General features: G+C 37.1%; 6 protein-coding genes across 8 annotated transcripts in view; 3 read left to right on the top strand and 3 right to left on the bottom strand.

The window, feature by feature from the left end:
* Window positions 1-59,191: 59,191 nt before the first annotated feature.
* On the bottom strand, window positions 59,192-87,885 carry traf2a (Tnf receptor-associated factor 2a). Of its 2 annotated transcripts, XM_059336840.1 has the most exons (11): window positions 87,631-87,885; window positions 83,461-83,539; window positions 82,294-82,392; window positions 78,390-78,551; window positions 74,183-74,257; window positions 73,976-74,050; window positions 70,563-71,048; window positions 68,857-69,034; window positions 67,593-67,741; window positions 65,569-65,787; window positions 59,192-59,723 (listed from the first exon to the last, which is right to left on the bottom strand). In XM_059336840.1, exons 1-10 carry the CDS (start codon window positions 87,816-87,818, stop codon window positions 65,569-65,571), a joined length of 1,710 nt encoding a protein of 569 aa, XP_059192823.1. In that variant the 5' UTR covers window positions 87,819-87,885; the 3' UTR covers window positions 59,192-59,723. The 2 variants fall into 2 exon arrangements, with proteins under 2 accessions (XP_059192823.1, XP_059192824.1); XM_059336841.1 differs by lacking the exons at window positions 59,192-59,723; window positions 73,976-74,050 and having other exon boundaries at window positions 64,800-65,787; window positions 87,631-87,884.
* Window positions 87,886-93,565: 5,680 nt separating this feature from the next.
* On the top strand, window positions 93,566-123,098 carry rabl6b (RAB, member RAS oncogene family-like 6b). 2 transcript variants are annotated; one of them, XM_059336838.1, is made up of 16 exons: window positions 93,566-93,728; window positions 97,466-97,840; window positions 98,910-99,044; window positions 99,410-99,457; window positions 100,812-100,864; window positions 102,804-102,892; window positions 105,616-105,756; window positions 106,808-106,913; window positions 107,798-107,901; window positions 108,220-108,605; window positions 112,430-112,577; window positions 114,466-114,666; window positions 117,607-117,853; window positions 117,963-118,149; window positions 119,427-119,485; window positions 120,101-123,098. In XM_059336838.1, the coding sequence occupies exons 2-16, from the start codon at window positions 97,711-97,713 to the stop codon at window positions 120,293-120,295; spliced, it is 2,229 nt and encodes a 742-aa protein (XP_059192821.1). In that variant the 5' UTR covers window positions 93,566-93,728; window positions 97,466-97,710; the 3' UTR covers window positions 120,296-123,098. The 2 variants fall into 2 exon arrangements, with proteins under 2 accessions (XP_059192821.1, XP_059192822.1); XM_059336839.1 differs by lacking the exon at window positions 93,566-93,728 and having other exon boundaries at window positions 96,667-97,840.
* Window positions 123,099-133,721: 10,623 nt separating this feature from the next.
* On the top strand, window positions 133,722-143,030 carry imp4 (IMP U3 small nucleolar ribonucleoprotein 4). Its single transcript, XM_059338124.1, has 9 exons — window positions 133,722-133,799; window positions 135,575-135,683; window positions 135,769-135,852; window positions 135,947-136,056; window positions 138,665-138,797; window positions 140,340-140,494; window positions 140,576-140,670; window positions 140,753-140,826; window positions 142,673-143,030. Exons 1-9 carry the CDS (start codon window positions 133,797-133,799, stop codon window positions 142,783-142,785), a joined length of 876 nt encoding a protein of 291 aa, XP_059194107.1. The 5' UTR covers window positions 133,722-133,796; the 3' UTR covers window positions 142,786-143,030.
* A 3,634-nt stretch (window positions 143,031-146,664) lies between these two features.
* zfr (zinc finger RNA binding protein) lies at window positions 146,665-189,045 on the top strand. The gene is made up of 20 exons (XM_059338125.1): window positions 146,665-146,818; window positions 146,995-147,076; window positions 158,342-158,621; window positions 161,352-161,487; window positions 162,665-162,883; window positions 163,524-163,762; window positions 164,755-164,958; window positions 165,786-166,107; window positions 166,925-167,106; window positions 167,201-167,320; window positions 168,594-168,739; window positions 171,409-171,574; window positions 173,257-173,459; window positions 175,471-175,621; window positions 176,442-176,583; window positions 179,823-179,920; window positions 180,767-180,862; window positions 184,311-184,422; window positions 186,697-186,794; window positions 187,841-189,045. Exons 1-20 carry the CDS (start codon window positions 146,782-146,784, stop codon window positions 188,021-188,023), a joined length of 3,216 nt encoding a protein of 1,071 aa, XP_059194108.1. The 5' UTR covers window positions 146,665-146,781; the 3' UTR covers window positions 188,024-189,045.
* A 75,642-nt stretch (window positions 189,046-264,687) lies between these two features.
* Window positions 264,688-267,537, bottom strand: gcnt4a (glucosaminyl (N-acetyl) transferase 4a). The gene is made up of 2 exons (XM_059337663.1): window positions 267,419-267,537; window positions 264,688-266,001 (listed from the first exon to the last, which is right to left on the bottom strand). The coding sequence occupies exon 2, from the start codon at window positions 265,998-266,000 to the stop codon at window positions 264,711-264,713; it is 1,290 nt and encodes a 429-aa protein (XP_059193646.1). The 5' UTR covers window position 266,001; window positions 267,419-267,537; the 3' UTR covers window positions 264,688-264,710.
* Window positions 267,538-270,784: 3,247 nt separating this feature from the next.
* The window catches only part of LOC131974158 (ankyrin repeat domain-containing protein 31-like), a 36,376-nt gene continuing 18,802 nt past the window's right edge, over window positions 270,785-288,358 (bottom strand). The window contains exons 7-13 of the mRNA XM_059336343.1: window positions 284,795-284,964; window positions 283,982-284,078; window positions 283,747-283,843; window positions 281,147-281,678; window positions 276,664-276,804; window positions 275,185-275,317; window positions 270,785-271,330 (exon numbers count right to left, since the gene is read on the bottom strand). Of these exons, the coding sequence (XP_059192326.1) occupies window positions 271,179-271,330; window positions 275,185-275,317; window positions 276,664-276,804; window positions 281,147-281,678; window positions 283,747-283,843; window positions 283,982-284,078; window positions 284,795-284,964 (1,322 nt within the window). The 3' untranslated portion in view covers window positions 270,785-271,178. The remainder of the gene's footprint in view (window positions 271,331-275,184; window positions 275,318-276,663; window positions 276,805-281,146; window positions 281,679-283,746; window positions 283,844-283,981; window positions 284,079-284,794; window positions 284,965-288,358) is intronic.

Raw genomic sequence — 288,358 nt, 5'->3', positions numbered from 1 at the left:
GTCTCCTCCAAAGCCGTCTGGCTGTTTTGGTCATTTTGTGTCTTTCTGGTCAATTTGTCTTTCTTTCTTTTTTTGTCATTTTGTCGTCAATTTTTGTCTTTTTTTGGCCATTTTGCACCTTTTTGGGTCATTTTGTGACTTTTTGTGGTCATTTTGTGGTCAATTTGTCCTTTTTTTGTCAGTTTGTCTTTTTGTGGTCAATTTTGTCTTTTTTTTATCAGTTTGTGGTCAATTTTTGTCTTTCTTTTGGCCATTTTGCATCTTTTTTCGGTTATTTTGCATCTTTTTTGGTTATTTTGCATCTTTTTTGGTCAATTTGTGTCTTTTTTTGTCAGTTTGTGTCTTCTTTTGGTATTTTTTTGGCCATTACTACTCCTTCCACAAAGTTCTCCACCATCCACTAGATCTCGCAGGTCTCGTCCAAAGCCGTTGGTGCATCCAGAATGTGATGGAGGTAATTCCAGATCCTTCTCTGTTCACTAATACTATCTGTACATATCCTGTACATTTGGTGGAAAGACTCCTGTGAGTTTATTAGAGCTGCCAGAGCAGCTTGAAGGTCCGACGCATGGAAATAATCCCACGTTTCTTTATTTCCTGTACTGGAGCATGGATGTGACGTAAACACATACGTGACGTGAGCAGATCAGATCAGAGTTTTGTGTTTTGGTTCCAAAAAGACTAAAACACATTAACACATGAACACTTTAACACAATGGAGACAGAGCTGACTTCCAAAATGATTTGGTGACCCCCAGAAATCATCTCGCGACCCCAATTGGGGTCCTGACCCCAAGGTTGAGAATAGCTGATCTAAACCAAAGGCACTTCCGATAAAATATTTTGTCGTTTTTACCCGCAAGCGTCAGGCCTCGTGTAAACGTGGCCTTAATCAAAAACTATGACATAAAACAGAAACCAGCCCTCAGAGACACAATGCCCCCTTTTAAGATCTAGAGGGTAAAAATCAAAGGTCACTAGTGCAAATGAAGTGTGGGAGGTATCTATAATAATAAACTGTCTAAAGAGAGGCATGCAGGTCAGTGGGGAGGCATCAAGGAGCAGACTGGAGGTTCTGCAGAGGCGGTCCTCAGACCTCTGAAGCCTCCTGGAGAACATAGACGGGGAGAGATAATTGACTTCATAGACTCCTGTTGCCTCAGTAACTACTGTTGAGGGGCCCTTAAGCAACTCATTTAACTCAACGGCTCTGATGGGGCTGCTCACAGGACAAGCATGGACATGAGAATATGAAGCATGAAATATGCAGAGCCTTTTATTTCACTTCTGTCTTCAGGAGCTCCTTGCCGCAGTGTTTCTTCACCACTTCAGTCTGTTCTCATAACTGTTTTCTTTGGTTTTTCTGTTCATGAAGTTCAAGTTTCCTGCCTGTGGTCAGCCACAGTATTTTACTCATTATCCACATCACAGTGTGCTGTACACAGAGAGGAGGTGAGCTGCAATTTAATGGAGAACAGAACAGAGACCAGATCTGTGTGCAACTGCAAGCTGTAAAAGGTCAGTTACAGCAGCATCAAAATGGAGAAATGGAGACATTTCTGAATAAAGTCAATTTGCATTACTCTGACAAACTCATTTCATCCATCTTGACAGAGCTGAACTTTGAGAACCTCCGCCAAGAAGCTTATGTTTCCAGTTGCTTCGTTTGTTTGTTTGTTTGTTTGTTTGTTTGTTTGTTTGTTTGTGCAAGGGCAGATTTGATAGCAGATTTGAATCATACAGGGATGCACACATTATTTTTTATTGTCATTAGTACTGAGAGAGGGCATTTGTGCTGCATTCATGTGGTGTAAATCAGAAAAATTGTGGTCAATTTGTCTTTTTTTGTCAGTTTGTGGTCAATTTTTGTCTTTCTTTTGGCCATTTTGCATCTTTTTTCGGTTATTTTGCATCTTTTTCGGTTATTTTGCATATTTTTTGGTCAATTTGTATCTTCTTTTGGACATTTTGTGGTCACTTTTTTGTCATTTTATGTCTTTCGGTTATTTTGTCTCTTTTTTTTTTGGTTATTTTGCATCTTTTTTGGTCAATTTGTGTCTTTCTTTTCTCAGTTTGTGTCTTTTTTTTGTCATTTTGTGTCTTTTTTTGGCCATTACTACTCCTTCCACAAAGTTCTCCACCATCCACTAGATCTCCCAGGTCATCAAAATGGAGAAATTTCTGAACAAAGTAAATTTGCATTATTCTGACAAACTCATTTCAGCCATCTTGACAGAGTTGAACTTTGAGAAAGCAGAGAGAACAGTCCGACATAGAAGCTTATGTTTCCAGTTGCTTGTTTGTTTGTTTGTTTGTTTGTTTGTTTGTTTGTTTGTTTGTTTGTGCAAGGGCAGATTTGATAGCAGCTTTGAATCATACAGGGATGCACACATTATTTTTTATTGTCATTAGTACTGAGAGAGGGCATTTGTGCTGCATTCATGTGGTGTAAATCAGAAAAATTGTGGTCAATTTGTCTTTTTTTGTCAGTTTGTGGTCAATTTTTGTCTTTCTTTTGGCCATTTTGCATCTTTTTTCAGTTATTTTGTATCTTTTTTGGTCAATTTGTGTCTTCTTTTGGTCAATTTGTATGTTCTTTTGGACATTTTGTGGTCACTTTTTTGTCATTTTATGTCTTTCGGTTATTTTGTCTCTTTTTTTTGGGTTATTTTGCATCTTTTTTGGTCGATTTATGTCTTTTTTTTCTCAGTTTGTGTCTTTTTCTGTCATTTTGTGTGTTTTCTCCACCATCCACTAGATCTCCCAGGTCATCAAAATGGAGGAATTTCTGAACAAAGTAAATTTGCATTACTCTGACAAACTCATTTCAGCCATGAGTTGAACTTTGAGAACCTCCGCCAAGAAGCTTATGTTTCCAGTTGCTTGTCAGTTGTTTGTTAGTTTGCTTGTTTGTTTGTTTGTTAGTTTGCTTGTTTGTTTGTTTGTGCAAGGGCAGATTTGATAGCAAATTTGAATCATACAGGGATGCACACATTATTTTTTTATTGTCATTAATACTGAGAGAGGGCATTTGTGCTGCATTCATGTGGTGTAAATCAGAAAAATGAGTTTCCCAATCATGGTAAATGGTAAATGGACCTGCACTTATATAGCTCTTTTCTAGTCGCTTTGCGACCACTCAAAGCTCTTTACACTACAGACTGACTCATTCACCCGTTCACACACACATTCATGCTGGTGGCAGAGGCTACCCTAAACGGTGCCACCTGCCACCATTGGGAATTCATTCACACACCGATGAACACAGCATCGGGAGCAATTTGGGGTTCAGTATCTTGCTCAAGGATACTTCAACATGTAGGCTGCCATGGTCAGGGATCGAACCACCAAACCTCCGATTAGTAGGCGACCGCTCTACCAAACGAGCCACAGCCGCCCCGATCATGACTCAACTGATCTGTTTTCTTCGCTTCGTATTTGTCATGCAAATACTGGAAACAGCATAAAATAACATTAACAGACAATACAACACATCTTCTTAGTAATGTTAACCCTTTGATGCACAACATGGGTTAAAAATGACCCATGTTATTTATTGTTTGCTGTGTGTTTCTGTGCTCTATCTTTTGATATCAACTTATTTTATGATTGAATATTCTAAATATTCTTTGAATATCTTGTTTTTGATAACAACAGATCATTATTTTCATTTTGCTTCTCATAATTTATGAAGAAATTTTTTTTGTATTATCACATTGCTAACTACTTGGCTAAGTAGCTTGCTAAGCTAACTACTTAGCCGAGAAGTTAGCTAAGTAGTTAGCTTAGCAAGCTACTTAGCTAAAAAAATGGATATGGCTCATTTTTCACCCATGTTGTGTATTAGAAGAGTAGTGACAGAAAAATGGATTTTATTAAAAAAATAATAAAGGAAAACATAAAAATTAGGATTAATGATGATCAAAAACAAACTAATTGAGGAAAAATGTTGTGCATCAAAGGGTTAATATTGTTTACAGCTTAAAGCTTAAAACACCGAATTCAGAAGAACGACTTCCGATCACTGGAAATGGGACAATCCCAGGAGCATGTGAATGCATCATTGGCTCCTGCACCGTTCTAGTTGTGTATTGTATTTACTCTTTCATAGGAATCAATGAGTAACAGAAACACATGAAAGTGAACCGTTTCAGCTTCTGTTGAGTGCAATCTGACTTTGCATCTCATCAGTGTAGACTCCGGTAGCTGTTCCTTGGTGACATCACTGGGTAACTATGCTGAGGAGGCTGATGAGCTGCTCCCTGTGGGCTGCTGAGGAGCTGAGCTAACTTCTGGCATCTTGCTTCTCCAGTGGAGGCCGTGTGTGGTGACCTGTAGCCGGCCCAGTCTGTCTGGGGAAGAGATCAACATGATGACTGATTCCTATTGGAGACGCTGTCCTCTTAATGAAGGGATGTTTTCCCATTGCCTCACGAGCCACTGGGGAAAGGGTTAATCCTCTCTGAAGACTGATACGGCTCTGCTTTTACTGCTTCCTCTACTTTTTAGTTTAAAGAGCCACTGAGTTATTGCTGCTGACTTTCAGTTCAACACTGAATCTATTGTGTACTTTTCCAATGATATCATATTGATGTATTGTCAGCTACTGAGGTCTCATCAGGTTCAATGAAGTCAACATGTGGTAATTATTAGTGTCCCCCATCGCTAATTGGGACATTCTGTGTTGGCCATTAGTGTTGAAAAGTGTTTAAGAGGACTAAATCCTAGCTCTGCTGTGATGTCAGGCACTGGGACCAGTCAGAGGCTTCCTCTACACTCATTTTTTTAATTATTATTATTATTATTATTATTTTATTGTGCAATAATACAATACAGTGACATAGACAGACAGGGAGTGAATATTAAACAATGACAATAATGGTACCCCTGTGTGTGTGTGTGTGTGTGTGTGTGTGTGTGTGTAGGTGTGTGTGTGTGTGTGTGTGTGTGTGCGTGTTTCAGTTATAGATCTAGTAGTTAAGTATTAATATATTATAATAAATATTATGTATCATTATTAGGCAGAGAAAGTGGTACTACTAAAATGTAAATAGAATAAATTAAAATAATAATAATAATAATTTTAAATATATATATACATACAATAGAACATAAATATATATATATACATTAATATTATTATATATAATATAATATAATTTTTTATAATATAATTTAATTGAGCGCCTGCTTCTTTTTATCTTTTTAATTGCCACCATTAATAAAAAAAAGTTTTTATATATATATATATATATATATATATATATATATATATATATATATATATATATATATATATATACAATAAAACATAAATGTGTGTATATATATACATTATTATTATTATTATATATAATATAATATATATCAATATAACATATATGTATGTATGTATATATATATATATATATATATATATATATATATATATATATACAATAAAACATTAATGTATATATATACATTATTATTATTATTATTATTATATATAATATAATATGTATCAATATAACATATATACATATATATGTGTGTATATATATATGTATATATATATATATATATGTATATATATACATACATACATACACTACACTTCCTCTACACTCCTGACTTAAAGCTAATATATTAATTGAGCGCCTGCTTCTTTTTATCTTTTTAATTGCCACCATTAATCAAAACTACCCACTAAGCGTAGCCAAGTGTAATGGAGCTCATATACAACAGTTTTACAGCCTCTGTGACAGTGTGACAGAGTCCAGTCTCACCTGCAGTCGCTGAGCTTTAGTTGGGCTTTACTTCGCCCCTAATTGTTCCCACTGGATTTAGCAGTAGTTGCTAATGATCAGATAAGTGTTTGAACGTGCCTCTAGAAGGTGAAGTCATGTGTTTTCTTTGTCCTCCAGAGGTCAAGCCGGGGGCCGGGGGGGTATGCAATCCAATCCTCTGGCCCCTGGATCCCCACGCCTGCGGTCGAGTTTTGAGTTTGTGAAATTGAGATAAATTTACGGCTGACTGCCTATGAGTGGATTTTCTTCATGTCTGCTGGGAACACAGAAAGTCTTGAAAAGTAATAATGGTGCAGACGGCTGGAACAAGCTGTAAACGTGTATTTGATAGTTTTTAAGTAATGTTGTGTCAGTAACAGGGTCCTGTGTAGGAAGTGTTGATCCAGAATCAGTGTTGACTGATAATATCTGACAGATATTAGGCAAGGCAAGGCAAGTTTATTTGTATAGCACAATTCAACACAAGGTGATTCAAAGTGCTTTACATCAACACTCAAAACAGCAAGACACACTTGAAACAGTAAAAACAGTCGATTAAAACAGGGAAATAGAAATAAAAATACAAATAAGATAAAATAAGATACAGCAGGATAAGAAAAAAGATAAAATAATAAAAAGCACAAGTCAAACATTGCGTAGTTAAAAAGTAAGGGCAGTAGAGTGGAGCGGATAAGTGTTAAAGTTAAGAGTACGCTTCAGTGAACAATAGTGTTTTTAGTTCTGATTTAACCCTCTGGGCCCACTTTAATTTGCTACCCTTTCGAGCCCTTTGGGCTGAAAATGTCCACCTCCAAAAAAATGCTATAAAAACTTTACAGATTAATATTTTTTTCTACTTTTTTCTGCATAAACCTCTTAAACAACTTCTGCCCTGCTCAAAACTATTAAACATTCAAATATTTTGAGGATTTTAACCCTTTAAATGCCACTTTGATTGCATGATGTCACTGATTTTTTATATGAAAAAAACACAAAAATGTAGTTATTTTTCATATAATATATTTTTTTTTGGCTGGGGCATTGGTTTTTATCACAGCCTTGGATATGTCAAAGATTAAGAACAAAATTGATTTTGATGCATTTTTAGTTTTTGTGTAGTGTCAGATTTAAAATGTAAAACCCTTTCAGGCCCTTTGGGCTGTCTTAGATTTTAGTGCAGACCGGTTGTGAGGTACTCTTTGTCAATCTTAAGAAAAGCGTGAAGCTTCAAATTGATCAAAAAACTTAAATCACTTTTTTATGTGGAGGCATTGTAGTGTTTTTAAAGGAGCTGACCGTTTGGGCAGATATTATATTGATATACTATGTTGGCAAATCCCTCTATAACGATAATGAAAAGGTTTTTAAAGTCCATCGTAGGGCCGCAAGTAATCCTAGACTTAAACAAGCCTTTTATATATATAATGTGAGAAATAGTGTCACTTACGTAATTAAAGTTTATGTTTAGGTTTATTAGGTTTATTTTTTATTTGCACAGAATTACATAAAATGACAAAGATAACATAGAGTGTAAAGTTGTATTAGTAGTATTTCATAGTTATTAGAAAGTAATAAACTGATAAAAGAAAAAACATATGTATAACATCAACAAGTTATAATGACAATAACAAAACAATAAAAAAAACAAAAATGAGCATGTTATAAAAGTTTATTTGTGTGTAAAACAGCAGTTAAATGGGTTTTTAGACATCTTCTGAAACATTTTATAGAGATGGAGTTCTTTGCTAGATGGGAAAAGGTATTTATCCATAATTTGGTCCCTAAATTGAACAATAAATGGACCTCTGCATGTCAGAAATCTTGGAGAATGAAGATCTAAAGATTGTCGCGTTGGATAAGAGTGAACCTGAGAATTAAATTTAAAATAAGTCTTAAAGTGCTTTGGAAAGTTTTCATGATCTAAATATACCTTATAAATAAAAACACATATTTGAGAAATATTGATGTCATGAACAGTATCTGAAGGTCCAGATGAGGCATGTGACCCTCTTTGTCTTTGTGAACTGTGGCCAACAAAAGCTAAAAACAGAATGTGACAACTTCCCAGAGTTCCCAGAGTCCGAGTTTTAATCTTCAGATGTCTTTTGTCACCAATTTGTCATAATTGTCCATCAACGTTGGATGTGCTACATGTTTATCCACCAGCACAGCCTTACTTTCCTTCTCATGACATGAGGAATTATGAAAAGTCATGGAATCTAAGTTATTACAGTATATCTGGGGACCACCAATCCAACTTTCACAGCAGTCCATCCAAATTGTCAAGACTGAATATCTTAAAACAAACTAGAATACATATCCACCACCACCATCTGTCAAGGCTTCAAATGTTGATGTTGCTGCAAAGAAGCTACAAACTCTACAACACTGATGTTTCACACACATGTTCAACATGCAGAGCAGCAGCTCAGAAGATCTACACTCATCAATGTCATCACTTCAGAATAAACCAAACGTCTCCCGTTCTGTTCCACAATCAGCTCAGTTCATCCTTGAGTCTATGTGGATGTTTGTGTTACATTTCAATACATTTCTTCCAGCTGTTTCTGAGATATTGTGTTCATGAGAATGAGGCAGACCGACAATCAAGATCTCCAACATAAACCACAGAATAGAGTGTTATTATTATTATTATTATTATTATAGGCTATTCCATGGATATTTTTACCTTTTGGTTTGTTCCAAGTCACGTGACTTTCAAGGTCAGAGCAAAAAACATGGATCATTTTTAGTGAAAAAAATCATTTTTTTGACTTAGTTTCTGCATAAAAATGGATTTTGATCACATTTCTAGCGAGAAATATATGTTTTATTTTCTAAATATTCACTCAGTGAATGTACATAATCACTTTGTATGTTGGAATAGCCACGGGATATGACTGTCATTAACTTGCATTGTAGCAAAATCCGTGTCAGTTTCACGGAAATTTGAGTGATTCCGTGGCTATTTCACGGATTCCTGTGAGACCAGGTTGCTTTTGTATGATGTTTGACCTATAAGAAATTGAATAAAATCTTAAATAACAAAAAAAAAAAAGTCGAGGAGGAAGTCATCATTAAAATCAGTTTTCTGGGTATCGTGTCAGAACATTATACTATTGTGATGCTGATGTGTGTAGTCAGACTACTGTTGTGCCTTTGTCCATCCTCATAAAGCTGCTAGCATGACTGTAGACTCAGAATCTACCAGTCAGAGGTGGTCATATTAGTCAGACTTCAGACATGTGTCATTATTTCACACATCATTTAGCTGTAAACCACAGACTCAGTGTCAAGCCTTCACCCTGACTCATGATGATGATGATGATGATGATGATGAACTCATGTAATGGTTCCTTGAGGCTTTTCAGTGTAAACTGTTGGATCATTTGGATGTTCATTTGGAAACTGTTACGTTATTCCTTATCTCATATCCTGTTTTAGGGAAATTACTCTAATTGTGGTCTTAAAGACTGTAGGACAGCTCTCCAGGCTGTCTTAAAATAGACCAGTAGTTCTCAACCTTTTTGAGTCGCGACCCCCAATTTAACATGCATGTTGTCCGCGACCCCCGCTCACTGAACACAATCTCACACACACAGTTCAGATCACCCAAAAAAGAAACAAAATGACCAAAAAAAGGAAACAAAATGACCAAAAAAGACACAAAATGACCAAAAAAGAAACAAAATGACCAAAAAAAGGAAGCAAAATGACCAAAAAAGAAACAAAATGACCAAAAAAAAGGAAACAAAATGACCCAAAAAGACACAAAATGACCCAAAAAAGAAAGAAAATACCAAAAAAGACACAAAATGACCCAAAAAAGAAAAAAAATACCAAAAAAATACACAAAATGACCAAAAAAGACACAAAATGACCAAAAAAGAAACAAAATGACCAAAAAAAGGAAACAAAATGACCCAAAAAGACACAAAATGACCCAAAAAAGAAAAAAAATACCAAAAAAGACACAAAATGACCAAAAAAAGACAAAATGACCAAAAAAGACACAAAATGACCAAAAAGACACAAAATGACCAAAAAAAAGACACAAAATGACCAAAAAAGACACAAAATGACCAAAAAAGAAACAAAATGACCAAAAAAAGGAAACAAAATGACAAAAAAAGACACAAAATGACCCAAAAAAGAAAAAAAATACAAAAAAAGGAAACAAAATGACAAAAAAAGACACAAAATGACCCAAAAAAGAAAAAAATACCAAAAAAGACACAAAATGACCCAAAGAAGACACAAAATGACCCAAAAAAGACACAAAATGACCAAAAAGACACAAAATGACAGAAAAAAAGACACAAAATGACCAAAAAAGACACAAAATGACCAAAAAAGAAACAAAATGACCAAAAAAAGGAAACAAAATGACAAAAAAAGACACAAAATGACCCAAAAAAGAAAAAAAATACCAAAAAAAGACACAAAATGACCAAAAGAAGACACAAAATGACCAAAAAAGACATAAAATGACCAAAAAAGAAACAAAATGACCAAAAAGAGACACAAAATGACCAAAAAAGACACAAAATGACCAAAAAAAGGAAACAAAATGATCAAAAAAGGGGGGGAAAATTACCAAAAAAGACACAAAATGACCCAAAAAAGAAAAAAAGACACAAAATGACCAAAAAAGACACAAAATGACCAAAAAAAGACACAAAATGACAACAAAAAAAAGACATTAAATGGCCAAAAAGACTACATTAACACATGAACACTTTAACACAGTGGAGACAGAGCTGACTTCCAAAATGATTTGGCGACCCCCAGAAATCATCTTGCGACCCCAATTGGGGTCCCAACCCCAAGGTTGAGAACAGCTGAAATAGACTATATTCAAACACAATCACTGTCACATGTTCTCAGATTCATAATTACTATGGAGGTCAATATTTAGATGGAAACTGCTTCAATTGAACAGCCTTGCTCTGGCCTCCAGGCGTGTGGAACTGGACAGGATGTGGTCAATATCAGAATGGATGTGGAAGACTGCTGACTGAGAATGAAGTTGGAAATCCCCGGACAGATCATTAGAGGGTGCTTCTCTTACTGTTCCCAGCATCCTAGAAGTAGGATATGAGCTTTATCGATTCCACTTCACCTTCTTTCTGTCCTCGTGGTGAGCTAGCTCCAGATTAGCAGGAATGCTCTTCAGCTAGACTAGAACATGACCCTGTGTTTGGACAGGGACCAATACCTCCAGGCGCACTCTTTACCAGCTCTCCAATCTGGGACACACACAGCCTGCAGCTGCCTCACTTTATTGTTTGTCTTGCCTCACAAAATCATGTCACCAAAAATCCTCCAGACTGTCCAACAAGGCATCAAATCAGTGAGCAGAGGTGTGTGTGTCAAGGTTATAATAGTTTTGGATTTTTCATTAGTTTAAGTTTTAATTTTGTTGTGAATTTTTCTTTTCAAATTCAGATAGTTTTAGTTCGTTTTTAGAGTGAATTTTCTAGTTTTAGTTTAGTTTTTATTTTTTGAAAATGCTTAGTTTTAGTTTAGTTTTTATTAGTTTTAGTGTTAGTTTTAGTTTTTTTTTTGTAATGGGGTATTTGTTGGGTGCGTGATTCAAAGAGGTCATAATAAATGTTTCCTTTATTTCCTTTGGTTTATCATCTTAGCCCCAATAAGGTTATTAACTCTTACAGTTCCAGGTGTTTTGTATTTTGGTTCTAGTGTAAACATCCCAGTCTCAGTAAACATATTCACCATGTGTTGCATGTTCAAATAAATACACTGAATTATGTATGAAAAAAGTTGACAAAAACGAAAACTAAGGAGATTTTCACTATAATTTTAGTTAGTTTTAGTTAGTTTTGTGACTACACAATACAGTTTCAGTTAGTTATCGTTTTTTTAAAAACTCTAGTTTTTATTTTTATTTCAGTTAACGAAAATGTTTTTTCAATTCTAGTTTTCGTTATTTCGTTAGTTTTCTTTAACTATAATAACTTTGGTGTGTGTGTGCTTATGCTGAGAGACAGATTGTATTGATGGTGTTGCATTAAAAACACCAAAAAAGTTGAAGAAAGACTCTTATAACAGCAATCAATTGTTACACATCATATATTGAATACATCTTTGGTATAACTGTACATAACTTCAAAAGGAAAGTCAACTCATTTTTAATGGAATGATTTTCTTCAGAGGTTTGCTGAAGGTTTCAATGCAATCCTGTTCAGCGTTTCCCTCACTATGAGCATGTACAATTTCAAGACATTTTACTGCCCAGATTTTTTCGAGAATGAAAGGAAAAGTAAGCTCAAATCAAATAACACATTTTGATTTCATCATATTTGATCTGCCATAAAAAAAGAAAGTTTCAGTGGTTATTGTTGGATTTATTTCAGTCCGATCAGGCTGCAGCAGAGAAAAGACATGTAAACCCCAAAAAATTGGCGGGTAAAATGTTTTTGGTGCATGCAATTTCAAAAGTTACATGCACCAACAAAAAAAAACATTTAGACATTAAGATTTATTTCACACAGACACACGCACACACACACACACACACACACACACACACACACACACATTTTTGTACTTCTATCTTTGTGAGGGCCCTCATAGCAAGGTTATAATAGTTTGGGATTTTTCATCAGTTTTAGTTTTAATTTTGTTGTGATTTTTTGTTTTCAAATTCAGTTAGTTTTAATTAATTTTTAGAGTGAGTTTGGTAGTTTAAGTTTATTTATTTTTTAAAATGATTTAGTTTTAGTTTAGTTTTTATTAGTTTTAGTTTTTTGTAATGGGGTATTTGTTGGGTGGGAGATTAAAAGAGGTCACAGTAAATTTTACCTTTATTTCCTTAGTCTGATCCATCTTCATTATGTGTGAAAAAAGTTGACAAAGATGAAAATAAAGGACATTTTCACTATAATTTCAGTTATTTTTGCAACCACACAATACAGTTTCAGTTAGTTATCATTATCATGTTACCTTATCCCTTAAAACAAAGTCTTAAGTCTTAAATTAAAAACGTGTTCTGGTCCTCAATATGTAGGACAAACAAGAACACACACACACACACACACACACGCTCTTGTCTATAGCACATGGTTGGGACACAAGACTAGAACATGCAACATGGGAACCGCCCTTTCTGAAGGTTCTACAGCCCTGAAAAAAATCAGGTAACATACTGGAGCAGCCAGAAACACAGATATCACTTCAAAACGTCAATCAGACAAAAAGTAGAGTCCCTCACCTGACCAGGGACCGCTTCGTGGGGACTCGTCAGGTTTATAATGATTTGTGGGGTAACTATATACACACTTTCAGATTTTTCTATCTTCCTCTGGACCACTTGACACACACTCAAGTTTAACTTACTTTGTGGATACTTTAAACACTAATGTTGATTTTCAGGTAAAATGTTTATGTTGTTGAATAGCCATGATGATCTCAGAGAAAAGTTGAACGTCAATGATGACATTAGTTTGTTGCTAGCAGCCACGCTGGGTAATCCTCATTTTGCACAGGCTGTATGTCTTTGTATGTCTTTTCTTAAATTACCCAAACACACACACACACACACACACAAATGCTCTCACTGCAATGAAATGCTACTGTGGAGACTAACATCATCACACATGGATACAATTGGGCTCATCGATACCTCAGAGTCTCTTTCAGGTCAAACCCTGTTTATGAAATTCACAAACTGTTTAGAGAGCCCAGTATGCAGAAATATTCAAATACAATAGGTGGAAGTAACACTTTTGTACTGCATGCAAATAATGCTATACTTTTTGTTTTGTTAGCATAAAGCAGGCATGTATGTAATTTAGAATTATAGATACACATAGAACTAATTTTCATTCAGATATCTTGAGGTCAGAGGTCAAGTGACCCCTTTGGCCATGTCAGTTTTTTCCTCGCTAAAATGTAGCCTAACTTTTGAGCGTTATTTCTCCTCTTCTCCCTGAGATATCATGACATGGTACCTGTGGATTCTTAACATCTTCCATATAATCAAATGTCTTTTCTGTAGCCTTTAGACTGAGTCTGTTACATTCTCTGAAAGAAAGCCTCTAATTAAATAGATACATTTTTTTAATCGAGTCCCGGCCCTAGTATAAATGTTTTTGTGTCTTCTCAGACTTTGAAACTTTGCAGAGTACATGTCTCCGTCCTGACTCCTGGTCTGTGTAAAGTCTATTTCAGAACGTAGCAGTGAGTAAACAGTGTTAACATGCACTTACCCTCCAATACAGCCCTGCTTGAGGCATGTTACAGATGAATTCTGTGGAAAACATAAGCACTTCTACTTAATTAAAACACCTAAAGAGCAGTCTTTGGACTGATGCACATACACTGCAAAAAAAGAAAAGTTGGGTGAACTCAAAATTTCAAGGCAACAAACTTCGATAAAATTTTAAGTTGGACAATTTAACATAAATATTTTAATTTTTTTTTTTTAGTTTGCTCAACTCTGAATTTCTCTGGCACGATTGTAACGCCGCTATGAAATGTCAGCTAATGTTGCGACCACAATTTTGAGTTAGCATTGATACGCTAATGGAAACTCTTGTAGCTGTAACAAGCAGCGCAACTAGCATCAGTTAGCCGCTAGCGTCTGTTAGCCGCTAGCATCAGTTAGCCGCTAGCTTCAGTTAGCCGCTAGCTTTCGCTAATGACCAAATTTCACAACAAAGAAATAAGAGTTAGCAGAACTATTGTCCCTTGTTGTGAACCCCAACTTAAAGATATAAGTAACAACAACTCACCAACTTGTTTTTGAGCAGACAACTGGCTTCCTTTGTTGTGCTAACTTACATTATTGCCCTAAATGTCAATAATTTATATTTCCAAGTTTTACCAAATTAAATCACTGTTTTAGGCCAAAAAACACAAGTTGGCTTTTTTGCAGTGTACGAGTGTCTATGTGTCTGCAGGCTGTTTTTCTTTTTGGCACTTTTTCTCCTCTTTTTATAGTTTGCAATACAGTGTTTGGCCTGAAGGTCCAGCACAATTGACTGAGGCGGTGGAATCACGGCACTCATTCATGGTTTATAAATAGAAGGCATCCTTTTTTTTGCAGGATCCTTTGTGCTTCCTATCAGCTGGGCAGTGATGTCACAGGATTTGGGGAAGCCCTGGGTCTGCCGTGGTCTAAGCTAGTGGAACAAAGCCACGTCGGCGGGGGCTGGTGAGGAGACGAGAGGGGGTGGAAACCTAGCCGTCTGCCTCACAGTGCCACTATTGTCTCCCTGCCACTGTACCAGACCTGCTCCCAGCCCCTCCTCAGCCAGCAGGAACAGGATTAGTGAGTGCGGTGTGTCTCAGAGTGTCAGCATCCTGTTGAACTGGAACACAGTAACTGAGGCAATGGAGGAAGCTTACTGGTCACTTCCCACGTTTAGATCTTAAAAACCAGTCATCATGAGATTAAAGCTATATTGCGTAGGGATTTGCACAACAACACACATCTTTGGGATTAACAGCGATTCTAGTTCATTTTAATACTGTGATACATTTCAGGACACAGATCCTCCTAAATCTCCTGGGACATAAAATGTTAAAAATGCTGCATATTGGCCCATGCATACACATCTTAAAAACTCAATAACTCTGATTCCAAAAAGTGTTGATGAAACAGCTTTGTAACTTTTGATATTCTAGTTTCAAGCATGTATTTACTCAGTTTAGGTCATAAAATCTCAGGAACAAGCTGTGATGTTTATTTAGATAATTAAGGACCAAAACATTTAAAACAAGTGAAACAGTCGAACATAAAAGATGCTGATGAAGATGCTGAAGAAGAAGCATATAAGAATAAGCATATATCCCTTTGGTCTCACAGGAATCTGTGAAATAGCCATGGATTCGCTTAACTCAAAATCTGTGGAATAGCCACGGACTCACTCAAATTTCCGTGAAACTGACACGGATTTCAATACAATGCAAGTTAATGACATATATATATATATATATATATATATATATATATATATATATATATAGATATAGATATAGATATATATATATATATATATATATAGATATATATATATATAGATATATATGACATAGTATATGTCATATCCCGTGGCTATTCCATGGATATTTTTTCCTATTGGTTTGTTCCAAGTCACGTTACTTTCAAGGTCCCGGCGGTCAGAACAAAAAACAGTTGGCATGTTGTCTCAAAACATAAAAAATCCATTAACCCTCTGGAGTCCATGAAACCACCGGCACATTACTTCTTCATGACGTGAAGACATAAAAACGAAGCAACATTTAGTCTTACCATCAGCTTCCCTCTAAAGTTCTGGTTTGAAACTCCATACCAGATTTTATTTTGATGATATTCTGCCAAGTAAAACCGGAGATAATGTCAAATATATTTAGTATAAAAGTATAGAACTAGATATTATCCTCATTTTACCTGTTATATGTTATATTTGCAACCTGTGTTCATATTTGCAACATGTGCATTTCTGTGTGTGAAACATAATTTTCAAGATCAGATTTAATGTTTTCCTTTGTTTCTTTTGGGTTCAAAATTTTTGATCAATTGAGTTAAAGTTAACCCTCCTGTCATGTTCGTTTCTCAGGAACAGCAATAATGTTCATGGGTCAATTTGACCAGGGGCATGTTTAATTATCCAGAAACTAAACTAACTAAAAAAAAATCCCAATTACCTTTATTTATATTTCATTATTAACTCCATTACTAACCTTTTCAATCAATATTTAGTGCAATGGTGTTCTTTACCTCTCACAGATCAGGTTCAATGAGGATATTCACTTGTTTTTCATAAAAAGTGTATGTTAAAACTTTTTTTAAATGTACAACAGAAAGACCTACATATAAAATACAATGGTTTTAAATGATATTGATTTTTTAAAAATTTATTTTACATTTTTATTTTTTTTATTTTCATGAAAAATACTTTCAACCAAATTTTTGGGGGGAATTTTTAAGCTTTGAAATGGGTCAATTTGACCCGCAACATAACAGGAGGGTTAAAAAGTAATTATCAGGACGTGTAGTCGAGGCTGCGCTGAAAAAACTGATACCAACATGACACGGTAAAGATTTTTCAACGGACATAATAGATTTCAGAGGGTTAACTAAAAACTATTTGAGGACAATATATTTAATGTTCAGATTTATCAACTTTATTGTAAATATACACTCTTTCTGTGTGTTTAGGAAGTGAGGACACTAACATTGATGTTTTCAAAGTAAAATTCTTTCCCCTTCTTATTTGTTAAGAGTCTTCAGTTACTCAACAGTTCGGGGTCTCTGTTGTGATACTGATGATTACTGATGCTAGCGGCGCTGCTTGTTTCAGCTACAAGAGTAGCCATTAGCGTATCAATGCTAACTCAAAATTGTGGTCACAACATTAGCTGACATTTCATAGCGGCGTTACAATCGTGCCAATTCAGCACATTGCAGAAGTTAGCAGAAGTAAGAATTAAAAGTTAATACAATGTAAAATTATAAGTTAGTAAAACTTACAGTTGAGTTGACAAAAATCTGAATTCAGAGTTGAGCAAACTCAAAAACAAAACTTAAAATATTTAGTTTAATTGTCCAACTTAAAATTTTATCGAAGTTTGTTGCCTTGAAATTTTGAGTTCACCCAACTCTTCTTTTTTTGGCAGTGTATACCAATGAAACTATGATTTCTTTTTGTACAAATTTGATCTTGCTTCCAAACTGTTGGCCTGTATTGCATGTATTGTATTATATATGATTCACCTGCCCAGTCTGATACTTGTATGTCTGATTCTTTGTATCTCTGAACCAACAGCCCTTGGTCTGGCTCTATGGATACCAGCACACCTCAGCCTCCAGCCATCTGGCGCTGGTCCCGGCCTAGTGGGAAGTTGTTGGCTTTTGTCCTGCCAGAAATCTGCTCCAGTTATTATCCCGTCCCAGAGCGCTGTAGATCATTTCCCCTGTCTCTCCTCCAGCCAGTTCCTGCTACCGTACACACCGTTCTCCATGCATGTCTGGGCAGCGGAAGAGGCTAAAGTGTGGGACAGCCACCAGGGGAGTCGCCACTGTTATGTAAGACTTGTTCTCATCGTTCTGACTGTAAGGCAATTGTAAATCCACTTGGAACAGATGTTTATGCATTTTGTACCTGCAGATGTAGAATTGGCAACTCGCTGCACTGCACAGATGGCAAAGTGTGCGCAAAGATACAATTAGAAATGTAATTTCAGAGATGTAATTGTCCAGCTGTGCAGTCTACCTTTGTGATTAATGAGTTGCACACTGGGGTTCTGCTATAGTTTCATGAGGAAATGGCATACAATTTTATGATGCAAGTTTCTGAATATCAAATATACACTTTTTTGAAAGCTTGATTCATAAATGGTGGTTTCTGTCTTTAATCCCTTTTAGACTGTTTCCACCAAAAGTCTTGCTTAACCCTCTGGAGTCCACGAAAGCGCTGGAGCATGACACCTCATGACGTCGTAACGTAAAAACGAAGCAGCATGGAGTCCTGCTGTCAGCTTTGCTCTAAAGTTTTGGCTTTCCCAGAAGTTTATATGTCATATTTAGCACATCAACTCTTTTTCAGCAAAGGTAAAAACCACCTCGACCAAGTGTAACATGATATTACTGAAGTTTTTGCAGAGATTTTATTGAATTTTGCAGTGTGCATTCAGCATTTTAATGCAATCTTTTGAGCTTCATGTTTTTTGTGTGATTTTTGTGTTTTTTATGTTTTTTGTGCATTTTTTTGTGTGTTTTTTTGTTTGTTTTTCTGTTGTTGTTTTTTTAATCATTTTTTGTGTATTTTTTGTGTTTTTACAGTATGTGGTTTTTTTATGTATGTTTGTTTGTATGTATGTGTGTTTTCTGGGTTTTTTGTGTGTGGATTTTTTTATTTTTTGTGTGTGTTTTTGTGTGGTTTTTTGTATACAAAATGTTGATCCAGTAAGTCAAAATGACAAAATAATAAGCAGGTGAAGTTGTGTTGAAAAAAATTATACCAACATTTTTTTAAGCTGTTTATAGAGGCAGAAGGAAAAATAGTCAAAACCCATCGAAATAGCCCCAAACTCGAAAGGGTTAATAAAGTTGGTTAAAGTGAAAAAAAAAATAATTGTCAGATCAGGCTGAAGTTGTGCTAAGAAAATTCCAAATACCATATATGGGTATTGTGTATTGTGTTATGTGGTATATCAGACCCCAGAGGGTTAAGTGCCGTAACGAGCTCTGCCGTCATTTCACACACACACACACACACACACACACACACACACACACACACACACACACACACACATTCTTGTACTTCTATCTTTGTGAGGGCCCTCATTGTAATAGTGAATTCCCTTGCAAGGTTATAATAGTTTTGGATTTTTCATTAATTATTTTGTAGAGTGTGTTTGCAAGTTTTAGTTTAGTTTTTTTTTTTTTTTAAATGCTTTAGTTTTAGTTTAGTTTTTATTAGTTGTAGTTTTTTGTAATGGGGTATTTGTTGGGTGGGAGATTAAAAGAGGTCACAGTAAATTTTGCCTTTATTTGCCTTATTTATTTGCCTTATCCATCTTCATTATGTATGAAAAAAGTTGACAAAGACGAAAACGAAGGACATTTTCACTATAATTTTAGTTAGTTTTGTAACCACACAATACAGTTTCAGTTAATTATCATTATCATGTAACCTTTAACCCTTAAAACAAAGTCTGAAATCTCAAAAAAGCCTTTAAAGAAGTGAGGACCGGCCAAAATGTCCTCACTTTGCAAAAATGTCCTCACTCTGCTGGTTAAAAAATGTGTTCCGGTCCTCACGATGTAGGAAGTACAAGAACACACACACACACACACACACACACACTGAAACAATGATGACAGAAGTCCCACACTGCAGCATACAGTATATATAATAATATATAATAATATATACATGATTTGACAGGCCTGTCATTGACGTATGCATGTTCACATGCTAATAATAGATTGAATTGCTCCTGAACAGCATTGCTGATTGGAAAATCAAATCCATGTATGATCACATACTTTCCAAACATGGAAATAGAATAGGTCTTTATTTGTCATTGTCACATGTACAACGAAATTCAAAGTGCTCTCCAGTAAGTGCAACATTTAAGAGTCTATAAAAATATGAATATAAAAAGAGAAATATGTACAATTCAAAATACCTAGTTCAGACAAACACATAAACACACCCAGACATACATGCATAGTCGCACAGGAAAAAAACAAATAAACAGCATGAACAAACAGTCAAGACAAACAACAGTACAGAACATATCTCAAGTGTGTTGAGCCATCAATGTGATTGCAGTGCAATATTATAGTTTTTTTTCCAGTATTGAGGGTGGTTATTGCAGTTGGATAAAAGCTGTGTTTGAGTCTGTTAGTCCTGATGAGTAAAATCTAAACCTCCAGTTTAGCATTTTAGTCCCAAACAGTCCCTCAAACACTGTGTGTCTGCCATCATGGACATGTGCCATGGATAATGTGTGCACTACAAAAAAGCCAACTTGTATTTTTTGGCCTAAAACAGTGATTTAAGTTGGTAAAACTTGGAAATATAAATGATTGACATTTAGGGCAATAATGTAAGTTAGCACAACAAAGGAAGCCAGTTGTCTGCTCAAAAACAAGTTGGTGAGTTGTTGTTACTTATATCTTTAAGTTGGGGTTCACAACAAGGGACAATAGTTCTGATAACTCTTATTTCTTTGTTGGGAAATGCGGGAAAGCGGTGAAATTCATTAGCGAAAGCTAGCTAACTGATGCTAGCGGCTAACTGATGCTAGCGGCGCTGTTTGTTACAGCTACAAGAGTAGCCATTAGCGTATCAATGCTAACTCAAAATTGTGGTCGCAACATTAGCTGACATTTCATAGCGGCGTTACAATCGTGCCAATTCAGCACATTGCAGAAGTTAGCAGAAGTAAGGATTAAAAGTTGTTATAATGTAAAATTATGAGTTAGTACAACTTACAGTTGAGTTGACAAAAATCTGAATTCAGAGTTGAGCAAATTCAAAAACAAAACTTAAAATATTTAGTTTAATTGTCCAACTTAAAATTTTATTGAAGTTTGTTGCCTTGAAATTTTGAGTTCACCCAACTTTTCTTTTTTTTGCAGTGTGGCAATTATTGTTGTTGCAATTTCTGACCGCTGATCACAGTTTGAGGCTCCTGTCAGAAACGTGCTACGTGATCGGTTGGAGCTTCCACACTGGTGTAGGTAGAGCAGCACCATCAACAGCTTCTGATGCTACATCGCAGCAATAATCTGACCCCTCTTATTGTAAATCACGGACCCGTAGCTAATGGGATTCCATTTATCAGAGGATTATGATGATCTAGCTCCCTTTGTACACCAGCTCAGCCGCTTTACATACATTCTTTATCAATTTGACACACACTTTGTCAGCAGTAGTGGATACCGTGTCGCTCTATCCCCTCTAAAAAAAAGAAAATGTACAGTATAAGGAACATAATATGATTCATGGTGAGGAAAGTAAAGGGATTTGAGGTGTCAGAGTTTTTCTCCTCTTTGAAGATTGTCTCATCAATGAGAATATTACTTTGCGGGATGCTTCAGAGGTTTGCCGTCCATTACACTTTCCCAACGATGACGGGGGATTAGTCCAAATGACAGGCAGTAGGACAGGCAGGGGGTCGCCTGCAGTCTGGACAATTTATTTCTTGATTACCCATCCAGACTTCAGTGCAGGAATAACAGGGTGCTTCATCACCAACACTGGCGTATGACTGAGGAATGATGAGGCTCTCAGACAAAGAAAGGAGCTTGCACGCTTCACTTGTATGGAATCTTTTTCCTCAGTAAATCACTTCACATTACATCGTCTGACAGGCTACTGTTAGATACGATGACAATGTGCGAGTGTGTGTAAGTGGCAGAGCGCGCTCTATCACACAATGTCCTTTAACTTACACTAGAGCAGTAGTTCTCAACCTTTTTGAGTCGCGACCCCCAATTTAACATGCATGTTGTCCGCGACCCCCGCTCACTGAACACAATCTCACACGCACAGTTCAGATCACCCAAAAAAGAAACAAAATTACCAAAAAAAGGAAACAAAATGACCAAAAAAGACACAAAATGACCAAAAAATTATCAAAAAATACACAAAATGATCAGAAAAGACACAAAATGACCCAAAAAAGAAACAAAATTAACAAAAAGACACAAAACGACAAAAAACTACACAAAAAGACCAAAAAGAGGAAACAAAATGACCAAAAAAGACACAAAATGACCACAAAATGACCAAAACATACACAAAATGACCAAAAAAGACACAAAATGACCAGAAAAGACACAAAATGACCCAAAAAAGAAACAAAATTACCAAAAAGACACAAAACGACAAAAAACAACAACACAAAAAGACCAAAAAAAGGAAACAAAATGACCAAAAAAGACACAAATTGACCACAAAATGATCAAAAAAAGACACAAAAAAGACACAAAATGACCAAATAACACACAAAATGACAAAAAAACACAAAATGACGAAAAAAGAAACAAAATGACCAAAAAAAAGGAATCAAAATGACCAAATAAGACACAAAATGACCCAAAAAAAGAAAAAAAATATCAAAAAAAGACACAAAATGACCAAAAAAAACACAAAATGACCAAAAAAGAAACAAAATGACCAAAAAAGGAATCAAAATGACAAAAAAGACACAAAATGACAAAAAAAAGACACAAAATGACCCAAAAAAGAAAAACATTACCAAAAAAAAGACACAAATTGACCACAAAATGACCAAATAACACACAAAATGACAAAAAAAACACAAAATGAAAAAAAAAAGACATTAAGTGACCAAAAAGACTAAAACACATTAACACATGAACACTTTAACACAGTGGACACAGAGCTGACTTCCAAAATGATTTGGCGACCCCCAGAAATCATTTCACGACCCCAATTGGGGCCCCGACCCCAAGGTTGATATAGCTGCACTAGAGGAAGGTCGTGCCACGCGCCCCGCTGGACTCGATTCCCACAACACATCTCTTACAGCTGGCCAGAGCCGTGATGGTGAAGCCAGGCGTGAGCGTCTGCAGCGACTGCTCTCCCACATCAGTCTTCTCATGCTGCCATTATCACGCTGATGGTTTGCCTTCATGTCCGTCTCTTTGCATCTTTTGGAAGTCAATGAATGCAGCGATGAGTGAAGGGAAGCAGGAGGCAGCAGCTCGAGATGGAGGCACAGTGGCCCACTGGGAAGCTCAATGAGAATTAGGTCATTACCCGGGGCAAGTTCAATAGATGATTAGAAAGAAATGCCAAAAAGTGGGCCTGCCCCCCATTTTCCTCATGCTACCGCTGTGAATGCACACAAGACTCACGCCTCTAATGAAAATTCTCTGGAGGGTCCCCGCTGAGTGCGACCACTGTTAAAACTCATATTTTACTTCTTTGCTTTGGGAGAATTCTCAACTGTCTAACAGGTCAGAGCCCCAAAAGGAAATGACACATATTTTCTGCTGTATTTATCATAACTATCCTTTTTTTTTTCCAGTTTGAACTACTTCAACTCCCTTCAGAAAACCATCCACACACTTGTTCCCATAGCAACAGTGTCTTTCTTTCAGTCATTCAGTCTGTTGACTGTGTCAGCTTCCTAAGCTGTCAGAGTAACATGAGAGCATGGACCATTTTGTTCTTCTTCCCACAAGATGAACAGTGCAGCTCAATGAGCAATGAGAGTTACTACCTTCCAGCCTGCATCTACTCCTCACCAGGACTTGCTTTATTGAACACACTGAAAAAAGTGATTTTGACCCTTAGTAAATGTTACATATATTATTCAACCCATTTAGGCCTAAAACACCTAGAAAAAATGCCTGTAAAACCAATTTTAAAATATATTTTCATTTTGTGTCTTTTTTTGGTCATTTTGTGTCTTTTTTTGGTCATTTTGTGGTCATTTTGTGTCTTTTTTGGTGATGATTTCAAAGTTCTGGAAAAGTCCCATGATGCATTGCGACACTCCCACATGTATTCTCATTTTGTGTCTTTTTTTAGTAATTTTGTGTCTTTTTTTAGTAATTTTGTGTCTTTTTTTGGTCATTTTGTGTCTTTTTTTGGTCATTTTGTGTCTTTTTTTGGTGATGATTTCAATGTTCTGGAAAAGTCCCATGATGCATTGCATTGCGACACTCCCACATCTATTCTGATGCATTTCATTGGCCAAGAGACCAAAAGTAGGTGGAAAAAACTACAAATACTACAAAACGACATATCCGCTTTGGGTTAAGCATATTTTAATAGAAATTATGTGTTATTTAACTCCATTTATAAAATACATGTAATTTCAACATATACTGTCAGAAGTATGGCAATCTTATTTTATTTCATCCAAATTTCAAAATGTTTTGTCAGTTTAGACTGTTCATTCCATCCTTATGATTCTGGTTGACAGAATGTGAGCAGTGTGTTTCTGCTTTCTTGTCTTGTTTTGTTTGTATCATATTAAAGTTGGTGGTCTACACATCATGTGGTTCTCTGTCATGTATGATAGCGAAAAAATATTTAATTAGAATCAACTTAATAAAAAAAAGGTACAATTTAAACATTTTAATTGATTTGAAAGAGTACAATATATTTAAAAATCATACACAATTTATTTAAGTTCATTTAAAGTGGGTTTAATTGGATTTACTAAGAAAATTTGAGTAAAATGAACTCAAAATAATTGAGAAAGTCCAGTCAACATAATGAAAATATCTAGATTCAGATAAAATTATTTTGTGCAACCACTTGTCATAATAAAATGATTGATGATCAACAAAACATTTTGGTAACACTTTACAATAACCAACTAAATAATGTTTATAGATGGTTTATAGACCAATTATTAACCATTTACAAAGTGCTATACATATTTAATCTTTAAATGTTTTCAACCAATTTCTTAATGGTATATGAATCATTTAAAAAATCTTTAACATACTAAATATGGTGTTAAAAATGTTAAAATGAGTGCAACTAAAACTATTAATGAACTTTTAATTATAATTTAATTGTTTGTTAATGGTAAAGGGACTATAAACTTACATTAATATACCATATATTTGTCATTTATAAAGGATGTAGTTAGTTAAACATTAATAAATTATGTATTTCCCATTCTAAATGGTCTATATATGGTTTATAAATGATGATTAAACATTAATAAACTATCTGTTTACCATTTATAAATGATGGTTATTGTAAAGTGTTACCAACATTTTTTTGAGTGCATAGAGAATCATGACATGACATGCAATGTATTTTTCTTTTCTTTGGGTTTGAGGGAGGGGGAGGAAGGTAATCTTACTAGCATGCAGCACAAAGCACGAAGGATTCTGTCTTTACATGCTGACCTTGTGCTGTAATGTATTTTCCATGTAAACCTTATTGAGATTTCCGCATGGCGAGGATTCACTGGGGGAACCAAAGTCACAGCACATTAATACAGTTTGTACTCATGGCAATATGAAGTGCATCACATTGTTGTTTCTCACCACACTAAACTACACAGGCAATTGATTTTAATTTATTTTATGGTAATAAGTAGTTTCAGTAACATTTTTTCAAGCACAGGTGTTACTAATAACATTAGTGCTGCTTCATTCATGCGTCCCATTGAGCCCTGCCAGGGTGACAGGGAGCCAACATGCTCATTAGACCTTTCACAGAGGACATTTTGGCAAGTCAGTGCAGGAAAAGCACAGGTGTAACTGATGACACACAGTCAACCTGATCGGAGCTCTCAGTAGAGTGCAGATCTCCACCAGGCGTGTCTGAGTCATGTGGCTGTGCTCCCAGACAGATAACTAGATCTCCTCCTGCAGCGTCATAACGAGAGCTGACAGCATCTTACTTACATGGTTGCATTGCAGTTATTTTTATTATTTTTTTTTGTCATTTTGTGTGTTATTTGGTCATTTTGTGTCTTTTTTTAATCATTTTGTGGTCAATTTGTGTCTTTTTTTGGTCATTTTGTGTCTTTTTTTATCATTTTGTGGTCAATTTCTCATTTTGTTTCCTTTTTTTGGTCTTTTTGTGTTGTTGTTTTTTGTCGTTTTGTGTCTTTTTGGTAATTTTGTTTCTTTTTTGGGTCATTTTGTGTCTTTTCTGGTCATTTTGTGTCTTTTTTGGTCATTTTGTGTCTTTTTTGATCATTTTGTGGTCAATTTGTGTCTTTATTTGTCATTTTGTTTCCTTTTTTTGGTAATTTTGTTTCTTTTTTGGGTGATCTGAACTGTGCTTGTGAGATTGTGTTCAGTGAGCGGGGGTCGCGGACAACATGCGTGTTAAATTGGGGGTCGCGACTCAAAAAGGTTGAGAACTACTGGTCTACTCCATTACAGTCAAAATGGCAGCAAGGCAAACAAGAAAACTGGAATTTTTAATCTTGCATCGTGTCTAACTTTAGTTGATATTGGGTATGGAATGAATCTAAAGATGTAGACTCAAAATGAGACTGATCTTCCTCTATTAATGTCAGTTTTTGAGCTAGGAGCCTAGCCTGCAACAAGGCTTGTTTTTAGCCTAGCTGATGGTGTTTCAGTTTAAGGAGTGACACGTAGCTTTAGATGAGCACGTAAAACAGACGATAATAAAATCACAACTTGCCTTTTTGACATTTGTGTTGTGTGTACAGATTAAAAACACAAGACACAACTAAAAGTTTATGCTATGCTAATTATGCTAATTATCTATATAATATTTACGGCTTTGAAACATCTCAGCTGCACTATGACCACACCTGAAGCAGGATGCTGAGATCAAATAATCTTACTAATTTCTCCTCCTCCAGAGGTCACTGCTTATTATAAACAAACCGGCATCGCAAACTGTACACAAAGTGTCCGTCGGTTATCGTAAACAAACCTGCATGGCTAAATGTGCACTGGTGCTTGTTGTAAACAAACGGAGGTCGCTAACTGAACACATGCTGCTGCAGCACATACACACTGTACTGCTACAGGGCTAACTGTGTAGCCTATTAGCACTGTGCTACTGCGCAGCACTGCTGCTGCTCTGTTGCGCGTCACTATCAACTCCTCCCACCTCTTTCCGCTATGAAAGGACACGAATATCACACCTTTGCAGGATCACTATGAACGCCCTAAGGCAAAAAGCCGGCACAGATCATTTCGGCAATATAGCAGGACATTCGCGGGGCCGCGCTATGAGACTAAGGGGCTACTGACTCTTTGCAAGCAGGCAAACTGGTTTATTCATGCAATAATACAGTGGACATCACGGAGAATATTAATTTAGACATTAACATTAGCATTACCCTGATCTGTTTTACATCTTTGCAGCTTGTTTTCACTGAGAATGTTGAAGCAGCACTTAGATTTTTTGTTGAAAGGTTGCCTCAACATATTAATGTGAGCCATGTTTTATAATCACACAAGAGCTTTGACCTTTGCTTTGCTGTTAATAACAGCATAATAGTCTCTGAGAAATGAGGTTGTACTAATTAGAATGTGTGTCTTGTGTACATTAGAAAAAACCTCTCACAGATGCAGGACAAGTCGCTAATCGGGTTACTCTAATCCGTCCCTTCACCAGTGTATCAGAATGCTAAATGAAAGCTTAGTTGGATGACAAAGCTTTGAAATTCACAAATCTGAAGGATTAGATGACTTTCAAGAATCAGACATTTTGAGTGCAGGGAAACAGAATCTGCAAATATGGATATCATCTTCTTCCATGAAAAATATTTCTATAAAAAAGGTGAAACCAGGGGGAAAATGGATGCAAAAACAGGAACCAAAGACAAAAAGAAGTTGTGTCTTCTGCGGACATGGAGAGGTGAAGGATCAATGCAATTTTCCTTCATTGAAGCAGCAGGCTGAGGTTGTCTCAAATGCTGTTAGGCACATAGGATCTATGGAGAGGCAGACGAAAATGGAAACTCAAACTGCTCTCCCCAGGGATCTCCTCCCTTATATGTGCGTGTAAAGCAGCCCTGCAGAACACACAGTCTGTGTTGAACTCACATATGACAGTTCAATCCTTCTCCTTCAGTGAGACAGTCAATCAACTCCAGGAGAAGTAAAAATAGGCCCTATGTGCAATGACATTCAAGGTTTTATTTCCGATTCAACCACAGGACACATTTCTTACTGTAGATACCACATACAGTGGTACCACCTACTGAGTGTTACTACACTGCAAAAAAGCTGACTTGTATTTCTTTGCCTAAACCAGTGATTTAAGTTGGTAAAACCTGGAAATATAAATTATTGACAGTTAGCACAACAAAGGAAGCCAGTTGTCTGCTCAAAAACAAGTTTGTGAGTTGTTGTTACTTATATCTTTAAGTTGGGGTTCACAACAAGGGACAATAGTTCTGCTGACTCTTATTTCTTTGTTGAGAAATTTGGTCATTAGTGAAAGCTAGCGGCTAACTGATGCTAACGGCTAACTGATGCTAGCGGCGCTGCTTGATACAGCTACAAGAGTAGCCATAAGCGTATCAATGCTAACTGAAAATTGTGGTCGCAACATTAGCTGACATTCATAGCGGCGTTACAACCATGCCAGAGAAATTCAGAGTTGAGCAAACTCAAAAACAAAACTTAAAATATTGACCTTAATTGTCCAACTTAAAATTTTATCGAAGTTTGTTGCCTTGAAATTTTGAGTTCACCCAACTTTTCTTTTTTTTGCAGTGCAGACATCCTGGATGGATTTCATTATCAGCATCCGCTGTCCTCCTTTAGTTCAGGGTTTGGTTTTGTACAGCAGGACACTTTTAACCCTTTATCGGGCGAAGAACCGTATTTGGTAACTTCAGCGGATAACCAAAACGGGGTCCCCATGTCTCTCTGTGAGCTCGTAGAACCACATGGATTTCTTCCAGCTAATCAGCTAATATTTCGAGAAAAAAAGCTGCAAATTTACCAGATTAAAGTGGCAAATCTACGAGAAAAAAGTTGCAGATTTAAGAGGTTTAAAGTGACTTATTTTTGCACCGTGGAACATTTCTCACTGGATGAGTTTCAGGCGGACCGATTATACTGGAGCACCAACTAGCGTTGATGAGTTGAGACAACAACAAACCACAGTGAACATGAAGGAAGAAGCTGATGAGACCTTTGGTTGGCCCCGTGGATGATGGGACATTTAGTTACTAAAAACCAACGGATGGAAGCGTCCATAAGAGCATGGTTGTGTTGCTAGGCAACAAGGAATTCACATATCACCATAGCAGCACATCCAGCCTCAAGTATCACCTCAATGCTAAACATATAGCAGCTAGCGGCTAGTGTGCTAGCTAGCGTGGATTGTGTTTCACTTCAAAAACCAAAGTATTCTAGTTTACAGAAGGTCTACCTACCTATAGGCTACCTGGATTTATGAAATGTACTATATTTATAAATATGCTATTGCTACACTTAATGGCAAAAATTGCACTGGTCTGTTGGACTTAAAAAATAACCAATATTTTTGTTGCTTAAGCTTATGTATTCAGTCATTATTCAATGGTATACTAAAAATCCATGTGAAAAAAATTACTTCTCACTGTTCTCAGGTCAAATATTTACACATAAAATGTGATTCATTTCGATTAATTAACTACAAAGCCTCTAATTAATTAAATACATTCTTTAATCGAGTCCCGGCCCTCAATAAAAAACATTTTCAATATATTTTGCAAACAAAGGCTGGGTCCATTGAAGGGTTTATATGGACTGGGCCTTGTTTCCTTGTCCGTTCTGGACACAAAAGGTTTATCTTCCATGCCAATCCCTGATCATTTTCACACAGCCACTAACAAAAAAAATGCAATTTCATGGAAATGCATTTACAGCCTGAACAGGGATAAAAGAGTTTGGTTCAATGAAGACATGTATCACACATCTGCAGGATATTAAACACAGTATCGCCACTGGAGAACACAGTTATAAGGCCAAGTCTAAATTAGACTTAACTTCAGCCATGGAACATGATTTACGTCCCTCTACATCACATGCAACAGGCAGTCATTTCACCAAACAGCAACATCTGTATAGGAGTCCGTTCAGAGCGAAGCCGGCCTCATAAACTGAAGGTTCAGGACAGAACGTGTGATAATGAGAACCATACCAGGGGTTTTCTCATTTTTTTTGTTTTGCTCCACAAATGTCACTCAGTGAGGAAAACTCCTCACCTCAGTCGGAGCAGAGATCAGTGAGAGCATTAGGCTTCCAAAGAAAACAGTAGCCGTTGACAAGGAAAACACGGCCCCGATGAGAGGCCCCGGTGCCTTGGAGGATACTGCTTCCAGCAATGAAAATAAAGCCCTCTGTAAGTCCAGACCATGTAGAGACAGACAGACCCGAGCCTCTTGGAAGCCAACCGCAGGACGATCTGAAAGGGATGAATGTTCTGGCGGTTACAAAACCGCCCAAAGAATAGAGTCTTTATAAGAACATCAGCACCAGCACGTACACAATGTACATTATGGGTTTAGGAACGTATGTGTGGAACAGTAGAGTGGTTCAGAATGAAGAGCCCTAGTCTTTAAAGCACCAGAGGACCTGGGTTGAATTAGTACAATATTAATGGTCAAGTCTCGTATTTCACAAATGAGGTGGTTGAGGCTGTACATTCACAGGAAATATCTATTACAGCAGTGGAACCCTTGTTCTCACCATACCACAGGATTAGTTTTAATAACATACATTAAAGCTGCACTGATCAATACAGTTCATTTAAATATAAAACCAATTGATTAAATGACTATGTGATAAACCTACAAGCAATTATCATACAATTTGCAGTTCCCCTAAGCTCTATGAAATGTTTGAGTGTCTTTTTACTCCATTTTATGGTTTTCTGGCTGGTTTTCCAGTCTAACTGCAGTAGCTACAGTTACAGTTTATTAGTTGGAACAGAACATTCAAGAACATTCAATTCTCACAATTCCAATTCAGTTTGCAAAATTAAATTTCAATTTTCTGCAACGAAGATACACAGAGCGCCTCTTCGGCCAATCAGCACCTCCGTTTTTTTTGGTAACATTTGTTGCCGGCCGGTTGCCATAGCACCTTTTTGGCCAATCAGCACCTCCGTTCCGTTCAGGCGTCAATCTCCATGTCTGAGCATGGAGGCCAACCAGGAAGTATCTTAAGCTGCATTCTACTGAAAATTCCAGCAGGGGGCGCTAAATTTGGCTGCAAAAAAATCTGCCCATTCATTTCAGTGCAAAATTTGAAAACTTCTCACTTGATTAATTACCTCAGAAAAAAATTTCAGGACAACACTGTGGTCTCAATCAATAGTAAAAAATCTTCTTCAAGACAATTCTATGTCAATAGTTCTAATAATGGCCCCATTTAGAAGAAAATAGAAGATAAAGAATCGTATGATTTGGGGCGGGGCTACCTTTGATTGACAGGTCACTAACAAGGCGAGCTGTCATCAGGAGAGAAGCAGAACAATGCGTATCCACGGCAACGTGTCAATAAAGTTATACATAACGTTATATAGATAGAAAAGAGGACGTTTAGCGGTTTGGTCACATAACTTTGACCCTTTCACTGTACTTTCACTTAATGACAGTTTATTTGAACGTTTTGTTCATTAAATGTCTTGTTCAGTGTTTGGTTGGACTAACAGACACTCTAAGGAGTCGCTGCTCAGTTTTCTGAGGTAATTAATGAACATTTAGTTTTTGTTTTTTGCTAGCCAAAACTAACATCCCAGTTAATGCTCCAGCTAATGCTAACATGAATTAGCAGCAGCTTCTCTCAGTCAGGTTGAGGTGTAGAGAGGCTGTAGTCAGTGATCAGATCCCTCTCCTCCTCCACAGTCCAGATATGGTCTGCTTCCTGTATCGGAAACAAGATGGCGACGAGTGTAACGCTGGACTCGATGCTTCCAATGGACCACAAACCAATGGGTGACGTCATGGTGACTACGTCCATTAATCATGTACAGTCTATGGTTCCGTTCCAGCCTCATCCATGGTCAAGCCAGTCTAACTTCTTCCTCCGTTTCGTGGCGAGTGGCAACCGGGTGGCAACAAATGTAACATAATGCGTTGTTCATAATGCAGACTCTAAAATCATTTCCTCTGCAGTGAGAGGCTGGAGAGCTCTTTGGCACGACTATATATTCTCTGTTGCTTTTCACAGAGAAGTGCCTTTACAAATGCCCTATTCATTTTTTTGTATTGCAAACCATACCTGAAACTTTTCTTTGTTTAAGTAGGACTTGGCTGGCCCCTGTTTGTCAGATTCAATCAGGTCCTCAGTGTGAGGACAGGGCCATAATCACATTTCAGCACATTGGAGTGTGCAGAGAGATGTTTTTATTAAAGGAAACTTTGATTGTTGAGTAGATTGTTATCCTGAAGATCCATTACAGCTAATCATATAAATGTGCAGGATGTGTTGACACTCCCCCTCATAAAGAAGACAAAAAAAATGATTTTAAAGAAGAAAAAAATGGATTATATTAAACAGTGTGTGGTTTTTAAGAGCCATAGCTTTGCTCCAATGGGTTTTTTTTTAAACATTTGTGCCATGCATAAACCGTTCAGGTTCCAAGAACTCCTGGAGTCAGACAGTTAGAAATGACCAGCTACACACTTTCCATATTTTGAAAATGTATGATGATCTTTTGATGAAAGATACCAGGTCTGTCCCAAAATCACACTGCTAAACATCATGAAAACGTTAATAAAGGATTCAGCATGAATACAAATAAACCAAATACAAAAATATGTATTATATGAGCTGGGTGGTGAAAGAGAATACTTCTGATGACAAACATAACAGAACATTTAATGACCAATTTATATAATGTTTCTCAATATATAAACATGACTGTAATCTTTTATGGTAAAGGCATTTTGAAATGATTGTCCTACTTTTAGCGTCTTTATGTCCCACCTTTTACTAATTGCTACTTTTACAATATTATTATAAGTCAAAGTTTAGGAGAATGTTTAAGAAGTTCTTCATATACCAGTCCAATCTCCAAACTCCACAGCCAGATTAAAACCTGTGAGCCTTTAGCTGTGAGGTGAAAGTGCTAACCACTACCCCGCAGAGAATATTATTTGGCAAAAAAAAAGAATTTTTCCATTCAAGCAAAGTATATTGCTTGCTTGATTCAAGACCAACCCACATTTGTAGAAGTCTCTCACCACAAATAGAAAACATCCAGCCTTCCATTTAGTTCCATTCATCTGTCTCAATTTTCTGATGTAAAGAAGACACAATGTCTCCACCACTCACACAATTACAAGGCATTTGTAGACGTAATATTTAAAGAATACTGCTACATTTCTAACATATAATAAGTTGGAAGCTATCAAAGCCAACACTCTGGAGAACGTTCCTTGTTATAAATGAAAAATTGCTTCTACGGAGCGTCTTCAGACAGCTGCTTCATCATCTCTAATCCCCCGAGGATGAGTGTATCCAACTATAACCAACTATTGTCTGAAACTCTTCTCTCCTTCAAGATGTGGCCCTCAACATCCAAGCCTGGAGAAACAAAGACTAGTAGAAAGGCCCAAGACCACCTGTGGTTCTAACTCATGCATCTGTGCAGTTATATGGCCTGCTGTCTCCCCACAGGTGAACCCTAACATGACCCTGGCCCAACGCCCGCCATCTGGTTCAACAGGCCTCCTGAGGTGACCACGTGCCGACGGTATAAAGTACAGACCGCTGACATATGAAAGTTTGGTGGATGCTTTTTTTCTAGAGACAGACCGATATATCGGCCACCCGATATATCAGGCCGATATTTGTGTTTTTTACTTGTATCAACTGTCGTGGCAATTTTAACAACTGCACTAAGTTAATGTCTGAGCTGGCCAAACACAAAGCACTCAATACTCTGTTCAGCAAGTTTTATTAGCACATTCGTGTTCCATACACCGCACAATCCCGAATGGCTATTTTAAGTCCCGTACACCGCTCGACTTATGACTGTTGCACTTTTCAGCGTTGGCTTTTCAGCAAGACTCAATGCGGCCCTATCTTCCTGCCCTAAACATCACATCAGGACAGACCCCACTGGTCAACACGTTCCCCTCAGTCATGGTGTTAGAAGAGTTGAGTTCAAAGAGTGAGTTCCCAGAAGGCTTTGTGTCTTGAATACCAAGTAGGTCGCCGCCTACTTCATGTCCCACCATGCAGGAGACACCAAATTTCCTTCACACTACCTTCACCTGCTAGGTGCTAACTTTTCCTGTAACTGGTAGTGGACAGTCTGATTATCAGAGCTTTCTCCCTGAACAGCTGCTGGCTGCTGTTGGAAATCCAGCCAGAAGACCAAAAAAATGAGTAAAAAGACACTAAAACATTCCATAGAGTTGAGGGGAACTGCCAGTTAGAGGTAGACTGATATATCAGCCGGCCGATATATCGGGTCGATATATCGGGCCGATATTTGATTTTTTACTTGTATCGACATCGGCCGATACGTGCGTGCGTTCTCCGATCAATGAGCCCATTTCACTGAGCCAACAGCAGGCAAGGCTCGGTGCAACATCTCCATTCTCTGGTGAGCTGCTGCTGATACCAGAAAAAAGAAAAACACATCAAATATGTGGATCATCTGAGGCGCCACCACCTCCAGGCCTAGAACAACATACACATTGTTTGATATCTAACTGTTAATATGTGTTGTTTGTTTTGTTAATAAATGTTTCTTTTTTTGTTTAAAGTGAGACTTGTGTAACATTTGTTATCATTGTGTCATTTTTATCATGTAAATGGAGAAAAGGCAATATCGGCTTCAAGAATCGGCCCAAAAAAATCAGCAGCACATATCGGGGATCAGTTAAGACTGATGTCAAAATAATCGGTATCGGTATTGGCCTTAAGAAACCAGTATCAGTCGACCAATAATCGCATATTCACATTCTGATGACCATGGCCGGCAATTTTCCAAAATGGTGGCCAGCTGTTACAAGTAGATAGAACCTGGGCCTCCAAGCTGCTGTTTACAACACCACAAATATTAATTACATAAAAGTTCAAGTGAAAATATGTTTTTCGACAATATAAATTGTTTGCTATCCAACTGTTAATATCGGCTTCAAGAATCAGACGATTCCGATCAGAAAATTGGCAGCACATATCGGGGATCAGTTAACCCATTTAGACCTAAAACGGCTGGAAAAAATGCCTGTAAAACCTCTGAGTGATTTTAAAATAAGCCCCTAAAACCTGAAGTTTTTCTGGAAATTCAACAGAAGTGTCAATGCTTCTACTATATAATCGATTTTTCAGCCTCTGTAGCAGATAGAAATGAAATTCAAAAAGTATTTGAGAGCTTATAGCTGTTATATCTGAGCTCCCTCCGCTATAGTCGTCTTGTCAACAAAGTCCCATGTTGCATTGCGACACTCCCACATGTATTCTGATGCATTTCATTGGCCAAGAGACCAAAAATAGGTGGAAAAAAATACAAACACAACAAAACGACCTATCTGATTTCCCAGCTTCAATGGTAGAAATGCGGTAATGATTTCCCGGCATAAATGGGTTAAGACTAATGTCAAAATAATCGGCATCGGCCAAAAAACCCGTATCGGTCGACCACTAGTTTTTTCTTAAGTAGCTTACAGCACCATGAGGGCATGCTCTCTTTAAACTGGGAGGGCAAGTGTTGTACCACACTGAGCAACACAAGACCACAAGAATGTAAAAAAAAGCCAAGAGGGGAAGAAGATAGATAGTTCTCACAATGTGAGAATGTCACGGAGGGTGAAATAACTCCTGACAGCCTGCATCCACATGTTTGACTAATGCGTGTCCGTACAGTGTTTATGGAAACACTGGCATTGCTGATGGTGTTGCCATGGCACTATGTACAGACAGTTTAGCTCAGCAGATTTTTGAGGGCTGACCTCCCGTCATCTTTGGTTTGTTCTATTCCCACCAGCCTCTGACTGCCTGCATCTGCTTCAAAGCGTGCTGGTGTGTGTTCTTGCAAGGACTAATGAAGGACATTATGAGAATGTGTGTATTCACCACATCAGCAGGGGGAAGCCGAACCATGAGATGTCTGGAAGTGAGCTCAGGCCACCAGAATGTGGGTACACTGTTAAAAAACCACATGAAACGGGCTCCTCTGGCTTTTGTGGGAATCCATGATTTTTTTTTCCCACTGCAGGAGTTTTCCAGCCAGGGGCCCAAGTTAATTCTGGTGCTACATGGACAGCTACTGTTCATTTAACCGTAACTCTGCAGACCTTACAGCAGACCTGGGACCCGTGAGGTTACCCAGAATTTAGAAATCAGTACAACCGCAGTGCTTTTATTTTGAAGGCGGTTTACGTCTGCATACCCACCTGCAAAGAAACGCGTTCCACAAAATACACTGAGTTACCTTGATACCTTGTCAAAAACACATATAGTTTTTTGCATGAAGTTAATAAATTGCTGGTTTACTGCATAACATACATGCTCTATATTGTTTTTGTGGTTTGAATGTATGTTTAGTAGCATTTATTGATTTATTTTAAATCGTAGCTCCATGAAAATAAAAAGTCAACATTCCTTGGTCACCTTGTGACTCCACATTAAGAGAAATAACAAACATCAGCATTAGCACTTGAGCCAACAAGCACTTTTACTGTAGTTAAGACAACAAATATAGCCCCTAATATATGTGACAGAAGAAAATAAACTTTAACAAACCTTGTGTCCTGTCAGCCACTATAGAAGCCTTTTGATACTTTATATCAACTTTATATGAATTATTACGCACTTGTAATTTACCTTTTGTTTTTCATTTAACCGTTCCACATATTACTTGGTGTCACTACCTTTCAAAATTAAAGCACCCATTTTACACTGGATGGCACCTTTTCAAAATAAAAGCATCACAACTTTGTAAAACACCTAGAAAACAAAGATGAAAAACAAGCTATATAATACAAAAAACACCAATAGGAACCTTACTAAAAGACATTTACAGTTGTGTTTAAAATAAATGGAAAAGTGATGTAGTGATTGGAGTATTTACTTTATTAGCACATTCGTATTCCATACACCGCACAATTCCGAATGGCTATTTTACAATACAACAAAGCCCCATACACTGCTCGACTTATGACTGTTGCACTCTTCAGCATTGGCTTTTTACTTTTTACTGATATATTTGATTTACTCCACATTAGAGTTTAGTCCGGCCCCTGCAACCTTCGTGGTATTGGTCATGTGGCCCCTTGGGGAAATTAATTGCCCACCACTACCTTACAGTTACAACACAGAGAAACTGATTCAGTCCCTGAGTGTGAGGAGAGAGGTGAACTTTAGGCTGTAAATGACCTGATGTGCCTCTAGTGAGTCAGAGCTAAAATGAGGCGCACATTCACAACTTTTCCATCTAAGCTGTGCTTTGGGGGCTAAAAGGCCTATTAAGGTACCTCCAGTTCAAAGTAGGGGGAGTGTTCAGAAGCAGCCCTGCTGCTCAGTACGTACCAACACAGCAGGTAGAAGCGCTGAGAGCCCCGCGGCATCTCCTGAATGCCATTCACTCTTTCCATTGAGTAGTAAAACAACTGCTGGCCCAGAGACAAACAGAGCAGAGAACACACAGTGCCGCGTGTCTTCTCCAGGGCTCTGAAAAGCAATAACAATAAGTGATTTTCTCCCAGAAACAACATAACAAGTGAGCATAGTCCAGTATATCTCTGCTCAGACGGACACCAGGGGGAGGAGATAGTAAAACTCAATATCGTATATAGCCTATAAAATAGGACTGCTCTCCCAATGCACATTACAACCCAGCTCTTCAAAGAGGTAATAGCACAACTCTGACTGCAGATAAACTTTATTGACATATATTTCATAGCACGTCTATCTATCATTGTTGCTGGCCCCAGGATAAAACTGTCGCTTCTTGATTCGCTTCCTGAGCAGGTAGATATCAGGTGAGGAACAGGAAGGAAGGAAAGAAGGAGTTTAACTTGCACTCTATTAATCACCTCACCTCATGTGTGTCTTCTTCTTCTGTGGTGGTCTAATGGCAGTAGACAGCAGAGTTCGCTCTACCAATTGTTTGGACAACTTGTAATATTCAATACAGTTGTGGATCGAAACACATTCATTCACTGCAAAATACAATTTCCAAGTATTTTCTTCTTATATCTAGCAATAGTATCTTAATTATCTTGTTTAGAGTATAATTTACCTACTGACCATAGCTTCACGTGTCTTTTTGTAACTAAAATGAGTGAACAACCTCTTCACAGGGATTTCAGTCTTGTTTAAAGACTTCTCTTTAGGATTGACATTGTGTTTCTATAAGCAGAAAATGTGTCTAGTTTTTTATTTTAAAATAAGAAATATTACGCCCATTGTGCCCATTGTTAAGGGTAGTATTTTTTTTTTAAACATCATAAACGTTTTTCTTCAAGGAAAATAGGTCTGGGTTCTTATGGGTTAAGAAGAGCCGCCTTTAGCGGCAGTTAGCTACAGTTAGCTCTGTAGCAGTACAGTGTGTATGTGCTAACAGGCTAACAGTTAGCTCTGTAGCAGTACAATATGTATGTGCTAACAGGCTAACAGTTAGCTCTGTAGCAGTACAATATGTATGTGCTAACAGGCTAACAGTTAGCTCTGTAGCAGTACAGTGTGTATGTGCTAACAGGCTAACAGTTAGCTCTGTAGCAGTACAATATGTATGTGCTAACAGGCTAACAGTTAGCTCTGTAGCAGTACAGTGTGTATGTGCTAACAGGCTAACAGTTAGCTCTGTAGCAGTAAAGTGTGTATGTGCTGCTGCTGCAGGAGGTGTTCACTTAGAGATCTCTGTTTGTTTACAACAAGCACCAGACACTCTGTGCACAGTTAGTGATGCTGGTTAATTCACAATCACTATATTTATGATCAGCAGAGACTCTGTACATAATTAGCCATGCTGCTTTCAGCTGCTGACGTTGTGTACAGTTAGCGACGGTGAAAACCATTTGTCACCTCCAGAGTCTCTAAATCCCTCTGGGGGCTAACTTGTAGTCGAAACAGAGTGAGCGGACTTTAGAGAGGGCGTGGCCTGAGACGTTTCCGGTGGCCACTTTCCCCCCTAGTGGAAACACGGCTATTGGGCGAGAGGCGGGGTGGACAGGTCTCCAGACTATCACAGGGCTGACACATAGACAAACATAGACAGTCACACTCTCATTTACTCCTACGGGCAATTTAGAGTCACCAATTAAACCTAAGTGCATGTTTTTGGACTGAGAGGAAGCTGGAGGACCCGGTGAGAACCCACACTGACACGGGGAGAACATGGAAACTCCATTTCCAAATAAATGCTACTCTCAGTTACCAGTTTATTAGGTGCACCTAGCTAAAGCTGCATTGCACCCTGAAGGTTAAAATGTATATTCAGAGAAGGGGGAGACCATTTTCAAGATGCACTTGCTTCACATTGAATTGTAGTCATTTGAAACAAGTGTGACATTGATCGCTGCCTAATCTAATCTGCCACCGTGCTCCATAATAGTGTTAACATGAGGTCAACAATCATGTTAACTCGACGTTTATCACTGCAAAAAAAGGTGTGTCTAAAAACAAGATAACAACACTAAATCTGAGGGAAATGATCTTGCTACATGGACAGATAATTATATAATGAATCTAGAAATAAGCATGTTTAACGCTTAAAATTAGAAATTAACTCTTAAAACAAGATGAATGATCTAACGCTTCTAAATCTAAAGGTTTTTTTATCTTGGTAAGAACCAAATAATTTGCAGTGCACTCTGCTCGGGCCACACTGCAAAAAAAGAAAAGTTGGGTGAACTCAAAATTTCAAGGCAACAAACTTCGATAAAATTTTAAGTTGGACAATTAAACTAAATATTTAAAGTTTTGTCTTTGAGTTTGCTCAACTCAAGATTTTTGAATTTATAATTTAACATTGTAATAACTTTTCATCCTTACTTCTGTTAACTTCTGCAATGTGCTGAATTGGCACGATTGTAACGCCGCTATGAAATGTCAGCTAATGTTGCGACCACAATTTTGAGTTAGCATTGATACGCTAATGGCTACTCTTGTAGCTGTAACAAGCAGCGCCGCTAGCATCAGTTAGCCGCTACCATCAGTTAGCCGGTAGCATCAGTTAGCCAGTAGAATCAATAAGCCGCTAGCATCAATTAGCCGCTAGCATCAGTTAGCCGCTAGCTTTCGCTAATGACCGAATTTCACCGCTTTCCCGCATTTCACAACAAAGAAATAAGAGTTATCAGAACTATTGTCCCTTGTTGTGAACCCCAACTTAAAGATATAAGTAACAACAACTTACCAACTTGTTTTTGAGCAGACAACTGGCTTTGTTGTGCTAATTTACATTATTGCCCTAAATGTCAATAATTTATATTTCCAAGTTTTACCAACTTAAATCACTGTTTTAGGCAAAAAATACAAGTTGGCTTTTTTTGCAGTGCAGTTCATCGCTGCTTGCAGCTTTAATTTATCTTGTTTAAGAGTTAATTTCTTATTTTAAGCATTCAACATGCTTATTTCTAGATTTAACAATCTTAATTTAAGAAATCTGGTCAAGTGAAATTATCTGTCCATGCAGCAAGATCATTTCCCTCAGATTTACTGTTTTAGACATCCTTTTTTGCAGTGATCTCATGCTGATTCAGATTTATGGACTGCCTAAAATGTGTACTCTCTAACTGATTAAATGCAAAAAGGAAGCCAAGTAAAACTTAAAAGTACCAAAGTGTACAAAGAAGGAGTTGTGGCTGCATGGACGATGAAGTCACATCCCCGTCCTGCTGTGTAAATGAACTCAGCAGGGAGATGCCTCAGCGGACACCCACTGTTTACCTTTGGTAATGGAGAATGGCTGCTTGTGTATCTAACTGAGACCTCTTCATAAATGCTGGGCTCAGAGAGAAATGTGGTTTGGAAACTGCGGGCTCAGAGGATGAGGGAAGGTGGTTAAGATGATATCAGAGCGAGGGGAAAGCATGAAGGCTACTGCCCACGCTGGCTGATCCCGCTGGGCTAGTGAGCACGCTGAGGAGGTGACAGGAGGAGGAGAGATGGATGCATGCATGGTGGACAACATTAACCCTCTGGAGTCCAGCTATTTATGGAAAATGCACGTTTTATCTACAGTCATAACTTTTTTTTGTATGTCATATGTAGACAAGCTGAGAACAAATTGCTGTAAGAAAACAGCCAAATTGTGACAGTAACATACTGTTATCCATTAAAAAGGTATTATACTGTAGAACAGCTATTGTCAACCTTGGGGTCGGGTCCCTAGTTGGGGTCGCGAGATGATTTCTGGGGGTCGCCAAATCATTTTGGAAGTCAGCTCTGTCTCCACTGTGTTAAAATGTTCATGTGTTTTAGTCTTTTTGGTCATTTTGTGCCTTTTTTTGGTCATTTTGTTTCTTTTTGTTGGTCATTTTGTGTCTTTTTTGGTCATTTTGCGTCTTTTTTTTGGGTCATTTTGTGTCTTTTTTGGTCATTTTGCGTCTTTTTTGGTCAATTTGTGTCTTTTTGTTGGTCATTTTGTGTCTTTTTTGGTCATTTATGTCTTTTTTGGTCATTTTGTGTCTTTTTTTGATCACTTTGTTTCTTTTTTTGGTCATTTTGTGTCTTTCTTGGTCATTTTTTGTCATTTTGTGTCTTTTTTTGATAACTTTGTTTCTTTTTTTGGTCATTTTGTGTCTTTTTTGGTCATTTTGTGTCTTTTTTTGATAACTTTGTTTCTTTTTTTGGTCATTTTGTGTCTTTTTTGGTCATTTTGTGTCTTTTTTGTGGTCATTTTGTTTCTTTTTTGGTGATCTGAACTGTGCGTGTGAGATCCTGTTCAGTGAGCGGGGGTCGTGGACAACATGCATGTTAAATTGGGGGTCGTGACTCAAAAAGGTTGAGAACTACTGCTCTAGTGAATATTAGTGGCATCATGATGGTGTGTGTGCGACCGAGTCAAAATAGTGTGTTCATGGTTTGAATTGGGTCTTTTTATTTATTGGTAAGGTTGAGAACTACTGCTGTAGAAAACAATGCATTCTGGGTAATATTTGTAGGTAGCTTGCCGTTTCCCATGATATATATATGATATTTCCTAAGTCTCTTCTTGTCAACATTTTGTAATGGCTGTATTTTACTTAACTAACACATTCAGTATATGGTTTATTAAAATTACTGAGGTTATTGTGAGGTCATTTTTATGTCTTCACGTCATGAAGAAGTAATGTGCAGGTGTTTTCATGGACTCCAGAGGGTTAAGTTACATGCAAATAGACTGTTTTGCAATTTTATTTTATTTTTTTTCTGCTATTTTTGTGTGTATAAATGGTTAAATGGTACTTTTCCATAGACACCTGTGTCTTTTGTTTGTATTTTGGGTTCCTGGCAGCTTTGTACTTTGTTAATTAAGATAAAATTAAAAATCTGACTGATAGCCCAGTTTGTGTGGAGAAAAAGGAGCCATGCATGTGATGTAAGGACAGACTGAAAGATGCTAAACAGAGACAGAAATTAATGCAGAGGAAGTTGACAAATTTGAACCAAAATCTCCTGGACTTCAGAGGTTTAACCTTTCTATCTCTAATGATACACAGACAGCTTCAGAAAAACACATACTGTGACTGTGTGTGAAGACAAATACAGGATCAATTCTGGTATAAAAACACAAGAATATTGTTGCTTATATCTAAATGAGTGTTGGAGTGATAACTGAGACAAGCCTGCCCCCTACTGAGCAACATGATGCACATCTTTTTCCTGAGACTCGGCACAGAGGCACTTAATACAAAATGTAAACAAGAGTTGCAGAAGTCCTTTTCATCAATCGGTCCATTATATTTTACTGTTTGCCTTCATTTTTATTTCCACAGTAATTTGACTGGCCTGGGATTTGTTTCAAACCTGTTTGATCTAAACCACAACTCTTATATTTCTTCTCTGAATTGTTACCTTGGTGATAATGTCTCTATTACTGACAGGGATGATGGCTGGAACACTGAAAATGAGGACTTAGTTATAATAAACTTGAATTATTGTTAAGATAATGACAAGAAAGTAAAGTACTGTAGCAATGCATTTAAAAGATGAGGCTGATTGTCTTCTATATTTTTCTTATTGTCAATAAATAAAAAGACCCAATTCAAACCATGAACACACAGTAGCTTATTTTGACTCAGTCGCACACACACCATCCTGATGCCACTAATATTCACTAGAGCAGTAGTTCTCAACCTTTTTGAGTCGTGACCCCCAATTTAACATCCATGTTGTCCGCGACCCCCGCTCACTGAACACAATCCCACACGCACAGTTCAGATCACCCAAAAAAGACACAAAATGACCAAAAAAGACACAAAATGACCAAAAAACACAAAATGACCAAAAAAAACACAAACTGACCCAAAAAAGAAAAGAAATACCAAAAAAGACACAAATTGACCACAAAATGATCATAAAAAGACACAAAATGACAAAAAAAGAAAAAAAATGACCAAAAAAAGACACAAAATGACCAAAAGAAGACACAAAATGACCAAAAAAGATACAACTCATTCCTTATCATTCCTCACATTTAATAAAAACAGCAGTGGGGAGCTGTTCAAGGTGTTATTTCCTTCTTTTTTTGTGTGTGAAACTGTATTTTTGTTGTTGTTTTTTTACGGATTGGGCTGAGTTCCGCATAATTTTTTCACTCACTCTATCCATCGTATATTTGGAGGCATTTCTTGGAGCAGTTCTTCCACAGAGACTCTGGTGAACAGATAACAAGTACTTGCCCTCAGACTAGTATGGGGATTTACAGTTAAGCATGTCCCACAATGCCTCTGGGTACAGGATATCTCCTGTGCTAATCCACATATTAGACCAGATATCCCGGCTCAGCAGGCATTATTAAGATTCTAATCACATACACTGTGTGATTACGCTGGTAATGGTTAGTGCGCCGCTGGGGAATGATGACACATCAGACTCTTGGTCTTCACTGTAGGCCTGGACTCTCAGTCAAGGTACAGAGAAGACCAAATCCAAAGGAGGTTGAGATCAGGATCCGAAATTCATTCAATTTGAGGGAGAAGTCCAGTCAACAGCCAGTTATTAGACCCGGCTGTTTCAGTCACTGGTTGTAGTTATACCTAAAATAAGTCATTTATAAGAAACCCATGTAGTTTTTTTAGCTGGGAGATATTTATGTTTGTTGCTGGACAGAGACCTCTAGTTGCCATAGTAATAATGAAGGGAGGAAAGCAGGAAGTGAGGCGATGTCCAGCAGACTTTCCAGCTGGCTTTCTGGCCCCTTACAACCAATATTCAGTCATCAGTAAAAAAACCTTCGGGTAAGACTTGATGACAGGTTGAAATTGGATCGTCTAGTTAGCTCGGATGTAAAAAACAGCTTTTATCAGTTAAGGATTTTAACAAAAGTAAAAGGGTATCTGCCAGGTAGAGATCTGGAGACTGTATTTTTTCCTGATGCCACTAATATTCACTAGACCAGTAGTTCTCAACCTTTTTGAGCCGCGACACCCAATTAAACATGCATGTTGTCCGCGACCCCCGATCACTGAACACAATCTCACACACACAGTTCAGATCACCCAAAAAAGAAACAAAATGACCAAAAAAGACACAAAATGACCCCCCCAAAAAAAAAAATACCAAAAAAAGACACAAAAAGGTTAAAAAAAGACACAAAATGACCAAAAAAAGTTGAGATCAGGATCCGAAATGTCCAGTCAACAGCCAGTTATTAGACCCGGCTGTTTCATTCACTGGTTGTGGTTAAACCTTAAATAAGTAACACACTGTCATTTATAAGAAACTCATGTAATTTTGAGCCGGGGGGTATTTATGTTTGTTGCTGGACAGAGACCTCTAGTTGCCATAGTAATAATGAAGGGAGGAAAGCAGGAAGTGAGGCGACGTCCAGCAGACTTTCCAGCTGGCTTTCTGGCCCCTTACAACCAATATTCAGTCATCAGTAAAAAACCTTGGGGTAAGACTTGATGACAGGCTGAAATTGGATCGTCAGGTTAGCTTGGTCCTAAAAAACAACTTTTATCAGTTAAGGATTTTAACAAAAGTAAAAGGGTATCTGCCAGGTAGAGGTCTGGAGACTGTAGTCCATGCTTTTATTAATACCAGACTGGATTACTGTAACTCACTGTATGTTTGCCTGGACCACTCACTTTTGCAGCGTCTGCAGCTGGTACAAAATGCAGCTGCTCGTCTCCTTACTGGCACACGCAAACGTGACTGTTACAGTTGGAGGTGTGTTGTGTTTGTTTTTCTTTTGTTTTCTTGCTTCCCTAAGGCTCCGCCTCCTGCTCCTCCCAGTTGCTGTGTGTTTCCAGGCGCACCGGTGATCGATTGCTGATTAAGGCCCCGTTTACACGAGGACGTTTGCAGGTAAAAACGAGAAATGCCTATGCCTATCGGAAGTGCCTTTCGTTTAGATGGTGACTGACGTTTTTGGGGCTTGAAAACGCAAAAATCTGAAACCACCTTCCAAAGTGGTGTAAGGTTCAGAAGTGAATATAATTTATATTTGAGTTAATTTACTAAAATATGCTTTTACAATGTTATAATTTTCATCAATTGGCTGTTTGTGTATTTATGTTGCACATTTATTATTTACATATTTACATGTTGAATGTTTGCAACTGCGTCTTTAAGACAGTTTAGGACTGGCTTCTGATTGGTTGATTCAGTCTGGTGGGATGTGAGAAACCAGGAAGTGAAGTTGTATTGAAGTTTGGTGACTGAGTAAAAAGGCTGTTTGAGAAAGTCATCTGTCTCCATCTTGCTGTCTCTCCTTATAAAGTGATCCGTAGCGTGTCGTCTACACTGACAAGACACAAAACTCTGATCTGATCTGCTCACGTCACGTATGTGTTTACGTCACATACATGCTCCAGTACAGGAAATAAACAAACGTGGGATTATTTCCATGGTGGGACCTTCAAGCTGCTCTGGCAGCTCTAATAAACTTACAGGAGTCTTTCCACCAAATGTCCAGGATATGTACAGATAGTATTAGTGAACAGAGAAGGATCTGGAATTACCTCCATCACATTTTGGATGCAGCAATTGGTGGGAGGAGCCAGACGGCTTTGGAGGAGACCTGGGAGATCTAGTGATGGTGGAGAACTTTGTGGAAGGAGTAGCTGATGAAAATGTGTGGTGTGAAAACTTCCACATGCCCAAAGATGCTCTTATGGCTTTAAGTGATGCCGCCTGGCTGCATACCCAATCACATTCACACACTTTAGCGTCACCGTATGCAACAGATTTCCTCCTGAAAACGCTCATCTAAACACAGAATAAAAAGTGAAGACGCAACGCCACTTTTGCGTCTTCTGTTCAGACCGTCATCATGTAAACGTAGCCCTAGTTGGGAGATATTTAGGTTATTGTCGCTGTCCGGTGGATAGTAGTTTTGTGTTCGCTGTTTATAAATAAATTATATTCTTCTTCAACTCAGCTTGCCTGGTTTTCGATTGTTTTTTTTAAATATAACATCAATGGTTACTCCCGAACCTCAATTTGGGACGTTACAGTGACCTCATATCACCGTCCTAGCTTCGCTGCACTGGCTCCCAGTTGCTTTTAGAATAGATTTTAAAATGTTAGTTTGTTTTTTAAGCTCTTAATGGCCTAGCCTCCCAGTATTTGACCGAGCTCCTTCGAATCCACACCCCTGCCAGAACACTGAGATCCTCCAGTCAGTTGCTACTGGCTGCCCCTAAAACCAGACTCAAAACCAAAGGGGACCTTGTCTTTGTGGCTCTGAAATAACCTACCCTGGCACATCCCATCTGCAGGATCTTTAGAGGTTTTTAAATCCTCCCTAAAAACACACATTTTCTCCCTGGCTTTTAATCAAGTTTGAGTGGACATCTGGCAAAAAAAATATTCAAATTTTAATTGAGTTTATTCTATTTTATTTTTATTCTATTGTATTGCATTGTGTTTATGTATTTTGGTAATTTAGTTTTTACCTTATTTCCTGCAACTGCGATATCTATACAGCACTCTGGTTGTTTTAAATGTGCTTTATAAATAAAGTTTGAGTTGAGTTGAGTTGAGTTGAGTTGAGTTGAGTTGAGTTGAGTTGAGTTGAGTTGAGTTGAGTTGAGTTGAGTTGAGTTGAGTTGAGTTGAGTTGAGTTGAGTTGAGTTGAGTTGAGTTGAGTTGAGACATCAGATCAAGAAAGTTGATTTTCGGAGAGTGGGAGGGTTTAAAGGTTTAATTTAAAGTAATACTATATTATTACTTCTATATAGAGTAATGTCTTGCACGACTTTTGTGTTACATCCACCAAAATACCCACAAAAAAACATTTAGGCTTTATAAAATGGAAGAGTCATCAAAGTGCAGAAGGAGGAGTGGGCAGGTGTGTCAAATCAAGGTTATAATAGTTTTGGATTTTTAATTAGTTTAAGTTTTAATTTCATTGTCAATTTTTGTTTTCAAATTCAGTTAGTTTTAATTCGTTTTTAGAGTGAGTTTGCTAGTTTTAATTAGTTATTTGTTTGGGGGGGGGGTGCTTAGTTTTTTCCGGAGCCCCTAAAGGGACATGGTTAAAATTAAAAAAAACTTTGGTTTCTCGTGAGCACCAGAAAGTATTCCATGCGCGCATGGTGTCTGTAAGAACACCCTCTGCATTTCAGCTTGTTTCTATGTGAAAATGACATTACAGGAGTTAGTTCAGCTTTATTTTGACCTGGGGCTTCATTATAAGGACATTGCTGCTTTACTTGAAAAAAAAGACAGTTGTTTTCCCGAGATAACGACATAATTAATTCGAGATCTTGAGAAAACAAAACAATAGTGTAGTCCAGACGCATAGCCAGTAAAGTAATGTATTTGAGTGTTTTTTACAGGTCAGAATATCTCTACACCTCACTTAAATGTCATTGTTTGGACTCCCAAGTTTGCTAATTCCTGACTCCAATTAGCTCTAAACAGAGTTAAGGGTTCACTTACTTTTTCTACCAGTATTATGAATGTTTAATGGATGTGTTTAATAAAGACTGCATGGTATTAGGTTAAGCACGTTGTATTTGTCTATACTGAGCACTTAGATGCAGATCAGATCCCATTTTATGACAAATGAATGCAGAAAAGTAGGTAAGTTCAAAGGGTTCACATACTTTTTCTTGCAACTCTAAATAGTTAATTTTACTGCTGATCCCTTAATGGGAAAAATGGTAACAGACTTCTTCACATACAATGAAGCTCTTCTTGATCTCATTCAAGACATATGAGGACTAGCGTCAGTTAGTAATGAGTTTGTATCCCTGACTCTTGATGACGTCACCCTGCCAGCGGTGGTTCTGACTCAGTCCTCCTAATGTCTCCACACATCTGCTGAAGATCTCTGTCCCACTGACGGACGTCCTCCTGTCTGACTAATGGAAGAACAGGCAGGAAATCTTTCTGTGGCAGTGAGTGTGAATGATGTCCACCAACAAATAATATGTGAAATAGTTTATGTTTGGATGTTCTATCTGTTCTAAAACTAAAAGGTAACTTAACATATACAGTATAATGTATAACAAACATGAAAAGCAGGTAAAAAGTCCAACAACTTGCACCACACAACTTGCTCCTCAAAAAAAAAGAAAAAAAAAAGTATGATTGACATGCTCATTTTCTTCTCCATGTGGTTTAGAGCTTTGCTTTATAAAGGCCCATTTTTGGTTTGTCTTGGGCAGGTTAGAGAGCGTATTGAATGCACAGCTTCAAAGACAGCTCGTGTGGAGCAACCAGCACCACGGGGACAGGAAATGACCAGCGACAGGCACTTGGGAATACAGTTTGTTCGTGTAAAGGATGAGGAAGTTTGTATGAATGAGGCTTTGGTCGTCCATACAGGCTGATCTTTGTGAGATCTCCACTGATCCAGGTTAATATGCTGCAATAAACCATGCAAGCTGGAAAGAGAACTGGAAGAAAGGCTTTCTCAGGGTGTGTAGACCTTTTAAAGAGTGTAGATACAGTTGCTGAAAAGTGGATTTAGTGTCGTTTTGGAAGACCTCATTAGCAATGTCACTGTGTTTTTATTTTACTTGGCAGTTGGAGTACTTCCAGATGAGATGGGAAAAAAGAATAAAGAGGTTGTTGCTACCAACAAAGTGCTGTGGAGCAGCTCCTGCAGCACATTTTGAAATTCAGAATTGCACTGGATGAATTTTCCAACCTTCCAAAACTGACAATTTGACACAAGGTTATTATAGTTAACAAAAAACTAACAAAATAACAAAAACTAGAATTGAAAAAACATTTTTCGTTAACTGAAATAAAAACAAAAACAATACCGTATATAACTAACTGAAACTGTATTTTGTGGTTACAAAACTAACTAAAATTATTGGTGTAAATATCCTGTAAATATCCTTTTCCTTTTCGTCTTTGTCAACTTTTTCATACTTAAACCTTTTTGGTTGATATGAAATCTATTTAATCTATCTGGTTTTATGACTTAATAAACTTATTGGGGCTGAGATGGATCAGACAAAGGAAATAAAGGAAACATTTATTGTGACCTCTTTTAATCTCGCACCAAACACATAGCCCATTACAAAAAACCCTAAAACTAATAAGAGCTAAACTAAAACTACGGAGACCCTAAAGGGACATGGTGAAAATAAAAAAAAACTTTGGTTTGGCTATTTAATCTATCTGGTTTTATGACTTATCACATACTTTTTCTTGCAACTGTATAGCTAACATTGCCTTGCTAACATATAGCTAACATTAGCTTGCTAACATATAGCTAACAGTAGCTTGCTAACATATAGCTAACATTGGCTTACTAACATATAGCTAACAGTAGCTTGCTAACATATAGCTAACATTGGCTTACTAACATATAGCTAACATTGGCTTGCTAACATATAGCTAACATTAGCCTGCTAACAGCAGCCTTGTCCTCTCTGGTAGACAGAGTGCTAAAATAATCATTTGACATGCTCAAATCTAATGTTTTTAGGCAGCTACTGACATTCTGTTGGTGTTTCAACCCATGGTTGTGTACTGTGGTACTTATGGAGTGTAATTGGGAGTTTTATATTGTTGTAATGTTATTTTAATGAAGAAAGGAGTCAAATTACTCCCTCCACCACTGTTTTCTATGGCATTATCTGGTTGAATCTGTTCCCACTGAGTGCATTGTGTATGATCTGTGTGTAGCAAAGCTGAAGGACATTTACAGTAAGAGTTTTCAATCACGAGAAACTGAAAACTTGACTTTGATCTCATTATCAGGTCACTGAAAAAAAATATTTTATTGGTGTGGCCACTGAAAGGCTGAATGTCTTCATGTCATGTAGACTTGTCATGATCTGGAAGCTTGTACTCTTTTTTTTGTTTCCCTTTGTGTTTTTCTTTTACCCCTGGTGTGTCTTGTTTAAATAATAAAAAAAAGTACTTTTATTTTTGTAATTTTTTCCACAAGGACTCACAGCTGATACCAATTACATTAACAAGGGCTAGATTCAAGTGTCCCAGGGGGCTGAAACTGAAGTAGCTAAATGGAATTCAGCCATGATTCATTTGACGTTTTCTTCCTGTGACAAACTGTCAAAATGCTGTTTTTTGTGGCTGCTGCTGCTTTGTTTGCATGCATGTGCGTTGTGTGCCCCCTTGTGGTGAAGCTGTGTTAATTAAAGCTCCAGTGTGCTGTTATCGTCTCCCACTTGCAGTAAATGTGTTAACCCTCTGAAATCGTCGGCTATTATGTCTGTTAAAAAAAACTTTACCACGCCATGGTGGTGTCAGTTTCTTCAGCTCAACCTCACCTATATGTCCTAATAATTAATTTTTAACTTTGACTTACTTTGAACCCAAAAGAAACAAAGCAATAAATAAAATCTGACATTGAAAATTATGTTTCACACACAGAAATGCACATGTTGCAAATGTGAACACAGGTTGTAAATATAACATATAACAGGTACAATGAGGATAATCTCTAGTTCTATATTTTATACTAAATATATTTGACAATATCTCTGGTTTTACTTGGTCAAATATCATCAAAAAAAAATCTGGTATGGAGTTTCAAGCCAGAACTTTAGAGGGAAGCTGATGGTAAGACTCAATGTTGCTTCATTTTTATGTCTTCAAAGTACGATGGCCCTAAAGTGCAAATCACAACGGCAAATCAGAAAACACAACAAATAAAAAAACACAACGAAAAATAAAAAAACACAACAACAAATCAGAAAACACAACGACATTAACCAAACCGCAAAAGGTACCCTCGGGCGACATGAATCGTGAATGAAATGAATGATTTGTTGTGTTTTTTATTTGCCGTTGTGTTTCCTGATTTGTTGTTGTGTTTTCAGATTTGTTGTTGTTTTTGATTTGCCGTTGTGTTTCCTGATTTGTTGTTGTTGTTCTTTATTTGCCGTTGTGTTTTTTGAGTTGTTGTTGTGTTTTCTGATTTGTTGTTGTTTTTTATTTGCAGTTGTTTTTTTCAATTTGTCGTTGTGTTTTCTTATTTGTTGTTGTTTTTTATTTGCTGTTGTGTTTTTTATTTGTCGTTGTGTTTTCTTATTTGTTGTTGTTTTTTATTTGCTGTTGTGTTTTTTATTTGTCGTTGTGTTTTCTGATTTGTTGTTGTTTTTTATTTGCCGTTGTGTTTTTTGATTTGCCGTTGTGCTTTTTGATTTTTCTCATTGTGGTTTCCGATTTGTTGTCGTTTTTTATTTGTTGTTTTTTGTTATTTTTATTTGTCGTTGTGTTTTCTGAGTTGTTGTTGTGTTTTTTTGATTTGTTGTTGCGTTTTCTGTTTTGTTGTTGTGTTTCTTGATTTGTTCTTGCGTTTTCTGTTTTTTTGTTGTGTTTCTTGATTTGTTGTTGTGTTTCTTGATTTGTTGTTGTGTTTCCTGATTTGTTGTTGTGATTTGCCCTTCAGGGCCTCCGTGTCAAAGTCATGAAGTCGTAATGTGCAGGAGGTTTCATGGACTACAGAGGGTTAATCAACTTTGACATTACAAAATGGATGAACATTTTCTTTGCATAGAGGGCATCTTAAAACCTTTAATAAAACAAAAGTAAATACAAATATGGAACAAATGTTCGGTAGTACAAAGAGTTCACAAACACACAAGTTACTATCCACACAATGTAGCAGAGAGAACGACACGTAGATTGCAGTCTGATGTCATTGCTACAGATGAAAGCTCTTCATCTTAATCTCAACATGGGCGTTAGAGAGAAACACAGACAGATATGTTTCACTGTGACTCTTCTGGAGTGGCATTGAAATACATACATCACATTGACATAGTGTTCTGTTGCAATAACAGTGAGGCAGTGTGGCATTTTCTACAAGTCAATATCGCTGATACAGCATAACATCAACCGGCTCAAATGTGACATGGTTCCCCAGCTGTTCAGATTCATATAGACACATGTGTATGCATGCCTTTATATGATATTTAGCAGATAGAAATGAAATGTGAAGCCCTTTTGTTATGTTCATCAGAGATGAATAATCAATCAGTCCCAGCCCACATCAGCAAAGACGTTTTACAAGAAAAAGCAGAGATCAACATCCATACAGTGCTGCTGGGCTGCATCTGTTAGCACCAAGGTTATCATAGTTTTTGATTTTTTTCATAAGTTTTAGTTTTAATTTCGTTGTGAATTTTTGTTTTCAAATTCAGTTAGTTTTAATTTGTTTTTTAGAGTGAGTTTGCTAGTTTTAATTAGTTTTTATTTTTTGGAAAATGCTTAGTTTTAGTGTTAGTTTTAGTTTTTTGTAATGGGGTATTTGTTGGGTGCCAGATTAACCCTATATTGGGCGAAGAACTATATTTGGTAACTTCAGTGGATATCAATGGGGTCCCCTTTTCTCTCTGTTTGGTCGTAGAACCACATGGATTTCTTCCATCTAATCAGCAAAGATCAGGCTACGTCACAGACAGTGACACCATGACATCTGACCAATCAGTAGGATAATAATATGATAATATTAACTTTATTGACAAGGACCTCCAATGGAAAAATGGAAAATTTAGAAAAAAAATAAGGAACAGTCGTACAGAGTTACTCTTCAGTGACTTGTACGAGGAGAACTTGACTATGACGGCATATTAGGCCAAAGTATGAATAAAAATAATAGTAATATTTCGAGAAAAAAGTTGCAAATCTACAATAAAAAAGTGGCAAATTTACTTGATTAAAGTGGCAAATCTACAAGAAAAAAAGTCGCAAATTTAAGAGATTTAAAGTAGCAAATCTGCGCAAAAAAAGTTGCAGATTTACGAGAAAAAAGTGATATAATAATATTAACTTTTATTGACCTGGACCTCCAATGTAAAAATGAAAAATTTAGGGAAAAAAATCAGCAAGAAACAGTCGTACGAACAGAGTTATTCTTCAATGACTCTGCAAATTTACTAGATTAAAGTGGCAAATCTACAAGGGAAAAAAAATCGCAGATTTAAGAGATTTAAAGTGGCAAATCTGTGCGAAAAAAATTGTAAATTTCGAGAAAAAAGTGGGAAAAAAACAACTTTTTTCTCACAGATTCACCACTTTAAATCTCATAAATCTGCGCATTTTTTTCTCTGGTAGATTTGCCGCTTTAATCTTGTCAATATTTTTACCATTAATTTCGGATTTTTTGGTCACAAATTTGTAACATTTTTTTACCATTAACTTGAGATTTTTTTCTCATGAATTTGTAACTTTTTTCTCAAAATATTTGCCCCCTCCCCCGGGTCCGTATGTTGTTGTTTTTACACATTCTGGCTGTATGTAATATCCTCCAATATTCTCTAGGGTTGAAATTTGGAATTTGCAAGTATTTCAATGAGTGTCCTATTAAGGGTTAAAAAAAGTCACAATAAATGTTTCCTTTATTTCCTTTGTCTGACCAATTTCAGCCCCAATAAGTTTATTAAGTCATAAAACCAGATAGATGAAATAGATTTCATATCAACCAAAAAGGTTTACGGAAGAAAAAAGTTGACAAAGACAAAAACTAAGGACATTTTCACTATAATTTTAGTTAACGAAAATGTTTTTTCAATTCTAGTTTTCGTTATTTCATTTCGTTAACTATAATAACCTTGCCTAATCGGTAATAACCAAACTCCTTTTTGTTTGATTATTACTGTCACACTTAAGGTGTGTTTGGTAAATGTGAATAAATGATTAATAATAATTCAAATGTTGCTAAACTTCCTCTTTCGAACAGTAAAATAAAGACACGATTCCCCCAATTTCATTCAATAATCTTGTTTAGTTAGTTTTGAAACCACAAAATACAGTTTCAGTTAGTTATCGTTTTTTCAAAAACTCTTGTTTTTATTTTAAATTTCAGTTAGCGAAAATATTTTTTCAATTCAAGTTTTTGTCAACTATAATAACCTTGGTAAGCACCCAGCAGCACACAGAGCCCAGCCAATGTAGCAGCTACTGAATCTGAGGCCACAGTCACACATGCAAAATGTAGTTTACATAATGTGCAACAATAACAACATATTCTGAAGGACACGTTTCTGTACTAACAAGAGCAAAAGTTCTGCTGAAAGAGCCGGGACATAAACTGCAAAGTACTGAGGTCAGACTGCTGATGCATCTTTTTGCACACAAACCAAAATGTTTTTAAACTGTCTCAACATACGGTATAACTTCTATCTTTAATAAATACAATCTGTATATTCAGATATGTTTCACAGCAGCACACAACTCAACTCATCATCAAAGTGTGTCCCAAAACGACACCACTCATGCTATATATATATATATTGATAATAAAATCATAAAAAATAAAAAAAATGCTGGTCTGTAATATAAACCAGTGTTTGATATATGTATTTTTCTTATTGAAACCTCTCGTGCACAGAGAGCTTTCAGTATTTGTTGAGATGTTTAAAAACACGCTGGATGTGTTGCTATGAAGATGCCAAAAGCTGCACTGCAAAAAAGTGTCTGAAAACAAGATAAAAACACTAAATCTGAGAAATTATCTTGCTGCAAGGACATATAATTTCACTTGGCAACATTTCTTAAATTAGAGATTGTTAAATCTAGAAATAAGCATGTTGTACGCTTCTAGATTTAACCCTTAATAGGGCACTCATTGAAATACTTGCAAATTCCAAATTTCAACCCTAGAGAATATTGGAGAATATTATATACTGCCAGAATGTGTAAAAAAAAAAAAAAAAAACGGACCCGGGGGAGGGGGGTAATATTTTGAGAAGAAAGTTTACGAGATTAAAGTGGCAAATCTACGAGAAAAAATGTGCAGATTTGTGAGATTTAAAGTGGTGAATCTGCGAGAAAAAAAGTTGCTCTTTCCCCCGCTTTCTTCACGTAAATCTGCAAGTTCTACTTTAAATCTCTTAAATCTGCGACTTTTTTTCTTGTAGATTTGCCACTTTAATCTAGTAAATTTGCCACTTTTTTCTCGTAAATCTGCAACTTTTTTGCGCAGATTTGCTACTTTAAATCTCTTAAATCTGCGACTTTTTTTCTTGTAGATTTGCTAATTTAATCTAGTAAATCTGACACTTTTTTCTCGTAAATCTGCAACTTTTTTCGCGCAGATTAGCCACTTTAAATCTCTTAAATCTGCGACTTTTTTTCTTGTAGATTTGCCACTTTAATCTAGTAAATTTGCCACTTTTTTTTCCGTAAATCTGCAACTTTTTTTCCCGCAGATTTGCTACTTTAAATCTCTTAAATCTGCAACTTTTTTTCTTGTAGATTTGCCACTTTAATCTAGTAAATTTGCCACTTTTTTCTCGTAAATCTGCAATTTTTTTGCGCAGATTTGCTACTTTAAATCTCTTAAATCTGTGACTTTTTTCTTGTAGATTTGCTACTTTAATCTAGTAAATTTGCCACTTTTTTTCTCGTAAATCTGCAACTCTTTTCGCGCAGATTTGCCACTTTAAATCTCTTAAATCTGTGACTTTTTTTCTTGTAGATTTGCCACTTTAATCTAGGAAATTTTCCACTTTTTTCTCGTAAATCTGCAACTTTTTTGTGCATATTTGCTACTTTAAATCTCTTCAATCTGAAACTTTTTTTCTTGTAGATTTGCAACTTTTTTCTCGAAATATTACTATTATATTTATTCATACTTGGCCCTAATATGCCGTCATAGTCAAGTTCTCCTGGTACAAGTCATTGAAGAATAACTCTGTTTGTACGACTGTTTCTAATTTTTTTTCTAAATTTTCCATTTTTCCATTGGAGGTCCAGATCAATAAAGTTAATATTATCATATTATTATCATACTGATTGGTCAGATGTCATGATGTCACTGTCTGTGACGTAGCCTGATCTTTGATGATTAGCTGGAAGAAATCCATGTGGTTCTACGACCAAACAGAGAGACATGGGGACCAGTTAGATATCCACTGAAGTTACCAAATATAGTTCTTCGCCCGATAAAGGGGTTAAAATAAGAAATTAACTTTTAAAACAAGAAAAAATTAAAGCTGCAAGCAGCGATGACCTGGCCCGAGCAGAGTGACCTGATGATTATTTGTTTCTTACAAAGATAAAAAAAAAAAAAACTTTAGATTTAGAAGTGTTAAATAATTTATCTTGTTTTCAGAGTTCATTTCTTATTTTAAGCACACAGCATGTTTATTTCTAGATTTAATAATCTTAATTTAAGAAATATTGTCAAGTGAAATTATCTGTCCATGCAGCAAGATCATTTCCCTCAGATTTAGTGTTTTTATCTGGTTTTTACACAACACTTTTTTGCAGTGTGGTTGTTATATTCTGACCTCACTGACTCTTTGATTACATAAAGGAAAAGTGTAACATTCACTAGTTTAATGTATGCGAACGGAAACATTCTTAGTCACTTAGATTCATCACATCAAAGATTTCAATTAAAAATACACTGCACAAAATCAAAAGTGTCACATTTCGGTAGGTTTAAACTCACAGGAAAGCACATCCACAACTAAGTGGGCTTATGGAACATAAAAAAGGTACAGGCACTTTTTTTCTGTAAAAACTAGGTCAGTTCAAAGCTGTAAGGAAAGCCAAAAATAGGAAAATATTATAATAATATCAACCATTTCCTCTTTTAATACCTCAGCTCTGCTTCCATCCTGAGGCCTTCATGTCTCAGTTCCAGCCTCCACATATCTGTGTGTCTGAGCATGGCCACAGGCTCCACCCATATGGAAATATAACTCCGTGTCTTCACAAAGGGCTCAGCTCCCTTTCTGCATTCAGTCTTATCCACATTCTTATTATGCACTGATATCAAAACTAGGGCCGGGACTTTAACGCGTTAATTAAGATTAATTAATTACACAAAAATTAACGCATTAAAAACTTATTTTTGCACCGCGGAACGTTTCTCACTGGATGAGTTTCAGGAGGAGCGATTATACTGGAGCACCAACTAGCGTTGATGAGTCCAGACAACAACAAACCACAGTGAACATGAAGGAAGAAGCTGATGAGACCTTTGGTTGGCCCCGTGGATGATGGGACATTTAGTTACTAAAAACCAACGGATGGAAGCGTCCATAAGAGCATGGTTGTGTTGCTAGGCAACAAGGAATTCACATATCACCATAGCAGCACATCCAGCCTCAAGTATCACCTCAATGCTAAACATATAGCAGCTAGCGGCTAGTGTGCTAGCTAGCGTGGATTGTGTTTTACTCAAAAAACCAAAGTATTCTAGTTTACAGAAGGTCTACCTACCTATAGGCTACCTGGATTTATGAAATGTACTATATTTATAAATATGCTATTGCTACACTTAATGGCTAAAATTGCACTGGTCTGTTGGACTTGAACAAAAATGAACAATATTTTTGTTGCTGTTGTTGAATGCACTTATTGTAAGTCGCTTTGGACAAAAGCGTCTGCTAAATGACATGTAATGTAATGTAATGTAATGTTGCTTAAGCTTATGTATTCAGTCATTATTCAACGGTATACTAAAAATCCATGTGAAAAAAATTACTTCTCACTGTTCTCAGGTCAAATATTTATATGCGATTAAAATGCGATTAATTTCGATTAATTAATTACAAAGCCTCTAATTAATTAGATTAATTTTTTTAATCGGCCCTAATCGAAATGTAAAAGTTGAAATGCAGTATGGTGATGAAGTAACTCAGTAGAATGTATCTGGATCTGTTACATCTGTGATCTGTGCAGCAAGGTTATTATAGTTAACAAAAACCAACGAAATAACGAAAACTAGAACTGAAAACACATTTTCGTTAACTGAAATAAAAATAAAAACGATAACTAACAAACTGTATTTTGTGGTTACAAAACTAACTAAAACCAACTAAAATTATAGTGAAAATGTCCTTCGTTTTCTTCTTTATCGTGTTTACGTATGAAAAAAGTTGACAGACAACGGGCAATGTCGTTGGGCAAAATTTGCATAATTACCCGACAAATCTTTCACCTTTCAAACAAGATTATTGAATGAAATTGGGGGAATCATTTCTTTATTCTACTATGAGAAAGAGGAAGTTTAGCAACATTTGAATCATTATTAATCATTTGTTCACATTTACCAAACACACCTTAAGTGTGATAATAATAATCAAACAAAAAGGAGTTTGGTTATTACTGGTTTCATGCTAGTGAGCAAGGTTATTATAGTTAACGAAATGAAATAACGAAAACTAGAATTGAAAAAACATTTTCGTTAACTGAAATAAAAATAAAACAAGAGTTTTTAAAAAAAACGATAACTGAAACTGTATTGTGTGGTTACAAAACTAACAAAAACTAACTAAAATTATAGTGAAAATGTCCTTCGTTTTTGTCTTTGTCACCTTTTTTCATACGTAAACCTTTTTGGTTGATATGAAATCTATTTCATCTATCTGGTTTTATGACTTAATAAACTTATTGGGGCTGAGATGGATCAGACAAAGGAAATAAAGGAAACATTTATTTTGACTCTTTTGAATTTGGCACCCAACAAATATCTCATTACAAAAAAAACTAAACCCATGTCCGTCCTTTGGACACAGTTTGGCTTTAGGGAAGACAACACTAAACAAAAAGAAATCTCATTTCTTGCAGCACTATTTTCTACTCTTTTAGATAAGTTGATTTCTACTTTGTGACGTTTTATTTGAAGTGATGCTTTGATTTCAGTTGAAAATTTTCAATAAATGACCACAAAATGAAAAAAAAAAAACTAAAACTAACACTAAAACTAAACTAAAAACTAATTAAAACTAGCAAACTCACTCTAAAAACTAATTAAAACTAACTGAATTTGAAAACAAACATTCACAAAGAAATTAAAACTAAAACTAATGACTAAAAACTATTATAACCTTGCCGTGCAGCGATCATCTGCTTCTTGTTCTAGTGGGGAGGAACCCACAGAAAGTGACAAATGCCATTTGCTGCAGTGTTTAGATGCCAAATTAGAAAAAACAAAATTATTAACCAACCAGCATCACCATGCTTCAACTATCAGGGCACTCAAATGTTTGCATGTTACAAAAATTTAGCAAAACACTAGAAACTGCAGGACAAAAATGGAACTGGATTCTTTGTGAAGACACAGCAGTGGACATATTTTTGATATACCTCTAATGTAGGCATGTAAAAAAAATCACTGCACTGATATATTCAATATTCCATTTTGGCCATTTCAATATTTGTACATATGCATGTAATAAAACATTATAAATTGCTACAATAAAACTCATTCCATCCTATGAAAAAAAGGTAAAACAAAGTGTAAATATGCAGACAACAAATATTGAAAAAAAGCCAAAGTTTAATATCAAAAGATATTTATTGGATCTATAAGACCTTGTATGCAAATATATGTTTCATCTTTAATAAAATATGTCATATTTCCATCTGGGAAAATCAGCTTGACGACCATCGTTGTCCCGGAAAAGCAGCCGAGAAACTGTTGGTGCTCAGGTGCATCTTCCATAGAGCCGACATGCAAACGAACACTGCAGCTAACAGCAGACGAATGGAACACACACACACACACACACACACACACACACACACACACACTAAGATACTGCACTCAGAATTCATGGAATTCAAGCAATGTCCACCAGCACAAATGATTAGCATTGAACACAGGACTGGAGAGTTGGAGGCATAGACGTTAACTGCACTACAAACTGTGTGCAGAGCTGAGCGATACTGAAGGCTACATCAGTGTCACACTGTTAAAGGAACTCCATGTAGCGGGGCGGCATAGCTAAACTATTGTTCATTTTGTGATAAAAGCACCAAATTTGGTACATATATAGCTTAATATATTTGGAAGTACTCTGCCAAAAAAGAAAAGTTGGATGAACTCAAAATTTCAAGGCAACAAACGTCGATAAAATTTTTAGCAGGACAATTAAACTAAATATTTTAAGTTTTGTTTTTGAGTTTGCTCAACTCTGAATTCTGATTTTTGTCAACTCAACTGTAAGTTGTACTAACTTATAATTTACAGAACCTGAGGTTCACAACAAGGGACAATAGTTCTGCTAACTCTTATTTCTTTGTTGTGAAATGCGGGAAAGCGGTGAAATTCGGTCATTAGCGAAAGCTAGCGGCTAACTGATGCTAGCGATACTGCTTGTTACAGCTACAAGTGTAGCCATTAGCGTATCAAGGCTAACTCACGGGATATGACTGTCATTAACTTGCATTGTAGCGAAATCCGTGTCAGTTTCACGGAAATTTGAGTGATTCCGTGGCTATTCCACAGATTTTGAGTTAAGCGAATCCGTGGCTATTTCACGGATTCCTGTGAGACAACATTCCATGTTGAATTTACATTGTAATAACTTGTCAGCGAATATTGCGACCACAATTTTGAGTTAGCATTGATACGGCTAGCGTCAGTTAGCCGCTAGTGTCAGTTAGCCGCTAGCTTTCGCTAATGACCGAATTTCACCACTTTCCCGCATTTCACAACAAAGAAATAAGAGTTATCAGAACTATTGTCCCTTGTTGTGAACCCCAACTTAAAGATATAAGTAACAACAACTCCCCAACTTGTTTTTGAGCAGACAACTGGCTTCCTTTGTTGTGCTAACTTACATTATTGCCCTAAATGTCAATTATTTATATTTCCAAGTTTTACCAACTTAAATCACTGTTTTAGGCCAAAAAATACAAGTTGGCTTTCTTGCAGACAATCCTTGGCTTTCTTTTACTTTTTTACCCTTTTATTCTTATTTTCTATCTCGAACTCTGTTTTTGGATTGAGTTATTACTATTTTATTGTTTTACTGTTTTTAGCATTTTATTGTTTTCATTGTTTTTATTTATACCTATTTGTGTATGATTTTATTCTATTTTAATAACTATACAGCACTTTGGCCAACTGAGGTTGTTTTTAAATCTGCTCTATAAATAAACTTTGACTTGACTTTGACTTGGAAAAAGACTGGATATTGGGCCATCGCATATAGAGATCAGCCGATATATATGGACTGATATTTGCGTTTTTTACTTACTAAAACACATCAAATATGTGGATCATCTGAGGCCTAGAACAACATACACATTGTTCGATATCCAACTGTTCATATGTTTTGTTTGTTTTGTTAATAAATGCTTCTTTTTTTGTTTAAATTGAGACTTGTGTAACATTTGTTATCATTGTGTAATTTTTATCATGTAAATGGAGGGAGAAAAGGCAATATCGGCTTCAAGAATCGGCCCAAAAAATACACTAATTGCATATTCACATTCTGATGACCATGGCCGGCAATTTTCCAAAATGGCGGCCAGCTGTTACAAGTAGATAGAACCAGGACCTCCAAGCTGCTGTTTACATTTACAACACCACAAATATTAATTACATAAAAGTTCAAGTTAAGCTCCTTGATAAACTCCTTTGAGTTGCTCGAAAGTGTATATTAAAAAACTGGATCTAAACCCTTCCACCTAGTGTCACCCTTTGGTACAGGGAGATCTTTGATATCCTCCTCATGAAAGATTACAAGCTGCTGTAAAGGGCAAGGATCAACTGTTCTTAATTGTTTGGACACCCTTTCTTGATTATAAACCTGCAGATCTGAAAAAATCTGCTGTTGACGGGCAGACGGTTTTCTGACTGGCGATCATGAGTGGACTGGAGACAAACTAGAACTGTATTTTTTCTTTCTTTCTTTCTTTCTTTTTATAAATGATTATGTCACTATTATTGTCTTGGTCATTATGGGGGGGGGTTCCTGTTTCTGTGTTTTGTATTGTTAATGTGTTTAAAAACAATAAAGTGCGTTTAAAAAAAAAGTTCAAGTGAAAATAATATAATATTTATTTAATATTTAATTCTTTAATAACAAATTAAAGAAAATGTAGAAAATGTAAAAATGGCTGTAGCGGGCTCAATTTTCACATCATATCTATATGAAACTATCTTATAATAAAGATCTAAGGAATCATTGGTAAAAAGCATGCCAGGATATCATATCAGGAAGTTGACGTAATACGGTGCAAAGTGAGGCTATTTAAAAAATGGCTGCCATGGGAACCAGGGTCTGAGTTTGTGATGGCCCAATATCCAGTTTTGCTCCCAATATATTAATCAACACATCTGCCAAATTTGGTGCTTTTATCACAAAACGAACAACTGGTTTGATAAATAAAGCCATGCCGCCCCGCTATAAATGCTAAAGACACAATTCCAAAAATGAAGAGTCAACCAAATGTTAATCAGAAGACACAAACAGTGAGCTCCAGCGCCTCCACCTGCTGATCTATTGCTGCTACCAAGCAGCGGTGTCACTGCTCTAAGGCTCACTCTTTTCACTTTTTCATTTTATTTATTGGTGTTTAAAATTTCAAAACTTTAACAATACAAAAATACAATACAAAACCCAGGTGAAAATCAGATAACAAAAATACTGTTTGCATCACAAGCACTTAATAGTTTAACAGCTGCACCATCAATATCTCATATCAACAGTGGGCCAGATGACTACATGTAGCATGGAAGGGGCCACCAGCAGGCCTGCAGGGCCCCTCAGCTCTACGCACCGTTTTAGCATGTTTTCGCTCACTGTTATGGTTTTATTGTTGTGGTTCACCGCTGTCGTCCAGCCTGTCGTCGCCGGCAGCCTGCAGCTGTTTCCAGAGAGAAGCTCTGATAAACACGCTGCACGCTAGCTGCACAGACAGTTAGACAGCAGCTGATGAACACAGGCGTTCCCTCAGGAGAGCATGAGAATTAAAAAGAGAGGATATTGGACTTGCAGAGACACCACGTAATGAATGCTAATGTTACTCCGTGTCTGCTGGATGTGGACATAAGTAATAGCTTGCTAACATCTCAGACAAATCAACTTCTCAAGGCCATAACATGTGAAAGAACAGCTCATTAAGGCCCTGGTCAGACAGAGCTAGGCGCACGGTACTGCATTTGTTGTCGGAGGGGCCCGATCAGACACAGAGCACTTTGCTGCGACTTATTTTTTATTTTATTTTTTGTTGCAAGGCAACAATCGGCTCACCTATCCTTAGCCCAGGGGTAGGCAAACTTTACTAACAAAAGAAGAGGAAAAATGTCAGAATGGAGCCACAGACCTTATTTTCAGCCTAACAATGAAAATAAAACAGCCTAATAAATCTAAACTAGCCTACCAGCATCACTAATAGGTTATAAAGAGCATTTCTTGATATGATTTTGTCTGAATGCTGCAACACAAAACTACAATCATGGAAAAAAAATATTAGACCACGCTAGAACACGTTTTCTTCAATTTCTTGTTCATTTTAATGCCTGGTACAACTAAAGGTACATTTGTTTGGACAAATATAATGAGTAAATAATAGTTTACTTTATGAGCTGATATCTAGACATTCTCCATGGTTCTCTTGATAATAACCAAAATCATTATCAATTGATGGACAATTATATTTGTCCAAACACATGCACCTTAAGTTGTACCAGGCATTAACATAAACAAGAAAGCAAGGAGAAAACAAGGGTGGTCTAATCATTTTTTACATTTTAGTTGAAAACATGTTTTTATTATCTGGTCAAAATACTTCTGGCTGCGAACCAAGAAGGTAATCACAAGGAAATGGTGTAGTGAAGGCTCTCCCACTCACAACTTACTATATGGAAAGACTCACAAATATACTGAGACTCCAACAAACAAACTAAATGGGACAAATGGAGAACGTACAAATCTGACTACAGAGACGCCACTGGGGACTCTGAATGAAGTTAAAAACATTGTAACACCACTACAAAAGACTTGTATCCCTCTGACACTGCTGTTTTGTTTTGTTTTGTTTTGTTTTATTGTGTTCTTTTTTCATGTTGTTTTTCCTTAAAATTAAATAAAAAATGAGTTATAAAAAAGGAAAAAAAAGAAAGAAAACATGCTTTTAATGTCCTATATAAGTGACACATTTTTACAACTGAAGAATACAAAACGCTTTTGGGCCTACACCAATGATAAATGAACATTAAAATGTAAAGAAATGTAAAGCAATTTGTATTCTTCAGTTGTAAAAGTGCGTCACTTATAAAGTCATGGAAAAAATTATTAGACCACCATTCATTTTCCATGGTTTTCTTGATAAAAACCAAAATCATTATCAAGAAAATCATGTTAAATGTCTAGATATCAGCTATTAAATTAAACTCGTATCAGCTATTTTTGTTGTTATCATTCTATTTGTCCAAAAAAATGTACTTTTAGTTGTACCAGGCATTAAAAAGAACAAGAAAATTAAGAAATAAATGGTGGTCTAATCTTTTTTTTTTCCATGACTGTATATGACATTCTAAAAATGTTTTAACATTTTAGTCAACTGAAATTCTTACAAAAGTCTACGGCCCGGCGCCTTAAACTCCAAATGTTAAAAATATAACTTCAAGTGTAGTTTTGAATTGCTGCATTCTGACAAAATCATACTAAGAAATGCTCATTATGATCTATTAGTGATGCTGGTAGGCTAATTTAGACACAGTAGGCTTTTTCATCTTCATTGTAAGGCTGAAAATGAGGTTTGTGGCTCCATTACGCCTTTTTTTTCATTTTCTTTTTGGCCTTCTTTTGTTAGTTAAGGTTGCTAACCCAAGATTTAGGACAATGGGGGAAAAAACAAGTCTTACGTTGTCTGCTCTGAGTTGACGTTCTCTTTAACTTGAGGACTTCAGTGCTCCTGCAAAAATGCAGGTTGCATAGAGCAGAATGTGAGGGGCTCAGCAAAGCAAAAGCAGTGAACAAAATGAAAAAAGCTGCACCTGACTGCTAAAATGCTCTCTGTCTGATCGGGCCATGATGCGATATGCTTTAAATATTTTGAGGGACTTGAGTTATGGTGGTTATGCTAGCTACTAGTTGAAGCCCAATTATTTTGGAACATATATAGCAGCAATAAGTGTTTCTGGGAAGCTTATTTACTTGCAGCAGGAAATGTTTGGATGTGAATGTAAAACCTCAATAAGACACAGGATAATGACTGGAGATCAGAGATGATGTCATCGTATTGTGTCATCTACTCTCATAAGCATCTTTGAGTTCAAATACTGTGTGAGGCTCTTCAGCGCGGTGGGACATTTACACCAGGCAAATACTGGTATATATCTTCATATATGTTCACTCCTCCAGTCACTTTGGTAGGTAATCGCTAATTTTGTCAACTAAAAACTTGATTGGTAAACTAAGAACAGTGGCTTATGAAGAACCACCAGCCAGAAGACAGTTAGCTTCCTGCTCCGGTCTTGTGTATTGCTACCAAAACCAACAGAACGATGCAAATGGCAGCTGATTCAAACAGGTTAGTAGCAACAAAAGGCAGTGTTGGATTAATGCCCCCATCCTTTACCTAGAGCCCAGTGAGGTCTACAATGGCCTTGATGAAGATGGTGTCATCACGTATGTAGGAGTTCTTAGAGTCCAGCTTGGAGAGTGGACAGAAGAGGGGGCAGCCGCTGGCGATGTTCATGTCGCTGACGGGCCTCTGGAAGGACGAGGAGGAGATGTCGGGCCGGAAGGCATCGATGATGTGCTCCCTGTTGTTCTGGTCGAGCAGCATTAGGGTGACCTGAGGACAGAGGGGACGAGTCAGTACAGCAGGGGCTCTTAACAACATGATTAACACTATATGCTACTATCTGCTACTGCCTGGTGGCCTTGGAAGGCTGTCTCCATAGTATCGGCTATGTTTTGAGACGGGACTGATTAGGCACTGGACAAAGGCGGATCTCAGGCTTACACACTCAAACTTCTACATTTACAGATATACATTCATCCCCCACCCACCACCCTCCCCCCGACCCACACCTCCGATGCATGTTAAAAAGTGTATTATGTCCTTATGTTGCTCCTCCCCTCTCCTCATGCAACATGGTCTCACAGGATTCCATGAAATATATATATATATATATATATATATATATACATACACACACACACACACACATATATACATACATATATATAGTGTCAAAAATAGTATGTGACTCTTTGAAATGACCTAGTTTTATGCATTAATTTGTCTTTATTTATTCATTTATCTTATCTGCATCTAAGTCCCAAGTATAGAAAAACACAGTGGCCCTCATTTATCAAAGGACCGAAGAAACGAGCGAAGAAACGAGCGAAGAAACGAGCGAAGAAACGAGCGAGGAAATGAGCAAAGAAACAAGCGAAGAAACGAGCGCAGAAACGAGCGAAGAAACGAGCGAAGAAACGAGCGAGGAAATGAGCAAAGAAACAAGCAAAGAAACGAGCGAAGAAACGAGCGTAGAAACGAGCGTAGAAACGAGCGTAGAAACGAGCGAAGAAACGAACGAAGAAACGAACGAAGAAACGAGCGAAGAAACGAGCGAAGAAATGAGCGAAGAAACGAGCGAAGAAACGAGCGTAGAAACGAGCAAACGAGCGAAGAAACGATACACACACACACATACACACACACATATATACATACACATATATAGTGTCAAAAATAGTATGTGACTCTTTGAAATGACCTAGTTTTATGCATTCATTTGTCTTTATTTATTAATTTATCTTATCTGCATCTAAGTCCCAAGTATAGAAAAACACAGTGGCCCTCATTTATCAAAGGAGCGAAGAAACGAGTGAAGAAACGAGCGTAGAAACGAGCGAAGAAACGAGCGAAGAAACGAGCGAAGAAACGAGCGACGAAACGAGCGACGAAACGAGCGAAGAAACGAGCGTAGAAACGAGCGAAGAAACGAGCGAAGAAACGAGCGAAGAAACGAGCGTAGAAACGAGCGTAGAAACGAGCGTAGAAACGAGCAAAGAAACGAGCAAAGAAACGAGCAAAGAAACGAGCAAAGAGCGTAGAAACGAGCGGGTGGAGGAAACATTGAAGCTCCGGTGTCCAGCAGGATTACGCTAAACAGCAGAAGACAACAACATTTAATATCCTCAGCTAGTATTCTGATTAAAGAATTTCATGGTCGCAGGCTGTAATTATTTTAAATTATGTTTTAATGATAAATGATGTAGTCTAAAAATGCTTTGCTTTGTCACCATTAAAAAACAAAACACGTCAGAGTTTTATCAGCTCCAGGCATAGATACTATAGTCTAAGAGATCTGATCGTACCCTCTGCTCACGTCCACATTGATAAATGCCGAGCCCTGTGTAGAAATTACCACTTTTCTGCCGTACGTTTGTTTCGTAAATGAGAGCCATTGTGTTTGTCTATACTTACTAGAGTAAGTGCAGTTTAGATCACATTTTATGACAAATTAATGCAGGAAACTGGGCAATTTAAAAGGGTTCACATACTTCTTCTTGCCACTGTATACCATTAAATGTGGCATTATATTTGTCTGCAGGGTGGAGACCACTCATTAAAATGCTGAGTGTTACCTTCTGATTAAAAGGCCACTTGAGGAGTGCGTCGCTGTGTCCTCTCATCACCACGAAGAACAGAGACAGGTGGGTGCCGCGGCCCGTCCCGTCACCATTCAGGTAGATCCGGAGGCACATCTTATAGCCATATTTACTGGTGTAAAAGGCTGCAAAACACAGGACAAGGACAAAGTGTGATGATGTCTTTCATTGACTGGAAGAAGTATTACAGTCTTTAATAAGCTAGATGCCTCATCATGGTCTGGATTATGACTCATCTTAAGTCACCACTATAACCCAAGGCGGGAAAGCATTACCACATTTCTACCATTAAAACCGGGGGTGCTGTTGTGTTATTCTACCATTAAAGCCAGGAAAGAGGATACGTCGTTTTGTAGTATTTGTATTTTTTTCCACCTATTTTCGGTCTCTTGGCCAATGAAATGCATCAGAATAAATGTGGGAGTGTCGCAATGCAACATGGGACTTTTCCAGAACTGAAATCATCAACAAAAAAAAGACACAAAATTACTAAAAAGAGACACAAAATGACCAAAAAAAAAAGACACAAAATAACCAAAAAAGACACAAAATTACTATTAAAAGACACAAAATGACCAAAAACAGACACAAAATGACTATTAAAAGCCACAAAATGACCCAAAAAAAGACACAAAATGACCAAAAAAGACACAAAATGACTATTAAAAGACACAATAGGACCAAAAAAAGACAAAATGACAAAAAAGGAAACAAAATTACTAAAAAGACACAAAATGACCAAAAAAAAAACAAAATGACCAAAAAAAAAACCAAAATGACAAAAAAAAAAGACATAAAAAGACACAAAATGACTAAAAAACGACACAAAATGACCAAAAAAAGACACAAAATGACAGAAAAAGACATAAAAGACACAACATGACTAAAAAAAGACACAAAATGACAAAAAAAAGACACAAAATGGCCAAAAAAAGACGCAAAAAGACACTAAATGACCAAAAAAGACACAAAATGACACAAAAAGAGAATACATATGGGAGTGTCACAATGCAACATGAGACTTTTCCAGAACTGAAATCATGGCGGAAGACGACTATAGCGGAGGAGCTCAGATATAACAGCTATAAGCTCTCAAATACTGTTTGAATTTCATTTCTATCTGCTACAGAGGCTGAAAAATCTATTATTTAGTAGGAAGCGTTGACACTTTTAAAATCGACCAGAGGTTTTACATGTGTTTTTTCCAGGCGTTTCAGACCTAAATGGGTGAAGGACCTACCAGGAGAGAACATGGCCGGGGCGCGGCCGGCCACGGCGTCCTGCCTCTTCTTGGTGAAATCGGAGATCTTCCAGACAAAGATGCCGTCATACGTGGCTGCAGACATCTCCCTCATTTTGCCCTCCATCTCCACGATGGACAGGTCCCTCAGACTCACCGTCCTCTCCAGCTGACGGACCTGCAGTAACACATCAACAAGGTCAACGTGCTGAAGTGCTTTTAACAATAAATCTATTGAGCCAACTATAGGTCAATATTTAATTAACTTAACATTTAGAAAAAGCTAAATGAAGATACAGTGACACTGAATTTCATTGCACCTTTGACTGACACAGATATCTCTTCATAATAAACAATTGAAGTGAAAATGTTTTCTAATTTCTGGTGCTTTGACCTTCTATTTTCCATGAATCATTATGTTACACTACAGGCCAAAAGTTTTAGAAGCAACTTAAATTTTCTTTCTTAAAAAACCAGTCTGGATTCTTTGGATTTTTGGATGTGTTTACTGCATGATCAGACTTTACCTATAATGAATTGAACCATTTTCCTCAATTTCCCTTCAGGTATACATTGATGTTACCAGACCATTGCTGAATAAATGTTAACAAAAGAAAAGAAGGACTTAGTTTTAGGGTTGAGAAGACACAACTTTAGTGCAAAAGTAACAAACAAATCACAGCTTGCATTATTCGCTTTATCTGAGAGTTTGGATACAAAACCCCCAATAAATGGGCAGTCTGTGGCCTAGAGCTTGTAACTGGAGAGTCGCCGGTTCGAATCCCAGTACCGACAGGTCAAGGACTGAAGTGCCCTTGAGCAAGGCACCTAACCTCCCTCCACAGCTCCCCGGGTGCAGTAATGTGCTGCCCACTGCTCCTTGCATGATGTGTTCACTTGTGTGTAAAAATGGATTAAATGCAGAGGTTGAATTTCCCCATTATGGGATTAATAAAGTAATTAATCTTAATCTAAATCTCAACTGTGTTCATATCTCTGACAAACTACCACAGAAATGGCCCAAATTAAAGCAGCTGAGTAAAGAAACAAGAGTCCAGATTTATACATTAAGGAAAGAAGGATACCGTTAGCCTCATAGCATATTTGCCTAAGTCATATTTGAACGTTTTCGGAAAACAAGAAAAAACAAAATTTTTAGTAAGCCCATTGGTATTTTTAATTGATATTGTAACAGTAAGTTCAAATAGAAGTGTGAACAAGTTTGCATAAAAAATTAAACACACCGTTTTCATAACAGATAAAAGTGACTGAGGCAGAATATGCCCTGTCTAAGGCAATTTTTCTCTTACATATAAATAATGTAGTTTGGTTTGTATGTAGCGGCAAAAATGCCTAAGTCACAGAGATGACTAAGGCAGAAAGTGATTTTGGACTCTAACAAGTGTTCTGATAGGGAGAACATATGCAATAAGGCAGAAAGATGCAGCAGTGGTAGGAGAGTAAAGTTAGGCAGATATCACAATTTGGCCAAAAAATGACTTAGGCAATTATGCTATGAGGCTAACGATACACAAAGTCTAGGTAATAAAAATCTAATAAGTGAAGTCTAAAAGTATAGCAATAAAACTATGATCTTTTTTGTACAAATTTGATCTTGCTTCCAAACTTTTGGCCTGAAGTGTATGTTTTTAAGTTAATCTGGTGGAGCCCCCAGCTGGCCTGCAGAGGTGTGATGTCATATTTACTTTGTTGTTGAGGATCTCGATCTTGTCCTGGTCCAGTCTGTGTTGCCGGTTGTAGGCCTCCATGGTGGTGCAGGAGCGCTCCATCTCCCGGTTGAGGACGCAGACGATGTTCTCGAACGTGCTCACTTTGAGCTCCAGCTCCTGGCAGCGCCGGCTCAGCTCCGCCACCTTGGTCTTCTCGCTCTGCAGCTGCAGCTCCAGCGCGGCGCCCACGGCGCTGGGCAGCGGCGTGAAGGAAGTGGCCAGGGTCGGGGCGCACGCACCCTGCACGGACGCCGCGGCGCCCCCCCCGCCCAGCTGGCTCATCTTCAGCTCCAGGTCTCTGAGGGACTGGTGGAGCTCCTGCAGCTTGTGGCTGGCCACCTCCAGGCTCTGGGGCTGCAGGCTCTCCAGGCTCACCTTGATGCCCATGATGAAGTGCAGCAGCAGGTTGAGATGTTCGTAGGAACACTGCCGCTCGTGGTCGTGGATCTTCTCTTTCTCCACCTCCACTCAAAGAAAGACACGAGCAGAAACACGTTAGGAACACAAACGACAGGCCAAATCCATGACATAGAAATAAAGATGAGATGTTCATGATGTTCTGCTAAAATGCGCGACACAAAAAGGAACGAGTGGAAGCATACAGCAAAGAAATAATGGAGCTAATATTGGAATGTTTCCATGCTTTATCATATTACCACATGGGCACTGAACAACAGAAAAAACAAAGTGATCTCACTGATAGAGTACAAGTATCATGGATGTATGATAAGAAGTGGATAGGGGGCTGCTGCTCAGCCTTTCAGACACTATTTCTCACTGGCCACTTGTGATATTGCAGCTAAATATCCTCTGTAGACCAAAAAGCATTTCCCCAATAGACAACAGGAGTAACGCCTGGATTCCACTGGATGCGTAACGACTCCGACAGGGGTCTGTCCGCAACGGCTGCGTACCTACGCAGTCCGTCAACACCCACCGGATCCGTCTGTGTCGGAGCTGTTGCGGACAGCAGAGTCCCGAGGACGCACGAGATCTCGCGAATTCACGCCTAATCAATTGATATAACTGGAAGATAATCAACATCTCCTCGTTAATGACTGGAGACAAATCCAGCGACTCCGTCTTAACGAGCGCTAACGAGGTCGGCCGGCTTGTTAACGAGAGCCTCTTGTTAACAAGCCTTAGTGATCTCTGTTTGTTTACAACAAGCACCGGAGTGAGCGGTGTCAGTGGGGTGAAAAGGAGTGAAAACCTCTAACCTGTTGATTTCAGGTCTTCAAGTTGGATGAAATACGATCCGCCGTGAACCCGAGGTACTTTATTTAGAAAATATACCGGATGTTTTATTTTGTGTCAGTGCACGACTTCCTGTCCCGAACGATCTGTTCTGTGCTGAATTTATGCGCCGTGCTCCGTCATCCGACCAAAATAGAAGCTCTGCGCAAGTGTTGCGAGGGCTGTCGGATGGCCCTGCGTTGTCGGACTCATTACGCAGCGGATCTGCAGTCGGTGGAATCTCACACATTGATTATAATGGGTGCGTAACGGCTCCGACGACGGATCTGCAGCCGTCACGCATCCAGTGGAATCCAGGGGTAAAAGAGACCTCTGTAAATCTGCTGACAGACACCTCAAACTGCCAACAAACTCAATTATGTTGCCTTCCATTAGACATTTTTGATCCATGAAGGTTTTATGTTTTTAAAATGTTCCTCAAGCTGAAAAAATATATATATTTAAATATCTGTGATGTCATCGCAATGTAAATTCCATGGGCAGAGCGGAAACATATTCAGTGGGTCGCATAACGCGGAATTTAGCCCGGGAGCTAGGAAACCGTTTTAGTGTTTGAACCAGGAAGAGCAGTTCTCCTGCTCTGGTATCTAGTTGTTATAATAGAATGTTAAATAGAATGAAGGTGTGCAATTGATGTTATGTTAACTACAAACTAATCCAAAATAATGATCATAAAAAAAGAGCACACAAGGGAAGGATCTCTTTCTTTTTTGATGAAAATGTAGATTATTTTCTGTCAAATGGGCTTCTTGTTCATTTTAGTTTAGTTTCGTCTTATGTGGACGTTACGGCTGGAAAATGTGCTTTTTCTAGATATTGATGTGAAGGGGTGATTGGGGACGTTTCCACTACCGGACAATACCCGGAATGAGGCGGGTCTCATTCACCGAAACGCCCCTCAACGCTTTTGTCTGGACTTTTTTGGTCCCTGTAGAAGAGCAGGGTCTTTTTTCTCCCCTGAAAACAGCCTGGTTACTGATTGGATAGAACGCTAAGCAGGATGTGACGTAGTACTCTACACCAGCTATTCTCAACCTTGGGGTCGGGACCCCAGTTGGGGTCGCCAAATGATTTCTGGGGGTCGCCAAATCATTTTGGAAGTCAGCTCTGTCTCCACTGTGTTAAAGTGTTCGTGTGTTAATGTGTTTTAGTCTTTTTGGTAATTTTGTGTCTTTGTTTTGGTCATTTTGTGTCTTTTTTGGTCAAATTGTGTCTTTTTTTGTCATTTTGTGTCTTTATTTTATCATTTTGTGGTCAATTTGTGTCTTTTTTGTCATTTTTGGTCATTTTTAAGTAATTTGTTGGTCATTTTGTGTCTTTTTTTGGTCATTTTGTGTCTTTTTTGGTCATTTGTGTCTTTTTTTGGTCATTTTTTTTCTTTTTTGATGACCGCCCTTAGCGGCAGTTAGCTACAGTTAGCTCTGTAGCAGTACAGTGTGTATGTGCTGCTGCTGCAGGAGGTATTCACTTAGCGATCTCTGTTTGTTTACAACAAGCACCAGACACTCTGTGCACAGTTAGGGATGCCGTAAATTCACAATCACTATGTTTATGATCAGCAGAGACTCTGTGCATAATTAGCCATGCTGCTTTCAGCTGCTGACGTTGTGCACAGTTAGCGACGGTGAAAACCATACGTCACCTCCTAGTTGAAACACGGCTATTAATTCAATCAACTTTGTGTTTTATATATATTTGTACTAAAGTCTCCACAAGTGGATATAAACTTTACATCACTCACGTCACTTTTTCTGTTTTCAGTGTAAAAAAGCAAAGCACACCTATTACATGTGTTATTATTAAATAACAGGATGAATACTCTATAGAGGCATCATGCATGCGCACAAGCACACACAAACACACGATTCATGTACAGGCATGCAGCCATAACTGTTGAATAATGTAATACCTTTGCAAACTAAAGAGGATGTTTTATATGTAATAGACTGTAGTTTTAACAATGTAAAATAACTTCATTTTTTCATATATCACGTAATGAACTAGAAAAATCATGTTATTTGTGCCTATTTTATGAGTTTGTTATTTTGCCAAGTTATTACATGATGATCCAGTAGTTATTACATTAGCCATTGTTACACATATAGCAAATTATGACAAAAATGTCTACTTACAGACGTATCGCAGCCAACAACATGAAATCTGCATGGTGCTTTAAATTTACTGCAGAACTTAATATGGTCCACATACTGCAAAACAAAAAATGAAAGAAGCTAATGATCTGTAGAATACGTTGCAGAATTTGATCCCTTGCTAAATGGTAAATGAGATCAATCCAACAGAATTATGAGAAATCACTTGAAAAGAAATATCGGAGATACCTTTTCTCTGGGGATCTTTTTCTTTGCACAACCTTCACAAATCATCGGGTACTTTGGACAGATTTCATCGTGAGCCTGAAAAAAAAAAGGAAAGAAAAGAAAGAAAAGAAAAGGGATCATAAAGTTGGTTCATAATAGGAGTGATAGTTGATCCTGGTGCAGCTGGCAGCAGTTAGACACCACAGGCTTTTACTAAATACATGTTGATGTAGAACAGGGGTGTCAAACTCTGGCCCGCGGGTCAAATTTGGCCCACAGTGTAATTTTATTTGGCCCGCGAGGCAATACCAAATTATTATATTATTATTGTACTATAAAAGCTGACCCACCAGTATTATATGGCGCATTTACCGCTAATACTACAAATCCCACAATGCCCTGCTGTTGTTTTGGCGCGTCAATCAGGACAGGACCCAGAAACGCTCCTCCGTGACAGTCGTCATAGCAACCTCAAGCTAGAGCTGTCTCCCAGCTACCCCTTCCCAGAAATGGCGAAAAGAAAGGCAGAAAACAGGAGCTTTTTGGACAGGTGGGAGGCAGAATATCTGTTTACATATGTAAAAGACAGACCGGTTTGTCTTGTATGTGGAGCCAACGTGACTATAACTCAGGAGTACATCATTAGACGATTAATAAAGTAATCTTCTTCTTCTAGAAAAGAGGCATACGATTTTTATTTGATTTTTATTTAATAAATTAATGACATTGATGTGTTTTTTATTTGAAATTTGATTTTGCATGTCTGCACTATTTAGTTATATATCGTATGTTTATAAGCATTGCTGGCTCCATATTTAATGTTAAAGCAAACCATGTTTGGTATATATTAAAAGGTTTATTTGTTCAATGTTGGCCCGCGATTTTATTCAAGTTTTAAATTTTGGCCCATTGTGTATTTGAGTTTGACACCCCTGAAATAGACTATACAGTGTTTAGATATTTAGACATAGTCTGTATAAAATGAATAAACTGACCACATAAACATAACAGATAAAATACATAAATAATAATAAAAGAGAGAGGGCAAAGAGGAGGAAGTAAAAAAAGAAATGATAATAAAAATAAATAAATAAAAAGGGACTAAGAAAAGAAAAGAAAGGAGTGTGGGGGGGTTTACATCGTCACAAAAAAGTCCATAAACGCCCATTGTGTATTTGAGTTTGACACCCCTGATGTAGATGGTACAGGAGAGGCAAAAATAAGCCTTGGGGCTTCAGCCTATTCCTTTTTCGGTTGCTGTCTGATGGATTCTTTTGTAAAAACATGATTTTATTTTGTTGTCTTTGTTTTTTTTGTTTTTTGTAACTGAAAGAAAGCATTCATTCAAATTTCCCATACTTCATGTAAACAGGAAGTATAATGTTGCCATGGATTCAGTGAATACACTTGTTTTATAGCATATACTGATTTTTCAAGCGCATTCAACACCATCCCGTTTCTCTGGGTGCATTCCTATTGGCTAATGCATTTTGACTGACAGCTGAGCTGAGCTGCAACCGCCCCGGAAGTTAAAACAAACTGCTCTCTGCTTGTTTTGGAGCGGACTGTGGAGAATTTCTGGTGGTGAAGGGAGCGGTGATTTGGAGATCCAACTCATAAAAGTGTAAGTATTGGCTGTCTGTTTATTGTCTGTTTTGTTGTGTTAATGCAAAAGTAAGAGTCTGCTCTACTAGTGGATATGTAAGGTTAGCTTTCACCTTATAAGCGTTTAGCATAGCGAGCTAATTGACCGTTCGCAAAAGCTCCGCCCCCTTAGTTACTGTTGCTATGTTAGTCAAGCTCCCAGGACTGTCAGCAGCCATGGCGCAGATGGAGATTTTTTTTGTTTGAATTTGAAGAAGTGTTGTTTGAACATTTTGGCACAAAGCTAACTCCAAAGTAGACCGGCTTTCTGGATTAAACAACCCAGAGAAAACCATGCACACACACATTACTATGGCATGGACTAGGGCTGCGAGTATCATGTTATGATATAAAAGTACAATATATCACTGCTAAATACTTGCTAAATAAATCCCGCACAAGGCTGCTATTCGAATCGACCTGGTCATCAGTTGTTTTTCTTTAAAGACTTTCTACAACATAAGTTTTTGCAAAATCCACTGAACTAATCCTGTCTGCGTGCTTCTTGTCTGCATTTGAGTCTCCACCTTGAAATCAGTAGTGAAACTTTCTCTCTCAAAGACTTTAAACATTTTCACTCATGGAGCCCAGGAAGAATGCAAGTGCATCGTTTGGACTGTGGGAGGAAGCCAGAGAACCCGGAGAGAACCCACGCTGACACGGGGAGAACATGCAAACTCCACAGAAGAGCTGCAGGCCAGAGTCGAAACGGCGACCCTCTTGCTGTGAGGCGAGATCGCTAACTGCTACACCAGCGTGTGTCCGATCACTTTAACAACAACTCCATAAATGAAGTGGTACAGTTGAATAGTTTTAGGGCACTAAACAGTCCATTCGCACCAAAAGCTCTTAGTTCGGTTCGTTTTCGTCGGTGTGAAAGCATCAAACGCACTCGGGTGCGCACTAAATCAAGAAATTAGAAATTAGAAATTAATTTAATCTAATATACATGTTTCATTCGGTACAACCTCATACATTTCAAAATCCTTCTCAGAGTACGCATACTGATAACAATATCATCCACTGTGTTCAATAACTGTAGAATCTCACCATGTCTCAAACCAAGCTTAAAGTAGAATTTAATTAAATCTTCCAAACGAGCCATAACCTATTCTTGCTTGTCGTTTCGTTATTAGGGCTATATTATAACGTGACAGTATCTCGTTATAACGAGAAACTTTCATTATCTCGAAATAACGTGATAGTATCTCGTTATAACAAGATAAATGGAGGATATTTTTTATAAGGGTGGCAGCAATACCGGCGCACAGCTCGCGAACACACACGTTTAGATGTTTTAACCTATGAAATCATTAATCAAAATACAAAAAAAATGTTTTCACAAAGCAAAAGACTGCAAGTAGTCAATATCAGTGATATCCTCAACTGGATATTTTGCCAGAAATGGGTAATGTTGATGATATAAAAAGCAAGGACCAGCGCAAGAAACAGTGTGCGAACGTGTCGCTCCAATGTGAAAGTTGAAATTGCTGTCATTTCCACCGGAAGCAACTAACGGTGTGAAAGCACCCTTAGGGTGCTTTCACACCAACAGCAGTTGGTGCGCACTAAACAGTCCATTCGAACCAAAAGCTCTTAGTTCGGTTCGTTTTCGTCGGTGTGAAAGCATCAATCGCACTTGGGTGCGCACTAAATCAAGCGGACCGAGTCCTCCAAAAAGAGGTGGTCTCAGTCTGCTTGATTCTGCACCAAATGCCAACCTCTGGTGCGGTCCCTCTGGTGAGAACGCAAACCTGGACCAACTCATGTCTAAACAAACTATTCGAAATGCATCAATGCTTAATTTGCGTGCTGCCTGTATATTCCTCTACATTCATTCAGCAGTAGCGCAAATCCTGACGACCAACACATGGCTAATTTGAATATTCAAATTAGCCATGTGTTGTGCCGCTGCTGAATGAATTTAGGGGAAACACTGGTATGAAATTAATTTAATCTGTAATATAGCCTACATGTTTCATTAGGTACAACCCCATACATTTCAAAATTCTTCTCAGAGTAGCATACTGATAACAATATCCACTGTGTTCAATAACTGTAGAATCTCACCATGTCTCAAACCAATCTTAAATTAGAATTTAATTAAATCTTTCAAGCAAGCCATAGCCTATTCTTGCTTGTCGTTTCGTTATTAGGGCTATATCGGAAAGGTGCCTGTTTCATCATCAGCAGGACAGCATTTTTGAAAATAGCGCGTCTCTTCTGCCTGAAATGACGCAATATGCGCCTTTGGCGGATCCAGAACATCCGAAGATTGTTCTCCAGCTGCAGCCGCGACTCATTACGAAACTGGATATTTTGCCAGAAATGGGTAATGTTGACGATATAAAAAGCAAGGACCAGCGAACGTGTCACTCCATTGTGAAAGTTGAAATTGGCGTTATTTCCACTGGAAGATGACGAAACGTCATTCAGACCAATGTGGTTCGTTTGCATGTGTGAACGCGGACCACACACAGTCTGTATGCTACAATGTAACAATTTTACTGCCCGGTGCGGACCAAATAATCCAACTATCGGTGTGAAAGCACCCTTAGACTCTAGAAATAGAGAGATGGCTGACCTTGATGTTCTTTAACAGGAAGGGTTCTTTGCAGTATTTGCAGTTGAGCGTCCTCTCTGGACACTCTCTCTCGTTGTGGCGCTCCTGCTCATTGGCTCTCATCAGCTCTTTGCAGGAGGGACACAGGATGATCATGAAGTCACAGTGGCCCTCATGGCTGGCCTGCAGGGGATATACAAAAACACTTCAATAATGTCACCAGGAGGAGTAAGTAAGGATGTACACTACCGGTCAAAAGTTTTAGAACACCCCAATTTTTCCAGTTTTTTATTGAAATTCAAGCAGTTCAAGTCAAATGAACAGCTTGAAAGGGTACGAAGGTAAGTGGTGAACTGCCAGAGGTAAATAAAAAAAGGTAAGCTTAACCAAAACTGAAAAATAATGTACATTTCAGAATTATACAAGTAGGCCTTTTTCAGGGAACAAGAAGTGGGTTAACAACTTAACTCTATGGAGTCTTGGGCTATTTTGTCCATTTTTGAATTCTTTTCATGTCTTTGTAAGTCATTTTGTGTCTTTTTTTGGTCATTTTGTTTCTTTTTTTAGTCATTTTGTGTCTTTTGGTGTGTTTTTTGTCATTTTGTGTCTTTTTTTTAGGCCTTTAGTCCAACATAAAATGTAAACACTATCATGCTCAATAAAGAATTTTAAATGTTGCAAATGTGCATTAATTTCAGAGTACTCTGAAACATTAAACTGCATAATTTTCAATTAAATTCTGGAAAAGTTGGTGTGTTCTAAAACTTTTGACCGGTAGTGTATATGAATCTTAAACTGGTCTTGTCACACCATGTGTGATGGAAATGTCACAAAATTATTTTCTATAAATAATGGAAGTCCACAATATCATTTAAGTTCAGCGAGACTTTTAAAGCAACAAACAAACTGACTAGGTGTGGACTTGAAATAGAACTTTTACACCAACCACATATAGGTAGGTATGTAAGGTAGGGCTGGGTGATATATCGATATAAAAAATATATCGATATATTTTCAAATGTGATATGGAATTAGACCATATCGCATATTTCGATATAGCTCAATTTTTTTTTCTTTCTTTATAAAGTCATGGGAAAAAATGATTACATCACCCTTGTTTTCTTTAGTTTATTGTTCATTTTAATGCCTGGTACAACTAAAGGTACATATATTTGGACAAATATAATGTTAACAACAAAAATAGCTCATAACAATTTAATTTAGAGCTGATATAGCCATTTTTCATGGTTTTCTTGATAATGATGTTGGTTGTTATCGAGCTACTATGGTTGTTATCATTATATTTTTACAAACACATTTACCATTAGTTGTACCAGGCATTAAAATGAACAAGAAATTGAAGAAAAATGGTGGTCTAATAACTTTTTCCATGACATTTGCTCACACTTTGCGATAAAAATATTGGGATATATATTGTATATCAATATTCAGCCTAAATATATTGAGATACGACTTTTGGTCCATATCGCCCCGCCCTAATGTAAGGTAACTTAAGTTCCAAAGTATAAGTTAAAAATATAAATTCAATAACAAATGGAAGACAGACAAAGAAAGAACACTGATGCGTGTACACATAGGGCACATTAATTAGAAAATAATACAGAAAAAAGTCCAAACATTACTTCCAGTTAAGGTGGTTCAGGCATCAGCTAAGGATGCCTCCTGTTGGAGGTGATCTGGACACGTCCAACTGGTTAGAGGCCCTGAAGTAGAGCCAGAACACACTGGAGAGATTATAGACTTCATCTTGCCTGGGAACACCTCTGGTCAAGCAAACATACACACTGTGGCAGCATGTGAACTTTAAGAGATTTTCACATTTTGTTCTACGACATAAAAAAATATGTCAGTAAATACTCCACCTGAATTTTGAAGCTTTGACATGCCACTTGCTAACAAGTGGCTAGATAAGACTACAGAGGTTGTTACGGACGTTAAACCCCATTGTCAACCTACTGGTGGTGACATTTTGTAATACGAACATTTATCCATCCATCCATCCCTATATCCATCCATCCATCCATCCATCAATCCCTATATCCATGCATCCATCCATGCATCCATCCATCCATCTCTATATCCATGCATCCATCCATGCATCCATCCATGCATCCATCCATACATCTCTATAGCCATCCATCCATCATCCATCCACACTTCCACTCATCCAACCAACCAACCAACACCAACCAACCAACCAACCAACCAACCATCGCCTCTTTTCTAGGGCTGAGTAAGGGACAGCAGGCTAGGCAAAGTATTCTAGACGTCTCCTGGAGGACCCTGAGGTGTTCCTAGGCCGGATGAGACACATAATCCCTGCGGTGTGTTCTGGGTTGACCCCGGGGCCTCCTACCAATTGGACGGGCCTGGAACACCTCAGGAGGCATCCTCACCAGATGCCCAAACCATATGGGCTGGCTCCTTTCGATGCAAAGCAGAAGTGTCTGGACTCTACTCAAAGCTTCTCAATCTATCTATGAAGGCTTAACCCAGTCACCCTATGAAGGAACCTAATCTTGGAGTCTTTACCCAGCGCTCACGACCATAGGTGAGGAAGGCGAAGCTCCTTCTTCACCACGACGGCCCAGTACAGCACCCACATCACAGCTGATGCCGCACCAAACCGCCTGTCCATCTCACGCTGCTATTCTACCCTCGAACAAGACCCCGAGATATTTGAACTCCTTCGCTATGGCCGACACCAATTGCCGTGTTTCGACTAGAGGGGAAAGTGTCCACTGGGAAAGTCTCAGGCCACACCCTCTCAAAAGTCCGCTCGCTCTGCGTGTTTCGACTAAAAGTTAGCCCCCAGAGGGATTTAGAGACTCTGGAGGTGACGTATGGTTTTCGCCGTCGCTAACTGTGCACAACGTCAGCAGCTGAAAGCAGCATGGCCAATTATGCACAGAGTCTCCTCTGACCATAAAAATTGTGATCATGAATTAACCGGCATCGCTTACTGTGCACAGAGTGTCCGGTGCTTGTTGTAAACAAACAGATCGCAAAGTGAACACCTCCTGCAGCAGCAGCACATAAACACTGTACTGCTACAGAGCTAACTGTAGCTAACTGTCGCTAACGGCGGCTCTTCTTAACAAGCCGGCCTCCGGCTCGTTAGCGGCTCGTTAAGAAGAGTAAGAAGGAGTCGCTGGATTTGTCTCCAGCTGCTTTCTTGAAAAATAGTCGCTAAGGGGGCCTGAAAAGTCGTTAAATTTAGCAACAAAGTTGCTAAGTTGTGAACACTGCTTCGCCGGCTTTTACAAATGGCGTGTGTTGTTGTCTTGTTGAGTACTATGTCACATCCCCCTTAGCAATTATCCAATCAGTAACCAGGCTGTTTTTTAAGGGGAGAAAAAAAGACCCTGCTCTTCAACAGGGACTAAAAACAAGGGACAAAAGCCAGTATGCTCGTATTCGAATCAGGGGCGTTTCGGCAAGTGAGACCCGCCTCATTCCGGGTATTGTCCGGCTATTACCCGGTAGTGGAAACAGCCCTGTAAACTGGATGAGCAAACTCCCATGACCCCTCCAGCAGTTTCACCAGAGTAACAAGCTTGTCCACGGCTCCACAGACAAGATGGAATCCACTTTGTTCCTCCTGAATCTGAGGTCCAACAATCGGTTGGAGCCTCCTTTCAAGCACCTTAGGCTAAACTGTGATAATAGGAGCAAGTAACTTGTAATGGAGACACGCAGAGTGAGCAGACTTTTAAGAGAGTGTGGCCTGAGACTTTCCCGGTGGCCACTTATCCCCCTAATCGAAACACGGCTATTATTAGAAAAGAACTGCACAGGTTTTGAAGTCCCAACAAGTGGCTGGATGAGCAGATAACTACAAAATGAAAAGGACATTTGATGGAGAGGGTGATCATTTCCCTTCCTGCTTTGCATTCACGCACACCTCAAATTCTTTGATCGTTCCCGTCCATGTGCATCCTTCATTGGGACAGACAGCTGCCAAGGCCTCCACTTCTCTCCGAGCTGCATTGTCAGGGAAAGCCTGCATGGAGAAGCAGAGGTTGTTGTTGGTTGCGGCCTGGTTTGTGTCTTCAGTTTCAGTCTGAGGGGTAGTGTTACAAACACTCTGCATCGTATTCCTGAGGATCAGGATACTCTGAGCTCACTTTTCTCTCCTGGTTATAATTTCTCCAGCACATATAATCATTCTAGGGACACAGGACTATAGTTGCTCCATCTGTTGTCTATGCTGCCAAGAATTACAAAGCAATCAAACGTTCTGTTGTGCTGGCTCTATACTCCAGCCTGTTGGATCTGAAACAAACAATGACTATGATGTCATAGTGCTGACTCGGAGTCTGCAGGGTTTATACATGCACTAAAATTTTGGCTCTAATCACCTGCAACCCGAAGACACAGAACCAGGCCCAACTCTACTCCTAATGACAGGCTTGTCATTGTGTTAGCAAACCAAGCAACTTAAATGCAAACTAATACAGTATTTACTCTAACTGTGGACGAAAAAATTTAACCTCCTGTGACCCTGCGTCCTCATATGTGGACATTTCATTTTAGGTTTTTCTGGACCTTATAATTAAATCTGCTTAACTATAACATGTTGTCCTCAGTAGTACACACTCTAGAAAAAGCACAATACATCAGTCAGTGTAAAAATCAGATGGCAGCATCTTGGTCAAGTCAATCAACAGCTTGTCCCCAGACAAAAGTGGAGCAGGTACAAAAGCTGATCAGATTTTGTGATTAAAACTTGTTTATTTGTGCTTAATAATGTTTGTAGTTTGATGTTCTGTGCAAGTTTGACTATTTTTTAGCAATAGCAACAAGCTACGACTCTGCTAATCAGGAAGTACTCATTTGAGAACGAATAGACTTTTACTATCGTTCTTCCAAAGAGAGGGTGTAGATGTAAGGAAATAAAAAGTATTAATTGTGTTATACAGTAAAATTAAAGAGATCAATCAAAGATAATGCTTAGTTTTTGTACTCATCAGGTCCTACAAATCAAAAATATCTAGGAGAAACAATACATACCAAACAAAAACTTGGATCTCAGGAGGTTAATGTAGGGAAAAAACAAAAAAGAACTTACACCGCCTTGCTTGAGAATGGAGGTGGGTTCCTCAAACAAGTCTTCCTTAATGCAAGCGCTGCATTTCTGTGGTCCAGAGCTTGAAAGAAGCAACAATATATTACATTAGAAGTACAGTATAGTATACTATACTAATATTAAACTACCATCAACTAGGGCTGGGCGATATGGACCAAAAGTCAAATCCAGATATATTTAGGCTGAATATCGATACACGATATATATCCCGATATTTTTATTGCAAAGTGAGAGCAAATGTTCAGTCAAAGTCAAAGCCAAATATGACATGTCACAAGTAGTTTTATTGAAACAGTTTATCTAAGTGAACATAAATACTGTATAACAACAGGAGTACCTTTTTTTTTTTTTTTTTAAATCAAAGCTCCATAAAGTGCACATTTAAATAAAAAATATCTTAAATAAAAGCTGCAGCTTGCCTGGATCAAGGATCACAGTGCACAATTTGAACTATATCTATATATGCGATATGGTCTAATGCCATGCCATATTATAAAACATATCGATATATATCGCCCAGCCCTACCATCTACCAGGTGTCGATGCTTGATATTATCATTAAGGTTGCAAAGGGGTGGAACATTTCTGGTAAATTTCCAGAAACTTTCCACAGGAAGTTAAGCTTGGGAATTTTGGAAATACTCCTTTTCATTGAACAACAAAAACATGAATGTTGCAGAGATATTCAAGTGTACGTGAATGAAATCTGGTTGTTTTAGTCAAGATTAAACTAAAATATATATTTCCCTAACTATATTTAAAGTTCCCTGTTAAGGGCCAACCTTAACCTTTACCTTTATTCTCGTTTATTCCCATGAATTCCTGTTAATCCCATGGAAAGTTTCCAACTAGGGCTGGGCGATATATCAATATAAAAGATAGATCTATATATTTTTAAATGTGATATGAAATTAGACAATATCGCATATATCCATATAGTTGGGTTTTTTTCTTCTTTCTTTATAAATAAATGCTTCCCTTACTAGGGTTTGTCATATTTAGTTATTTGTTACTTTTCTCATGTAAATATATTTATTTTGGAAAAAGATTGGCCTATTTTATTTCATAGGCTATTTTTATTTAAGATATTTTTTTATTTAAATGTGAAATTTATGGAGCTTAGATTTTATAATTAGGTTCTCCTGTTGTTAAACAATATTTATGTTCACTTAAATAAACGGTTTCCAAAAAAGTACTTGTGACATGTCATATTTGGTTTTGACTTTGACTGAACATTTGCTCTCACTTTGCGGGTTATATATATATCGTATATCGATATTCAGCCTAAATATATCGGGTTATGACTTTTGGTCCATATTGCCCAGCCCTATTTCCAACTTTGAAATTTTGCAACCCTTATTTTCATCACCGATAGCGTTCACTCAACACAAGAATAAAATATCTGTATTGGTTGCAATAGTTAATAGTTATTAGAGAAAACCATTCTTTACATGCAGTCGGTCAATATCAGTTACCATACTGCTGTAACTCCAGTTTAGTGGGATTGGACCATATCACATATATCGTTATAGTTCAATGTTTTTTCTTTCTTTATATATAAATGCTGCCCTTACTAGGGTTTATCATAATTAGTTCTTTGTAATGTTCATTATTCTTTTCTCTTATAAATATACTTATTTTGGAAAAAGATTGGCCAATTTTATTTCATTATTTAAGATATTTTTTAATTTAAATGTGCACTTTATGAAGCTTTGATTTAAAAAAAAAAAAAAAAAAGGTACTCCTGTTATACAGTATTTATGTTCACTTAAATAAAAAGTTTCAATAACGCTATGTATCACGTGTTATTATAATATTTGGCTTTGACTGAACATTTGCTCTCACTTTGCGCTAAAAATATCGGGATTTATATCATATATCGATATTCAGCCTAAATATATATCAGTCTTTTTGTCAGACTTTTGTCCATATCGAGTGAAGAAGCCAGAATCATTCATCATGTGTAGAAAGTTTTTTGTATTTTTTTTATGTATTCTTCTATTTATTTTATCTTTGTATTCATGCACCTACTGATAGTCATCACCAAGAGTAATTAAACAGAATCACTGAATCTGATGACTCACAGATGTTTGTTATAAGCAAAAAAAAATTACTAATGTAAATTACAGCTAAATCTGAAAATAAAACACATGGGCACTGTAAGAATGAAAAATGAATTATCTCACAACCAGTTGTGAAGTTAGTCTTGTCGTTGTGGGAATTTTGAAATGTATTTTTTGTTTCTGTTTTTTTAAATTAAATAAGATCATTCGTACTCTCGTCCCTACTGCTGTCATCTAAGTATATTAAAAAAAACTATTGAAAATTGAACGCAGTATAGATAGATAGATAGATAGATAGATAGATAGATAGATAGATAGATAGATAGATAGATAGATAGATAGATAGATAGATAGTCACAGCAGTCCGGTATTTACGTACAATAAAATACAATAGAATAAAATACTGAGGTAGAATAAATAAAAATAATAGAAAAAACACAGGTAGGTAAGGTACACTGGCAAGATGATGATATGATGGTAATAGTAATGTTATTGTCACTAGACAGTATATAATAATGGTACAGTATATAATAACAATAATAATAATAATAATAATAATAATATGATAATATAATATATAATAATTATAATAAGGCCAGTAAAATCATAATAATAGTAGTATATCACAGTATATAGTAATAACAGTCATGGTAGCAACAGTATACGTATATAATAAGAATAATAATAATAATAAGATAAAATAATATATAATAATAATAATAATAATAAGGCCAGTATAATAATAATAGTAGTATATCACAGTATATAGTAATAATAGTAATGGCAGCAACAGTATATGTATATAATAATAATAATAATAATAATAATAATAAGATAAAATAATATATAATAATAATAATAATGCCAGTATAATAATAATAATAATAGTAGTAGTATATAACAGTATATAGTAATAATAGTAATGGCAAAAACAGTATATGTATATAATAATAATAATAATAATAATAATAATAAGATGATGGTGATGATGATGATGATGATGATGATGATATAATATATACCAATAATAATAATAAGGCCAGTATAATAATAATAATAGTAGTATATCACAGTATATAGTAATAATAGTAATGGCATCAACAGTATATGTATATAATAATTATAATAGTAGTAGTAGTAGTAGTAGTAGTAGTAATAATAATGATAATAATAATCATAATAATAATAATAATAATAATAATAATAGTGATGATGATGATATATAACAATAATAATAAGGCCAGTATAATAATAATAATAACAGTTGTATATCACAGTATATCGTAATAATAGTAATGGCATCAACAGTATATGTATGTATATAATAATAATAATAGTAGTAGTAGTAGTAGTAGTAGTAGTAATAATAATGATAATAATAATAATAATAATAACATGATGGTGATGATGATGATGATGATGATGATATATAACAATAATAATAAGGCCAGTATAATAATAATAATAATAATAATAATAATAATAATAATAGTAGTATATCACAGTATATAGTAATAATAGTACTGGCAGCAACAGTACCTGTATTGCTAGAACCTTGTCAGGTCCCGGTATCTACCATAGATAAGGTCAACCTAAACTCCAATCAGAAAATGCCATGTTTAACGTTGGCCCGCTTATCGACCCAGTTAGACCCTGAGTGGACATATTGATATGATTTTACCAGTTTACCAGTCCTTCTAGTGAATTCGGCATACATATCATCACCTGATACTACTTTTATACAACACACTGTCAAGTTGAACTCTTTGACACACTCCCTGCTTGCTCTGGCCAGCCACAGCAGTGTTAGCGGGACTAATTTACACTACGGGGACACCTGGCCAAGCCTTCACACAAGTTCAGATTTTATTGGGATCAAATGGTGATAGGTGAATTCCCTGCACGCCGAATTTTGCAGTGGGTCTTTGCAATCTATAAATCGTATCTTTTATGGTCGTATATTGCGTTACCTGTAATAATAAACATGGCGGTGTTAAACTGAAAGATATTTGAATGAGGGCTGGTTGCCAGGGCTGATGCTCGCGTGTGCTAAGCAACCAGCTAGCTCCCTAGCAACGACATTACTCACCTCACAATTTTGTTGAAACAGAACGAACAAAAGCGATGACCACACTGAGCTTGCAAAGGCCTTCTCAGGACTTTCTGGCACGAATTACACAAATGCTTGTCTTCGAGGTTGTTGGCCAAAATTTTCTTTGGGAAGCCCGGTTTGTTGCCTTCCAGGGAAGATGGTGGAGACGGCTCCTGTGCAGCCATTATTCCCCTTGAACAATATCGAGGTACTCAGCGGGGTGTGTTCAAGACAGCAAACACAGCTGAGGGGGATTTTAGAAATTGTCGCCAGCAGCAACGAGCCATTGCTCGTCACTGACAATTTATTAAAATGTGTATTCCCGCATATGTTGCAACGCATAACGGTGTTTGATCTCCATGTGCACTGATAGATGGGACCAGGCGTTTTCATGTGATAAATGTGACAGCTGAGGATGATGCTGTGGTCAGTGTAGGGGACTACGTCTGCCGCTAGATGGCGCCAAACCGAGAATAGAGGAGCATCAGAATGGAGCATCAGGGGCTGAGACCAGGAGCAGGATGCGGACTGGACCAGCAGCATTACACCAGCATCATGTCGGGAGGGTCTTCAAAATAAAACCAAGGCATTTGCATTCATCAGTTTTTTAGGATGCGCAAAATGTATTTATTTATTTATTTATTAATTATTATTATTATTATTATTATTATTATTATTATTATTATTATTATTATATATTTATATATTATATATAATATCATTTTATTTATAATTATTTTATTTTATTTTATATTGTTACTATTTATTTATTATTACATATTATATACTATTTACCAGGGGTAGGCAACCTGTGGCTCAGGAGCCACATGTGGCTCTTTAGGCCATCAGCAGTGGCTCCATGTGGCTGTGACAAAAAAATCATATGACATGAACAGTTATTTCTGTTTTCCCTATAACAATATTAAAACTTCTACAGCCTAGCTTAGCATTCTACAAGTCTAGTTTTGAGTTTCTCTAGCTAGACAAGCTTTCAATTCCAAATCTCTTGAGATATTTCTTTGGTGTCCAGCCTCATTTTCACTACATTCTGAGAAAATCAAATTAATAAATGCTCTTTATTACTTATTAGTAATGTTGGTAGGCTAATTTAGTCTTAGTAGGCTGTTACATCTTCATTGTGAGGCTCAAAATAAGGTTTGTGGCTCCGTTCCAACATTATTTCTCTTTTTTTGTCCAAAAATGGCTCTTTTGTTAGTAAAGGTTGCTGACCCCTGCTATATACTGTACTATTATTACAATTATATACCGTCTAGTCACCATAGCATTGTTGCCATCATATCATCAGTATCATTACCATCATCTTGCCAACCTACCAACTGATCTGCTTTTTTTTTAACTTGTGTCCTTGTCCTATTCTGTGTTTTTTTCTAATGTTGTTTTTATTCATGCTACCTCAGTATTTTATTCTATTGTATTTTATTGTACTTGAATACCGGACTGCTGTGGCAACCGAATTTCCCTTCGGGGATGAATAAAGTAATCTATCTATCTATCTAAAATGATCATGTAAACCAGTGGTTCTCAACCTTTTTACAGTGATGTACACCCTGTGAAATATTTTTTCAGCCAAGTACCCCCTAACCAGGGCAAAGCATTATTGGTTGAACAAAAAAAAAAAAAAAAGACTTAAAAACAGAGGGCTGTGCCATCAGTGTCTGAATTATTAAACTTTGGAACTGATAAACACATACAAAATGCAAACATTTGAAAAAAACAACCTATTTCAAACATTTTAAATGTTAATAATCCATGACTAAATTTAGAGATATTATTGGAGACACAAATATTGCAACAAACGTTTAAGCAGATGGAGTAAATGTAGTTTAAATGTATTTAGTATCATAGTTTAAAAACAATATTAGCACATGATCATTGTAGCAAAGCATCTTGCATGATTAATGTATAAATGCACAGAGAGAGGTTACATACACAGTTAGTGAATTAGGCACGCATAGATAGTGACCTACCTCAATCAGATAGTGACCCCCACCCACAGAGACAGAATAAGAGATTATTTTAACACGATACCAAAATCATTAACAAATCACTTTCTGGCAGTACATGTTAGATATAGAGAAATGTGAGTAACGAGTGTTGTCCCTAATCAGCAGGAGACAATGGTAGAATTGAGGACTTTCCATTGAAATTACACATTTTGCATTTAATGGTATTTATCACTGCAGGTAGTTTTGCTATTATGTGCCCAGATTTTCAGATATCTACCGCTGAGATTGTTGCCCCTCCAATCTTCTCAAGAAGTTCTTGATAGTGAGGAGACAGTCCAATCTGTTCAGGCTGACATTGTTTTTTTTGTTTTTTTGTTGACTTCATGTTCATATTTCTGTTTCCTCTTGCATTTTTAGGATTTTGGATCCATGGTGGCTCAACAACTGAGATCAAAGTTAATTCTTGACCTTGAAATCTCCATCTGCTGATGAAGATTGTATCATACAGTCAATAGCACCAGAATAGATCAGATTAGGTCTGGGACGTAACGCGCAGCACAGGGGCTCCACAAGGCACTGTTCTGGCTCCACTCCTGTTCACACTGTACACAGCAGACTTCAAATACAACTCTGAGTCCTGCCACATCCAGAAGTACTCCGACAACACTGCTATTGTGGCGTGTATCAGGAATGGACAGGAATCTGAATATAGGGATCTGATAAAAGCCTTCAGTGACTGGAGTCACAAGAACTATCTCCTACTGAACACCTCAAAGACTAACGAAATGATCACAGATTTCCGGTCATACTGAAGCCTTATAGTAAAGCAGAGGAATTTATGATTAAAAGTAAGAGAAAATATACCACACTACTGAATTGACTGTTCAAGATCAAGAATGGTTTTTCCATTGTAATTTGTCCATGCTCCCATGAGCACAGACTTTGGCTGTATCCCAATGTCAAGGAAGGATCCTCAAACGGCTGAATTTAAAGGATACTACGTCATCGACATCCCCCAAAGGACTGTCCCAAAGTCCAGGATCCTCCAGAGGAAAGAGTCCTTAATCTGCCCAAATTACAAGGATGCATGTGTGTATCCTCCATGCGCTCCGACTACCCATAATGCCTTGCACACACCGGTCTACTGGGAGATTTAAAAATGGTGAGCGAAGAAACATCGACACCGGCGGCGCAATTTGAATTTAAATATATAATTATTTTCAGTTTACACTGAATATTTGTTATCACATAATTTAGAAAACTTGTGTTCAAAGTCAAGCAAAACATATCCATAAACAAATGCCAGAATATTTTGCTAAAAGATAATAAATGTCATCTTGATACATTACCAGTTAAGTTAATTAGCCTAATGCCGTCTCAGTCGCTAAAGTTATTAATTGTTAATTCACAAATATGTGTTAGATGATGATGTACTCTGTGCAAAGTATACATAGCTATGCCATTCAGAAAGTTATACATTTGTTTATTGTGTAAACAGGGACTGACAGCCCGCTATTATATTACCTTTATTTTTATTTATGAATAACTGTTGAAATTTAAAAAAAAATCACATTTCCATGGAGATTTATGTGCTGATCGGTGAGATATTAAGGTTTAATCAGTGGCGGTTCTACACAGGGGCCTACAGGGGCCACTGCCCCTGTGAAGAAGCCCTTGGCCCCTGCTGTGGCCCCTGTGTCAAATTAATAATAAAATGATCAATTTATAATGATGAACGACAGAACAATTCTTACCTATTTTTTGTTCAAACAATATCTCATTGTACACAAAAGGAACCCAGAATGTGTACATTGTATTATAGTTTAATTGTGCAATAAAAGCTAAATATAAAGATAATTCTCACTGTACTGCACTTTCAAAATAAAAAAAAGTAATTGTGCACAAAAATGAGAAATGTCATTGTTGTACAAAAATAACTATTAAGTAAGTCTCATTGCTTCAATCAATGTAGTTCTTCCAAATATGAGACTTTTAGCTAAAATAAAGGTTTTGAATGCTTAAATATCATTTTTGACGACAACTAGAACCGCCACTGGGTTTAATCTACTTTTTGGCTTTTACTTGCTAAATTGAGGAGATTCAATCTTAAAGCATCTTCTTCCATTTCCACAAATATGTGTTAGAGTGCTGATGCCAAAGACACATCCATGTGGTGAACTGATTTTGAAATTGCGGCGCTGAATTTAAGCAGGACGTCCAGTTACACAATGACGCACAGCTGCACACTCTGAAGGCTGTTTCATTTGTGGTTACACCAGATAGGAAGGACTCTGGTCTCGTCTCCAGAGCAGTAGTTCTCAACCTTTTTGAGTCGCGACCCCCAATTTAACATGCATGTTGTCCACGACCCCTGCTCACTGAACACAATCTCACACGTACAGTTGAGATCACCCAAAAAAGAAACAAAATGACCAAAAAAGACACAAATTGACCACAAAATGATCAAGGAAGACACAAAATGATCAAAGAAGACACAAAATGACCAAAAAAAGACACAAAATGACCAAAAAAACACAAAATCAGCAAAAAAGACACAAATTGACCACAAAATGACCAAAGAAGACACAAAATGACCAAAAAAAAAGACAAAATCAGCAAAAAAGACACAAATTGACCACAAAATGACCTAAAAAAAGACACAAAATGACAAAAAAGGAAACAAAATGATCAAAAAAAGACACAAAATGGCAAAAAAAAACAACACAAAATGACCAAAAAAAAGACACAAAATGACAAAAAAAAACAACACAAAATGACCAAAAAAAAGACATTAAATGACCAAAAAGACTAAAACACATTAACACATGAACACTTTAACACAGTGGAGACAGAGCTGACTTCCAAAATGATTTGGCGACCCCCAGAAATCATCTCGCGACCCCAATGACCAATAAAGACACAAATTGACCACAAAATGATCAAAGAAGACACAAAATGGCCAAAAAAAGACACAAAATGACCAAAAAAGACACAAAATGACCAAAAAAAGACAAAATCAGCAAAAAAGACACAAATTGACCACAAAATGACCAAAAAAGACACAAAATGACCAAAAAAAAAGACAAAATCAGCAAAAAAGACACAAATTGACCACAAAATGACCTAAAAAAAGACACAAAATGACAAAAAAGGAAACAAAATGATCAAAAAAAGACACAAAATGACAAAAAAAAACAACACAAAATGACCAAAAAAAAGACACAAAATGACAAAAAAAACAAACACAAAATGACAAAAAAAAAGACATTAAATGACCAAAAAGACTAAAACACATTAACACATGAACACTTTAACACAGTGGAGACAGAGCTGACTTCCAAAATGATTTGGCGACCCCCAGAAATCATCTCGCGACCCCAATGACCAATAAAGACACAAATTGACCACAAAATGATCAAAGAAGACACAAAATGGCCAAAAAAAGACACAAAATGACCAAAAAAGACACAAAATGACCAAAAAAAGACAAAATCAGCAAAAAAGACACAAATTGACCACAAAATGACCAAAAAAGACACAAAATGACCAAAAAAAAAGACAAAATCAGCAAAAAAGACACAAATTGACCACAAAATGACCTAAAAAAAGACACAAAATGACAAAAAAGGAAACAAAATGATCAAAAAAAGACACAAAATGACAAAAAACAACAACACAAAATGACCAAAAAAAAGACACAAAATGACAAAAAAAAAAAACACAAAATGACAAAAAAAAAGACATTAAATGACCAAAAAGACTAAAACACATTAACACATGAACACTTTAACACAGTGGAGACAGAGCTGACTTCTAAAATGATTTGGCGACCCCCAGAAATCATCTCGCGACCCCAATTGGGGTCAGGATCCCCAAGGTTGAGAACAGCTGCTCTAGAGGACCCGACTCTGAAGGAAGGATCCTACCAAGGAAGGATCCTTGACTTTGGGATACAGCCTTTATTTTGAAAGGTGTACCGGAAGTAGTCCCTGTGTGTCTGCCCTGACTGTGTGTGTAGCTGCTCTCTTCTGAAGGAATGTCGCTGCTGTTTCTCTGCTGGGATGGAGGACGGACAGATGTTCTGAGACAGCCATGTCGGGACTTCTTTACTACATCTTGTTAATGACGGTGAGTAACTGTAGCTGACAGAAAACATCATGTAGCTGCCGTTAATGTCTCTGAGCGTCCAGAGGGAGAAGCTAAGCTAGCTAACACTGGCTGGATACGGCAGCTAGCTAAACCAGAGCCGGAGGATAACGTTACCTTTGAGCCAGGCAGGTTACAAACAGGCTGCCTCATCCTGTCTAACACCGGCAGCCCTTTACAGGACGTGGCTTTAACGTTTGCAGCGTAATTACGTCACTGTTTTCCAGGTAAAGCCCTTTGTGAACGTTAACAGCTGGGCAGCTAATGCTAGCTGGATAATGCTAACCCTCCTGTTGTCCTCGGGTCAAGGAAGGAAGAAGAGGGAGGATGCAAAGGGAAGTAAAAAAGGATGGAGGAAAGAAGGAAGGAAGGAAAGAAGAGAGGAGGAAAAGGAGAAAGAATGGAAAGGAGAGATAAAGGAAGGAGGATGGAGGAAAGAAAGGGGAGGAGGAGAAGAAAGGAAGGAAAAAATAAAGAAGGGGGGAGAAAAGGAGGGAGGCAGGAAGGAAAGAGGGCAGAAAGGAAGGAGGAAGGAAAGAAAGAAAGAAGGAAGGAGGGAGAAAAGGAGGGAGGCAGGAAGGAAAGAGGGCAGAAAGGAGGGAGGAAGGAAGGAAAGAGGGCAGAAAGGAAGGAGGAAAGAAAGAAAGGAGGGAAGGAAAGGGAAGAAGAAATGAGGATAGAGGAAGGAATGGAGGCGGGAGGGATGAAAGAAGGAAGGAAGGAGGAAAGGAGAGGAAATCAGGAGGAAGGAAAGAAGAGAGAAAGTAAAGGAGATAGCGGAAGGAGGAAAGAAAAGAAGGGAAGGAGGGAGGAAAGGAAGGAAAGAAAGAAAGGAGGATAGAGGAGGAAGGAAAGAAGGAAGGAAGGAGGAAAGAAGAGAGGAAGGCAGGAGGAGGGAGGAAAGAAGGAATAGTCAAAACAGATTGGGTCAATTTGACCCGGAAGGACGACAGGAGGGTTAAAGGGGAATTCTCCCCAAATGGACTTGATTAACTGTTGTTATTAACGTCCAGATCTGCTCAGTATGTAAATGTGAGCCAATCTCTCCTGAAGCTGAACAAAGACACCCACTGCACTGATGTCAACCAGTGAATAATGTAACAGCTCCTGGGACACTGAGACAGCAGCCTTAGGACCTGATAGGGACATGTAGCAGCTGGGAGGCCTGGTGCCATGTCTCCTATAATGGACCAAAACATCAATGTAGACCAGCGGTTCCCAAACTTTTTTAGCCGTGCACCCCCTTCTATGTCCCAACTGTGTTGACGCACCCCCAATCCCCCACACCTTCAAAAAAAACCAAAATGCAATAAGAGTTTTTATAGCCATATTAAAGGTGGAGGAGGATCAGACGGTCAGAGGCAGAAAGCAGATCAGTTGGGACAAATGTTAAAACATTTTGAGCTGCGTTGAACAAAAATGATACTAGAACAAGAAGATAACTTCTTCTACGCTTCATTATAAGATAAAAAACAACCAAAAATAGATGCAATAATGACCAAAGATGACACAAAATGATCAAAATAGACACAAATTGACCAAAAATACATGTAAAAATGACCAAACAACCAAAAAATAGATGCAAAAATGAACAAAAAATGACACAAAATTGAATAGCCTGTATTTGTTAATTAATTAATAACACTTCTTCATTGTGTGGGGGGAAAAAAATGTAATTGTGTCATTATCAGACCGCCATTACATTTTTCATCTCGCGCACCCCCTAGCAGCAGCTCACGCACCCCCAGGGGTCCACGCACCACACTTTGGGAATCCCTGATGTAGACGAATCAACTGATGATAAAAACCTTTTTAATCTAGTTACACGTTGTACACATTGAGCACAGATCTGTCATGTCCGTTTAGCCCCCCTTTTTGTTGATAAAGAAACAATGGCAAGATTTTGGAAACCGGTATATAAACATATTAGGGGTGTGATGATGCACGCAGGTCACGAGAGGAGACACGATATTGGGTTCACGAGAACGAGACGAGACGAGATTTTAAGAAAACTACAATGACACAACATATGACTGGACCAACAGACTTTTATTTAACCGAGTTGCACATTCATTTTGAAATGTTTTATTATAACTGTTTACATGCATTATGTAAGCATGAGCTTTTAATAAACTTCTTCTTCCATAAAATTCAAACTAAAACTTAAATTTATAAAAGTTAAATTAAAATAAATAAAATTAAATATTTCTCTCTTTTTTTCAAGTGCAAACAACATAAGCCGTGTTTCCTTTAGAGGGAAGAGTGGCCACCGCGAAAGTCTCAGGCCACGCCCCCTCTAATGTCCGCTCACTCTGCGTGTCTCATTACAAAAAGGCCCCCAGAGGGATTTAGAGACTCTGGAGGTGACGTATGGTTTTCCATCGTCGCATAATCGCTTAGCGCCCGTTTCGACCGTGATCACATAAGAGATGGATTAAACACGGGAGAAGCAACTGTGGCCGCTGTCGCTATCTGTGCACAACATCAGCAGCTGATCATAAACAAAGCAGCATGGCTAATTATGCAGAGCATCTCTGCTGATCATAAACTTAGCGATCTTGAAGTAACTGCACAGAGTGTCTGGTGCTTATTGTAAACAAACCTTCTGCAGCAGCATCACATACACACTGTACTGCTACAGAGCTAACTGTTAGCCTATTAGCAATTTGCAGACTCTGGCTCTGCAGCTCGGAGAGACTGCTGCAGGAGGACTGTGCCACTTCAATTCGTTCTTACTCTTCTTAACAAGCCGCCGGCTGCTTGCTGCTTCTCCTCCTTCTCCTCCTCTTATCCCTTTCCTTTTACTGCCCCCACATGTCACAAATAGAAGTTTGGATAGCTCACAAATCTCGCGAGACAGATTTTTAACGCGATCTCATGCCACAAGATCTCTTCACACCCCTAAATATATCCTTTTTTCTTTTCTTTTTTTATTATCATGCAGCACATGGACTATTGTTTTATCCAGGTGGTTCAAAGACCATTTCTGGAATTATGTTCAGAATCAGCATCAGTCTTTCCGTGATTGTCATGTGATCATTGTGTGTAATTGCAATTCCTATCTGGTGTAAAATATTTTGAGAGAATATAATTTGAAGATTGCAGTTATGTTATATCACACTTTCCATTACTTTACATAGTTGTAAAAACTAAAACATAAAACAACAGCAAAACTGACACTTTTTCATACTTTTTGTCAAATATTTAATACACACAGGATTCTATGTAAATATAATAGACTTAAACATGTGGTTATGTCATACAGACTATCTATTTATTACCTGAAAACATTCTATATCATGGCATATATAACTAGCAAGATATGAAATGACCTGTATCAGGATTGTGGCCATATGGTCCAGCCCTATGGCTAAATATTTGCAATTATTATTTGTAGTAAAATGGATGCTTAGCTCTGTGACTTAAATGTAATGAAAAAACATGAGTGCCACAACCTAGAGCTGCATCAGATCCGGTCTTAATGGTGTTATTTCCATCTTGGTTATCTGTGGTCGTTGACATTTATTGACTGAAATAACCAGATTATTATATATATAAGTGCATGTCCTTTCAGGTTACCAGATCTAGCTTCACGTTTCTTTCACACCTTGAAATAAAGACAGGATTTTGTCATAATCTTGCCTTTTTACTATCATGTTTACACACTGAGAGAGAAGGTAATTTCCCAGCCATAATATCTGTATTCCTCTGTTTCACAGATGTTTCCCAAATCAACATAGTAGTTTCCTCCACCTCTGACTGGCAACCAAGAACATCGAGTCAGATTTAAGAGAACTGCTGATAAATTCAGAGCACCATATTTCTTTTAAGAATGGACCCTTAACTTCCTCAGCCACCTGGACATACTGTTACACTTTTCCTCCAGTCGTTGAGTGACAAATCGTCAGGGGTGTTCCACTGTACTGTTACGTCTTACTGCACAAGTTCGTGAAGCCTCGTCAAGATGTTTTCAGCGCTGAAGAAGCTGGTGGGATCGGAGCCGGGGCAGCTCCGAGACAAGAACATTCCGGCTGGCCTGCAGTCCATGAATCAGAGTTTGCAGAGACGCTTCGCAAAAGGGGTCCAGTATAATAGTAAGTACTGCAGCCAAATGTTCCTGTCTCATTTATAGAATTACGTTTTGTTTCTTGGTGAAGTTGATTTACAGCAGGGATGGGCAACTGGTGGCCCGGGGGCCGCATACAGCCGGCACCCTCACTTGAAGTGGCCCTCAGTACAACTAAATGCATTTGAGCATAACATCTTAAAAGTGCAGTGTAAAATTTTATTTTTGTTTATTTATTTTGTTCCTTTCATGAAAGTGGACACCTTCATGATTAGAAAGGAGCAGCAAGAAGAAAACATTTCTTATGTTTGTCTGCCCCCTACTTGAACAATAAAAATAATAAAAAAAAGATGGTCTGACATCACATACAATGGGGTTTTCAGTAGCCTACACCAACAAAACTTTGATTACAACAAAACACCCAAAACAACAAAAACAAACAAGACAAAAAAACAACTGATGTTATCATCTCAAAAACAAAAGACCAAAAAACAACTGATCATAAACAATCAGTTTAAGATTCTAGTACATATTGACAATTTTTTCTGCATTTAAAATGCACTAAATTACTTCTTGCAATTAATGTTGGTCTGCTGTTCTTGCACTGAAAAAAAAAATAAATCACAGTAAGTGGTTATTTTTGATTTGCTTCAAACCTTTTGTATTCCTATTTATGCTGTTATACACTGCAAACTATTTGGTTCTTAAGATAAAACAAACTTAGATTTAGAAGTGTTAGATAATTTATCTTGTTTTAAGAGCTTATTTCTTATTTTAAGCGTTCAACATGCTTATTTCTAGATTTAACAATCTTAATTAAAGAAATTTTGTCAAGTGAAATTATCTGTCCATGCAGCAAGATCATTTCCCTCAGATTTAGTGTTTTTATCTTGTTTTTAGACACACCTTTTTTGCAGTGTACATGCATTTGAGCATGAAATATGTTAAGTTACTGCACTGTAAACATATTTAAAATAGCAGTTTCATCATATCTGGTTAAGTGCACGGTCCTATATGTGGCCCTGTGGTAGTGTCCATGAAAAATTCCAGCATTTAAGTTGCCAAATCCCTGATCTACAGTGTCTTTCTCACTCCAGTGAAAATAGTCATCCGGGGCGATCGCAACACGGGGAAGAGCACTTTATGGCATCGACTGCAAGGCAAGAAGTTTGTGGAGGAGTACCTACCCACTCAGGAGATCCAAGCCACAAGTATTCATTGGAATTACAAAAGTAAGCCATTGCAGCGCATGTAAGCTCTTACATTACAACATATTTTATTTTATCACCACTGCTTTGGTCGTGTTTGTGTTTTGGTGAATATTTGACATGTGCTGTTTGTGCCTTGGTGATTTATTTCAGTGGCTCCATATCAAGGTAAAAAAAAGAGACTGTGTATTTAGATTTAGCTTCAGCTAACCCAGTTTTAGAGTAGTCCTGTATTTTTCTTAGTCATTCCCTTTTTACATCACTACCTCTTCTAGTGTTTTCAGGTATTGGGTCCATATTAGCTTACAGTAATAGCCTGCACATTTTGAGTATTTTCGTCTGTGGCCCAGGAACATGAATAATAAAAATACCCTTTCTGTTTCTGTCAGCTACTGATGATGTGGTCAAGGTGGAGGTGTGGGACGTCGTAGACAAAGGTAATTGTTGACACATATGACTGTTAAAGACTTTCCACTGAGGCTAAAGAGTAGGGGTGCGCCGATCGATCGGCCGGCCGATTGATCGGCGCCGTTTTCCTTAATTTTGCGGCATCGGCAATCGGCCGATCTTTTACGTCAAACCGATCTTATCTAGCGATCTTATCTACCGCGATAATGACCCCCCACCGGAGGCCGGCTCGTTAAGAAGAGCCGCTGTTAGCGGCAGTTAGCTACAGTTAGCTCTGTAGCAGTACAGTGTGTATGTGCTGCTGCGCAAGTGTTCACTTAGCGATCTCTGGGGAAACCCTCTCCGTTTGTTTCTTCTTCTACAGCTTGGCATCTAGCCGCCACACTTTATCATCAAATGTTACGCTGCCCCCGTGTGGAAGGCACCAGTAATACAACTTTTTTTTTCTTCCAGATATGATGAACTATTCGATTTTTTATGATTTAATGACTATTCGAATATACGAAAATCGATGCCCTCCCTAGTTGTCTGTATGTTGTACAGAACAAAAAACACTTTATTTATGGTTGCAGTTCTTTTGTTAGTTTGTCCTGTAAATTGTTGCTATTTATTTTAGGTTCAACATTTTATTAACTACCTCAGACATTGTGATTTCCTTTATTTGTTAAAGAAAAATACTGCTGTGTTATTGTTTTTCAATATACTAAGATTCAAACATTGAAGGTGTATGCTGTGAGTTATAAAAAAAATCGGTATCGGACAAAATCGGAATCGGCAGGTCAGGCTTTTTAAAAATCGGTGATCGGCCAGAAAATTGCAATCGGTGCACCCCTACTAAAGAGGCTGTATTAACCTTATACAGTATTTAATGACATAAAATAGACGCATGGGTGTTTGTTTTTCTGTCCTCTGTGTTGATGTTGTCTTTTTTGCACCTCTCTTGCACTCATCTCAGGCCAAAAATATCCTCTTCCTGAAGGTGTAGGTGAGCGCTACTATAGTGTGTAGAATTTGAACTGGCTTGTGTGCTGTGGGTTGTCCCGACTCTTATCTCAATGTCAATATTCTCAAGGTTTGGCTATTTCCGGGTTTGCTGCGTTGCTACACTTCTGAGTTTGGCTGATTTTTTTGCTGTTTGTAGCTCAAGCCTTAGCGCTGCCCTGCACCGTGTGAGCCGTGACTTAATGCCAGCAGTGTGGATTTAAAGGGGAATGTGTGTTAAAATTAGGCTGCAGGATGCTTTTCCATAAGAAAAGTGGTTGTGCTGCCCTGCCTGTTTCACTCACTGTGATCTAACATCATGCAACAATCTAACCCGTAGCTTGATGTTTTTTTTTCTTTTCAGCTCTTCTAAACTTAACACTGGGTTTCTTGTTGTTTCAGGAAAAGGCAAAAGACGCGGAGAGAATTTAAAACTGGAGAATGAGCCCCAAGAGGTGATTATCACATGAGTGTCATGTGTTTAGAGTATAGGCTCACTGGGTGATTCTCATGAAGCCACTCTAAGCTATTATATGTCGGTGAAGATTATAAGGACATACTTTATTAAACTAAATATATTTCACTTTTATATGAATGAACAATATAGCCATAATGAGGCACAAGTCATTGTTTTGTGTTAAAATAATATTTTCTATATTTTTAAACATATTTTTGATTCACAAATTCATTACTGTAATGCATCCAGATAACAATTTCATGGTTTCCCCCACACTTGTATACAATAAATATTTAACCCATAAGAACCTAGACCCAGTTATCTTTAAAGTAAAGTTATGGGGGATATACCACCATTTCTGATGTGTTTTCAAAAACACTATCCCTAAATGTCAAAGATCTGTGATGTGACATAAACATTACATTGGGCGCCTATAGTATTTATGTTTATAATATTTCGTATTTTAAAATAAAAAAAAAACTAGACACAAATTTGCCATTTTCTCTGCATCTCCACAACATCTATCAAAATTGTGATATTATTAGTTCTGTTTAACAACAAATTATTTTTTAGATTTGTTTTTAAGTAGCATAATAATAATAATAATAATAATAATAAATTGATAATAAATAAATAAAAATAACCATGTGTCTTTTTGTTTATCAAAATTGTGACTTTAATTTGTTCAGGAAATATTGTCAAAACAAGTTAAATGCAATACAGGACACCCTATTAACGGATTAGAATTGTTAAATGGGTTTAAACGTTAGCCTAGTAACAAATAATAGAAGATTTAACGTGTTTGTTACACGGGTGTCACCATCGGTTCTTATGGATTAATAAACTTTATAAAAATAAATATACATTTGTTTAAAATTGTATAATTTAAAAGAATATAATCAAACGTAATGGTTTTTAACGATGTATAAAGAACAAAATCTGAATGAAAATTGATGAGGAAAAATGGTTAAATGTTACGGTAATGATAGAATTGTTTGCATTAAATTATGTGTATATTTTAATAAAATTAATGAAACATTTTTTTGTGATACCAGCTACCCTTGAGCAAGAAAAAAAACAACCCTTTCATTGTTTGTTTTAAATAAAAAAATGTTTGATTAATGTTGCTCACAGTGTCTCTAAAAATGTCAGAAAATACATAAAAAATGTAAAAATAGATGATAAATTCATATTAAACAGTGACTTTAGATTGTATATGTTATAAAGGGTCAAAGAAAGTACAGTACAGGCCAAAAGTTTGGACACACCATCTCATTCAATGTTTTTCCTTTATTTTCATGACTATTTACATTGTAGATTCATCAAAACTATTAATGAACACATGTGGAATTATGTACTTAACAAAAAAGTGTGAAATCACTGAAAACATGTCTTATATTCTAGTAAGTAATCTACAATGTCAATAGTCATGAAAATAAAGAAAAACGCATTGAATGAGAAGGGTGTGTCCAAACTTTTGGCCTGTACTGTACATATTCAAAGCTCTTGGATTTTTGCTATGAGCTGTACCATGTTCATGAGAATCACCCTATTTTTTTTTTTAAATATATGTTTATTGCACATTTTGTTAATTTACAAACGGTGAACAACATAGAACAAGAAGGCACATACAAGAAAAAATAATAACAATAATGATAGCAATAATTATGATAAAAAATAAATAAATAAAAAATAAAAAATAAATAACTGGGGAAAGAAAGGAGGGGGGCCTTTATAACCACAAAATAAATAAATTAAAAATAAGTAAATAAATATATACATACTTATATCTATACACACACACAGATACATATACATGTCGAGAATCACCCTATTTCTTGTATGTAGGTCAGTTATGAAGTAGGCCAGAGGTAGAGATAAGATGTTTCATCCTATATAGTGATAATTAACATATTTCTTTAATATGTGTGTTGTAGTCGGATGAGGTGGCCCTGGATGCAGAGTTCCTGGATGTTTACAAGAACTGTAATGGAGTCATCATGATGTTTGACATTACCAAGCAGTGGTAAGAGTCATCTTTCTCATCGCTGAGCTCTAATGCTGCAATATGCATGGACAGATTAGGTTTCAGCTGAGAGCTTTCTCTACTGGATTTCATTCAGCTTCAACAACAGTTTAACACGGCTATTTTAGGCATCAAAAGAGAGAGATTTTTTTTCAAATACTCTCAGTTATTTAAATATTTGCTCTCTTTGAGCTTGTACCACGCTGTGATGTGTTACTTTGCTTCTAGTGTCATTATTTGTAACACTGTCCAAGACTGTGTATAGATGCCAGTCTCTTACAGGAAATACTTGACTTTGATACTTGATGTTTACAAAAAATCCAACAAATCACTAAAATCAACAGTAAATGTATCTTCTCATAAGTACAGTGTGTGTGTGTGTCACATGTTGCCATAGAATTCTGTTGAAAAAACATCACTGAGCGACACTGTTGTTCCTTCATAGATGATAGATAGATAGATAGATCAGTTGGTAGGTTGGCAAGATGAATGTAATTATACTGATGATATGATGGCAACAATGCTATAGAAGACGGTATATAATAATAATAATAGTACAGTATATAATATATAATATAATAAAAAATAGTAACAATATGAAATAAAAATAAATAAAATAATTTTAAATAATTTTAAATAAAATAATATGATATATACTATAATATAGAATAATAATAATAATAATAATATTACTATGAACACACACATACACACTATCCTGCTGCCACAAATACTCACTAAAACACCAAATGTAGATTAATCTGAAACTGAAAATGGAACTAATGGAGTTTGACCATCTTGCATAAGTTGTAAGAAAAAAAAACCCTGAATCTACCTGAAGACACTTCTAATCACGCCATTTAGAGCCGGTGGCCTGAAGTATAGATGGCACTGCCAACATATAGCAGTTACCACAGTCATCCCTCACTTCTGTCACTCTTCACCTTTCTGAGAGCACCTCTACTAATTATTTAGTCAGTCTGCTGCCTTCTCAGATTGTCTTTAACAGCTCTTGTTAGCGTTAGCGTCCGGCTACCAGCGAAGCAAAGAGTTTGAGTTTGCGGTTAGAAGCCAAGTCAAGATGAGCACCAGGCATATAGTGCAGAGGTCTTCTGATGGCCCCTGCACTCCCAGGTGCAGCGTCTTTTTGCATTAAAAGGACCACCACGAAGCATGTTCTGTCTCTCTGTCAAATTTCTTGTCTTTTCTGCTGGATCACTAGAATGCTGGTCGCTGCACTGCAGGGCATGAATATACACTACAGGCATAAAGTTTGGAAGCAACTTAAATTTTCTGTTCACAATGGCTTTCTTAAAAACCAGTATGGATTCTTTGGATTTTTGGATGCGTTTACTACATGATCAGACTTTACCTTTTATTTAACTGAACCATTTTCCTCAATTTCCCTGATGTTAGCAGACCATTGCTGAATTAATGTTAAGAAAAGAAAAGAAGTACTTAGTTTTAGGGTTGAGTAGATTTGGAAGAGTCACAACTTCAGTGCAAAAGTAAAAAAACAAATCACAGTTTGCATTATTCTCTTTAGCTCTTTGGCTTTTGCGAGTTTGGATACAAAAATCCCAATAAATCTCAACTGTGTTCATATCTCTGACAAACTACCACAGAAATGGCTCAAACTGAAGCAGCTGAGCAAAGAAACAAGAGTTCAGATTTATACATTAAGGAAAGAAGGACACACAAAGTCTAAGCAATAAAAACCCAAAGAGCTGATAATTATAGTAAAATGTGTTCTAATAAGTGACTCTTTATATAATAATCACCTTTATTTTGTTGCAAAGTATAGCAATGAAACTATGATCTTTTTTTGTACAAATTTGGTCTTGCTTGAAATGACCGTGGTGACTGGTGCGTATATAGGCAGAGCCTCTCATACGTCACTTCAGGTCATCTGGCTTAACCCTTAATAGGACACTCATTTAAATACTTGCAAATCCCAAATTTCAACCCTAGAGAATATTGGAGGATATTACATACAGCCAGAATGTGTAAAAAAAAACATATGCACCCGGTGGAGGGGGTAATATTTTGAGAAAAAAGTTTACGAGATTAAAGTGGCAAATCTGTGCGGAAAAAATGCGCATATTTATGAGATTTAAAGTGGTGAATCTGCAAGAAAAAAGTTGCTCTTTCCCCCCTTTTTCCTCGTAAATCTGTGCAGATTTGCCACTTTAAATCTCTTAAATCTGTGACTTTTTTTCTTGTAGATTTGCCACTTTAATCTCGTAAATTTGCCACTTTTTTCTCGTAAATCTGCAACTTTTTTCGCGCAGATTTGCCACTTTAAATCTCTTAAATCTGTCACTTTTTTCTTGTAGATTTGCCACTTTAATCTCGTAAATTTGCCACTTTTTTCTCGTAAATCTGCAACTTTTTTCGCGCAGATTTGCCACTTTAAATCACTTAAATCTGCAACTTTTTTCTCTAAATATTACAAATCCATGTAGTTCTACGACCTCACAGAGAGACATGGGGACCCAATTTTGATATCCACTGAAGTCACCAAATATAGTTCTTGGCCTGATAAAGGGTTAAAGGTATGAATAGAGGCATCTTCAGGTCGGTCACTGGCGGTGAGACTATTTTATACTCTATGTGTTATATCAGAGGTTCTCTCCTTCAGGGAACAGAAGTTATATTCAGTACATTCTGTTGTCTTTACCCAACCACACATCAATGTTGTGTTGTGATTTTATCCCCTGCAGGACTTTTAACTACATCCTGAGGGAACTGCCGAAAGTACCCACCCATGTGCCGGTGTGTGTGTTGGGAAACCACAGGGACATGGGCGAGCACCGCGTCATCCTCCCTGACGACATCAGAGACCTGATTGCTGGACTTAACAGGTAGAGATCAGCACTCAGCTTATTAAACTTAAGGTCTTTAACCCTTTCATGCACAACATGGGTCTAAAGCAGGGGTGTCAAACTCTGGCCCGCAGTGTAATTTTATTTGGCCCGCAAGCCAATATCAAATTATTATATAATTATTGTACTATAAAAGCTGACCCGCCGGTATTATACGGCGCATTTACCGCTAATACTAGATTTATTATTGTTATTTTATTTTTAAATGTATTAACCTGTTGAAAAACTTTATTTTGATATTTAAATCAGAAGGATGCAAATAGAAAAGAGGCATATGATTTTTATTTAATTTTTATTTAATACATTAATGACATTGATGTGTTTTTTATTTGAAATTTCATTTTGCATGTCTGCACTATTTAGTTATATATTGTATGTTTATAAGCATTGCTGGTTCCATATTTAATGTTAAAGCAAAACATGTTTGGTATATATTAAAAGGTTTATTTGTTCAATGTTGGCCCGCGATTTTATTGAAGTTTTAAATTTTGGCCCATTGTGTATTTGAGTTTGACACCCCTGGTCTAAAGTGACCCGACTAAGTTTTTGTATTCTTTATCTTTGCAATAAATTAATTTCATCATTCAGTATTGCAGGTTTTCCTCAAATAACTTGTTTTTGATCATCGTACATCCTACTTTTTTGTTTCCATTTCTTACTTTTTGAATAAAACCCCTTTTTTATCACTAGACTTTTAATGCACAGGTCATTTTTGACCCATGCTGTGCATTAGAAGGTGTTTATATGTTGTCACCAATCACCAATCACCAATTTAAAACCTGACAAGAAGATTGTTAAATTGGTGTTTTTCCAATGGAAGTTATTATTTGGTGGCTCTATTAAGTATCAAATGTTAAAATATGTGATTTTCCAATGTAATCTGGTGGTTCAATTATTTTAAAGTTAAACCTTAAAAATAAGACAAACGCCCCCAAGTGGCCAAAAAATAATTAATGGATTAATAGGATAAATATACTCTATGTGCCTAAAATTGTCATAAAAGACGACTAGTAATACTGTTGTTTTTCAGACCAATGGGAGCATCTTACATCCACTATGCTGAATCCTCAATGAAGAATGGCTTTGGCTTGAAATATCTGCACAGGTTTTTCAACATCCCCTTCCTGCAGCTACAGGTGAGTTTTTTTACTTCTCATTTGTTATCATTTTTATAATTTAACAGTGGTAAGAATAATATGTATTTTCACATACTCTACTGCAGCGGTCTCAAACTCAAATTACCCTGGGGGCTGCTGGAGGCAGTATCAAAATGACCAAAAAAAGACACAAAATGACCAAAAAAGACAGAAAATTACTAAAAAAAAGACACAAAATTACTTAAAAAAAGACACAAAATTACTAAAAAAAGACACAAAATGACCAAAAAAAGACACAAAATGACCAAAAAAGACACAGAATTACCCAAAAAGACACAGAATTACCCAAAAAGACACAAAATGACCCAAAAAAGACACAGAATCACCAAACAAGACACAAAATGACACAAAAAAGACACAAAATTGTTAAAACAAGACACAAAATGACACAAAAAAGACACAAAATTGTTAAAACAAGACACAAAATGACCCAAAACAAGACACAGAATTACCAAAAAAGACACAAAATTACTAAAAAAAGACACAAAATTGTTTTAAAAAGACACAAAATTAACAAAAGACACAATAAAAAAAAAAAAAAGAGACACAAAATTACCAAAAAAAGTAATTAAAGGGACCTCCCACACACAACACGGTAAAGTGCCATTCATATAAAACTCACATTAAACTTTCATATCAAGGTGGGGGCCACAAAATATCGTCACGAGGGCCACAATTGGCCCGCGGGCCGCGAGTTTGAGACCCATGCTCTACTGGCTTATGAGAAGAGCTTAGAAGTTTAGAAGTAAATTCTTTCCCCTGTGTAACAGTCTTTGTAATCATGCTTTTTTTGCAAAGTGTGTATTTTTAGACTTAAACTGAGCTTCTGTCCAATCATTCATTGTGTGTGTGTGTGTGTGCAGAGAGAGACCCTCCTGAGGCAGCTGGAGACCAACCAGCTGGACATGGACGCCACCCTGGAGGAGCTCTGTGTCCAGCAGGAGACTGAAGATCAGAACTATGACATGTACTGTCTGTTTGTTTCTCTGTTGTACAACATCAGCAAATCTTTTTGTTGCACAAGTTTCTTCTTCTCTTCTTGAGCACCAGAAACTTGAATACACAGTTTTTGCACGTCTACTCTAGGGGTTGCATAGTGCTGAGTCTGGGGAAGCACTGAAGACGGTTTCTGTTGAATTTTGCACCGATGTATGAAATTTGCCATTTGGGTTCATTTCCTTCAGCCAAAAGTTATGTGGATGGAAGTACAAATCCACATTTGTCTGTGAGATAATGTATCAAATATGAGTTATAGTTTGTTTACAGCCCTGTTGTGTTTCTACAGTTTCCTGGAGAACCTGGAGTCTCGCAGTAAGGGCTTTGGATCTCCCGGTCCAGCTAACGGTCAGAGTCCCTCCTCAGGCTCCCAGTCCCCCATCGTCCCTCCCAGTGGGGCCTCTACAGGCAGCTCCAGCCCCAGCACGCCTCAGCCCCCCATCCCCTCCCAGGTGGTCCCACAGTCACCGTCTGTGTCCACTTCCTCCCCTGCACCTCCATCCACGGTGGTGAGCGGAGCAGCTTCACCTGCCGTTGAGTCAAAGCCATCAGCTCAGTCGCCTGAACACCTTCAAGCCTCGGCTGCAGCTGCAGCGGCAGGCACGCAGAAACGAGGCTTCATCTCCCGCTGGTTTGGTTCTTCTGCTGCTGCTGAGGCTCCTGCTGCTGCACCAGGTGAGTCCTCCTCTACAGCAGCTGTTCTCAAGCTTGGGGTCGGGACCCCAATTGGGATCCTGAGATGATTTCTGGGGGTCGCCAATTTATTATTATTATTGTCAGCTCTGTCTCCACTGTGTTAAAGTGTTCATGTGTTAATGTGTTTTGGTAAGTTAATGTTTTTTGGTCATTTTGTGTCTTTAATTTGGTCATTTTGTGTCTTTTTTTGATCATTCTGTGGTCAATTTGTGTCTTTTTTTGGTCATTTTGTTTCCTTTTTTGGTCATTTACTGTCTTTTCTGTGATGATGACCAAAAAAAGGAAACAAAATGACCAAAAAAGACACAAATTGACCAAAAAAGACACAAAATGACCCCAAAATGACCCCAAAATGATCAAAAAAAGACACAAAATGACCAAAAAAGACACAATGAGTAAAAAAAACACAGCTGACTTCCAAAATGATGGCAAATAAACATTCATCGTGCTCTTTTGTTTAGAGCAGCAATGGCTGCAGGGACCAGGCTTCTATCAAGGCGAGTCCTTTTACACCTTAGTGTTCTGTACCTATGACAGAATGCAGTGGGGTGAGGTCCTGGTTGAGTGGGTGTGTAATGTCCTCTTTTATTGTGGTTGCAATCTGTGCGATGGCCCTGTTGTTCAGTTCTGTGAGATTTGGTGTAGGGAGTCCGATTATCTTGGCAGCGGTGTTGGTGATGTGTGTGAGTTTGTCCCGGTTGGTGACAGTTAACATGTTGAAGAAGCAGGAGGAGCAGTATGTGAGGATGGGCTGGATGATGCTTTGGTGCATCAGTAGGAGAAGATGAGGGGAATCATTAAGTCCTTTGAGTTTGCATTTAACAGACAGTCTTGTTGGCTACTTTTGAAGATGTCGGTGGTGTGTTGGTTGAAACCAAGTTTATCGTCCAGTGTTACTCCCAGGTATTTAAAACTATCGACAGTTGCAATCTTTTGGCTGTTGATGGTAATGGGATGTTGTAGAGATCGGTAAAGGAACCATTCAGATGGTCTGACTCAGCTCGTATCTGTTGAATATTCACAGGGCAGTGGCCTCTCAATGGGAATGCTCAACAGCAGTCAGTTCCACATCAGTGGCTCTCAACATTTTTTTGTGTCAAGGACCTCTAAACTAGTGGTTGACTGATACGGGGTTTTTAAGGCCGATGCCAATACCGATTATTTTGACATCTATTGCACGTCTGTCCGTCCTGGGAGATGGATCCCTCCTCTGTCGATCTCCCTGAGGTTTCTTCTTCTTTTTCCCCTGCTAAAAGGGTTTTTTAAGGAGTTTTTCCCTGGCCGATGTGAGGGTCTAAGGACAGAGGATGTCGTACCATGTACAGTCTGTGAAGCCCTTTGAGGCAAATCTGTGATTTGTGATTTTGGGCTATATAAATAAAATTGATTTGATTTGATTTAACCGATCCCTGATATGTGCTGCCGATTTTTTTTTTTGGATTCTTGAAGCCGATATTGCCTTTTCTCCCTCCATCTATGATAAAAATTACACAATGATAACAAATGTTACACAAGTCTCAATTTAAACAAAAAAAGAAACATTTATTAACAAAACATATGAACAGTTGGATAGCAAACAATGAGTATGTTGTTCTAGGCCTGGAGGTGGTGGCGCCTCAGATGATCCACATATTTGATGTGTTTTTCTTTTTTGGTTGATGTTGAGACCACAACTCTGTAGCTGCCAGCTCCAGTTGAGGAGAAAACTGTGGAGGAAGTGAAACATCTGATCAGAAGAGTGACTCCTACGACTCTGACTCACATTAGACTCACTTCTGTAGTGAATTAAATAGTGAAAATAAACAATTTCTCTTTTTGGTGGGGGACCCCACTCAGAGGACACTACATATATTTGAACTTTGATCCAATTTAAACTAGCTTTACCTCCTTGCAGGGTCATTTGCTCCTCGGTAGGAGTTGCTTTGTGACATATTACAACAGAACTGTACTGTAAAATCACATTCTACTACTTAAATAGGCCTAACATTATCATTTGTCTACAAGGATGTATTACAGGGTGTCTACATGTATACACAGTTAAATTTAAGACTTTTTGACCTTTTAATACCACTTTAAATTCAATTTAAGACCAAACTTGCCTTGGAAATATGCTTCAAATGTAAAAATATACTGTTTCCAAGCAAACAAATTGATGTCAGTTCAAAGTGAACAGTAAGGAAAAATAACAATTCTCCAAACAACACAGTATGATTCTCAATTCATTCTCCTAGCATGTATTGTACCACTCACTTAAGATCTAAGCCAATCTGAAGTTTCTCAATTGTCACAAAGAGCAAATGAGTTGCAGCAACACATTTGGTTATGAAACAGACATTTATTGTCATTATGACACCAAAAAATAAATAAAATGAATTGCCCGCTACAGCATTTTATTGTGAACAGCTGTATGCAGTTCAGTTTTATCATTTGCTGTAATAGAAGCGTATCTATTCTGAAAATAGATTCACTGCAGGTGACAGCAGGGAAGAGGAATATGCAGGACGATCCTCTTGTTTCTTTGGTGAAATCACTACTGACTGGTCTTATTTACCTAACGTAGTCCATAACAATTCCAGACTTTCAACAAAAGCCAACCTGCGGAGTACATGTTCACCATTAATACTGACTCCCTAAATCAGTGTGAACTGCAGCATTCTAAGCATGACTAATACAAGAACATATTAAATTTCCTCTAATTAACAACTAAGTTTTTAACCCACAACTACATTTGATGACTCAGTAAAGTTATCAGAAAATGTCCCTCATGTCTAACCTGTGAAAATAATTAAATGCATCTTGTAAGTCTTTCTAGACCAGGGGTGTCAAACTCAAATACACAATGGGCCAAAATGTAAAACTTGAATAAAATCGCGGGCCAACATTGAACAAATAAACCTTTTAATATATACCAAACATGTTTTGCTTTAACATTGAATATGGAACTAGCAACGCTTATAAACATACAATATATAACTAAATAGTGCAGACATGCAAATCAAATTTCAAATAAAAAACACATCAATGTCATTAATGTATTGAATAAAAATTAAATAAAAATCCTATGCCTCTTTTCTATTTGCATCCTTCTGATTTAAATATCAAAATAAACTTTTTCAACAGGTTAATAAATTCTGCCTTTCTTTTCTCCATTTTTGGGAAGGGGTAGCTCGGAGACAGCTCTAGCTTGAGGTTGCTATGACGACTGTCACAGAGGAGCGTTTCTGGGTCCTGTCCTGATTGACGCGCCAAAACAACAGCAGGGCATTGTGGGATTTGTAGTATTAGCGGTAAATGCGTCGTATAATACCGGCGGGTCAGCTTTTATAGTATAATAATTTGCTATTTGGTAAATTACACTGCGGGCCAAATTTGGACACCCCTGCTCTGGAGAGATACATGGACTTTACATATTTTGTCAAATCAGATTCATTTACTGGACTGTTTCCTATAGAGAAAAACATTTTTTTGTCCCAGTCTTTGTTATACTATTATTATTGGAAAACAATTAGATGCAGGGTTTTTATTACATGATTCCAATAGCTATTGTTTTTCTGTTCAGAAATGTGTAATTCTGTAATTTATGTCAGCTTTTGATGGGATCAGAACTGAAACCAAACAAGTAAATACCAAGGAGTCACAAGACTGGAGAGAAATGCGGAGCTTAAAGTGGTCAAAGGAATGTCATGTGATTTCAGGCTTTCATTGTGAGGTTAACAAGCCACACACAAATCTGCAAGTGTAGGTTTGAGTAAAGTAAAAGTATTTGATGATTTAACAGACATTGGGCTCTATGTTGTCCTCAGACGAACCTCCAGCACCAGCGTGTCCTGCTAAGGTCCAGAGTGTGGATGACTTTGTGCCGGATGAGAGACTGGATAAGAGCTTCCTGGAGGACAGCTTGCCCTCCAAGTCCAAGGTGTCTCAGCCTGCAGCGGCTGTGGACAGCGACAGGTGAGACGTTCACCAATACTTTTATCATTTTGAGTTAGCTAACTTATCTTTTCGGTGATGGCCTTCATTTATTAATCTTCACATGGATAACAAACAAAGCTTTATTCATTGTGTTCTTTTTAAGAATAAAATTAAATAATAAAAGTGTGCTTTGTTCTTGCTGTGAAAGAAAGATTTGAGAGTTTCTTTAACCCTCTGGAGTCTCTAAAAGCACCAAATCCAGACTTCTTCATCACATCCAGACTAGAAAACAAAGCAGCGTGGAGCCCTACTGTAAATTTACCTCTAAAGTTCTGGCTGTAAACTCCATGAGGCCAGTTTCAGTTTGATGATGATATACCAAGTAAAACTGGAGACAAGCTCAAATAGATTTAGTATAAAATGATAGAACTGGATGGAACCCTCTTATATGGTAGATTTGACACCTTTGTTCACATTTGCAACATTTAAAATTCTTTATTGAGCATGATAGTGTTTTGAAAGTTAAAAAAAAAAAGATTCAAAATGACATTTTATGTTGGACTAAAGGAGTAAAAAAGAAATGAAAAAAAAGACACAAAATGACAAAAAAAGACTCAAAATGACTAAAAAAAGACACAACAAAAGACACAAAGTGACCCGAAAAAGACACAAAATGACTAAAAAAGACATAAAGTGATGAAAAAAGACACAAAATGACTTGCAAAGACACAAAATCACTAAAAAAGACACAAAATTATTTAAAAAAGACTCAATAAAAGACACAAAGTGACCTGAAAAAGACATCAAATGACTAAAAAAGACAAAATGACGAAAAAAGACACAAAATGACTAAAAAAAGACACAACAAAAGACACAAAGTGACCCGAAAAAGACACAAAATGACAAAAAAAAGACACAAATTGACTAAACAAAGACACAAAATGACTAAAAAAGACACAACAAAAGACAAAGTGACCCGGAAAAGACACAAAATGACTAAAAAAGACACAAAATGACTAAACAAAGACACAAAATGACAAAAAAGACACAACAAAAGACACAAAGTGACCCAAAAAAGACACAAAATGACTAAAAAAGACAAAATGACGAAAAAAGACACAAAATGACTTAAAAAAGACACAACAAAAGACACAAAGTGACCCGAAAAAGACACAAAATGACAAAAAAAAGACACAAAATGACTAAACAAAGACACAAAATGACTAAAAAAGACACAACAAAAGACAAAGTGACCCGAAAAAGACACAAAATGACAAAAAAAGACACAAAATGACTAAACAAAGACACAAAATGACTAAAAAAGACACAACAAAAGACAAAGTGACCCGAAAAAGACACAAAATGACAAAAAAAGACACAAAATGACTAAACAAAGACACAAAATGACTAAAAAAGACACAACAAAAGACACAAAGTGACCCAAAAAAGACACAAAATGACTAAAAAAGACACAAAATGACTAAAAACAAAAAAAAGACACAAAGTGACCCGAGTCGCACTAGAATAAAAACCAGAGTTGATGACAGGATCACACACAATCACAGGATCACATTAAATGTTTTTTATTTGTTTCTTTTTGGTTCAAAATGTTGATCCAGTAAGTCAGAATAAAAAATCTATTATTATCAGGTCATATAGGTGAGGTTGTGCTGAAAAAAATATATACCAACATGGCATTTAAACATGTTTTAAGTGGTGTATACAGGCAGGATGAAAAGGATTAAAAAAATGGACAAAATAGCCCAAAACTCCATCGAGTTGACTTAGTTTGGATGTGACAAGATATAGATGTTAGATTTATCAGCATCCAGTGTCACTGTGGTTCTGTTTTAGCAGAGCTGCAGGAGCATCTCTCTCTCTCTGTCGGTGAAGGTAAAACAGTATTTCCTGTCCTTCTGTGTCTCAGTGATGGTGAAGGCAGAGGGAACCCCATGGTGTCCCGTTTCCAGGATGAGCTGGACCCTGACGACACGGAGCCCAGTCTCCCCCAACCTAAGACCCTGCCCCTCAGTAAAGATATCACTCTGACCAGTGACGAGGAGGAGGGGCTCCCAGCCCCCGCCGTCACTCTGGACCAAGACGTGGACAGTGAACCCGAGCTCAAAGCGTAAGTCCTTTTTCAGACCGGCGTGACTGTGTCGTGGTATGGACGCTTGATGTTGTGGCTAAGTAAGAGCAGAAGTTAACCAATCCTAACCCTTAATATACTAAGCATTTGACGCCATGGGGTGCAAGTTCAGCTGATTTCTACATTTTACTCAACAAAAAAATTGAGGCTACATTTATCTTAATGTTTTATGTAGGGCCGGGACTAGATTAAAAGAATTAATCTTATGAATTAGAGGCTTTGTAATTAATTAATCGAAATTAATCACATTTTAATCGCATATAAATGTTTAACCTGAGAACAGTGAGAAGTAATTTTTTTTAATTTTTGGATTTTTAGTATACCATTGAATACCACATTCGCGTCCACGCTAGCTGCTATATGTTTAGCATTGAGGTGATACTTGAGGCTGGATGTGAATTCCTTGTTGCCTAGCAACACAACTATGCTCTTATGGACGCTTCCCTCCGTTGGTTTTTAGTAACTAAATGTCCCATCATCCACGGGGCCAACCAAAGGTCTCATCAGCTTCTTCCTTCATGTTCACTGTGGTTTGTTGTTGTCTCAACTCATCAACACTAGTTGGTGCTCCAGTATAATCGGTCCTCCTGAAACTCATCCAGTGAGAAACGTTCCGCGGTGCAAAAATAAGTTCGGTTAAAATGCGTAAATTTTTTTAACACGTTCATTTTTGTGCAATTAATTCATCTTAATTTGCACCGCAGCTGATCCCAGCTGACATTGGGAGAGAGGTGGGGTTCACCCTGGACAGGTCTCCAGACGATCACAGGGCAGACACAATAGCCGTGTTTCCACTAGGGGGAAAAGTGTCCACCGGGAAAGTCTCAGGCAACACACTCCCAAAAGTCTGCTCACTTTCTATTACAAGTTAGCCCCCAGAGGGATTTAGAGACTCTGGAGGTGACGTTTGGTTTTTCACCGTCGCTAACTGTGCACAACGTCAGCAGCTGAAAGCAGCATGGCTAATTATGCACAGAGTCTCTGCTGATCATAAACATAGTGATTGTGGATTAACAGCATCACTAACTGTGCACAGAGTGTCTGGTGCTTGTTGTAAACAAACAGAGATAACTAAGTGAACACCTCCTGCAGCAGCAGCACATACACACTGTACTGCTACAGAGCTAACTGTTAGCCTGTTAGCACATACACACTGTACTGCTACAGAGCTAACTGTTAGCCTGTTAGCACATACACACTGTACTGCTACAGAGCTAACTGTTAGCACATACACACTGTACTGCTACAGAGCTAACTGTTAGCCTGTTAGCACATACACACTGTACTGCTACAGAGCTAACTGTTAGCCTGTTAGCACATACACACTGTACTGCTACAGAGCTAACTGTAGCTAACTGCCGCTAACGGCGGCACTTCTTAACAAGCTGCTCGTTAAGAAGAGTAAGAAGGAGTCGCTGGATTTGTCTCCAGTTGCCTTCTTGAAAAATAGTCGCTAAATTCAGCAGCACTGCATTCAGACCCTGCTCTTCTACAGGGCCGAAAAAAGTCCCAACAAAAGACCGCTCCCGACTGCTCGTATTCAAATTAGGGGTGTTTCGGCCAGTGAGACCCGCCTCATTCCAGGTATTGCCCAGTAGTGGAAACAGCCCTATAGAGACAGACAACCATTCACGCTCTCATTCACTTCTTTGGACAATTTAGAGTCATCAATTAATTAAACCTAAGTGCATGTTTTTGGACTGTGGGAGGAAGCCGGCGTGAGAACCCACGTTGACACGGGGAGAACATGCAAACTCCACACAGAAGAGCCGCAGGCGGGAGTCGAACCGGCGAGAAGCAAGAGTGCTAACCACTAGCCTCACTCTTGCCTGTTATATACTATAACACAACCATGTTATGTTATGTGAAACATTAGTTATCTCGGGCATCACACTTCGGCTAACATCATCCGTCCTCATGAGATTTTTGCCTAACACTAATGCTATCTATGTTGCCAGATCTTGTGAGAGTGAGTGTCTGAGTCAGAGATGGGCCTGGAACAAAGTTAATTTTCTCCTGATTTGTCTGTCTGAAACAAGGATTAAGCCATAATCTGTGCTCCCTCTCATTCCTCCCATTGGAATCAATAGACTCACACATGCTGCTGGTCTTCTCAATGGACATGGCAGTGTTGAAATCCATGCGACACAGTTACAGGAACTAATTTGACAGTGAAGCGTCTCACATCTAGAATCTCTGGTGAAACACACTGAGCTTTTGCACTACTGGTTGATATTATTGACCCCGACAAGACTCTGTTAGGTTTTCTGACATATCTGGGACTTATTTTTGACAAGTTACTAGAATAAACACAGTGTGATCCTGCAGTAAACTCCATGGATGTATGTCAAATTACAAAATGTGTCCTTGGCTTGTTTTTCGCTGTTGTTTAGCTGTTTTGATTTGTTGATGACTTGCAACCTCTACCAGCTGGAGAAGTAAGGAGTTGGTTAAGATAAGTGAGGACATTAATTGATCAATAAAACAAGTTTATTAAAAGGTTATGAATCAACACACGAGAGGAGGCATAACAGCCATGAATTTGAACAAAATAGGACTTCTATCTATCTATCTATCTATCTATCCATCCATCTATCCATCTATCCATCTATCCATCCATCCATCCATCCATCCATATATCCAAAGCGGACCAACTAAGTGAAGTTACTGTGGTCAGCTTTGGTTTTGAGTTGGATTTTGTAGTTACTGCAATTTTTTTATATAATTATTTCTTTGAAATAGAGCAAAAATTGAAATCTAAAACTTTGTCACAAGATAAAACAGACATCAAGGAGTTCATTTTTAGTTATAACTCAATTTCGACCAACATTGTAGTTACTGCAGTTAGTCTTCGTAGGGCAGTATGCACTATATAAATGGAGTATATGGAATAAATTGCTAATGAATGTTTCTTATCAGGCCTGTGATCCACACCACCAAAGCAAAGGTGACATCTAAAGCTCCAGAGGTCAAAGGTCAGAGTGCAGCATCCATCTTGCTCACTCTAACTCCAGCAGCAGAGCAGGGCAGCAAGAAGGGCAGCCCGGCCCGAGCTGAGGACTCCGACACGGACCCCGAGGCCCCCGTAGCCCAGCAGATGCTCTCCTTCGTCATGGACGACCCTGACTTTGAGTCTGAAGCCTCCGACACACCAAAAATAACAAAGGTGAAGTAGAAGAGAGTTCCTTCCCAGTGACATCTATCATTTAGATGCACAACATACCAGATACAAACCAGACAGAATACGGTCCAAACATTCCCTCCTGTCTTCCCAGGAAGCGTTTCCAGTCAGAGATGAGCTTCTGTCCGACCTTTCTGACGACGACATGCAGTTATCCAAGGAGCCAGAACCCCTGAAGCCCACCCTGATCTCCTTCAAACACAAGGACGACACCGACCTGTTTGGCCTCGGCTTCCAAGAAGAAGCTCCCGCAGCCAAGGAGAGCAGCGAGGAGCCGGAAGGTAAGACATTAATATCTGTCTGTGGGTCCAGCTCGAACTCTGTCCTTTGGATTAGAACAATAGGATTGGCTATTAACAATAGCCAATCCTCATTAACCGTTCATTAACTGTTAACTAAGCAGATTAAAATGAACCATAGAATCTTGTAGCCACATTTTAACACACCTCAAATAGCCCTAAAAAAACAAAAACAGGCCAGTCCTCAGCACAGCGGACAGCTTGTCGACTGTGTTTTTTATTATTCAGAAACACCAGACCTAGGCCCATCCTCAGTCTTCTTTTGTGCAACCGATCAAGGTCCCTGACCAGCACCAGAACAGGAGTATGTGGGAGCCCTCTGGTGCCAGTGTGTTGCAAGTATATTTAAGTTAACGAAATAACGAAAACTATAATTGAAAAAACATTTTCGTGAACTGAAATAAAAAATAAAAACAAGGTTTTTAAAAAACGATAACCAACTGAAACTGTATTTTGTGGTTACAAAACTAACTATAATTATAGTGATGTCCTTTGTTTTCGTCTTTGTCAACTTTTTTCTTTTTTCTTTTTTTTTTCTTTTTTTTTTGACGATATTTCTCGTTGCGTTGGTAAGTCTGCAAATTGCTAACAGGCTAACAGTTAGCTCTGTAGCAGTACAGTGTGTATGTGCTGCTGCTGCAGGAGTTGTTCACTTAGCGATCTCTGTTTGTTTACAACAAGCACCAGACACTCTGTGCACAGTTAGTGATGCCGTTAATTCACAATCACTATGTTTATGATCAGCTGAGACTCTGTGCATAATTAGCCATGCTGCTTTGTTTATGATCAGCTGCTGATGTTGTGCACAGTTAACGACGGAGGCAACAGTTGCTTCTCCCGTGTTTAATCCATCGATTATGTGATCACGGTCGAAACTGTCGCTAAGCGATTACGCGACGATCGAAAACCAAACGTCACCTCCAGAGTCTCTAAATCCCTCTGGGGGCCTTTTTGTAAGGGAGACACTGCATGTAGTTTGCACTTGAAAAAAAGAAAGAAATATTTAATTTATTTTATTCTAACTTTTATAGATTTTAGTTTTAGTTTCAATTTGTGAAAGAATAAGTTTATTAAAAGCTCGTGCTTACATCATGCATGTAAAGAGTTATAATAAAACATTTCAAAATGCATGTACAAGTCGGTTAGTTTTCTTAAAATCTCGTCTCGTCTCGTTCTCGTGAGCTGAGAGTATCGTCACACTTCTACTATTCAGTCATTGATCACCACTAGACTGCTGTATGTATCTGCTCCTGTTTCAGAGAAAGAAAGCACACACGCCTCCAAAGACAAGAAGAAAAAGAAGAAGAAAAGCAAAGAGGTAGAGTTATTGTTGTTTACACTTCATCCTGTAAATCCTACCCTGTCATATCGGTCCAGTAAACCAGCTATTCTCAACCTTGGGGTCGGGACCCCAGCTGGGGTCGTGAGATGATTTCTGGGGGTCGCCAAATCATTTTGGAAGTCAGCTCTGTCTCCACTGTGTTAAAGTGTTCATGTGTTCATGTGTTTTAGTCTTTTTGGTCACTTAATGCCTTTTTTTGGTAACTTTGTGTTCTTTTAGTCATTTTGTGTCTTTTTTGGTCATTTTGTGTCTTTTTTTTCGTCTTTTTTTTTAAGTAATTTTGTGTCTTTTATGGTCATTTTGTTTCCTTTTTTGGTAATTTTGTCTCTTTTTTGGTCATTTTTCGTCTTTTTTTAAGTCATTTTGTGTCTTTTTGGGTCATTCTGTTTCCTTTTTTTGTTATTTTGTGTCTTTTTTTGGTCATTTTGTGTCTTTTTTTGGTCATTTTGTTCCTTTTTTGGGTGATCTGAACTGTGCGTGTGAGATTGTGTTCAGTGAGTGGGGGTCTTGGACAACATGCATGTTAAATTGGGGGTCGCGACTCAAAAAGGTTGAGAACTACTGCAGTAAAGCATGCCTTCTGTGTTTTAGGAGGATGAAAAGAGCAAGAAGAAACACAAACACAAGAAAAAGGAGAAAGAGGAAGCTGCAGCGGGAGAGGACAAAGAGAAAAAGAAGAAGAAGTCCCGGCCCAAGAAAACAGAAGTGGATGAGCTGGAGGACTTCCTGGGCGGAGGAGGAGCGGGCTCCATCAAAAGAGACGGCGGTGATTATGAAGAACTATAAAAGCTCCCGTCTGATCGGGATGGACATGTGGTCTTTGACTGTCAGAGCATAAAGATAAAGCATCTCCAAGCCATACGCAATACGCACGGCTCCAGATAACACCAGGTTCAATAAGGTTGGACGCTGTAGGTCCTTCTGATTGGTTTCCCATCTGCACTACTGCTGTCACTTCCATTCCAGCCAATAGGAAACGGCGAGCAGACCCACGTGTACTGTAGTCACTGATTGGCTCTTTGTACTCCCATATGAATATGTTGATTTGACCCCCCTGTGAATGAGCTGCTGTAAATATGGTCACCATGTTGTTGGTGTAATAATGAGAGCATGCTATAAGTGACCAGTGAATCTTAGAGACTCCAGTCTTTTCTTCTGTCTTTTCTTTCATCTGTCTCCATTTTCAAACTCTGAGGTGATATCAGAAACAAAAGATTCCCCTCTTCTCTCTGGGAGGATATCCACACTACGCCGGCTACTTTTTAAAACAGTTTTGCTTGTTTTAACCTCAGACAGTCTGAACATCTCCTTTAACTCTCTGTGGTCGCTCATTTAACCCTTTGTCTACCCTTTGTTGTTGTTTGAGCCCAGGAGTACAGGAGGGTTAAAGCGTCAGTAGATCTGACAAAACAGAAACCGAGTCATTAACCTGCAAGAATGTTGATTTGTTTGATTCCTTCAGCTGTGGTTGTGTTTGTCTCACCAGATGTAAAGCACAGTTTTGTCCTTTGCTTGTGAACAAACGACAAAGAAGAACGGAGAACTGCAAAAAAAGGTGTCTAAAAACCAGATAAAAACAGTAAATCTGAGGGTAATGATCTAGAAATAAGCATGTTGAACGCTTAAAATAAGAAATTAACTCTTAAAACAAGATAAATATCTAACACTTCTAAATCTAAAGTTGTTTTTTGTCTTGGTAAGAAACAAATAAACATCAGGTCACTCTGCTCGGGCCAGTTCATCACTGCTTGGAGCTTTAATTTATCTTGTTTAAAGAGTTCATTTAGGATAGATTTAATAATCTTAATTTAAGAAATCTTGTCAAGTGAAATTATCTGTCCATGCAGCAAGATCATTTCCCTCAGATTTACTGTTTTTATCTGGTTTTAGACAGCATTTTAAAAATGAGCCGGTTTAGTGTGGACAAGTGTCATCACCAAGGTTATTATAGCTAACGAAAACTAACGAAATAACGAAAACTAGAGTCGAAAAAAACATTTTCGTTAACTGAAATAAAAATAGAAACGAGTTTTTATAAAAACGATAAACTAAAACTGTATTTTGTGGTTACAAAACGAACTAAAATTATAGTAAAAATGTCCTTAGTTTTCGTCTTTGTCAACTTTTTTCATACGTAAACCTTTTTGGTTGATATGAAATCTATTTCATCTATCTGGAATGCCCTGCTTAGCCTGCTGCCCCCGCGACCCGGCCCTGGGTAAGCGGAGGAAACTGGATGGATGGTTTCATGACTTAATAAACTTTTATTGTGGCTTTTCTGAATCTGGTACCCAACAAATACCCCATTACCAAAAAAACTAACTAAAATTGTAGTAAAAATGTCCTTAGTTTTCGTCTTTTCAACTTTTTTCATACTTAAACCTTTTTGGTTGATATGAAATCTATTTCATCCATCTGGAAACCTCGCTTAGCCTGCTGCCCCCGCGACCCGGCCCTGGATAAGCAGAGGAAAATGGATGGTTTCATGACTTAATAAACTTTTATTGTGGCTTTTCTGAATCTGGCACACAACAAATACCCCATTACCAAAAAAACGAACTAAAATTATAGTAAAAATGTCCTTCGTTTTCGTCTTTGTCAACTTTTTTCGTACGTAAACCTTTTTGGTTGATATGAAATCTATTCTATTCTATTCCATCTATCTGGAATGCCCTGCTTAGCCTGCTGCCCCCGCGACCCGGCCCGGGATAAACTTATTGGGGCTGAATCAGACAAAAAAATAAAGGCAACATTTATTGTGACTTTTCTGAATCTGGTACCCAACAAATACCCCATTACCAAAAAAACTAACTAAAACGAAGCCTTTTCCAAAGAATAAAAACTAATTAAAACTAGCAAACTCACTCTAAAAACTCAAAAATCGAGATTCAAAATTAAAACAAAAACTAATGAAAAATCCCAAACTATTCTAACCTTGGTCATCACCAGTGACTGTGTGAGTTCCTCTCTAATGAACATCCAGATAATCTCCACTCCTCTCTGCTTCACATACTAATTCTCATGTTTCCTGCAACTGCCTTAATGGAGGTTACTACAAGAGAATGATGTGCTGCTATCCTCATGAACCATTTGAAGTGTTCTTACTGTAAGGTGTTGGGTAGCTCTGTGTCCCGGCCTCTCATTGGTCACACAGAACCTCCATCATGTCTCAAGCCTGTTGTTAGAAGATTGCAGTGAATCAGTACATTTGTTTTTGTTTAAATTCTTGTTGGCGGGCAGAACACCATCCTTCTAAAGGAGTAATATTGAATTGTGTTGATATTTCTGTGTACGTAACATTTCCAAGGTTTCTTCATTGTTTTATCCCTGTTATTTATTGCTTCTATTTAGTTTTCTTGCAAAATATCAGTTGGTGTGACTCGTGCTGAAAATGTCACACAAACAAACAAACACATGCAGCTTTTATTGGATGACAGTTGTCGATATATCGTGACCTGTAAACATCCTCCGACGGTTTACTTCCTGCTCTTCAGGACTCTGATGTGAACTACGTATAGTTCACTATCTTCCATAGATCTCCAAAATGTTTCAAAATAAGAGAAACATTCTTTAAAATACGAGAAATGACGTGTATTTTTCGACTTGTTTTGACAACTAACAGATTTCATAGTTTCCATCTCCAGAACATGCATACATATACGGTTATGTTACAAAGATAAAAAATTATGTTTGATATTCCAAAGTTGAAACTATGCAGCATTGATCCTGAATACTGTGTGCTCTTTTTTGTTTTTTTGTCATGTGATTGAGGATAAATGCTGAAAGCACAGTTTCAAGCAAAGCATGAGACTTCAATGTACAGCAAGAAAAGAATGTATAAAGTATATAAATAAATACATATATCTGAAGAGCTTTGTTCCAAAAATGATACATACACTGTGTGGAGACAAAGTCACTGAATCCTATCAAATGATTTGGACAGAAAAGGTCCAATAAAGGAAATTCTGCTGTCTGTTTTCAGGTAGTTTTTTCCAAAAATGGATGTATGGCTTTTTGGAATCAAACCCTTCATTTATTTTTCATCCCATGACATGTTCCATCTTTACACTGTGTGAGTTTGCCTCTGTTTGGTTTGTCCAATAAATGCAAACTTATTTCTTCTTAATGAACACATCTCGTGTCTTTTTAAACAATCACAGTAATTTCACCCTTGTGTGAAATGATTGTAGAAGATTCTGGGCGTCCGTGATCAGTTGAGCTGAGGGAAATCTGTTGGATCCTCGTAGACTGGATCAGCTCTGCTCTGTTTTGAAAGTAAAAAAATATTCAAAATCACATTTTATGTTGGACTAAAAAAAGACACAAAATGACCAAAAATTGTGTCTTTTTTGGTCATTTTGTGTCTTTTTTAGACATAATCAAAAAAAGACTCAAAATGACAAAAAAAGACACAAAATGACTAAAAAAAGACACAAAATAATGAAAAAATACAAAACAAAAGACACAAAATGACCAAAAAATACACAAAATGACTTAAAAAAGACACAAAATGACTAGAAAAAGGCACAAAATCACCAAAAAAGACACAAAATAACGAAAAAATACAAAACAAAAGACACAAAATGACCAAAAAATACACAAAAAGACCAAAAAATACACAAAATGACTTAAAAAAGACACAAAATGACCAAAAATGACACATGACTAGAAAAAGACACAAAAATGACCCAAAAAAGGCACAAAATCACCAAAACAGACACAAAATAACGAAAAAATACAAAACAAAAGACACAAAAAGACCAAAAAATACACAAGATGACTTAAAAAAGACACAAAATGACCAAAAATGACACAAAATGACTAGAAAAAGACACAAAAATGACCCAAAAAAAGGCACAAAATAATGAAAAAATACACAACAAAAGACATAAAATGACCAAAGAATACACAAAAATACACAAAAGACCAAAAAATACACAAAATGACTTGCAAAGATTCTGGGCGTCTGTGATCAGTTGAGCTGAGGGAAAGCTGCTGGATCCTGGTAGACTGGATCAGCTCTGCTCTCACCTACATCATCATAAAGCTCCTCTGCCTTCTGGAGAAAGAAGAGACAAAAACATGTTTGACCAGTTTCACCGAAGCCATCCATGATCATATTTGTTGCATTAAAATGGGCAGAGTTGTACCTGAGAAGTGTGCTTTGTTCTTGCTGTGAAAGAAAGATTTGAGAGTTTGATTAACCTTCTGGAGTCCCCAAAAGCTCCAAATCACATCCAGACATAAAAACAACTGTAAATTTACCTCTAAAGTTGGAAACTCCATGAGGCCAGTGTCAGATTCAAAAGATTCAAAATCACATTTTATGTTGGAATAATGACTAAAAAAAGACACAAAATGACTAAACAAAGACACAAAAATGACCCAAAAAAGGCACAAAATGACCAAAACAGACACAAAATAAAAAAAAAAATACAAAACAAAAGACACAAAATGACAAAAGAGACACAAAATGACCAAAAAAGACACAACATAATCAAAAAAAGACACAAAATGACTAAAAAAAGACACAAAAAGACCAAAAAATACACAAAATGACTTAAAAAAGACACAAAATGACACAAAATAATGAAAAAAATACAAAACAAAGGACACAAAATGACCAAAAAATACACAAAATGACTAAAAAAGAAGACACAAAAATGACCCAAAAAAGGCACAAAATTACCAAAACAGACACAAAATGACTTAAAAAAGACACAAAATGACTAAAAAAAGACACAAAATTACAAAAGAGACACAAAATGACCAAAAAAGACACAAAATTACCAAAACAGACACAAAATAACGAAAAAATACAAAACAAAAGACACAAAATGACCAAAAATACACAAAATACACAAAATAACTTACAAAGCCACAAAATGACCAAAATTGTTACGCTAAACACACAAGACACAAATAAAATAGAGTCCCACTAGAATAAAAAAACAGAGTTGATGACAGGATCACACACAATCACAAGATCACATTTATGTTGGTTTTTCTTTGTTTATTTGGTTCAAAATGTTGATCCAGTAAGTCAGAATAAAGAATCTATTATGATCAGGTCATATAGGTGAAAAAAATATACCAACATGGCATTTAAACATTGTTAAGTGGTGTATACAGGCAGGATGAAAAGGATTCAAACATGGACCGGCCGAAATGTCCTCACTTTGCAAAAATGTCCTGACTCTGTTGGTTAAAAACGTGTTCTGGTCCTCACTATGTAGGAAGTACAAGGACACACACACACACTTCTTTAAAGGCTTTTTTGACGATTTCAGACTTTATTTTAGGGTTAAAGGTTATATTTGGTTTATGTTTTGTTAGGGTTGGAAATTTAGTTGTGATGGTGAAGGTTAGGGTAAGGTTATAGTTAACGAAAACGAAACAAAATAACGAAGACTAAAATTGAAAAAAATATTTTTGTTAACTGAAATAAAAAATAAAAAAGATAATTAACTAAAACTGTATTGTGTGGTTACAAAACTAACTAAAAATAACTAAAATTATCGTGAAAATGTCAACTTTTTTCATACATAATGAAGATGGATAAGACAGGCAAAATTTACTGTGACCTCTTTTAATCTCCCACCCAACAAATACCCCATTACAAAAAGCTAATAAAAAATAAATAAATACTGAACTAAAACTAGCAAACTCACTCTAAAAACTCATTAAAACTAACTGAATTTGAAAACAAAAATTCACAACAAAATTAAAACTAAAACTAATGAAACCTATTATAACCTTGCTAGGGAATTCACTGTTCCAATGAGGGTCCTCACAAAGATAGAAGTACAAGAATGTGTGTGTGTGTGTGTGTGTGTGTGTGTGTGTGTGTGTGTGTGTTGGTGGAGCAGCAGAGTGACTGACCTCTGGAGTAAACGATGCTCAGTATGGTTGCTATGGGCAACAGAGGCAGCACGATCCAGCGAGCGAAGCTCCAGATAAACGAATTGGCGGCTGCAGAGAGATGCCAAACACATGTAAATATATTTAGTTAAAGCATCACTCTAATGTAAACACAAAAAAAGGTGAGAGCAAACTGAAAGCCCCCCAACTTCTGTTATTATTAATAAAATATTAATTCATTGTTTTTCCCACCAGGGGGCAGAAGAACAAGCTAAAAAGCACAATGCTGACAAATGACCACTTTTAATGTAATGTGTGTGTTTAACAGGCGGCAACCTCCAGGTCTGAGTATGGAGGCAAACCAGGAAGTGCCTTAAGCTGCATTCTAGTGAAAATTCCAGCAGGGGGCGCTAACTGTGGCTGCAAAAACATTTCTGTCCGTTCATTTCAGTGCAAAATGAGAAAACTTCCCACTTGATTTATTACCTCAGAAATTTATTTTAGGACAACACTATGGTCTCAGTCACTAGTAAAACATCTTCTTCAAGACAATTTGATGTTTTTCACTTAATGACAAAAACAAAATGTTTGTTATTTACCTCAGAAAACTGAGCAGCGACTCCTTGGAGTGTCTGTTAGTCCAACCAAACGCTGAACAAGACATTTTTACTGAACAAAACGTTCAAATAAACTGTCATTAAGTGAAAATACAGTGAAAGGGTCAAAGTTATGAGACCAAACCGCTAAACGTCCTTTTTTATATCTATATAACGTTATATACAACTTTATTGACACGTTGCCGTGGATACGCATTGTTCTGCTTCTCTCCTGATGACAGCTCGCCTTGTCAGTGACCTGTCAATCAAAGGTAGCCCCGCCCCAAATCATATGATTCTTTATCTTCTATTTTCTTCTAAATGGGGCCATTATTAGAACTATTGACATCAAATTGTCTTGAAGAAGATGTTTTACTAGTGATTGAGACCATGGTGTTGTCCTGAAAAAAATCCTGAGGTAATAAATCAAGTGAGAAGTTCTCTCATTTTGCACTGAAATGAATGGACAGAAATGTTTTTGCAACCAAACTTAGCGCCCCCTGCTGGAATTTTTGGTAGAATGCAGCTTAAGGCACAGTGATCAGAGCCCTCTCGCGCCTCCAAATATGGTCTGCTTCCTGTATCGGAAACAAGATATAGACGCAAGATGGCGAAGAGTGTAGCGCTAAACTTGATGTTTCCAACAGGCCACAAACCAACGGGTGTCCATTATTTATAGTCTATGGTGTTTACACATCCAGCAGACACAGTGCGACATGAGTGTTGTTAGGAAGTGTGTTTATGACTTTACAAGTCCAAGTCCAATGCTCAGTTTTTGGTCTCCACCAACTCCTGAGAGAAACATCTGTCCCTGTAGCCAGTGGCGGTTCTAGACCAATTTTACTGTGGGGGCCAAGGAGGGGCCAGTGTTTAATCAGAGGGACACATTAGCATGAAAAAATGGCAAAGATGATATTTAAGCATTCAAAATCTTTGAATGTCTTGAAAAAGACACAGAATGACCAAAAAAGACACAAAATGAGAAGACAGAATAACCAAAAAAAAACCCAAAGAGGACATAAAAATGACAAAAAAGACACAAAATGACCAAAAAAAGACAAAAAATAACTAAAACAGACACAAAAAAGACACATAAATGACACCAATGACAAAAAAGACACAAAATTACCAAAAAAAGACACAAAAAAAACAAAACAAAAAAGACACAAAAAAGACACAAATGACTAAAAAAGACACAACATGACTTACAAAGACATGTAAAGACATGAAAAAGATTTAAAAAATGGATAAAATAGCCCAATAAGACTCCATAGAGTTAAACTATTATACAATGTTCACATTCTGGTTTTCTTTTGTGTACAATGAGATACTGTTTGAACAAAAAAAAGGTTAGAATTGTTCCATTGTTCATCGTTATAAATTAATCATTTTATTATTAATTTGACACAGGGGCCACAGCAGGGGCCAAAGGCTTCTTCACAGGGGCAGTGGCCCCTGGAGGCCCCTGTGTAGAACCACCACTGCCTGTAGCTGCTAAGAGCCTCACCAGCTGCTCTCTATGTGACTGTCTGCATGTAAAAGACTGTCTGTGGCTTTATCAGAGCTTGTGGCAGGAAATCCTGTGGGCCAGATACTACCAGCAACAGCTTTTATATACTAGTCATCTGATCCACAGATAGACAGAGAGATAGATAGATAGATAGATAGATAGATAGATAGATAGATAGATAGATAGATAGATAGATAGATAGATAGATAGATAGATAGATAGATAGATAGATAGATAGATAGAAAAGACACAAAACAACAAAAAAAAGACACAAAAATGACCCAAAAAAGGCACAAAATAACGAAAAAATACAAAACAAAAGACACAAAATGAACAAAAAATACACAAAAAGACCAAAAAAATACACAAAATGACTTAAAAAAGACACAAATGACCAAAACAGACACAAAATAACGAAAAAATACAAAACAAAAGACAAAAAATGACCAAAAATACACAAAATGACTTACAAAGACACAAAATGACCAAAATTGTTACACTAAACACACAAGACACAAATAAAATAGAGTCCCACTAGAATAAAAAACAGAGTTGATGACAGGATCACACACAATCACAAGATCACATTTATGTTGGTTTTTCTTTGTTTCTTTTTGGTTCAAAATGTTGATCCAGTAAGTCAGAATAAAAAATCAATTATTATCAGGTCATATAGGTGAGGTTGTGCTGAAAAAAATATACCAAACCAGATTCAAAATCACATTTTATGTTGGACTAACGGACTAAAAAAGACACAAAATGACCAAAAAACACACAACATAATCAAAAAAAGACTCAAAATGACCAAAAAAAAGACACAAAATAACGAAAAAATACAAAACAAATGACACAAAATGACCAAAAAATACACAAAAAGACCAAAAAATACACAAAATGACTTAAAAAAGACACAAAATGACAAAAGAGACACAAAATGACCCAAAAAAGGCCCAAATGACCAAAACAGACACAAAATAACGAAAAAATACAAAACAAAAGACACAAAATGACCAAAAATACACAAAATGACTTACAAAGACACAAAATGACCAAATAAAATCGAGTCCCACTAGAATAAAAACCATCACAAGATCACATTTATGTTGGTTTTTCTTTGCTTCTTTTGGGTTCAAAATGTTGATCCAGTAAGTCAGAATAAAAAATCTATTATTATCATGTCATATAGGTGAGGTTGTGCTGAAAAAAAATATATACCAACATGGCATTTAAACATTTTAAGTGGTGTATACAGGCAGGATGAAAAGGATTCAGACATGGACAAAATAGTCCAAGACTCCATCGAGTTAATGTGTTGTTGTACTCACAGCTGTGGAAGTATTCCTCAGACAGCTTGATGATGGTGTGGTTGGTGCTCAGCACACCACACCAGTACACTCCCCGTCCCAGACTGGGCTGCTGCACCGCCACAGTGAAGGAGTCTGGTCCCTGGCTCACCTCCACCCTGCCTCCACCCACCCACTGCTCCCCGGGGCTGAAGGTGAAGCCCCTGCAGCAGTCAGTGGAGCTCTGCCTGCACCAGACCCTCAGCAGGCTCTCCTGCTGGACTTCATGGGGACACGTCAGCTGCTGCCAGTACACTGCCTCACACACACCTGCACACACAACCATGCAGAGAACTGAATAACTTATTATAGTCAACGAAAACTAACGGAATAACAAAAAAATAGAGTTGAAAAAACATTTTAGCTAACTCTATGGAGTCTTGGGCTATTTTGTCCATTTTTTAATCCAAAATGACTTTTTTGGTCATTATGTGTCTATTGTTGTGTCTTTTTAGTCATTTTGTGTCTTTTTTTTGTTCATTTTGTGTCTTTTTTTGTCATTTTGTGTCTTCTGTGGGTTTTTGGTCATTCTGTCTTCTCATTTTCTGTCTTTTTTAGTCATTTTGTGTCTTTTTTTAGTCATTTTGTGTCTTTTTTTTAGTCATTTTCTGTCTTTTTTTGGTAATTTTCTGTCTTTTTTTGTTCATTTTGTGTCTTTTTTTGTAATTTTGTGTCTTCTGTGGGTTTTTGGTCATTCTGTCTTCTCATTTTCTGTCTTTTTTAGTCATTTTGTGTCTTTTTTTAGTCATTTTGTGTCTTTTTTTGGTCATTTTCTGTCTTTTTTTGGTCATTTTGTGTCTTTTTTTGGTCATTTTGTGTCTTTTTTTAGTCATTTGCTGTCTTTTTTAAGTCATTTTGTGTCTTTTTTTAGTCATTTTGTGTCTTTTTTTTTTGGTCATTTTGTGTCTTTTTTAGTCATTTTGTGTCTTTTTTAGTCATTTTCTGTCTTTTTTAGTCATTTTGTGTCTTTTTTTAGTCATTTTCTGTCTTTTTTTGGTCATTTTCTGTCTTTTTTGGTCATTTTCTGTCTTTTTTTTTGTCATTTTGTGTCTTTTTTTGTCACTTTGTGTCTTTTTTTAGTCATTTTGTGTATTTTTTAGTCATTTTGTGTCTTTTTTAGTCATTTTGTGTCTTTTTTAGTCATTTTGTGTCTTTTTTTTGGTCATTTTCTGTCTTTTTTTAGTCATTTTGTGTCTTTTTTTGGTAATTTCTGTCTTTTTTTAGTCATTTTGTTCAACTTTTTTCATACGTAAACCTTTTTGGTTGATATTAAATCTATTTCATCTATCTGGCCACCTCATAAAAACAAGAAAAAAAGTACAAAAATTATGTGTATTTTGCTTAAAAATTGCAAAATTAACTGCAAATGAAACAAGAAAATTTGTCTTGTCAAGACTTTCAAAAACAAGTAAAAATATCTAATCTTAATGAACCCAAAAATACCTTAGAATTGGTGTATTCTAAATAATAAGTGGATTTTTCTTGATTGTAATGAAATACATGTGACCTATTTTCTCAATATGTTGAAAAATATTCTTGAATTAATAAGTAAATGCTAGAACCATCATCTTGACATAATGATATGCATAGGCATTATATTTATAGAAACCAGCAAAGTCAGACTAAAAACTAGTGAACTTTTCTTGATACAGCTACAAATATTTCCATCTGGCTGCTTATTATAAGTTTGTGAAGAGGTCAAATTATGTCAAAGTTATGATTTTTTTAGTTATGCTTGAAATAAGAAATTATGACTTTGAAATAGCAGTTTTATACTTGTAAGTGTTGATGAAACAGTTTTATAACTTTTGATATTCTAGTTTCCAGCATGTATTTACTCAGTTCAGGTCATATAATCTCAGTAACAATCTGTAATATTTATTTAGATAATTAAGGACCAAAACATTTAAAACAAGTGAAACAGTCAAACATAAAAGATGCTGACTAAGAAGACTATCTTATCAAACAATAAGCATATATTACAAAAAAACTAACACTAAGTAACTAATAACAAATCAACTAAAACTAAGCATTTTCAAAAACTAAAAATGAACTAAAACTAATAAACTCACTCTAAAAACGAATTAAAACTAACTGAATTTTAAAACAAAAATCACACCGAAATCAAAACTAATGAAAATTCCAAAACTATTATAACCTTATATATAATACAATACAATACTGATTTATTTTAGTGTTTGAAAAGGTGTACTATGTAACTATTTAGTTGGATAACATCAGCTTCAGGCTAGAAGCTAATGTCTTATGGTTTCAATTCCTAAACAATGCAGTAGAATGTGATTTCAAATGAAAAAAAAAAAAAATCTTGTACACGAAATGATTTCCGATATCAGACCAATATGAATTTCGGGCAGCTGCACAGCCGTTACAAAAGCCAAGAAGTACAGGAATCAAATTATCAATTTAGGGAAAGGGAAATAATGCAAAATCTGATTTATAGTTCTCTATCAAGGTGAAGATGTACACTTACCTGCAGCCAAAAGCCATATCAAGATGAAAAGATGCATAACTAGTGCTCTGAATGTGGTTCTGCCTCAGTTGGATATCTAGTAAAGATGAAGAGAAGCTGCTTTTTTCTGTGACAGAGCTTCAGGAAGTGACTGCCCACACAAACACAAACCTGTCTTCATAGTGGTTGTATGATAGGAGGAGTTAGCTGCCACGGCTTCGCTGCAAAAACTGAAATCTAAGTAAGATGAATTATATTAGATCAGGGATATATGCTTATTTTTGGTCTGATAAGATAGTTCTTCTTAGTCAGCAGTTTTTATTTTACACTGTTTCACTTGTTTGATATAAAGATTCCACGGCTTTTGCCTTATATATATATATACATATATATATATATATATATATATATATATATATCATAATATATCATATCATAATATATATATATATCATATACATTATGAGAATGTTTACAGAGGCAGTTAAAAAGTGAGGAGGAGGCTAATTTCCATCATTTTCCTATTCACTTACATACAATCAGACTTACTTTGCAACCATTGGAGCTGCCCCCTGCTGGACATTAGAGAGAATGCAGGTTTCACTGTTCAGCCCATAGACTGTATATAAATAATGGACGTAGTCACCAGAGCCTCTGGGTCTGTCTGTGTTCACTTGGCTTGCTCTCTGGGAAAGGCTTCAACTCAATAAATAAAAAAAGGGGGAAAGACAACATTTGTGTTTCTTGAATTTTACTATTTATGTATCTGTACAATTTAGTTAGTAAATTGTCCCCAAATGGGGACAATTTATTTTGAATAGGACCACATTATTATGTGTGAGTATTAGATTATTGGGTAACGCTTTATAATAAGGTCCTTAATAACCATTAATTAACAAGTAATAAGGCATTGTTCTTGCTTTAGATCCGGTAGTTGCAAAAAGCATAGTTAACTTATAGTTAACTTATAATAGATGAGCAATAAAGTATATTTTAATATCAATAAGCAAACAAAATAAGATTAATAAAGGCATGGCAAAGACATAATGGGTGGGTCATGGGTGTTTGTAATGCCATTATTAACACTTATATAAGCTTATAAACACATAATAATGTTAATAAGCATCTTGTAAGGACTTACAAGGGCCTTATTACTTGTTAATTAACGGTTATTACAAGGACCTTAATATATCTGTATCTGTAATGTAGTATCTGCTATTATGTTTACTATTTATGTCTCTGTGCACTCTACTGGGTTATATTAGAGAATTTAGTGAGTTATATCTGGTTATGACCGGTAGAGGGCAGCATTACGCTGGATAGCGTACAGCCTGCCGGAACCATAGAAGAAGAAGAAGAAAAAGAAGAAGAAGAAGAAGAAGAACAGCTTGCTGTTCAGTATGAAGCGCTCTCATTGGCTACTCTGTCAGCCAATGACGGAAGCTCTTGTACGCATGTCCTCGTGTCCATGTGAGTACCTGCTGGAGAGCTGAACTACAGAAACATTATGGTGAGTTTAAATCAAACAGATAATAAACATTAAGGCTTTTTATAGTTTGGTATGAAGTGTAACGGTCCGCTGGTGAACACAGAATCACACTAGCGACCAATCAAACGGTAGATAATCAATTATTATCCTCATTGAATGTAAACATCACAGTGTGCTGGAGGAATAGAAGATATTGATATGGTTATTGATGAAGTTACACAGATAACTTATTGTTGTCTGTGAGGAAATAATCCCTTTGACAATGACACAAAGAAGTCATGCAGAACTGCATTTAAAAATCCGCTAAATTATAAAAGCTTCTGCTTATAAACCCGCATGTCTGGTTAAAATGCTTCATTTAGATTTCCCTTAATAATCAAAGGCTGCTCTCACTTTCGGCTTTATTGTAAATCCCATTCGACAACAGCTCTTAGTTTGAAAAGATTAAACTTAAAGGGGTCGATATCATTAAGTAAAATGTGTCATATTAGTGTTTAGCATGTTCTAAAACTGTTTAACTGCCTATGGAGTCTTTGGCTATTTTGTCCATGTTTGAATCCTTTTCATCCTGCCTGTATACACCACTTAAAACATGTTTAAATGCCATGTTGGTATATTTTTTTTTCAGCACAACCTCACCTATATGACCTAATAACAATATATATTTTATTCTGGCTTACTGGATCAACATTTTGAACCAAAAAGAAACAAATAACATAAATGTGATCTTGTGATTGTGTGATCCTGTCATCTAACTCTGGTTTTTATTCTAGTGCGACTCTATTTAATTTGTGTCTTGTGTGTTTAGTGTAACAATTTTGGTCATTTTGTGTATTTTTAGTCATTTTGTGTCTTTGTAAGTCATTTTGTGTCTTTTGTTTTGTCTTTTTTTTAGTCATTTTGTGTCTTTTTGGGTCATTTAGTATATTTTTTAGTCCTTTAGTCCAACATAAAATGAGATTTTGAATCTTTTTTTAACTTTAAAATTTTAATCTATCTATTTTATTTGTGTCTTGTGTGTTTATCGTACCAATTTTGGTCATTTTATGTCTTTTTTTAGTCATTTTGTGTCTTCTGTGGGGGGTTTTGGGGGGCATTTTGTGTCTTTTTTTAGTCCTTTAGTCCAACATAAAATGTGATTTTGAATCTTTTTTTTACTTTCAAAACACTATCATGCTCAATAAAGAATTTTAAATGTTGCAAATGTGAACAAAGGTTACAAATATAACGTAAGAGGGTTCCATCCAGTTCTATCATTTTATACAAAATATATTTGACCTTGTCTCTAGTTGTATTTGGTATATCTGGATGTGATGAAGAAGTCATGCTTTGGCACTTTTGGTGACTCCAGAGAGTTAAGATGGTGGCTTGAAAATAATTTTGACTGACTTTAACTTTCTAACGAGGCCACTTTCTAATGTAAAATCTTTTAAAAAAAGAAAATGAACACAAATGTTAAACTATTATAGTTTTTTTCTATCATGTTAACACATTTTCCTTTAAAAAATGACCTCAGCAGTGGACAATTGGGGACATTTTGTTGGACCGACATGTTTTTGTGCACATTTTCTTTTTACGTTAATAATTAAGTGGTGGCTGGCTGTCTGTTGCTTCTGTTTTGTTTTGTTTTATTTGTTTGTTTACCTTTATTCTATTTTTTTTCTCTGTTGGGTTTTTCTATGTTTCTTGTACTGTATGTGTCTGTATATATATATGTGCCAAAACTTTGCATAAATAAAATTTACAAAAAAAAAAAATGACATCAGTATGTTAAAAAATGAGTTGTAATGTTGTAGCTTCGTCGAGAGGTGAGACAGAGGCGGGAGTACCTGTACAGGAAGGCCCAGGAGGACCGGCTCCGGACCATCGAGGACAAGAAACAGAAGCTGAAGGGGGCTCTGGATGGTAGGACGGCACATCTTTAGCTTCCATTAACATCCAACATATAAACATGTTCCTGGTTCAATACAAGCTGTTTTTTTCTCTGCAGAAAATCAACTTCTTCCAACTGAAGTACGCAAAGATGCTCTGCAGCTCCAGAAACTGCTGGAGTATGACGACGAAGGGGCAGAAGGCAAGTCTTCTTTATTTATTTCTTTTTTATTGTCAACAGTGTGTTCTCTGATTGTGCCAGTATGTCAGAATCAACCCTGTGTTCATCTGTGCAGGCGTCAGCTCACACATGGATGATGAGTATAAATGGGCCGGAGTTGAAGATCCTAAAGTGATGGTCACCACGTCCAGAGACCCCAGCTCCAGACTCAAAATGTTCTCTAAGGTCAGGACTTTTTTGAAATAATTGGAACCATTTGTTTTCCTGAACATGGATATACCAAACCCAAACTAATTTGACCATTTTAGGTCAATATTTTCCACCCGGAAGCTGTTCTGGTGCTGAAACGGCTGCTTAAAGTCTCACATTGCTAAGCTGTATCAAGGCCCAAATGGGGACAATTTATTATGAATAGGACCACATCACTATGTGTGAGTATTAGATTATTGGGTAACGCTTTATAATAAGGTCCTTAATAACCATATATGTGTATATATATATATATATATATATATATATAATATATAAAATTATTATTAATATCAAAATCCTTTGAAAATGATAATAAAATGAAAAATAAATATATTACAATATAATTCATGATACTAACAATACAGCTTATCCCAGCATGCATTTTTTTTTTTCAGATCTTTATTAACAATGAGAGAAATACAGGCATTCAGGATATAAACAAGACATATAAAGGAAAATGTCAGTTACAGTATCTGTAGAATAAAATGTATATATAAAAATAAGATAATAACATAATAAGGCACATAGGATATAAGGTGCTTACTTTTATACTATTCTGTGGTTTCGTAAAATAAGCTTTTAAAGTGTAGCGTTCACATTTCTTATTTGACATCAACTCTAAAGTCTCGATATAAATTTTCAGTTCTATTGTAAAAACACTAGTACCAGTACAAGTTAGGGAGGGATTTGAAAAACTTCATCTTGTGGATGTGAAACTTATCCCTCAGAAGCATAACATTTCTAATAAAGCATACTATTTTGTTATTATTCAAATTTTGAGGTAATATCTTTAGGTTAAAAAATGATGGGCTGTCCAGTCATATCGAGTATTCATTTTTCCACGTCCCTCCAAAATATAGATGACAATGGGCAAACATACAATAAATGTAAAGTGTTCTCTGGCTCATCTCCACAAAACGTGCACATTTCGCCTACATCAGCAAACCTGGAAATGAATTTATTACATGGGTATATCCCAGCATGCATTGGGTGAACCATAGAGACACTCTTTTTTTTTTTTTTTTTTTATTATTATTATTATATTTATTGGGTTTTTAGAATTAACATGACACATACATTAATGAGGGTTTACATGCCCACATTCTTAGATAAAAAAAACAAAACAGACAAGACAAATTACCACTAAAACAAAGAACAAAACAAAGTAAAAACAAAAAACAAAAGATACAAAAACAATAATAATAATAATAATTAAAAAAAAAAATTACAACCCTGTATTTCCTATGTAGCTGCTGTGTTGAATATTACATTTTCTACCATAGAGACACTGTGACATCACAGACAGATGATGGTACATTGAGCTGTTTAACCCATAAGAACCTATGGTGACACCCGTGTAACAAGCATGTTAAATCTTCTATTTTTTGTTACTAGGCAAAGTTTAAACCCATTTAACAATTCTAATCCGTTAATAGGGTGTCCTGTATTGCATTTAACTTGTTTTGACCAAATTTCCTGAACAAATTAAAGTCACAATTTTGATAAACAAAAAGACACATGGTTATTTGTATTTATTTATTATCGATTTATTATTATTATGCTACTTAAAAACAAATCTAAAAAATAATTTGTTGTTAAACAGAACTAATAATGTCACAATTTTGATAGATGTTGTGGAGATGCAGAGAAAAAGGCAAATTTCTGTCTAGTTTTTTTTAAATTTTAAAATACGAAATATTATCAACATAAATATTATAATCATAAATACTATAACCGCACAATGTAATGTTTATGTCACATCACAGATCTTTGACATTTAGGGATAGTGTTTTTGAAAACACATCAGAAATGGTGGTATATCCCCCATAACTTTCCTTTTAAAGATAACTGGGTCACCATGGGTTCTTATGGGTTAATGCTGCTTGTAGCTGCTTCCAGTCATTAATGCTTCTCAACTACAGGAGCTAACTGAGGTTAGCCTCCAACAGATACTGATTACAAACCACTGAACAACAGGGCAGCTTCCTCTTTTTTTTATAATTAAAAAAAAAGTTTTTATAATCTTTTCATTTTTACAACATACAAACGAACATCAAACAAACCAGACAGGATGGAGGTCATAAAAAATAAAAAATACAAAAAATAATAAAAATATAATAATAATGATAATAAAATAAATAAATGAATAAATAAATACAATAATAGTAAATAAATAAAATACAAAATCTGAAAATAAATTAACTAAAAACAAGACAGGCAAGTGAGCAGGCAGGGCAGGCAAATCAACAAATCTGCTTACCAAAACTATCCCATTTTTCTTTTATCATATCATTTTCACAATTTAATCTCCCCAACATCTTCTCACATGCCACAGTCTCCATCATCTGTGTTTTCCACAGACTCAGTGTGGGAGCTCGGGGTTCCTTCCAACACCTCAGAATAGTCCTTGCACATGTTATTAGGCCAGTTTTTAATACTCTAAAACTGTATTTGTTCAACAGGGGTACCATAGTCCTGTCTCTGGCAGCTTCCTCTTTAACTGTCTTCTCTGTTATAAAACCTCCAGTGAGGAGTGGGAGAGGAGAGCTCAGTATAATGTGTCCTGTCTGACTGTCTGCAGGAGGTGAAGCTGATGTTTCCTGGAGCTCAGCGCATGAACAGAGGAAACCACGAGATCAACGCTCTGGTGAGAGCCTGCAAAGCTAACAACGTGACGGACCTGCTGATCGTTCATGAGACCAGAGGACAGCCAGGTACGCCTCTTCACCTCCGCCTCCTTTCTCTTTATTTCCAGGTTCCATACTTGAGACAAGTTCTGATTGGTCTCTTGTGGGGGACAAATGATTTGGAGGCATTCATGTTTCCCAGAAGATTCATTTAAATTACGTTCACATTAGCGTCAGCTGTAACAGAGTGATTAAAAATGGCGACATGGGAAACATCTGCTGAACATCTTAGGATTGCTAGATTAAAGTGGCAAATCTACAAGAAAAAAATTCGCAGATTTAAGAGATTTTAAGTAGCAAATCTGCGCAAAAAATTTGCAGATTTACAAAGAAAAAGCAACTTTTTTTCTCGCAGATTCACCACTTTAAATCTCATAAATCTGCACATTTTTTCCTCGTAGATTTGCCACTCTAATCTTGTACATTTTTTTCTCAAAATATTACCCCCCTCCCCAGGGTCCGTATATTTTTTTACACATTCTGGCTGTATGTAATGTATAATAATAATAGTCTTGACATAAAGTGGCTGTAGTTTTTCGTTTGTTTTGTTGTGGCACCGTTCCTTTAATTGATTATCTTTGCAGAAAATGTTAGAGTGAACTGTTGCACTTCAATAGATGGTCTTTGAAAAAATGTCTAAAGAAAACGCTAGAGTGTGCTGTCTTGTGTATCGTAGAAGATCTTCGTACCTGTTGTCCGCAACATGCTCTGGTAAAAGTACTGAGCTTTTAAGTAAATAAAGTTGCCAAGAGAGAAGACTTTGAGTCATCATGCATGGGTGCAACACATGGAGATTGACTTTTTTCAAATTTATAGGTATAGATGTATATATTTAACCCATTAGATTTATTACACCCCTTAAAATCAAGAGGGCTTCGCGACCCCCCAGGGTTGGGAATCACTGTTCTAGATCACCTCAGCAGGTGGTTTGAGTGGTCTGATCACAATGTGTCTTGGACCCCGTTTACAATTTATTCAGCACTAGCCCCTGGTGATGTGATCGCCCACGACACGTTCTAAAAGTGTAAACAGACCCTTTCGCAGTTTGAAATGAAATCGAACTTGCAAGGCAGTCTGGGTATCCCCAGGCTAGCAGCAGGTTGTGTAGCAGAAAATACTTATTGACTAAAAATAATGAAGCGAGACCTTTCCTTTCATGATCAGACGATCTTTAGTGAAAAATAAAGAAGAGCAAAAAACATACAGCGTGTGCGTTCATGCCGTGACTCCACATTTCTACTAACACAACAAAACTCTGACGTAATCACGTACGTTACGTCTGCTCCTAGAGCATCTTGGGAAAGTCTTTTTAATGTAACTCCAAATCAATGAAATTAAATGTCTCTTTCTAATCACTTGACACACATGAACTGTTTTTAATAATATTACTGTTAACTTATATTTTAACCTGTATTGACTTATTTATTCTTTTATTCAGTCAAATAAATTCTCAACAGGTTGTGTTGTGTGTTAGCAGTGAAAAGAGGAGAATTAAAAGTGAAGATGAATGTGATTTTAAACTCCAGTGAGTACAGAGACACTCATATTTCTGTTCCTGTCTGTCTCCAGATGGCCTGGTGGTCTGCCACTTACCCTATGGACCCACTGCTTATTTCACCCTGTACAACGTGGTGATGAGGCACGATGTCCCAGACATCGGCACCATGTCTGAGGCCTTCCCCCACCTCATCTTCCACAACTTCAGCTCACGCCTCGGCACCAGGGTGAGGGACTGCTGGACCGTGCCGTGATATTCTCTTTCACCGCTTTTGTTTGGGTACAACTAATTAATTATGCTCACGCAGGTATCCAATATCCTCAAGTATCTTTTTCCAGTGCCGAAGGAGGACAGTCGAAGAGTTATCACCTTCTCCAACCAGGAGGATTTCATCTCCTTCAGGTCAGTGTGGAAGGTTTCTGTCAGTGTAAACAGCGTACAGCTTTATTCACAGTCAACAGCTAAGAGTGTTCTTTCATTACAGACATCACACCTACAAGAAAACAGACCACAAGAACGTTGAGCTGACAGAAGTTGGGCCCAGGTTTGAAATGAAATGTAAGTATGGATAAATAAAAAGTATTTTTCCATCTCTATATCTGTTCAGTTGAATTCATGTCCAGAAGCTGTTTCAGGAAAGGGAGATTTGATCCTGGTCATTTAATGCAGCTGTTCTCAACCTGTTCTCCACTGTGTTAAAGTGTTCATGTGTTAATGTGTTTTAGACTTTTTGCTCATTTTTTGGTCATTTTGTTTCCTTTTTTTGGTATTTTTTTTCTTTTTTGGGTTATTTTGTTTCTTTTTTGGTCATTTTGTGAAATGACACAAAATGGCCAAAAATTTAAACAAAATGACCAAAAAGACACAAATTGACCACAAAATGATCAAAAAAAGACACATAATGACCAAAAAAGACACAAAATGACGAACAAAAAACCCCACAAAATGACCAAAAAAAGACATTAAGTGACCAAAAACACTTTAACACAGTGGAGACGGAGCTGACTTCCAAAATGATTTGGCGACCCCCAGAAATCATCTTGCGACCCCAATTGGGGTCCCGACCCCAAGGTTGAGAACCACTGGTCTAAAGAATGCATGAAACTTAAACAGGACACTGTCACATTCATTCAACTTTGTCCTCGTGAATAAAGTGAAAGAGTTGCAGGAGGCTGTAGATGAGTGGGATCAAAGGTTTCTCTCCTTCATAACTACAATTTGAAAGAAAAGTAAAAACATAATGTACCTGTAATGTGTGGAACACCCTTCTGAACACACCATATGATCTTAAGCTTGTATAGTCTAAATGTGAGAACAAGAGTAGGTAATGGAAGTCCTTTTCCTGCTTTCCTTCTGAAACTTCTGCTGCTTTCTTGCATCCACACCAATAAACACTGTGGAATGAGGATTTCTTTTCTCATGAAACTGTAGTTTTAGAGCATTTTCCTATATTTTCTCCTATTAGTCTAGACGGAATTGTCCAAAAAGTGAAAGTGAGGAGCATTTATGGGTACAAGTCGGGAACTGGCCTACTTTACTTATTTCAAGGGTGCTGAATCCAAAAAAAAATGGTTCCCAAGCGAAATTTAGAGTTTTTGACCTTCTCATTTGCATATCAAAATGGCCGCCGTTGGTCGTTGGACCATTTTCCCCAAGTTTTTTTGTAAGTAGGAAATCAAAGATGAGGAAATTAAGTTTCTAGATCTAGAGTCAGAGCAAGGATATAGTGGAGGCTCAGTGTCTTATTTCTACATATATATATATATATATATATATGTATATATATATATATATGTATATATATATGTATATATGTATATATATATATGTATATATATATATGTATATATATATATATGTATATATATATATATATATATATATATGCAAAATACAAACTTTTAAGGTGAAATTAAGCATTTGTGTCATTTTTTAAGGCCGACATAAATATTCAATCAATATCACGTTTAATGTTCCAGTTGGTATTTTGCATATATATATATATATATATATATATAAAAAAGGCACTGAGCCTCCACTATATTCTTGCTCTGACCCTAGACTATAGATCCAGGAACTTAATTTCCTCATCTTTGATTGCCTACTTACAAAAAAACTAAGGGGAAATGGTCCAACGACTGAGCAAGACGGGCAATTTGGTGGCCATTTGATATACAAATTAGAAGGTCAAAAGCTCAAAATTTCGTTTGGGAACCATTTTTTTGGACTCAGCACCCTTGAAATATGTAAAGTAGGCCGGTTCCTGACTTGTACCCATAAATGCTCCTCACTTCTTATAGAAGGCCTTTTTTCTGAAATCCGTCTAGACTATATTCCTTTTATTCTTGACTTGTCTTTTGGGATGTGTAAAATGTTTCCATGTGTTCTCTCTTTGTTCTCTCAGTGTATATGATCAAACTGGGAACCCTGGAGAACGAGAGCACTGCAGATGTGGAGTGGCGCCACCACGCATACACACACACAGCCAAGAAGAGGAGGTTCCTCAGTGTGCAATAGGAACTAATAAAGCTCCACCAACAGCTGTTGGACTGTTTTCTTTTTATGTAACATTTAAAATGTGCGGTTTAGGAAAAATGACTTGAGTTTTTGGTAGTTGCATACCAAATATGACTCAAAGTATAATCTGTTCAAGTTTTTTACACCAATGGAGCCTTTTTTGACAACATCCTGTGCTGTGTGTACTATAACTGTTATGCTGTTTTAAATAAAACTTGTAACTGAATAATTTATGAATAACACAAGTCTGCTTTTATATAGCAATGCTGTTAGTGATGAAAATAGTTTTAGAGCCTTTTTAACCCATAAGAACGCAGACCCAGTTATCCTTAAAGGATGTGTCCTATAAGTGGACCACATAGAACACATTTCTGATGTTTTTAAAAAAAAATTCTACCCCTAAATGTCAAAGATCTGTGATGTGACATATACGTTACAATGGGCGTTTATGGTATTTATGTTTATGATATTTTTTATTTTAAAATAGAAAAAAACTAGACACATTTTTTGCCTTTTTCTTTTGCATCTCCATAACATATATCAAAATTGTGACTTTAATTTGTTAAAGAATTTTGGTCAGAACAAGTTAAATGCAACACAGGACACCCTATTAACGGATTAGAATTGTTAAATGGGTTTAAACTTAGCCTCGTAACAAAAATAAGCTTTTTAAAATTAGCTACTTTTACACATTTGTGTTTCCAGTCACACAGTATACGTCTCTTAGGGATTTAATGAGTTAAGGTGAAGCATCAAGCTGAATATGGGAGATTCTAGAAGATTTAAAGTCTTTGATACACAGGTGTCACCGTGGGTTCTTATGGGTTAAGCTTTAAATTGAGAGATTTGATGAGCAGGACAAACTTTAACCCATAAGAACCCAGACTAGATCTATTTATCCTGGAAGGAAAATGAAGGAGGATCTACCACAGTGGACCACATAGAGCACATTTATGATGTTTTTTAAAAAATATATTACCCCTAAATGTCAAAGATCTGTGATGTGACATATACATTACATTGGTTGTTTATGGAATTTATGTTTATGATATTTCTTATTTTAAAATAAATAAACTAGACACATTTTCTGCTTACAGAAACACAAATTTGCCTTTTTCTTTGCATCTCCACAACATTTATCAAAATTGTGATGGGATAGGATTATTTTTTATTTATATTTGGTCAAATGAACTTTAAATTGAACAGCAGAGCAGATATTAATTTAAAATAATTTAAACCGTGAAAATAATTGAGTGGCCTATTACCATTTTGTTATTGTGACAAATACATCACATCAGGTTCTCTACTTGTTTTATGATTGTTACTTGTTTTATATTAATTTGTTCAGGAAATATGGTCAAAACAGGTTAAATGCAATACAGGACGTTAACGGATTAGAATTGTTAAATGGGTTTAAACTTAGCCTTGTAACAAAAAAATGCTTGCTGAGCGACTTAATAAATTGAGGTGAAGCATAAAGCTGAATATTGGAGATTCTACAACATTTAAAGTGTTTGTTACACGCGTGTCACAGTGGGTTCTGTTAGAATAATTTGAATATTATACTTGTTGAAAATGAAATGTTACTGTCTTCCTCTCTTTTTCCTCTTTGTGATTTTTCTCCAACAGTCATCACAGGTCACTATGCATGCGTAATTCACTAAACCTTGATAATGTCTATCTCTATGCATTTATATTAATCAGGTAATATGATTTTGATACATTGATTGTGTTTGTGTGTTAATATTGATGTAGAAAACTATGATTACTTTAATTACATATATTCCATTTGCTTAAACTAATTAAGATTCTATAATCACAAAAAATAGTATTGTCTGTCTTATATTTTTTAACCTTTAAAAGAACATGTAGATATTGAAGAATAGTTGGGCTCTTGTTATATTTCTGTAGGTCATAATAAGGCAGTATGTTCGTCATAACAAGTTTGTTAGCAGGCCACAAGGCCTTGTCCTGGGTAGCAGTGATTGTTTTGCCCAGGTGGCCTGATGTGTGACGGTATGAAAGAAGACTGGCCAATCAGCGGAGGGGGAAGGCGGGACTTCCTGGACGAAATCTACCTTCATGATATAATTAAACTATGTTAGTGTAAAACTGGGTTTTTTTTTGCAGGAGTAGAGACGAGGTTTTCAGACTTCATGACCTGAAACCTGTCTGTGTGTATCAGGGACAGTTAAACTGATTCCTAAAGTGAATCCCAGAGCTCTGTAATTCACATTTCTTGACGTATTGTAATAAAACTATGTTAAACTGAGAACTCGGACGTCTCCAGCTCATCCTTTCCCCATCAAAGACTGCGCAGAAATCAATTTTCAAGGTTTACTCATGCAATTTTTCTAACAGACGACAGAAAAGAAGGAGAGGGTAGCTCGGGCTAGTTAGCCTGTCTGGGAAACAAAACAAAGATGTGAGAGAAGTTCTAATTTTAGTCCTTGAGAGGGTTATTCCAACAGTTCCACAGTTCAACACCTATAGGTGAGAAAAACAAGATTTATCCTCTTTGCTATGTGTACTGTTTGATGCACAGGTCTGCAAATGACTGAACATTTACTTCAGACGGGACCTCTTCAAAGAACATTCAGGTGCCAAATATTGCGTGACCCTCGGGTAGTTTCTATGTTATTGACAATTGATAAATCGAAGCTATGCCTCTTAAAATAAATTTGGTTTCAGCCACTTAAGATGCCAATCTCCCTCCACCTTTCCTAGAAACTACTTTGAGGTCCCCTTTGTGTTTCAAATGTGATGTCCAGACAAGGTTCTTACTCCTCTTTGTGTTTTAAATTGTGATGTGTGGACCTAATTTTGTCACTAAATGTAAATTACTGCATGAGGCCACCCTGGGGAGTAGGGTGTCGTTCCTCCAGTGAGCACAGGGGTGTGACCCACATCTTATGGGGCAATTTATCCCCAGGCATAAATTGCACAGTTTCCCCTTCAGTGATCAATAAACAAACACACAAGAAGAAAAACATCTGCTGGGTTTGAGGTTTGCTGGTGTTATGCCGAGAACTGCATGTATATATATATATATATATATATATATATATATATATATATATATATATATATATATATATATATATATATATATATATATATATATATATATATATATATATATATATATATATATATATATATATATACACATATATATATAGATAGATAGATTACTTTATTCGGTTGTCACAGCAGTCCGGTATTCAAGTACAATAAAATACAATAAAATACAATAGAATAAGATACTGAGGTAGCATAAATAAAAACAACAATAGAAAAAAACACAGAATAGAACAAGGACACAAGTTAAAAAAAGCAGATCAGTTGGTAGGCTGGCAAGATGATGGTAATGATACTGATATGATGGCAACAATGCTATGGTGACTAGACAGTATATAATTGTAATAATAGTACAGTATATAGTATATAATATGTAATAATAAATAAATAGTAACAATATAAAATCAAATAAAATAATTATAAATAATTAAAATCATTATAAATAAAATAATATGTTATATAATATATAAATATATAATAATAATGATAATAGTAATAATAATAACAATACATAAGGCCGGTATAATAATAATAATAGTAGTATATTACAGTATATAGTAATAATAATAGTAATGTCAGCAACAGTAATATATATATATATATATATATATATATGTATAGTTTTTATTTTTATTTCATTTTTGGTTTCTTATTCTTGCAGGAGTTTTTAAAGGTGCCATATAAATATAGGTATTATTATTATTATTATTATTTTGTGGGAGCGCGCGCTGCTAAATCAGCGGCTGTGCGCGCTCCCGTGAGTGTTCTGCAGTACCAAGGCTAACGGCTGCAGAACTCGGCATAACACCGGACCTTCCTTCTGCGCAGGCGCACAGACGGCATTTCCGGATAGGACATGTAATATAAATACGGTGGTGTAGCGCTCGGCCGTCGGTAGAACAACATATTAAACCAATGATTCCCATATGTCCAGTAGTATCCTTCACCTATGGTGAGTACCATTAAAACATGACTCTTATTTTACAGGCTGTAGAGGTGTAAGCTGCATTATAACCGTAGAAACAGCGTTGAGGCAGAGACGTTAATGGAGAGTCCTTGGAGCTCCGTTGATCTGATGCTAGCTGTTAGCTTAGCATCACCCTGTAACGATGTGTCTGTCCTCCGCAGTGCCCAGCCGGCTTGGTGAAGATGCCAAAATGGCTACCGGCAATTACTTTGGATTTACCCATGGCGCGGCCGCCCAGTACAGGTGAGAGGACTCCTGATAAATGGCCTTGGGATTAAAACATGCTGTATAGAGGCAGTTAGCTGGTAATCCGCTGAGTGTGTGCGTGTCCCAGGTATGTCCAGGCTGTAGCCATTGTTGAGGCTGGGGGAGGGGGAGGGGGCCTGTCACTGCTGCAGAGGGACGCAGACGGGAGCTCACACTGTAAATTGCACGGCTATGTCAATGTGCTTTAGAAGTGATTAGTAAAATCTTAAAATTAATTCTAAAATGAATAGGGAGCATGTGGAGAGAAGCTAAAATATGGTTACAGGTTCATTGCTGGGTGAAAACTTCATATCAGCAGATAAATAATTTTTTTCTTGCATATTTGAATTAAATGTTAAAAGGAAAGTCTTAATAGGATAAACATGTTAGGTTTTTATGTTTCTGTTAGTTCAAGAAAAACAAACAAATTGCAACAAATTGTACAAAAAGACCTGATGTATCAAATATGATACAAATTAGAATTCATATATGCAAATTGATTTATTTTTTTTGTCAGGAGGTTCAATTAATACTCAAGTTTAAAAAAAAAAATATAATTTTCTGGCAATTATTTCATGGTTCAGGCTTTATAGGGTTAAAAGTGATTAGTGAAATTTTAAAATTAATTCTAAAATGAACAGGGAGCATGTGAAGAGAAGCTCAAATATGGGTAATGTAAAAAATAAAATGCATGCAGTCCTCAGCATAACACCAGCAAACCCCAGAGCCAGCAGATGTTTTTCTTCTGGTTTGTTTGTTTATTGATCACTGACATTCTTAAAGCCACAATAACATGACGAGACACACAACATGCAGGAATATCTGAATATACAAATTACACATAAAACCATACAAAACAAATTAAAATGTGAGATTCAAAACACAATGAAATTGTCATTCATGAAATTGTCATTCAACATCTAAATAAAGAAACAACTCAGTTAACAAAATTAAAGATATACAAATCCAAATCATGATGTTTTTAAAGAGACAGGGTGTGTTTAAAGGATTTGAACTGGCTATGTCAATGTGCTTTAACCCTATAAAGCCAAGTGTATCATATTTGATACACATGTTGTTGAGACCTCTACATCATTAGAGTGATATATTTTTTTAACAACAGCAACATAAACTACTAAGGGAGAGAGAGAATCTTATTTTCATAAGAAGAAGAAGCAAGATGACAGGCCACCAAAGTAGATGTGCACAGCTGATAACATGATTGACAGCCCCAGACAATGACAGCAAGGATTTATGAGTGAGCATGCATGGGGAGTAAATATAATAAAACCATGCCTAATCATACAAAGACATAATTCTTCCTGTCTGAACTGGTGTTCTGCAGGATTCTTCACAGTTGGGGTCAATTTAGACCATGCCTCCTTTTTCACTGTTGAGGAGGGTCAAGAGGATTAAACAAAATCAAACTTTCAAATCCAAATAGACTGACACAAGGTCATTTATAGAGGAAAAAGCTGTTTTTCATTTTATATGATTTGTTGGACTAATCTCCCACATCTACTTTGTGAAAAAAGTAATAGATAGTGTTCTTTAACCCTATAAAGCCAAGTGTATCATATTTGATACACATGTTGTTGAGACCTCTACATCATTAGAGTGATATATTTTTTTCCTGAAAAACCTGATGTATACATGTGTTGGAGATTAAAAACAAACAAACTGAGCAACAAATTGCACAAAAATACCAGATGTAGCAAAAATGATACAGGTTCATTGCTGGGTGAAAACTTCATATCAGCAGATAAATAATTTTTTTCTTGCATATTTGAATTAAATGTTAAAAGGAAAGTCTTAATAGGATAAAAATGTTAGGTTTTTATGTTTTTGTTAGTTCAAGAAAAACAAACAAATTGCAACAAATTGTACAAAAAGACCTGATGTATCAAATATGATACAAATTAGAATTCATATATGCAAATTGATTTATTTTTTTTGTCAGGAGGTTCAATTAATACTCAAGTTTAAAAAAAAATATAATTTTCTGGCAATTATTTCATGGTTCAGGCTTTATAGGGTTAAAAGTGATTAGTGAAATTTTAAAATTAATTCTATAATGAACAGGGAGCATGTGAAGAGAAGCTAAAATATGGGTAATGGAAAAAATAAAATGCATGCAGTCCTCAGCATAACACCAGCAAACCCCAGAGCCAGCAGATGTTTTTCTTCTTGTATGTTTGTTTATTGATCACTGACATTCTTAAAGCCACAATAACATGAGGAGACAGACAACATGCAGGAATATCTGAATATACAAAGTACACATAAAACCATACAAAACAAATTAAAATGTGAGATTCAAAACACAATGAAATGGAAACTGAATCAATCATTCAACATCTAAATAAAGAAACAACTCAGTTGACACAATTATAAATATACATTATGTTAATTTAAGACACAATTAATTAGAAAAAAATATCTCGGAAAAAAAAAATCTCCCATTTTGATACATGAAATATGTGTGTGTGTGTGTGTATGTATGTGTATATATGTGTATATATATATATATATATATATATATATATATATACACATATAATTATAGCAAACCCCATACCCAGCAAATGTTTTTCCATCTTGTGTGTCGTCACCCTGTTAAAATAATTGCCTAACTCATTTTTTCAAGTTTTGCAAGAAACAAAAAACTTCACCAAAATATGACATTTATTGATAATTTCACTCAAAAATTATTTAACAAAGGATGGCTATTGGCATAGTAATAACAATGTGTGTAAATTATGTAACTTAAGAGAAATAAATGACTTGGGCAGTTTTTTGAACATGCCTTTGTGACTTAAGCAAGATATGGTAACACTTTATTTTGACGGTGTCTACATAAGTCACACAAGCCTGTCAGAAACATGACATGACAAGTATCATGAGCATTAATGTTACTGCAAAGTGTCATTAATGTTCATGACACATCCCATGTCATGTTTATGACACACTCATCCACTTTATTTGTATAGCACATTTAAACATCAAAAACGTCTCCAAAGTGCTGTACATACGCTCATAAAAACAGTAAATTTCTAAATAACAATCAGCAATAAATAATCAAATAAGTGCAAAAATCTAAAATGATGCTATAAATAAAACAATAAAACCAAACAGATAAACATAGTAAAATAAATAAAAGACACAGAGGACCACAAAACTCATACAAAGTTAAAAAGAGAAAACCTGGAATACTGAATGATTAAATTAATTTATTGCAAAGATATAGAAAATAAAAACTCAGTTTGGTCACTTTAGACCATGTTGTGCATCAAAGGGTGAAACAGTTCCTGACACAAGTTTGTCTGTTCATAAAGTTGATGAGTTATTCCGTTGCTAAAGTGACAGCAGGAGAAGTATGATGGCGTGGCTTAGGAACTTTAATCATGCTGAGTCCTACATCCTCCATCACTGCAAAGAGCTGCATCTCTTTAGCTATAAACACCCCAATGCTTTAATTGTGGTTTGTGTGTGAATCTGCATGGAGAGGCAGTTTAATGCGGCAGGGAGAAGAGTTTCTTTCCTACATGACTGTCTCCTCTGCCAACAGACACATTGGCATGATATTTACATAGATGTTTCATCTTATCGGACGTTTTGCTGCTAGCATAAGCTATGTTTGTTGAACAGTGAACAGAGTTTTCGCCCCAAACCGTGACTAGTGAACCGAATGGTTTGGTTTTTTTCCAATGCCTAATAACGACTATAAAAACTAACACTGCAAAGATAAAAACTAATGTCATTTAAAGCTGACATGGCAGAGGATTAGTCTATGCTACCTCATGGTGTTAATCCTCTACAGATTTCTTTCCTAAAACTCCAGCATGTCCACTTCAGCTGGATTCAGAAGAGACAGAGTTGTCAGTATTCCCTGTACTGCTAAGCACTCTCTCTGATGGAGAGTTTGCTGCACAAATGCATAAGAACTTGTGTTCTACAATTGACAGCAGTGGAGAGCCAGATTGTTCATTCTTGACCACTAATAAAAGGTTGGCTTCTGCCTCAATTACTGCCACCTGTCTTTAGATTTCAAGCAGTAGGAATGCAACGATACACTCAACTCACAATATGATTTCCCAAACTGAGTTAATGATGTGAATTTATCACAATTTTTTCACTATTTTTTTTTTTTTGTTGAGCTTGCCGACAAATTATGACTGAAAAAGATTCCTTTAATTATTTGTCAGACAAAAAAATGCAACATTTCTGAAATGGGGTGTAACTTTAAAACACAAACTATGTAATGAATGCATATTTTAAATATATATATATATATATATATATATATATATATATATATATATATATATATATATATATATATATATATATATATATATATATATATATATATACTACAAATACAAATATTTTCTCATATATCAAACAAAAAAAGAGAATCCCTGAACAACATATATGTCATGCAACTGAAATTATATTTTATGTCCAATTACAAAAACTAAAGCTAGATTTTTAAACAAATTCCACATCAAAATAACTAAATGAATGAAACAATTAAATAAAATCTCGTCAAATGAATAAACTGAAGCTTGCATGTGTTCCTAGTTATTGACATGTTTTTTTTCCAGGAAAATTATAATTTTAACATTCTCAGACAGAAGCTGAAATCCCTGTTGGCTGAAAGCAAGCTAATGTTAGCTATATGTTAGCAAGCTAATATTAGCTATATGTTAGCAAACTAATGTTAGCAATATGTTAGCAAACTAATGTTAGCAATATGTTAGCAAGCTAATGTTAGATATATGTTAGCAAGTTAACATTAGCTATATGTTAGCAGGCTAATGTTAGTTATATGCAAGGTTATTATAGTTATAACGAAAACTAAAGAAATAACGAAAACTACAATTGAAAAAAACAAAAATCACAAGATTAAAACTAAAACTGAAGAAAAATCCGGGCTACACGGTGGTGTAGTGGTTAGCAATCTCTCACAGCTAGAGGGTAGCCGGTTCGCCTCCCGCCTGCGGCTCTTCTGTGTGGAGTTTGCATGTTGTCCCCGTGTCATAGGTGTGAATGAGAGCGTATTGTCTGTCTCTTTGTGTCAGCCCTGTGATAGTCTGGCAGGGTGTACCCCGCCTCTCGCCCAATGTCAGCTGGGATCGGCTCCAGCCCGCCGCGAAGCGGGTAATGGTAATGAATGAAATGAATGAACGTCAGCTATCTATTTGCTAGCAAGCTAATGCTGGCTATTCTTCAGTTCTGAGGTTTGTCAGCTTGTAAAAACGTAGTTCTGGTTCTTTAACTTGTTGGCAGCACATTCCACCACACAGCAGCTTTTAGACACGTTTCTGTTGTTTGCTGACAGTTTCTGTCGTCAGAAACGTGGGCTGGGATACGCTCTGTCTCTATAACTAAAGGTGATCTAGATCAGCTGTTCTCAACCTTGGGGTCGGGACCCCAAATGGGGTCGCGAGATGATTTCTGGGGGTCACCAAATCATTTTGGAAGTCAGCTCTGTCTCCACTGTGTTAAAGTGTTCGTGTGTTTTAGTCTTTTTGGTCACTTAATGTCTTTTTTTGGTCATTTTGTGTCTTTTTTTGATCATTTTGTGTCTTTTTTGGTAATTTTGTTTCCTTTTTTTGGTAATTTTGTTTCTTTTTGGGGTAATTGTGTGTCTTTTTTTGGTCAATTTGTCTTTTTTTTGTCATTATGTGTCTTTTTTGGTCATTTTGTGTCTTTTTTTTGGTCATTTTGTTTCCTTTTTTGGTCATTTTGTTTCTTTTTTGGGTGATCTGAACTGTGCGTGTGAGATTGTGTTCAGTGAGCGGGGGTCGCGGACAACATGGATGTTAAATTGGGGGTCGCGACTCTAAAAGGTTGAGAACTACTGATCTAGATTACGCCCTCTGCCGTTAAAAAGGTTTTGCAGTTAACTTTTCATCTCAACCGATTCAAATCATCACACATTTGTGTTGAGTTTTAACTGTCTCACGATGCATCGCTGCATCCCTGTCAAGCAGGAACCATCAGTTCTTGAGTGGACTGAGTCACATCAACATGTCTGCTGTCAAACCCTTGGTGAGGTCTGTGTCCTCCTCAGCTGAAGTCTAATTCTGAGTACTTGAAGCAATGAGAGCAGAGACAGCATGGTGACATACTTCACCGCTGAGAGAATGTCAGTAGATTCCCTGAGTGGCTGGCAGGCTCTGTTGATGGAGTCCATGACATTTCGCCAAGATGTGGGTGTCGGAAAGCATCTAGAAGATGCCAGGTTGCAGTGCTCTGCTCCAGAAGCTCCATCGTTTTCTCTTTTTTCATGGCTCCACCAGGCCTGTGAAGGTGTGCTGTGGTATCTGGCACCAAGACGCTAGCAGCACCTTGAGTCCAGTCATTCATGTGGATGTTACTTTGACATGTAGCACCTACCTAAACATTGTTGCAGACCAACTACACCCTTCCATGGAAACACTATTCCACAGGCCTTTTATCTGCTTGAGTCACTGACCTCAACCAGTGTATGTTTGCAACAGGCTGGGCCTTTAATTATTTTTGCACTAAACTCTAAACTAAACTTTTGTTCATCAAAGATGGAATTCATTTTGGTTGAATTCCATTAGCATTAATTTGATTTAGTGCTAAGAGACTGCACATGTTCAACCTCATGCACGGGCTTCAAGCAGACAGCAATGTAACAAAAACAAGAATATCCGATAAGCTGTGCAGGAAGATGAGAAAATCTTGTCAGTTAAAATGACAATATTCACAACTTGGATATTTTTTTTATGGAAAACTGTTTTTCAGATGGGTAGATTTTTTTAAACTATATTTTTGGGCCATTTTAAAGGCTTTATTGACAGTAAAACTGAGTCGGATTCGAACCTAACTTATGGATTTAACTCATAAATAGTTGAGGAATGGAATATTTCACATGTTTCTATCGTAGTATAATGCACATGTTACACATTTATTAATTTCTGTTTATATATATTTTCTTAGAATGTGCTCCACTGTAACATGACCCAGTTTTCCCATCAAAGCATTTATAATAAACATTCAATGCATGATACAATAAATAAATAGACATACATGCCATCACATGATGTGTGTTTATTAATGGTGACAGAACATTATGGTTTACCATAACTAGAGAGAGCTCTGGTTCATAAACAAACATTATGTTAATCATGTTGAGAGGCCACTGTGTGTTTTGATAGCTGTTTTTAGATTTTGTGAATGCTCTTTTATCATGTAATGTACCTTGGCCGGGTCTCTTTTCTTTCTTTCAATGGTCTTTTTATTGATGACAAGGCATGTATAAGACAGTCACTGTACAGGACGAACATTTATTTTTTTTTTTTTATACAACATCCACCCATGATACAACACAAACAACTGCCCAAACATCCGAATGTAGACATACATATACAGCCACTGACATAAAATTGTAAATGGACAGAGTAAAAAATAAAATAAAATAAAATAATATATATATATATATATATATATATATATATATATATATAGATAGATAGATAGATACATTTTAAAAAAGGATTAACAACTAAAAGGATGAAATACATGAAAGAAGGAAAAAGATGGAAGAAAATAAATACAATAAAATAAAAAATGTAATTACATTTAAAAAAGGAGGGGGGGGGGGTACTCAGAAATTATTGTTGAGGGTCTCATAAAATACCAAGAAGGGGTGCCATATTTTGTAGCATTTGTTCTCTCTTTTAAAACAGATTTTAATGAGATTTCCTGGTTACATATAGGTAAATATTAAAAATGCATATGTTGCCTATTACTTATGCCAGCTGTTCTCAACCTTGGGGTCGGGACCCCAATTGGGGTCGCAAGATGATTTCTGGGGGTCGCTAAATCATTTTGGAAGTCAGCTCTGTCTCCACTGTGTTAATGTGTTCATGTGTTAATGTGTTTTAGTCTTTTTGGTCACTTAATGTCTTTTTTTGGTCATTTTGTGTCTTTTTTTAGTAATTTTGTGTCTTTTATGGTCATTTTGTGTCTTGTTTTTGTAATCTTGTGTCTTTTTTTTAGTAATTTTGTGTCTTTTCTGGTCAATTTGTGTCTTTTTTTTGTCATTTTGCGTCTTTTTTGGGTAATTTTTTTTTCTTTATTGGGTTATTTTGTTTCTTTTTTTGGTCATTTTGTTTCTTTTTTTGGTCATTTTGTGTCTTTTTTTTTGGTCATTTTGTGGTCATTTTGTGTCTTTTTTGCTCATTTGTTTACTTTTTTTGGTCATTTTGTTTCTTTTTTGGGTGATCTGAACTGTGCGTGTGAGATTGTGTTCAGTGAGCGGGGGTCGCGGACAACATGGATGTTAAATTGGGGGTCGCGACTCTAAAAGGTTGAGAACTACTGATCTAGATTACGCCCTCTGCCGTTAAAAAGGTTTTGCAGTTAACTTTTCATCTCAACCGATTCAAATCATCACACATTTGTGTTGAGTTTTAACTGTCTCACGATGCATCGCTGCATCCCTGTCAAGCAGGAACCATCAGTTCTTGAGTGGACTGAGTCACATCAACATGTCTGCTGTCAAACCCTTGGTGAGGTCTGTGTCCTCCTCAGCTGAAGTCTAATTCTGAGTACTTGAAGCAATGAGAGCAGAGACAGCATGGTGACATACTTCACCGCTGAGAGAATGTCAGTAGATTCCCTGAGTGGCTGGCAGGCTCTGTTGATGGAGTCCATGACATTTCGCCAAGATGTGGGTGTCGGAAAGCATCTAGAAGATGCCAGGTTGCAGTGCTCTGCTCCAGAAGCTCCATCGTTTTCTCTTTTTTCATGGCTCCACCAGGCCTGTGAAGGTGTGCTGTGGTATCTGGCACCAAGACGCTAGCAGCACCTTGAGTCCAGTCATTCATGTGGATGTTACTTTGACATGTAGCACCTAGCTAAACATTGTTGCAGACCAACTACACCCTTCCATGGAAACACTATTCCACAGGCCTTTTATCTGCTTGAGTCACTGACCTCAACCAGTGTATGTTTGCAACAGGCTGGGCCTTTAATTATTTTTGCACTAAACTCTAAACTAAACTTTTGTTCATCAAAGATGGAATTCATTTTGGTTGAATTCCATTAGCATTAATTTGATTTAGTGCTAAGAGACTGCACATGTTCAACCTCATGCACGGGCTTCAAGCAGACAGCAATGTAACAAAAACAAGAATATCCGATAAGCTGTGCAGGAAGATGAGAAAATCTTGTCAGTTAAAATGACAATATTCACAACTTGGATATTTTTTTTATGGAAAACTGTTTTTCAGATGGGTAGATTTTTTTAAACTATATTTTTGGGCCATTTTAAAGGCTTTATTGACAGTAAAACTGAGTCGGATTCGAACCTAACTTATGGATTTAACTCATAAATAGTTGAGGAATGGAATATTTCACATGTTTCTATCGTAGTATAATGCACATGTTACACATTTATTAATTTCTGTTTATATATATTTTCTTAGAATGTGCTCCACTGTAACATGACCCAGTTTTCCCATCAAAGCATTTATAATAAACATTCAATGCATGATACAATAAATAAATAGACATACATGCCATCACATGATGTGTGTTTATTAATGGTGACAGAACATTATGGTTTACCATAACTAGAGAGAGCTCTGGTTCATAAACAAACATTATGTTAATCATGTTGAGAGGCCACTGTGTGTTTTGATAGCTGTTTTTAGATTTTGTGAATGCTCTTTTATCATGTAATGTACCTTGGCCGGGTCTCTTTTCTTTCTTTCAATGGTCTTTTTATTGATGACAAGGCATGTATAAGACAGTCACTGTACAGGACGAACATTTATTTTTTTTTTTTTATACAACATCCACCCATGATACAACACAAACAACTGCCCAAACATCCGAATGTAGACATACATATACAGCCACTGACATAAAATTGTAAATGGACAGAGTAAAAAATAAAATAAAATAAAATAATATATATATATATATATATATATATATATATATATATAGATAGATAGATAGATACATTTTAAAAAAGGATTAACAACTAAAAGGATGAAATACATGAAAGAAGGAAAAAGATGGAAGAAAATAAATACAATAAAATAAAAAATGTAATTACATTTAAAAAAGGAGGGGGGGGGGGGTACTCAGAAATTATTGTTGAGGGTCTCATAAAATACCAAGAAGGGGTGCCATATTTTGTAGCATTTGTTCTCTCTTTTAAAACAGATTTTAATGAGATTTCCTGGTTACATATAGGTAAATATTAAAAATGCATATGTTGCCTATTACTTATGCCAGCTGTTCTCAACCTTGGGGTCGGGACCCCAATTGGGGTCGCAAGATGATTTCTGGGGGTCGCTAAATCATTTTGGAAGTCAGCTCTGTCTCCACTGTGTTAATGTGTTCATGTGTTAATGTGTTTTAGTCTTTTTGGTCACTTAATGTCTTTTTTTGGTCATTTTGTGTCTTTTTTTAGTAATTTTGTGTCTTTTATGGTCATTTTGTGTCTTGTTTTTGTAATCTTGTGTCTTTTTTTTAGTAATTTTGTGTCTTTTCTGGTCAATTTGTGTCTTTTTTTTGTCATTTTGCGTCTTTTTTGGGTAATTTTTTTTTCTTTATTGGGTTATTTTGTTTCTTTTTTTGGTCATTTTGTTTCTTTTTTTGGTCATTTTGTGTCTTTTTTTTTGGTCATTTTGTGGTCATTTTGTGTCTTTTTTGCTCATTTGTTTACTTTTTTTGGTCATTTTGTTTCTTTTTTGGGTGATCTTGGCTTTTTTTGTGTCTTTTCTGGTCATTTTGTGTCTTGTTTTTGTAATTTTGTGGTCAATTTGTGTCGTTTTTGGTCATTTTGTTTCCTTTTTGGTCATTTTGTGTCTTTTTTTTAGTCATTTTGCATCTTTTTTGGGTAATTTTTTTGTCTTTTTTTTGTCATTTTGTGTCTTTTTTGGTCATTTTGTTTCTTTTTTGGGTGATCTTGGCTGATCTGCGTGTGAGATTGTGTTCAGTGAGCGGGGGATCGTGGACAACATGCATGTTAAATTGGGGGTCGTGACTCAAAAAGGTTGAGAACTACTGACTTATGCAATGCAAGTTGGATTTGGCACCATGATGCAGTTTGCTGATGTAGGCATACTTTTAAATATGCCAGAGCAAAATGACCAGTGCTGGTTTTACTGGTTCATATAAATCAACCCTGTATTAGCTTGTACAGCGTGGCAGTAAAAGAGGAGCTGGAGCCAGCTAACCATGATATTTCTCTTGTTGTCCTCCCAGTCAGCAGCCAACTGCCGGGGTAGCATACACTCATCCCACCACAGTGGCCAGTTACACAGTCCATCAAGCCCCTGTGGCGGCTCACACCGTGGCGGCGGCCTATGCGCCCACTGCAGCAACCGTTGCAGTAGCTAGGCCCGCCCCCGTCTCAGTAGCAGCCGCTACTGCTGCAGCCTACGGGGGATACCAGCCCACCCATGCTGCCACGGACTACGGCTACCCTCAGCGCCAGCCGGAAGTCCCTCCACCCCCACCACCAGTCACCTCACAGAACTACCAGGTAAACTACAAGTAGTCTAGTGGTAATCCCCATAGGCCCAATAGGAAACCCAGAAATGTTGAGTACCCTAAAGTTTTATTGCAGAAATGTCATCTATAGGCCTAATGGATGGAATTTAACTTGGTTGCTAAAAGTTGCACTTTGGGCAATTTGCATAATTAGCATAATAAAAAAAAAAAATATATATATATATATATACAGTACAGGCCAAAAGTTTGGACACACCTTCTCATTCAATGCGTTTCCTTTATTTTCATGACTATTTACATTGTAGATTCATCAAAACTGTTAATGAACACATGTGGAATTATGTACTTAACAAAAAAGTGTGAAATAACTGAAAACATGTCTTATATTCTAGTAAGCAAAGGGTGGTGACTTTGAGGAATCTAAAATACAAGACATGTTTTCAGTTATTTCACACTTTTTTGTTAAGTACATAATTCCATATGTGTTCATTCATAGTTTTGATGCCTTCAGTGAGAAACTACAATGTAAATAGTCATGAAAATAAAGAAAAATGCATTGAATGAGAAGGTGTGTGTCCAAACCTTTGGTCTGTACTGTCTGTATATGTATATGTATATGTATATGTATATATGTGTGTATATATATAAAATATTTTGAGCATGACTTTATCAAACGATCTGATTTTGTCTGTATGCAAATGAGCGCATATTTGATGAGTTATGGCCTCATTTGCATATGTAAACATTAAAATACAAAAAACATGCAATCAATTTTTTTCTCCTCTTAACATAAGTAATCAACTGAGAAAGTTTCATGGTGATATCTGTTATTATTATTTTTTACCCTATTCACCTGTGGTGTCTTTACTTTGTCTTATTATGCTAATTATGCAAATTGCCCAAAGTGCAACTTTAAGCAACCAAGTTAAATTCCATCCATTAGGCCTGTAGATGACATTTCTGCAATAAAACTTTAGGGTACTCAACATTTCTGGGTTCAAGAAATTACGACTCGACTAAATGCTTTTCTTTCAATACTCATTACAGCTGTTTTTTGTTTTTTTTTGTAATTTTGGGTTTTGGTCACACTGGATTGTCATGTTTATTTCTGTTGATGGGACCAGATGTTCTGCACTGGACCACAGGTGTAGTGTAAATATTTATACACAATTCAATTACAGTAAATTTGATTACATTCCCTGAATGACATTTTTACAACTATTTACCAAAGAAAAATTAATTTAATCTTTATTTTTAATACTTTATTTATTGAGTTTTTCCCCAAAAAGTAATACACGATGAACACAACAATGAACATACAGTCATAAAACCCTCTCATAACCAACAGTAATCTCGGAGGAAAACAATTAATAAATTAATAAAAAAATAAAATAAAATAAATGTATTCATTAATAAATAATAATAATAATAAATTAATTAAATTAAATCATATTAATGAATAAATGAAATATTTAAAAAAATAGTAATAATAATAAAAATAATAATTAATAAAATAAAAAAATAAAAAATGGGGAGGAAATAAATAAATAACAATAAAACAATAATACACAATCTTAATAATCATGAAAGTATACATAATTAAAATTATCAAAGTCTTTTTTATTAATAATCAGACGTTCAATATATAACTTAAAACAATAAAATGCCTAACATCAAATTGCAATTTAACTTAAATTAAGTAATTTAAGTTGGAGCACAGATGTTAATCAGGCAGGCACTTCCATTTATTTGCATTTTCACATTTCCTCCACTTTTCCTTTTGCTTCCTCATCTACCATCTATACGACACATCAGGTTTTGAACCAATATTCTTTTTTAAAACTTCCCTTTTAATTGACCAATACTTTCCTTAGGGATTGTTATATTTTTTGGAGAGTCAAAATAATTCTCCTTTTTTGCCAGTTTAAATATAATTAATAAATATTTTTCTATTGAAATAATGTATTAGTGGATTTATTAATTTATCGATTCTTTATTATTATTATTATTTTTTTTTTAAATCAATTAATAGTATTTTTCTTCTTGTGTAGATGTCACGATGAGGCAAGTGGAGCAATGCCATTAAAAATCCTCAGTCGCTGCTGGTATTTTAATCGTTATTGTGATAATAATTATGTTGATCTGTAGAATAGAATAATTTTCCGGTTGTGCATTGGTGAAAAGTAGCAAATCCCACGTAGAATTTTTCTTACTTAACGTAGCCTCCCTGCAAACAAAGTGTCGTTGGGTAAAAAGTGTTTGGGTGGTGTTGAAGCAAACCACACACTGAAGTTCACATAATAAATGTAATAATAATAATACATTTTATTTGTAAAGCACTTTTCATTGTTAAAAGCAATCTCAAGGTGCTACAGAGTACAACAAGATTAAAAACGGGTTAAAAGGCCAAAGCACAACGATACATTTAATAAAAGGCTTTTCTAAAAAGAAAGGTTTTTAGGCCTTTTTACATGATGAATCATATAACAGAATCACACTGTTGAGTGGTGACTTATTGTTTTTATGCCCTTAGCAAAAAATGGTAAATTAACTGAATTTCATATAGCGCCTTTATCCAAACTGCTTTAAAATTTGCCTCTCATTCACACACACACACACACACACACACACACACACACACACACACACACACACACACACACACACACACACACACACACACACACAGGGACGGACGGACGGGGCAGCCAGGAATAAACTGCCAACTCCACAATTGTTTACCTTTTTTTTTTTTCTGCAGGACTCCTACTCGTATGCCCGGTCTACAGCTACTGTAGCGTATGACAGTAAGCAGTACTACCAACAGCCCACGGCTACAGCAGCAGTTGCTGCTGCACAGCCACAACCTAGCGTGGCAGATTCCTACTACCAGACAGGTGAGATAATTCACTCTATTTATTTTCATTTATACCAATTTTAAACAACAGATGCTCATGTGACTGATGTATTACGTGTGATATTAAATGCTGACATTGTTTGTATCTAAAAGCAAGTGAATCAGCAGTGAATCAGCAGGTAACTCAACTCAAAGGAGAAGAGAAAGATAAATTATTCATATCAAATTAAACAGACACACAATATGTCAAGCAATGCAAATTAAATGGGTGCTTCCTTTTAAAAAATGTGGTATAAAAAAAGTGCTTACAGTGAAATTCTCAAACAAACTAATGGTTTCATGTCCTTTTAAAGCAGCTGTTCTCAACCTTTTTGAGTCGCGACCCCCAATTTAACATGCATGTTGTCCGCGACCCCCGCTCACTGAACACAATCTCACGCACACAGTTCAGATCACACAAAAAAAAAAGAAACAAAATTACCAAAAAAAGACTCAATGACCAGAAAAGACACAAAATGACCAAGAAGACACTAAATGACAAAAAAAAGACACTAAATGACCCAAAAAAGACACAAAATGACCAAAAAAAGAAAAAAATTACCATACAAAGACACAAAATGACTAAAAAAAGACACAAAATGACCAAAAAAGGAAACAAAATGACCAAAAAAGACACAAATTGACCAGAAAATGATCATAAAAAGACACAAAATGACCAAAAAAGACACAAAATGACAAAAAAACAAACACAAAATGACCAAAAAAAGACATTAAGTGACCAAAAAGACTAAAACACATTAACACATGAACACTTTAACACAGTGGAGACAGAGCTGACTTCCAAAATGACTTTGCGACCCCCAGAAATCATCTCGCGACCCCAATTGGGGTCCCGACCCCAAGGTTGAGAATATCTGTTTTAAAGGACTGCAAATGAAGTGACTGAATGATGAAGTGTGTGCAGGAGGGTTAACAACATTAATTCAGCTGTATGGCAGCAGACAGGCCTTAAAACGGCATCAAAAATAGGGTCTGATGTTATGAAAAGCTTCAGGAAATATAACTTTAAAAGTGCATGTGCATCTGAAAAAATATCCACCTCAGTTTCTTTATGCTCCCCATGTGCTAAGATGATGTAAAACTTAATCAGCTGTACTCATTCATTCATAAGCAAACTGATTTTGAGGGATATGTATATCCACTTTTGTGTTTTCCAGCCCCCAAAGCAGGATATAGCCAGGGGGTGACATCATACACTCAGAGCCAGCAGAGTCGACAGGTGACTGTGATAAAGCCAGCAGCTCCCAGTCCCGCCTCCTCCACCTTCTCCATCTACCCAGTGACCTCCACTGTCCAGCCCGTGGCTGCTGCTGCCTCCGTGGTTCCTTCTTACTCCCAGAGCCCGACCTACAGCACCAACGCTGTCACATATTCTGGTAAGCTCTCACTGTTGTTTTAGAGACAGAAAGATTGACTTTATCCACAAAGACACCATCTTCAACTCCTGATGCTTGCGAAGACACACAACATGCCAATTATCTGTTTGAACTGCTGCCCTCAGGGAAACGTTACAGCTCCATCAGAACACAAACCACAAGATTCATGAACAGTTTCTATCCCACAGCTATCACCATACTCCAGTAGTTCTCAACCTTTTTGAGTCGCGACCCCCAATTTAACATGCATGTTGTCTGTGACCCCCACTCACTGAACACAATCTCACACGCACAGTTCAGATCACCCAAAAAAGACAGAAATTGACCAGAAAAGACACAAAATGACAAAAAAAGACACAAATTGACCAGAAAAGACACAAAATGACCAAAAAAAGACACAAAATGACCAAAAAAGACACAAAATGTCCAAAAAAAGGAAACAAAATGACCAAAAAAGACACAAATTGACCACAAAATGATCAAAAAATACACAAAATTACCTGAAAAGACACAAAATGACCAAAAAAAGACACAAAATGACCAAAAAAGACACAAATTGACCACAAAATGATCAAAAAATACACAAAATTACCTAAAAAGACGCAAAATGACTTAAGTCTGACTTTGTTTCTGTTTCCAGGGACGTCGTACTCGGGCTATGAAGCAGCGGTTTACTCTGCAGCCTCCAGCTACTACCAGCAGCAGCAGCAGCAACAGAAGCAGGCGGTGGCAGCTGTAGCAGCAACCGCAGCATGGACGGGGAACACTTTCACCAAGAAACCGCCCTTCCAGAGCAAGCAGCTTCGGCCCAAGCAACCGCCCAAACCCCCTCAGATCCACTATTGTGATGTGTGTAAGATCAGCTGTGCTGGTCCACAGGTGAGTTCAGTACAGCCACAGTCACACCGTTTGGTCCAAGGGGTGAAAAGTGTCTTGTTTTTACTATTACAGCTATTTTTTATATTAAAAGTTGATGTTAAGTATATGCACCCTCTAATCTAATCCACTACATCAGCTGTCTGAATTGCCCCATTGTGCTTAACACTGTGACAGTGTGTGACCTCCACAGTACACAGAATAAATGGGTGATTGTCATGAAGCCAGTTTATATTCTGTCTGTGAAGATTATAAGGACATACTTTATTACACTAAATATATTCCAGTTTTGTGTTAAAATAATATTTTTTATATTTTTAAACATGTTTTTGATTCACAATTTCACTCAATTCTCAATTCCTCACACTTAAATACAGTAAATATTTAATAGACTTTATAAAAATAAATATATATTTGTTTCAAAATTTATAATTTAACAGAATATAATCAAACAATGGTTTTTGACAATGTATAAAGAACAAAATCTGAATGAAAATTGATGAAAAAAAAATGGTTAGATGTTACTGTAATGATAGAATTGTTTGAATTAAAATATGTGTATGTTTTAATAAAATACATTTTGGTGATACCCGCTAACCTTGAGCACATTTAAGTGCTTGCAAAGGGAAATAAAAAAAAATATATATATATATAAATATATAAATATATATATATATATATATATATATATATATAATCTTAATATATTGTATATGTCAGAAAATATCTTAAAATTATTTAAAAAGATTATAAATTCATATTGAACAGAAAAATCTGTATTCAATGCTCTTGGATTATTGCTATGAGCTGTACCGTGTTCATGAGAATCACCCAAGGATGATTTGATTATGAAAACAAGCACAAAACAGGGGGAACCTTTGACTTTCCTCAGAATAACCGTGGATGGATGTAGATTATTTTAAGTGTCCCAAACAAATTCTCTCCAACGAGTGTGACTAACAGCTCTTTCTTTCTCCAAACCCTGAATGCATTAGACTTATAAGGAGCATCTGGAAGGCCAGAAACACAAGAAAAAGGAAGCGGCGCTGAAGGTTTCCCAGAGCAGCAGCAGCAGTGGCAGCGGTGGGGGGGTGTTGGCCCGCAACGCTCAGAACCAGCTCCGCTGTGAACTCTGTGATGTTTCCTGCACCGGTGCTGACGCCTACGCTGCTCACATCCGTGGAGCCAAACACCAGAAGGTATGAGTGGTGCTGTTAACCCTTGTTTGAATGTTAAAAACGGCCCTCTGATGCAGTTACTTATCTCTTTCCTTTTTAACCCATTTAGGCCTAAAACGGCTGGAAAAAATGCCTGTAAAACCTCTGGGCGATTTTAAAATAAGCCCCTAAAACCTGAAGTTTTTCTGTAAATTCAACAGAAATGTCAACACTTCTACTAAATAATAGATTTTTCAGCCTCTGTAGCAGATAGAAATGAAATTCAAAAAGTATTTGAGAGCTTATAGCTGTTATATCTGAGCTCCCTCCGCTATAGTCGTCTTCTGCCATGATTTATAAGTTCTGGAAAAGTCCCATGATGCATTGCGACACACCCACATGTATTCTCATTTTGTGTGTATTTGTGTCTTTTTTTAGTCATTTTGTGTCTTTTTTTTAGTCATTTTGTGTCTTTTTTTAGTCATTTTGTGTCTTTTTGTGTCTTTTTTTTGTAATTCTGTGTCTTTTTGTGTCATTTTGTGTCTTTTTTAGTCATTTTGTGTCTTTTTGGTCATTTTGTGTCTTTTTTTGTCATTTTGTGTCTTTTTTTTGTCATTTTGTCTTTTTTGTCATTTTGTGTCTTTTTTTGGTCATTTTGTGTCTTTTTTTTGGGTCATTTTGTGTCTTTTTTTGGTGATGATTTCAAAGTCCCATGATGCATTACGACACTCCCACATGTATTCTGATGCATTAAGAGATTTATAAACCAGTAAAAGAACCTTAAAATCGATTCTGAAGTTCAGTCGGTAGTCTACTGTTTTATCACCATGTTCAATGGAAACCTCTAACAATTTAAATGACTTTTCCAGGTTGTGAAGCTTCATACCAAACTAGGTAAGCCCATTCCCTCGACCGAGCCCAGTATGGTCACTCAGACGTCCTCCTCCACCACCGCTGCTCCCAGTAAGACCACCACAGCCACCCTGAGCAGCTCCAGCAGCAGCAGCAGCTCCCTGTGTGTGTCTGCCTCCTCCTCCACCACCACCAGCTCCAGCCCCCCCTACCTCAAACCTGTCAACATCGTCAGCGGCGGGATGGCGGGCGTCAAGAACCCGTTAGCTAACAACCTCTCTGCTGCCAACGCCACCTCCGCTGGGAAAAAGGTCAACACACCCAAGATCAATTTTGTTGGTAAGTAAACACACCTGGACTTGTTCCTGTCTCGATTGATCCTATTTTAACCCTCTGGAGTCTCCAAAAGCACCAAATCCAGACTTCTTCACCACATCCAGACTAGAAAACAAAGCAGCGTGGAGCCCTACTGTAAATTTACCTCTAAAGTTCTGGCTGTAAACTCCATGAGGCCAGTTTCAGTTTGATGATGATATACCAAGTAAAACTGGAGACAAGCTCAAATAGATTTACTATAAAATGATAGAACTGGATGGAACCTTGGTTCACATTTGCAACATTTCAAATTCTTTATTGAGCATGATAGTGTTTTGAAAGTTAAAAAAAAAAAGATTCAAAATCACATTTTATGTTGGACTAAAGGACTAAAAAAAGACCAAATAAGACACAAAGTGACAAAAAAAAGACACAAAGTGACAAAAAAAAGACACAAAGTGACAAAAAAAAGACACAAAGTGACAAAAAAAAGACACAAAATGACCAATAAAAGACACAACATGACTAATAAAAGACACAAAATGACCAATGAAAGACACAACATGACTAAAAAAGGCACAATGACCAAAAAAAGACCAAAAAATACACTAAATGACCAATAAAATACACAAAATGACCAATAAAAGACACAAAATTACCAATAAAAGACACAACATGACTAAAAAAAGACCAAAAAAGACACAAAATGACCAATAAAAGACACAAAATGACCAATGAAAGACACAAAATGACCAATGAAAGACACAAAATGACCAATGAAAGACACAAAATGACCAATGAAAGACACAACATGACTAAAGAATACATTTCTTCAATGCAGGTGGCAGTAAATTACAGACCACGGGGAAGATGGAAGAGGCCAAAGTGGAGGCGTCTAAGCCTGCGGCGCCCTCTCTGGGGTCTCACGACTCCAAGACTGAAGTGTGTGACTCTCTGTCCTCGTCGGCTCTGGCCGCCCTGCAGAGTGACGTCCAGCCGGTCGGCCATGACTATGTGGAGGAGGTATGTTCTCACAGATTAGAGCCAGCCAACACTAACTGAGCACAAATGGATTTTTATTTTTAGCATCATACATAATCATGTAACTCCTTTCTAGGTCCGAAACGACGAAGGCAAAGTCATCCGCTTCCACTGCAAGCTGTGTGAATGTAGCTTCAACGATCCAAACGCAAAGGAAATGCATCTCAAAGGGCGCAGGCATCGTCTGCAGTACAAGGTCTGTAGCTGATCATCTTCACCAGAGTTTTAATGCACCAAGCTGAGTCACAGCAGGATATTAAGTTCAGTATTGCTTTTTGTTCTCCAACTTTTTTTATTGATTTTTTCTCATTTTGAACATAAACCATATCGGTCACGACAGACACCAGACACATTTACAACACGTTTACATAAAAAGGTAATTTAAGTCGTATTAACTTGTGTATCTCAAAATGAAAAGTAGAGAGATGTAGGAGATAAAATAAAAATAAACAAATAAATAAATCCATTAAAAAAAAATAATATACCTATATATGTACCCAAACATGTATACACTCTTCAGAAGTAAAAAATAAAATAAAAAAGCAGAGACAGGAATAAATATAAAAAAATACAATAAAATTTATTTCCTTCTATTAAGAGCACTTCTATAACTAGCCCTCAGACTATGTGTTCTGGTTAAAATAATCAATAAATTGTTGCCAAATTCTATAGAACTTTGTTTCCTGATTTTTCAGTAAGAATCTGATTTTCTGCAGATCTAAATGTCTCATAACATCTGTCATAAAATTTGCATAAGTTGGGCTGCCTTTTGTTTCCAATTAAGTAATATCTTGCACCAGAGTTTTAATGCACCAAGCTGTGTCACAGCAGGATATTAAGTTCAGTATTGCTTTTCTTTTCTCCAACTTTTTTTATTGATTTTTTTCTCATTTTGAACATAAAACATATCGGTCACGACAGACACATACACATTTACAAGTACACGTTTTTACATAAACATGTCATTTAAGTTGTATTAACTTATGTATCTCAAAATGAAAAGTAGAGAGATATGTAGGAGATAAAATAAAAATAAATAAATACATTTAAAAAGAATAATATACCTTAAAGAGTATACATGCCCTTTCTTCCTCTGTCTCTATGTGCCATTTTAAGCTAAATTATGTGCACAAGTAACACAATATCAAAATGTACGAGTTAAACAGCTACAACAGAGGGAGATGTTGCTTTGTCCTCTATAAAAACCTAAATAAAAAAGCAGAGACAGGAATAAATATTTAAAAAAAATAGAAGTTATTTCCTTCTATTAAGAGCACTTCTATAACTTGCCCTGTGTAAGATGCGTGATGAATATCGTCAATATGTTTAAACCATCACTATTCATTTTATTAATGATTACACTTGTACGTCCTGGTAGCAATCTCACTATATCTGAATAGAGTTTTCTTCAAACTGTATTCTGTATTACGAACATGAAATAGCTTTTGACTTCTTTTCTTTTTTTGTAGAAAAAGGTGAACCCAGATCTGCAGGTGGAGGTGAAGCCGAGCATCCGAGCCAGAAAGATTCAGGAGGAGAAGATGAGGAAGCAAATGCAGAAAGAGGAGTACTGGAGAAGAAGAGAGGAGGAGGAGCGCTGGAGGATGGAGATGAGGTATGTTTATGGTCATTTATCTTATTTACCATTTCAGAGGAGAGAGGTGGTATATACAGTATATCAGGGGTGGGCAATTAATTTTCCCAAGGGGCCACATGACCAATACCACGAAGGTTGCAGGGGCCGGACCAAAACTCTGAACTAAATTCTGCTCAAAATTAATTTAACCGCTTTATGAAATGCAGTAAATTCTCTGGTTTTGAGCTGCTATTGATAATAATACATGTTATGATAAGACTGTTAATGTGGAGTAAATCAAATATAGCAGTAAAAAGTAGTAAATACTCCAATCACTATATCACTTTAACATTTATTTGAAACACAACTGTGAATGTCCTTTAGCAAGCTTCCTATTGAGGATTTTGTATTATATAACTTGTTTTTCATGTTTGTACATTTTCAAGGTGTTTAACAATGTTGTGATGCTTTTATTTTGAAAAGTTGCTGTCCAGTGTGAAACGGGTGCTTTAATTTTGAAAGGTAGTGACAGGAAATAACCGGTAGAACGGTTAAATGAAAAAACGAACGGTAAATAATAACGAGTGCGTTGTAATTCATATAAAGTTGATATAAAGTATCAAAAGGCTTCTATAGTGGCTGACTGACAGGACACAAGGTTTGTTCAAGTTTATTTTCTTCTGTCATATATATTAGTGGCTATATTTGTTGTCTTAACTATAGTAAAAGTGCTTGTTTGCTCAAGTGCTAATGCTAATGTTTGTTATTGTTTTCCACCTTGTAGCTCTTACGGTGGATTCACAAGGTGACAAAGGAATTTATTAACTTGTTAATTGTCAATTTATTAACTTTATGCAAAAAAACAATAGGTGTTTTTGACAAGGTAGCGAGGTAACTCGGGTAACTTATACGTAAATCGCCACCAAAATAAAAGCACTGCGGTTGTATTGATTTCTAATTTCTGGGTAACCTCACGCGGGCCCGACAAAGACAGCCAACGGGCCGGATGTGGCCCACGGGCCGCCCAATGCCCAGGTTTGCAGTATATTGTGCCAAAAAATATGGCCTCAATTGCAAGTATACCTCTTAACCTAACCCAGTTGAACCACTATCAAAATACCAAATGAGGGAATTTTCAGATCCATGGCACTGAAGGCCTATCAGATGCTGAACTGATCATACTCTATTATACATACTGGACAGGATTTTAAAACTCCTTCATAGTAATCTACCAACACTGTGCACTTTCTTGTGTTTGGTTTGCCACTGCAGCATCTTGGAGGATTACGTCGCCATGCTGCTTTTTAGGCCAAAACTAACATTTCAGTGTTTCCCCTACCATTATATTATAGTCAGGCGGCTTAAGACCAGATTTAAGAATAAAGGGGACACGCCGGACAAAAGCACCACATTTTTTCCACATGCTCTCTATCATCACAAGTATCAATTTTTGGTAGGAGCCACTTCATCAAGATTGTGGATCAGAGATGGCAGCCATATAAAGTCTATGAGAACCAATATATCTTCCAAGCCACTTAGAAAGTCAATCTTGGTGTCAAAATCTACATTTTCTTTTTCGGAAAAATGTATATACAAGATCTGACATGAGATGAAAGAGTTCCCTTGATTTTTTTTCAGCAGTGTACATGGAAGCTAATCCACACTCTCCCGTGAACATTGATTCCAAACATTTTCAACTCAGGATTCCCTGCTGCAGCACTTGAAGCGAGTTCCCTACCTGTCTTATCAAATAATCATCTAGTGATATTCTCAATGGTTTTAAATGATCCCTTGACCCAGAAAAAGTAGATTTTGACACAAAGATTGATCTTCTAAATGGCTTGGTAGATATATTGGTTCTCATAGACTTTATATGGCTGCCATCTCCAATCCACAATCTTGATGAAGTGGCCTACCAAAAATTGAAACCTATAATGATAGAGAGCATGTGGAAAAAATGTGGTGCTTTTGTCCGGTGTGTCCCCTTTATTTAGCTAAGCCGCCTGACTGTTAGGGGCCCCGCCCCCCTTGATGTCATTTCTCCTCAGAGACATTCACACACTTGCACACACACTGAATATACCGAGGTCCAAACACTCTGCTGCATATATGCTGTTTGGTAGCCGCGAGCTAACATTAGCTTACAATTAATGTTGCTTTAATCACAAAAAGCTTAACCGTGACTGTTAGCTGTCACTAAACACATGCAGCTTTCAGAATAAGAGCACAGTGTGTTAACAGAATCCACCACAGAATTTACAAGAAGACTGTCAAAATAAGATGCCTTAAATAAAACATAGAAGGACCCTTGTTCTCTTTACAATAATTAATAAAATATTCAATCATTAAGATCGGTGTATATGATGGAATAGAATGTGTGAGAGGCCACCAAACCCCGACTGACTCAGCAGAATCCTTTTTTCATGATGGAACAACAACTTTTTTTACCCATTAAGACCTAAGTCCCCCTAAAAAAACACACCCTCTAAAACCTAAGCACTGCTTCAAAACATTCTCTCAAAACCTGGAGGTTTTCTGAAAAACTGCACAGATTGTCAACATCTCCTAAATATTCTTTTTCACAGCTTCTGTAAGAGATTGAGACATTAAATTAGAGAACATTTGAAGGCTTAAACTCTTAGAGCATTTATTTATCCCTAAAAATAATTAAGAACATTTAACAAAACCGATTTTTTTGCTATTTCCAGGCGTTATGAAGAAGACATGTACTGGCGGCGTATGGAGGAGGAGCAGCACCACTGGGATGACCGGCGGCGCATGCCAGACGGAGGGTACCCACAGGGGCCCCCTGGCCCCCCTGGTCTACTCGGGGTCCGGCCCGGCATGCCTGGCCTGCAGCCTCAGGGACCTGTGGTAAGGCTTTAGGATTCACTCTATATTTTTGGTTACACTTCATGTTTCACTTTCGAGACGGGCTTGCAGTCAGTAATTGTTGCACACACACAAACGTAAGTACTGTCTTGAATTGAATTGATTTGATTTGAATGATTTATTTCAAATATGCAACAACAATACAATAATAATAATAATGCATCAACAGGAGTCAGCCCAAGTGACTCCTGCACTGATAAGGCTGCCAAGCACTCTATAAAAATGCCACAACATATTTGAAAAGGTGTGGGAAGAAGTAAAAACTTGTTCAATCCCACCCCACTTCTTTAAACAATATTAACAGGTCAGAAATCAAAATCGAAACTCAAACTCAGAACTACCTGTTCCCTTCAGACTAATTTCTCATTTAAGCTCCGGCTTACCGCTAGCGTTAGCCATGACGCACACAAGCTGCACGTGTAGTTGCCGGCGGAACATAAACACGCAACTTCCGGGTTTGGGAACTCCCCGGTGCACAGCGATGTGCTGCACCGAACGCCCCGTACCGAAACGGTTCAATACAAATACATGTATCGTTACACCTCTAATTATTACTGCTAGTTTTATTGGTTTTTCTGGTCAGTAGGTAGAGCCGCATTTTTTTTTTTTTGCCAGTGCTGCTGATGCAGACCTCGGCTCAGACTGTGCAGCCGACATGCTTTAATCCTCCTGGTTGGCGCTGGTTTAATCCCCCAAACTCACAGATTATAACACAACAGTGAAAGCCGATCCCAGCCCAACGCTGTCCTCTCAACACATCACTGCAGACACAAACACTACTGCACTTCACTGCTTCTCTTAGGAAACAGTCTGGCTCCTATCTTAAAGAACCACTACTAGTAATATGTGGTATTGTATAATTTTTAACAGCAATATTGCAATACCTTTCTGGCATCAGAATACTGTGCAACACTATTCTATGTGCTAGTGAAAAGGTCTTGAAATTTTTTTTTTTAAAAACACTGCAGCCACCAGTCAGTCAGTCTGGTATCAAATACAATGATTCTCTACAGCAGCTATTCTCAACCTTGGGGTTGGGACCCCAATTGGGGTCGCGAGATGATTTCTGGGGGTCGCCAAATCATTTTGGAAGTCAGCGTGTGTTAATGTGTTTTAGTCGTTTTGGTCACTTAATGTCATTTTTTGGTAATTTTGTGTCTTTTTTTTGGTAATTTTGTGTCTTTTAGGTAATTTTGTGTCTTTTTATGTCATTTTGTGTCTTTTTAGGTCAGTTTGTGTCTTTTTTTTGATCATATTGTTTCTTTTTTTGGTCATTGTGTGTCTTTTTTGGTCATTTTGTGTCTTTTTTGATCATTTTGTAGTCAATTTGTGTCTTATTTGGTCATTTTTTTTCCTTTTTGGGTGATCTGAACTGTGAGATTCTGTTCAGTGAGCGAACAGACGGACAACATGATGTTAAATTGGGCGTCGCGACTCAAAAACCTTTTTGAGTCGCGACCCCCAAGGTTAAGCTGCTAAACAGCTGAAGCCTGTGTGCTGTTCACTCATTTGATCACAATAACACTTATCTTAATTAATTTCCTTTTAAATGTACAAAGGTCTTACCACATTACTAATCATAGAAACTGAAACTATAAATGAATAATGTGAGCATGTAATGAGCATCTGAAGCAGTGTTTGATTTGAAACGTTGTGTCTTTCAGCCCCCACGCCGGCCTGATTCTTCAGATGACCGCTACGTCATGACCAAACACGCAGCCATCTATCCCTCAGAGGACGAGCTCCAGTCCATCCAGAAGATCGTCTCTATCACAGAACGGGCCCTCAAACTGGTCTCAGACATCATCACGGACCAGGACAAATCCAAGGAAGAGGACAAAGAGGAGAAGGAGCCCTGTAAAGACAGGTGTGATATCTGCACTGCTAATACATTGGTTACACTGTCAAAACATTGGTTGAATGGTTAGTTTCCCTTTGCTGCAGAATACACAGGTCCAGTTCTGTAAACCTGTCCCTGCTTCATGCCAGCAGAGCTATAAAAAACATGAAAACATGTTCACTTATGTGATGCTAGCTACATCTGCATCCTGTTTAGATTCAAATGCACATCAGAATACAACTTTCAAGGCCAAGAAGGCCTTAACACTGTTTTTATTGAGGTTTTTCTCATATGTTTATATGAGAAAAATCAAAAAAAAAATACACCATTGCACTTCAGCACATTTACATAAATAAAAAAAGATAACAGTGCCACAGTCCAGTTCCACCGTAAAGCAGAGGTTATGGGAGTATCTGGTAGATGCATAAATAAACAGAATATCAGATTGAATAGAACTGTACCCAAAAAAAAAAAAAAAGATTTCAGATTCCCTGTGAATTTAAGGTCCTTCACTGTTCCGTGTTGTAAAGTCATATTGGCCACCATGAGAGGATTACAACAGTTAGTGCTCAGTCTTCTTCTTCCACTATATCCAGGTCTTTTATAAACAAAGTAAACAGTCCCCAAATCTTCTCAAACAAGTCTAGTTTCCCTCTCTGCATATATGTTATTTTTTTCCGAAGGTAAAGCTGTCAACATCTGCCTAATCCAAAAAGTCACATTTGGTCTAATTGTCTTCTTCCAAAATAAGGCAATTGATTTTTTTTTTTGCATGTAAAAGGCACAAATCTATCAATATTCGTTCATTCGGTGTATATGTGTGAGCAGTGGGATAGGATCCTAAAATAAAAAGGACGGGGTTCATCAAGCACAATTTTGAGATAACCTTTTCAATTGCTTTTTTAACTTCCTCCCAAAAAAACTTGATTTTCCAACGTTGCCACATACAATGAAATAATGTCCCTTTACCTACATTTTGTGCACCAGTGTGTGAAGCTTTTCATTTCTGTTACCTGTAGCTTTCATATAGCAGCAGCTACCTGCATTTCATCTGCAGTCTCTGATGTTGCAGATGCTCTGCAGGGTTCAGGTGATTCATGTTTTCCATCATGCAGCAGAGTCTAATGCTAGTTGACCATTGTTGCTTTTCTTCACTCTGTCGAGATGAGCTAACCTCATGTAGACTAGGTCATGTAATCATTTGGTAACCGTAGCGACAGCAGGAGTGAGTGGCAGGTTGCCTTTCTCACCTCATTTAGCTTTTTCTCCATACACATTAATATGAGTGCTGTTCAACTTGACTATCAAGGCCTAATTATTTTTCCTCTTTCAGGGTTGTAATTGTAACTTCTTCTTTTTTTCAACTTCTCTTTATTGTTTTTTTTTCTCTTTCGTTCGCATACAAACATAAAGGAGATATGTGTTAACCCATTGAAGCCTGGAAAGCGGATACATCGTTTTGTAGTATTTGTATAAGCTCTCAAATACTTTATGAATTTAATTTCTATCTGCTACAGAGGCTGAAAAATCTATTATTTAGTAGAAGTGTTGACACTTCTGTTGAATTTACAGAAAAACTTCAAGTTTTAGGGGCTTATTTTAAAATCACCCAGAGGTTTTTACAGGCATTTCAGGCCTCAATGGGTTAATTTATGCTTGAAATCAACACGAAAGAACAGAATGATAGTAGAAAAATAAAAGCAATTTAAAAAAAACCCTAGGTGGAGTCAAATCAAATATCAAAACAAGGTTTGCAAATAAAAGAAAGCGATTTAAATAGTAATAATGCAACTTGGAGGATGTCAAGTGTTTAAAATTTACAGTTGTTAATTTTTCATGTGATTATATTTAGTATAATAGTCCATAAATGGCTGCCATATTGTGTAAAAGGTATTTATCTTACCTCTCAGTGTGAATTTTAATTGTAATTGTGACAGAATTCTGTATTTTGATGTATTTCACTTAACAACAATCACATCTTAATCGACTTAATTTTTGCGTGTGTATATTTTCCCTCCCCGTCCTCTTGTACCTGTAGAGCCCTGAAGGGAGTGATGAGGGTTGGCGTCCTGGCCAAAGGCTTGCTGCTGCGTGGGGACAAGAATGTCAACCTGGTCCTGCTCTGCTCCGAGAAGCCCACCAAGAGCCTCCTCAGCCGCATTGTGGAGCACCTCCCCAAACAACTAACAGTACTATCTTTACAAATATCATACCACATCACTTCTGTCAGTAGCCACTTTAATAGGTACCTGCCTCTGGCTTTCCTCAACATCTTTTTGCCTTTGGTTGAGTTAAATGAGAGTACTACTGTCACAGTAAACTGAAAGTAAGTGTAATGGAATATAATAGATTTACTAATAGCCCTAACACAACTGTGTGCACTTAAATGACATGCACACAAGATATTACTTTCTAAGGAGAAATCAGTCTGAGGGCAAGGTGCATTTTGTATAATGTTGTAGGGGATGTTAAAATGTACTTTAGCCTGAGCAATTGAATAGATGATGCAGTGAGAAAGGATCTCGAGTAAGAGAGCACATAGTTCTTCTTATTGTGCATGTGTGTATTTAAATAATGGTCTTATAATATTCAGCTAATGAAAGATACAAAGGGGTTGTGATCTGACTGTCATATGCGTAGAAGTTAATTTTTTTGCAGTGATTTTGTCACATTTCCTAATCGATGCCCCCAAGGCCTAAAAAAAACTTTATTTTGAAGCCAAAGTGAAGCTCAGTGTTACTCAAATACCAACACGTTAGCATGAATGTTAAGCTATTTAACCAACCGGCCAGTTAAAAGATGCATTTCTCTGATGTAAAAGATGCATTTCTCTGATTTTTAACAAGCTAATTTGCTACAGCCGTACCTATTAAAGTGACCACTGAGTAGTATAGATGACACCAGTGAGGTATCTGTTGCTCTGAGAAGTGAAAGAACTTTCCACTAGTTGCATGTCCAGTGGACTTTAAAATAATGTGAGCGCGTTTGTATCTACGCCATTTCTTTCAGATTGTCACACCAGAGAAATATGAGGTCAGTGGATCCATCCAGGAGTCGGCCATCATCCTGACGTCCGGCACCGACCCAAAGATGCAAGTGACCATCACACTGACTTCCCCCGTCATCAGAGAGGAGCCTGGTCGGGACGGAGGTTGGGACACCCATCAAAGCCTCTCCCATTGCACCTCCTCTCTTCTCTTTCTTCTCTCTCTCTCTGAAATCAGTTTCAATATGTTTGTTGACACCCTGAAGAGCTCTGTCCTGCTGGCACTCCACAGTCTTCTCATTAGGTCGTCCTGGCAACTTGCTCCTCATGTACGATTCATTTGGATTTCAGAAATCAGATGAATGACAGGGCAATGTTACCGTGCGGTAGATGTGGTCTCTTTCCTTCATGGGTTCTGCGGCCAAATTATTTTTTTAATCCAACCTTTGTTTAAACCAGTAGTTCTCAACCTTTTTGAGACGCGACCCCCAATTTAACATGCATGTTGTCCGCGACCCCCGCTCACTGAACACAATCTCACACGCACAGTTCAGATCACCCAAAAAAGAAACAAAATGACCAAAAAAAGACACAAATTGACCACAAAATGATCAAAAAAGACACAAAATGACCAAAAGAGACACAAAATAGAAACAAAATTACCAAAAAGACACAAAATGACTAAAAAAAGACACAAAGTTACTAAAAAAAAGACGCAAAATGACTAAAAAAAGACACAAAATTACCAAAAAAAGGAAACAAAATGACCAAAAAAGACACAAATTGACCACAAAATGATAAAAAAAGACACAAAAAAGACACAAAATGACCCAAAAAAGAAACAAAATTACCAAAAAGACACAAAATGATCAAAAAAAGACACAAAATGACCAAATAACACACACAATGACCAAAAAGACTAAAACACATGAACACTTTAACACAGTGGAGACAGAGCTGACTTCCAAAATGATTTGGAGACCCCCAAAAAATCATCTCGTGACCCCAATTGGGGTCCCGACCCCAAGGTTGACAACAGCTGGTTTAAACAACTGAAACCTTTTTTAGAATGGATTTTCTTTTAATGAATATTAGGATAATTTGCTTTTGCAGGCCAAAGTTGGGAGCCCATGAGAGCCCCCCCTCCCCCCGATACTTATTTTAATAGTGTGGGGAAGATCACTTCTAGTCTAAAACGAAAACCAGAAGGAGGCAGGTGCCAGCAGTGTTGCTCTTAGGCTTTTTGCTCTTACCTCTCAAATGCTATCTTTATCCTTTTAAACAAAGCATGACCAGTGTTTGCATTGTGTTCAGTCTAGTTAATCCCAGGTGAGATTCTGTTTTGTTTCCTGTGTTCAGGGGATTCTGTTTCCATTTTATCGTTAGCTATAATCAATGGGAGACGTGCATTACAGTATCTTTCTCCAAATTTCCTTTGAGATGAGGAGACAAAAAAAAAGACAAGATGACTAAATAGACAACAGGAGACACTTCTGTTCCTCAAGTTTAATTTGGAATTGATCGTATACAAAGATGCTCGAGTTTTGCAACCTTTTCTCAAATCCAGATTTGGCAGAGGAAATGAGATGTTACTTTCTCACAGGAAACAAATCTTCCTTTTGTGTACTGGTGAACAACAGCTCACCATGCTGAGGTCCCCTGTTCTGAAGTGCTCCCCTGAGTTGATTGACATCTTCCTTCACATACATAGGACTCAACAACAAAAAAAGAAAGAAAGAAAGCCTTTGACAAGTTTTTGTCCTTTTGATTTCAATGACAATGGAAGATTAGGACAAATAATTTGAAGATTTCACATTTTCTCTTTTGAATGAATTTGACAATAGAAAGATGAAGTCAAACCACGAAGCAACTGTTTCCAATGCTTCTTAGGGGAGTATTGTTAAAAGTTCAGGTACAGAAGGCTATGAGAGAGGAATCGTTGGTATCCAATGATTGTTGGGGTCTTATTCCAACCTGCTGATGTTAGGTATGCATGCAGTGATATCCTAACCCCTTTTGTTTGCTGGTAGTTCTCATGTTTTTTTCTCTTCTTCAGCACCCATTGCTTCTTCTTTCTTATATCTTTAGTCATAAATACCAGTCCAGCACAAAGACCCCCTTTTTTTCCTTGAACAACAAAAAAACAACCAACAAATTTTTCCAGCACATTGTCTCCCATCAGAGGTTTAGTAGGGCCAAACAGCTTCGGAAGGATTTTTGACCAAGGTTTTCTCACATCCCAAAAACGTTGCCACACCTACTATTGCCATGCCGCTTTTTTATCAGGTCCCTCCATATTAGCCGTTAGCCATTAGCTCTTCACCAAGTCCATACTAATAACCATCAGCCGTGGAGTCCCTCCTCTGTCCCAAAGCTAAAGAAAGAAAATCTACTAAAAATTTAAGTTTTTGTCCATGGGACTTACCAACGTAATGGTAAGCTTTACAACAAAATCACCTGATAAAATGGTACTGGCTTCAAAACTTCAGCGAGCCTAAAGCCATGTAATGTAGCCCAACACATCAGTCTATTTGAAACCAATCCCTGTTAGGGAATACACTACTGGTCAAAAGTTTTAGAACACTCCAACTTTTCCAGAATTTTATTGAAAATGATGCAGTTTAATGTCTTGTTGTACTCTGAAATGAATGCATATAACAAATCAACAATTGAAGTTAAAAAATAAATCATAGAATCAGTTTAGAAAGGAAAATGTATTCTAAACTGTTGACTCATTGAAGTAGCACCTTAACAGATAGAACAGCTGAACACACTCAATGGAAATCAAATATTCTTCAGAAAGTTCTTCCCAACGCTGTTGCAGAAGTTCCCTTAAATGTGGAGCAACTTGTAGGTTGTAAGTGATCAAGAAAAGTTGGGACACCTGTAGGAATTGGTAGCAACTTAGCAACTTTCAAGGCTTGATCAACCTCCGTTGCTGCAGAACTGCTTTAAGTTTTTAACCAAGTTTTTGGTCCCTGAAAAAGGCCTTTTTGTATAATTCTGAAATGTACATTCAGTTTTGGTTAAGCTTACCTTTTTTATTTACCTCTGGCAGTTCACCACTTACCTTTGTACCCTTCCTAGCTGTTCATTTGACTTGAACTGCTTGAATTTCAATTAAAAATAATGAAAAATTGTGGTGTTCTAAAACTTTTGACCGGTAGTGTATAATGAGTGAAAATCTCGTCCCCTGTCATGACCCTGTCCATTACTCTGACACTGTGGTGGTTTGTCTAGTCAGATTTTTCCAAAATAAAATGACAAAACGAGCAACCGATTGCAGGTTGCCATGGAAAGAGACATTGGTATGTGTGGCAATGTGTTTGTTCTCTGCCAGCCTCGCTGACCTGGTCAAACACCCATTCCTCATCACCATTTTGACACTTGAAATCCATTTTTAGATGTAACCTCGGGTATGGTGAAAGACCCAGCGGACGTCTTGGACAGGCAAAAATGCCTTGACGCTCTGGCTGCTCTGCGCCACGCTAAGTGGTTCCAGGTTCGGAACATCATTTTACTTTCTTATTGTAGCCTTATGAGATGCATTATTTATTTGTTTATTCATTTATTTGTGTTTACACATTTGGTTTTCATTTCTATATAATGAGGAAATCTATTACTATTTGAAAGCGAAAAATATTCAAGGATGCCACATGTTACAACAAACATCTGGTTATTGTCCATATGTATTGATGATAAAATTTAAGTTCATTTGAAGCTCTCGTAAAAAAAAAAAAAGTTCTGTAGCAAAGAACTGGCATCCTTGTATTCCCTTTTTTCAATTTTCCAGTTACTGCATTATAGTTACATGTGACTCCATAAGGCTGCACAATAACTTGCACAAAGTTGTGCCATCAAGAAGTGCTTTCATGTTCAACGTTTGTATTGTTTTGATTCTATATATTTTGTAGAATAGGGATTGAGAGAAAAAGGAATATCTGAGTAGTTTCCTGTGATTTTGCTAACGGAGCAAAAGCACAGGCAAAGTAAAGCAGATTTCCTCTGCTCTGTCAGTCCCTATACTCTCCTCTCAGGTGGACTCTTGTACTTTAAGTACCTGTTTGTGAGATACCTGGATAAACCTGGGGTCAGGGTTTAGAAGATGACAAGCTCTCATTTCTTGTGCATCTTGCAAACTTTGAACTCCCTTACTAACTGTGAGGTACAAGACTACTGGGAATGGCAGCTGATTGCAAGCTCTTATGGCTCCTTCACACCTCAAACCATACTCAAGCTTCCATTATGCACAGTAGTGTTTGGACCTCTATGACAGAACTGATTCACTTGTCTGGTCCATCTCTTGTCACTCGTCACTCCGTAAACCTAACCTTTATTGCATCACAAGGCTAGAGCAAACGGACTCCAGTCGTGTGTGATCATCATCCGGATCCTGCGGGACCTCTGTCAGCGGGTCCCCACATGGTCTCCCTTCCCTGGATGGGTAAGTATGGCACATAAAGGCCTCAAAGCTCTTTTAACTTGATGAGAGAAGCGTCACCAGTCTGGGACGATCATTTATAGTTTGTCTCAGTTGCTTTGGTGCATTTCTCACATCAATATTAACATTTTCACAACAGTTAGTTCAACCTCCACAACATTTAGTCGTCATAGTAGCAGTTTCTCCTTTTTACCCTTTCATTTGTCTTTTTATCTCTAACACTGTTTTGGATTTAGTTTTTATTACTATTTTATTCTATTTTATTTTATTGTTTTTACTGTTTTTAGTATTTTATTGTTTTCATTGTTTTTATTTATACCTATTTGTGTATGATTTATTCTATTTTAATAACTGTACAGCACTTTGGTCAACTGAGGTTGTTTTTAAATGTGCTCTATAAATAAACTTTGACTTGACTTGACAACATATTAGAAATGCTTTTGGACAGTCATCAAGTGCTTTCATACAACCCTCTGTTGTTTTATAACATTATCATTGCTTATGTCATGTCAGTCATAATTAACTATACTTAAAACTAATAGTCCTCATTTCACTGCTTGAGTCCTTACATACAAAAAGGTTGAGCTAGTTGTCAAAATCTGTCAAGCAAATTGTATACATTTTTTTTTTTAAATCTTTATTTTTTACTGAAAATGTCTCCAGAATTGAATAATCTCTCTGAGGTGAAGCTCAGCGTTCTCTGATGAGAAGGCTGTGTGAAGCATTAGTTGAACCAATGATGAGCCACTTCTCTACAATCACTCAGAGCTGAATCCATAAACCAGAAACACTTTACAACATATATGAACCAGCAGGACATAGTGAGGACCATTTCTACAACACTGTGACTCTGGACTGTCACAGCTCCACCCAAAGGGACGCCATGTTTGTTGTAAATAAGGCTGTTTGTTCCTTTTGCACAATGCTGTAAACAAATCAGAATTGCAAAGAGCATATGCAGTAAAAATATGAATCATACATATTCAGTGTGTTGTACTCAGTTACCTCCCTAAATACAGTAATGTGTAACTTTACTGTAGTTTTCTAATGGCTGTGTAAATAGTATAAAGTCTGTCTGGAGCATTTTCAGGTCGCGTCACCAAGATCTGACTTTTTAGCATTGAAAACATTTCCAGAGTAAAGTGTCATAATGAAAACATGACAGAGACATTTGACTATAATGTTCATAAACATGGTGTCAGCACTTTTCACCTTGATAACACTGACACTTTCACTGACATGAATACTTGCTGTAGAGGAATGAGCTATGATCCATTTAGAGACAGTGACACGCTTTTACAGGTTATCAACTAGGTTTTGCAGTTTGTAGGCTACTGATTGTTTTGAGAAATGTATAAACTGTTGTGCAAATGTTAATAGTGATGTGAGAAATGCACCAAAGCGACTGAGAAAAACTGTAAATTCACGAACAAAACTTGAAATCCTGACTGTCTCACACTTAAGGCCCAATTACTTTTTTTGACAACAAACATGAATGGTGTAGAAAGGACTAGTCTTTGGTTATTGGTGCTTTGAGTGAGGTTTTTTCTCCACACGGTATTGACCTCACTGAAGTTACATGTAACCCCTGGAGTGTCTATGTCTATCTATATTTCTATGACAATATCCTATAATTCATTTTTAAAATTAACTTACCAATGGCTACCAAAACCAGGAACAATCAGTACCGTATGGGCTGAAATATGTGCCACCAGAAACTGAATTTGAATTATTTATATTTGAATTTGAATTGTTAAACTTGAATAATTACATTAAAAAACTGAATTTGAATCACATAATTTGAATTTGTATTGTTCAATTTGAGTTATTGCATTAAAAAACTGAATCTGAATTGTAATTGAAATTGACAATTGTTGAGAAAATTGTTCAATTGTTCAGAAAATTTAAATTTAATTTTGTGAACTGAATTTGAATTGTGAGAACTGAATGTTCAGTTCCAAACTAATGAATTAAATTTAAATTACAATTCAAATTCAGTTTTTTAATGCAGTTCAAGTTAAGCAATTTAAATTCTAATATAAATAATTCAAAGTTTCTGGTGGCACATAGTCCTGCTGAATATCTACACCCCATTAAAATGAAGCTTACTTCATTTATCAAATGCTGCACTAGTATTTTATTTTTTATTTTACTCTCTACATTTATTTTTATCAAACACAGAAACACACTGCTTGTTGATTTTCCCAGGAGTTTGACTGCTGTAAAAGATAGAATATCAGCAGCTGCAGAACTAAGAACAGTCAGTGACAGAAACATTATATGTTGTGTATATTTTGCAAAGAGGCAGTCAAATATTACTGGGTTCACCTTTTCTACACTGACTGCAATTACTTGTATTGTAATTGAGCTTTAACCCTTTGATGCACAACATGGTCTAAAGTGACCCGAAAGAGTTTTTATGTTCTATATCTTTGCAATAAATTAATTTATCATTCAGTATTCCAGGTTTTCCTCAATTAGTTTGTTTTTGGTCATCATACATCCTAATGTTAAGTTTTCCTTTATTCATTTTTTAATAAAATCCCTTTTTGTGTCACTACTCTTAATGCACAACACGGGTCAAAAATGACCCATTTCCGTTTTTTAGCTAAGTAGCTTGCTAAGCTAACTACTTAGCTAACTTCTTGGCTGAGTATTTAGCAAAATAGCTTGCTAAGCTAACTACTAAGCTGACTTTTTGGTTAAGTAGCTTGCTAAGCTAACTACTTAGCGAACTTCTTGGCTAAGTAAGCTACTTAGCCAAGTAGTTAGCTAAGTAATAATACAAAAACTTTTTTTCTTCTTTCTTTTTCTCTCTAAGTATGAGAGGCAAAATGGAAATAATGATCTGTTGTTATCAAAAACAAGATATTTAAAGACCAAAAATGACCCATATCCATTTTTTAGCTAAGTAGCTTACTAAGCTAACTACTGAGCGAACTTCTTGGCTAAGTATTTAGCAAAATAGCTTGCTAAGCTAACTACTAAGCTGACTTTTTGGCTAAGTAGCTTGCTAAGCTAACTACTTAGCGAACTTCTTGGCTAAGTATTTAGCAAAATAGCTTGCTAAGCTAGCTACTAAGCTGACTTTTTGGCTAAGTAGCTTGCTAAGCTAACTACTTACCTAACTTAGTTAGCTAAGTAATAATACAAAAACTTTTTTTCTTCATAAAGTATGAGAGGCAAAATGAAAATAACGATCTGTTGCTATCAAAAACAAGATATTTAAAGAATACTTGGAATATTCAATCATAAAATATGTTGATATTAAAAGAGAGAGCACAGAAACACACAGCAGCATTAAATAACATGGGGAATGAATGCAGGTCATTTTATACCCGTGTTGTGCATTAGAAGGGGGTCAATCTGTTGTGCATCAAAGGGTTAAATGGTGACTAGTGTCCTGCAGCCAGAGACTGAGTGTGTAACCATGTTGGCTGACTGTGTCCAGGCCATGGAGCTGCTGGTTGAGAAGGCCATCAGCAGCGCGTCGGCCCCCCTCAGCCCAGGTGACGCTCTGAGACGGGTCTTTGAATGTATTTCTTCTGGGATTTTACTCACTGGTAAGACATTGTTTGTTTTTTATCTTCATATTCAGTGAGTTTTATTCTGCTTATCGGGTTATTTTACTGTTTTTTTTAATACAAAACATGCAGATTTCTGTTCATGGACAATAACACAAGACTGGCAAGAAGTGGGTTAGTTCTTTGTGTTCAAACTGATTGTATTTACATGCACTAATGTCATATGGCAGGTCCTGTCATTAAAAAAAAAGGGGGTTAAAGAGATTCTCTTCGAGGAATCTTGTGCTGAGACAAACTGCTAACAAGCTTCAGTGCCTGTCTGTTGCATGTGGTACAGACCAAGGTTATTATAGTTTACGGAATAATGAAAACTAGAATTGAAAAACCATTTTCGTTAACTGAAATAAAAATGAGAGTTTTTTTTAAAAACAACTAACTGAAACTGTATTGTGTGGTTACAAAACTAACTGAAATTCTAGTGAAAATGTCCTTCATAGCAGGTGGAGTTTTAAATGACAGACCAGGTCAGAACCTTTGGTTGACCACGTTTGGTCAATGTGATTTTTGCAATTTTGTGGGCAATGTGTTACAGGAATAGTTAATGGCAGTGTCTATGATAGGGATGTAACGATGCATTGCGAAAGAGTTAAAAATTGATACAAATGAGTGACTATTAAATTGGGCCAAGATAAAAAATGATTGGCAGTACCCTTTTTCAACAGCAGATGGCATAATCTACTCTTGATTCCACTTGTTCTATGGCAAACATCACTGAGCACATGTCAGCCCCGCCCCCACCCACAGGAGAAAACACTCATTGCTCTCCATGGACTTTATATTGAATGAAGGAGACTCCTCGCCCCCGTCTGTTAGCAAACAACAGAAACATGTCTAAAAGCTGCTGTGTTGTGAAATGTGCTACCAACAAGTTAAAGAACCAGAACTAAGATCTTCCAAGCTAAAAAAAACAACGAACTGAACCTTTTCATACTCTCTCCCCCCATTTTTTTACTGCATCAAGTCCATTTTTGTCACATTTAGTGAAGTGTTTTTGCTCTGACAGCTGTTTAAATAACAGATATCCTGCTGTAAATGTGTTTGATCTTATGAACTGATGGATCAACACTACCAGTCTTTGTGACTTGCTGAAGTCACGACTTGCAGATTCCCCTCAATATAGTGGGCAGGGAAATAAAATCAATTAATCAATATATATATATATATATATATATATACAAACCATTTTGTTTTCAAATTCAGTTAGTTTTAATTATTTTTTAGAGTGAGTTTGCTAGTTTTTATTTTTGAAAATGCTTAGTTTTAGTTAAGTTTTTATTAGTTTTAGTTTTTTTTGTAATAGACTGTGTTGGGTGCCAGATTCAAAGAGGTCATAATAAATTTGGCCTTTATTTCCTTTGGTTTATCCATCTCAGCCCCATTAAGGTTATTAACTCTTACAGTTCCAGGTGAATTTTGGTTGGAGTGTAGACTCAGTAAATATATTTATCAATGTGTTCCTGCATGTTCACAGAATTCTCTTCTAATAGAAACACTGGATTATTTATGAAAAAGTTGACAAAAACTAAGGATATTTTCACTGTAACATTAGTTAGTTTTAGTTAGTTTTAAAAAAAAATATTATTATATATAAGAGCCAGTGGGTTATGTGCACCAGTGGGATAGTTCAGAGATGTGAAGCTCAGTAGGCTGCATAAGTAGTGGAAGTTTTTTTAGTCGTGCCTTATAAATAAACTATATAGAGTGTTGCTCCTTTCTTAGAGCCAGAGAAGTCCAACCTACATTCTGATAGAGATGACAGTGATGGGTCATGAACCCATCGCCTGTAATAAATCTACTAGCAGAATGATAAATTGTATCAAGTGGTTTAAGGACAGAGGGAGAAGCATGTATATAAATAATGTCACCATCATGTAAAACTGATAGAAATGTAGCATGCACTATCTACAGTGCTGAGGAAGACAGGATTTATTTCTATAGAAGAATGCCAACAGTCCAACAGGTAAGAGGAGCCAGGGTACACCTGGATACTTTGTTTAGCCTGCTGCCCACGTGACCCGGCCCCTGAGGAGCGGATGAATTGGGGGAAAAAAGAAAGAAGTAAAATGAGGCGAATGACGACGTGCAGCTTTTTCAAAAAGGCTACGGAAATGATTGACTTATTGTTTAAGTTCTAGAGATTAACGGTTTTGAAATGTCCAAAATGAATATTCAAACGTTCCAAGGGATGAATGTCTATAGACGTCTGTTGATGAACTCAAACATCTTTTCATGCTGTCTCCTCTCTTTGACCAGGTGGTCCAGGACTAGTGGATCCCTGTGAGAAGAAGCCTGTGGACACCCTCACCTGTCTGGGGGAGCAGCAGAGAGAGGACATCACCTCCAGCGCCCAGGTACCACCTCTAACATCCTACTGAACTACCAGGCTGTTAGACATTCAGAGAACCTGAACGCATCATCACATGATGACTGCACTGATTTAACCCTCCTTTGGTCCTTTTTGACCCCAAATCATTTTCAACATATGATTAATATAGGTTAACTTTCATAGAATTGCTTGAAATTCTGCATATGTGCCCCTCTGCATCCTTTATAGATAATATACATTTCAACTTTCTTCATACATTTTTACGTGTTCTATATATTTTTATAGCACCAATCCTCCTCAGGGGTCAAAAAGGACCCATGACATTAAAATGGTTTTAGGACATGTAGAAAAAAATTATTAGCAACATTTTTTATTCATCTTTTAAAGCAACTCATGACAAAAAAAATTGCAATATAATTTTCTTTCTTTTTTTTTTTCATTATTATTGGTCAATTTTAGTCAAATATACAAAATTAGTCGTCATTTCAAATGAAAAAAAGTAATAAAACCTGAATATTTTTTTAATAGAGTGAAATAATAATTTCTTGATGGGAGTGCACAGAGTAGATTATGTCAACTTTTAGTGAAACTTATGTTTTGAAAACATTGTTCATTTTTGGATGTCAGCAAAAAATGTTTTAAAAAGTATAAATTTTATATTTTTAAAAAAAATATTACTTTTTTTTCCTCTTGAAATGAGGTCTAATTTTGTATTTTTGACTAAAATTGACCAATAATAATAATGAAAAAAATATGAAAATTGTATATCAATGTGTTGGTCTTGAAAAGGTGAGAAAAAAAGTTCAAAATTTCGCTTGAGAACCATTTTTTTTTAGTCAGCACCCTTGAAATAAGTAAAGTAGGCCGGTTCCTGACTTGTACCCATAAATGCTCCTCACTTTAACTTTTTGGACAATTCCGTCTAGACTATTATATACTTGTAGAGTGGCATAATGAGGTATTGTGTTCCTTTTTGTATCAGATTTCCACAAGGAGACGTCAGGCTTCACCAGGAGTCCTTCATAAATCTGATGGAAGGATTTAAAATGTTGCCTCTCTGTTCCTCCACAGTTCGCTCTGAGGCTTTTGGCGTTCCGTCAGATCCATAAAGTGTTGGGCATGGACCCTCTGCCGCAGATAAACCCTCGCTTCAACGTTCGCAACAGCCGCAAGCGTCGCCGGGACAACAGCGACGGGACGGACAGCTTCGAGGGCGAAGGCAAAAAGGACAAGAAGGATTACGACAGTTTCTAAGCTTCTCTATTATCGATGTATCCATGCAGAGATGTACTAACATGTTGTATGCGCTGTCTCCTGTGTGCTGGCTGAGGTCTAGTGTTGCTGTTGTTCTTTTTATTTTTCCTTCCTAAGCTACGGATGTATGGAGTAGCTGCAGCCTCACTCTGCTCTGTATTACACAAACAGAAATGTCACTCTGTGTACTGTTTTAGTTGTAGATTTCCTGACGCCCGGGCTCAGTCCTCTCTGCTAGATAACGGTTTTTACCTGACGTGCTGATAACTCCTGAAGCATCCGACGCGTGTTTCTGTTGGAGTTGAAGTCGTCGGGGAAACTGGACATCATAGGAACAAAACGGCTCGTCTATATTGTGGATCAGGAGCGTTGGATCAGCAATGCTACACGTATGCCTTCATTCATTTGTATAGATGCATTCAGATGTTGACTCTGTTGTTGTTACTATTGTAAAGCATTTCTTTGGCCAACCAATATTTGAAAGTGTTCCTTTAGAATATGAATAACTGTGCTTAATGCAAGTGATGTTTGATGCTGTGGTCTTGTTTCGTCTCAATGCTAGGCTACACTTAAGCTAAAAGACCTCCGGGGCATTGCACACAGATTCAGAAGAACTTTAACTGTTAGAGATCTTTGTTAGTAGTAAAGTTATCGGCCCTAATTGTGGTTTTATGTCTTTTCATTTTCATATATATGGAAGTATTTGTATAATCTTAAAATAGAGAAAAAAAAAAGGCTTTGGTTTGTGAAAAAAACATGAACATGTTCACTTTGAGTACTGTTTTTGCTTTTAACATTTAGTTTTCCTTGTAAATAAGGAACTTTATTGGCTTGCTTGCCTTTTAACATGGTTAGGTGCTAAATTAAATTCAGTACTGGAAATGAGAAGTCAAGTCCTGACTGGGAATGGGAGGGACGGTGATGTAGTTGCCCTTCAGTGTAGGTCCTGCTGTGAATGCTTGCTGTGCGCTGCACTCTGCTTTACAACCCAGAAACACAATAAACATTTCCAGATCCAATAATTGTCTCTTTGAGTGTATCGTTGAGGGATACAAGTCAGAGGTGCTGCTGTTGGAGGTGTGTTTGTGTGTGTGTGTGAGAGTCACTGCATTTAGGGAAAAAGCTCATTGAAAACACATGTTTAAACTTACTGACTGCACACAAAGTGAAAATGTACACACATGCAGAGAGTAAGCACAGTCATGGGGAAAAAAACATTAGACCATTGTTTTCTAAACCTTTTGGAGTTTAGGACTATTTTGTCTGTTTTTGACTCCTTTTCATTCTGCCTGTAGAAACCACTTAAAATAATTAATTTTCACTTACTGGATCAACAGTTTTATTCTGCTTATCGGGCTATTTTACTGTTTTTTTTAAATACAAAACAAATGCAGATTTCTGTTCATGGACAATAACACAAGACTGGCAAGAAGTGGGTTAGTTCTTTGTGTTCAAACTGATTGTATTTACATGCACTAATGTAATATGGCAGGTCCTGTCTTTAAAAAAAAAAAAAAAAGGGTTAAAGGGATTCTCTTCAAGGAATCTTGTGCTGAGACAAACTGCTAACAAGCTTCAGTGCCTGTCTGTTGCACGTGGTACAGACCAAGGTTATTATAGTTTACGAAAAGTAACAAAATAATGAAAACTAGAATTGAAAAACCATTTTCGTTAGCTGAAATAAAAATAAAAACGAGAGTTTAAAAAAACATTTTTCTGGATCAACATGTTGAACACAAAAAAACAAACATTTCACCAAAAAAAAAAAGAATTACACAAACACAAAAAACAAAAGCACAAAGAAATTACAAAAAACAAAGTAAACAAAAGATTGCATTAAAAATGCTGAATGCACACTGCAAAATTAGAAAAATCTCTAACTACAAAATCATGTTACTACACTTGGTCGAAGTGTTTTTTTTTATTTTTTTACCTTTGCTTAAAAAGGGTTGATGCATTAAATTGGACGTGGAAACTTCTGGAAAAGCCAAAACTTTAGAGAAAAGCTGACAGCAGGGAAACATGCTGCTGAAGTTTTTACGTCATGAAGAAGTCATAGTGCTCTGGTGCTTTCGTGGACTCCAGAAAATTAATTTTCTTGTTCATTTCAATGCCTGGTGCAACTAAAGGTACATTTGTTTGGACAATTATAACATATTAATCAATTCTTGATAATTATTTTGGTTATCCAGAAAACCATGAAAATGTCTAGATATCAGCTCTTCAACTGAACTCTTATCAGCTATTTTTGTTATATTTGTCCAAACAAATGTACCATTAGTTGTACCAGGCATTGAAAAGAAAATGAAGAAAACAAGGGTTGTCCAATATTTTTTCCACGACTATGTGTGCCAGTACCATACTAACATACTATTTAGTATAGCTAACTTTGGCGGCAAAAACATTTGTCCATTAATTTCAATGCAAAATGAGAAAACTTCTCACTTGATTTATTACCTCAGGACAACACTATGGTCTCAACCACTAGTAAAAAAATATTCAAGACAATTTGATGTTAATAGTGTAAATAATGGCCCCATTTAGAAGAAAATAGAAGATAAAGAATCGTATGATTTGGGGCGTTTCTACCTTTGATTGACAGGTCACTAACAAGGAGAGCGTCACCAGGAGAGAAGCAGAACAATGCGTATCCACGGCAACGTGTCGATAAAGTTACATATAACGCTATATAGATATATAAAAAAAAGACGTTTAGCGGTTTGGTCTCATAACTTTGACCCTTTCACTGTATTTTCACTTAATGACAGTTTATTTGAACGTTTTGTTCAGTAAAAATGTCTTGTTCAGCGTTTGGTTGGACTAACAGACACTCCAAGGAGTCGCTGCTCAGTTTTCTGAGGTCAGTAACAAACATTTTGTGTTTGTTTTTTTGCTAGCTAAAGCTAACATCCCAGTTGATGCTCCAGCTAATGCTAACAGTAATTAGCAGCAGCTTCTCTCAGTCAGGTTGAGGTGTAGAGAGGCTGTAGTCAGTGATCAGATCCCTCTCCTCCTCCACAGTCCAGATATGGTCTGCTCCAAAAAGGTGAAGGAGAGTGATGGGACTCATCTCCAGCTATCATTAAACATATAGTTTTAATACCTTGTGGAGTACCACCCATCAAAAGGACGGTGTAACAGCCAATTAATTATTAAAGTCTCATTATTTGAAGAACTGATACTTCATACACAACTAATTACTAGCCTACTAAACGTGACGAATATGACTGTAAGGATTCAGATGTTTAGGATTATTGTTTTTTTAATTGCTATTTTAAGATTTAAAACTTAGAATGCATCATTAAATGCATGATTCAAAAGTGAACTAGATACCTGAAGACACAAATCAAACTCAGAATACATTACTGGTTGAGTCAAGTCACTGAGTTTTCCCTGATCTGAAGTGAGGGTCAAAGGTCAGAGGGTGTATTCTGTACTGACTGTAAGCACATTTGTGATCTGATTTCAGCTGAATAAATTTAATTGAACTGATGCACAACATGGGTCTAAAGTGACCCAACTGTTCAGATTCCAAAGGGTTAAAGTTGACCTTTTTCCTAACTGTATAATGAAAAAGAAAAAAGTTGGAAAGATATATTTTTTTAGACTTGTTGTTCCTGTGTGAATAAGTCATTAGAGGAACATTGTTACTCCATGAAACACACACACACACACATGCTGATGAACTAAAAAATAAAATCCAGTTCATGCCCAATAAGGAGACAACAGTTTAAATGCTACCTACAGAAATCTTTATTTGCCACAGATTCAGCTCATGGAAAAATAACTTGACAGAGAAAAGTTTGTCCACGCAGAAAAATACATTTTTTAAAGGTTAAGTGGCTTAAATGGCATATGCTAATAAGCACAAATACAAGGTCACAGTATTTCATCACATTGCTAAATAAATCAACAAACAAAACAAACTCTTAAACTCACATAATGACATCATGTATAATGCTGACTAAATAATACCACATTATTAAAATGCCATAAACATGACTGAGGACACTGACTACATGATGGCTTGATAAAATCGCCCTCTCTACAGAGTGTAATGCTCAAAGTTCACAAAGTTAGTTAAAAGTGGAACAGGATGATTAAACTGACTAAATATTAGATGAATTTCTGTGTTAAAATCTCTACATGTAAAGTGTATACAAAAAGAGAACATACCAATATTAAGACCTGAGTTCTGCTGAAGGTTGCAGAGCAAGAACATGTTTTGGTAATTTTTGTTTTTACTTTCTTTTTTTTTTACTCAAAGTACACAAAAAACTTTACAAAATAACTGGTTCCTTTGTTGAGTAAAAATGTCATTACACAAATTAACACCAATTCAATTTAATTTAATTATATTTCTAATTGGATCTTCTTGTTGCATGTTGCTGAGTAAAGAAATATCAAAACCTATGGTTGAGAGATTTGTCGCACTAGACCGTGCAAACTGCATATTCACATTTTTAATGAAATTTAAAAAACAAAACAATTTACAATTAAAATATAAATTCACCTCTTGTAAGAATTCTCAGTTAAAATACCAGTTATGGCTTTTAAGAAACAGTCAAGAAATCCAATATGGTCCCATAAGAGTTGTCCCTTCTTTTTTTTCTTCTTTTTTTAAAAACAAACTTGGTATTTTAATGCAAAAATATAATTTATGTTCACATACAAACTGGGAAAAGGCAAAAACATGTTTCAAAAACTCTGATCAATGTGCAGCCTTGAAATTCGGTGTGACTTGGACCTTGATGTTTTGAGGATTAAACAACACATTGAGAGATATTTTAAAGCTGCACTGTGTTGAATTTGTGTGTTATCACAGAAGACTGTTCTCCCCCCAAACATGATCCGTTGGCCATTTGCTCAAACAGCTTATAAGGACTAAAGCAATGACCTCAGTAGAAAATTTCAGGGATCAAAGGAGAATGTCAGGGGACATACGACTGTAGTATAAAGAGTGATAAAGTCCGTGTAGGGGGTCAGGATGGATCAAACTAACACAGGACTTTAGCTTCATGTTTCATATGAAGCCAAAAGTCAACATTTATTATCTTATTTTATATACTGATTATGGTGAAGTGAAGTGTTTTGCCTCACAGCAAGAGAGTCACAGGTTCAAATCCGGCTTGGGGCCCTTCTGTGTAGAGTTGAATGGTAGAGTGGGTTCTCTCCGGGTACTCCAGCTTCCTCCCACAGTCAAAGACAGGCAGTGTAGGTTTAATTGGTGACTCTAGATTGCCCATAGGAGTGAATGAAAGCGTGAATGGTTGTCTGTCTCTATGTGTCAGCCTTGTGATAGTCTGGAGACCTGTTCCTGCCTCTCGCCTGATGTCAGCTAAAAACTTGCCAATGTGACACAGTCGGTCAAACTGCACTTCGTCTTTGCCATATTTCATATTGACAGGTGTAATGAGAGGTATAACAGGCTCAAGTAACAATGTGTAAATGGTGTTTCTACACCTATTTGTGGCTCACTGTGGGTGTGTGGGTTTTTGCGTCAAACTATCGCTGCAGCCTGGTTTTGCCAACAGTTCACTAGGCTCACAATGAAACCCAGAACTTAAGTGCGCAGCTTTTCCCTTCGCCAAATAAGGATTCAGAATCAAGGGTTTAAAAAACATAGAGACAGGAAAGGAAGAGGAGGTGGCGTGGGCAGGGCGGGGGTACGTTTTTGGAGTGGCCAGGCCGCAGTGAAACTCCTGCTCTGCTGCACACTACAGAAGCTTGCATTAAAACATTAATTTTGTTTTTTGCATTATCCCAGTTTTGTGACTGTTACATACATGTTTGTGTCAATGTCAATCATATTATACAGAACACACTAAACTCTGCTGAGACGCTTTGAACTGCGAGCTGGGGTCAATCTTGGACTTTTTCTTTTCTGAGCTGAGCGAGGGCCATTTTCTTCATCTGCTTTTTGAACATTACCACTTGATTTATGTGGAGTGATTATTACTGAAGGAACTATCCTCCGTCTTAAAACTCTTTTACTAATCACTATAGGATCGACAGATTCCTCTGCGACAGATTCCTCTGCGTCAGATTCCTCTGCGTCAGATTCCTCTGCGACAGATTCCTCTGCCACAGCTTCAACATTTTCCGTCTCAGCCTCTGGCTCTGTACTTTCTTCCTCGTGAGCTGCAGCTTCATCACCATCCTTGTCTTCAATCTTCTCCTCACTGCTTTCTTGTTCTTCAGCTTCTTCCTCCTCAGCTTTGCCTTCCTCTACCTGTGTCTCTTCATCTTCAGGCGGAGTATCATCTTCTTCTTCTGCCTCTTCCTCTGTCTGACGCTGTGTGCGGGCTCTTTTGGATTTACGTCTAGGTGTGGCAGCAGCAGCAGCAGAACTCCTCCCCCTCCTCAGAACTCTTGTCTCTACTGCTGGTTCATCTTCTTCTGTACTTTTATCTTCAGCTGCCTCTACCTCTTGCTCATCATCTTGTCTTCTTTTGCTTCTTGTGGCTCTACGTGTCTTTTCACCACTTCTCAGAAGTCTTGTTTCAACAGTTGGTGCTTCTTCCTCATCAGACACACCTTTTGCCTCATCGTCCTTTGCTGTCAACAGTGTCTCTTGGACACTTTCTACAGATGCACTTTCTGCCTCTTCAGATGTGGACATTGACTGTTCTTTCTCCACTGTATCTTGTGTTGTGTCTGCTTCCTCCTCAACATCCAAGGTCTCGCCCTCATCAGCTGATTGTCCAACTGAAGACTCTGTGATCGCATCAGCAGCTGTCTCAGTACTGTCAGCCTGTCCCTCTTCTGGAGTAACCTGTTGTTCCTCTGCCACAGCTTCAACTTTTTCCGTCTCAGCCTCTGGCTCTGTACTTTCTTCCTCGTGAGCTGCAGCTTCATCACCATCCTTGTCTTCAATCTTCTCATCACTGCTTTCCTCTTTTTCTTCAGCTTCTTCCAGCTCAGCTTTGGCTTCCTCTACCTGTATCTCTTCCTCCTCAGGCGGAGTATCATCTTCTTCTTCTTCTGCCTCTTCCTCTGTCTGACGCTGTGTGCGGGCTCTTTTGGATTTACGTCTAGGTGTGGCAGTAGCAGCAGAAGTCCTCCCCCTCCTCAGAACTCTTGTCTCTACTGCTGGTTCATCTTCTTCTGTACTTTTCTCTTCAGCTGCCTCTTCCTCTTGCTCATCATGTTTTCTTTTGGTTTTGCTTCTTGTGGCTCTACGTGTCTTTTCACCACTTCTCAGAAGTCTTGTTTCAACAGTTGGTGCTTCTTCCTCATCAGACACACCTGTTGCCTCATCGTCCTTTGCTGTCAACAGTGTCTCTTGGACACTTTCTACAGATGCACTTTCTGCCTCTTCAGATGTGGAGGTTGACTGTTCTTTCTCCACTGTATCTTGTGTTGTGTCTGCTTCCTCCTCAACATCCAAGGTCTCGCCCTCATCAGCTGATTGTCCAACTGAAGTCTCTGTGACTCCATCAGCAGCTGTCTCAGTACTGTCAGCCTGTCCCTCTTCTGGAGCAACCTGTTGTATAACCGATTCCTCTGCCACAGCTTCAACTTTTTCCGTCTCAGCCTCTGGCTCTGTACTTTCTTCCTTGTGAGCTGCAGCTTCATCACCATCCTTGTCTTCAATCTTCTCATCACTGCTTTCTTTTTCTTCAGATTCTTCCAGCTCAGCTTTGGCTTCCTCTACCTCTTCCTCTTCCTTTTCAGGTGGGGTATCATCTTCTTCTTCTTCTGCCTCTTCCTCTGTCTGACGCTGTGTGCGGGCTCTTTTGGATTTACGTCTAGGTGTAGCAGCAGCAGCAGAAGTCCTCCCCCTCCTCAGAACTCTTGTCTCTACTGCTGGTTCATCTTCTTCTGTACTTTTCTCTTCAGCTGCCTCTTCCTCTTGCTCATCATCTTGTCTTCTTTTGCTTCTTGTGGCTCTACGTGTCTTTTCACCACTTCTCAGAAGTCTTGATTCAACAGTTGGTGCTTCTTCCTCATCAGACACACCTTTTGCCTCATCGTCCTTTGCTGTCAACAGTGTCTCTTGGACACTTTCTACAGATGCACTTTCTGCCTCTTCAGATGTGGAGGTTGACTGTTCTTTCTCCACTGTATCTTGTGTTGTGTCTGCTTCCTCCTCAACATCCAAGGTCTCGCCCTCATCAGCTGATTGTCCAACTGAAGACTCTGTGACTCCATCAGCAGCTGTCTCAGTACTGTCAGCCTGTCCCTCTTCTGGAGCAACCTGTTGTATAACCGATTCCTCTGCCACAGCTTCAACTTTTTCCGTCTCAGCCTCTGGCTCTGTACTTTCTTCCTCGTGAGCTGCAGGTTCATCACCATCCTTGTCTTCAATCTTCTCATCACTGCTTTCCTCTTTTTCTTCAGCTTCTTCCACCTCAACTTTGCCTTCCTCTACCTGTGTCTCTTTCTCTTCAGGTGGAGTATCATCATCTTCTTCTTCTTCTTCTGCCTCTTCCTCTGTCTGACGCTGTGTGCGGGCTCTTTTGGATTTACGTCTAGGTGTAGCAGCAGCAGCAGAAGTCCTCCCCCTCCTCAGAACTCTTGTCTCTACTGCTGGTTCATCTTCTTCTGTACTTTTCTCTTCAGCTGCCTCTTCCTCATCATGTTTTCTTTTGGTTTTGCTTCTTGTGGCTCTACGTGTCTTTTGACCACTTCTCGGGACTTTTTCAATAACTGGTGCTTCCTCCTCTTCAAGCACACCTGTTGCCTCATTGTCCTTTGCTGTCAACAGTGTCTCTTGTCCAACTGAAGTCTCTGTGACCTCATCAGCAGCTGTCTCAGTACTGTCAGCCTGTCCCTCTTCTGGAGATACCTGTTGTTCCTCTGCCACAGCTTCAACATTTTCCGTCTCAGCCTCTGGCTCTTTAATTTCTTCCTCGTGAGCCGCAGGTTCATCACCATCCTTGTTTTCAACCTTCTCATCACTGCTTTCCTCTTTTTCTTCAGCTTGTTCCAGCTCAGCTTTGGTTTCCTCTACTTCTATCTCTTCCTTTTCAGGCGGAGTATCATCTTCTTCTTCTGCCTCTTCCTCTGTCTGACGCTGTGTGCGGGCTCTTTTGGATTTACGTCTAGGTGAAGCAGCAGCAGCAGAAGTCCTCCCCCTCCTCAGAACTCTTGTCTCTACTGCTGGTTCATCTTCTTCTGTACTTTTCTCTTCAGCTGCCTCTTCCTCTTGCTCATCATCTTGTCTTCTTTTGCTTTTGCTTCTTGTGGCTCTACGAGTCTTTTCACCACTTCTCAGGACTCTTTCAATAACTGGTGCTTCCTCCTCTTCAAGTACACCTGTTGCCTCATTGTCCTTTGCTGTCAACAGTGTCTCTTGTCCAACTGAAGTCTCTGTGATCGCATCAGCAGCTGTCTCAGTACTGTCAGTCTGTCCCTCTTCTGGAGCAACCTGTTGTATAACCGATTCCTCTGCCACAGCTTCAACTTTTTCCGTCTCAGCCTCTGGCTCTGTACTTTCTTCCTTGTGAGCTGCAGCTTCATCATCATCCTTGTTTTCAACCTTCTCATCACTGCTTTCCTCTTTTTCTTCAGCTTCTTCCAGCTCAGCTTTGGCTTCCTCTACCTGTATCTTTTCCTCCTCAGGCGGAGTATCATCTTCTTCTTCTTCTGCCTCTTCCTCTGTCTGACGCTGTGTGCGGGCTCTTTTGGATTTACGTCTAGGTGTGGCAGCAGCAGAACTCCTCCCCCTCCTCAGAACTCTTGTCTCTACTGCTGGTTCATCTTCTTCTGTACTTTTGTCTTCAGCTGCCTCTTCCTCTTGCTCATCATCTTGTCTTCTTTTGCTTTTGCTTCTTGTGGCTCTACGTGTCTTTACACCACTTCTCAGAAGTCTTGTTTCCACAGTTGGTGCTTCTTCCTCATTTGTCAACAGTGTCTCTTGGATACTTTCTACAGCTGCACTTTCTACCTCTTTTTTCTCAACTGTATCCTGTGTTGTAACTGCTTCTTCCTCAACATCTGAGGTCTTTCCCTCATCAGTAAGTTGCCCAACTGAAGTCTCTGTGACTCCATCAGCAGCTGTCTCAGTATTGTCGTCCTGTCCCTCTTCTGCAGGGACATCCTGTTGTGTAACAGATTCCTCTGCCACAGATTCCTCTATGTTTCTGCCCATTTCTGCTTCTACGTTTTCTATTTGAACTGAAATCCCTTCTTCAAGCTTCTCTCCCTGTTCAGTCATCTGCTGTTGTTCCTCTTCTTTCTCAGCTGCTGTAGATTTCTCTCCTCCCTCTTCCTCTTCTTCTCGTTGGAGTTGCTTGTGGGTTCTTTTTCTTGTTTGTGCGGCAGGGATTGACTTCCTTCCCCCCCTCAGAACCCTGACCTTTGGTTCCTCTTCCAGCATAACTGAGGCTGCCTCCTTTTCTATGTCAGCCTCTGCCATAGTTTCATCACTCTGTTCCTTTTCTGCCTTATCAGCAGTCTTTTGTACAGGGAGATCTTCCTCTACAGCTGCTGTTTCTTCCTGAACTACATGTTGGGATTTTTTCATGTCCACTAAAACAACTGTCACTCTTTGGAGATCATGAAGCTGGGGTACCATTTCCTCACTTTCTGCTGAAGGTGCGGCGATCAGAACAGCTGATTCTGGTTCGGGTAAAGGTGCACCAGTCTCTTCTTCTTGTACTAAGTCATCTGCAGCATCTTCTTCAAGTGCCTCCTTCTCGACAGTCTCTGCCTCTGCAGTTGTATCTACAGATTGTTCTGTATTTTCGAGCTGTCCTCCATCCTCCTCCTGTTGCTTTTCTGGAGCAGCACTCTCCCCATCAGCTGCTGTGTCCTCTGCCTCCTTCCCACTAAGATGATGAGAGGCTGTTTTTATGTCCACTAAGATGACAGTAGCTTCCTTGAGCTGAGGAATTTCAGAGCCAGTTTTCATTTCCTGAGGCTCTTCAGGTCCTGCATCAGGTGTTTCTGTTTCTGTAGCTGCAGCAACAGCAACAGCAACAGGCTCTTGTATCACATCATCTTCGACAGCCTCTTCTTCCATTTCTGCTTTCATCACTGATACAGTCTCTGTTTCTTCCTTAGTCTCTTCCTCTTCCTGCACCTCCTTGCTCTCCTCCATGTCCACCTCAGTCAAAGGTGTAACGTCCCCTGCCTTTGAATTTGTGCCTTCTTCCACAACACTTAGTTCCTCATTTGATATCTCTTCTTCAGTTTTGTCCACAGTCTCCTCTTGTTCCATCTGATCTATCTGTTTGTCTGTTGCTTGTCCATCCTGTGTCACTGATGTTTCTACCTCCTCACTTTCCTTTGTCAGTGCACTCTCTGGAAGCTCTGTGGAAGAGTCCTTCACCCCAGGCTCCTGCTGTTTCTCCTCATTTGTCAGTTGTCCATCTTCCAGCTGTTGCTTTTCTTCTGTTAATTCTTCCACCACAATTTCATCCTCTTTTATAGAGGTCATTTCTTCTTGTTCTTCTCTCTCAGCTACTGCTAACTCCTCCACCACTTCAGTTGTAGAAACCTCATTCTGGTCTTCATCAACGTCTTTCTCAGTTTCTTTAGAAACTCTTTGGCTGCGTCGGATATATTTGCGTTTGCCTCTGGGTGTGTTCGTAACCTTTCTTCCTCTCAAAATGATCCCAGCATCTTGGACTTCAGTTACCTCGCTGTGCCTCTTAGATCGCAGTGTGGGGGTTTTACTTTGTACAGTTGTTACAGCCTTTACAACTGTTCCTCCTGTTTTTCCAGCCTCATCACAGTCTGGTTCAGGCAATGGTGCGCCAGTCTCTTCTTCTTGTACTAAATCATTTGCAGCATCTTCTTCGAGTGCCTCCTTCTCGACAGTCTCTGCCTCTGCAGTTGTATCTACAGATTGTTCTGTATTTTCGAGCTGTCCTCCATCCTCCTCCTCCTGTTGCTTTTCTGGAGCAGCACTCTCCCCATCAGCTGCTGTGTCCTCTGCCTCCTTTCCACTAAGATGATGAGAGGCTGTTTTTATGTCCACTAAGATGACAGTAGATTCCTTGAGCTGAGGAATTTCAGAGCCAGTTTCCTTTTCCTGAGGCTCTTCAGGTCCTGCATCAGTTGTTTCTGTTTCTGTAGCTGCAGCAACGGCAACAGGCTCTTGTATCACATCATCTTCGACAGCCTCTTCCTCCATTTCTGCTTTCATCACTGATACAGTCTCTGTTTCTTCCTTAGTCTCTTCCTCTTCCTGGACCTCCGTGCTCTCCTCCATGTCCACCTTAGTCAAAGGTGTAACGTCCCCTGCCTTTGAATTTATGCCTTCTTCCACAACACTTAGTTCCTCATTTGATATCTCTTCTTCAGTTTTGTCCACAGTCTCCTCTTGTTCCATCTGGAGGTGTTGATCTATCTGTTTCTCTGTTGCCTGTCCATCCTGTGTCACTGATGTTTCTACCTCCTCACTTTCCTTTGTCAGTGCACTCTCTGGAAGCTCTGTGGAAGAGTCCTTCACCCCAGGCTCCTGCTGTTTCTCCTCATTTGTCAGTTTTCCATCTTCCAGCTGTTGCTTTTCTTCTGTTAATTCTTCCACCACAATTTCATCCTCTTTTATAGTGGTCATTTCTTCTTGTTCTTCTCTCTCAGCTACAGCTAACTCCTCCACCACTTCAGTTGTAGAAACCTCATTCTGGTCTTCATCAACATCTTTCTCAGTTTCTTTAGAAACTCTTTGGCTGCGTCGGATATATTTGCGTTTGCCTCTGGGTGTGTTCGTAACCTTTCTTCCTCTCAAAATGATCCCAGCATCTTGGACTTCAGTTACCTCGCTGTGCCTCTTAGATCTCTGTGTGGGGGTTTTACTTTGTACAGTTGTTACAGCCGTTACATTCTGCTCCTGCTGCTTCTCCTCATTTGTCAGTTGTTCATCTTCCAGTTGTTGCTTTTCTTCTAGTAGTCCTTCAGCCACAATTTCATCCTCTTTTATAGAGGTCATTTCTTCTTGTTCTTCTCTCTCAGCTACAGCTAACTCCTCCACCACTTCAGTTGTAGAAACCTCATTCTGGTCTTCATCAACGTCTTTCTCTGTTTCTTTAGAAACTCTTTGGCTGCGTCGGACATATTTGCGTTTGCCTCTGGGTGTGTTCGTAACCTTTCTTCCTCTCAAAATGATCCCAGCATCTTGGACTTCAGTTACCTCGCTGTGCCTCTTAGATCGCTGTGTGGGGGGTTTACTTTGTACAGTTGTTACAGCCGTTACAACTGTTCCTCCTGTTTTACCAGCCTTATCACAGTCTAGTTCGGGCAATGGTGCACCAGTCTCTTCTTCTTGTACTAAATCATCTGCAGCATCTTCTTCGAGTGCTTCCTTCTGTACCTCCAAAACTTTTTCACAGACTACCAGCACTGCAGTTTCTTCCTTTGTATACTCTTCCTCAATTTCAGATGCCACATTCTCAACTGTTATTTGTGAATCATGAGAGGTTTTGGTGTGATCCTGTGGGGCGTCATCTTTTACTTGTGACTCCTCAGTCGTGGGGGCTGATGTTTCCTCTTCCTTAGTCTCTTCCTCTTCCTGGACCTCCGTGCTCTCCTCCATGTCCACCTTAGTCAAAGGTATAACGTCCCCTGCCTTTGAATTTGTGCCTTCTTCCACAACACTTAGTTCCTCATTTGATATCTCTTCTTCAGTTTTGTCCACAGTCTCCTCTTGTTCCATCTGATCTATCTGTTTGTCTGTTGCTTGTCCGTCCTGTATCACTGATGTTTCTACCTCCTCACTTTCCTTTGTCAGTGCAGTCTCTGGAAGCTCTGTGGAAGTGTCCTTCACCCCAGGCTCCTGCTGTTTCTCCTCATTTGTCAGTTGTTCATCTTCCAGCTGCTGCTTTTCTTCTGTTAATTCTTCCACCACAATTTCATCCTCTTTTATTGAGGTCGTTTTTTCTGGTTCTTCTCTCTCAGCTACAGCTAACTCCTCCACCACTTCAGTTGTAGAAACTTCATTCTGGTCTTCATCAACGTCTTTCTCAGTTTCTTTAGAAACTCTTTGGCTGCGTCTGATATATTTGCGTTTGCTTTTGGGGGTGTTCGTAACCTTTCTTCCTCTCAAAATGATCCCAGCATCTTGGACTTCAGTTACCTCGCTGTGCCTCTTAGATCGCAGTGTGGGGGTTTTACTTTGTACAGTTGTTACAGCCTTTACAACTGTTCCTCCTGTTTTACCAGACTTATCACAGTCTGGTTCGGGCAATGGTGCACCAGTCTCTTCTTCTTGTACTAAGTCATCTGCAGCATCTTCTTCAAGTGCCTCCTTCTCGACAGTCTCTGCCTCTGCAGTTGTATCTACAGATTGTTCTGTATTTTCGAGCTGTCCTCCATCCTCCTCCTGTTGCTTTTCTAGAGCAGCACTCTCCCCATCAGCTGCTGTGTCCTCTGCCTCCTTCCCACTAAGATGGTGAGAGGCTGTTTTTATGTCCAGTAAGATGACAGTAGATTCCTTGAGCTGAGGAATTTCAGAGAAAATTTCCTTTTCCTGAGGCTCTTCAGGTCCTGCATCAGGTGTTTCTGTTTCTGCTGCAGCAACGGCAACAGGCTCTTGTATCACATCATCTTCGACAGCCTCTTCCTCCATTTCTGCTTTCATCACTGATACAGTCTCTTCCTCTTCCTGCACCTCCTCATTTGATATCTCTTCTTCAGTTTTGTCCACAGTCTCCTCTTGTTCCATCTGGAGGTGTTGATCTATCCGTTTGTCTGTTGCCTGTCCATCCTGTATCACTGATGTTTGGTCATCATCAACCTCTTTCTCAGTTTCTTTAGAAACTTTTTGGCTGCGCCGGATATATTTGCGTTTGCTTCTTGGAGTGTTCGTAACAGTTCTTCCTCTCAAAATGATCCTAGCATCTTGGACTTCAGTCCCTTCTTCTTGTAACAAATCATCTGCAGCATCTTCTTCGAGTGCTTCCTTCTCTGCTTCCTTGTGTACCTCCAAAACTTCTTCACAGACTACCAGCACTGCAGTTTCTTCCTTTGGATACTCTTCCTCAACTTCAGATGCCACATTCTCAACTGTTATTTGTGAATCACGAGAGGTTTTGTTCTGATCCTGTGGGGCATCATCTTTTACTTTTGACTCCTTAGTCGTTGGTGCTAGTGTAACATCAGCTTCTTGTAGGTGTTTTGGGGCTAGGACAGTGTCTGGTTGTTCTGACATTGAAGCTGCTTCTTCAGATGCAGAATCAACTAAATCCTCTCCCTGTTCTTCAGGAGCCACACTGAACATACCCTAGTAAAAGAAAGTAAAATGAATCACAAACAAGTTGCTATACTGGTCATACAGGCCCTGTTTAGACCTGGCATGAAAATATGTCCTGGGTGATCCGTTCATAAGTGAACGGCTCATCAGTTCAGTCCTGGTATTAGAATGCATTTCCACCTTCATCTTGAATGATTATATCTCACTTTCATGTTGTATATTAGAGGTGGGGGAAAAATCGATATGGCAGAGTATCGCAATATTTTGCGTGGCAATATCGATTCATGGCCTCCAAATATCGATATTCAGCGTCCTGACGGCCAGTGGGCCTTTTTTATTTCAATCTAAATGAATGGGATTTTTACCTCCAAAAACTTAACTTCAAAAACCCTTTAAATATGCCTTTTAAAAAGGCAAATTGAAGGTGAATTACTTTCTAGCCAGCATTGTTAAACACTGGTCCTAACTAGCTTCCTACTACTTCTGCAAACTCATCAGAAGTTTCACCCATAATAATTTCTACAGTCGTGCCCATGAGAATAAGGTGGATAGCCTATAAAGAAAATTCAGTTATAAACAGCCAGGACACATGTTCATGCCAGTTCTGAACCAGGCTCATAGACAAACGTGCAAATAGGAATTTGTTTATACACACCTCAGTCTGCACCAATTCAAAGACATTTTGAACTTCTGTCTTCTGTTGTATAGAATCTTGCTCCTCTCTGGGGGTTTCTGCTTCAATATCTTCAATTCTAAAAGATTTAAGATACCACTGTTAATTTCAAGCGTTTTATAGTGTTACGATTCGATGGTGTGGCACCACAAAGCAGATTAGTGAGGTCAAACACTCAAAATTGAATTTTGATAACATGCTTTCTTGCCAAAAGTATTTGTAAATGTATTTACTGATGAGAATCACAAATAAATATGCTTCATCATTCATACTTGTGGTCTACTCTACAGCAAAACCATTTCATTTCCAGTTACTCAAATCAGTTGGCTTCCCTCAAGCTGTGTCTTCGTCCTGTGCAAAAATGATTCCTTCCTTCTGTTCTGAGTTGTGGAGGAGGTTCAGTAACAAAAAGAGGGAATCTCACACCAAATTTACAGTACATTTGGTAGATCCTACCTTGATCTCATCAAAGTTTAGGTCAACTTTGATCTAGCAAGCCGAACTGTTTACCGGTGCGGCTGTGGCTCAGTTGGTAGAGTGGATTACCACCCGATCGGAGGGTTGGTGGTTCAATCCCTGACCATGGCAGCCTACATGTCGAAGTATCCTTGAGCAAGATACTGAACCCTGAATTGCTCCCGATGCTGCGTTCATCGGTGTGTGAATGAATTCCCAATGGTGGCAGGTGGCACCGTTTAGGGTAGCCTCTGCCACCAGTATGAATGGGTGAACGGGTGAATGAGCGCAGTCTGTAGTGTAAAGCGCTTTGAGTGGTCGCAAAGCGACTAGAAAAGCGCTATATAAGTGCAAGTCCATTTACCATTTACCGAACAGCTGTTTCTGGTAAGGATAAAGGCGGCGGTGTGTGCATGTGTGTAACTCATGGTGCATCACCACTGACATTGTTTGGACTTTTTGCTACCTGGACTTGGAGTTTACAGTGAAATGCAGACCATTTTATCTGCCAAGGGAGTTCACAATGGTGTTCCTCACTGCTGTTTACATACCCCTGCAAGCTAACACTAAGCTAGCACTGGCTAGTCTGCATGACGCTATCCACCAGCTGCCCCCATCTTGGCCAATCCGATCACATCAGTCTGCACTTAACACCTGCATTCAGGCCCCTCATTGCAAGGACAAAGCCAACAGCTCGCACATCTTTAAACAGGCTGCCACTCACAACAATCACACAGACCTTAACACCTACACCTCATCAGTATTGGATTACCACCTCTATCACCTTCTGAATGAACAGTGTAACCACACAGAGGATAATAGTGACACTTCCCAACCATGAGCCATGGGTGAATGGCGCTGTAACTGGTCTGCTGATGGCCCAGGATGCAGCTTTCCACTCAGGTGTTGCAGAGGCCCACAGAACATCAACGTCCAGTCTGAGGAAGGGCATCCGTGAAGCTAAGCACCGCTACACGAAGTGCATCTAGTAGCACTTTAACAGCTCAGACTCTCAACGTGTGTGGCAGGGCATCAGAACGTTCACCGGCTTCCACAGCAACAGCTCCGCACATGCACAAATCTCATCCCTCCCTGATGACCTGAACTGCTTTTTTGCCAGGTTTGACAGCGCTAACAGCAGTAACAGCACACGGGCACAGCAGGGACCCTCACCACCAGTGCTGACTCTGAGCCAACCATGACATGAGGCGGACCCTGCAGCACATCAAACCCAACAAGGCCACCGGACCTGACAGAGTACCAGGGCGGGTTCTGAAGCAGGGGAGCTGACTGCGGTACTCACAGACCTTTTTAACAACTCCCTGCTGCAGGCCTCCATCCCCACTTGCCTCAAGACAGCATGATTATTGGCCAGTGGCACTGACACCAGTGGTGATGAAGTGCTTTGAATGTCTGGTACTGGGACACTTGAAGAACAACATCACCTCTAACTAACTAACCTCTCCTGAGACCACCACTAATTTGCCTATAGGGCAAACAGGTTGATTCATAGATTACAGTTCTGTTTACACCGTCCCCCCATAAGCTAGTCACCAAGATGGATCACCTGGGCCTTAACACACACCTGGGCAGCTGGGTCCTGGACTTTCTCATTCGCTGACCACAGACTGTGTGCATGGGGAGGCAGGTCTCCTCTAGCATCATCCTGAATATCGGTGCACCACAGGGCTGTGTGTTGAACGCCTTCCTCTTCCCCCTCTACACTCTCGACTGCAAACCCACCCACAAGGACAACACCATATTAAAGTTTGCAGATGATGCCATTGTGGTAGGCAGGATCACAAGTGACAACAAGGCTGCCTACAGGACAGAGGTAAAGAATCTGGTGAGCTGGAGACGGGAGAACAACCTGATCCTCAACGCTGCAAAAACAAAGGAGATGATCCTGGACTTCAGGAGGAGACCAAAGCCCTTCGTCCATCAGCCCATCACCATCAACGGCAAGACAGTGGAGGCTGTGTCAGTCCTCACATACTGCATCACAGTATAGTACTCTGGCTGCACTTAGGGCTGGGCGATAATGACCAAAAGTCATATTCTGAAATTCCACTGGGATGCTGCTGATATAATCACCTTCAACTAGTTCATTTGTGCGGTGTCTGAGAAGGTTCAGACGAATGCAAAAGCCACCACAAAAATGGCACGACTGAAGTGATCAACAGCTGAAGTGATCAACGACTGAAGTGATCAACAACTGAAGGGATCAACAACTGAAGTGATCAGAAGCTCAATTAATCAACAGCTGAAGTGATCAACAACCGATGTTGACAGTGAAAAGGTTGGGACTATTTTTATCTACAAACGTGGAAGAGGAAAAGCTTTTGACTGCTGACTGAAAGGGAAGTGAAAATTTGTTTGCTAGATAATGATAACTTTTGCTTTGTGAAATGAGCAATGTTGTCTTTCTTTTCTCATTTATGTACCTCACCATCTAACTTTAATTGTTACAATATTCATACTAACTAGTGATGGGACGGACTGTTCCAAGGCTTCGGTGCAAGAGTCGAGAAATCCAGGAAGTCTTTTATGAAGCGCGTATCGAGGCAGGTTTCTTTAAGGGGCGAGTGACGTCATTCATCACATTTGAAGCCTGGCTGGTTCAGGGAGTGGTGTGAATATTGGATTTATGAAGATATATAAAGCACAATGGATCCCCACAAAATTGAGTCCAAGCACAGTGGAGAAAATATTGTTTCTTGTTTCGCGCTTAAAAGACTTCCTGGACTTCCTTGACTGAGCCTCGGCACAGTCCGTCCCATCACTAGCCAATAGCTACTTTCCTTGCTGAGGAGTTGGCAACACTGGAGCAGATTCTTTGGCGGTGGAAAAACAAAAAAAAAGTTCGCAATTGACCACCAGCCGGGAGCCGCCTCTGGTCGAAAGCCCTAAGCGTGATAAGGCTACAGTTCTTTCAAATTTCAAAACTATTTCAAAGTTTGTGAAGGCCCACAGCCTGCAGCCACACTACTGCAATTGCAGGGAGAGGCCAAATTCCAAACATCTAAAATGGAAATTCTTAATATGTGCAATCACGCTGTTTTCAGGAATGACAAGGTTAATAATTTATACAGACCTGATTATTTTTTCCGACTTCTCCTCTGCAATTTTTTCTCCCATCTTCCTTCGTTTTGAGCTACTACTCCCCCTGGCTGTAATGGGCACGTCAGCATCTGAAACTGTGTATTATTACATCAATTATGTTTACATGAATATACAGGGAACAAGTTAAGAATGTAGATGTAAAATGATGAAGTGCTCACCTTTGGTAACGCTCAGCACTGTCACTTCCTCCTACAAATCAAAATACCAGGGACTATTTTTACTCAAGTTTACCAAAATTATTTGTTTCTTAAATTGTAAGAAATAATAGTAAAATACCAAAATTTCAACTGTGCATTCCATGGACCCAGTTTCTGTTATCGAAGTGGTAATTGCCTCCATCATCACATCCTTTTCAGTCATTTCAGTAATCACATGTGATTCCTCTGTGAATGACAGACTCTTGGATACTGCTGAGAAATAAAAGGAAGACATGCATTCTTTACGGAGTTAAACAGAGCACTTGACAATTTTCAAAATGACACCACCTTTAATATTTTCTAACTCTATAGTACAGTTTCTGCTCTCTTTTACCACTTTGATCCATGGCCTTGATCTTCCTGGCGATATTGGTCCTCTGTCTGGGCCCACCTATGTCCTCCACCTCCCACAGCACGTCTGTGTCTCCTGGGTACTGATACAGGTACTTCTCGCACACTGGGAACAAATCAGAGTGTATTCAACTTAGTTACGTACTGTATATGCTTCTACCAAACACCAGCACAAAACACAGCTGTCGTCACAACTTACATTCACACTGTACATATCAATAAGGTGGGCTCATATACCTTTATACATGGATTTTGTGAGGGGGTACCTCAACCCCAGATGCTCCTCTTTGAAACTGAGCACAAAGTCCTCCAGCATCTGCAGCCCGAAGCCTTTACAACGCTGACATTTTCTCACAAATATGGAATCCATCACAGGGAGCTGATAGCTTCTGGTTGAAGAGGAATTACACATGCTGCCTACAAGGGAAACAAAAAACATTCTTGTGAGGTCTATATATATATATACCACACAGTGTATAAAACAGCTGAGTGCTAAACAGTATTAGGGGTACATCTGTGGAGATAAATCACCTGAGGGTTTGACTGAGTAGAAGCCAACAGCCTTTCCATCATTCCAGAGGATTTTTGCATGATCTTTTTCTCCATGGCAGAGGAAGGGAAGCTCTTCAGAGCTCATCTCCTTAGCTCTATAGACGACGCGGTTGAGGATGTATAAAACTATTCTCTCTCCTACTGTCTCCACCTGAGGGACACAAACAAAACAAAACAAGTTATTCTTCTGTAACGTGTTTGAATCTGTTGTCATTGGCTGAGCGTTCCAAATGGGAGATGGTGTTGTAGTGCCGGGCTAGCTTGCGTTCAAATAGCACCAGAGCTGCTTTAAGCTCTCTTTTTACAGCCTCTGAGACTACAGAATCAAACTAATCAATGATACTGGTGTGCATGTCCTCCATCATCTACTCCATACTTTGCAGCAGGGTTTCATTGGTAACCGGCTCCAGCTCAGGAAAGAGTCTAGGCTTGGTGCGGCCTGCTTTTGAAGTGTCGCATTTTCCATGATTAGCCATATTAATTTGACCTCTGATAGAAAAAAAACCTCATCTAAGTGAACAGCAGCAGTTACGGGCCCAGATGCGAGAAGTAGAGTCAAAAATAGTGCATATAAAGTATTTTAAAGGTCACATGGATCGACAACAGAATGCGACATACACTACTGGTCAAAAGTTTTAGAACACTCCAACTTTTCCAGAATTTTATTGAAAAAATGATGCAGTTTAATGTCTCAGTGTACTCTAAAATTAATGCATGTGGGTCAAAGACGAGACGTCTCAATTTCAGGGTCCGAAGCATGTTTATTATGTAATAAATAAATAAACATTTTAAAACACTACATTATGTTCTCCAACTCACTCCTATTTACTTACTTATATCATTACCTATTGTAAGAAATAAACATTTAAGGAGCTATGGTGCTCAAAAGTACCAAAATGTCCTTCCTGAGTAACGTCCGGGCTTAAATCTAACTATAAAAATTTGACAAAATGTCAAAAAAAATTAAGAAATGTATACATAATCTACTTGGGCATAATTGTGGTGTTGTTTGTAATAATACCTACTAATACAGTAACAACCCAAGGCTTTTTTACATTTTTACACAAGTAATACTTTTGTCCGCATTTTTGGATTTCCCTAATGTCCTCACTGGGTAACAGACATTGAAATTCCACCATTACCCATAAAGCATTTCTGTAGTCTTTTGACCAGCTACAGCATAATCAAGAAGACTCTGATGCACCCAGACAACTTCTTGAAAGGTCAATAAGTCTCTCTTTAAATGCTGATATTTGGACCTTTTTGGTCACTGGTGTATGATGTCCTAAAATCATGTGTCTTTCTGGATAACGCTTATAAAACATATGCTGGTTTTATTATTTAAAAAATGGCTTTTCGATGTGAAATCTATCATTGATGTGATGAAGACTACGTTATGTTTTAGTTATCTAGGCCATTGTTTGGCCAAGTTTTGGCGGGAAAATAGCTTATTTGTCCTCCCTGGATAACAATATGTCCTCCCTGGATAACGAAGATCTTCTGTTACCCAGGACATGTCCTCTGTTATCCACAATGGACATGTTGATGAATATAGTATTTTATTTCGTATTTTGTCAGTTTTTAAGCATCAAGTTGATATTGTAATATTATATTAATAATAGACTTATGTGTGTCTGATATTTTATGATGTTTAGTTGTATTTTTTCTTCAATTCATGATAGAAACAGTTAAGATTTCCTTCTTCTTCCAAGTTTGAACTATGAACATGTCCACATATTTCATACTACATGAACACTTTATACAGTACATCCCTACATACATCAGGTCCTACTCTTTCTGAAAATTTATGAATTTACATAGTGAGACCCTCAGTTTTGAGTTATGAAGATTTGTTTGGAGGCCTCATTTGTGATGATTCAAAAGGCAGAGTCGTTAACCCCCCGCACACAATTTATGAAATGCCGGCAAAATTAATTTATGAAATGCCTACATTTAACCCTCATACCGTCCTCAAGGGTCAAATTGACTCCATCTTTCTTTCTTTCTTTCTTTCTCTTTCTCTCTTTCTCTTTCCTTCTTTCTTTCTCGACCTGACTTGTCTTCTGTTAAACGGTCAGTTCTGTTTTTGAAATTAAGATTGAAAAATTATTTTTCAAATATTTAACAGTTCTCAGTGTCTCTCCCTTTGTACTATGTATGACTGTTGAAAAGATATGTTCATGAGTAGTGAAAAACTTTGAAATCTTGCAGTACGTCATTCCTGGATAACAACATGTCACTCCGGGTAACAGTGATGCAGTGAAGTAATTTAAGCTAAAATGTAATATTATCTTACACAATCAGGTTTTCTTGAGTTGAGGATACAATGACAAATATTTTTGCCTTTACTGTAAAGTATTCTAATACATTTTCCATGTTTTTTCTCTTTTTGGCATGAAAGATTGTATGATCAAGAGCACCTAATAAGCCCATTCCAGTATAACTAACCAAATATATCGCAAACATTTTTGATAAAACTATGTTTTTCTGAGCAGTAATTGTTTGTTTAACTCTAAAAATTGATATCTATTAACTTTTATAAGCTAACAATGGTAGAAATTTGAATTATTTTAAAATCCACTCCCGTTACCCAGGAAGGACATTTTTCATACATTTTGCATACAATCCACAAAAAATATGCAAATTTCATTCTTAAAGTTATTCTCTGTTGTTGAGTTGTATACAGAACAGTCTAATAAACATAGAAAGAGCTTAAATAGGCATTTTTAGACACTGTCATATATTTTCACATTTTAAATCCTTATTCGTCTTTGACCCATATAACAAATAAACAATTGAAGTTAAAGAAATAAATCGCAGAACCAATTTAGAAAGGAAAATGTATTCTAAACTTTTGACTCATTGAAGTAGCACCTTAACAGATAGAACAGCTGAACTAACTCAATGGAAATCAAATATTCTTCAGAAAGTTCTTCCCAACTCTGTTGCAGAAGTTCCCTTAAATGTGGAGCAACTTGTAGGTTGTAAGTGATCAAGAAAAGTTGGGACATCTGTAGGAATTGGTAGCAACTTAGCAACTTTCAAGGCTTGATCAACCTCCATTTTTGCAGAACTGCTTTAAGTTTTTAACCCATTTCTTGTTCCCTTTAAAAGGCCTTTTTGTATAATTCTGAAATGTACATTCTTTTCCAGTTTTGGTTAACCTTACCTTTTTTTATTTACCTCTGGCAGTTCACCACTTACCTTTGTACCCTTCCTAGCTGTTCATTGGACTTGAACTGCTTGAATTTCAATAAAAAAAAATTGAAAAATTGTGGTGTTCTAAAACTTTTGACCGGTAGTGTACATCTCCAGAGTCACCCATGACAAACACTCAGTGAGAGTATTTATTGATCAGGTGTAATAGATCTCTCTGATCAGCATAAATGATTATGAATAGAGAGTGAGTGGATTTCCTAGCTAGGAAAACATCTCGTCATACCTCCACAGCTCCATCTCGAGAAGCATCTGCCGTCCTCATAATGTCCTCCACTGCCCACCACTGGTCCAGCAGGTACAGAGCCACAGCAGTGAATGGGTCACTGGGAGAGAAGAGGGCCAGGATCTTCTGTTTATCACTGGATCCATACAGAGGGACGAGGCCCACATTGGAAACGGTTATGGCGACCTGAGGACAGACACACGTCTCAGTGCACAAAGTCACATAGTCGTCAATCACGCCTCACTCTCCATGCAAATGATTTCAATGATGAGCTCAAAACGGCCGCTACTAACTTTTAATTGTATTATTTTTGTGATTCTTTTTTTTAATGTATGTGTTAAAGATACAATTATAATACTGCCACCAGCATGTTGAGAGCCACATGTAGGCAATCTGTATGCTCTTAATTCTGTTAAATATATGAATTACTGTATCAAGTTGACATACGACACAAAAATCAGGTAGCTTGGGCTGTTCTCCTCTTGCAGAAAGTGTTGAGTGTTTTGACATTAAAATATAATAAGATAGAAAACATGTTTTCATTTAAAAAATGTTTCATAGTAATATAAATTATTTTGTTGGATTATAATTATTAATGCATTAACAGTACTTTAATGCTGCAACTGGTAAAGGTGGAGCTCATTTAAATTACCATTTTATATATTACTTTACACACTGCTGGGGGGGTCATCCCTATGTTACCCGGGTGAGGGTTAGCCCGTAGGGTTAGTGTTTGTGTTATGTAATTTGGCAGTAATGATGGAAAAAGTAACAGACCGGGGAACATAGGAGCCTTTTTGGGAAAAGCGGGTAAAAAACAGTCCTATGTTCCCCAGTCTCATACAAAGAGGGGAACATAGACACGCTCCCCTGCTGGGTAGCTTGTGAATTTCCCCTAGCGTGTTTATATAATAATATTATAATGTATTTATTGAATATATTTCATATTTCTTATCTGAATCAATGAAGTAACTAAAACTGCCAGATTAATGTATAATAGTGTACAAAGTTCTACATTTGTAGTCGAGCTGAGATGAAGTGCAGGAGGACTATGAAGCAGCAGAAAATGTACGACAATTGTTCTTAAGTACGTATGCTTGAGTAAATATACTTAGTTACTTTCCACCACGAGCTACTGAGTTGGGAAACGACAGCTACCATTACATATCAGGAAGGTTTTTTACATTTATTTATGTTGTGCTGCTCTGTAAATCAGTGGAGTAACCATCATATATCTGCTCAGGCTGCTCCTAATCAAATTTGACTGATGGCGAACTCTTCCATCCCACGCACAATCATCCAACATAATTTACTTTAGCCAAAGTCAGTAAAGGGCTGAGCTGTAGCCTCCAAACATGACAAAAGTACCAATGCACATTGTTATAATGCACATTAATGCATTGATATATTTTGGATTATTAATCTGAATCTAAACAAGTAACTAATGTTGTCAAATAACAGTTGCGGAGTAGAAGTATAAAGTTGCCTGGGAATACTCAAGTAGAGTACAAGTATCTCCAAACTGCACTGAAGTACAATACTTGAGTAAATGTACTTCAGTCAGGAATACTCTCGTCATAGTTTTTAACCATTTATTGCAAGATGGTTTGTACAGTTGTATTTGGCGGTGTGGGTTCTGCTCCAGAAGCTATCAGGCAGTATCTGTGCAGCATGCAACAGATTCTGGCTGAGAGTGCAACATTCAATCCCCCCGGGACATGCAGAGCAGAACCTGAATATGCAATAGTACTGACACTTGCAGACATTACAACATTGCAAATAATTCATCCTAAAAATACTCTTACTCTGGCTTGATCAGGTGGTGCTTGGGGTGGTTGAGGGAGGTTTAGCGCAGCAGTGTGTGCAGCAGAGTGATGCGATGCAGGAGGAATGAGAGGCAGAACAGTTTAAATCAGGGGTGTCAAACTCTGCCCCGCGAGGCAATACCAAATTATTATATAATTATTGTACTATAAAAGCTGACCCGTGGGTATTATACGGCGCATTTACCGCTAATACTTCAAATCCCACAATGCCCTGCTGTTGTTTTGGCGCGTCAATCAGGACAGGACCCAGAAACGCTCCTTAGTGACAGTCGTCATAGCAACCTCAAGTTAGAGCTGTCTCCGAGCTACCCCTTCCCAAAAATGGCGAAAAGAAAGGCAGAATTTATTAACCTGTTGAAAAAGTTTATTTTGATATTTAAATCAGAAGGACGCAAATAGAAAAGAGGCATACGATTTTTATTTAATTTTTATTTAATAAATTAATGACATTGATGTGTTTTTTATTTGAAATTTGATTTTGCATGTCTGCACTATTTAGTTATATATTGTATGTTTATAAGCGTTGCTGGTTCCATATTTAATGTTAAAGCAAAACATGTTTGGTATATATTAAAAGGTTTATTTGTTCAATGTTGGCCCGTGATTTTATTCAAGTTTTAAATTTTGGTCCATTGTGTATTTGAGTTTGACACCCCTGGTTTAAATGGACCGCCTAGATGTGTGTGTGTGACAGTGATTGGTTGGGCTTGGTGCGGTTGTCAGACCAGCTGACAGCCAAGCGGGCGTGACTACCGTATTCCGCCTGAACTAACGCAGAGCTTAATTTAACTTTACATTGCTTTTATGGCGCTTCATGACTGACAGTCAGTGTCAGTGGTGAGCTGGGACAGACCTGGTCCCTACAGATGTCCACAGATGTGCAGCGTGTGCTGTGTTACCTGGGAGGAGTCAGGCAGGGAGAGGTGTTCAGGAGAATCCGGGTTGCTGTAGAGGAGGTTGTTCATGTAGTTTTGGGCGGACCTCTCCAGCTCGGCCTGGCTGACATCAGCCAGGAGATCCACAGGGAACTTCATCCCTACACAACACACAGTCAAGTTGCAAGTTCAATTTCTAAAACTTAATTCTCAAACATCATTCATGCACCGAAAATGGTATTTCTTTCCTTTTATATTATATATATATATATATATATATATATCACCAGCAGCTAACTGCCTGAGCAAGAACTTCTTCTCAGCAGCTTAAAATGCGTGGCAACATTTACTTTGTCTGATCAATGGCGTTTGAAAATGTCTCCTAGGTGTACGCACTCACTCCAAGCAGTCATTTTTACATTTTTATTTTATTACCAGGTATCTCTGAGCATAGTGTGGCATACAAAAGATGAGCTAAAACTGTGTGAACACCAGGGCTGCCACCATTATGGCCAAAATGATAATCAAGATTGTTTTTGATTAATATTGAGACCACAATTAATTATCATGATTGTTTGTCATATAATTATAACTGTTTTCACATTCATATTGTGCTATATTCCTGCTAATGTACAAATATGTGCATCAAAATAAAACTGCTCTTACTCACCAAAAATCAGTGCAATCATCGCTTTTAATACAAATAAATATAACAATAAAACAAATGTAACAAAACTTCCACAGGGCACTATTTTTCATTTTCCATTGTGTATATCTATATTTATAATAATAATAATAATCTCCTGGAAGCAAAATATAAACTTTCATTGTACCTGCATAATGCATGTGAGAGAGTTTAATTTAAGAGCTGATATCTAGACCTATCTATTTCCCATGGTTTTCTTGATAATGATTTTAGTTTTTATCAAGAAAACCGTGTAAAATGTCTAGATATCAGTCTTGTTTTACCTTAGTAAAGTATTCATTAACTACCACGTGTCCTCTTGGTGTCATTTTATAATTGCATACTTTGTCACTCCTTACAAAACCAACAAATGATTACTCAGATTGGTACCCAAACCAGATAAAACCACGGCTAAAACCAGTTGTCTCCACCCTTCCCAGTTTCTATGTAGGATAGACTTGAACTTAAACCATGGTGGTGCTGGTAACCTGATCTTATCCACCTGCCACGACAACATGCCAGTTAATCCTCAGTGATCTCTTGTGAGACTAATAAACTGTGACCCTTTCAGACTGCCGTTTCAAGCAGTGATGTTTGTCTCTGTGATGTTTCGCAAGTGATACCAGCTCTGTAACGCTTTCAGAGGCAGTAACAGAGGTACAATAACTTATTGTACACATACTGTCGCAGTTTATTGTACACATACTGTCGCAGTTTATTGTACACATACTGCTGCAGCTTATTGTACACATACTGCTGTCGCTCATTGTACACATACTGCTGCAGCTTATTGTACACATACTGCTGCAGCTTATTGTACACATACTGCTGTCGCTCATTGTACACATACTGCTGTCGCTCATTGTACACATACTGCTGCAGCTTATTGTACACATACTGCTGCAGCTTATTGTACACATACTGCTGCAGCTTATTGTACACATACTGCTGTCGCTCATTGTACACATACTGCTGCAGCTTATTGTACACATACTGCTGCAGCTTATTGTACACATACTGCTGTCGCTCATTGTACACATACTGCTGCAGCTTATTGTACACATACTGCTGCAGCTTATTGTACACATACTGCTGTCGCTCATTGTACACATACTGCTGCAGCTTATTGTACACATACTGCTGCAGCTTATTGTACACATACTGCTGTCGCTCATTGTACACATACTGCTGCAGCTTATTGTACACAAAATCCCGCAGCCTGTTGTACACATACTGCCGTCGCACAGTCTGTTTCAAATGCAGCAAAACAAGGTTTTTTAATTCTTTAAATGGAGCCAATTCTACGTTGTATTGTACACATACTGCTGCAGCTCATTGTACACATACTGCTGCAGCTTATTGTACACATACTGCTGCAGCTTATTGTACACATACTGCTGCAGCTTATTGTACACATACTGCTGTCGCTCATTGTACACATACTGCTGCAGCTTATTGTACACAAAATGCTGCAGCCTGTTGTACACATACTGCTGCAGCTCACTCTATACATACTGTCACAGCTAGTCGTACACATACTGCCGTCGCAAAGTCTGTTTCAAATGCAAGGTTTTTTTGTCTTTAATTCTTTGAATGGAGCCAATTCTATGTTGTATTGTACACATACTGCGGTCACTTACTGTACACATACTGCAATTCTACGCACACAGTCGTTAAATTAAGAGCTGGACTAAATAACAGACTGGATTTATCAAATACAACTTAAATGATTTTAGTGAGCATTCAAATTGACAAATGTACACGCACTGTAACACACTCACACTGTCCTGACATGTGACCTGTGTTAGAATGATGACACTAAAGCTAAGGTTGTGTTTGCAATGCCTTTTTCAATCGTATCACTTATTGCTGAACAAATCTTAAAGGGAGGAGTCTAAAGACGAAAGCCTAGTCTGTGTTATGGCTCAGGGCTGGGGAGGGGTGCTGGGCTGTGGTTTGGGTGTGTGCCTCTGCAAAGAACTTGACACTTGCCAATCAACTTGCACCAACAAGTCGTTTAGTAGTATTTGAGGAAAATAAAATCCAACTTGGGAGCTCGTTTGCATGCATGAATAACTGAATTTGCTTGATTTGATGGTTGACAATCTGATATTCTCTGGATTTCATGTTCCAATGTGGCTTAATAAATGCAACATCAACTTACTTTAAATATACACTACTGGTCAAAAGTTTTAGAACACCACAATTTTTCAATTTTTTTATACAAAAAGGCCTTTTAAAGGGAACAAGAAATGGGTTAAAAACTTAAAGCAGTTCTGCAAAAATGGAGGTTGATCAAGCCTTGAAAGTTGCTAAGTTGCTACCAATTCCTACAGATGTCCCAACTTTTCTTGATCACTAAGGGCGTTTTCACACCTGAAAGTCCGAACCAAGGTCCGGACCAAGGTCCGTGTTCTGTTACATTGTATACATTTGGTCCAGTTGGTTTTGGTTTCACACTGCAAAAGGAATAGCGGACTTTACAAGACAGTTCTACTGGACACGTCATCTCCCTGTGGACTTCCGCGGCTCATTTTGTTTTGGTTACTGCGTTGTTAGGCCGGCCGGCATCTGACGTCAGTGTTACTTCTTTAACGTGTTTACACAAAATGAATCCAGCGAGCCACCTTTTACTCCTTTTGAGTCCTTTTCCCATGCGTTATGCGTCCGTTGTGCACACAATTAAATGTTTGTCCTTGGCCTTGTGTTACCTTGCCCCTGATTAGTGATTGTGCTCACTTGCTGAGGCGCCGCGGAGCAACGCACACGCCGTAGCGTGCATGCAGCAGCACGGCCGCTGTCACGCACACGCAGCTGCACCTCCAGGCAGATCGCCGCAACAAATACTTTTGCTGGTCTTTTGCTACCAGCAGCACCAGCTTAATGAGCAATACGTGAGAGTGCTTGGTATTCGCAAGATGAGGTTCCTGTACCGTAATTCGAGAGCAGAAGAAGAAAAAAACTTCCTGTCATTGATACGAAGGTCCGAACTATAAAAAAAGTTGTTTTCACACTGCAAAAGGTTCAGACCTTGGTTCGTTTGGTCCGGACCGAGACCACCTCTTTTGGTCGGACCAAACTTTGGTCCTTTGGTCCGGACCGTGGTCACACCTGGAATTTAGGTTCGGATCAAACTGAAAAGTCCGAAAGTCCGGACCAAACGAGATAGGTGTGAAAGCGCCCTTACAACCTACAAGTTGCTCCGCATTTAAGGGAACTTCTGCAACAGAGTTGGGAAGAACTTTCTGAAGAATATTTGATTTCCATTGAGTGTGTTCAGCTGTTCTATCTGTTAAGGTGCTACTTCAATGAGTCAACAGTTTAGAATACATTTTCCTTTCTAAATTGATTCTACAATTTATTTTTTAACTTCAATTGTTTATTTGTATGCATTAATTTCAGAGTACACTGAGACATTAAACTGCATCTTTTTCAATAAAATTTTGGAAAAGTTGTGTAGTAAAGAGTGTTCTAAAACTTTTGACCAGTAGTGTATTTCATATTAACAACTATTTGACTTTAGGGTCCGGCGTTTACCTCAGACATTTCCAATGTCCTACTCATCAGTAATATGAAGCAGCTTGACTACCATTCCTCCCCCAACACAAACTTTGCATTCATTAGTCCTGAGCAGGTTAGGGTCCTGTAAAACTAGCAAGAAGCTAACAGGGTAAACAGCAGACATATTAGCTTCAGGGGCTGCAGGGTGGAGCTAGAGGAGTGAAGGGTCAAACAGGAGGTCCTGCATGTATGCATGCACACATGCCTTCAATATACACACGCTCTCTCACAAGGCTGCTACAGCTGTCTGCTCACACATGTATGAACACAAACCCTCATTCTGTGTTTTGCTCATCTTGTTCAAACACTTGCTGTGAGAGCATTGAACACATGTTTTAAGACATGTGTAGGAAAGTATATGATGGGGATTTCCACTGGATTTTACGCTAAAACATAAACCTCCAGCTTGAGACAATTTCAAACACAAAATGTGCACACACACACACACACACACACGCATGCACGCACACACACACTGGTAGTGATAAACACATTAAAAAAATTTGTGCAACCTGCAGGACCAGTTTCCTCAGCATGTAAAGTAACCCCAGAGGGGGTGTCAATGTCTACACATGAATTCCAGAAATATCAAAACAACCCTGAGGCATAACCTACACATGGCATTCTGGGAGTTGGGTTCTCTTCCTCCTCCAATGAGAGTTTACATCACTGACTTTTGAAAGGACGGTGCATGGACTCAACAGAACATGTTCCTTTGAAAGTTGTTACCCTTCAACCAGAGACTCTGACTGGCTACAGTCAGATCCGGTGTTTCACTAGAAGCATATTCCATCCAAACACATCCAACTGTACTGTCCATTATCACACAATTTCTGCACACTCACACACTGTCAGGGACATCACCAGCCAAGCATGGAGTCCAGCGTGTGTGTGTGTGTGTGTGTGTGTGTGTGTGTGTGTGTGTGTCAGAGCTAACCACACCCTTGGGGCAGGGAGTTTGAATACCACAGATCCATCCATAAGCCATTGTTACCCAGCTACCCAGCTAGGCTACTGACAGTTTATCTCTATTCTACTCTGCACAGAGTCCAGTTTTATACTGTGATGTACGCTTTGTTGTTAAGCTTGCATCACCTGTGATAGTGCACTTGCACTTTAAATATGTTTTTTTTTAATTGTTCGTTTGTTTTCTTTGCGAGAGTAATAAAAATTCTCAGATCTAAGTTGTTTGATATACTATGGTTGACTAATAAGAAAATAAGTAAATAAATAATAATAATACATATTTATTTGACATTAAGTGGCTATATATACAAGAGTAGAGATACAATTTCTTATTTTTAAAGTGTTGAGTATCAGGGGAGAGGCCTAGATAAGTATTTTATACTTCAGCCTACTCCCTTTATAAGGAAATGCATATTGAATATTAAGTTAACTGGTTCTTATTTCTATCTTATTACTTAAACGGGGCAGATACATGTATATGTATAGGGCTTTATATACTGTATGTGTGTAAATGTTTATATGTTTATGTACATCTGTTTAATGGAGTCTATGTGAGTATGTGTATGAATATGTATATGCATCTAGCCTACGTTGTTGTAGTTTATGTTGTTTATTTTTTTTCGGTTCGAAAAGAAGAATAATTAATAAAACGAAATGTACACTACCGGTCAAAAGTTTTAGAACCCCAATTTTTCAATTTTTTTATTGAAATTCAAGCAGTTCAAGTCAAATGAACAGCTTGAAAGGGTACAAAGGTAAGTGGTGAACTGCCAGAGGTAAATAAAAAAAGGTAAGGTTAACCAAAACTGAAAGATAATGTACATTTCAGAATTATATAAGTAGGCCTTTTTCAGGGAACAAGAAATGGGTTAACAACTTAACTCTATGGAGTCTTGTCCATTTTTGAATTCTTTTCATGTCTTTTTTGGTCATTTTGTGACTTTTAGTGTCTTTTTTTTGGTCATTTGGTGTATTTTCTGGTCATTTTGTGTCTTTTTTTTGATCATTTTTTGATCATTTTTTGATCATTTTGTTTCTTTTTTGGGTGTGCATGTGAGATTGTGTTCAGTGAGCGGGGGTCACGGACAACATGCATGTTAAATTGGGGGTCGCGACTCAAAAAGGTTGAGAACTACTGGTCTAACCTGTCTTTTTTGGTCATTTTGTGTCTTTTTTGGTCATTTTGTGTCTTTTTTTAGTCCTTTAGTCCAACATAAAATGTGATTTTGAATCTTTTTTTTACTTTCAAAACACTATCATGCTCAATAAAGAATTTTAAATGTTGCAAATGTGCATTAATTTCAGAGTACACTGAGACATTAAACTGCATCATTTTCAATTAAATTCTGGAAAAGTTGGTGTGTTCTAAAACTTTTGACCTATGTGTCACCAAATGGCATACAGTAGTAAAGAGAGAGAGAGAGAAAACAAACCTGTGTGTTTGTATGTAAATGCTTGCATGTCTCTGGTGAAAGCAGGCCAATGCTCCCTGAGGCCAGGGAGGATAGAATACCACAAATACACCAATAAACCACACACTTCATTCCTGCTTTCTCTAACACAGGTCTACACTGGGCACCTTGCTCAACACGACCCAGTTGTTAAAGGAATACTCTCATTTCAGTTGCTCACCCCGTGTTACCTTGAGGTCTTTACCTTGAGTAACTTTATGTGACTCACATGGCTTCATGGTGAATGGAGAATCTGAAAACGGGGTAAAACCTTGCTTAACTGAAGTAAACAAGGAATGCGGTTAAGAACAACAAAATTTAAACTTTAAGCTTCACTGCTCAGAATGATTTTGAATCAAACATAAAAAAAGCCTAACTTTGCAGCTTTATTTTGAAAACTTCCTGACATGATATCCTGATGCATGTACACTACTGGTCAAAAGTTTTAGAACACCACAATTTTTCAATTTTTTTTTATTGAAATTCAAGCAGTTCAAGTCCAATGAACAGCTAGGAAGGGTACAAAGGTAAGTGGTGAACTGCCAGAGGTAAATAAAAAAAGGTAAGCTTAACCAAAACTGAAAGATAATGTACATTTCAGAATTATACAAAAAGGCCTTTTAAAGGGAACAAGAAATGGGTTAAAAACTTAAAGCAGTTCTGCAAAAATGGAGGTTGATCAAGCCTTGAAAGTTGCTAAGTTGCTACCAATTCCTACAGGTGTCCCAACTTTTCTTGATCACTTACAACCTACAAGTTGCTCCACATTTAAGGGAACTTCTGCAACAGAGTTGGGAAGAACTTTCTGAAGAATATTTGGTTTCCATTGAGTGTGTTGAGCTGTTCTATCTGTTAAGGTGCTACTTCAATGAGTCAACAGTTTAGAATACATTTTCCTTTCTAAATTGATTCTACAATTTATTTTTTTAACTTCAATTGTTTATTTGTTATATGCATTAATTTCAGAGTACACTGAGACATTAAACTGCATCATTTTCAATAAAATTGTGGAAAAGTTGGAGTGTTCTAAAACTTTTGACCAGTAGTGTATATTTATTTCAGAAAATGTTTTTTAGGCTATTTTTATTGAAGATATTTTTTCTTTAAATGTGCACTTTATGGAGCTTTGATTTATAATCCTGTTGTTATACAGTATTTATGTTCACTTAAATAAACGGTTTCAATAAAACTACTTGTGACATGTCAGATTTGACTGAAATGACTGAACATTTGCTCTCACTTATCGATAAAAATATCAGGATGGATGAATATCAGGATCGATATTCAGCCTAAAAATATGATATGGGATATAGAATATAGGATATGACTTTTGGTCCATATCGCCCAGCCCTAACTGACGGCCATGAATCGATATGATATTGCCATGCAAAATAACGCAAAACTATGCTGTATTGATTTTCTCCCCCACCTCTTCAAATTCTACTGAAGAAGCACATCACATGATATGGTTAAGATACATTTAACATTTCAAATAACTAAGGACTGCTCGTTTACGTGGCAGATACAGGGCATTTTAGGCTTAAGATACACTAGTTTACTTGCCATGTAGTAGTATTAGATTAGAACTACTAATCTACAAATACTTGATTCTAAGATCCTATTTTATTTTCAGGTTAAATAAGTGTTTAAAACTTTAAATCAAAATTAAAGGACAGAGAGAGTAAAGGATGTAAAGGATGATGTGAATTAGGATCATGATTGTCAAGTATGTCAGTCATAACTCTCTTGTTTTGTTTTGTTTTTCTTTAACATCCTAGTTGACAATGGTGGGATGTAACTAGGTACATTTACTCAAGTATTGTACTTAAGTACAATTTTGAGGTACTTTTACTTTACCTGAGTATTTCCTCATTTTTATCTTGTAACTGTAAGGGCAAATATTGCACTTTTTACTCCGCTACATTTAGCTGACAGCTTTAGTTACTTTTTCAGGTTAAGATTTAACATAAAAACATGATCAATTTAAAGGGATTTCACATGTTTATAAATCAACATTAAGTATATTAAATAGTTAAAATGAGCCCTACATTAACAGCAGTAAAATACTGCTTACATAAATGCACCAACACAAATAATGTAATAATATATTTAGAACATAAAAAACAATCTGTGTGGGATCATTCTGCATAACAAGTAATTTTACTTTTGATATTTAAGGACATTTTGATGCTGATACTTTTGTACTTTTACTTCAGTAAGTTTTGAATGCAGGACTTTTACTGTAGTGCAGTCATTTCACTGTGTGGTATTAGTACTTTTACTTAAGTAAGGGATCTGAATACTTACTGAATACTGGAGCAGCAACAATTATTCCATTAATCGAACAATAATCGATTATTAAATTAATCGTCAACTATTTTGATAATAGAATAATTGGTTTGAGCCGTTTTTTAGAAAGACAATAAGTCCAAATTCTCTGATTTCAGCTTCTTCAATGTGAATATTTCTGGTTTCTTTGTTCCTTTATGACCATAAACTGAATATCTCTTTGGTTTGTGGACAAAACAAGAGATTTGAGGACGTCATCTTGTGGTTTGGGAAACACTGATTGATATTTTTATACATTTTATTGACCACACATCTAATCGTTTAAGTAATCAACAGATTAATCGATAATGAAAATAATTGTTAGTTGCAGCCCTACTGAGTATTACCCAACACTGCTGGACTTTCTGCTGAAGTTGCACAAAATCCCTGTGTGTGAGAGAACAGTTTGAACGGTTCTGGTGAGTTATCTTGTCTCCAGGCACAGACACTTCAAACACAGACTTTAGGTATCTGATAACAATAAACTCTGGCTTGTTCTCCAAAAGTTTGATGTGCACAGAGAGTCAAAGCTGCAACAGCGTCAAAGTGAGCAGACCGCCGACGGAGAAGGCTGCAAGAAGCGCTGCAGCACAAAACGCTGAGTGCGCGATTTTTTATTCCACGAACAAAGTTTTTTTTAAAACTAAACTACTAAACTACCGAGTGAAAACACAAAGACTGAGAAAAACCGCGCCAAAGTCATTTGGTACAAAGAGTTCCCAAGTCACAGTGAAAGGGACGGGGGGAGGTGTGTGTGTGTGTGTGTGTGTGTGTGTGTGTGTGTGTGTATGTGTGTGTGTGTGTGTGTTAGTGTGTGTGTGTGTGTGTGTGTGTGTAGAGGGGTGTGTTCGCTCCAGCAGGCATGCTGCAAGTGATGAAAAGGTCCCAACAACAACAACAGCAGCAGAAAAAACAACTTTCCTACAAATTTCAGACACTTAAACGCAACACTGACCATTTATCACGTCAAACTAGCTCAATTTATCTTATGAAAACAATGAAAAATGCGCTTTATTAGGCTATGTAAAACAAAAAAGTTGGAGGTCTGAGTCTTAGTGCAAAACAACAATAAAATGAGCACGCAACAAACCTGGCCTAGCTATTAAAAACAAAAACAAAACAAGACTTAAATAAATACTTTTGTATCTTGTTAAGCCGAGCTCATAGAGAGCACCGTGCAGGTTTATAGCAGCAGCTTCACAGGATGTTTGAATGCAGGACATTTTGTTCCCAATAAAGACTAGATAGTTGTGTTTAGTGAGTGGCCTGCAGCTCGCCAGGTGTAGCAGCTATGAACGTTCACAGTGAGGCTGTGAGCCTTCATAGTCGATATTTATTGCCTGCCTCGTTTCCACTCCAGCAGATGCAGCGGCCGTCCTGGTTTTTGTCTCCTCATTGCAAGAGTTCATAGAAAACAACTGAGCACCGACACACACACACACACACACACACCGACACACACACAGAGCCGAGCCGAGCCGAGCCGGGTCAAACCGAGCGTCCCAACTCACCTGTACTCTTTGCAGGAAGTCTCTCTTTTCTTTCAAACTCTCACTGTTCAATTTAAATTCCGTAAACACGCTTATGGTACTAATGTTAGCTGGGTCGCTCTGCGCATGCGCGGCTCGGGCCACCAATCCTGTGCCACCGCTTTATATAACAGAGAGCTATAATCCAATCTAACCCGCATAATCCCAAATTCACAGGCTGAACATCCCATCACTGACTTTATCACATCAGCATCTTCAAAGTTTCACCGTCAAGTGAGCCGTCATTTGGTTGATTGATTGATTGATTGATTTTATTTCGAACATGCAGGCAATAAAAAAAACAAGTTTAAATATTAATAGATGAATAAATAAAAAACAAAACAAAAAAGCAAAAAAATTGAAAAGAAACAGACACTTATATATATATATATATATGTATATATATATAGTATTTGGAGTAATCACAGTTTTAAAACAATATTATATAGCACATGATCATTGTATCAAAGCATCTTGCATGATTAATGTATAATCCAATCCAATCCAATCCCCTTTATTCATATAGCACAATTTTAGCAAACACAAGGTTTCCAAAGTGCTGCACAAACAATAAATACATAACACAATACAAAGAGATGTAGTAAACAATAGAACAGTAAGATGCAATAAGATAAAATAAATTAAAAATGGGATAAAAAATAAATAAAATAAAATGTAAAATGTACTGCCTGCACAAAATAAAATATGCATGAATACAATAAAAACAAAAAATCACCGTCAAGTGAGCCGTCATTTGATTGATTGATTGTCTTTATTTCGAACATGCAGGCAATAAAAAAAAAACAAGTTTAAATATTAATAGATGAATAAATAAAAAACAAAACAAAAAAGCATTTTTTTTTAAAGAAACAGACACTTTCTGCAAGCTCAAAGGGGGTAGGAAGAAGTAAAAAAACGTATCTAGTCCTAGCCCTTAACGGGTCAGTATATACATACATATATGAATAATCAGTAGAGTCACATAACAAATATTATAAATAATTATATATATACATATACTATAAACAATTTATATTACATTGTGAATGCCTATACATGCATATTGTAAATTACTATATAAATATTATAAACATAAATACAATTACCATGTATATTACAAAATTACAGTCTACATATGTCCAGGTTACAGAGGCTTTTCTAAATTTCTGTACTTTGTAAAGATGATGTCTTTATATTTGTTTTTAAACTGTCTTATGTTTTGGCTTTTCTGTACTTCCACACTCAACTTATTCCACAATTTAACTCCGTAGATGCTGATACAAAAGCTCTTTTTGGTTGTGCGTGTTCATTCACTTCTCCGTAGTAAAACCAGCCGTCCTATAATGTAGTGTGTATTGTCATATTTATGGTAATGTTTTTGTACTTTTAAGACTAAGGATTTTGACTTGTAATAAAGACATATATATATATATATATATATATATATATATATATATATATATATATATATATATATATATATATACGTATGTATAGTATTTAGAGTAATCACAGTTTTAAAACAATATTATATAGCACATGATCATTGTATCAAAGCATCTTGCATGATTAATGTATAATCCAATCCAATCCAATCCACTTTATTTATATAGCACAATTTTAGCAAACACAAGGTTTCCAAAGTGCTGCACAAACAATAAATACATAACACAATACAAAGAGATGTAGTAAACAATAGAACAGTAAGATGCAATTAGATAAAATAAATTAAAAATGGGATAAAAAATAAATGAAATAAAATGTAAAATGTACTGCCCGCACAAAATAAAATATGCATGAATACAATAAAAACAAAAAATCATAAAATCATAAAATCAACACACTATGTGGTGTTTAATGCACAGAGAGTGGTTACATACACAGTTAGTGAATGACGCATGTATAGATAGTGACCTACGTAAATCAGATAGTGATCCCCACCCACATCTACAGAGACAGAATAACAGGTTATTCTAACACTTGTAATATATATATATATATATATATATATGACAGCAATCACTTCACATTTGTTTCACTCTTTTCATAGTTCATTATGGTCCTACTGTTTGGAATTTTTTAGCACATGAACTCAGGTCTGTTATAACAGTGTCTTCCTTTAAAAGCAGACTAATAACACATCTTTTTTTCTCAAGCTTTTAGTTAGGTAAAGGGTAAAAGGCTATTTTAAAAGCAGTACTTTTGTTGTTGGTTTTTTTTTTTTAACAATGATAATACCACTACCTCTTACCCTACTCTACCCTCATTTTTTATGCTGTATTATATGTTTTTATGTACGTCACATTATTTTATGGTTTATTTTTTCTGTTTTATAGATAATGTTGATGCAGTGTTTAGTGTATGTATAATGTATATTTCTGTCTTGTATGATTTTTACCTTAAGCACATTGTGTTTGTGCCTGCCATATGAAATGTGCTTTATAAATAAATTTGATTTGATTTCATAGTATTAACAGTTCTTGATATTACTTCAGTGCCGCATGTCACTAATGTCAATGTCATAATCCACTCTTATAGGACAGCATCCCCTTAATTCAGTGATTTGATTTTCACTTTGGAATAATATTATAATCATAATAATAACTTTATTTATACAGCACCTTTTAAAAACAGCATTCTGGAATGCCCTGCTTAGCCTACTGCCCCCGCGACCCGGCCCCGGATAAGCGGAGGAGAATGGATGGATGTGTTGATTTAATCACAACAATACAAATTAGCATTGCACATCTATAAAAGTAGATTATTATATTATATAGGGCCTACTCTAAGGTGTGTTCCTCCCTTTCTCACAATATAGCACTACTATGATTAAAAACATTGTAAAATACCTATACAGTATCACACATTAAGCTTATATCTTGCCTCTATGGCTACCCTCTGGAGTTCAACTGGGCCCAGTATGTGGCGTTTCTTTGCCCGCTGAGATACACTGCCAATGTGTTCTCTACAGCAGCTATTCTCAACCTTGGGGTCGCGAGATGATTTCTGGGGGTCGCCAAATCATTTTGGAAGTCAGCTCTGTCTCCACTGTGTTAAAGTGTTCATGTGTCTTTTTTTGGTCATTTTGTGTCTTTTTTTGTTTCATTTAGTGTCTTTTTTGGTCATTTTGTTTCCTTTTTTTGGTAATTTTGACTTTTTTAGTCATTTGGTGTCTTTTTGGGTAATTTTGTGTCTTTTTCTGGTCAATTTGTGTCTTTGAGTCGATGGTCTGCTTCTGGAGCTGGATGTAGAGGATGTCCACATGAGGCATGATGAGATGGAACAGTTTCTGGAAGAAGCTGAAACTATCCTCCTCCAGCAGCTTCAAAAACCCTCCAGTTTCTCTCACAGTGACAGGACCAAACTCTCCTGAGTCCCTGATGGTTTCAAACCAGTGAAGTTCCACCTCCCTGTGCTTGCTCTTGATAGAGTGGTGGCCCACAGACTCCCAGACACACTTGTTCTTTTTGGAGATCTTGAAAAAAAAAAGCCAGAGAATCCAGCAAGGTCTGAGAAGAATTTACTCACTTTTGGGATATGGGAAGTCACCAGCTGCATGATGAGGCGATGGGATCAGCTGTGGCACTTTGGAGAGGTTTGTTAGAGAAATGCATTGAGGAAACCTTTAAAATTAAATTATCTGACTCCAACACATAATCCTCACCTATTTCTCTGCACTGATCGTTTGATGGACGTCCGAGTTCTCAGTTTAACATAATTTTATTACAATATGTCAAGAAATGTGCAGTTACAACATTGGTTAGGTATTTATTTAAAAGGGAAGATAAGAGCAAAGGACATTTATTTTTTTAATTTACTGAGAGTAACCGTCCTGAAGCAGGTGACTAAAGCATGGAAACAATCAAATACACCAAAATTAAGAGCATGGGTATTAACAGCAGAACAAAGTTTAGAGATGGAAAGACTAACTTTTAGAAATAGGGAACAAATACATATTTGGAATAAGTTATACTGTAAAGAAAGGCTGGTAAAAACAGTGGAAATATTTAATCAAATTAAGGAGATGAACTAAATGGTCCCCTCCCCAACACTAACACTCACATGCACACACACACACATATTCATGAACACGCATACATGCACCACCGCTTATTTTCTCATATTATTATTATTATTTTTTTTTTTTTTTGTGTCATTAGTTTGTTGTTTATTTCTTTTCTTGGAGATCCTCATTTGGGGAATACCAGTTTGCCTTGTATATATGTTTGTCTGTTTACCCTATGTTTTTGTTATTTACTTTGTGAATATATACCTTGAAAAAAAGGGGGGGAAAATGCAAGGTACAATATTATAAAGAAAACGAAATGACTCATTATGTTTGTGAAAGTAAGAAGCCTTGCAATAAAGTATTTAAAAAAAAAGAAAATAAATGTGCAGTTTACAGAGTCTCTGGGTTCAATCTACACATCCCTGACATGACATTAGGCTGGTTAGTTCATGAAGTCTGGAACCGCCTTCTTTCCCTTGAACCCTTTTTTATATCCTGACAAAGTTTACTAAGAATGTAGGTAGATCTCCTACAGAAGGTGCCTCCCTCTTGAACCGTTGATTTGTCAGTTTTAATCAATATTGTGGACACGTCATGTCACCAAGCAGAGAAGACCATTATCATTCTGCTCAGCACATCATGTCTGTGACCTGACCTGTTAACAAAACTCTCAAAACACAAACTCCTGCCTTGGTATGACCTGCAGAGATATTATTGGAGACACAGATTTTGCAATGTCTATATAAAATATAAAACATAAAATATATCTTTTTGTGATATTAGAATCTTACTCTAAGTAGGACAGAGAAAGTTTGATCAGATGGAATAAGTGTATTAATTATGGATGTATTTAGAGTAATCAGTGTTTAAACAATATTAGCACATGATAATTGTATCAAAGCATCTTGCATGATTAATCTATAAATGCACAGAGAGAGGTTACATACACAGTTAGTGACTTACGCACGCATAAATAGTGAAGTATGTCAATCAGATAGTGACCCCCACCCATAGAGACAGACAACAGAGACAGAATCACAGATTATTTTTAACAGGTATGAACTCAAAAAACCTCTCTTGGATCACAAGCACCAACTGACACTGAGTGGAAATGTCCATTTTTTCATCAGCCTGGATGGAGACAAAGCCTGATTTCTCCAATGATGCACTCTTTCAAAACTGACAGCATGTAGTCAAGGAGTTCATTCTGTACAGTCACAGTGAACACAGTGGCAGTCTGCAGGTGGGTGGTTGACGTGACGCTCAATTTTTGTGTTCCCAGTGACAAATATTACTAAAATTTGATAATATTTCATTAAAATTAATGTTTTAATATGCAGTTCATTCTTCTACATCTAATCCATCTGCAAACAATGAGTATCGTTCTTCAACTATGCAAATATTCTGTTTTGAACATGACATTTGTCCTAGGTAGCATTACTTATCTTAAAACAACTGTAATTTAATGAAAAATTCATCTAAATACATTAAAATACTTGAATGCATGTCATACGAGTGTTTACTTAATGAATCTAGAGGATATAAGTGTTAAGGTCCCTTTGTAGAGTTATTATGACACATTACATTTTGTCCACAAAACTAGTGTCCTCCTGGAGCAACGCCATGATGTCGATATAAAACAGGCATTAATGTGACCACCCCATTACTGAGAGGGGTCCTTCCAGAATCAGGAAGGACAGAAGAATCTCTGCACACAAGATCAGTTCTGTCTCAAATATTTTCATAATATTACTATTATTTCCGTGCAGTGTTGGAACTGGTCGTCTTAAGGTAGTCCTTTGGTACAACGCAGTTTAAGTATTGATCTGAATATTTTTATCAATTTACATTGATTGATCATTGAAAATAATGTAAATTGATAAAAATATTCATAACTAATATGCCTTGGGCTTATCTATCTTATCTGTCCAACATTCTCTGAATTAAATAATGACATTCTTTATTTTGTTGCACCGGTGGACACATTTTAGGACTACCACACCAAAAGTTAATAATATGCTAAATATATGAAGAATTAGAAATGGACACATTCAGTTTTGAATTATTCACATATAAGGGAATATAATTGTATGTCATTTGACATATATTTTTGAATTATTCTTTTTTTCACTTTGAATTTGAGTTCACGTCAACCACCCAGGTGCTCATGTAGAACTGCATCCAGAGATGCTACAAAATCCACCAATCCTCTAAAAACACCAGGATTTTCTGAGCTTTCGCTTTCATCATAGCCACAGAACTTGACACAGTCTATTATTTTTTGATAGGATGGGCCTATTTTTGTCAACCTCCTCATTGTGCTCACGGATCCCTACCCCGTAGCCTTCATCAAGCTGAGATGAAATGTTTATTTTCCCAAACATGGCTAGTCGCAGTGCATCTTGCATGTGGATCCCAGTTTGTTCATGCTTGTTTGCCTTTTCTGAAGAGTGCTTTAAATCAGTCATACCTGTCCTAATCCATTCTGGGTCAAATCCTGACATTTGGAAGAGGAGGCAGGGAAAGCAGAATAAAGCATTAGCTCTACTACATGCAGTTAGCCAAGCCTTGTTTTTAAACCAGGTCCCTGAAAAAGACAGTGTCCTGTCTCCCTTTGTCTTTGGACTGCTGATTAATCGCGATGTTCGGATTATTGGGTCCGACCTCTTTCACGTCGGGCTTCTCCTGATTTGTTCTCCTCTCAAAAGGTACCATTTTAAATGACATCTCTGTCATGTGCATTTGTTTACAACAAAGCCGACGGGAACTCAATCAGTGGATCGATTGCACATGACCTAGAGGAGGGTTAGCAAAGAGGAAAAGAATCCGGACTTATACGATGGACAGATTTATTCACCAATTGACACAATTTATAAATCAATAAAAGTTGTATCTTGATCAACATTACTATTATTATTTCATATTTTGCAGGTCAGTGCTAATTAATTAGAACAAGCCAACTCCTAATGCTAGTAATACTAGCACTAATGTAGCGTCACCGGTATGTCATTAGCTTGCAAGCTAAAGCAGTAAGTCTGTAAATCCATGAACTGTTTATTATTTAAAAAAGTACAATTTTATAAGATAAATATTGGATATACACTGACTTTACCTGTGATGCTTCACCTTAGCTGGCAGCTCCACCCGCTCCACTGCTGTCAGTCATCCTTGGCTTTGGCGCACGTTTGGAGAAATGGTGGTTCGATTATTTCCCCTTGTGACCTATTTGACGTCATTTGAACAATTTGTTCAACAACAGTTTGGGCTCAGAGGCCTGGACACATTACCGCTACTAACCGGGGAGCCGCGAGGTTTCTCAGTAATAAATGCAGATTTGTGTGTGAGCACATATACATGTACATCTGCCGAGACAGCAGCAGCAGAGAGCGAATTTGCTTTTTGTCCATTCAAGTGCACAACAATACGATCCGACATACAATTTTTGAACTCCTCTAGCAACATCAGCTCTCGCAGAGATCAAAATCATTCACTTTGCTAGAAACAAGCCATTTATCAAACAAGGTTACCTTGTCCCTGCCAAACTCGCTAAATTCCTGGATCGGCGCTTTTTTCCTATTTCTAAATTTCTGCCTGTAGGCTTCGGGAACCAACTCGTATGTGTGGAGAATGGCGGCTTTAAAATATTTCAAGCTTTCCTCCAAAGGAAGCGCAGAAATGGCTTCTTGAGCTTTACCGTGTATTTTACACTGCACTAACAAAGGCCAGGCCTCTTGTGGCCACTGAAGTGCAGAGGCAATGCGCTGAAACGCGCTGAAATAACAACCAAACTCCAAATCTCTGAATGTAGGAACTAAGCTTATATACTTACTAATGTCAAAGGCAGTGTGACTGAAACTGGTGGTGGGAGGATACATACTGGTTGGAGAAGTGAGCGTATGAGCGTATCGAGCTGGCGTATGCGGACAGCAGTTTCAGCCTCAATCTCAAGTTTTCTTTGATACCTGAGCTGTGCATCCCTCCTCTCAGCTTTTAGTATAGTGGCATTAGAATGTGTGAGAGGCCACAAAATTTTGCCTTTTATGGGGAAAAAAATTCTCGAGGGGAACATGCCCCCAGACTGGCTGCTGGCTACTCCATGTCCTGTTAACTGTGAAACATGTTATGTCTTTGCTCTCATTTAGTTTTCAAAGTGCACAAGATTGATGTATTTTACTTAAAAATGTACAAAATTTTCTCCCGGGGGGCAAGCCCCCAGACCCCCCCAGATGATTAGGTTTGGTTCTGTACCATATCATTAATTACTTTGATCTGGATCTCCTTTGTCCCACTGTCCCCAATGTCCCACATACTCTTCTTTTAAAGGAAATCTGAAACAATGGCTCAAATCAGATCAAAAGTGTGACCACTAACTGAACTTGAGACGACTTGAACATTACTTTTTATTGCATAGTTACATCCTGTCTGGGTCTGGGATGTGTTGTGTTGTGTGTGTGATGTCTCCTCTATTTGTATTTTACCCATGTCTTTTATATTTGTATTTATTTTAAATTTTTTAGGGACTACGGATGCAAACTAGCAGCGTTGCTATAATCCGTCACATTTACAAAGATGTTTATCGATGTTCATTAATGTGCACTGTCCCTATCCAAAAAAATAAAGTATTCGTATTCGTAAAGTATTCGTTTAACTTAATGCTAATCATAATCAAGGATGAGGACTATTTCATCATACATGGGGCCCCATGTTGTGCAGAATGTGCCCTTTTTTTTTTTCGCCCCTGCCCTTCAAACAGTCTGAGTCTGCCACTGCAGGGTGGTATTAGTACTTTTACTTTTACTTAAGAATACTTCTTCCACCACTGCTAGTTGTAACTGAAGACTTTCTGCTGAACTTGCAACAACTGTGTTGTTTACTCTTGTTCAAGCATTGAAACATACACAGTCGGCCATAAAGTCGGAATAATTTTGTTTTCAGACACAATCCTCTGTTAATTGTTGTTTCATTTTCATTGTGTTATGTCTGGAAGAGATTGATTAAAGAAGTTTTGACACTTGATCTGTCAAGAAAAAAATTATCACCTTTTCAAAATCATTTCATGGAAAGAAGTAAAAAATATTTTATTCCAACTTTTTCTCAGTTCAAACCTGATTTATTTATTGTTTTAGATTTAGATGTTATTTCATATTTATTCTCATTATTATTATCGACCCAAATCGTCTTCCTTGTTTGTCAGTGTTTCGGTTATTTTTGTAAAAAAAAAAAAAAGAATGAATTTAATGAAATCTTAAGATTCAAAGTGTTGAGAAATGAATTGAGGAAACCTTTAAAATTAAATTATCTGACACAAAATCCTCACCTATTTCTCTGCGCCGATCGTTTGATGTGGAATGATGAGCAGGAGACGTCTGAGTTCTCAGTTTAACTTCATTTTATTACAATACGTCAATAAATGTGCAGTTACAGAGTCTCTGGGTTCAATCTACACGTCCCTGACATCACATTTGGCTGGTCAGTTCATGAAGTCTGGACCAGTCTACTTTCCCTGAACCCTTTTTTATAACCTAACAGAGGTTTAATAAAAAATGTAGGTTGAACTCCAGAAGTGCCTCCCCTCAATCTGCCGATTTGTCAGTTTAATCAATATATATTAATCAATACGTGGAGACATCATGTCACCAAGCAGAGAAGACAGTTATCTTTCTGCTCAGCACATCATGTCTGTGACCTGACATGTTAACAAAACTTTCAAAACACAAACTCCTGTCTTGATATGACCTGCAGAGATATTATTGGAGACACAACAAACAATAAAACATAAAATATATCTCTTTGTGATGATAGAATCTTACTCTAAATAGGACAGAGAAACTTTAATCTATGTGTTTAATCATAGTTTAAAAACAATATTAGCACATGAGCATTGTAGCATAGATAGATAGATAGATAACATATAAAATACAACTAAAAAAAAACAATAAAAAATAAAGTGTCTAAAGAAGGAGTATGTATTAAGGAGTAGAATTCCAGTGCAGAATAAATATGAATATGCAGTATAAAAATGTTGGTGCCGTGAACCAAAAGCAGCTTGCATGATTATTTTTATCAATGCACAGAGAGAGCACACATACACACAGTGAATTACACATGCATAGATAGTGACCTACGTACACAGAGACAGACAACAGAGGTAGAGTAATAGATTATTCTACCAGGAGGTAAAAATGAAACAGCAGAGTACAGTTTACATTTTGTACTACCTTGTCATTTGCAAGTTACTTCATCATTTCAGGTGTTCATTGTAAATGTTTGAACATGACAATCCCCTTTTGCATCAAACCAGCTCCGAAATACACTACTGGTCAAAAGTTTTAGAACACACCAACTTTTCCAGAATTTAATTGAAAATGATGCAGTTTGATGTCTCAGTGTACTCTGAAATTAATGCACATTTGCAACATTTAAAATTCTTTATTGAGCATGATAGTGTTTTGAAAGTAAAAAAAAGATTCATAATCACATTTTATGTTGGACTAAAGGACTAAAAAAGACACAAAATGACCAAAAAAAGTCACAAAATGACCAAAAAAGACACAAAATGACTTACAAAGACATGAAAAGAATTCAAAAATGGACAAGACTCCATAGAGTTAAGTTGTTAACCCATTTCTTGTTCCCTGAAAAAGGCCCACTTGTATAATTCTGAAATGTACATTATTTTTCAGTTTTGGTTAACCTTACCTTTTTTTATTTACCTCTGGCAGTTCACCACTTACCTTTGTACCCTTTCAAGCTGTTCATTTGACGTGAACTACTTGAATTTCAATAAAAAAATGGAAAAATTGGGGTGTTCTAAAACTTTTGACCAGTAGTGTATATAAATAAATAAAATATATGATATAAATGTTTTCCCTGGTTGATGCAGAAGAACTGGACAGCCCTCACCTTAATCCGATTCCTTTTGGATCTACTGGAACACATATTATTTCAGGGCAATTGATGTCATATTAATATATTAGTGGGTAAAATATTTTGCACAAAATGAAAAAGAAACTTTGCCTGATGACATGCAAGTTCTTTGTTTCATTAAGTTTTCCCCCCTGAAATATAATGATGTAACTGATATGCTTATTAATGTGAGATTTTTAAATTAGTGTCTTGCAGTGTCACCTCCAGTAGGTGGCACTGCACCCTAAAACTTCATTCACAACAAGAACTTCAGCATCTCACCATCAGATAGTCCTGTAGTAGTGTTGCACAGTAAAAAAAAGAAGTAAAATTAACATGAATGATTAGTAGTTATGGATATAATCCCAGCAGAGTACCAACAATAACTGTCCAATAACTTGCTTTAGAGCTCTATTTTAGCCGACTGTTTAACTGTCTTACTATATGCATCAAAGTTATAATAGTTTTGGTTTTTTCATTAGTTTTAGTTTTAATTTTGTTGTGATTTTTTGTTTTCAAATTCAGTTAGTTTTTATTAGTTTTTAGAGTGTGTTTACTAGTTTTAATTCGTTTTTATGTTTTGGAAAATGCTTAGTTTTAGTTTAGTTTTTATTAGTTTTCGTGTTAGTTTTAGTTTTTTTTCGAATGGGGTATTTGTTGGGTGCCAGATTCAAAAAAGTCACAATAAATGTTTCCTTTATTTCCTTTGTCTGATCCATCTCAGCCCCAATAAGTTTATTAAGTCATAAAACCAGATAGATGAAATAGATTTCATATATGTATGAAAAAAGGTGACAAAGACGAACACAAAAGACATTTTCACTATAATTTTAGTTAGTTTTGTAACCACACAATACAGTTTCAGTTAGTTATCAGTTTTATATGTTTTTTATTCTTATTTCAGTTCACAAAAATGTTTTTTCAATTCTAGTTTTCATTATTTCGTCAGTTTTTGTTAACTATAATAACCTTGCTATAAACATGGTGCAAAAGCTATAATTAGTTAAACATTGAAAAAAAGGGGAAACATAAAGATGAGGATAAGGAACCTGAACAACTGAAAGAGAAACTTTCATCTCACAATAATACCAATGTTCAGTGGGGTTTTTGTTTTGGAAAAGTCAATATTATAGAAAGTAACTGAGTTACAGTTGCTTCTCTGTGCATGTGCTTATATATAAAGTATTTATTAAAAACGTGGGAAAATATTTTTATACTAACTGTAACTGAGGTGGTGTTTTATTTTGTGTTCTGGTCTTGTTATTTCCTGTTTTAATTTGAAATAGTAACTCTCCTCTTGTTTCGACTTTTCTTTGTTTGGGTTCTACTCTTAGTCAGGAGTTTCACAGCCCTTTGCTTTCAATCTGAGAGGATTATTTTAGCTGCTTTATTGAATAAAGAAACATTAAGTTCACCTGCTCTGCATCTGAGTCCTGACTTGAGACCGGACACATACGGCTTTAACACTTTCACACATGAAACGTGTTGCTGGTTCTACCCGAACACTTCTTAAATTTGTATCACTTTCAAAGATTCCTGTATCTGTATTATCTAACAAAACTATTACTGTAAAACAAACATCCACCCACCCAGTAAGCCTATCCCAGCATGCACTGGGCAAATGTACAAGTGTAATGGAACATAGAGTGAATCTAGATCAGGGATGGGCAACTTAAATGCTGCAGGGGGCCACAGTTTTTAATGGACACTACCATAGGGCCACATATAGGACCGCGCACAACCAGATATGATGAAACTGCAATTTTAAATATGTTTACAGTGCAGTAACTTAACCCTCTGGAGTGTCCAAAAGCTCCAAATCATGACTTGTTGACTCCATCCAGACTAGAAAACAAAGCAGCGTGGAGCCCTACTGTAAATTTACCTCTAAAGTTCTGGCTGTAAACTCCATGAGGCCAGTTTCAGTTTGATGATGATATACCAAGTAAAACTGGAGACAAGCTCAAATATATTTAGTATCAAATGATAGAACTGGATGTAACCCTCTTATATGTTATATTTGCAACATTTGGTCACATTTGCAACATTTACATTTTTTTATTGAGCATGATAGTCTTTTGAAGGTAAGAAAAAAAAAAGATTTAAAATCACATTTTATGTTGGACTAAAGGACTAAAAAAGACACAAAATGACAAAACAAGGACTAAAAATGACTAAAAAAGACACAAAATGACAAAACAAGGACTAAAAATGACTAAAAAAGACACAAAATGACAAAACAAGGACTAAAAATGACTAAAAAAAGACACAAAATGACCAAAGAAAGACACAAAATGACCAAAAAAAGACACAAAATGACCAAAAAAGACACAAAATAACAAAAAAAAGACACAATAAGACTAAAAAAGACACAAAATGACCAAAAAAGACACAAAAAGACACGAAAAGGACTCAAAAAAGGACAAAATAGCCCAATACTCCATAGAGTTAACATATTTCATGCTCAAATTCATGTGTAACAGTACAAATAGGAATACAAAAGGTTTGAAGCAAATAAAAAATAACCACTTACTGTGATTTCTTTTTTTTTCAGTGCAAGAACAGCAGACCAACATTAATTGCAAGAACTAATTTTATGCATTTTTACACTGCACTTTTAAGATTTCATGCTCAAATGCATGTAGTTCTACTGAGGGCCACTTCAAGTGAGGGTGCGGGCCGTATGCGGCCCCTGGGCCTCCAGTTGCCCATCCCTGATCTAGAATGTATCACATACTGGATTATATTTGTTTCTAAAGGGGAACTCCACTGAATTCAATCTTCAGGTGTGCTGTCCAGCCTGTGAAAACAGTGATATAATCTGAGTCATCATGGGTTTGGCTGGAGACTTTTAACAGTCAACCTACATGGAGAAGTTGGGTTTGAAAGAACACTGCAAAAAAGCCAACTTGGTTTTTTTTGGCCTAAAACAGTGATTTAAGTTGGTAAAACTTGGAAATATAAATTACTGACATTTAGGGCAATAATGTAAGTTAGCACAACAAAGGAAGCCAGTTGTCTGCTCAAAAACAAGTTGGTGAGTTGTTGTTACTTATATCTTTAAGTTGGGGTTCACAACAAGGGACAATAGTTCTGCTAACTCTTATTTCTTTGTTGTGAAATGCGGTGAAAGAGGTGAAATTCATTAGCGAAAGCGGCTAACTGATGATAGCGGCTAACTGATGCTAGCGGCTAACTGTTGCTAGCAGCGCTGCTTGTTACAGCTGCATGAGTAGCCATTAGCGTATCAATGCTAACCCAAAATTGACATTTCATAGCGGCATTACAATCGTGCCAATTCAGCACATTGTCATAACTTTTAATCCTTACTTCTGCTAACTTCTGCAATGTAAAATTATAAGTTAGTACAACTTACAGTTGAGTTTATAAAAATCTGAATTCAGAGTTGAGCAAACTCAAAAACAAAACTTAAAATATTTAGTTTAATTGTCCAACTTAAAATTTTATCAAAGTTTGTTGCCTTGAAATTTTGAGTTCACCTTACTTTTCTTTTTTTTTTTTTGCAGTGAAGAGGGCATTCAAATTGAACATGTTATGGAATTGGGTATGGGAATTGTAGGACGCAGCAGGAACTAAAGGTCAGGACAGTTCAGCCTCTTCGGCCTTGAATTTTCTTTTGAGTCCCCAAAGTTTGGTGGAAATAGAATAACGCCTTTTTATGAGCCAGTCAGCACTTCCAAGTCAGAGGTCAGAGGTCATGGTTCCCTGGCAGGAAATAGCTGCTATCTCCTGTTGTGTGCTGATTAAACTGCTGCCCCATGAGAAGGAGGACGACTTTGTTCAGGTTCGATATATTGACCAAAAGAATAACAGCTGCTGAACACACACACACACACACACACACACACACACAGACACACACACACAAACAGAGACACATGCAAACACACAGACGCACACACAGACACACACACATGGAGACACATGCACACAGACACACACACACACACACACAGACACACACAGACACAAAGACACACACAGACACACATGGAGACACACAGACAGAGACACACACACAGACAGACACAGACACACAGACAGACACAGACACACACACACACACACACACACACACACAGACAGACACAGACACACACAGACACACAGACACATGGAGACACACAGACAGACACAGACACACACACACACACATTCTTGTACCTCTATCTTTGTGAGGGCCCTCATACCAAGGTTATAATAGTTTTGAATTTTTCATTAGTTTTAGTTTTAATTTTGTTGTGAATTTTTGTTTTCAAATTCAGTTAGTTTTAATTAGTTTTTAGAGTGAGTTTGCTAGATTTAGTTTAGTATTTATTTTTTTGAAATGCTTTAGTTTTAGTTTAGTTTTAGTTTTTTGTAATGGGGTATTTGTTGGGTGGAAGATTAAAAGAGGCTTTGAGAATTCTCTAAAAGAGAATTTGCCTTTATTTCCTTTGTTTTATCCATCTTCATTATGTATGAAAAAAGTTGACAAAGACGAAAACGACTATAATTTTAGTTAGTTTAAGTTAGTTTTGTAACCACACAATACAGTTTTAGTTAATCATAATTTTTTTTTAAAAACTCTCATTTTTCTTTTATTTTTCTTTCTCAAAAAAGCCTTTAAAGAAATGTCCTCACTTTGCAAAAATGTCCTCACTCTGTTGGTTAAGAATGTGTTCCGGTCCTCACTATGTAGGAAGGACAAGAACACACACACACACACACACACACACACACACACACACACACACACACACACACACACAGACGGACAAGAACTTCTGTTGATATGATGTGTGTTCATTAATTAGCCAGACCACAGGCCAGATACATAAAACTTTTTGTCAAATTTATAAAGCATGTAAGCCTGATTCTGCTTTAAAATCTCAGTCATTGTGGAGCTGGGTGAATGTGGACAAACTTCATTTGCTCACCCACAATTTGCCATTAATGGATGTAGCCATGCCCTTAAACTGCATGAGATTGAATTTGAAGGTAACCCACTTCATACAGTGAAGTGTGAAAGTACTATTACTGCTGCTTTGTGTGGACAAATGAGTGCAACACTATGCTTTGAGGAAAGACAGTCAGACTTTTCTTCCTGCTGAAGTGTGGGCTTAGGACACGATTGCATTTGTAGATTTATCTTGACCAGCTAACTGGCATTTTAATGTGGAAGAACACATGTTTATACTCAACAATCATGATGATTTATTTGACCTTTTACCCCAAAAATGTAGCTACTGCACTCTGGTTTGGCTGTAAAAGGTTCTAATAGTAATGATAAACAGAGTGCAGTAACTATAATGTTGTTGTCTTCTTTCATTTTGTTTTCAGTGAATAAACATTTTCAAATTGATTTTGTTATGAATGTATTTAAAAGTGTTTAACAACTATATTCAAAGATTTGTGTATTTTAGACTTAATATTATAAAGAAATGTTATATTTTAGTCTTAGTATAACTTTATCTCACTTTTTTTCTTCATCACTATCTAGATAATAATTTCCCTTTCAAATAAACTTATAATTTCTATTATTTTTTATGTTTAAATTAGTATATATATCCAAAGCAGACTGTGGTAAGTGCAATCACTGCTTGGTATTGAGTTGGATTTTGTGTTTTTTGTATAAATATTTCTCTGAAATAAAGCAGAATTGAAATCTAAAACTTTGTTACAAGATAAAACAGACATCAAGGAGTTCATTTTTTAGTTATAACTCAATTTTGACCAAAAATCTAGTTACTGCAGTTAGACTTTCTAGGTCAGAATAGTTTGTGATTATTCATTTTATGAGTTGCCTTAACTCATCATCAAAGCAATCAATCTTTTTCTAGGACCGCATGTCATTTGTATGTTGTGAGTCTCTTACTGCTCGGAGGCCAAGTCCGCAGTGTGTGAGACAGTTATCACATACAGAACTCTCTGTTATTCCAGGCAATTACCTCATGTAGTGAGGTGTTGGTTGGAACCAGTGGCTGTCTGCACACACAAGGCCTCCATTATGCTTGGAGAACTGTGCTCCATTGGCAGTTTTTTTTCCATTGGCCATCGGTTATAAAGCTGGCTTTTCATGCAAATGAAAACATGAGGTCCATATCTGTTAGGACGATTGAGTGACTAGCTTGCAGTAAGCCCAAGAAAAAGTGAGGCATCTTCATATTTAGTGTGCAGTTAGGGGAGAATAACAGCAGAGTATTTCAACCCATATTTACGTTTGTAGTTGGTGCTTCCCTCTAGTGGCAGAAGTGATGTTAGATATGTTTATAAAGCACTGAAGTATAAAGTATAAAGCACTGAAAGGCCGGGAGGGAGGGAGGGATGCTGCATGGATCAAACAAACACAGGACTTTGACTCAGGTGATTTGTCTTCAGGTCCTGTGTAAAAACAATGTTCATTTCAGTCAAAGCCGGCCAGTGGCGGTTCTACACAGGGGCCTACAGGGGCCACTGCCCCTGTGAAGAAGCCCTTGGCCCCTGCTGTGGCCCCCGTGTCAAATTAATAATAAAATGATCAATTTATAACAATGAATGACGGAACAATTTTTACCTATTTTTTGTTCAAACAATATCTCATTGTACACAAAATGATCCCAGCATGTGTACATTGTATAATAGTTTAATTGTGCAATAAAAGCTTGTATGTATATATATATATATATATATATATATATATATAGATGTATATATATATATATATATATATATATATAAAAGATCATTCTCATTGTACTGCACTTTCAAAATTAAAAAAGTAATTGTGCACAAAAATGAGAAATGTCATTGTCGAACAAAAATAGTTATTGATGGTAAGTCTCTTTGTTTCAATCAATGCATTTGTATCTTCCAAATATACTTACATTAAATGAGATTTTTAAATAAGCTAAAATAAAGGGTTTGATTGCTTAAATATAATCTTTGCTGTTTTTTAATGTGCCCCTCTGATTAAACACTGGCCCCTGCTTGGCCCCCACAGTAACACTGGTCTAGAACCGCCACTGAAGCCGGCCCAAAGCATAAGCGAACTAAGCGACTGCTTAGGGCCCCGTGGCCACTAGGGGACCCCCAAGAGCAATAAACAAAAAATATATATATTTCTTAATATCTTGCATGTAATGACTTCTATATGATCAAAGATATATTATTGTACCAAAACACAATTTTATGTCAATAGAGTGCTGCTGTTGATGTAGGCCTAGTGATTCTTACTGCCTCTATTTAACGTCAAAGCTCCGCTGCACCAGGAATGTGGGCCTCCTGCCGTGCAGTGCGCAAAATATGCACATTCAAAGCACAGGTAGTTTGAGGAAAAAACAGTGCAGCAAAAAAGGACATATCCTTCAGTGGCAGGCAGAGCAAAGAGAGGAAGAAAGAGGAAGAGGAGAAAAAACGCCAAGATAAAAGTGTGTTTTCATGTCTTGGTAATGGAATGTTTGTAAAAAAAAAAAAATGTGTAGCCGTTAATAGCAAATTAGCAGAGAGAAATGTATCTTTTAACTGGCCAGTAAAATAGCTTAATACTCAACAATCAATATTATTGGCAGAAATAGAGGGCCCCAAATACGAATTTTGCTTAGGGCCCCGTGGAGGGTTGGGCCGACTCTGATTTCAGTAACGTCACTTAACTTCCATGTGTCATGTTTGCATGTGCATGTGCATTTGTTTTACCTTTTATAACATCTAACCATATGTTTTTTTGCCCTAACCTCAGGGAAGTTGTTCTGCATAAAAAGAACTGTCGGACATGTCTATTGCACTGCAAAAAGGGTGTTTAGTCTAAAAACAAGATAAAAAGACTAAATCTGAGGGAAATGATCTTGCTACATGGACAGATAATTTATTTTAATAAGATTTCTTAAATTAAAATAGTTAGAAATAAGCATGTTGAATGCTTAAAATAAGAAAAGAGTTATTTTTTTGTTTTTAAGCGTGCAACATGCTAATTTCTAGATTTAACTATTTTAATTTAAGAAATCTTGTCAAGGTAAATTATCTGTCCATGCAGCAAGATCATTTCCCTCAGATTTACTGTTTTTATCTTGTTTTTAGACTAAACACCTTTTTTGCAGTGTGCCTGCAACTAGTAAGGGCGTAGTGTTTGGAAACTCCTGTGAGTCAGATTTGCGGTTAGGAACAAACAGCTATGAGGTTGTACGGTCTGGAGGACTTGTTAGATTAGAGCAGTGATTCCCAAGTTCAGGTGTGCTATGGAAATTTATGACAACCATAAACTATTAATGCAGTACGGCTCACAGCAGTGTTGCCAACATGAGTGGCTGCTACTGGCAGCAGGACATCATCACGTCCTCATACCTAAATGTAAAAACTGCTATTTTAAACACGTGGTTTTTATGTTGCCAAGCGGTCGCAGGTTGTTTCGCTTTAGGCACAAAAAGAGTCATTTGCACCTGCTGAAACCACCAATAATAACCCATATGAGGTCAAAATGGCCCATAATGCAGAGCATTCAGAAAAACAAACAAACATATGGTTAAAAAAAAGATGCAGATTATTGAATTTAGGCTATAAAACCACTGATCTAGGTTTAGGTCAAAACATTTCCTAGTAAGGCTTTAAAGAGACAGTTTAACCCTTTGATGCACAACATGGTCTGAAGTGACCCAACTGAGTTTTTATGTTCTATATCTTTGTAATTCATTATTTCATCATTCAGTATTCCAGGTTTTCCTCAATTAACTTGAGAGAAACTTTTTTCTTGATAAAGTATGAAGGGAAAAATGGAAATAATTATCTGTTGTAATCAAAAACAAGATATTCAAAGAATACTTTGAATATTCAATCATGAAATAAAATGATTCCAAGAGCAAAGAAGCACGGAGCAATTCAGTCATTTTTGAACCATGTTGTGCATCAAAGGGTTAAACAGTGACTGCTGGAAGTAGAACTGAAAGAATATGAATGCAGATGAGCCTTGAGATTTTGTCTTGCACTTTGGTGAGTCTTGGGCACAAAAAGTTTGAAAACCACTGGATTAGAGCCATTTTCTCAATTTCACCATATGTGTTTGTAACGGCCCCAGCCCTGTAGTTTGTTGTTGTGCATGTGTGTGTGTGTGGGTGAGTCAATTAGCTGCCTAAAAGTTTCAAAAGGCCGACTGGAGCTTCAGTCAAGGCTGGATTTGATGTGAACCGTCGCCCAAACCTTCGTCTGTGCTCGGCTTTAAGTTTAGCAATTAGTTGTTGTTTTTCTCTTGTCTGTGTGCAGCGTTAAACTGACCCTGGTATTTGTTGTTATTATATTTTGTTAAACCTTTAGCCTGGAGCAGGGGTCTCAAACTCAAATAACCTGGGGGCCGCTGGAGGCAGTATCAAAATGACCAAAAAAAGACACAAAATTACAAAAAAAAAGACACAAAATGACAGAAAAAAATGTAATTACTTAAAAGAAAAAAAAACTTACTTAAAAGAAAAAATACACAGAATTAAAAAAAAACCCCACAAAATTATTTAAAAAAAGAAACAAAATGACCAAAAAAGACACAAAATCATTACAAAAAGACACAAAATGATCCCAAAAGACACAAAATGATCAAAAAAGATAAGAAAATTATTAAATAAAGACACAAAATTACTTAAAAAGGACACAAAATTATTTTAAAAAGACACAAAATTTCCAAAAAAGACACAAAATCACGAAAAAAGACACAAAATTACCAAAAAAGACACAAAAGTATTAAAAAAAGACACAAAACCATTAAAAAATACACAAAATTATAAAAAGACACAAAATTATAAAAAGACACAAAATTAAAAAAAAACACAAAATTACTAAAAAAGACAAAAAATCACCAAAAAGACACAGAATTATAAAAAAAATACACAAAATTATTTTTAAAAACCCACAAAATTACAAAAAAAGTAATTAAAGGGACCTTCCACACACAACACGGTAAAGTACCATTCATATAAAACTCACATTAAACTTTCATATCAAGGTGAGGGCCACAAAATATTGTCACGAGGGCCACAATTGGCCCGCGGGCCGCAAGTTTGAGACCCCTGGCCTGGAGGATCCTTTGTTTTTTAAATATATCTTGCTGCTATTTTTATTTCTTATAAAAACACCCATTACATCTGGTTTATGTTTCCTCCTTTAGCCCTTTAAGAGCTGGTGGCTGTCACAGTTATCAGCCCTCTGTGTTTATCTGTCACACTGAACTGTTGTCGGGCTCCACGCTCGCCTCCTATCTAACATTCACATGATTATTTGTTTGCTTAGGTTGTGTGCTCAAGCACATATTTGCATTGAGGTGAGAGTGGTGTTGCAACACAGAGTGAAGGGGAGAAGTGTAAGGCAGCCTGAGAAAGAAAAAGAGAAAAATAGAGTCAAGAATGAGTAATTACTAACAACTTGGAATAAAAAACAACTTTTTTCAACTCTACATAATGCTGAAAGTATTTCTTTGGAGGAGGCCAGAGAGTGAGTCAAAGACTTGCCGCCACACACCAAGTTAAAAAAGTGATTAAAAATAAAGCCAATGAGACAATTAATCATTCTGTCATTCAGATATGAAGGTTTTGAGGCGTGGCTTATCAAAAATAAACACTTGTAGCCTCTGACCAGCAGCCACAGGTAGAAAGGTGGATTGATTTACCACATTCCCATCCCCCACACATCACTGGACTCTTAATCCTGCAGTAGGTCCTGGTTTACTCCACAGGAACAAAGACAGGCTGTTCAGGACTCAGAGGGACTCGTGGTCCATCCAGCTCCGAGGCATCATGACCACAGGAACGGGGCGGGGCCAGTGATGACAGTCTGGACCTGGACACATGGAGAGGCCCCTGATTGGGTCTGACCACGGTGAAGGTTGAGCTTTGTGCACTCCAAGAACACGCTGCCAAATATCTATTCTGTATATAAATACACACACACACACACACACACACACACACACTGAAGTCTTGCATGCAGCAGAGTGAGCATGTTATCTTAGTTTTGGATTTTTCATTAGTTTTAGTTTTTTAATTTCGTTGTGATTTTTTGTTTTCAAATTCAGTTAGTTTTAATTCGTTTTCAGAGTGAGTTTGCTCGTTTTAATTAGTTTTTATTTTTGGGAAAATGCTTAGTTTTAGTTTAGTTTTTATTAGTGTTAGTTTTTTTGTAATGGGGTATTTGTTGGGTGCCAGATTCAATAAGGTCACAATAAATGTTTCCTTTATTTCCTTTGTCTGATCCATCTCAGCCCCAATAAGTTTATTAAGTCATAAAACCAGATAGATGAAATAGATTTCATATCAACCAAAAAGGTTTACGTATGAAAAAAGTTGACAAAGATGAAAACGAAGGACATTTTTACTATAATTTTAGTTAGTTTTGTAACCACAAAATACAGTTTCAGTTATCGTTTTTTTTTTTAAAACTCTGGTTTTAATTTTTATTTCAGTTCACGAAAATGTTTTTTCAATTCTACTTTTCGCTATTTTGTTTTCATTAACTGTAATAACCTTAGTCTGGAGATGAGGATATGTGTGTAAATACACAAAGAAAATGTAAAATGTATAATCTGAAAGAAAGAACAACTATCCTTTCCATGGTTTGTTCTCTGTTGTCAGGTTAATTTGGCCCAGCTGTCAGAACAAAATAAAATGTATAAAAGTAGAGGCCATGTGTATTCATCACACAGGTGATAACTCTTGGAATGACATCTTTTTTTGAAAAATGATCAATGTTTTCCCTACAAACTTCTTGAGCCACTCCTGTTTATAGAAGCACTCCTGCCTCACATGATGACACACACACACACACACACACACACACACACACACACACACACACACACACACACACACACACACACACAAACAACCCTGCACTCTGACCCCGCTCTCACCTTCTCTGCTGCTGGATATGAATTAGCTAACAGCCAACAACCAAGATGGAAACATAAAATGCTGATTATTAATAATTGCTGAACTTCATACCTTTAACATATGTTAGAATAACCTGTTATTCTGTCTCTGTTGTCTGTCTCTGTGGGTGGGGCTCACTATCTGATTGACGTAGGTCACTATCTATACATTCTGTGCATTTATAGATTATCATGCAAGATGCTTTGATACAATGATCATGTGCTATATAATATTGTTTTAAAGCTATTATTACTCTAAATACATCCAAACTAAATACATTAATTCCATCTGCTTAAACTTTCTCTGTCCTACTTAGAGTGAGATTCTATAATCATAAAAAGATATATTTTATGTTTTATATTTTATTGTTTGTTGCAATATCTGTGTCTCCAATAATATCTCTGCAGGTCATATCAAGGCAGGAGTTTGTGTTTTGAGAGTTTTGTTAACAGGTCAGGTCACAGACATGATGTGCTGAGCAGAAAGATAACTATCTTCTCTGCTTGGTGACATGACGTGTCCACAATATTGATTAAAACTGACAAATCAGCGGATCGAGAGGCGACTTCTGGAGAGATCTACCTACAATCTTAGTAAACTTTGTTAGGCTATAAAACTGGGTTTTAGGGAAATTATACTTGGTCCAGACTTCATGATCTGACCAGCTGAATGTCATAGTTTGAACCCAGAGACTCTGTAACTGCACATTTCTTGACGTATTGTAATAAAATGAAGTTAAACTGAGAACTCAGACGTCTCCTGCTCATCATTCCCCATCAAACGATCGGTGCAGAGAAATAGGTGAGGATTTACTGTTGGAGTCAGATAATTTAATTTTAACCCTTTATTGGGCGAAGAACTATATTTGGTAACTTCAGTGGATATCTAACTGGTCTCCATGTCTCTCTGTTTGGTCGTAGAACCACATGGATTTCTTCCAGATAATCAGCAAAGATCAGGCTACGTCACAGACGGTGACACCATGACATCTGACCAATCAGTATGATAATAATATGATAATATTAACTTTATTGACCTGGACCTCCAATGTAAAAATGGCAAATTTAGTAAAAAAATCTGCAAGAAACTGTCGTACAAACAGAGTTATTCTTCAGTGACTTTGCAGATTTAAGAGATTTAAAGTGGCAAATCTGTGCGAAAAAAGTCGCAGATTTACGAGAAAAAAGTGGGAAAAAACAACTTTTTTCTCAGAGATTCACCACTTTAAATCTCATTTGTTTCTCTTGTAGATTTGCCACTTTAATCTCGTAAACTTTTTTCTCAAAATATGACCCCCCTCTCCCGGGTCCCTATGTTTTTTTTTTACACATTCCACAGTCCACACTCTGGATATGGATATGTAATATCCTCCAATATTTTTTAGGGTTGAAAATTGGAATTTGCAAGTATTTCAATGAGCGCCCTATTAAGGGTTAAAGGTTTCCTCAATGCATTTCTCAACACATCACTTAGCATGCTCCACCCTCAGTGGTCTAAAACAGCTATTCTCAACCTTGGGGTCGGGACCCCAACTGGGGTCGCGAGATGATTTCTGGGGGTCGCCAAATCATTTTGGAAGTCAGCTCTGTCTCCACTGTGTTACAGTGTTCATGTGTTAATGTGTTTTCGTCTTTTTGGTCATTTCATGTCTTTTTTTGTAATTTTGTGTCTTTTTTTTGTAATTTTGTATCTTTTTTTGGTCATTTTGTGTCTTTTTTTTGTAATTTTGTGGGGGTTTTTTGGTCATTTTGTGTCTTTTTTTGGTCATTTTGTGTCTTCTTTGGTCATTTTGTGTCCTTTTTTGGGTAATTTTGTGTCTTTTTTTGGTCATTTTGTGTCTTTTTTGTCATTTTGTGTCTTTTGGTGGTCATTTTGTTTGTTTTTTTGGGTGATCTGAACTGTGCGTGTGAGATTGTGTTCAGTGAGCGGGGGTCACGGACAACATGCATGTTAAATTGGGGGTCGCGACTCAAAAAGGTTGAGAACTACTGGCCTAAAAGGTGCAAAGCATTTTTTTTTAATTTTTTTTTAATTTGGAAGCATTGTTGAACATTTGATGCAAGTTTACACACACTGAGTAGAGATAAAGAGGAGAAAATGACCAGCTGCTTTAAGTCAAGTTTTATTTCTTCATGAAATAGTTTTGTGTGTGACTTGGATGCACATTAGATGGAAGGCAACATAGAAACGAGATCCTGCTGGATATCTGTTTGAGTGAACTGACTGTATCTGCACTGTCCAAAGCAAAGCCACTGACTTTTCAAGTCCACTTACTGAGAATCACAATGATCATGAGCACATTAAACTGGCGGCAACCTCCCGGTCTGGGCACTGAAGTAAACCTGTGAGTGCCTTAACCCTCTATGGTACTCATTATGATGCCAGTTAGGGAAAAAATGTTTGGAGTGGGGTTTTTTTTGTCTTAAAATAGACTAAATAAATGTATTCTGAAGAAATGTTTGATTTTTTGTTGTTGTTTTTTTTTTTTTTTTTTTTTAACGTTTTTGGGGTTTGTTGCCCATAGGCAATGGTGCACAAGTGAAAAAGAGGATTTTTTCAATTTGAAAACTATTTATTTAATAGAGATGTGTAAAAGATTCAGTAGCTTCAACAGGGTACAATCCAAAACATTTTAAATTTAAAAACATAATAAAAGGAACTTTTTTAAACCGGTTTCTTGTCTGGAGTAGCAATATTTTTTTTTCCAGATGGAAAAGGGCCAGGAAGTGACATTTTGAGTGCTTTTTTGTGGCGTAAAATGGGTTTGAAAGCTTTTTCAATATGGCCTCCTGGAGGTCATGTGACAAATTAAAGCATTGCTATTGGTTCCCTATAGTCTTCCTCCTTTTTTAAAGTATGGCATCACTCAAAAACATGCATTGTAGAAATTTGACAGGCCAAAAATGGGAATGTTGCCTGAGGGTTAAACTGCATTCTTTCAATCCAACAGGGGTTGCAAAAGAACTCCGGTCCTATCTATCTCAATACAAAATGAGACGACTTCTCACTTGATTTATTACCTCAGAAAAAAATCTTGTGGCAACATTATAGTCTCAATCACTAGTTCCAAGTCTTCTTCAAGACAATATGATGTTAATGTGTAAATAATGGTCCCGTTTAGAAGGAAACAGATGATAAAGAAGCTTATGATTAGGCTACTTTTGATTGACAGGTTGAGCTGTCAATCAGGATAGAAGCAAAATGATGTGTTTCCACGGCAACAATTCCATCTAAACAGCCGTGCAATGCAAAAAAGGTGTGTCTAAATACAAGATAAAAACACTAAATCTGAGGGAAATGATCTTGCTGCATGGACAGATAATTTCACTTGACAAGATTTCTTAAATTAGGATTGTTAAATCTAGAAATAAATATATTGAACTATTAAAACAAAACACATCATGTGACACTTCTTGTAACAGTTTTTTTTTTATCTTGGTAAGAACCAAATAATTTGCAGTGCACAGTGCTTGCAGCTTTAGTTTATCTTGTTTTAAGAGTTCATTTCTCATTTTAAGTGTTCAACATGCTTATTTCTAGATTTAATAATCTAAATTTAATAAATCTTGTCAAGTGAAATTATCTGTCCATGCAGCAAGATCATTTCCCTCAGATTTACTGTTTTAATCTTTTTGCAGTGTTTTCCTCTCTGAACTTTGAATCTTTCTCCGTGTGTTTCCAGTTAATGGAAGTTTGTTTCCACTGGCTCTTTGCATAACAAACAATCTTTTGGGAAGAGTGAGCTATAATGTAATTACTTTAAGTAGAGAATTCTGTATTGTCCTGTATTTTTTTAAAGCCAAAACAAAACAAATCACAAATGAAATGAGAACGTCCAGGGGGTTTGGAGGGGCTAGCCAAAAGTTTTGCTGAAACTGAATCATAAATTCACAGACTTGGACGATGACACAGCAGCTCTTTGGGGAAAGAGGTCTTTATGAGCCAGGGGGAGAGAAAAAAGAAACAGCTCAGCTTGGACCCTGTCCAAAATACCAGACCACGGAGAGAGAATGATGCTTATTGTTCATTGTATACCTGCAGATAGACGGACTCGTAGGAGGGGGCTCCGGCTTCGTATTCAAATTTCACCTGTCCTCTACAACCCCTCTACTCCACGGAGCAGCCATGAATTGAGTATATTGTGAGGAGCAGACCACTATGGAAGGGGAGGGCAGACAGCCACTCCTGGTCCACTACAGTGATCCCTACATTTGATTTGCCACCCACGAGAACAACCACTATCAACACTATGTTATAACGAAGCATTAAGAAGATGCATTGTTGTGATAGCTGTACTGCCCTGCAAAGTAACTGCAGTGACTACATTTTTGGTCAAAATTGAGTCATAACTAAAAATTAACTCCTTGATGTCTGTTTTATCTTGTGGCAAAGTTTTTGATTTCAGTTTTGCTTTATTTCAGAGAAAAATGTATATAAAAACCACAAAATCAAACTCAAAACCAAGCAGTAATTGCACTTACCACCGTCTGATTTGGATGTAGGCCTATATACTTATTTAAAAATATAAATAATAGAAATTATGAGCTTATTTGAAAGGGAAATTATTATCTAGATACTGATAAAGTAAAAAAAAAGTGAGATAAAGTTATATTAAGACTAAAATATAACATTTCTTTATAATATTAAGTCTAAAATAGACAAATCTTTTAATAGAGTTGTTAACCCTTTGATACACAACATATTGACACCCTTTTTAATGCACAACATGGGTATAAAATGACCTGTATTAATTTCTCATGTTATTTAATGCTTGCTGTGTGTGTCTGTGCTCTATCTTTTAATCTCAACTTATTTTATCATTGAATATTCCAAGTATTCTTTAAATATCTTGTTTTTGATAACAACAAATTATTATTTCCATTTTGCCTCTCATACTTTGTGAAGAAAAAACGTTTTTGTATTATTACATAGCTAACTACTTAGTCAAGAAGTTAGCTAACTAGTTAGCTTAGCAAGCTACTTAGCCAAGAAGTTTGCGAAGTAGTTAGCTTAGCAGGCTACTTAGCTAAATACTTAGCCAAGAAGTTAGCTAAGTAGTTAGCTTAGCAAGCTACTTAGATAATAAATGGATATGGGTCATTTTTTACCCATGTTGTGCATTAGAAGAGTAGTGACACAAAGAGGGATGTTGTTAAAAAATGAATAAAGGAAAACATAAAAGTAGGTGATGATCAAAAACAAACTAATTGAGGAAAACCTGGAATACTGAATGATGAAAAGAATTTATTGCAAAAACATAGAACATAAAAACTCTGTCGGGTCACTTTAGACCCATGTTGTGCATCAAAGTGTTAACTTTTTAATACACTGATAACAAAATCGATTTGAAAATGTTTATTCACTGAAAACAAAATATAAAAGCTGAAAGAAGACAACAACATTGTAGTTACTGAACTCTGTTTATCATTACTATTAGAACCTTTTACAGCAAAACCAACTACATTTTTGGGGTCAAAGGTCAGATAAATCATCATGATTTTTTAGCATTAAAATTACATCATTAATACATGTAGAAATAAGAGTCATATCACTTATCGACATATAACCAATTTGGCTGGCCAGTTAAAGAACATTAAAACACTTTAAAGCAGTTTTTCTCAGTTTTACCTTTTGCCTAGTTACTGCAGTTAGACTTTGTAGGACAGAATAGCTCGACATGGCATTTTCTCCTGTCACTGTTATTATTCACTGTCATTACAGAAAAGAAGTGGTTAACAACCTAATCCTTCAAAGTCCACGACTCCAGTTTGTCACACAGGCTTCTGCTGTGAGGCTGATGAGGTTTTTTTTTTTACACAAGAGTTGTCCCAGACTGAGTCGTGCTCCTCAGGACTAGTAAAGTAATCTGAATGTTTAAAATTCTGCCTGTGTATCCTGTGACCTCATTATCATCTACAACAGGGATGGGCAACTTAAATGCTGGAGGCCCCAATTTTCCATCAACACTACCACAGGGCCACATACACTGCAAAAAAAGACAAACTTGTATTTTTTGGCCTAAAACAGTGATTTAAGTTGGTAAAACTTGGAAATATAAATTATTGACATTTAGGGCAATAATGTAAGTTAGCACAACAAAGGAAGCCAGTTGTCTGCTCAAAAACAAGTTGGTGAGTTGTTGTTACTTATATCTTTAAGTTGGGGTTCAAAACAAGGGACAATAGTTCTGATAACTCTTATTTCTTTGTTGTGAAATTCGGTCATTAGCGAAAGCTAGCGGCTAACTGATGCTAGCGGCTAACTGATGCTAGCGGCTAACGGATGCTAGCGGCGCTGCTTGTTACAACCATAGACATATACCATATATATGTCTATGGTTACAGCTACAAGAGTAGCCATTAGCGTATCAATGCTAACTCAAAATTGTGGTTGCAACATTAGCTGACACAGAGTTGAGCAAACTCAAAAACAAAACTTAAAATATTTTGTTTAATTGTCCAACATAAAAATTTTATCGAAGTTTGTTGCAACTTTTCTTTTTTTGCAGTGTGGGCAACTTAAATGCCACAATTTTTCATGTTCACTACCACAGGGCCACATATAGGACCGTGCACTTAACCAGATATGATGAAACTACAATTTTAAATATGTTAACAGTGCAGTAACTTAACATATTTCATGCTCAAATGCATGTTTAACAGTATAAATAGGAATACAAAAGGTTTGAAGCAAATAAAAAATAACCACTGACTGTGCTTTCTTTTTTTTCAGTGCAAGAACAGCAGACCAACACAAGATGTAATTTTGTGCATTTTTTACACAGCACTTTAAAGATTTCATGCTCAAATGCATGTAGTTGTACTGAGGGCTGCAGCCTGGACGGAAAACTGCACAATCTGAAACTTGGATAAGACTTCGAGCCACATCAGCAGCCAGAAGTTTTGCCAATATAGTTGAATGCCTAACTAAATACTAAGCATATGAGGTATTGGGTATTGAACTCCCTGTAAATCAGGACTGATACAGAGTGGGCAGTCCTAGTGACATAATGTAATGTTCAAAGTGTCTTTATGCTGATTGTTTTGGTTTTACATGTCACAAATCAGCTCCACCCAGTCCACTAGCTCTCTAGTCTTGGAGGAAACAGTCCTGTAGAAAAGGATTGGGGCCAGGTAGGAGAAAAAATAATGAGAGCAGAAAAAAACCCATTACACTGCAAAAAAAGAAAAGTTGGGTGAACTCAAAATTTTGAGGCAACAAACTTCGATAGAATTTTAAGTGGGACAATTAAACTAAATATTTTAAGTTTTGTTTTTGAGTTTGCTCAACTCTGAATTTCTCTGGCACGACTGTAACGCGGATATGAAATGTCAGCTAATGTTGTGACCACAATTTTGAGTTAGCATTGATACGCTAATGGCTACTCTTGTAGCTGTAACAAGCAGCGCGGCTAGCATCAGTTAGCCGCTAGCATCAGTTAGCCGCTAGCTTTCGCTAATGACCAAATTTCACAACAAAGAAATAAGAGTTATCAGAACTATTGTCCCTTGTTTTGAACTCCAACTTAAAGATATAATATAGTAATTTATATTTCCAAGTTTTACCAACTTAAATCACTGTTTTAGGCCAAAAAATACAAGTTGGTCTTTTTTGCAGTGTATGCACTGTGAGAAAAAGTCAAAGTGTCGAGAATAAAGTCAACTTTTTGAGTTGGGTAAAGTAGACTGCAAGCTATAACGTCATGTTCCTAACTCATGTAGTATGTGTAGGAGGATTTTAGTCCTTCTACTCCCTGAAGTATTGTGCTTATTGCTCATTTAATGACATAATGAATTCAGGATGTAGCTTGCAGTCTACTGTTTCTCTAAAACAATGTTCCTCTGATGACTCACTGACATGAGAACAACCAATCTGAATATCTTTCCAACTTTACAGAACACAAAAAGTTTATTTTCGACATTTCGACTTTGTACCCTACACTGCAAAAAGCCACCTCAGAAAAACAAGAAAAAAAGTACAAAAATTAGGTGTATTTTGCTTAAAAATAGCAAAGTTATCTGCCAATGGAACAAGAAAATTTGTCTTGTCAAGACTTTCCAAAACAAGCAAAAATATCTAATCTTAATGAATCCACAAATACCTTAGAATTAGTGTATTCTAACTAATAACAAGTGGATTTTTCTTGATTGTAATGAAATACACGTGACATATTTTCTCAATATGTTGAAAAATATTCTTGAATTAATAATAAGTAACTGTTAGAGCCATCATCTTGACATAATGATATGCATAGGCATTATATTTATAGAAACCAGCAAAGTCAAACTAAAAACTAGTGAACTTTTCTTGATACAGCTACAAATATTTCCATCTGGCTGCTTGTTTTAAGTATGTGAAGAGGTAAAATTATGATTTCTTAGTTATGCTTGAAATAAGAAATAGTTACTTTGAAATAGCAGTTTTATATCTGTAAGTGTTGATGAAACAGCTTTGTAACTGTTGATATTCTAGTTTCAAGCATGTATTTACTCAGTTCAGGTCATAAAATCTCAGTAACAAGCTGTAATATTTATTTAGAGAATTAAGGACCAAAACACTTAAAACAAGTGAAACAGTCGAACATAAAAGATGCTGACTAAGAAGAACTATCTGATCAGACAAAAATAAGCAGATATCCCCTTGATCTAAGATATTTAATCTTACTTAGATTCCAGTTTTTGCAGTGTATATATATATATATAACTTTATGTGTGTGTGTGTGTGTGTGTGTGTGTGTGTGTGTGTGTGTGTATATATATATATATACACTGCAAAAACTGAAACCTAAGTAAGATTAAATATTAAATATCTTATATATGTGTGTGTGTGTGTGTGTGTGTGTGTGTGTGTGTGTGTATGTACGTACATATATATATATATATATATATATATATACACACACACTGCAATAACTGAAATCTAAGAAAGATTAAATATATACACACATACATACATACATATATATATGTATGTATGTATGTATGTATGATGTATGTATACACACACACACACACACACAAAGTTATGTATATACACTGCAAAAAGTGAAAAAAGTAAGATTAAATATCTTATATATATATATATATATGTGTGTGTGTGTGTGTGTTTACGTATACACACGCACACACACGCACACACACACACACACACACACACACACACACTCACACACACACACGTACAAAGTTAGCCAGAGTAAGCCACCTCATCCATTATGTCTTTAAATCCTCCTGTGAAAGATTTCAGCTGATTAAAACACTGTGTGAGTGTTTACAGACAGAAACATGAGCTGCTGCTATGCAACCACCAGCTGCTACTGTACTGCAGCACCTCATGCTTTGTGTTGAATTACCTTAAACAGCCACCTGATCCCATGTCAGCCTGTCTGACTGCTGCCTCATCAACACTTGAATGTAGTAGATAGAAAAATACCTGAAAAATTGTGATTACACAACTGCTGAAGGAGCCATTAAACTGGCTGAGAATGAAAATGAGACGTCTCCAGAATCCTCTTCTCCATCTCTGTAATTGTATTAACCTCCTGTCACCCTGCGTCCTCATATGTCACCCTGCGTCCTCATATGTCACCCTGCGTCCTCATATGTCACCCTGCGTCCTCATATGGGGACATTTCATTTTAAGTTTTCTGGGCCTTATACTTAATTCTGCTTCACTATAACATGTTGTCCTCAGTAGTACACACTCTAGAAAAAGCACAATACATCAATCAGTGTAAAAATCAGATGGCAGCAACTTGGTAAAGTCAATCAACAGAAAAAATATGGAGCAGGTACAAAAGCTGATCAGACTTTATGGTTAACAAGTTTTTTATTTTTTTTATATTTTTTTGTCTCGTTTATTAATTCATTTATTATTTATTTACGGTCATATCCCGTGACTATTCCATGGATCTTTGTTCCTATTGGTTTGTTCCAAGTCACGTGACTTTCAAGGTCCCGGCGGTCAGAACAAAAAACATGGCGGACAGTTCTCTCATTTTTTTGTGAAAAAAATCAATATTTTGACTTAGTTTCTGCATAAAAAAGGATTTTGATCACATTTCTAGCGAGAAATATATGTTTTATTTTCTAAATATTCACTCAGTGAATGTACATAATCACTTTGTCGCAAAGATCTTGCCAGAAAAAGACGATCCACTGTGTTTTATTTTGAAATCTCCCTGATCCTCTGTGTATTTAACGGATCAAACCTTCGCCCATTACATGCCTTGTGTCTGAGGTTGATTTGCTGATCAACATGTTATTCTGTTGCAGCGGGAGACACTAATGTTGACGAAGTGACGACTTACGATCTACGATCTACATTTGTCCGCTGTTTTATTTTGTAATCTACCATTGAATCGAGCTTCACTGTCAAAAAACATGGCGGACAGTTCTCTCATTTTTAGTGAAAAAAAATCAATATTTTGACTTAGTTTCTGCATAAAAATGGATTTTGATCACATTTCTAGCGAGAAATATATGTTTTATTTTCTAAATATTCACTCAGTGAATGTACATAATCACTTTGTATGTTGGAATAGCCACGGGATATGACTGTCATTAACTTGCATAAATCCGTGTCAGTTTCACAGAAATTTGAGTGGATCCGTGGCTATTCCACAGATTTTGAGTTAAGCAAATCCGTGGCTAGTTCACAGATTCCTGTGAGACCATGTTGGAACCATCAGACTGAGGAACAGGAGCCAGTGCCTCAGTTCTCTGAGTTATTGTGGTTTGCAAGCTTGCAGCTCCTTACGCTCCTTTCATATACTCTATATCAGTCCTGTTAAGTCATCAGTATTTGGAGCCAAATCTGGAGTCGGCCAGAGAGGGAATTAAAACATCACTTAGGACAGGATGCAGTAAGGAGCACAGAATCAGTCCTGTTCAATAAAAACTCAGTATGCTCCAAACAACACTGTAAAAAAAAATCTGTTTAATTTACGGTAAAATACCGGCAGCTGGGGTTGCCAGAACTTCACCGTAAAAAATACAGTGAGAGGGTTTTCTACTATAATTTAAATGTAAATATCAGCAAAAAAAAAATCGTATTTAGACTGAGTTTTAAGGTAATTGTGTCTTTGGGACGTTATGGTATTTCTTCTTTAATTTTACATGAAAAAAACTGTTTTCTACAGTTCTTCTTCTCTCTTTGATTTACGGTCATTAAAACCGCCTACTATGGTAATATTCAATTTTTAATTTTACGCCCTTTTTTTGACACAATTTGACAGCGATTTACTGTAATTTCTACAAACATTTTTTACAGTGAAAGTGCTGCTTGTCTGATGCTACGATCTTGTGTTTAGTGACACAACTGTGTTCAGACAGAGTATCACCTGAGATCAACACACTCTAAAAAAAATGACACTGGCTCAATTTAAAAAAAAATTGTTGTAACAATTTGCATTTTTCTTTTTAAGTAATTCCAACTAAGACATTATTGAGTATTTCCCATGAGACTTTTATAGCTGAACTAACTCAATTAGTCTAGTTACAACCACACTGTAATAAATTATTCTGTAGTCATTTCATTTCACTTAATATATTTGATAAAATGTATTAAATATAAATACAGAGAAATCCTTTAAAGAGACAAATGGTTCCTGCTGTGCTCCACAATGTGACGAATCTGTAAAGAAAAATAAAACCTGTTGGTTTAAAGAGCGGAGACTCTAATATTACGGCTGTTTGCATCACTCGTGTATTTTAATATAGATTTGTTTTTAAATAAAATAGTGCCACGGTCTATTATTCTGTCTGTCTGGTGTCATTAACTGTTTATTTCTCACATATTTGGTTTGTACAAGGTGCTGAAAGTTGATTTATTTTAGTGCGTCATTGTTTAAGTAACTTTAATATAAAAATGTTTGAGATAGAATCTACTTATTTTGATCACATTAAATATAATCTTTATGTGTATGTAATTCTAAATCAAGAGAATTTTGAATGAATCCAACACAATAGAATTAGTCCGTTTTTAATTGACAGGCACTTCCTGTTAAGTTGTTATTCAACTTGTAACGTAGTTAGATTTAATTAATAATATTGTGTGCAATCTGTTGCCTCAATTTTATTGAGTAGCTATTGTTGATCTTTTTTTTTACAGTGCAACATGATTTGTTTTGTCCTCTACAAGCTTCATTATCAATTTTTATATCAACGTTTTAGTGTTAATAAATGGTCAAATGACTCTATTTACGTTGCTATAACTCCTTTATTTTACTCTCTTTATACTCAGCAAAGTCCATGCAAATTGTTACCTCAATTTTATTGAGTATAAGTAACTTATTTCACTTAAGTCAGACATATTGTAATAGAATATTAAGTTTCATTACCTTAATACTTTTCCTTGTTAAGTGAAGGCAGAAATGCTTATCCAAAATCAATATATTTCTGAGTTAAGACATCTTTCTTCATTTTTAACTTCTTGAAATAAGTTATCAACTTAATAAATCAATGGACATGTAACAAATTGAAAAAGCTTTTTTTTTTTAAGTCGTACTAACTAACCTCCTGAATCTTTTCTTAGAGTGCACTACTAAAAACATTCATTTTTAGCAAAAGCTTTGGTTCCTCCCATCTAGATGGTTTTTAGATTATGTATGTATGTTTTCTGTTTTTAGCTGTTTTTTTTCCTTTTTTATCCTTTTTATAATTAGAATGTTATGTTTTTAACCTGTAGCACTTTGAGATTTCCTGTAATGTAAAGTGCATTACAAATAAAATGTATTATTATTATTATTATTATTATTATTATTACTACTAGCCAAACAACCCATAAGAAGCATCATACTTTTATTCAGAAATAAATATATCAGACATCACAACCTTTCATATCAATCTAAACTTCTTTCAAATGACAAAAAAACCCCAAAAACTTAGTGTATGTACTGCAAAAAATTGCTGTCGAAAAGATTAAAACAGTAAATCTGAGGGAAATGATCTTGCTGCATGGACAGATAATTTCACTTGACAAGATTTATTAAATTAAGATTATTAAATCTATAAATAAGCATGTTGAACACTTAAAATAAGAAATAACTCTTTAAACAAGATATATTCTTTTTTCTCTCTCTTTTCTTCTCTTTCTTTTCCTCAATGAAATAATTAATTGAATAAGCAAACAATTAAACATAAATATTTATTTACTTATTCTATATTGCCTCTTGTAAAAAATGCATAAATGTGGCAGGATGAATTAAATATGTGATGAAGCTGCTAATATCTGTTATCTCATAACATGCAATAAAGTAATAAAACAAACAAAAACTAGATAAATTATCTAACACTTCTAAATCTTAAGTTTTTAAGAAACAAATAATCTGCAGGTCACTCTGCTCGGGCCAGTTCATCGCTTTAATTGATCTTGTTTTAAGAGTTATTTCTTATTTTAAGCGTTCAACATGCTTATTTCTAGATGTAATAATCTTAATTTAATAAATCTTGTCGAGTGAAATTATCTGTCCATGCAGCAAGATCATTTCCCTCAGATTTACTGTTTTAATCTTGTTTTAGACACACATTTTTTGCAGTGTGGAACATTCCAGAATACAGAAGAAGAATGTGTCTTTGGTATTTCTACTCTCACTAAAATCAAATTCAAGGACAACATGCACAATGTATTTTTGGATGAAATATCACGTGGCACTTGTTTTTAGGACACAACCCATAATTCTTTTAGACAAAGGCACTTTTTAATTTCCTTCTGTTAGTGATCGGTCAGTGAATGTGAGACTGACAATGATTCGAATGAACAAAATCATTTGGAAAAGTCATTTCCTGCTGAGCAAGTGGACAGGAAAGCTTCATATGAGTAGAAATATTAATTAAATGATCATTTAAAGAACTCATTTTAAAGCACAATCTCTTTTAGTGTTAAATGATTGATGCAGGGTTTGCTGCTGCAGATGGTTCTGGATGTGTCTCCCCTCAGCGTTCGCTAGTTTCAACTGTGCAAATGCATATTTTATGATCATAGAATTTTTATGACCATAGCTTTTGTTGAAAGGTGTTTGAAAAGTAATTAGAAACCATCACTAACACAAACCAGATCAATGTTTTTAAATGAAATTCAGAAGGTAAATTAAGTCCCTGCAACTCAGAACTGTGCTTCAGTGATGAGAACTGTTCTTCAAAGTCTAACTGCAGAAAATATGCAAAAGGTAAAACTGAGAAAAACTGCTTTAAAGTGTTTTTTTTAGGGTTTTTTTAACTGGCCAACAAAATGGCCAATTAAAAATAGATGTGATAAAAGTGATATGACACTTATTTCTATAGTACATGACGATTTATTTGACCTTTGACCCCAAAAATGTAGTAACTGCACTCTGGTTTTGCTGTAAAAGGTTCTGATAGTAATGCAAAAACAAACAAGCTTTATATTTTGTTTTCAGTGAATAAACATTTCCAAATTGATTTTGTAATAAGTGTATTTAAGTGTTTAACAACTCTTTTTAAATATTTGTGTATTTTAGACGTTATTTTATAAAGTAATGTTATATTTTTGTCTTAATATAATTTTATCTCACTTTTTTACTTCATCATTATCTAGATCAGCCTTTCTCAACCTTGGGGTCGGGACCCCAATTGGGGTCGCAAGATAATTTCTGGGGGTCGCCAAATCATTTTGGAAGTCAGCTCTGTCTCCACTGTGTTAAAGTGTTCATGTGTTAATGTGTTTTAGTCTTTTTGGTCACTTAATGTCTTTTTTTGGTCATTTTGTGTTTTGTTTTTTTGGTCATTTTGTGTCTTTTTTTATCATTTTGTGGTCAATTTGTGTCTTTTTTGGTCATTTTGTTTCCTTTTTTTGGTCATTTTGTGTCTTTTTTGGTCATTTTGTGGTCATTTTGTGTCTTTTTTGGTCATTTTGTTTCTTTTTTGGGTGATCTGAACTGTGCGTGAGATTGTGTTCAGTGAGTGGGGGTCACTGACAACATGCATGTTAATTGGGGGTCTCGACTCAAAAAGGTTGAGAACTACTGATCTAGATAATAATGTCCCTTTCAAATAAACTTTTTCTTAATTAAACTTGTAATCTTGTCTTCACTACTCAACACAATGAAGAAATACAAGGCTGCACTGTATCAAACCGTCTGCTTTGGTTTTATGTTTAAATTCGTATATAAATCCAAAGCAGACTGTGGTAAGTGAACTTACTACGGTCTGCTTTGGTTTTTATGTTGTATTTTGTAGTTTGTTATGAGTGTATTTAAAAGTGTTTAACAATTCTATTCAAAGATTTGTGTAATTTTAGACTTAATATTATCAAGTAATATTATATTATAGTCTTAATATAATTTGATCTCACTCTTTTACTTCATCACTATCTAGATAATAATTTCCCTTTCAAATAAAGTTATAATTTCTATTATTTTTATGTTTAAATCAGTATATATATCCAAAGCAGACGGTGGTAAGTGCAATTACCGCTTGGTTTTGAGTTGGATTTTGTGGTTTTTGTATAATTATTTCTCTGAAATAAAGCAAAAATTGAAATCTTAAATGCTGTCACAAGATAAAACAAACATCAAGGAGTTCATTTTTAGTTATAACTCAATTTCGACCAATAATGTAGCTACTGCAGTTAGACTTAGTAGGTCAGTGATGAGTAGTTGTACTTGTATGTCATTGTGCACCTTTGCCTAGAACCTGGTCTCACAGGAATCCGTGAAATCTCCACGGAATCACTCAAATTTCCGTGAAACTGACACGGATTTCGCTACAATGCAAGTTAATGACAGTCATATCCCGTGGCTATTCCATGGATATTTGTTCCTATTGGTTTGTTCCAAGTCACGTGACTTTCAAGGTCCCGGCGGTCAGAACACAAAACATGGCGGACAGTTCTCTCATTTTTTGTGAAAAAATCAATATTTTGACTTAGTCATTAGTTATTTTGACTCACTGAGTGAATATTTAGAAAATAAAACATATATTTCTGGCTAGAAATGTGATCAAAATCCATTTTTATGCCGAAACTAAGTCAAAATATTGATTTTTTTTCACTAAAAATGAGAGAACTGTCCGCCATGTTTTTTGACTGGGACCTTGAAAGTCATGTGACTTGGAACAAACCAATAGGATTGTATTTTGTAGCAACATTGTACATTGTAGCGAAATCCGTGTCAGTTTGAGTGATTCCGTGGCTATTCCACGGAAAATGCACAAATCATTAGGTTGGTTGGATGTAAAAACTAGATTTTTGTCATTACTGATGGTTTTTATTAAGAACGTCATAATAACAAAATCACCTCTTATTATTATTTTGTTCTGACCGCCGGGACCTTGAAAGTCACGTGACTTGGAACAAACCAATAGGAACAAATATCCATGGAATAGCCACGGGATATGACAACAACAACAGAACAAAAAACATGGCGGACAGTTCTCTCATTTTTAGTGAAAAAAATCAATATTTTGACTTAGTTTCTGCATAAAAATGGATTTTAATCACATTTCTAGCGAGAAATATATGTTTTATTTTCTAAATATTCACTCAGTGAATGTAGATAATCACTTTGTATGTTGGAATAGCCACGGGATATGACTGTCATTAACTTGCATTGTAGCGAAATCCGTGTCAGTTTCACAGAAATTTGAGTGATTCTGTGGCTATTCCACGGATTTTGAGTTAAGCAAATCCGTGGATATTCCACGGATTCCTGTGAGACCATGTTGTTTGCCTAATAACATAAGAAATACATGAACTACTCTCTCCTCTCCTTGTCACTATCATGTTTTCACATATTGACGTTTCTCCATCAGTTTCTCCTCCAAACACTTGATCAGGATGGGGTCCACTTTGGGGTCAAACTTGTTGGCGAACCAGTGACCATAGTTGAGGAGCCAGCGGAGTTCAGCCGCTCCGTAAATACAAACACTCCTCATGTGTGTCCCCGTGCAGGCCGGGTAAAGATTTCCCTCTAAATAGTTCCATTTGACAAGCCGTGTTTTACTCCTCAGATCTGTGATGTCTGCCTCGGTCCTGGGAATGTGTCCAGGCACCCCGGGGACCCTGACCAGGGTGGCCCAGAAGTGTTCATCTGGTGAGTAAGTGTCAGCGGACCATGCCAGGAAGTCCTTTGCCACCTGGCTGCTGCTAATGTAATCCACAAAATCCCGTGACAGGACAAAATATGCACTGCCAATGAACATCTCGATGCCATGAGGAGGAACGTTTTTCAGCACCGTGGTTTTGACGGGAATCCGATGGTACTCGTAAGGCACGTTCTTCAGCTCGTGCTGGAAGCTGAAGCGCTGTTTCTTGAGTTCGCTGGGCCGGCTGGACTCCAGCATGTTGCTGCCGTTCAGCTGCTGCAGCTCCGTCACCAGCTCGTAGTTTGACTTGAGAGGGAAGTCCTGGCCACACAGGTTGATGACATACTTCCACTTGACCTCTGACCTCAGCAGGTCAGAGAGGCAGTTGAGGTCGGCGTTGAGCCGGCTGATGTGGGCGTATTCCACTGACTCCAGTTTGGAGGCGATGAAGACGTTGGGAGCACACTGAGCCAGGTTTGTAATGGCTTTTATAAAGAGTGGAGAGGACTTCTGGTCGTAGTGGATGCAGTAGATGTTGTGAGGAGCGTAGATGGCGTGGAGGATGCGCTCCACCATGGGAGCGTTCTTGTGCACCACCAGGGAGTAGGCCAGGGGGAAGCTCCACTCTGCAGCCGACACCGGAGCCTCATCGTAACCTCGCGTTTTGAGAAACGTCTGACAGTCTGAGGTCAGACTCACGGTGCTGTCGTCATCCACATCAACGATGACTTTGCGTTTTATCTCCAGAGCTTTGCCGATCTCCACGGGGTCCAGCTCGTAGATGGCCGAGCAGTTGACGTCATACCTGTGATTGTGGATCCTGGATAAGCTGACGGTGATCCCGTACGGCTCGATGTAGACGCTGTCCTGCACCGTCACTTTAATGTAGACCAGCTTGAGCAGACAGACCACCAGCAGAGACAGAGAAAACAGGAAGCACCTGTGTCTCAATCTATGTGTGTAGTGGGCACATCTTATTTTCATTCTAGGATAAAAAAAAAAAAAGACAAAGAAAATGAGCTTTAAGGAGATATCTACCTATCGATCTGAGTATCTTTTTTAATCATGCAAAAATAAGCTGCACAACTATCTTAACTGTATTTCACTTCACAGTTTTTCTGAGTCTCTTTGGTGCATTTCTCACATCACTATTTACATTTGCACAACAGTTTATACATTTATCAAAACAATTAGTAGCCTACAAACTGCAAAACCTAGTTGATAACCTGTGAAAGCGTGTCACTGTCTCTAAATGGATCATAGCTCATTCATGTCAATGAAAGTGTCAGTGTTATCAAGATGAAAAGTGCTGACACCATTTTTATGAACATGATAGTCAAATGTCTCTGTCATGTTTTCATTATGACACTTTACTCTGGAAATGTTTTCAATGCTAAAAAGTCAGATCTTGGTGACGCTACCTGAAAATGCTCCAGACAGACTTTATACTATTTACACAGCCATTAGAAAACTACAGTAGAGTTACACATTACTGTATTTAGTGAGGTAACTGAGTACAACACACTGAATATGTAGGATTCATATTTTACTGCATATGCTCTTTGCATATCTGATTTGTTTACAGCATTATGCAAAGGAACAAACAGCCTTATTTCCACCAAACATGGCGTCCCTTTGGGTGGAGCTGTGACAGTCCAGAGTCACAGTGTTGTAGAAATGGTCCTCACTATGTCCTGACGGTTCATATATGTTGTAAAGTGTTTCTGGTTGATGGATTCAGCTCTGAGTGATTGTAGAGAAGTGGCTCATCATTGGTTCAACTAATGCTTCACACAGCCTTCTCATCAGAGAACGCTGAGCTTCACCTCAGAGAGATTATTCAATTCTGGAGACATTTTCAGATTTAATTTAAAAAATAAAATAAAATTAGCTTGACAGATTTTGACAACTAGTTCAACATTTGTGTATGTAATGACTCAAGCAATGAAATGAGGACTATTGGTTTTATATGGAATGACTATTCAGCATTCACAAGTATAGTTAGTTATGACTGACATGACATAAGCAAATGATGTTATAAAACAGCAGAGAGTTGTATGAAAGCACTTGATGCATGTCCAAAAGCATTTCTAATGTGTTGTAAGGAGAAACTGCTACTATGATGAGCACAAATGACTAAATGTTGCAGAAGTTGAACTAACTGTTGTGAAAATATTAATAGTGATGTGAGAAATGCACCAAAGCAACTGAGAAAATCTGTAAATTATCTTCACATTCCTGTCAATGTGAGCCCACGGTAGTGAATAGTTAATGTATAGTGGGACACACAGCACAGCTTTTCCTCAAATTATTGACTTGGTTAACACACACACATATATTCTGAATCTGTTAAATGTGTTTAGGAAGCACTCAAGTCAACCACATGCATGCTTTGTAATTACCTTGCTCTCTAAAGTTGTCTTTGAGCGGTTCTGCCATGCAAACTTCCCCCACAGTTCCACATAAGAACCTTAATATAATGAGACATTTCTTTAGTACGTGTAAGGGTCAAAAGAAAGAAAGAAAAGCAGGAGAAAACACAAGAAAACAGAATCCATACGCTCCATATAAGAGGAGCGCTTTAAGTCGGTCCGGTGGTGAGATCTGGTGATCCGCGTTACGCACCAGACGTCTGAAAAATGTCCTTCTGTCCAAAAGGACTCGCAGGATGAGGATCTCTGCAGTTACACACACAAGCTAGCTTCAGATACTCTACACACACATAACACACTGCTGCCTTTATGTAGTGATACACACCCGGAGAGGACTACTTACCACACGCGTAAAGAAAGCGTCGGAGTCCCGTCTGCTATGTCCGGAGCTCCATCCGGACTGAAGCGGCTGTTAGGAGGACTGGAGGAGGAGGAGGAGGAGGAGGAGGAGGAGGCGGGGTCCACATGCAGCACATCACATTCACCACACACTCACTAATCATTCACCACAAGCAGTGGTGAAATGTAACTAAGTACATTTACTCAAGTACTGTGCTTCAGTATAATTTTGAGGTCCTTGTAGTCTACTTGAGTATTTCCATTTTATGTAACTTTATACTTCTACTCCACTAAATGACCACAACAGACACAAAATGACCAAAAAAAGACACAAAATGACCACAAAAGAAACAAAATGACCAAAAAAGAGACAAAATAATCCAAAAAAGAAAAAAAAAGAAAACAAAATGACCAAAAAAAAAGACACAAAATGACCAGAAAAGACACAAAATGACTAAAAAAAGATACAAAATGAACAAAAAAGAAACAAAATAACCCAAAAAAGAAAAAAAAATACAAAAAAAAGGAAACAAAATGACCAAAAAAGACACAAATTGACCACAAAATGACCAAAAAAAAAGACACAAAATGACCAGAAAAAATCATTAAGTGACCAAAAAGACTAAAACACATTAACACATGAACACTTTAACACAGTGGAGACAGAGCTGACTTCCAAAATGATTTGGCGACCCCCAGAAATCAAACTAAGTACATTTACTCAAGAACTGTACTTAAGTATAATTTTGAGGTTCTTGTACTCTACTTGAGTATTTCCATTTATGTAACTTTATACTTCTACTCCACTAAATATAGAGGCAAATATTGTACTTTTTACTCCACTACATTTAGCTGACAGCTTTAGTTACTTTTCTTTTTTTTTGTAATTTACTTTTTATTGGTTTTTGAAATAAACAAACAAACAAACATGAAGACCTAAACACTCACTACTCATTTACCACAAGCTCCTCACATCCATGACAAGGAGCCAAACTCACATGTATATCTACAGTAGATACTGTCCTACAAAGTCTAACTGCAGTAACTATATTTTTTGGTCATAATTGAGTTATGACTTAAAATTAACTCCTTGATGTCTGTTTCATCTTGTGACAAAGTTTTAGATTTCAGTTTTGCTTTATTTCAGAGAAATAATGATATAAAAACCACAGAATTCAACTCAAAACCAAGCAGTAGCCTAATTGCACTTACCACAGGCTGCTTTGGATTTATATACTAATTTAAACATAAAAATAATAGAAATTATAATTTTTTTGAAAGGGAAATGGGGAGCCACTGGAAGCAGTATCAAAATGACCAAAAAAAGACACAAAATGACAGAAAAAAACTAAATTACTTAAAAGAGACACAAAATGACCAATAAAGACACAAAATGACAAAAAAAGACACAAAATGACCAAAAAAAGACACAAAATGACCAAAAAAAGACACAAAATTACAAAAAGACCAAATGACTGAAAAAACACTATATTACTTAAAAAAGACAAAATGACAAAAAAAATAAAAGACAAAAAGACCAAAAAAAGACACAGAACTATATATATATAAAAAGGCACATAAAGACCAAAAAAAGACACACAATTACCAAAAAAGTAATTAAAGGGACCTTCCACAGACAACACAGTAAAGTGCCATTCATATAATTCTCACATTAAACTTTCATTTCAAAGTGGGGGCCACAAAATATCGTCACGAGGGCCACAATTGGCCTGCGGGCCGCGAGTTTGAGACCACTGATCTAGATAGTGATGAAGTAAAAAAGTGAGATAAAATTATATTAAGACTAAAATATAACATTTCTTTATAATATTAAGTCTAAAATACACAAATCTTTGAAGAGTTGTTGAACACTTTTAAATACATTTATAACAAAATCAAATTGAAAAAGTTTATTCACTGAAAACTAAATATAAAAGCTGAAAGAAAACAACATTGTTGGTACTCCACTCTGTTTTTGCATTACTATTAGAACCTTTTACAGCAATGCAGTAACTACATTTTTGGGGTCAAAGGTCAAATAAATAGTCATGATTTTTTAGCATAAACATTACATCATCAATACATGTAGAAATAAGTGTCATATCACTTATCTACCTATAACCCATTTGCAGTTCAGACCTTTATCCACACAATAAACCACTCCTCCATGCACTCTATTATGTTTATTGTTTTTGGTTTCATGCAGTTAAGAAGATCACATTTTGAAAATGCAAAACACTAGAAGTATACCAGAACAATTCTCAGAACAAATCCCAAAGGAAAAAAGAGTTGCTCATGTGTTGTTCAATCAATGTCTTGAGATCAGTTTGAGCTTCTCATGTTTGTATCATTCTGTCATCATTTGTTTCATCATTTGTTTCATCATTCTGAATTACTTCTCCTAAGTCAGTAGTTCTCAACCTTTTTGAGTCACGATCCCCAATTTAACATGCATGTTGTCCGCGACCCCCACTCACTGAACACAATCTCACACGCACAGTTCAGATCACCCAAAAAACAAACAAAATGACCAAAAAAAGGGAACAAAATGACCAAAAAAGAAACAAAATAACCCAATCCCCTCAGTTTATCCACTTCTCAAGTGTTGCTCAAATGGTTTTCTCTCCTTTGTCCTAAGGGTCCCTTAGGACAGCTGTTCTCAACCTTGGGGTCGCCCCAAGGCGAGATGATTTCTGGGGGTCACCAAATCATTTTGGAAGTCAGCTCTGTCTCCACTTGTTAAAGTCTTCATGTGTTTTAGTCTTTTAGGTCACTATATGTCTTTTTTTTTGTCATTTTGTGTGTTTTTTTTGTCATTTTGTGTCTTTTTTTGGTCATTTTGTGTCTTTTTTTTGTATCATTTTGTGGTCAATTTGTGTCTTTTTTGGCAAATTTATTTCCTTTTTTTGTCATTTTGTGTTTTTTTTGGTCATTTTGTTTCCTTCTTTTGGTCATTTTGTTTCTTTTTTGTATGATCTGAACTGTGCGTGTGAGATTGTGTTCAGTGAGTGGGGGTCGCGGACAACATGCATGTTAAATTGGGGGTTGCGACTCAAAAAGGTTGAGAACTACTGCCTTAGGAGAAGTAATTGAGAAACAAATGATGACAGAATGATATGAACATGAGAAGCTCAAGCTGATCTCAAGAGACCAGATTGAACAACTCATTGCTCCTACGGTATGACCTACCCTCCTATTGCCAAAGAGGCTCTTTTGATGCAACAGTTGCTTCATGCAAGAACAAAAAAGCTGTGTCATATGGGCTTAATAAATACAGTGACACCTTTAGTCCAGTTCATGGAAGACACATTGTATCCACAATGAGTACAGGAAATGAGTCAAAAACAATTGTTAAAACAAACCGTTATGGACAAAATGTGAGGAGAGAACATTATAGAAACCCAGCCCCCCAGTCTTCAGAGTCTTCGTCGCTCTTCAAGAGTTTCTCCCAGTAACAGTCCATGAGAGCGTTGGGCAGCAGCTCCTCGTCAGCCACCAGGTGGATTATCTTGATCTCCATTAGTCTTCTCAGGCTGGCTGCCTCTGCACACGTAGAGAAGGCAGTCAAATTACTCAAAACTACAGCTGCAACAATTATTCAATTAATCCAACAATAATCGATGATTAAATTCATTGTCAACTAGGGTTGTCAAAAGTATCGATACTCAAGGGTTGTATCCGGATACGATACTCATTTTCAAAAGTATCGATACCCCCCGACCTTTCGTTTCAAACTGATATACACTACTGGTCAAAAGTTTTAAAACACACCAACTTTTCCAGAATTTAATTGAAAATGATGCAGTTTAATGTCTCAGTGTACTCTGAAATGAATGCACATTTGCAACATTTAAAATTCTTTATTGAGCATGATAGTGTTTTGAAAGTAAAAAAAAGATTCAAAATCACATTTTATGTTGGACTAAAGGACTAAAAAAAGACACAAAATGACCAAAAAAATACACAAAATGACCAAAAAAACCACCAAAAGACACAAAATGACTAAAAAAAGAAACAAAATTACCAAAAAAAGACACAGAATGACTAAAAAAAGACACAAAATGACCAAAAAAAAGACACAAAAAGACTAAAAAAAGACACAAAATGACCAAAAAAAAAGACACAAAATGACTCACAAAGATATGAAAATAATTAAAAAATGAACAAAATAGCCCAAGACTCCATAGAGTTAAGTTGTTAACCCATTTCTTGTTCCCTGAAAAAGGCCTACTTGTATAATTCTGAAATGTACATTATTTTCCAGTTTTGGTTAACCTTACCTTTTTTATTTACCTCTGGCAGTTCACCACTTACCTTCGTACCCTCCCTAGCTGTTCATTTGACTTGAACTGCTTGAATTTCAATTAAAAAAACTGGAAAAATTGGGGTGTTCTAAAACTTTTGACCGGTAGTGTATTTCTGATGTTATCGTGGCCGGTGGCTCGCATTAATGTTGTCCGTGTTATTATTAGCCATTAGCTGCAGCTAGCAATTAAAGGCTGACGTCACGTTAATGATTATAAACAACGTAAATAAATAAATCAGGCACGTAGTATGCCCATATTACATTTATTGACACAGTGTCAGTATTCATAAGCATTAAGAGTTAATAAGTTTACATTAATGTTGGTGACTGAAAAGTGTTATTTTCTCTCTTGAAGTCCCAGAATGAAGCAGAGAAAAGTCGACTTATCAAGCTTGCCTAATACTGAGTTGGAAATTACATAAATACATGGCCAAAATGAACATATCTATTTGATCAAATAATCATCTAGGGATATTCTCAAGAGCTTTAAATGATTTCTTGACCCAGAAAATGTATTTTTTGACACCAAGATTGACCTTCTAAGTGGCTTGGAAGATATACTGGTTCTCATAGACTTTATATGGGTGCCATATCCGTTCCGGAATCTTGATGAAGTGGCTCCTACCAAAGATTGAAACCTATGGTGATAGAGAGCATGTGGAAAAAATTTTGTGTCCCCTTTTTTTCGCTAAGCCGCCTGACTATAATATTGTGCACAGCATACAACCTCAAAATATTGTTGTGATTGTTATTGTTTATTGTATTTATTTATTTTTTGCACTACCTCAGACCTGAAGCTTGTTATCATAGTTGCAGTTTCTTATTATAAATATTTAACCTGTGGTTCTGTTCATTTTTACATGTTGCATTTTTCTTGTTAATAATTTTAGGGTCTTTGTTTTTATCCTGGTGGTATCGGAAATGGTATCAGTATCGAGTTGAAAATTTTAGTATCGTGACAACCCTATTGTCAAGTATTTTGATAATTGAATAATTGGTTTGAGCAGTTTTTTAAAAGTCCAAATTCTCTGATTTCAGCTTCTTCAATGTGAATATTTCTGGTTTCTTTGTTCCTTTATGACAATAAACTGAATCTCTCTTTGGTTTGTGGACAAAACAAGAGATTTGAGGACGTTATCTTGTGGTTTGGGAAACACTCATTGATATTTTTATACATTTTACAAGGTTCATACACTTTTTGAGTGGTCAAATTCAAGCACTTTTCAAGGACTTTTAAGGTCAATTTTCAAGCTTTTCCAGGACTTTACAATGGTTGTAAGTTGCATGTTTTAGATCAGCTACTCTCAACCTTGGGGTCGGGACCCCAATTGGGGTCGCGAGAAGATTTCTGGGGGTCGCCAAATCAATTTGGAAGTCAGCTCTGTCTCCACTGTGTTCATGTGTTTTAGTCTTTTTGGTCATTTTGTCATTTTTTTTTTTAAAGTAATTTTGTGTTTTTTTTTTAAGAAATTTTGTGGGGGTTTTTTTGTAATTTTGTGGGGGTTTTTTTTTGTAATTTTGTGGGTTTTTTAAGTAATTTTGTGTTTTTTTTAAGTAATTTTGTGGTATTTTTTAATCATTTTGTGGTAATTTTGTTTCCTTTGGTGATTTTGTTTCTTTTGGTCATTTTGTGTCTTTTTTGGGTCATTTTGTGTCTTTTTTTGGGTCATTTTGTGTCTTTTTTGGGTCATTTTGTGGTCAAGTTGTGTCTTTTTTGGGTCATTTTGTGTTTTTTTTTTTGTAATTTTGTGTCTTTTTTTGGGTCATTTTGTCTTTTTTTTTGTCATTTTGTCTTTTTTTTGGGTAATTTTGTGTCTTTTTTTGTCATTTTGTGTCTTTTTTGTGTCATTTTGTGTCTTTTTTTTGTCATTTTGTGTCTTTTTTGACCATTTTGTTTCCTTTTTTGGTCATTTTGTGTCTTTTTTGGGTGATCTAAACTGTGCGTGTGAGATTCTGTTCAGTGAGCGGGGGTTGCGGACAACATGCATGTTAAATTGGGGGTCGCGACTCAAAAAGGTTGAGAACTACTGCTTTAGATGACTACTTACATGCTCAAAGGGGTAATTTCACTCAACTATACCGACAGCGATGGTTTTACACTTTTAACAACCAATAGTACAGTTTGCTAATGTCAATATTCAGTATTTTCAGGCACTTTATCCAAAATCCAAGCACTTTTCAAACCTTGAAAATACAACATTAAAATTTAAGCATTTTCAAGGATTTCAAGCATCCGTACGAACCCTGATTTTATTGACCACACAACTAATCGATTAATCGTTTAACCCATTGGGTGAAGAACTATATTTGGTAACTTCAGTGGATATCTAAATGAGGTCCCCATGTCTCTCTGTTTGGTCGTAGAACCACATGAATTTCTTCCAGATAATCAGCAAAGATCAGGCTACGTCACAGACGGTGACACCATGACATCTGACCAATCAGTATGATGATAATATAATAATATTAACTGTAAAAGTTGCAAATTTACCAGATTAAAGTGGCAAATCTACACAAAAAAAGTTGCAGATTTCCGAGAAAAAAAGTGAAAAAAACCCAACATTTTTTTTTTGCAGATTCACCACTTTAAATCTCATAAATCTGCAAATTTTTTCCTCGTAGATTTGTCGCTTTAATCTTTTTTCTCAAAATATTACCCCCCTCCCCCAGGTCCGTATGTTTTTTTTTTTACACATTCTGGCTGTATGTAATATCCTTCGAAATTCTCTAGGGCTGAAATTTGGAATTTGCAAGTATTTCAATGAGTGCCCTATTAAGGGTTAAATAATCGACAGATTAATCGATAATGAAAATCATGGTTAGTTGCAGCCCTACTCAAAGCCATGCTTTACATATGAAGTACATGTAAATGTACAATTGACTTTACTGAGGCGGAGTGATCAGTGCTCACAGAAAGTCCAGGTGGGAGACGTATGAGGTGAGTGTTTAATTATTGACATAGAGAGGGGCACACTTCAATGGCTGCCTGCCTCCTCTCTTTATTTGTTGGAGTTCTCTGTAGGAAGTGTCAAAGACAGGATGTATGTGAAACTAAGGATGTGGTGAGACATGTCTGTAGATATAACCAGACCTGTGGTGAGCTCCTCCTGAGAACTAGCAGTGCTGCAGTGTTGAGGATCGTCCTCAGGACACGTCTGTGGTTTGTGTCCTTCAGCCTCCATGTTCAATAAGTAATAAGACAAAGGTTTGTCTCTGAACGTCACCTGAGCAAACAGAGGGAGCAGTTCATCAGAAATATCCTTCAACACCATTAAGGCGTCCGTTTGTAGTGGATGATTAATTGATGACAGTGTCAGAGTATCCTGGGTGGGATATGTGAACCCTGAGAGCCTATCAAATGTCTTTCAGCACAACTCTGAAACATGCCACCAATAAACAGGCCTCATTTTCTCAATGAGATGGAAGATATGAAGGAGGAGTGTGTGTGTGTGTGTGTGTGTGTGTGTGTGTGTGTGTGCTGAGGCACAGCTCTACAGTGAACACTCAATAATTTACAGCCTAATGCTGTGTCTTGCTCCGTCTCCACAGACCCCTACCGGCAGACACATGAACACTGTTCCACATCAACACATCAGGAAGGAAAAGTGTGTTGGAGCTGATTCCTCTCAGCCAACTAAATCATCCTGGATCATCATCATTACTGAGTGACATAAACAAAAAAGCTTTTAATTAGGGCCGGGACTTTAACGCGTTAATTAAGATTAATTAATTACACAAAAATTAACACGTAAAAAAAATTGACGCATTTTAATCGGACTTATTTTTGCACCGTGGAACGTTTCTCACTGGATGAGTTTCAGGAGGACCGATTATACTGGAGCACCAACTAGCGTTGATGAGTTGAGACAACAACAAACCACAGTGAACATGAAGGAAGAAGCTGATGAGACCTTTGGTTGGCCCCGTGGATGATGGGACATTTAGTTACTAAAAACCAACGGATGGAAGCGTCCATAAGAGCATGGTTGTGTTGCTAGGCAACAAGGAATTCACATATCACCATAGCAGCACATCCAGCCTCAAGTATCACCTCAATGCTAAACATATAGCAGCTAGCGGCTAGTGTGCTAGCTAGCGTGGATTGTGTTTTACTAAACAAAGTATTCTAAGTAAGAAGGAGTCGCTGGATTTTTCTCCTGTTGCTTTCTTGAAAAATAGTCTCTAAGGGGGTTTGAAAAGTCGCTAAATTTATTAACAGAAAAGTCACTGAATTTAGCAAAAAAATCGCTTAGTTGGGAACACTGCTTCGCCGGCTTTTACAAATGTGGCGTGTTGTTGTGGCGTCGAGTACTACGTCACATCCCACTTAGCGATCTATCTAATCAGTAACCAGGGGGGTTCTTCAACAGGGACTAAAAAAGTCCCAACAAAAGCCGGCTCCGGACTGCTCGTATTCAAATTAGGGGTGTTTCAGCGACTGAGACCCGCCTCATTCCGGGTATTGTCCAGCTATTAACCGGTAGTGGAACCAGCCCTATTGTAAAGCCAAAAGAAAGCGTCTCTCCGGTTTTGAGTGCATTGACAGCATTAAGGCAGCTGGCTGTCTCACCTTGTCCCAGGCGTACATGGAGCTGACAGGGATGTTGTTACCAAGGATAGACTCCAGCCAGCGTTCTGGAGCCAGGTGACACTTGCGTTTGCGATCCTTTATTGAGCCATCACCCAGCACACGAGCAAAGTGCCAGTGACCCTGTAGAAGCAAGACAAGCAGCTTGTTTTTTCAAATGATGACAGCAGTACTGACAGAAATAACTGGTAACACTTTTTTAGGGAACACATATTGAACATTAATTAGTTGCTTATTAGCATGCAAATAAGTACCATATTGGCTCTTAATTAGTCATTATTAAGTAGTTATTAATGCCTTATTCTGCATGGCCTTATTATACAACCAGTAAGACATTAACTAAGAGTTTTCCCTCAATAACCTCAGAATTATTGATTATTAGTAGTAGGTAAGGAAGTTGTTGTATATGAGTTATGATCTTAGTATGCTTTACTTTGTATGGGCTTTATAATCTCTACATAGCGGTGAACGAAACCATGGAAACGGCATATAGCCACCTTCTCCAGACCTTTGATGTGACTGGTGGCTCCTTTTGGATGATTGGATGAGGATTGGTAGATTGTAATGTCAATCATTACTCTAACATTGGCTTAAAGTGACCCACTTTGTAGACTACCAGTGATCCACTTTGTAGGTAAGCAATAATTCTTAAGTTATTGAGGGAAAACTCTTAGTTAATGGCTTACTAATAATGACTAATTAAAAGCCAATATGTTACTTATTTGCATGCTAATGAGCAACTGATTAATGTTGAATATGTGTTCCCTAATCTAAAGTGTTACCAAATAACTTTCAGTGCCAGTACTGCAGAGGAAAGGTTTACCAGCCCTGTTGATAGAAACATTTTATAATGGCAGCCAGTAATTCTTATTGGTCCCATCTGGCTCCCTGCAGGGCCAGACAGATGACCCTGTCATGCTACAATCAGATGTGAGAGTTCCACATGTGTGCCTGTGGATGAATCATTTCCATGGATTCAGGGCCAGTCTTAGCCTGCTATATTAGGGTGGGCTGGTACAAGTAATAGGTGGGCAACCTGGGCCCCGAGGTTAGAGAAGCAGACCAGTAGTCTGAAGGTTGCTTGTTTGAATCCCTGGCACAAAAATCTGGCAAAATGATTTTGGAGGGTTGTCAGAGTTGCTAACTCTCTCCAGCTTACTGCTGGCTGTTTGTGAATGGGTTCAATGCACCAATACTGGACATGAAATGTAACTACATAATGTCTGTGTGTTCTTTTTTGTTTTATGTTATGTATTCATATAATGTATGTCATGTCTGTTATCATTCTGTGTGTTTCTACATTGTATTTGTCACACTGGAATATGATGATAGACCCCAGGAAGAATAGCTGCTGCTTTGCAAAAGCTAATGGGGATCTAAATAAGAACAAACAAACAAACCAATGAACAAGATTTGTTTCCCCAAAAGGGATTAGTAAAGTATTATTCTAATTGATAAAGGACAGTTTGAAGCAGGGGAAGTGAGAGGTAGGGAAGTTTACTGCTACATTATGATTTGAGGAAGTGGAGGTCAGATTGATTTAGCCTTACATTAAAAAAAAAACCTTTATCCATGAACATCTCCTTTTTCTAAAGCTTTTATTATGAAGCAGTAGCCTGGGTATACCCAAACTGCCTCGCACGCTCGATTTCATTTAGAACTGCGAAAGGGTCTGGCAACTACGGCCGTTTCTTAGCCCTGTTTTCCAATCACAGAACGGGGAGGGACGGCAAGACGATGACGTGTACTACTCAACAGATGGAAGCTTGTAGTTTTCTTACGGATCCAACATGGCTGCAGCAGAAACTCTCGATCGAGCTGTAGACGGCTTTTTAAATAGTTTAGAGCCAAAGTTTAATTTAAACGAAGAACAACGTTTGGCTTTATACTCCTGTTTCACCACCAAAAAGGATGTTTTAGCCATGCTTCCGACACGATTTGGCAAAAACCTAATCTACCAACTAGCCCCTTGATGTAAACATCAATTTCTGTCGCTCTACATACGTCATCTGGTATAACTGATACGATTGGCTAAGAGCTACCTACAGACGCTTTGGATAATAATAATAATAATAATAATTCATTGAATTTATATAGCGCTTTTCAATAACCCAAAGACGCTTGATAAACAATCGCAGCGCCCAATAAACGGCTCTGGAGGATCGTAAACCACGCCTCCTCTACGGAGAAATGAATGGCTGGTTTCCAGACTAATCTCATTTGTGATTGGTCTGGTGTTAGCCAGGCTACTTATTTTCTGCAATAATCCAAAATAGATTAGCTTTGTCCACGCACCAGAGCGAAAAAACATGTCATCACTGCAACACTCACAACTGAAAGCGGACATGAAATAGCAGATGTGTGAAAGACAAACAGGAGATAAAATCAACTTCAAACCACAAACTAATGAGAGCTGAACACAGAGTTTTAACGTCTCCTTCACAGGCATGAGTTGAGCAACGCAAGTTGCAACACAAACGTATGAAAAGGAGAGCCCATGCTGAAGGCAGAAAAGGGTTGAAATATTCTGAGCAGCATGTGGGGAATTCATTATAACCTAGCCTTTTCCTTGATGGTCTGAATAAGTTGGTCAATTTGTCGCCTTTTTTAGAAATACAGTAGCTGAGTGTCACTAAATATAGCAAGAAACCAAGGTGACAACACTGAACATGATGAAGGGGTAAGAACCATTACTGGTATTTCCTGTGCTATTTTGTCTTTGGCTGAACTTGGTCTTTCTTAGGCCCCGTTTACATGATGACGGTCTGAACAGAAGATGCAAAAGTGGCGTTGCGTCTTCACTTTTTTTTTGTGTTTAGACAAGTGTTTTCGGGAGGAAATCTGCTGAATACGGTGACGCTAAAGTGTGTGAATGTGATTGGGTATGCAGCCAGGCGGCATCACTTAAAGCGATAAGAGCATCTTTGAGCATGTAGAAGTTTTCACGCCACACATTTTCATCAGCTACTCCTTCCACAAAGTTCTCCACCATCACTAGATCTCCCAGGTCTCCTCCAAAGCCGTCTGGCTCGCCTCCCACCAATTGGTGCATCCAGAATGTGATGGAGGTAATTCCAGATCCTTCTCTGTTCACTAATACTATCTGTACATATCCTGTACATTTGGTGGAAAGACTCCTGTAAGTTTATTAGAGCTGCCAGAGCAGCTTGAAGGTCCCACGCATGGAAATAATCCCACATTTGTTTATTTCCCTGTACTGGAGCATGTATGTGACGTAAACACATACGTGACGTGAGCAGATCAGAGCAGAGTTTTGTGTCTTGTCAGTGTAGACGACACGCTACGGAGGAGCGGATTCAATTTTTCCACTCTGGAGGGTGGTTTCAGATTTTTGCGTTTTAAAGCCCCAAAAACGATGTCACCGTCTAAACGAAAGGCACTTCTGATAAAATATTTTGACGTTTTTACCCGCAAGCATCCTCGTGTAAACGGGGCCTTAATTTTTCATTGGATTGGCAAGACACATGTTTGGGTGGGCTCGGCTCATAGCTACCGCTGACCTTGCATGAACTTGCAAAGTGTTATAAAAGTAAGAGGTGTTGTCTGTATTTATGTTGATCATTAGGAAAATGTATTTATTAAGACCGGGACTTTAACACGTTAATTAAGATTAATTAATTACACAAAAATTAATGTGTTAAAAAAAATGTTGTGCCGCGGAACGTTTCTCACTGGATGAGTTTCAGGCGGACCGATTATACTGGAGCACCAACTAGCGTTGATGAGTTGAGACAACAACAAACCACAGTGAACATGAAGGAAGAAGCTGATGAGACCTTTGGTTGGCCCCGTGGATGATGGGACATTTAGTTACTAAAAACCAACGGATGGAAGCGTCCATAAGAGCATGGTTGTGTTGCTATGCAACAAGGAATTCACATATCACCATAGCAGCACATCCAGCCTCAAGTATCACCTCAATGCTAAACATATAGCAGCTAGCGGCTAGTGTGCTAGCTAGCGTGGATTGTGTTTTACTTCAAAACCAAAGTATTCTAGTTTACAGAAGGTCTACCTACCTATAGGCTACCTGGATTTATGAAATGTACTATATTTATAAATATGCTATTGCTACACTTAATGGCAAAATTGCACTGGTCTGTTGGACTTGAACAAAAATAAACAATATTTTTGTTGCTTAAGCTTATGTATTCAGTCATTATTCAATGGTATACTAAAAATCCATGTGAAAAAATTACTTCTCACTGTTCTCAGGTCAAATATTTATATGCGATTAAAATGCGATTCATTTCGATTAATTAATTACAAAGCCTCTAATTAATTAGATTAATTTTTTTAATGGAGTCCCGGCCCTAGTAATTATTTGCTTTCAGTCTGATGATTTCAGCTTGTTGGTAAATAAGTGTGTTTGGTGACAGCAATAAAGAAAACAAGCTGTTCCACATGGATTAAATGGGTTTTTATGAGAAGAGCTTTGCCAAACCTTCAACAGCAGCTTTAGATCACTTCCAGATGGAACGACTCCCCTCTGGATGAGCTGAGAGAGATGTGGGCCGTTGTCTTGAGCTCTTCTCTCTATCAGTGCATTATTTCCTTTCATCTGAATGCTGATGTGAGGTTGTTGGGTGCTGCTTTGACAAGTCTTCAGCGCCTCGGTGAGTAAAGGAGCAGGAGGCCCGGGCACCCTGAGGTCCTTGGCATGGTTTGAAGATGTCGATTTTAACGGCCTGGTCTGTGTAACTTGTCTCTGGTTTTCCTTTCTTGGAGTGTTTTGATTACAGCTGTGTTCTTCTCTAGCTTTAGGAGCTGGAGTGCAGAGGAGATCTGGCTGCTGTGTCACTAGGATATTGCATTGATGGTTGGAAGGCTGAGTAGAAAGTTTGGCCTTCATGGTTACATACACCTCCACCAGATTCATTTGCTTCTGGAAGACCTCCACCAAGTTCTTCTGACATGAAGCAAGGTTCTCAAGTTGACTTTTCAAAACACTCTGCCGAAGGGACTCAGACACATTCCTGCACAGAGAACCAAACACTGCTGCTGATGAATATGAATAGGAGACTTTCTGTTTTTAAATCAAATCAGCTGTAGTCTCATGAAAAATGACCCCTTTGCTCAGTCTAGCAAATATGCTAATATAATTATCTATTTGTGTCTGTCAGCATTATCACTGAACCCTTTACACACATTAAACATTAACTCTATGGAGTCTTGGGCTATTTTGTCCATTTTTGAATCCTTTTCATCCTACCTGTATACACCACTTAAACAATGTTTAAATGCCATGTTGGTATGTTTTTTTTTCAGCACAACCTCACCTATATGACCTGATAATAATAGATTTTTTATTCTGACTTACTGGATCAACATTTGGAACCAAAGAAGAAGAAGAAACAAAGAAAAACCAACATAAATGTGATCTTGTGATTGTGTGTGATCCTGTCATCAACTCTGGTTTTTATCCTAGTGGGATTTTATTTGTGTCTTGTGTGTTTAGCGTAACAATTTTGGTCATTTTGTGTCTTTTTTAATCATTTTGTGTCTTTTTTTGGTGATTTTGTGTCTTTTGCTGTGTCTTTTTTTAAGTCATTTTGTGTCTTTTTTAGTCATTTTGTGTTCTTCTTAGTTATTTTGTGTCTTTTTAGTTATTTTGTGTCTTTTTAGTAATTTTGTGTCTTTTTTTGGTCATTTTGTGTCTTTTGCTGTGTCTTTTTTTAGTTATTTTGTGTCTTTTTTTGGTCATTTGGGGTCTTTTTTAGTTATTTTGTGTCTTTTATTTCGTCATTTTGTGTCTTTTTTAGTCATTTTGTGTCTTTTTAGTTATTTTGTGTCTTTTTTGGTCATTTTGTGTCTTTGTTTAGTTATTTTGTATTTTTTTGGTCATTTTGTGTCTTTTTTTGGTCATTTTGTGTCTTTTATTGTCTTTTTTTTAACTTATTTTGTGTCTTTTTTGGTCATTTTGTGTCTTTTTTAGTCCTTTAGTCCAGTAGTTCTCAACCTTTTTGAGTCGCGACCCCCAATTTAACATGCATATTGTCCGCAACCCCCGCTTACTGAACACAATCTCACACACACAGTTCAGATCACCCAAAAAAGAAACAAAATGACCAAAAAAAGGAAACAAAATGAACAAAAGACACTGATTGACTACAAAATGATCAAAAAAGACACAAAATGACCAAAAAAAGACACAAAATGACCAACAAAAGACACAAAATGACCCAAAAAAGAAACAAAATTACCAAAAAAACCACAAAATGACTAAAAAGAGACACAAAATGACTAAAAAAAGACACAAAATGACCAAAAAAATGAAACAAAATGACCAAAAAAGACACAAATTGACCACAAAATGATAAAAAAAGACACAAAATGACCAAAAAAGACACAAATTGACCACAAAATGATAAAAAAAAACACACAAAATGACCAAAAAAAAAGACATTAAGTGACCAAAAAGACTAAAACACATTAACACATGAACACATTAACACAGTGGAGACAGAGCTGACTTCCAAAATGATTTGGCGACCCCCAGAAATCATCTCGCGACCCCAATTGGGGTCCCGACCCCAAGGTTGAGAATAGCTGCTTTAGTCCAACATAAAATGTGATTTTGAATCTTATTCACTATCATGCTCAATGAAGAATTTTAAATTTTGCAAATGGGAAGAAATGTTGCAAATCTAACATATAAGAGGGTTCCATCCAGTTCTATCATTTTATACTAAATATATTTGAGCTTGTCTCCAGTTTTACTTGGTATATCATCATCAAACTGAAACTGGCCTCATGGAGTTTACAGCCAGAACTTTAGAGGTAAATTTACAGTAGGGCTCCACGCTGCTTTGTTTTCTAGTCTGGATGGAGTCAACAAGTCTGGTGTCTTTGGTGTCTTTGGTGTTTTTTTGGTGTTTTTGGAGACTCCAGAGGGTTCAAGAGAGCATTGTGTTAATGCCGGCTTAGAGAAGACTTTATTTTTTTTTAAGTATTCACTGCATGTATATACTGTACACTGTAAGTAAGTAGTTAACTTTCCCGGTAAATGAAAGCATTTTGAAAGACAATATGTGCTGAACTGACCTGTATTTTTGGTCAAGATTATTCTTCTTCAACTGCTGTTTGTTGAGCACCTCAATCAGTACATTCTGGATCTCTGTGACAGCAGCATGATATCTGCCTGAAACACAGCACAGCTACAGTCAATGACAGCATACCAGCTGGATGTGCTGTCACCACATTGGCTAATTACTGTGTATACTTCTCTTTGTGTGTATATCAAACATTAACATGTGAATGCTGCTGTCAGCTGCTCTACCTGCATCCTCCGGCCCTGTCAGAGGCCAAGTGGATATTTGTGCTTGCTTCCTCCTCACCTCCTCCAAAGCCACTGTTAAAGAATCTGAATGAGTCAGCTATTAAAAAAAATGAAGATCATCAGTGGAAAATATTCCCATTAAAGCTGAAAAACATGTTAATCTTAGAATAACCCTTTATCGGGCAAAGAACTTTATTTGGTAACTTCAGTGGATATCAAAACTGGGTCCCCATGTCTCTCTGTGAGGTCGTAGAACCACGTGGATTTCTTCCAGCTAATCAGTGATTAGCTAAGATCATTTTATGAGAAAAATATTGCAAATTTACTAGATTAAAGTGGCAAATCTACAAGAAAAAAAGTTGCAGATTTAAGAGATTTTAAGTGGCAAATCTGCGTGAAAAAAGTTGCAGATTTACGAGAAAAAAGTGAAAAAAAACCCCACTTTTTTCTAACAGATTCACCACTTTAAATCTCATAAATCTGTGCATTTTTTGCTCGTAGATTTGCCGCTTTAATCTCGTAAACTTTTTTCTCAAAATATTACCCCCTCCCCCGGGTCTGTATGTTTTTTTTTTACACATTCTGGCTGTATGTAATATCCTCCAATATTCTCTAGGGTTGAAATTTGGAATTTGCAAGTATTTCAATGAGTGCCCTATTAAGGGTTAAAGAGAAGGATGGCATCAAGAGATTGGACGTCTGCCAGTGGTTTGGTGGTTAGACCTTTTCTTGTCTCTGCACATTTAATCCAGCCTCAGATGACACAAAGGCACACTTGAGTCTCAAGGTATTCTAGGTGTAAAGACTTCTCACATTATCTGTGGTGGTGTCTTTCTTCCCCAGTTGAATGTCACCAGGCTCTCTGGCTCCGTCTCTGTCATCTGATTCTCTGGGTCGTACATTTGCTGTGTCACTGCGGCTGGGACTGGAGCTGCTCTGGAGGGAGAGCTGCTTGTGGCAGTGAGCCTCAGAAGATGTGTCACCTGAAAGAATCCTGCAGTCAGACCTCAGCTGAAGCCAAAACTCTTTAATTCTTAGGTTTTCTATGCTTGAAATAAGCAAATCCGAGAAATAAACTTCCACCTGGAAGCGACTTTCAAAGTAAACATCCCATGTAGGTTTGACACCTTATACATAGGAAACATCTCATTTGACTTATGGGATCATAGAGATAAAAAGTTGTTACTTATACTTCTGGTGGCAAGCAAAAAAAGCAGTCTCAAGAAGGTGGTTAAAACAAGACCCACCTACAATAGGAGAATGTTAGATGTGGTCCATGATATATATACAATGGAAAAGTTATCCTACTCCCTCAAAATCCAGACTGACAAATTTTCTAGAATATGGTCTAAATGGACTGGGTATGTTGATCATATAGGCCTAAAATCAGATTTTGTTTGAGTATTTTTTGTTTTTGTCTTGTTGTAATTATCTATGTGTATGCATGTCCCTTTTTCTTTCTTTATTTTCTTTCAGGGAATTAAAGTGAAACACTCTTATGTTCGAACGGTTCATAATGTTAATACATAAAAATGTTTAAAAATTGAGCCTATGAAGAAAACTGATGTTGCTATATATTTATGGATACAGAATGAAAATCCTGATGGTTATCTTTTCTATGATTTAGTTTTCTTTTCCTTTCTTTGCTTTTCCTATGTATCAGGAACCTGTACATATAAGAGAAATTATGTTTTGTTTTTTTAAGAAGGGAAAATATCCTATGTTGTATGTATCCTGTTGGCCTCAATAAAGATAAAATGAAAAAAAAAAAGAAATAAGCAAATCCAACACAATTGCAACATAGATTTGGACACATATTGAAATAATAGGTGTCAACTTGTTGCCAAAAGTCCTCACCTGTAGTTAGGTAACTCAGCTTTTCACATGTCACACCGCTGCTCATCCCGCTCCACTGGCTACCTGTTGCAGCCCGCATAAAATTCAAATCTCTAATGCTCACCTATAAAGTTGTCTCCGGTACTGCACCCAGCTACCTGAACACCCTGATTCAGGCATATGCTACCTTACTACTGTCTGGCTCGGCCACCTGTTCGCCCAAGGCCATCCAGACTCTTTGCATTTCTTGTTCCCCTTTGGTGGAACCAGTTCCTACCAGGCGGCAACCTCCGGGTCTGAGCAGGGAGGCCAATCAGGAAGTGCCATAAGCTGCATTCTACCAAAGATTCCAGCAGCGGGTGCTAAGTTTGGCTGCAAAAAAATCTGTCCATTCATTTCAGTGCAAAATGAGAAAACTTCTCACTTGATTTATTACCTCAGAATTTTTTTTAGGACAACACTATGGTCTCAATTGCTAGTAAAAATCTTCTTCAAGACAATTTGATGTCAATAGTTCTAATAATGGCCCCATTTAGAAGAAAATAGAAGATAAAGAATCGTATGATTTGGGGCGGGGCTACCTTTGATTGACAGGTCACTAACAAGGCGAGCCGCCACCAGGAGAGAAGCACAACAATGCGTATCCGCGGCAACGTGTCAATGAAGTTATATATAACGTTATATAGATAGAAAAAAGGACGTTTAGTGGTTTGGTCTCATAACTTTGACCCTTTCACTGTATTTTCACTTAATGACAGTTTATTTGAACGTTTTATTCAGTAAAAATGTCTTGTTCAGTGTTTGGTTGGACTAACAGACACTCCAAGGAGTCGCTGCTCAGTTTTCTGAGGTAAGAAAGATACATTTTGTTTTTGTTTTTTGCTAGCCAAAGCTAACATCCCAGCTAATGCTAACATGAATTAGCAGCAGCTTCTCTCAGTCAGGTTGAGGTGTAGAGAGGCTGTAGTCAGTGATCAGATCCCTCTCCTCCTCCACAGTCCAGATATGGTCTGCTCCCCGTATCAGAAACAAGATGGCGACACAAGATGGTGACGAGTGTAACGCTGAACTCGATGCTTCCAACGGGCCACAAACCAATGGGTGACGTCACGGTGACTACGTCCATTATTTATATGGTTCCTACCAGAGCAGGGGCGTCCCTCTCTACCTTTAAAAACCTCCTGAAGACCTTCAGCTCTTCAGAGAGCATCTTCTCTCCTAGCACCACACCACAACTCTACTCCTTAAAGATTTGTCACTAGCACTTATTGCTGCACTAATGGCTCTTATTGCACTATACCTTGATTGTTCCCTTTTTTCCTGTAAGTCGATTTGGATAAACGCGCCGTCTGCTAAATCAGTAGTTCTCAACCTTTTTGAGCTGCGACCCCCAATTTAACATCCATGTTGTCCGCGACCCCCGCTCACTGAACAGAATCTCACACGCACAGTTCAGATCACCCAAAAAAGAAACAAAATGACCAAAAAAAGGAAACAAAATGACCAAAAAAGACACAAAATGACTAAAAAAAGACACAAAATGACCAAAAAAAGGAAACAAATTGACCAAAAAAGACACAAATTGACCACAAAATGATCAAAAAAGACACAAAATGAGCAAAAAAGACACAAAATGACTAAAAAACACCCACAAAATGAGCAAAAAAGACACAAAATGACAAAAAAACCCACACAAAATGACCAAAAAAAGACATTAAGTGACCAAAAAGACTAAAACAACAGCTGTGCTAAATGACTAAATGTAAATGTAAACTTTATAGTTTCAACTTGAAAATGTGTTCAGTGAAGATTCCCTGCACCCACCGAATTTAAGTGCCCACATCGTAAAATTCCATAATCTACTGCAGTGAAATCATCTGATAATCTAATCAGCAAATGCTAAAAAAAATGTTAGTTGCAACTTCACTTCCTATAATCATGCACATTTTCTTGACATTAAAGCTGGTGAAGACTCTTCAAAATCCTCATTCTAATAGGAGAAGCACAAACCACATTAGTGATATCTGTGTGCTTCCTGCATCCTGGATGTTTTGCTAGTTCCCAAGGTTTGCCAGCTGAAAGTTAATCTTGTTTTGGCTGAAGGTGTTTTTTTCATATCTCAAATCTAAAACATGTGTCTGGGACAGGCCAACAGTGGCTAGGCTTTTCACTATTCAATGTCTCAGGCTTGAGAGGTGGCAATGATAATTCATAGTCTTTCTTTGTTGTTGCTCTTTAAAATAAGGTTTCAAAATATCCACTTCTCACTTTTCTTTCCACTTCTCTGCTCTCCATCAATATGCTCAAACCGGTAATGTTCCAAAATTAGCCTAAATACACTGCTTGTGTTTGCCATTAGCTAGTGGGCTGTTTGCAACCACTAAACAAACATAGTTATGGTTGTGCTACAACTATAAATGTTTCAGAGCTGCCCTTTAAGACTACATTGAAAAAATGTCTGTAGATTTTACGGTGAAAAACTGCTAAACTATGACAGTAAAAGACTGTAAAATGATAAATGGGTTAATTCAGTTTCTGTAA

Source organism: Centropristis striata, chromosome 7, assembly GCF_030273125.1.
Source record: "Centropristis striata isolate RG_2023a ecotype Rhode Island chromosome 7, C.striata_1.0, whole genome shotgun sequence".
NCBI lineage: Eukaryota > Metazoa > Chordata > Actinopteri > Perciformes > Serranidae > Centropristis > Centropristis striata.
Note: the sequence above shows the minus strand (reverse complement) of the source record. Positions and strands in the feature narration are given on the sequence as shown.

Excerpts from the sequence above, each read along its gene's own strand:
- rabl6b (XM_059336838.1), top strand. The coding sequence starts at position 97,711 with ATGTTTTCAGCGCTGAAGAAGCTGGTGGGATCGGAGCCGGGGCAGCTC. Across the intron at positions 97,841-98,909 it reads AAAAGGGGTCCAGTATAATA|TGAAAATAGTCATCCGGGGC; the intron begins GTAAGTACTGCA and ends TTCTCACTCCAG. Across the intron at positions 117,854-117,962 it reads ACACACCAAAAATAACAAAG|GAAGCGTTTCCAGTCAGAGA; the intron begins GTGAAGTAGAAG and ends CTGTCTTCCCAG.
- gcnt4a (XM_059337663.1), bottom strand. The coding sequence starts at position 266,000 with ATGAAAATAAGATGTGCCCACTACACACATAGATTGAGACACAGGTGC.
- zfr (XM_059338125.1), top strand. The coding sequence starts at position 146,782 with ATGATTCCCATATGTCCAGTAGTATCCTTCACCTATG. Across the intron at positions 146,819-146,994 it reads AGTAGTATCCTTCACCTATG|TGCCCAGCCGGCTTGGTGAA; the intron begins GTGAGTACCATT and ends TGTCCTCCGCAG. Across the intron at positions 161,488-162,664 it reads AGATTCCTACTACCAGACAG|CCCCCAAAGCAGGATATAGC; the intron begins GTGAGATAATTC and ends TGTGTTTTCCAG.
- traf2a (XM_059336840.1), bottom strand. The coding sequence starts at position 87,818 with ATGGCTGCACAGGAGCCGTCTCCACCATCTTCCCTGGAAGGCAACAAA. Across the intron at positions 71,049-73,975 it reads TTGTTGGCTGCGATACGTCT|GTGGAGAAAGAGAAGATCCA; the intron begins GTAAGTAGACAT and ends CTTTGAGTGGAG. Across the intron at positions 69,035-70,562 it reads TCGAGATCCTCAACAACAAA|GTCCGTCAGCTGGAGAGGAC; the intron begins GTAAATATGACA and ends GTGTTACTGCAG.
- imp4 (XM_059338124.1), top strand. Across the intron at positions 138,798-140,339 it reads TGAGACCAGAGGACAGCCAG|ATGGCCTGGTGGTCTGCCAC; the intron begins GTACGCCTCTTC and ends GTCTGTCTCCAG. Across the intron at positions 140,495-140,575 it reads GCTCACGCCTCGGCACCAGG|GTATCCAATATCCTCAAGTA; the intron begins GTGAGGGACTGC and ends ATGCTCACGCAG.